General features: G+C 49.3%; 84 protein-coding genes and 1 non-coding gene across 85 annotated transcripts in view; 42 read left to right on the plus strand and 43 right to left on the minus strand.

The window, feature by feature from the left end:
* Positions 1-262: 262 nt before the first annotated feature.
* Positions 263-5206, plus strand: V8C40DRAFT_206202 (uncharacterized protein). The gene is made up of 3 exons (XM_083212048.1): positions 263-926; positions 1004-4194; positions 4261-5206. Exons 1-3 carry the CDS (start codon positions 417-419, stop codon positions 5162-5164), a joined length of 4605 nt encoding a protein of 1534 aa, XP_083074289.1. The 5' UTR covers positions 263-416; the 3' UTR covers positions 5165-5206.
* A 355-nt stretch (positions 5207-5561) lies between these two features.
* V8C40DRAFT_206208 (uncharacterized protein) lies at positions 5562-5914 on the plus strand. The gene has a single exon (XM_083212049.1). It carries the CDS (start codon positions 5642-5644, stop codon positions 5828-5830), a length of 189 nt encoding a protein of 62 aa, XP_083074290.1. The 5' UTR covers positions 5562-5641; the 3' UTR covers positions 5831-5914.
* Positions 5915-6453: 539 nt separating this feature from the next.
* Positions 6454-8669, plus strand: V8C40DRAFT_242921 (meiotic recombination directing protein). The gene is made up of 2 exons (XM_083215306.1): positions 6454-6634; positions 6712-8669. The coding sequence occupies exons 1-2, from the start codon at positions 6558-6560 to the stop codon at positions 8480-8482; spliced, it is 1848 nt and encodes a 615-aa protein (XP_083074291.1). The 5' UTR covers positions 6454-6557; the 3' UTR covers positions 8483-8669.
* A 135-nt stretch (positions 8670-8804) lies between these two features.
* V8C40DRAFT_242922 (P-loop containing nucleoside triphosphate hydrolase protein) lies at positions 8805-11491 on the minus strand. The gene is made up of 6 exons (XM_083215307.1): positions 11412-11491; positions 10735-11039; positions 10488-10681; positions 9996-10433; positions 9448-9939; positions 8805-9393 (listed from the first exon to the last, which is right to left on the minus strand). The coding sequence occupies exons 2-6, from the start codon at positions 10992-10994 to the stop codon at positions 8981-8983; spliced, it is 1797 nt and encodes a 598-aa protein (XP_083074292.1). The 5' UTR covers positions 10995-11039; positions 11412-11491; the 3' UTR covers positions 8805-8980.
* Positions 11492-13846: 2355 nt separating this feature from the next.
* Positions 13847-15165, minus strand: V8C40DRAFT_242924 (Rix1 complex component). The gene is made up of 3 exons (XM_083215308.1): positions 14989-15165; positions 14860-14932; positions 13847-14803 (listed from the first exon to the last, which is right to left on the minus strand). Exons 1-3 carry the CDS (start codon positions 15034-15036, stop codon positions 13896-13898), a joined length of 1029 nt encoding a protein of 342 aa, XP_083074293.1. The 5' UTR covers positions 15037-15165; the 3' UTR covers positions 13847-13895.
* Positions 15166-15299: 134 nt separating this feature from the next.
* V8C40DRAFT_242925 (roadblock/LC7 domain-containing protein) lies at positions 15300-16652 on the plus strand. Its single transcript, XM_083215309.1, has 3 exons — positions 15300-15432; positions 15497-15784; positions 15881-16652. The coding sequence occupies exons 1-3, from the start codon at positions 15415-15417 to the stop codon at positions 15983-15985; spliced, it is 411 nt and encodes a 136-aa protein (XP_083074294.1). The 5' UTR covers positions 15300-15414; the 3' UTR covers positions 15986-16652.
* A 1801-nt stretch (positions 16653-18453) lies between these two features.
* On the plus strand, positions 18454-21795 carry V8C40DRAFT_242931 (uncharacterized protein). The gene is made up of 3 exons (XM_083215310.1): positions 18454-20378; positions 20437-20937; positions 21008-21795. The coding sequence occupies exons 1-3, from the start codon at positions 18623-18625 to the stop codon at positions 21427-21429; spliced, it is 2679 nt and encodes an 892-aa protein (XP_083074295.1). The 5' UTR covers positions 18454-18622; the 3' UTR covers positions 21430-21795.
* Positions 21796-22031: 236 nt separating this feature from the next.
* Positions 22032-23126, plus strand: V8C40DRAFT_242933 (uncharacterized protein). The gene is made up of 4 exons (XM_083215311.1): positions 22032-22135; positions 22273-22384; positions 22476-22573; positions 22653-23126. The coding sequence occupies exons 1-4, from the start codon at positions 22096-22098 to the stop codon at positions 22739-22741; spliced, it is 339 nt and encodes a 112-aa protein (XP_083074296.1). The 5' UTR covers positions 22032-22095; the 3' UTR covers positions 22742-23126.
* Positions 23127-23600: 474 nt separating this feature from the next.
* Positions 23601-23879, plus strand: V8C40DRAFT_264990 (uncharacterized protein; the record flags this gene model as incomplete). Its single annotated transcript, XM_083219598.1, has 2 exons — positions 23601-23749; positions 23864-23879. The coding sequence occupies 2 exons, from the start codon at positions 23601-23603 to the stop codon at positions 23877-23879; spliced, it is 165 nt and encodes a 54-aa protein (XP_083074297.1).
* A 1294-nt stretch (positions 23880-25173) lies between these two features.
* On the minus strand, positions 25174-26949 carry V8C40DRAFT_264991 (uncharacterized protein; the record flags this gene model as incomplete). The annotated part of the gene is made up of 2 exons (XM_083219599.1): positions 25174-26560; positions 26615-26949. 2 exons carry the CDS (start codon positions 26947-26949, stop codon positions 25174-25176), a joined length of 1722 nt encoding a protein of 573 aa, XP_083074298.1.
* A 2047-nt stretch (positions 26950-28996) lies between these two features.
* Positions 28997-29764, minus strand: V8C40DRAFT_242942 (uncharacterized protein). Its single transcript, XM_083215312.1, has one exon. It carries the CDS (start codon positions 29613-29615, stop codon positions 29253-29255), a length of 363 nt encoding a protein of 120 aa, XP_083074299.1. The 5' UTR covers positions 29616-29764; the 3' UTR covers positions 28997-29252.
* On the minus strand, positions 29765-31691 carry V8C40DRAFT_242944 (phospholipase C/P1 nuclease domain-containing protein). The gene is made up of 3 exons (XM_083215313.1): positions 30940-31691; positions 30200-30853; positions 29765-30138 (listed from the first exon to the last, which is right to left on the minus strand). The coding sequence occupies exons 1-3, from the start codon at positions 31001-31003 to the stop codon at positions 29891-29893; spliced, it is 966 nt and encodes a 321-aa protein (XP_083074300.1). The 5' UTR covers positions 31004-31691; the 3' UTR covers positions 29765-29890.
* Positions 31692-31883: 192 nt separating this feature from the next.
* Positions 31884-33814, plus strand: V8C40DRAFT_242950 (PQ loop repeat-domain-containing protein). The gene is made up of 5 exons (XM_083215314.1): positions 31884-32354; positions 32422-32521; positions 32606-33041; positions 33101-33150; positions 33205-33814. Exons 1-5 carry the CDS (start codon positions 32040-32042, stop codon positions 33408-33410), a joined length of 1107 nt encoding a protein of 368 aa, XP_083074301.1. The 5' UTR covers positions 31884-32039; the 3' UTR covers positions 33411-33814.
* Positions 33815-33973: 159 nt separating this feature from the next.
* On the plus strand, positions 33974-35602 carry V8C40DRAFT_242951 (aspartate-semialdehyde dehydrogenase). Its single transcript, XM_083215315.1, has 4 exons — positions 33974-34225; positions 34295-34549; positions 34635-35369; positions 35439-35602. Exons 1-4 carry the CDS (start codon positions 34195-34197, stop codon positions 35504-35506), a joined length of 1089 nt encoding a protein of 362 aa, XP_083074302.1. The 5' UTR covers positions 33974-34194; the 3' UTR covers positions 35507-35602.
* Positions 35603-36212: 610 nt separating this feature from the next.
* V8C40DRAFT_206391 (uncharacterized protein) lies at positions 36213-39030 on the minus strand. Its single transcript, XM_083212050.1, has 2 exons — positions 36666-39030; positions 36213-36608 (listed from the first exon to the last, which is right to left on the minus strand). Exons 1-2 carry the CDS (start codon positions 38834-38836, stop codon positions 36290-36292), a joined length of 2490 nt encoding a protein of 829 aa, XP_083074303.1. The 5' UTR covers positions 38837-39030; the 3' UTR covers positions 36213-36289.
* A 1262-nt stretch (positions 39031-40292) lies between these two features.
* Positions 40293-41878, minus strand: V8C40DRAFT_242955 (uncharacterized protein). The gene is made up of 2 exons (XM_083215316.1): positions 41669-41878; positions 40293-41612 (listed from the first exon to the last, which is right to left on the minus strand). Exons 1-2 carry the CDS (start codon positions 41785-41787, stop codon positions 40568-40570), a joined length of 1164 nt encoding a protein of 387 aa, XP_083074304.1. The 5' UTR covers positions 41788-41878; the 3' UTR covers positions 40293-40567.
* A 139-nt stretch (positions 41879-42017) lies between these two features.
* On the plus strand, positions 42018-43400 carry V8C40DRAFT_242957 (uncharacterized protein). Its single transcript, XM_083215317.1, has one exon. It carries the CDS (start codon positions 42148-42150, stop codon positions 42994-42996), a length of 849 nt encoding a protein of 282 aa, XP_083074305.1. The 5' UTR covers positions 42018-42147; the 3' UTR covers positions 42997-43400.
* Positions 43401-48375: 4975 nt separating this feature from the next.
* On the plus strand, positions 48376-48778 carry V8C40DRAFT_242963 (uncharacterized protein). Its single transcript, XM_083215318.1, has one exon. It carries the CDS (start codon positions 48464-48466, stop codon positions 48710-48712), a length of 249 nt encoding a protein of 82 aa, XP_083074306.1. The 5' UTR covers positions 48376-48463; the 3' UTR covers positions 48713-48778.
* Positions 48779-52298: 3520 nt separating this feature from the next.
* On the minus strand, positions 52299-53010 carry V8C40DRAFT_206452 (uncharacterized protein). The gene has a single exon (XM_083212051.1). The coding sequence runs from the start codon at positions 52801-52803 to the stop codon at positions 52420-52422; it is 384 nt and encodes a 127-aa protein (XP_083074307.1). The 5' UTR covers positions 52804-53010; the 3' UTR covers positions 52299-52419.
* V8C40DRAFT_242966 (uncharacterized protein) lies at positions 52304-54608 on the minus strand. The gene is made up of 3 exons (XM_083215319.1): positions 53868-54608; positions 53697-53794; positions 52304-53633 (listed from the first exon to the last, which is right to left on the minus strand). The coding sequence occupies exons 1-3, from the start codon at positions 54117-54119 to the stop codon at positions 52874-52876; spliced, it is 1110 nt and encodes a 369-aa protein (XP_083074308.1). The 5' UTR covers positions 54120-54608; the 3' UTR covers positions 52304-52873.
* A 21170-nt stretch (positions 54609-75778) lies between these two features.
* V8C40DRAFT_242985 (lanthionine synthetase C family protein) lies at positions 75779-77373 on the minus strand. Its single transcript, XM_083215320.1, has 2 exons — positions 76348-77373; positions 75779-76295 (listed from the first exon to the last, which is right to left on the minus strand). Exons 1-2 carry the CDS (start codon positions 77295-77297, stop codon positions 76082-76084), a joined length of 1164 nt encoding a protein of 387 aa, XP_083074309.1. The 5' UTR covers positions 77298-77373; the 3' UTR covers positions 75779-76081.
* A 376-nt stretch (positions 77374-77749) lies between these two features.
* V8C40DRAFT_242987 (EI24 domain-containing protein) lies at positions 77750-79585 on the plus strand. Its single transcript, XM_083215321.1, has 7 exons — positions 77750-77976; positions 78043-78118; positions 78179-78644; positions 78700-78731; positions 78789-78862; positions 78933-79003; positions 79053-79585. Exons 1-7 carry the CDS (start codon positions 77897-77899, stop codon positions 79157-79159), a joined length of 906 nt encoding a protein of 301 aa, XP_083074310.1. The 5' UTR covers positions 77750-77896; the 3' UTR covers positions 79160-79585.
* Positions 79586-81018: 1433 nt separating this feature from the next.
* V8C40DRAFT_242991 (uncharacterized protein) lies at positions 81019-81399 on the plus strand. The gene has a single exon (XM_083215322.1). It carries the CDS (start codon positions 81062-81064, stop codon positions 81281-81283), a length of 222 nt encoding a protein of 73 aa, XP_083074311.1. The 5' UTR covers positions 81019-81061; the 3' UTR covers positions 81284-81399.
* Positions 81400-81461: 62 nt separating this feature from the next.
* Positions 81462-85950, plus strand: V8C40DRAFT_242992 (beta strand repeat-containing protein). The gene is made up of 3 exons (XM_083215323.1): positions 81462-81733; positions 81784-85278; positions 85355-85950. Exons 1-3 carry the CDS (start codon positions 81484-81486, stop codon positions 85654-85656), a joined length of 4047 nt encoding a protein of 1348 aa, XP_083074312.1. The 5' UTR covers positions 81462-81483; the 3' UTR covers positions 85657-85950.
* Positions 85951-86983: 1033 nt separating this feature from the next.
* On the plus strand, positions 86984-88664 carry V8C40DRAFT_242993 (uncharacterized protein). Its single transcript, XM_083215324.1, has 2 exons — positions 86984-88038; positions 88093-88664. The coding sequence occupies exons 1-2, from the start codon at positions 87203-87205 to the stop codon at positions 88298-88300; spliced, it is 1044 nt and encodes a 347-aa protein (XP_083074313.1). The 5' UTR covers positions 86984-87202; the 3' UTR covers positions 88301-88664.
* Positions 88665-89611: 947 nt separating this feature from the next.
* On the plus strand, positions 89612-90715 carry V8C40DRAFT_242995 (rhamnose mutarotase). The gene is made up of 3 exons (XM_083215325.1): positions 89612-89648; positions 90046-90258; positions 90333-90715. The coding sequence occupies exons 2-3, from the start codon at positions 90051-90053 to the stop codon at positions 90557-90559; spliced, it is 435 nt and encodes a 144-aa protein (XP_083074314.1). The 5' UTR covers positions 89612-89648; positions 90046-90050; the 3' UTR covers positions 90560-90715.
* A 259-nt stretch (positions 90716-90974) lies between these two features.
* V8C40DRAFT_242997 (uncharacterized protein) lies at positions 90975-91608 on the minus strand. Its single transcript, XM_083215326.1, has one exon. The coding sequence runs from the start codon at positions 91538-91540 to the stop codon at positions 91193-91195; it is 348 nt and encodes a 115-aa protein (XP_083074315.1). The 5' UTR covers positions 91541-91608; the 3' UTR covers positions 90975-91192.
* Positions 91609-92345: 737 nt separating this feature from the next.
* On the plus strand, positions 92346-92850 carry V8C40DRAFT_265005 (uncharacterized protein; the record flags this gene model as incomplete). The annotated part of the gene is made up of 3 exons (XM_083219600.1): positions 92346-92508; positions 92580-92658; positions 92733-92850. 3 exons carry the CDS (start codon positions 92346-92348, stop codon positions 92848-92850), a joined length of 360 nt encoding a protein of 119 aa, XP_083074316.1.
* A 3136-nt stretch (positions 92851-95986) lies between these two features.
* Positions 95987-96481, plus strand: V8C40DRAFT_243004 (uncharacterized protein). The gene has a single exon (XM_083215327.1). It carries the CDS (start codon positions 96080-96082, stop codon positions 96347-96349), a length of 270 nt encoding a protein of 89 aa, XP_083074317.1. The 5' UTR covers positions 95987-96079; the 3' UTR covers positions 96350-96481.
* Positions 96482-96549: 68 nt separating this feature from the next.
* On the plus strand, positions 96550-99634 carry V8C40DRAFT_206646 (calcium-binding EGF-like domain-containing protein). The gene is made up of 2 exons (XM_083212052.1): positions 96550-98091; positions 98161-99634. Exons 1-2 carry the CDS (start codon positions 96849-96851, stop codon positions 99318-99320), a joined length of 2403 nt encoding a protein of 800 aa, XP_083074318.1. The 5' UTR covers positions 96550-96848; the 3' UTR covers positions 99321-99634.
* A 130-nt stretch (positions 99635-99764) lies between these two features.
* On the minus strand, positions 99765-101894 carry V8C40DRAFT_243005 (carboxyl transferase). The gene is made up of 3 exons (XM_083215328.1): positions 101243-101894; positions 100144-101188; positions 99765-100071 (listed from the first exon to the last, which is right to left on the minus strand). The coding sequence occupies exons 1-3, from the start codon at positions 101794-101796 to the stop codon at positions 99949-99951; spliced, it is 1722 nt and encodes a 573-aa protein (XP_083074319.1). The 5' UTR covers positions 101797-101894; the 3' UTR covers positions 99765-99948.
* Positions 101895-102132: 238 nt separating this feature from the next.
* V8C40DRAFT_243007 (acyl-CoA dehydrogenase/oxidase) lies at positions 102133-103956 on the plus strand. Its single transcript, XM_083215329.1, has 2 exons — positions 102133-103613; positions 103681-103956. The coding sequence occupies exons 1-2, from the start codon at positions 102409-102411 to the stop codon at positions 103769-103771; spliced, it is 1296 nt and encodes a 431-aa protein (XP_083074320.1). The 5' UTR covers positions 102133-102408; the 3' UTR covers positions 103772-103956.
* Positions 103957-104010: 54 nt separating this feature from the next.
* On the minus strand, positions 104011-106041 carry V8C40DRAFT_286744 (TAP-like domain-containing protein; the record flags this gene model as incomplete). Its single annotated transcript, XM_083222568.1, has 1 exon — positions 104011-106041. The coding sequence occupies one exon, from the start codon at positions 106039-106041 to the stop codon at positions 104086-104088; it is 1956 nt and encodes a 651-aa protein (XP_083074321.1). The 3' UTR covers positions 104011-104085.
* A 1196-nt stretch (positions 106042-107237) lies between these two features.
* V8C40DRAFT_243009 (uncharacterized protein) lies at positions 107238-108357 on the plus strand. The gene is made up of 2 exons (XM_083215330.1): positions 107238-107598; positions 107748-108357. Exons 1-2 carry the CDS (start codon positions 107511-107513, stop codon positions 108209-108211), a joined length of 552 nt encoding a protein of 183 aa, XP_083074322.1. The 5' UTR covers positions 107238-107510; the 3' UTR covers positions 108212-108357.
* Positions 108246-110825, minus strand: V8C40DRAFT_243015 (elongation factor 4). Its single transcript, XM_083215331.1, has 5 exons — positions 110341-110825; positions 109169-110268; positions 108933-109115; positions 108687-108874; positions 108246-108606 (listed from the first exon to the last, which is right to left on the minus strand). The coding sequence occupies exons 1-5, from the start codon at positions 110698-110700 to the stop codon at positions 108395-108397; spliced, it is 2043 nt and encodes a 680-aa protein (XP_083074323.1). The 5' UTR covers positions 110701-110825; the 3' UTR covers positions 108246-108394.
* Positions 110826-110933: 108 nt separating this feature from the next.
* Positions 110934-115824, minus strand: V8C40DRAFT_243018 (uncharacterized protein). The gene is made up of 3 exons (XM_083215332.1): positions 114129-115824; positions 111564-114066; positions 110934-111502 (listed from the first exon to the last, which is right to left on the minus strand). The coding sequence occupies exons 1-3, from the start codon at positions 115320-115322 to the stop codon at positions 111315-111317; spliced, it is 3885 nt and encodes a 1294-aa protein (XP_083074324.1). The 5' UTR covers positions 115323-115824; the 3' UTR covers positions 110934-111314.
* Positions 115825-116338: 514 nt separating this feature from the next.
* Positions 116339-118414, plus strand: V8C40DRAFT_243019 (Catenin-beta-like protein). Its single transcript, XM_083215333.1, has 3 exons — positions 116339-116469; positions 116546-116597; positions 116667-118414. Exons 1-3 carry the CDS (start codon positions 116443-116445, stop codon positions 118325-118327), a joined length of 1740 nt encoding a protein of 579 aa, XP_083074325.1. The 5' UTR covers positions 116339-116442; the 3' UTR covers positions 118328-118414.
* V8C40DRAFT_243025 (H(+)-transporting V1 sector ATPase subunit G) lies at positions 118391-119482 on the minus strand. Its single transcript, XM_083215334.1, has 6 exons — positions 119319-119482; positions 119206-119244; positions 119077-119110; positions 118996-119004; positions 118811-118911; positions 118391-118747 (listed from the first exon to the last, which is right to left on the minus strand). The coding sequence occupies exons 1-6, from the start codon at positions 119319-119321 to the stop codon at positions 118595-118597; spliced, it is 339 nt and encodes a 112-aa protein (XP_083074326.1). The 5' UTR covers positions 119322-119482; the 3' UTR covers positions 118391-118594.
* A 420-nt stretch (positions 119483-119902) lies between these two features.
* On the plus strand, positions 119903-120251 carry V8C40DRAFT_265015 (protein PET117; the record flags this gene model as incomplete). Its single annotated transcript, XM_083219601.1, has 2 exons — positions 119903-119998; positions 120087-120251. The coding sequence occupies 2 exons, from the start codon at positions 119903-119905 to the stop codon at positions 120249-120251; spliced, it is 261 nt and encodes an 86-aa protein (XP_083074327.1).
* Positions 120252-120331: 80 nt separating this feature from the next.
* On the minus strand, positions 120332-124844 carry V8C40DRAFT_243029 (DNA-directed RNA polymerase II subunit RPB2). Its single transcript, XM_083215335.1, has 3 exons — positions 122115-124844; positions 120830-122058; positions 120332-120767 (listed from the first exon to the last, which is right to left on the minus strand). Exons 1-3 carry the CDS (start codon positions 124506-124508, stop codon positions 120605-120607), a joined length of 3786 nt encoding a protein of 1261 aa, XP_083074328.1. The 5' UTR covers positions 124509-124844; the 3' UTR covers positions 120332-120604.
* A 289-nt stretch (positions 124845-125133) lies between these two features.
* Positions 125134-127391, minus strand: V8C40DRAFT_243031 (UEV domain-containing protein). Its single transcript, XM_083215336.1, has 4 exons — positions 127305-127391; positions 127101-127188; positions 126794-127032; positions 125134-126737 (listed from the first exon to the last, which is right to left on the minus strand). Exons 1-4 carry the CDS (start codon positions 127353-127355, stop codon positions 125454-125456), a joined length of 1662 nt encoding a protein of 553 aa, XP_083074329.1. The 5' UTR covers positions 127356-127391; the 3' UTR covers positions 125134-125453.
* A 188-nt stretch (positions 127392-127579) lies between these two features.
* V8C40DRAFT_206856 (OPT family oligopeptide transporter) lies at positions 127580-130382 on the minus strand. The gene is made up of 3 exons (XM_083212053.1): positions 129166-130382; positions 128637-129100; positions 127580-128582 (listed from the first exon to the last, which is right to left on the minus strand). Exons 1-3 carry the CDS (start codon positions 130313-130315, stop codon positions 127809-127811), a joined length of 2388 nt encoding a protein of 795 aa, XP_083074330.1. The 5' UTR covers positions 130316-130382; the 3' UTR covers positions 127580-127808.
* A 2399-nt stretch (positions 130383-132781) lies between these two features.
* Positions 132782-133201, minus strand: V8C40DRAFT_265019 (uncharacterized protein; the record flags this gene model as incomplete). The annotated part of the gene is made up of 1 exon (XM_083219602.1): positions 132782-133201. The coding sequence occupies one exon, from the start codon at positions 133199-133201 to the stop codon at positions 132782-132784; it is 420 nt and encodes a 139-aa protein (XP_083074331.1).
* A 1533-nt stretch (positions 133202-134734) lies between these two features.
* Positions 134735-136656, minus strand: V8C40DRAFT_243043 (tannase and feruloyl esterase). Its single transcript, XM_083215337.1, has 4 exons — positions 136258-136656; positions 135763-136169; positions 135086-135680; positions 134735-135014 (listed from the first exon to the last, which is right to left on the minus strand). Exons 1-4 carry the CDS (start codon positions 136577-136579, stop codon positions 134788-134790), a joined length of 1551 nt encoding a protein of 516 aa, XP_083074332.1. The 5' UTR covers positions 136580-136656; the 3' UTR covers positions 134735-134787.
* Positions 136657-136928: 272 nt separating this feature from the next.
* V8C40DRAFT_243046 (uncharacterized protein) lies at positions 136929-137708 on the minus strand. Its single transcript, XM_083215338.1, has 2 exons — positions 137363-137708; positions 136929-137269 (listed from the first exon to the last, which is right to left on the minus strand). The coding sequence occupies exon 1, from the start codon at positions 137675-137677 to the stop codon at positions 137459-137461; it is 219 nt and encodes a 72-aa protein (XP_083074333.1). The 5' UTR covers positions 137678-137708; the 3' UTR covers positions 136929-137269; positions 137363-137458.
* A 142-nt stretch (positions 137709-137850) lies between these two features.
* V8C40DRAFT_243048 (ankyrin repeat-containing domain protein) lies at positions 137851-142738 on the plus strand (the record flags this gene model as incomplete). Its single annotated transcript, XM_083215339.1, has 4 exons — positions 137851-139089; positions 139156-139239; positions 139295-140063; positions 140116-142738. Exons 1-4 carry the CDS (start codon positions 138027-138029, stop codon positions 142733-142735), a joined length of 4536 nt encoding a protein of 1511 aa, XP_083074334.1. The 5' UTR covers positions 137851-138026.
* Positions 142739-143664: 926 nt separating this feature from the next.
* V8C40DRAFT_206888 (indoleamine 2,3-dioxygenase) lies at positions 143665-145530 on the plus strand. Its single transcript, XM_083212055.1, has one exon. The coding sequence runs from the start codon at positions 143970-143972 to the stop codon at positions 145434-145436; it is 1467 nt and encodes a 488-aa protein (XP_083074335.1). The 5' UTR covers positions 143665-143969; the 3' UTR covers positions 145437-145530.
* Positions 145531-147136: 1606 nt separating this feature from the next.
* On the plus strand, positions 147137-148481 carry V8C40DRAFT_286748 (alpha-factor pheromone receptor STE2). The gene is made up of 2 exons (XM_083222569.1): positions 147137-147947; positions 148012-148481. The coding sequence occupies exons 1-2, from the start codon at positions 147200-147202 to the stop codon at positions 148419-148421; spliced, it is 1158 nt and encodes a 385-aa protein (XP_083074336.1). The 5' UTR covers positions 147137-147199; the 3' UTR covers positions 148422-148481.
* A 311-nt stretch (positions 148482-148792) lies between these two features.
* On the minus strand, positions 148793-151101 carry V8C40DRAFT_286750 (uncharacterized protein; the record flags this gene model as incomplete). The annotated part of the gene is made up of 4 exons (XM_083222570.1): positions 148793-149265; positions 149338-149852; positions 149916-150602; positions 150699-151101. 4 exons carry the CDS (start codon positions 151099-151101, stop codon positions 148885-148887), a joined length of 1986 nt encoding a protein of 661 aa, XP_083074337.1. The 3' UTR covers positions 148793-148884.
* Positions 151102-151616: 515 nt separating this feature from the next.
* V8C40DRAFT_243055 (uncharacterized protein) lies at positions 151617-152259 on the minus strand. The gene is made up of 3 exons (XM_083215340.1): positions 152056-152259; positions 151946-151995; positions 151617-151884 (listed from the first exon to the last, which is right to left on the minus strand). Exons 1-3 carry the CDS (start codon positions 152182-152184, stop codon positions 151878-151880), a joined length of 186 nt encoding a protein of 61 aa, XP_083074338.1. The 5' UTR covers positions 152185-152259; the 3' UTR covers positions 151617-151877.
* A 139-nt stretch (positions 152260-152398) lies between these two features.
* On the plus strand, positions 152399-152486 carry V8C40DRAFT_t95. Its single transcript has one exon. It is a non-coding gene; the product is annotated as a tRNA-Val (tRNA).
* A 100-nt stretch (positions 152487-152586) lies between these two features.
* Positions 152587-154249, plus strand: V8C40DRAFT_206958 (general transcription factor IIH subunit TFB6 family). The gene has a single exon (XM_083212059.1). It carries the CDS (start codon positions 153056-153058, stop codon positions 153968-153970), a length of 915 nt encoding a protein of 304 aa, XP_083074339.1. The 5' UTR covers positions 152587-153055; the 3' UTR covers positions 153971-154249.
* A 1068-nt stretch (positions 154250-155317) lies between these two features.
* V8C40DRAFT_243058 (uncharacterized protein) lies at positions 155318-155744 on the plus strand. The gene has a single exon (XM_083215341.1). The coding sequence runs from the start codon at positions 155330-155332 to the stop codon at positions 155504-155506; it is 177 nt and encodes a 58-aa protein (XP_083074340.1). The 5' UTR covers positions 155318-155329; the 3' UTR covers positions 155507-155744.
* On the plus strand, positions 155745-157199 carry V8C40DRAFT_243059 (concanavalin A-like lectin/glucanase domain-containing protein). Its single transcript, XM_083215342.1, has 2 exons — positions 155745-156837; positions 156909-157199. Exons 1-2 carry the CDS (start codon positions 156064-156066, stop codon positions 156984-156986), a joined length of 852 nt encoding a protein of 283 aa, XP_083074341.1. The 5' UTR covers positions 155745-156063; the 3' UTR covers positions 156987-157199.
* A 422-nt stretch (positions 157200-157621) lies between these two features.
* Positions 157622-160922, minus strand: V8C40DRAFT_207001 (uncharacterized protein). The gene is made up of 5 exons (XM_083212060.1): positions 160225-160922; positions 159957-160129; positions 158589-159882; positions 158230-158538; positions 157622-158166 (listed from the first exon to the last, which is right to left on the minus strand). Exons 1-5 carry the CDS (start codon positions 160714-160716, stop codon positions 158008-158010), a joined length of 2427 nt encoding a protein of 808 aa, XP_083074342.1. The 5' UTR covers positions 160717-160922; the 3' UTR covers positions 157622-158007.
* A 1748-nt stretch (positions 160923-162670) lies between these two features.
* Positions 162671-163963, minus strand: V8C40DRAFT_243068 (TRAPP complex core subunit BET3). Its single transcript, XM_083215343.1, has 4 exons — positions 163760-163963; positions 163699-163707; positions 163420-163642; positions 162671-163355 (listed from the first exon to the last, which is right to left on the minus strand). The coding sequence occupies exons 1-4, from the start codon at positions 163792-163794 to the stop codon at positions 163044-163046; spliced, it is 579 nt and encodes a 192-aa protein (XP_083074343.1). The 5' UTR covers positions 163795-163963; the 3' UTR covers positions 162671-163043.
* Positions 163964-164087: 124 nt separating this feature from the next.
* On the plus strand, positions 164088-166111 carry V8C40DRAFT_243069 (WD40-repeat-containing domain protein). Its single transcript, XM_083215344.1, has 4 exons — positions 164088-164339; positions 164390-164516; positions 164574-165329; positions 165390-166111. The coding sequence occupies exons 1-4, from the start codon at positions 164208-164210 to the stop codon at positions 165437-165439; spliced, it is 1065 nt and encodes a 354-aa protein (XP_083074344.1). The 5' UTR covers positions 164088-164207; the 3' UTR covers positions 165440-166111.
* A 1065-nt stretch (positions 166112-167176) lies between these two features.
* V8C40DRAFT_207064 (uncharacterized protein) lies at positions 167177-168576 on the plus strand. Its single transcript, XM_083212061.1, has 3 exons — positions 167177-167895; positions 167974-168263; positions 168322-168576. The coding sequence occupies exons 1-3, from the start codon at positions 167352-167354 to the stop codon at positions 168541-168543; spliced, it is 1056 nt and encodes a 351-aa protein (XP_083074345.1). The 5' UTR covers positions 167177-167351; the 3' UTR covers positions 168544-168576.
* Positions 168577-171530: 2954 nt separating this feature from the next.
* V8C40DRAFT_265031 (uncharacterized protein) lies at positions 171531-172392 on the plus strand (the record flags this gene model as incomplete). Its single annotated transcript, XM_083219603.1, has 4 exons — positions 171531-171624; positions 171690-171701; positions 171767-171930; positions 171994-172392. The coding sequence occupies 4 exons, from the start codon at positions 171531-171533 to the stop codon at positions 172390-172392; spliced, it is 669 nt and encodes a 222-aa protein (XP_083074346.1).
* A 2119-nt stretch (positions 172393-174511) lies between these two features.
* On the plus strand, positions 174512-177996 carry V8C40DRAFT_243081 (uncharacterized protein). Its single transcript, XM_083215345.1, has 4 exons — positions 174512-175079; positions 175175-175698; positions 175755-176259; positions 176313-177996. The coding sequence occupies exons 1-4, from the start codon at positions 174851-174853 to the stop codon at positions 177731-177733; spliced, it is 2679 nt and encodes an 892-aa protein (XP_083074347.1). The 5' UTR covers positions 174512-174850; the 3' UTR covers positions 177734-177996.
* Positions 177997-178437: 441 nt separating this feature from the next.
* V8C40DRAFT_286762 (sugar porter family MFS transporter) lies at positions 178438-180269 on the minus strand (the record flags this gene model as incomplete). Its single annotated transcript, XM_083222571.1, has 3 exons — positions 178438-179669; positions 179762-180087; positions 180160-180269. 3 exons carry the CDS (start codon positions 180267-180269, stop codon positions 178438-178440), a joined length of 1668 nt encoding a protein of 555 aa, XP_083074348.1.
* A 2387-nt stretch (positions 180270-182656) lies between these two features.
* Positions 182657-184120, plus strand: V8C40DRAFT_243084 (inosine-uridine preferring nucleoside hydrolase domain-containing protein). The gene is made up of 3 exons (XM_083215346.1): positions 182657-183041; positions 183114-183202; positions 183261-184120. The coding sequence occupies exons 1-3, from the start codon at positions 182808-182810 to the stop codon at positions 184036-184038; spliced, it is 1101 nt and encodes a 366-aa protein (XP_083074349.1). The 5' UTR covers positions 182657-182807; the 3' UTR covers positions 184039-184120.
* Position 184121: 1 nt separating this feature from the next.
* Positions 184122-186117, minus strand: V8C40DRAFT_286763 (histidine phosphatase family protein; the record flags this gene model as incomplete). Its single annotated transcript, XM_083222572.1, has 5 exons — positions 184122-184398; positions 184455-184834; positions 184884-185027; positions 185086-185903; positions 185979-186117. The coding sequence occupies 5 exons, from the start codon at positions 186115-186117 to the stop codon at positions 184206-184208; spliced, it is 1674 nt and encodes a 557-aa protein (XP_083074350.1). The 3' UTR covers positions 184122-184205.
* An 825-nt stretch (positions 186118-186942) lies between these two features.
* V8C40DRAFT_243089 (2-isopropylmalate synthase) lies at positions 186943-190089 on the minus strand. Its single transcript, XM_083215347.1, has 9 exons — positions 189834-190089; positions 189720-189756; positions 189598-189662; positions 189492-189534; positions 188794-189393; positions 188692-188716; positions 188579-188642; positions 187619-188516; positions 186943-187541 (listed from the first exon to the last, which is right to left on the minus strand). The coding sequence occupies exons 1-9, from the start codon at positions 189839-189841 to the stop codon at positions 187428-187430; spliced, it is 1854 nt and encodes a 617-aa protein (XP_083074351.1). The 5' UTR covers positions 189842-190089; the 3' UTR covers positions 186943-187427.
* Positions 190090-190964: 875 nt separating this feature from the next.
* On the minus strand, positions 190965-193158 carry V8C40DRAFT_243092 (MFS general substrate transporter). The gene is made up of 8 exons (XM_083215348.1): positions 192858-193158; positions 192743-192797; positions 192578-192677; positions 192429-192513; positions 191867-192366; positions 191563-191802; positions 191359-191502; positions 190965-191303 (listed from the first exon to the last, which is right to left on the minus strand). Exons 1-8 carry the CDS (start codon positions 193007-193009, stop codon positions 191254-191256), a joined length of 1326 nt encoding a protein of 441 aa, XP_083074352.1. The 5' UTR covers positions 193010-193158; the 3' UTR covers positions 190965-191253.
* A 1324-nt stretch (positions 193159-194482) lies between these two features.
* Positions 194483-195961, plus strand: V8C40DRAFT_207289 (fungal specific transcription factor domain-containing protein). The gene is made up of 4 exons (XM_083212063.1): positions 194483-194676; positions 194756-195134; positions 195183-195412; positions 195464-195961. The coding sequence occupies exons 2-4, from the start codon at positions 194779-194781 to the stop codon at positions 195874-195876; spliced, it is 999 nt and encodes a 332-aa protein (XP_083074353.1). The 5' UTR covers positions 194483-194676; positions 194756-194778; the 3' UTR covers positions 195877-195961.
* A 158-nt stretch (positions 195962-196119) lies between these two features.
* On the minus strand, positions 196120-207987 carry V8C40DRAFT_265038 (putative hybrid PKS-NRPS enzyme; the record flags this gene model as incomplete). Its single annotated transcript, XM_083219604.1, has 2 exons — positions 196120-198130; positions 198200-207987. 2 exons carry the CDS (start codon positions 207985-207987, stop codon positions 196120-196122), a joined length of 11799 nt encoding a protein of 3932 aa, XP_083074354.1.
* A 697-nt stretch (positions 207988-208684) lies between these two features.
* Positions 208685-210306, plus strand: V8C40DRAFT_286765 (cytochrome P450; the record flags this gene model as incomplete). Its single annotated transcript, XM_083222573.1, has 3 exons — positions 208685-209254; positions 209305-209830; positions 209888-210306. The coding sequence occupies 3 exons, from the start codon at positions 208685-208687 to the stop codon at positions 210304-210306; spliced, it is 1515 nt and encodes a 504-aa protein (XP_083074355.1).
* Positions 210307-210676: 370 nt separating this feature from the next.
* V8C40DRAFT_286766 (FAD-dependent monooxygenase) lies at positions 210677-212558 on the minus strand (the record flags this gene model as incomplete). Its single annotated transcript, XM_083222574.1, has 2 exons — positions 210677-211887; positions 211945-212558. 2 exons carry the CDS (start codon positions 212556-212558, stop codon positions 210780-210782), a joined length of 1722 nt encoding a protein of 573 aa, XP_083074356.1. The 3' UTR covers positions 210677-210779.
* A 521-nt stretch (positions 212559-213079) lies between these two features.
* V8C40DRAFT_286768 (zinc-binding alcohol dehydrogenase family protein) lies at positions 213080-214193 on the minus strand (the record flags this gene model as incomplete). Its single annotated transcript, XM_083222575.1, has 2 exons — positions 213080-213602; positions 213655-214193. The coding sequence occupies 2 exons, from the start codon at positions 214191-214193 to the stop codon at positions 213080-213082; spliced, it is 1062 nt and encodes a 353-aa protein (XP_083074357.1).
* A 382-nt stretch (positions 214194-214575) lies between these two features.
* On the plus strand, positions 214576-216526 carry V8C40DRAFT_265042 (cytochrome P450; the record flags this gene model as incomplete). The annotated part of the gene is made up of 9 exons (XM_083219605.1): positions 214576-214698; positions 214749-214828; positions 214903-215033; positions 215083-215128; positions 215188-215464; positions 215537-215719; positions 215773-215844; positions 215892-216123; positions 216171-216526. 9 exons carry the CDS (start codon positions 214576-214578, stop codon positions 216524-216526), a joined length of 1500 nt encoding a protein of 499 aa, XP_083074358.1.
* Positions 216527-217103: 577 nt separating this feature from the next.
* V8C40DRAFT_265043 (FAD-dependent oxidoreductase) lies at positions 217104-218449 on the minus strand (the record flags this gene model as incomplete). Its single annotated transcript, XM_083219606.1, has 2 exons — positions 217104-217958; positions 218009-218449. 2 exons carry the CDS (start codon positions 218447-218449, stop codon positions 217104-217106), a joined length of 1296 nt encoding a protein of 431 aa, XP_083074359.1.
* Positions 218450-219655: 1206 nt separating this feature from the next.
* Positions 219656-221053, plus strand: V8C40DRAFT_286769 (sterigmatocystin 8-O-methyltransferase precursor; the record flags this gene model as incomplete). The annotated part of the gene is made up of 4 exons (XM_083222576.1): positions 219656-219845; positions 219900-220029; positions 220090-220216; positions 220273-221053. Exons 1-4 carry the CDS (start codon positions 219678-219680, stop codon positions 221051-221053), a joined length of 1206 nt encoding a protein of 401 aa, XP_083074360.1. The 5' UTR covers positions 219656-219677.
* A 294-nt stretch (positions 221054-221347) lies between these two features.
* Positions 221348-223668, minus strand: V8C40DRAFT_274388 (uncharacterized protein; the record flags this gene model as incomplete). The annotated part of the gene is made up of 3 exons (XM_083220593.1): positions 221348-223030; positions 223080-223557; positions 223610-223668. 3 exons carry the CDS (start codon positions 223666-223668, stop codon positions 221348-221350), a joined length of 2220 nt encoding a protein of 739 aa, XP_083074361.1.
* A 2947-nt stretch (positions 223669-226615) lies between these two features.
* On the minus strand, positions 226616-227675 carry V8C40DRAFT_243098 (uncharacterized protein). Its single transcript, XM_083215349.1, has one exon. It carries the CDS (start codon positions 227493-227495, stop codon positions 226677-226679), a length of 819 nt encoding a protein of 272 aa, XP_083074362.1. The 5' UTR covers positions 227496-227675; the 3' UTR covers positions 226616-226676.
* An 887-nt stretch (positions 227676-228562) lies between these two features.
* On the minus strand, positions 228563-230180 carry V8C40DRAFT_286777 (FAD-binding oxidoreductase; the record flags this gene model as incomplete). Its single annotated transcript, XM_083222577.1, has 5 exons — positions 228563-229249; positions 229316-229434; positions 229486-229609; positions 229672-229695; positions 229761-230180. The coding sequence occupies 5 exons, from the start codon at positions 230178-230180 to the stop codon at positions 228563-228565; spliced, it is 1374 nt and encodes a 457-aa protein (XP_083074363.1).
* Positions 230181-231374: 1194 nt separating this feature from the next.
* On the plus strand, positions 231375-232702 carry V8C40DRAFT_243099 (zinc-binding alcohol dehydrogenase family protein). The gene has a single exon (XM_083215350.1). It carries the CDS (start codon positions 231389-231391, stop codon positions 232580-232582), a length of 1194 nt encoding a protein of 397 aa, XP_083074364.1. The 5' UTR covers positions 231375-231388; the 3' UTR covers positions 232583-232702.
* Positions 232703-233238: 536 nt separating this feature from the next.
* Positions 233239-234810, plus strand: V8C40DRAFT_274389 (cytochrome P450; the record flags this gene model as incomplete). Its single annotated transcript, XM_083220594.1, has 2 exons — positions 233239-234157; positions 234221-234810. 2 exons carry the CDS (start codon positions 233239-233241, stop codon positions 234808-234810), a joined length of 1509 nt encoding a protein of 502 aa, XP_083074365.1.
* Positions 234811-234860: 50 nt separating this feature from the next.
* Positions 234861-236067, minus strand: V8C40DRAFT_243101 (uncharacterized protein). The gene is made up of 3 exons (XM_083215351.1): positions 235359-236067; positions 235094-235303; positions 234861-235042 (listed from the first exon to the last, which is right to left on the minus strand). The coding sequence occupies exons 1-3, from the start codon at positions 236056-236058 to the stop codon at positions 234897-234899; spliced, it is 1056 nt and encodes a 351-aa protein (XP_083074366.1). The 5' UTR covers positions 236059-236067; the 3' UTR covers positions 234861-234896.
* A 1170-nt stretch (positions 236068-237237) lies between these two features.
* Positions 237238-238539, minus strand: V8C40DRAFT_243104 (alpha/beta fold hydrolase). The gene has a single exon (XM_083215352.1). The coding sequence runs from the start codon at positions 238181-238183 to the stop codon at positions 237338-237340; it is 846 nt and encodes a 281-aa protein (XP_083074367.1). The 5' UTR covers positions 238184-238539; the 3' UTR covers positions 237238-237337.
* A 292-nt stretch (positions 238540-238831) lies between these two features.
* V8C40DRAFT_207333 (uncharacterized protein) lies at positions 238832-241492 on the minus strand. Its single transcript, XM_083212064.1, has 6 exons — positions 241290-241492; positions 240831-241219; positions 240726-240780; positions 240626-240677; positions 240250-240572; positions 238832-240181 (listed from the first exon to the last, which is right to left on the minus strand). The coding sequence occupies exons 1-6, from the start codon at positions 241351-241353 to the stop codon at positions 238887-238889; spliced, it is 2178 nt and encodes a 725-aa protein (XP_083074368.1). The 5' UTR covers positions 241354-241492; the 3' UTR covers positions 238832-238886.
* Positions 241493-242535: 1043 nt separating this feature from the next.
* Positions 242536-244981, plus strand: V8C40DRAFT_243107 (acid protease). The gene is made up of 3 exons (XM_083215353.1): positions 242536-243012; positions 243063-243334; positions 243384-244981. Exons 1-3 carry the CDS (start codon positions 242873-242875, stop codon positions 244964-244966), a joined length of 1995 nt encoding a protein of 664 aa, XP_083074369.1. The 5' UTR covers positions 242536-242872; the 3' UTR covers positions 244967-244981.
* A 372-nt stretch (positions 244982-245353) lies between these two features.
* On the minus strand, positions 245354-247122 carry V8C40DRAFT_243108 (NADP-dependent oxidoreductase domain-containing protein). The gene has a single exon (XM_083215354.1). The coding sequence runs from the start codon at positions 246692-246694 to the stop codon at positions 245543-245545; it is 1152 nt and encodes a 383-aa protein (XP_083074370.1). The 5' UTR covers positions 246695-247122; the 3' UTR covers positions 245354-245542.
* Positions 247123-247463: 341 nt separating this feature from the next.
* Positions 247464-247916, minus strand: V8C40DRAFT_265055 (killer toxin; the record flags this gene model as incomplete). Its single annotated transcript, XM_083219607.1, has 1 exon — positions 247464-247916. One exon carries the CDS (start codon positions 247914-247916, stop codon positions 247464-247466), a length of 453 nt encoding a protein of 150 aa, XP_083074371.1.
* A 1773-nt stretch (positions 247917-249689) lies between these two features.
* The window catches only part of V8C40DRAFT_286780 (cation-translocating P-type ATPase), a 3429-nt gene continuing 1677 nt past the window's right edge, over positions 249690-251441 (minus strand). Inside the window, exons 2-3 of the mRNA XM_083222578.1 lie at positions 250859-251441; positions 249690-250799 (exon numbers count right to left, since the gene is read on the minus strand). The exon at positions 250859-251441 is cut by the window's right edge and continues 1098 nt beyond it. Coding sequence (XP_083074372.1) covers positions 249774-250799; positions 250859-251441 — 1609 coding nt within the window. The 3' untranslated portion in view covers positions 249690-249773. The remainder of the gene's footprint in view (positions 250800-250858) is intronic.

Below are 251441 nucleotides of genomic sequence, written 5' to 3' on the forward strand. Positions count from 1 at the left end.
GATCGGAAATCCTTCATTCTACTACTCTCGTATTACTCTTCACCCTCTTCTCTCCTACACGTCTCCGCCCCTTCTCCTCTGCAACTCCAAACCCATCGTCCCCTGTGACGACACGTGCATCGACAACTGCGTCGACTTTCTGGTGCGCCTCAGCCCTTCGTACCTCAGGGATCCCTCTGTCGCCTCCCGTCTGCCGCTCGCTCGCTCGCTATTTCGCATCGAATCGTGCCCTCGACGCCTGGGCCGTGTGTTCCGCCCCCGATTTCCTTCGTCGAGCCTCCATTTCACGACTGCATCGAAGCGACTCTGTATCTTTCCAACGCTGATTACGCCGCTCATTTCACGGCCTCGCTCAATTCCGACCTGGCTGGCCATTTACGGCTGAACGGGCGCTTGCCCGCGATACCGCAGTCACAATGACGACCACGATTCCACCACCGCCGCCTCCGCCTCCCGATGAGAGCGCCAATCCCACTTCACCCAAGTCAAAGCTCTCACAGACACAGAGGGCGAGATGGGCTACTCGTAAGATGACGGTCAAGAGCAGCGCGAACAAACGCTCGTCGCTGCTGAACCGCATGCATAATCGGACGCAGTCCAGTGCCAGTGAGAAGCGCCGCAGTGGTGCTCCTCCCCCAGGCCAGAACCCAGATGGTGATGATGGCCAGGATGATGAGAACCCTAAGCAAAATGGTGACGCTGCTGGCTCTGATGACGGCTCTGAGGATGATCGGGACAACCGTTATCTGTTTTTCAACCTGCCGCTCCCCGATGAGCTTCTGGAAGAAGGCCATCCCATCACCGAGTATCCGCGAAACAAGATCCGAACCGCCAAGTACACCCCGTTGTCGTTTGTTCCAAAGAACATTTGGTTTCAATTTCACAATATTGCCAACATCTTCTTCTTGTTTCTGATCATATTGGGCGTATGTATCTCCTTTCAAGTCTCCCTTCGTTTCCCCTCCACCTCTCCCCCTAATTTTAACCATGTCTTCTTCTGCAGTTCTTCTCCATCTTCGGTAGCGTTAATCCCGGATTGAACGCTGTTCCCCTGATTGTCATTGTCTGTCTTACTGCCATCAAAGACGCCATTGAAGATTACCGACGAACCGTTCTCGACAACGAGCTAAACAATGCACCTGTTCATCGACTTCACGGCTGGACCAACGTTAATGTTGAAGAAGACAATGTCTCAGCTTGGAGAAAGTTCAAGAAAGCCAATTCTGCCTTCTTCGGGCATATATGGCGCGCCATTCAGAGCACGTGGTCTAAGAAAGCTCGTGCTGAACGCCAGAGACGCAAAATGCCTGTTGTTGAAGACGAGCCTCGAGCTTCGATTGAAACTGTCCGGACCAGGAGGGCCACGCGCGATTCCATGGCGTTTGATCGCCGTGAGTCCATTGTCTCCAACTCCGACGATATCCAGATGACCCCGGTAACTTTGCCCAAGCCCAACGCCATTCACTTCCAGCTTCCCGAGCAGGGTGAAGACGCCAAACGAGCCAACGCCATTTCCACCATGAAATCGGATCTCATCAACTACGATTGTCAAACTCAGGGCGCCCGCTTTGGAAAGGATACTTGGAAGAACATTGTGGTTGGTGATTTCGTGCGTATCTATAAGGACGATGAGCTTCCTGCCGATGTCATCATTCTGGCTACTTCGGATCCCGACGGCGCTTGCTACGTTGAAACAAAAAACTTGGACGGCGAAACGAATCTCAAGGTCCGACAGGCTCTTCGCTGTGGACGTGGCATCCGACATGCCCGAGACTGTGAGCGTGCCCAGTTCCGCATTGAAAGCGAGGGTCCGCATCCCAACCTGTACAAGTACAACGGTGCCATTCGGTGGCAGCAAAAGGTTCCCGGCTACCTGGATGACGAACCCGAAGAAATGACTGAGGCAATTACTATCGATAACCTGATGCTGCGAGGAACCAACCTCCGAAACACTGAATGGATTTTGGGCGTCGTCGTCTTCACCGGACACGACACCAAGATCATGTTGAACACCGGTGTCACCCCCAGCAAGCGTGCCCGCATCACCCGAGAAATGAACTGGACCGTCATTTGCAACTTCGTTATCCTCTCCATCATGTGTTTGCTCGCGGCTATTGTCAGCGGCGTGTCTTGGGCCAAGAGTGATGCTTCCCAGCACTTTTTCGATTTCGGTTCTATCGGCGGAAGCTCTGGCGTTACTGGATTCATCACCTTTTGGGCGGCCATTATCGTCTTCCAGAACTTGGTTCCCATTTCCCTCTACATCACGCTTGAAATCGTGCGAACCCTGCAGGCCATCTTCATCTTCAACGACGTGGAAATGTATTACGAGCCGATCGACCAGCCCTGTATTCCCAAATCCTGGAACATCTCCGACGACGTCGGGCAGATTGAGTACATCTTCTCGGACAAGACTGGCACGCTTACCCAAAACGTCATGGAGTTCAAGAAGGCTACCATCAACGGACAGCCATATGGTGAAGCCTGGACTGAGGCTCAGGCTGGTATGCAGAAGCGTCTTGGTGTTGATATCGAGAAGGAATCCGAGAGGATTCTCGCTGAAATCGCCGAAGCCAAAGTGCAAGCACTGATTGGTCTCCGCAAAATCTACGAAAACCCATATCTCCACGACGATGCGGTTTCTTTTATCGCACCCGACTTTGTCGCTGATTTGGCTGGTCACCACGGAACCGAGCAGCAGCAGGCCAACGAAAACTTCATGCTCGCTTTGGCTCTTTGCCATACCGTCATGGCCGAACGCACGCCTGGAGACCCGCCTTCTATGATCTTCAAGGCCCAATCCCCCGACGAAGAGGCTTTGGTCGCTACGGCTCGTGATATGGGCTTTGTTGTATTGGGCAACAATTCTGATGGTATCAATCTTGACGTCATGGGTGAAGAACGCCACTATCCTCTCCTCAACACCATCGAGTTCAACTCCACCCGAAAGCGAATGAGTACAATTATCCGGATGCCTGATGGTAAAATTATGCTGTTCTGCAAGGGTGCCGACTCGGTCATCTACGCCCGACTCAAGAGGGGCGAGCAAAAGGAGCTGCGACAGGTCACTGCCGAACACTTGGAAATGTTTGCTCGCGAAGGTCTGCGTACCCTCTGCATCGCCCAAAAGGAACTCACCGAACAGGAATACCGTACATGGAAGAAGGAACATGACATCGCCGCCGCTGCCTTGGAAAACCGTGAAGAGAAACTCGAGGCTGTTGCCGAGCTTATCGAACAGGATCTTATGCTTCTTGGAGGTACTGCTATTGAAGATCGTCTCCAAGATGGCGTGCCCGATACTATTGAGCTACTTGGCACGGCCGGTATCAAGCTCTGGGTTCTGACTGGTGACAAAGTCGAGACTGCTATCAACATTGGTTTCTCCTGCAACCTGCTCAACAACGATATGGAGCTCATTCGCATCCAGGTCGACGAGGAGGCCGCTGAAGGCGAAGGTGCTGAAGAAATATTCATCTCTCACGTCGAGAAGCAGCTGGATGAGGGCCTGAAGTCGTTTGGGTTGACTGGTGGCGAGGAAGACCTTGCTGCAGCCAAAAAGAGCCACGAGCCCCCAGCCCCTACTCACGGATTGGTCATTGACGGTTTCTCGCTTCGATGGGCCTTGGATGACCGCCTGAAGCAAAAGATGCTCCTCCTGTGCAAGCAATGCCGATCCGTCTTGTGCTGCCGTGTCAGCCCTGCGCAAAAAGCTGCCGTTGTGTCCATGGTCAAGAATGGATTGGATGTCATGACGCTGTCCATTGGTGACGGTGCCAATGATGTTGCCATGATTCAAGAGGCCGATGTCGGTGTTGGTATTGCTGGTGTTGAGGGTCGACAGGCTTCCATGTCTTCTGACTATGCCATTGCCCAATTCCGATTCTTGCAGCGCCTGGTGTTGGTTCACGGACGCTGGTCATACCGCCGCTTGGCCGAGTGTATTCCCAACTTTTTCTACAAGAACATTGTCTGGGCTTTCAGCATTTTCTGGTTCTCCATTTACACCAATTTTGACATGACCTATCTCTTCGAGTACACCTATGTCCTGATGTTTAACCTGTTCTTCACCTCGATTCCTGTTGCCATCATGGGCATCCTCGACCAGGACGTTTCGGATTCCGTCTCATTGGCCGTACCCCAGCTGTATCGCCGTGGTATCGAACGACTGGAATGGACACAGAAGAAGTTTTGGTGAGTTTTTGTTTCCTCTCTAATCTCATCCGTCCTTGTGTTTATATCAAACTAACAATGCAATAGGCTATACATGCTTGATGGTATCTACCAATCCGTCATGGCTTTCTACATTCCGTATCTGCTCTTTATGCCTGCTCGACCCGTGACGATGAACGGCCTGGGATTGGAAGATCGGTACCGATTTGGAGCCTATATTGCGCACCCTGCCGTCTTGACCATCAATGCTTACATCTTGATGAACACGTACCGATGGGACTGGCTCATGCTCCTCATTGTGGCTCTCAGTGACATCTTCATCTTCTTCTGGACTGGCATCTACACATCGTTTACTTCGTCTGACCAGTTCTACGGAGCCGCCAAGGAGATTTATGGTGAGGCCACTTTCTGGGCCGTCTTCGTGCTTGTTCCCGTCATCTGCCTTTTCCCGAGATTTGCCATTAAGTCTCTGCAGAAGGTCTTCTTCCCCTATGATGTGGACATTATTCGAGAGCAGGAGAGGCTGGGTGCCTTTGCTCATCTCCAGACGGAAAGCACCACGGTTGAGGCTGTCAGCGACGAGAAGAGCCAAAAGTCCAAGTCGTCCAGCAGCTCACGCCGGGCGGCGAAGCACGCTCAGTATGCTAGCGTCGACGAAGACTTGCGACCCATCTACCCCCCGTCGACAGTGACACGAACGACGACGCAGAACTACCACAGCCAGACTGGCAGTGACAGCACCAACTACACTGGCAACCGCTTCTCTCTCGAGGTGCCAGCGCAACAAAACCGACCAAGCATGGACCGGGCTAGGCCATCGTATGATCGAATGCGCCAGTCAATGGACCGCATACGGTACAGTTACGAGGCCAGCAGTGACTTCACCTCTGCTGCGCGACTGTCTCGCATCGAGTCAAGTCGATCCCACGCTGCCTCGGGCCTTACTTCACGGCTGCGCGGGCTGTCATTGACTAAGAGCAATAATGTATAGACATGGCTGGAGTGTTCCAAGAAAAAAAATAATACCCGCCTCTTTTTTTTTTTCGTTGTATATTTACATCACGATCAGTCTTTCTATCTTCCCACCTCTAGTTCACATCTTTTTAATGTCCCCGCTGCAGAGATGCGTGGCGTTTTACGCATCTGCATCAGGCCATTCATGCTTTTGATGATCTGCATGAGCGATCTATGAATTGCTGCCCTCTTACCGCCTTTGTTAATGACAATCCCGCATATAGGTGTGCATTGGAAACAATGCACAGTTACCACAAAAAAGAAAGACCAAAAAAATACTCGGATGCGTGTAAATGTGTAACACGTGCCACCACAATACGACCTGCCATTCAACGGTAGGAGGAGAAGAAAGAATGAGAAGAAGACATAAAGAGAAGAGAGGCCGCCGTTGAGGGGATGGGTGTGTCTCAGCCTTTGAGAAAAAGGGGGGAGAGGCCTACCTTTATTATTTTGCATGGCGTTTGAAAGGGAACCGGAGAACTATGGGTCTGCTTGCTTGCTTGCTTTTTTTTGGTTGAAAGATATATTCCTGTTTTTTTCTGATTCCGCTTTATCGCTTCGTTTCTCTCATTTTCTCCTCCTGTTTTTCTTTTTGCTTCGTTGTCTTCTTTTTCTTTTTCCTCTTCTGCTTTTTGCATTCTAGACCTGAGTAGCGACGCACTCATTCCCTCAAAGAGTATATTTTGCCCTTATTATTACACATGTACTTGGTCGAAAGGCGGGGGAGTAAGAGAAGACTGGAGATGGAGAGCGCTGGAGGAAGTTGGTCTTTTCTCTTGTTTTTGCTGTTTTACCCCCTCAACTTTTTCTATTAAATGTCGAAAGCAAAGCAAAGCAGAGCAGGGATAGCTGCTGGAGAAAGGTGGTTGCTGGCGTTGAGGCTGGCTAGAAAGATGCCCGTAGCCTGGATACGTGGACCATGGGGGATCACATTTAGTGTAGTAGTCTTGTTTCTGGGGAGGAAATGAGAAAGCTTTATATATATTTCATGATGCTTTTTGCGTATTTTTTGATTTTTCGAAATGTGCCTTGTGTTTTTGGCGGTATATATACATGGGCCCAATTGCGTATTAGAAGTAGTAGAAGTAACTGTATCTTCACACAATAGAATGATGCTATCCATGAAGTCAATTAGCTGGCGCGGGAATTCTCGATGATTATTGGACAATGCTCATCTGACAGGGGTATTTGGCCAACCCCACACTCTGCAGTTTATTCGAACGACTTTCCAGTAGCGCATCGACTGATTGATTCTCCTTTCAACCTGCAACTCTGTCCGCTCCTTTTTTGCCTTTTTGGCAGTCGTCTTCTTGTTTGTTCAATTTCTTTTCAGTTGGTCGACGGATGCGCGAGGCCCGAGAGAATCGACAATGGAGCGTTTCGTGGAGCAGCTCGCGTCGCTTGTGGCAGCCTTGAGCAGCCGCTTGGGCACCCAGCTTGACGTTTCGTACGTTTTTTATCTGATCATCTTCAATATACGAAACCAAACAACAATGCTGACCTGTTCTCTTCTCGACTTTATAGTCCGGCAGCCCTTCAAGCCTCGTTTGCGCTCCTCGCAACCGTCATATGCGGCCTCATCATCCGCTCCGCCAGCGCCGTCGCCATAGCTGCCACAGCATCCCGCCCACGCCATTACGTCGTCCCGCCGCCGAAGCTGCCCGAGAAAGACAGCAGAGTCGCCCAGACGAGCATCAAAGTCTCCGGAAGCTCGGCGATCCAATGCTACGCGCCTGCTACGGGCCAATTCCTCGGCAATGTTGAACCCACGACCGCAGACGGCATCGATCGAGCCGTTGCTTCGGCCGCGGAGGCGCAAAAGATCTGGGCTACTACGACGTTTGAGCAGAGAAAGGCGGTGCTACGGTCGCTCATGAAGTATGTCATGGATAATGCTGAGCAGATCTGCCGTATTGCCGGCTTGGACAGCGGCAAGACCATGGTGGACGCGCAGCTGGGCGAGATCCTGGTGACGGTGGAAAAGATCCAGTGGACGCTCAAGCACGGCGAAAAGGCCTTACAACCCTCGCCGAGGCCGACGAACCTGCTCATGTCGTACAAGCGCAACACGGTGCACTACGAGCCGCTGGGCGTTGTTGCTGCGCTCGTGAGCTGGAACTATCCCTTCCACAACCTCATGGGCCCCATCATCAGCGCGCTCTTCGCCGGCAACGCCATCCTCGTCAAGGTTTCTGAGCAGACGGCCTGGTCTAGCAGCTACTTCCTCGACATTGCCCGCGGCGCCCTCATCGCTCACGGCCATGATCCGCAGCTCGTCCAGACGGTCGTTTGCTGGCCCGAGACAGCCGGCCACTTGACGTCGCACCCTGGAATCAGCCACATCACCTTCATCGGCTCCCAGACCGTCGCCCACCACGTCGCCGCCAGCGCAGCCAAGAGCCTCACGCCCGTCGTCGCCGAGCTCGGCGGTAAAGATCCCTTCATCGTCCTCGAATCCGCCGGCGGCAGGAAAGACGGCGACCTGCCTCGCATCGTCGACGTCATCCTCAGGGGCACATTCCAGGCCGCCGGCCAGAACTGCATCGGCATCGAGCGCGTCATCTCGTCCGGCCCCGTCTACGACCGCCTCGTCCAGCTGCTCGAGCCCCGCGTAAAGGCCATCCGCCTCGGCCCTGAAGCCGACATGGGCGCCATGATCTCCGACGCCTCCTTCGCCCGCCTCGAGGCTCTCATCGCCGAGGCCGTCTCCCAGGGCGCCCGCCTCCTCGCCGGCGGCAAACGCTTCTCCCACCCCGAGTACCCCCAAGGCCATTACTTCCAGCCCACCCTCCTCGTCGACGTCACCCCGTCCATGCGCATCGCCCAGAACGAGTGCTTCGCCCCAGTCCTCACCATGCTCCGCGCCAAATCCTCCTCCGCAGAAGACATGCTCGCCGTCGCAAACGCCCCCAACTTCGGCCTCGGCGCGTCCGTCCACGGCTCCGAGCGCGACCCCGCCCTCCAGCCCATCGTCCGCGGCCTGAAAGCAGGCATGGTCGCCGTCAACGACTTCGCCGCCTACTACGCCGTCCAGCTCCCCTTTGGCGGCGTCGCCGGCTCCGGTTACGGCCGCTTCGCCGGCGAGGAGGGCCTCCGCGGCCTCTGCAACACAAAGGCCGTCTGCGAGGACCGCTTCGGCTGGCTGGGCATCAAGACGGCCATTCCTCCTCCTGTTCAGTATCCCGTTGCGAACCAGGACCGCTCTTGGCGCTTTACCCAGGGCGTTGTCGAGCTGGGATACGGCTCAGCGGCGACCAAGGTTGCTGGCGTGACCAAGATTTTAAAGAACATGTAAGCGCATGGTATATATAGAGATATAGAGAGTGCTATACTGGGCTTGTCCGGCTTATTCAACGAGTATATGACGTGCCTCGAGAAGAATGAAGAAGATGAGTTGGAGCCTTTATGTATGGTAAATGATAAATCGATAATATCTGTAATTTTAATGAGGAAAAATAAACATACAAACGCGTGCGCGCACACACGGACATCATCCGCTCACTGAATATGCATCCTAAATGCGAACGTCTCTTACATTGCTCTCCCTGGGCTTTACTGGCCTACGTTTCCATCAAGAACAGCTCTTACAGAATTACAATGTCAGTCACTGGTCGAGATTTAAAACGAAATCATCCTATATTTGAGTAAATTCAAGATGGCCTGACGATGTAGCAATGGCCTCTTGTTCAAATGTCCATAACGCCTGTTCCCTTTTGCCTGGTTTCTTCAGATCGCAATCAACGACGAAGTCTTGCCATTCTGGCCCGACCTAGAGAAAGCAAGAGTATTATTCTTACCATGCTGCCTTGGTGGGAGCTGGCTCTGCGCCCCAGGTGCCACCAGAATCACCTCCGGCGACATCACCACCAGTACCCCAACCACCGCCAGAGTCTGCAGCATCACCGGAATCTCCAGAGGCGCCCCAGCCTCCTGCACCAGAGTCCGGGTTGGCTGTCTCGTCGCCTCCCCAGCCTCCTCCCTGGGCGTCTCCAGCACCAGCAACATCATTGGGGTCGAAGTCTGACTCCGTTTCAAACTTCACCTTGATGCCGTTGGCATAATTGTCCGGAATGTAGGACTGCAGGAAGTCGGGAATATCCTGGTTAGTCTCCAGCAAGGTTCTAGTGAGAACGCTCGCGATTGCCTCGTCACGATCGGTAAAGAATGAAGTCGCCACTCCCCGGTGACCGATGCGACCGGTACGACCTAGCCACAAGGTTAGCCATTATCAAATAAGAAATATGAGAGGAAAGAACATACCAATGCGATGAGTGTACTCTTCGATTCCACCATGATCCATCGAGGGCAGATCGTAATTGATGACGTGCATGACATTGCGCACATCAATACCGCGAGCCGTAACTCCAGTGGCAACGAGAATAGGGGCTTGGCCACTGCGAAAAGCTCGCATGGCCGCCTCTCTCTCCACCTGGGTACGGTCACTATGAATAGAGGTGACCGGAAGCTTCATATTGTACAAGAAGTCGTCCAGCGTGTCGGCAGCTTGGCGGCTGTTGACAAAGATGATAGTGCGCACACTATTCATCTCCTCAAGAAGGCTGAGAAGAAGCTCATTCTTCTTCTCTCGGCCAGTCTCAATAACAATTTGCTTAATGTTCTCGGTGGTGCTTCCGGCTCGGCCGACACGAAAGCGCACATGAGAAGCGGACAGATATTCCTTGGCGAGAGCTCGAGCCGCGCGAGGGAAGGTGGCCGAAAAAAGACCATACTTGACATTCCCTTCATCTTGTTCTACATGGTACACTCATTAGTAAAATGTAGAAATAATTGAGAAAAAAGACACATACCTCCACCAGAGAGAATTGCTCGGAGCTCTTCCTCCCAGTCCTGTTGGAGCATCTCATCAGCTTCATCAATGACCATGTACTTGACTCGGCGGAGAGTCAGTCTGTCAGGGCGTCCGATGAAGTCTTTGAGGCGGCCAGGAGTGCCGATGAGGATGTCACAGCCTCGGGAGAGGAGACTTAGTTGCTCACGGATTGGGGTTCCGCCGTACACGACACAAGGTCGCAGCATAGAGCGATAACAGAGCTTTCTGGCTTCATTGAAAATCTGCACCGCCAGCTCACGAGTTGGAACGACGACGACCACAAGTGGCTCCGCAATCACATTGTCAATGCCCTCCTGAAAGGTGAGGGGATTGGGACGAGCGGCGCCCAGTTTCTTCGCCTTTCCCATGAGCTTGCTCAAAATGGGAATCAGGTAGGCAGCAGTCTTTCCAGAGCCTTGTAGAAATGTCAGATGATGTGACGAATTGAAAGGAATATATTTTGACTGACCTGTTTGAGCAACGCCGATGACATCGTAGCCTTGCAAGATGGCTGGGATAGTGAACTTTTGGATGGGAGTTGGCACTTGATATCCCGAAAGTTCCACATTCTTCATCATGACAGGATGAATCCCAGCATCAGCAAACGCCTTGATGTACTCAATTCGCTCAGGGCCTTCCTGAACGACATCGATGCTCTCGATCCTGTGTGGTTCAAGTCAGCATAGTCTCAGTATGTAAGGAGGTGGAAGACGAACGCAGAAAAATCGAGACCGCCACCAATGTGCTTGTTGCGATCCTCAGCGGAGCCAAAAAGCTCAACTTCAAGCTCCTCAAAAGCTGGACCGACATCTCCGTATTCATCGCTCCACTGATAAATACGAGCATTGCCGTCCCAGGTAGAGCCAGCTTGGGCCTGAGCCATGGCAGTGTAGTCAAAGGCAGTGCGCTCGACCCAGCCAACAGCGGCGGCCTGGTCCTCGCCCTCGGCGACTTGTGCGTTTTCAGGGATGGCCATCTTGGACAGAAGGATGTCCTGAAGCGGGTGCTGACGTTTGGATGACTAGAGAAGGTTAGATTGGGTTCCTTGCTAAGAAGGGGGACTGAATGAAGAAAAGAGACCAGACGCGTAACAGGAAGTGAGATGTATCTGAATGCAAAGTGAAGTGAGAATGAAAAGTGATGGGGAAGAAGCATGAAGGAACAAATCCCTTGGCGAGAATTTGTGATGACTTGAAGAATCCAATACGGTGTATGGAATCTGGGTAGATGCAGATAGGTGAAGAGAGGTGATCAACGACCTGGAAATATCACCTGGCAGGAGGAGATGGAGAGAAGAGGCAGTGCGAAGATGCTGAAAGGCGAGAGGCCAAATCAAAACACCCGAAAGTGTTTGAAGCAAACAAAATGGAAGATGATGAGATGGATCACTTACCTTGAAGACTTGATGAGCCTGAAGTCAGCAGTATGCTCTTGGGATCTCTCTTTGCACGAGAGACAATGGCTGAAGAGAAGAGAAAAGAAGAGGAGGGGAGAAAAAAAGAGGAGGAGGGGGGGAGGAAGGCTGCCTTCAAATAGTTGCAGCTGACGAGGCAACGGCACGTGCACAGAGGGATTCCTCGAGAAAAGAGCAAGTTTTGAGGAAGGTGCAGCTGTCAGGGGACTGGCAACACTAGAGGCAAAGCTTTGGGGTGAGGGAGAGGCCTATAGATCAAAGGAAGCGAGAAGAATAGGGGAGAGGAGCGCCTAAGGAGGGAAGATAACTCCCTATAGCCTCGATAAGGAACCTCTGACTTCGAGCTGCAGCACAAACAGGCAGGGACATCTCCCACCATAGTGGTGTTTGGCTTTAATCAGTTTGTTTAGTAAGGTAGCCAGGGTGAAGATAAGTTTGTAGAAGAGGAAAATAAGGGATAAAGTCTAGGAAAAATAAAATAAGCAACAAAAGGAAAAGGGCAAGCTTGTGAAGTCATGGGGCAATCTATCTACGAATACCAGACAACTATCACCGGTGACTTATCTTGTTCGAGGGGCGGATGGGCGAGAGCGGAAACCACATGTGGACGATTTGAAGCATTACGTGCCGCGAACACCCGGCCTAGAACTAGCACGACATAACTATTGGGACCAAGCCCATTACGATAGTCCTAACTCTTCTCCGTTTCTTCTTTCATCCTCTGCTGTCTCTTTCTGTCCGGAACGGACGTTCCCTCGCATTTGGATCGCCGTCCACTGTTCTTCTCTCCGGCCTCAGACGTTCGCTCTGCGAGCGTCATTAACTTCTTTCCTGTAGCTACACGCTTTGTAGGTACGTGTACCGCCCTCTTCAAAGGCCTTTTCTGACGCTTATCCCTACAGTTACTGAAAACAGTATGCAGTAAGCCGCTGGCAGCCTAGGAGAGGCCGAAGGCTTCAAATGATTCTGAATGTACTGGTGCGTATTTTATTTTCTCTTCTGCTATAGCCATAGCAATACTGAGATATCTAAAGAGAGACAGGCGAAAACCAAAGGTGTCATCGCACCTTACTTTGCTCGAGGGGTCTGCAGCAACCAAAACTCACCTACAGATGGATGTCTCATGTTGAGTTACTCCAAGCAACCTTTGCCGTTCGGTCTGGCACCTTGGCTATTGCGGAGGAGTACAAATACTTCTCAAATGCGGCTGTCATGAGGACACACAGTCGAGATGGACATGGCCGTTGGATCACCGATAACACCGTCTATCCATTGAAAGATACGGGGGAGGGTGACGGGGGAGGGCAGGCATTCAATGCCGTCAGGGGTTACATTCTGGGGGAGGGGGCAGACATTCAATGCCGTAAAGGGCTACATTCTGCCCCCCAATAAAGAACCTCTGACCTCGAGCTGCAGCACAAAAAGGCAGCGAGTGGCAGTGGTTTCTTTATTTGGAACCATCGATAACAATATTCCCTTTGGTTGAGATAACCTGGAGTGTTGTGGCCAGTTATTGCATCTCATAGCGTGCAATATGCCTGTCCGCAAGATGCCGAGCTGCATGGATGGAAGAGAATTCACTAATGCCTTCCTTGAACTCACTTTTTCTTGTTTGCTCGTGAATATTACCTGTGTGATCTTTTGAACATTTCTATTTTGGAATGTAAGGCAGATGGAGTTATCGACGGGAGAGACAGCAAGATGTGCACGTATTCTTCTCGTTTCGAACTCGGTGATGCCATCTACATACAGTATGATCTTGCTGCCCACCAGGTTACAGACTCAAAGTCATTGTAGCTTTATTCTATTGATGTTTACTTGCTTCAGGCACAGAAGCTGAACAAAGAGTTCCGGCGGCAATGCATTTGTTACTTGCTTTCTCTGATGTCGAGCGTATGCGCACACCAATTTGGCGGCCCAATTTGGAGCGAAAACAGATTCCGTTACCTGCTATAGTATCATGTACTGACGGCCTAACCAGACGCCATAGAATTCAGCAACTAGTCAAGCGGAGGTTAAGAAAAAGCAAGACAGCAAAGTAAATAATTACATACATTCAGTAATATAAGCACCTCATTAACTTCTTAAATAGTACTTTTATATAGCAGAAGAACGCCTACTAGTAGTTAGCCAATATATATATATTTTAGTAGATAAATATAGCAGCAGTTACTGGAGATATATAGATATAATAATAGTCACTAGAGATATATAGATATAGTAATAGTTATTAAAGAAATATAGATATAGCAGCTACTCCGCTTATAGGCGTATGATTTAAGTCGTAGATGTTTGAATTCTTATCGGCCTCGGGTTTTCTGTCATCCGCTTGCTAGTCACCTTATCGAAGGGCCTCTGCCGCGAGTTTGCAAATACACATGCTACAATAGGGTGAGAGAAAGTGGCAGCTTCATCATCTTCATTTCCGAGAGATAATATTAAAAGGGTATCAGCTAATACGATTTACCACAGGTTCAACAAATCCTGAGCATCCATCCCAGCAGCAGCAGCATAATCTCCCATCCCACTCTTCAACACCTGGTCAAGTCCAACGGCCGCTCTCCCTGCCGCTCCGCCTTCCTTCTTCACTTTTTCGATTCCCTTTGTTACGGGATCGAAGAACCGCCGATAAAATACTTGCTGCCTTGCCTCTCGGTTCGGATACATCTCTCCCTCCTCGTCTCGTCTTGACCCAAGCAAGTTCAGATACTCAAAGGTATTTGAGGAACGGGGTAGCCTGTAGAGGCTGTCCCAGTACTCTTCAGGGCCGGGAGCGGCGGCCATCTCTGATTTGAGCCCAGCTTGGAGGAATCTGGACAATATTGATATCTGGCGTGCGAGCGTCTGGGCATCCTTGGCTCGAAGTCCTGTCCGAGCAGCTGATGTCCAGCCTGGAGCGGCTGAAGCCAGGGACCAGCCCATGGTAACGCAAAAAGTGCTCAGAGTCTTGACCCATCCACCTGGGATAGTAACGAGCTCATCCTCAGCCACGTCGAGAAGCCACTCCATCACCCCAAGAGAGTCGCCGCTAATATCAGCTGATAGATGTGTCATGCCTGCCCGGATGAACATGATGGCCTGTTCAGTGCTGTGTTTTGCTTCATCTTCGGGAAGTACTCGAAGTAGCTTTAATAGTTGACTCCGGACAGGCGTTGAGCTATCTGAGATGAGAGGGAGGATTTTAGAGAGGAGGATGTTGGTTCCGACGGGATTGACTGGAGGATGTGAGGAGAGCTGGCTGGTGAGGTATGCCAAGGCGTCACGGCGCTGTTTATCATTCCGTGAGGAGGAAGCTAGAGAGAGGTTGTGCTTGAATTGCTGAACGACATCTGGGGCAACAGTTGATAGTGATTGCTGGTTCATAACAATCGCTGGTTGCTGTTAGTGACGGCCTTTGCTTCATGAAGTATCATGCAGGTAGCCATACCTTTTGATCTGAAGCTTGTGTCTGTGAAATTTGAGGCCTTTGGCTTGGCTTTTCCCACCTTGTACTTGGGTTTCTGATAACTTGTGAGCAAATGGCACTCAGACAAGCAGAGCATGTGAGAGTCTGTACCTGAAAATCCTTCTTCTTCTCCGCCTTCTTTTTGGCGCTGGAACCCATCTTGGCGGTACTTTACTGACACAATCGTATGGTAGAAGAATGAAATAATGACCCAAAAGCTGCAGAGTATACTTGAATTGTCCTTGATATGGCTCAATGGTACTAGATCTAATGCTTCTCGTTGATGATTGGTTTTTTACAATGGGCTGCAGGTTCAAGAGGCTGCATGGTGGGTCTGTAAATTTTGGCGGTGGCGCATGGCAGAATTCCGACGTGCCGCGATGCGATTGTGGGCTACGTCAATGAGCCGTTGATAGCAGCACCCTGAGAACGCTACGGACGCCTTGGTCGCATCTACCGAACTCCGGAGCTCTCGCAAAAGATTCGCATATTGTATTTTTGAGCGATAACATACACATATACACAAACAACTACAAGATGTCGGAGAACCCTACGGTACGAGAAACCACGGCTATGTCGCATATTGCCTCCTTGCGCTTCTAGCTAATAACGTCTATAGACAAACGGGCACGACGCACTTGAAGAGAAGCTCGGCCGCCTGGCTAGGAAACCCGGCATCAAGGCCAGCCTCGTCTTGGACCGAGCAACCGGCGCAATCCTCAAGACGAGCGGGCAGATCGACGCGCTCCAGACGGCGAAATCGCGAAACGCGTCAACGGCGGCCTCATTCTCCAACGACGCTCCCGCAGCGGAGGAGGGCGAGGCGCAGGGCGTCGAAGAGTTTGCGGAAATGATCTGGAACTTTGTCAACAGCTCCGGGCAGCTAGTAGGGGACATTGACACAGAGGTAGAACGCGGCTATTACGGCGATAACACCCTCCCCCTTTTTTCCCAATCGCCTGCGTAAATACGGGCATTTCGCAGAGGCTGACTGAGCTGGTAGGACGAATTGAAATTACTGCGACTGCGAACAAAGAAGCAAGAGATTGTCATAGTGCCGGACCAGAAGTACCTACTCACGGTCATCCACGATACTCAGCCGGCCTGATTACACAACTTGAGCGGACTTTCCGATACGCAAAGCAGCGGGTTTATTAAAGGGGCTACTATGATGGAATATAATACTGAACGGCGATGTTTCTAGAAGGTCAAGCGGTAATGGTTACAAGTGTACGAAAGCATTGAAAGGCACCGGGGGGGGTTGGCCAGCGGCGCCAACTCCGCTACTACTGGGAGAGAGAGAGGGAAATTTGTCATGGTCCATTTTCATTTTTATGAAGCATAGCTACACGGCGCACAGGATGACGAAATGATACCCCAGGACTGTTAATGCCAGACCCGACACGTGCGTGATGAAATACAGGTCCGACACCGAGCTGCTGCCTGGCGTGACAGGATATCCTGCGGCCAACCGCCTGGAACTGGAACGAACACGGATGTGCGGCTGCGGCATTCTCATTTGCGCGGGTTTGCCTTTTTTGCTTGGCGTCTTCCTGTCTTGTCTGACTACGGCTTGCTCATCTCATTCAGCGAGAACGAGCATGTGCGACATGGAGCGGTGCTTCTGCGAAATGCCATCGTGTTCCATCAATGACAGAGCTTCGATGAGAAACACACCAGCCTTGGCACCTCGGCTGCGATTCAGAGTAATTTCGCGTGCCGCGCGGCCCTCGCGACTCGGGGGATTGGCAGGAGTCCAAAGAATAGAGTTATCTAAGCATCTCGATAACCCTCTCTCCCACCCAATTCTATTCTCGTCGGTGTTTTTGCTTTTGGCAGCTCCCTCCTGCTCCTTAACTTGACTGCCAAGAGCCATGAGCTCATCTTCGGTACCGCGTACATACTGGTACCTGCGCGGATGTACCGGTACCTTCTCTTACGGGAAAAAGGGGCTGCCGCTCATGTACACATGCAGATTCAAGTACAGACCACCCCGGTCAAATTTCTACACCAAGTACCTGTAATCAATCAGTCAAATCACAAGCCAACTTGTTGTCTCGCTGCAGCTCATGTAATCATGCCAGTCCAGAAAATGCGCTCATCCCGCTGCAGCTGCCTCCTGACATTTGGCGCCATCCATCCCTTTGTTCAGTCTTCCAGAACGGATGATTGATGATCCATCCATGAATATCGTACGAGGCCCCGGCCCAGGGGGCGACAGCGACACTGCAAGGGCAGCAGCAGCCAATCCAATGAGCCGCGGGTTGGGCTTGGCTTGGCTTGGCTCAAAGGCAGCACAGAGTGAGAGTGACAAACAGCCATTGCCAGCGCCCAGCCCAGATCGACGGGGCGAGAGGCGCTGATTGCCGACCCCAGATGCGCCCAGATTGACCAGGTGCAAACGCCCCATTAATTACGGCGTTAGGGAGCTCAATCTCGGAGGGCTAAGAAGACCGTGCTGGCTGAATCCCGTCCGTATCTGCGTTGCTGCTGTCTCAGGGCCCTTTCTATTGAGGCGTTGTTCAGGGGCATGGCATGGACGGGACCCTGGGCGGCGCCGAGAAGCCTCTCACCCCATTCCACTGCACAGCACTAGCACAAAGCACGAAATACTCCGTTCAGTTCTTAGGCTAGGCGTCATTAGTCCTACCCAAGCAAGGCAAGGCAGTTCTAGGTGGGTGGCATTCGCTTGGAGTTTGTTGCCTCCCCAGCGCCCATTCACTAGAGGCCAATGGGTTTTGTAGGCAGGTCAATGACAACACGAAGTGAACTAGATGGGATGGACGTTTTAATACGTGGGACAAACTAAGAGTCCTACTAAGGTGGTACTGTGACACTTGGCTATTGGTAAAATGCGGGGGAATCTAGGGACCTGCCGACAGAACATGACAGACGGCAGGTATTGAAGGGAGGCAGGCAAGTCGTGGGGGAGGCGAAAGACACGCGACCTTGTTTGATGATGCAAAGAGTATACAACACACGTAGAGTGTGGCTTCAATGCTGTTTTCCAAATTGACAAAATCGACTTGGCATAGGCAACCTACAGCAGACAGCAGCTGCAAACAGCTTGATTCAATTGTGGAAGCATCATCACTTCTCTGCACTGTACTCGACGCAATCCCGTCCCAGTGCAGGTACGGAGGAGATACTCTCAAGGTACTGTACAGCCACAGCCATCCCCACGCAACGTTGGATTGACAAGCAAAGTAAAGCAAAACAAGTCCATCCATAAAGCAACACAACACAGCGCAAATCCCCCCCCTGGAAGCATTGACGGGATATTGCAGTGCAAGTAAGCTTCAAATGTCTCTGTTGCCCTTGTCTAGCCAGACACCAGAAACCCCCAAATGCTAACGGGGGGGCCACCTGACCATTTCCGAGAATAGCGCTTCTTCTGTCTCTCCTGGCTGAGGTATCCTTTCGTACCCCCTTGTCCGCCTTTGGCCCTGTGGTTGGTGGCTGCCCCGCCGCTTGTGAGCAACCTCCGCAGCTAAATTGGGTCTCTAACTGGACCCGGATCACCGGCGAGATCGAACCATCTCAGTGCCATTTTTGCTCTGCTGCCGACATTTTATTTTTCTCTTCTATTAATTACCTCTCCCCCTTCCTTTCGCCGAGGGTCCAGCGAGCTTTCACCGAAAAATCCAATAAAGTCTCGCTACCGCCTCTTGCTTGTTCCATGCACGGCTAATGCGTCCTCCCGCCGACCACCACTACTAGGTAGAACACCCAAGAAACCACAGCAATGGCGTCGTCCCACTTCCTTAGTGACGATGACATTGAGAAGCTCTTCTCGGGAGCTCCCCAGTATTTTGCCCGCAGCGAGAGCCACTTCCCTGGCGCGCCTCATCCCAGCGTAGCCTTTCCCTTTGACGAGGAATTGGAGATCCGCGACTTGACGGATCATGTCCAGATCGAGTCCAAGGCCTGGAGTGGCGTCACCGTCTGGCCACATCTGACCAGAGACGTCAACCATGATCCAGAGGCCAAGAAAGAAGCCGAGGAAACCCACAGAGCCCATTTCCATGTGCGATGTGCCGAGCGACCCAACATGCTGAGCATGCAGGGCCTGGAGAAGGGCACTATGGGCTATCAAGCCGCCCTCGAGCTGGCCGTCAGCGATTCGCTTGAGGAGGAGCAGTTTGGCTTTGAGAGCCTCGGCACCAAGGCTCGTGCCGTCGTCGAGGCTCGCGAGCGCATGCTGTCTCGTGATGGATGGCTGCACCGTCTCCCCCAGACTGAGCTGCTGGACCGGCTCAAGCGCAATGCCGACATCTACCGTAACAACGACCTCCGTAAGAAGTCGTCTGAAGAAACCTACAAGGACCTCTTCCACGTCCTCATGAGGCCAAACAAAGCAGTCAATGTCGACAAGAAAGACCCCCACAGCCTCCCCAACCAGATCAGCGCCATCCTCAAGTGTATGGGAGCCCCCAATGTCTGGATTGACTTGACGCATGTCGAATGGCGTGTCCGCCTCGGCCAGATTCTCTGGGGAAAGCCACATGGCGACGAATTGGATGATGATACGCAAATTGTCGATGCCGAAAGCGCTGCTGAGAGAGCTGAAGAAAAGTATTGGCTACTGATGCAGATTTTGGTCTCGTCCGAGTTGCTCATCCGCCTTGACGCAATCACAGATGGTGAAGAGTACGGCGCCGCACACTTTAGAGCCATTGACGTGGTCCAGTTTGAGAGGGCCGCCAACGCCTCTGTCAAGTGGTCGCTGCTTCTGGCCCGCAGCTGGATGAAGAACATTGAGATTGTTCGCGAGGAACATGGGTCTACAGCACGACCAGAGGTCCGTCGTGGAAGCAGCGGTATTGCCCCGGGCTGGCTGGCGTCTTTGGCCAGCAAGATTTCTCTCCACGACCAACACAAGCACGGAAACCGACCTCCATCGCCGCCTCATTTTTACACCATTCGAGGAAGATATGGTCAGCGCCAAGTCGAAGGCTTGACTCATTTCGCGAGAAAGCTCCAGTGGCCAGGCATCGACGCCTACGAGAGACGAATTTCGGAAAACGTGCAGAGATTGACAGCACCAGCGTCTCTGGTACCACCGACACCAACACCGATGAAGAAGGATCCTGAACAGGATGGGTACTTTGGCGCCTGGGACGTCACATGCCAACGCGGACACCACAAGGAGCGTGCTCAAGCCAGGCGACGCCGAATGGCAGCCGCACTTCACAAAAACGGCTGGCTCTCCAAGTCGTACGTCTTTGGCCTCATGATGCCTGGAGATGCTGTGAGCCACTTTTTGATGGCGACGTTACTGGAGAATGACAGCGAGGCTCTGTCCAGAATTGGGTCGTTTGCCAATCTGAGCAGCGGGTTTGTTTACCACGAGAAGAGTTTCTGGAGCACATCTTGCATTGTCGGCAGAGTTTTGGCTGCCGGGAAGGGATCTGCTGAGTGTATGGGTTGGATTTCGACAGACATTATCCCCGAAGGAATGAATGAGGGATGGATCAATATTGATGTTCATGACGTTGCCTGTGAGTTGTCCTCCTTGTCAGTAGACCCCGTAATGACCGTCTTCTAACTGCCCACCAGCCGAAATATCTCAACTTGGCAAAAAGGCCAGACTCTGGGGCAAGAAGCGAGTTGAGCGCGAGTCATCGATTCTCGGAAATGGCCAAGAGGAGTCGGTTTCTCCCGCAGACTTTATCATCCCTCACGAGAACAGCTACTCGCCCTGTCCACCAGGCGTGATTGTCGAATTACAATCGCTAGAGCTCGCCTCGCCAGTGGCAGAGTGCGTTCACCCAACACCTCTTGCGGAGATTGTGGTGACTCCCTTCCACGAAAACCACCGAGCTCCGGATCTGCTGTCGTACCCTGCCAAGCTCAACTTTTACGTTTCAATCGACGGCGAGAAGACGGAGACGGCAACCTTTTCGCTTCTGTATGACATCAACTTTGTCACCGCTCACCCGTGTTCACCTTCCTCGCGGGTCAGAGTCTTGAAGTCGCCTTCTAGTCCGACGCTGCAGCAGATTGACTTTGACGGTTCCAAATCTCTGGGGAACGGATCTCGGTCCATGTATCGAGCAGGTAAGCAAGCATTGTGCCCGATCAGATAACCACCCCGCCACTTGCAGTATGCTAATGAAGAAACGCGCAGGCCACCCCTTGCACAAGTATTATAATTATACAGTTATTCACATCTCCGACCTTTTGCGACGACGTGACGCCGAGCTGTCAGATCTCCTCACGCCCCCCAACGGGCAAGCTGCTGCAAACCAGGTGCTGGTGGTTGACTGCATTACCAACTTTTCGTCGGCACCGCAGTCGCCTGTGCTCGACCGCCTGGACTCGCCTGGATCTTCGCCTATTGAGCGAAAGGGCAGTTTCTCCGCGGCAGCCAAGATGCACTTTGAGTCGAGAAAGCGACAGTTTGGGTCCGACATGGAGATCCTCATCCGCGCTCTGTGCTCCGAAAGAGGGTGGAACGCCATCATCAGCAGGAGGAAGCGAGGATGTTTAGCCTGCGCAATTCGCGAGGCCGGCGCTCTAGGTTGGAAAATCATTGTCCGAGTACCATGAGCATGTTAAGCAAGATGGAAAAGGAAAGTATCCCCATGGCGTTTTTTCTTTAAAATGCAGGCGAAAACAGCCTGAGGGGAAGAAAAAAAAAGCAACGGAATAAGAAAGAAGAAATACCCTTCTGTCAACGGAGTTATCTTTGGGTTGTGGCGGGAATTTTCGGAGCGTTTTTGTTCAGGTCAGCATCGGTTCTTTGTCGTTATTTTTTCCAAGTTGAGCCAGCGAGCGAGCAGAATATTTGTTGTATGATAGTAGCATTTTGGGAATGATTACCAGCAGGCAAAAGGTCGCAGGAACGACATTGTGCCGAGGCTGATGGGAGAGTATCTCGCAACTCGACAAGTCAGAAATATTTGACAAGACAATAAAAATAATTTTGTGATGTTTTTTTTTACCTTTCTCCATCTTTTGAATCTCGTGAATTATCGGAACCAAAGGCCCGTTCCATCTGGGCTAGGCTGAGGTTTGTGGAGCGCGATAAAGCTTGGAGGCTACCAAGCTAACCCACATTGCGCTAAACCTAGTTGGGGGGTTTATTGAAGCTTAGTCAACATGCAAGCTGCAACTATCCGCAACGGCTCTCGTGGCCAAACATGGCGCAACATTCAACCGCACAATCCAATTGCCATCACCGAGATTCTCTGTTCTTGATTACCTGAAACAGCAATGGCGCCCAGTACTAAGGACATGCGACGCGCGGACCTGAGTGAGTGCTGCCATAACCCTACTCTGTGTGCTGCAATTGGCTGAGGCGCCCGCCTGGATCATCATGCGCTTCCAAGAGCTATGAGGGGAGGAGACAGAGAAAGAGCAACGAAAGCTGACTTTGTGAAAAACTTCTAGTCGTGCCGTATCAGGAACCCGTCGTCAAGGGCGAGGTGACGGATTTCTCGTCCACCATGTCGTCGACGCTGCCCATGGCTGCCATGTTTATGCGGAACAAGTTTGTCGGATGGTATGCGATCCCTAGAGCACGACTTACGAACGAAGCAGAGAAAGTAGGAATGAAAAGAATATAGTGGGCTGACGGTTATGACCTTTTTTAGGATTGCGGTGGTGTTTTCTATCCAGACTTGGTTGGGCGAGAGCGAGGATAGCCAGAAGAGCGGTGGAACGCCTGGATACTTTTCCGTTGGCATGTCTGGTATGTTTTCCCCTTACTGCCCTTTCTCTACGGATTGAGGTTTTGGAGATGAAAGAGGTTGGCTAACTAGGTATTGCAGTTATGGCTCTGGCGGTGACATATCTGCCCATGTTTATTCCTCCTCCCGGCGCAAAGACTGCTCCTCCCCCTCCGCAGCCCCTACAATAAGACAACGTGGAAATCTGATTGGGGAAGAGAATGAAGTGATGCGGAATAATGGGGGTGGTAATAATAGGATACTTGACTGAGATTGAATCAAAAGAAGGACTTGGCTAGAGGGGTTTCGTGGGGGAAGGGGAGACGGAGACGAGGCGAGCTGCAAGGCTTCTAATGTGACATTCATGTACGACGGTGTATATACAATAATTTTGACGACCAAAAATGGCAGATGCCGTATGTTTACGTGATTTTAGAAAGAGTTTTGCTCTTGAATGAGTGAATGATTCGCCATCGGGTTACTGCAGGGGCATCGGCAGCGTTGAAGAAGTCGTATCTCTCATACTCATATGCTTAACACAGGCCGCTTCTGCGGAATAGCTCCAATTCAGCACCACATCTACAATTTAGCATCACGAATCAGATACTCAAATTCAATTAAAAACAAATTACAATCCCATCTGCCAGATTTTGTTTTAGCTTCACAAAAATCCCGTAGATCTCCCTTCCGCAGCGCATGATTCCATCGCAAACCAGCGCTTTGACGCGATTGGCCCGCCGCACCATGGGGGTACGGAGGCCGTCCCTGAAACCGCACTTGACACAAGAAACGTCTGGGGGGGAAACGCCAGAATCAAACTCCTTCTCAGCGCTTTTTCTTCTTTCTTCTGCTTTTTCTCTCTTTCATTGTTTTCGTTGTTCTATATACGCATTTTTTATTGGGTCGTGTGTTTTTTGGGTTACGTCTGCTGCATCTACTTTTCTTATTTGCAAAACTACTACTGCTGTGCTGGGCACTTTTGAGCTTCCGAATCTCATCCATCTCACTCATTCTCCTTCACGGATACTAAACGCTTTCTACTCGATCAAGATGAAGACCACCTTCGTTTTCGCGCTCCTTTCAACGGCGATTTCCTTCGTTGCGGCGGACATTGTCATCACCCCTATTTTCGAGGATCAGGTCGTGCAGAGACAAGCGGGCGATTGCTTCTTTGGCGTTGTCACGCCTCAGGGATGCGGGTATGTTTTTCTTTATTCCAGTAGATCTTACGTCTCTTGATGGAAGTACATGCAAATGTTACTGAGTATGAGATTTTTTTGAAGTATGTTAACGAGACTAATCTTATTCATTAGACCAAAGCGAGGATAAAAATACATTTACATGTCCGCGAAGATGGAAAACAACCGTGGAGCAATTCCCCCACATTCGCCATGTACGGGCGATATGCTGGTGATTTAACTTCGAGGGTGTACATGAAGAGACCTTGGACTCGCTGCGCGAGACTAGGATGAGAAGTGCAAAACAGACAAATTCTTAATACGGCGTTTTGATTTGGGAAAAGAAGGCATCGCGACAGAGACAAGTCGCTGATGGCCCTGAGCGGAGGAGTTTTTTGATCGTACCGTATTGTTCATGTACGGAATTACATACAAATGAGAGGAAAGAGTACAAGCATAGAGTTAGCCTTGTGGAAAGCAATCCAGATACCCAAAATACATGTTCTCATCTAACTCCCCAATGCCTGTGTGTGTTTGCATAATGTCGCTAAGTAGTTGTAATTACACTCATATCAACTCTTCCCACTTCACGATTGAATTGTGATTCATCATTTTTTAGGATGAAATTGGAAATCTCGTATATTTTAATTTTAATAAACCGGTTCTCATGCAAAAATCCACAAACACCAACACCCTCAAGCGACATCCCTCCATATACCCAAAATCATCAAGTATCCCCAAAAAACACAAGAAACAAAACCATCGCCAATAAAGTGCAATTCAAAGTTCAACTCAAAGCCTAGAATATTCGATTCTCTCCTCGCTCCGTTACCCGCACCCCTTGTTCTAGCATACTAACATAAACCCTTGCCCGCCAAATTCCAAAATGCGCATCGTCCGACACTGGCGCAGCACCCCTCCTTGGCGCCAGATCCTGAAACCGCTTCGTTAGAGCTCCGTTTCGCGTGCAAAATAATCCATGCAACGCAAACTCTTGCTTTCGGACTTTTATGAGTTGTATCATTGTGTGTTTCTTGTATAGTCCGCTATATCATTCATGTCTCACTAGATTAGTATTGGCAGTTGTAATATGCTCAATCCTACTGAGGTCGCAACAACAGAGTGAGGTGTCTTGACTCCTTCTCTCTAAGAGGTGATCTTGTTGAGTCTGAATTATTGATTGCTCAAAAAATGTCACATTCACAAGGCAATGGGAACAAGAAGTGATTTTAATATAGTATATGATCCACTGTATACTCCGCACGAGTATACTCACTATTCCTAACAATCCAATAAGCTACAAATCGTGTCACAGACAAATAAAAATAAAAAAGAAAAATCTCCTTCCTCTCTGATTCTCCCATGATTGGGACTGTAGACGGGCTCCGTCGAACATCGAATTACAGCCCTAATAGTTTTCTTCTTCATACATATCTCGTAACACCTTATGATGAGGCAGCAAGGTTTGAAGTGCAAGTAGCAATTTGAGTCTGGCAGTCACCGACGGTGACGCCGCTCAGCTGCTGGCTGTTGACGGCATCAGCGCACTGGTTGTTCTGAATGTCACAGGCTCGCTGGATGGCAGCAGCCTTGGTGGTGAAGGTGTTGCCCTGGACGTCAAAGGGTCTGTCCTGGTTGCCAGACTGAGTGACAGGGGGAGCAGCGATTCCTCCAAGAGCAACAGAGCCGGCGGCACCACCCTTGCCAGCGGCAGCAGAGACAGCGACGTTACCGGAGCCATCAGTAGGAGCAGCAGCAGCAGGGGAGGTGGCATCAGCAGCGGCGGCAGTGGGAGTAGCGGCAGCACCAGCACCAGCAGAAGTGGCGGCACCCTTTCGTCCACCACGGCCGCGTCCACGTCCACCACGGCCACGGCCCTGGCCCTGACCGTTCTGTCCAGTCTGACCGTTCTGTCCAGCTTGACCGTTTTGTCCAGTCTGGCCGTTCTGTCCGGTCTGTCCATTCTGAGCAGCAGCAGTGGTAGCGGCAGCGGCAGCAGTGGTGGTCTGGTCAGGGGTAGAAGCGTTGTTTGTGCCGTTGGGGTCGGTCTGGCCATTCTGTCCGTTGTTGGCGTTGCCCTGGCCGTTGTTGGCGTTACCCTGACCATTCTGACCAGTCTGACCGTTTTGACCGTTGTTAGCCTGGCCAGCATTGTTGGTGTTACCAGCCTGTCCGTTCTGGCCGTTGTTGGCGTTGCCTTGTCCGTTGTTGGCATTACCCTGACCGTTGTTGGCGTTGCCCTGTCCGTTGTTGGCGTTGCCACCGTTGTTACCGTTGTTTCCATTTCCACCGACGGTGAAACGAACGCAGTCATCCTGAGCACCACGCTGAGCCACAGGCATCAGCACAGGCTGGTGGTTGGCAGCAGAAGACATGGAGCACAGTCGGTAGTTTCCGGCGGGAAGACCGTCGGTAACCTCAGCAGAGAGCAGACCCTGACCGTTACCAGCATCGTTGATACCCTTGAAGAAGGCAAACAGCTTGGGGTCCAGAGGCTGGGTAGGGTTCAGGGTGTTACCAGTGCTCTGGACAGTGACGTGAGTGTGGCCAATGATGTTACCGTTGCCATCAACGTCCTGAGGAGCGGCGTAGTAGGTAGAGGTGGCGTTGGTAAAGGTACCAGGGGCAAAGTTGATCATTTGCACCTGGATGTTGAAGGTGGTGTTCTCTGCAATGTTTTGACCATCCTGGGGGTTAACAAAGACAGAAGAGACCATGTTCTCCGTAGAGGGGATGTTGCCCATGGGGATACCATTGCAAGATCCGGTCTTAACCTGCTCACCGTTGGTGATAGTCTTGCCCTGACAGAAGTTGATGAAGTTGAAGTTGTCACTGTCCGCTCATTAGTAATCTTTCATGCGTCAGATGAGATGGGGTTATACTCACGTAGCAGAAGCGGACTGGCCATCGGCACCAGGGTTGTTGCCGTCTTGCTGGGAGCCAGTCTGGATCAGGTTGGAATCCAGGGTCGCACCGGCGGCATTGCCTCCGTTGTTGGCGTTTCCACCGTTTTGACCGTTGTTTTGACCATTGTTCTGCTGGCCGTTGTTCTGACCGTTGTTCTGACCGTTGTTCTGACCGTTGTTCTGACCATTGTTTTGACCGAAGTTGTTCTGGCGACGAGCCAGAGTACGACCGAAAGGAGATCGGCGCTCGATTGAAGCGGCGTCAGCCAGGACAGCCAGGCCAACAAGGCCAGTGAGAACGTTTTTGATTTGCATATTGAAAGGTGTTAAAAGAAGAAAATAAAAGGTATAAAGGAAAAAAAATAAAATTGTCGAGTTGAAGTTGTGAGAGGGAATGGTACCAGACCAGAGACGAAAAGAGAGAAAAAGAAGTGTCACAGACACACGAAAGAAGGAAATAAACGAAAGAGACCGCGAACGACCAGGTCGCTTAATGGAGTTAGGAAAGGAATGGTTGGAGGATGAAGAGAAGAAAGAAAGAGAAACAACAAGAGGGGAGAGCGAGGCCATTATAGCTTTGAGACGCCAAGGCCTCTGGCGTCAATGCAAACCGCAGACTCAGGGACGAAACAAGACATCGGGAAGACGGCACGACTAGGGATCAGGAACAGTGGTGCTCCAGTTCCAGAAACAGAACAGGGACACTCATCCACACCCACGAACAAGTGCGGTTCCATGAGCCTCAAACGGTTCAGCACCGATCCGAGGAGCAAAGCCAGGGCGAAAGGCCGGGGGGTTTGTTAGAAGCAGCCCCGGAGCCGGGGTGAGCCTCTTGGAACGGCGATCGAAAAGGGCAATCCCAGGATTACAATCCCATATTGAGGGTGCAGTGTCACCAAACGCGACGGCATTAGCGCTGTCTGATGAGTCGGGGCTCGAAACAGACGTCGAGGAGGACTGAACGCCTCTCCACGCAGGTACCGGAGATGCTCTGGGGCACACTGGCAAGGGGGATGCACTGGCTGCCGACTAGCCGCAGCAACGGACCTCTTTCATTTTCAGCCCATTGTTTCTGCTCCAGCAAGCTTCAGTTGCAGATGATATTACTCTTACTACATACAACTGGAAATGAATTAGCAAAGGGTAGCTCAGGCACAAGAACAAAGAAATAAAAAGATCCAGTACAAAGGAGGCAGAGAGGTACTCGCAGACTCGTAGTACCTACAATACGAGTAGCATCGCTGCAATGTCTTCTTTGTGATGCCTTTGTGTCCCCGGAATTAAAGTTATTTCCCCAGGGACTCTCACTCAGGCGCCGCAACTCAGCAGCGCAATGCCCTAGGCCTAGCCGTGGTCAACCAGACCCTGGCGCTGTCGCAGATTAAAGTACGAATGCACTGATGCGGCTTCAGGCGTCTCGGGGTTGGTGCCAGGCCAATCTGGCCAATGGCGAGCCCGGATCTGCAGCCTCCATGTGGCGCTTCGCGTTTCGGTTGCAGGCGATACGGAGACCCGAGACGACAAGTTGGGGCTCAGGCACTGGCTGTTTGAGCGCTTTTGCTTTGGTAATGGGCGTGCACGGATGGTGAGAAAGAGACGTTGGAGAGGAGAAGTTGAGATGGAAGCGTTTGGGGGAATTGATCCGAGGGCGGTCGGCACGTGGTGTTGCTACATTGCCATGTACCGTTTCGGAGCACGGAGCAACTTTCATGGTCATTGCTTTGAGATGAACTGAACCCCCAGCACTAATATCAAGATATTCAGGCGAAATCTCCATGAACAGACAGACAGAACAGACTCTCAATACACTCGGTAGCAGAAGTATTCGTTGGCCAAGTACTGCAGCCCGGATCGATCTCCGCTTCCTTTCTGCCACAATGTGATCTCAAGTAGAGAAATCCTCCAGCGTACACAATACGCCAACAAGGCGTGCGCTTACAGGCCGCACGAAACATGATCCATGGGTATGCGACTTGGCAGCGTCATTAGTCCATGCTCGGGAGAACAAAGTTGTCTTGGCTTTTTTTAAGCTGCTGTCTAAATGGCTGCAGATACAGTAGCCGTGCCACCATGCTTTCTTTGTTCCCGTGTACTGAACACAAAGAGGCAGATATACAACCCCCCACTCAAATCTTAGGCGCCTAGATGTAAGAAGCCTCGTCGTCTTGTAGCCAATAAATTACATGTGGCTTCAACAATCAATCAGCTACAATCGGCATAAAGGCGGCCGGCCTATTCTCAGGGCTGCATTGAATGGGCCTTTATTGGAATCTAGCAAGTCATTTCGAAAGCGCCGCCTTCAGATTTGACAATACAACATGGAAGTATATTGTAAGTGTGCTCTTTGTAATCATTAGAGGATGAGACAGCGTCAATAGGGGTCTGTCGGAGTATATCCGTCCATCTCGCGTTGCACCCCGGACGGAAACAGACTCAATTACATCTGTAAAGGAGCACGTTTCATCCAAAGCCCGTCAAAAAAGACAGACAAAAGATCCCCAATCCGGCAAACCGGAACAGCACAGACAATAGATGACAGCCAGCACTGCCCTTTCTGTTTATGACAAGTCCCTTTTCATCTCTTCGCATACAGACAAAACACAGAAGCGAAGAGCAACCTAAACCCTTTGACGCTTCAGGGGCCAATGCACAGATGCAAGGGTAGCAGAAAATAAGCCCCAAAGGGCAAAAAACGAGAGCCCACAGCGTTGCCGTTTGCCGGTTCGTGAAACCTCCTTGGCGCTCGTCAACAGCAGCACATCTGAAACTCCGTCTTTGCACCCCCGAAACAGGCGCTCCGTCTTGTTCGCTTTTCCCAGCTGACAGATTTTGAGGGAACTTTTTATTCCCGGTCTCATCTTCTTGGCACAGACGTCATATGCCGTAAAGGGCATTCGGAATCTCGCAATGTACTTCCTGTTGAACTTCGGCTTGCCGAATTCTGCCGTTTCACCCTTCTGGGCGGGGGGGATGGCTTCCATGTTGGCCGTTTCGGATACCCTGGAGCGAAACAACGAGAAGAGCAAAAGGGCAAAACAGTCATTGGCAGAGAAACAATTGTCTTGGCGATGGTATTTCCCGTCGTGTTTCTATATCCGTTAATTTAATTGAGGCGTTCACGATTCCGATGTCCTTGGCACAAGCTTGACTCATTCTCTATATGCAAAATCATATCTGCTTGCTATCATGCATAAGACCAAATATGGGCGAAGCAACCCGGTGTCTGTCTCCACAACTTCTAGGCATAGGTATTCAATTACAACTCTCCAATATAGTCCTCCATCTCTTCTGCAAGCTCATCAACAGGCTCTTCATAATCCTCTGCAGGTCGCTTGCCAGTAAAGCTGGCGTCCCTCTTTTGGAACTCGTCGACAATCAGATCTAGCCATGCCGCCATTCGGTATCCTGCGCGAGCGACTTGTTTCTCGAGCATGGGGGCTGCCTTTTCATAGTACTCGCCGCTCAGCTCCTGACCAACAATGGCCTTGGGACCCTCAGGGAAGACTATCAAACGGTGAGTTGAGCTGTAAAGCTAAGAAATTTACAAGACAGGCGACAAACTTACCATATTCGCACACAAGCTTGTTGCATTCCCGCGACCAAGCCATTGCCGTTTCGATGGGATCGCTAAAGTCCAAGTCTGCCAGCCAAGCATCCTTCTCCTTTGAATAGATGCCGCCGTTAATCTTGTCAGTGAGGTCCCTGGACCACTTTTCCGCCAATGGATACGGCTTTCCGCGACCAAGCCACTTCTCGGCAATGGAGCTGTCCCAAACGTGATGCAGGTTGAAGTCTCGTCCATTCCACTTGACGTGGATCCCATTTCCGCCCCTCGCAACATCTTCGTTATGTAATGGCTGGTGCAAGTCGCCGACAAAGTGAATGACAAACTTGGCAGCCTGAGCACGTTGCCATGGCGGCAGCGACGGGTCGAGGGACTGCTCGGTGTAGTTGGCTAGAGCGGTGATGACACAGCCGGTCCCCTTGCAGTCGCGCTCAAAGTCGACGTTGCACGACTCGGGCGGGCTATCGTGGGCATCGATGAAGTGGAACGTGCTCGTGAATCTGCCCCATTTTGTGTATCGGATCGAGTCGGCCCAGCTGGCTACCTTGGCCATGTAGTCGGGCTCATTGCTTCGCAGGAGGTGCTTGAGGTAGGCCTCTGTGGAGTTGCTGACAAACTGGCTTGCAATGTAGGCGGTCGTGATGTGGCCCAGACCTTGATTCGGAGAGGATGATTGTTAGAATGGCTGGTGATGGTGTTGACTAGAAAGCGTCACGGGGGGAACAGGAGACAATACACACCTCCCCAAGCCATGGCCCCTGGCAGGGAGACGAGGCTAAAGGCCACGGCATTTGAGAGCTTCATGATGGCTGCAGGTTGCAAAGATACGGCGCGCACAGTAGACAAAAGTTCTATATGGCTATTCTAGATGAACCGGCGAGATGAAATGATGATGAAGGGATGGTTGTTGTGTAAAGATGAAGTAGAAGCAGATGCAGGCAGTGTGACCTAGGTAGGTATCTGAGGAGGGATGGAGCTCACATAGGCTACCAAGGTACCCCCGGGAGCTACTCCAGCTCCGTCGTGCACTCCAGCCACTGCTACTAAACCGCCAATCACAGGGAGCTCAATCACTGCGTGCGGTACCTGGTAGCAGCTGGCGCCTCGCCGCATAATGGCATTTGCTGCTGCATTACTCACATCAGCAAGAGCACAAAGCGCGCGAGCGGCTGTCTGGACGGATCACGCGCATTACATCATGCCTGGTGCTCTTCTCTTTGGGTGCATCAGCTGCTGGGCGCGGTTGAGCCATGTGCCCGCCTCGAGGTGGAAATGGAAGCCCCTGTGGCGAATCATGAGCGGCGGCGAGTTGTGTCACTGGGCTGCGACCTCGGCACCGCCGCTGCATGCCAGAGCGATTGAGTTTGTGTGCGAGGCTTTTTGGCTGTTCGGCGATGGTTATCAAGTTCGAGTATCAAAAAGTTTGATAATAAGTTGACGAGAGCAGAGATGAAGTCATCAGATAAAATACAGTCGACTAGTATTACTGTAGATACTGAGGTAGCACCACATACGCATACGAGCAGAGCATCTTATCTATAAGCTGACCAAAACCAAATGACGATGCAAGCCCGTCCACAGCAGAGATAGCGCGGGAAGTTACACTGGCAACTGGCTACTGTACGGCGCTATGTATGCACCCCACCATCATCCATGGATCCCTAAATTCCTCCCCCAGCAGCAGCAGACCAAACCGGACCCTTGATCTGTCTCGTGTGCAAGCAAGGCAAGATTTACTTTCGCCTAGCCCCCACCAGCCGCGTCCAATCAGCACCCGCGCTTCTATCGCTGACCCGCGATAAGGAGCGTCCGATAAGCCGTCTTCGCTCTTCAGCTTGTTATGACTAGCATCGGCTGGTCGGAGTCCTCACGAGATCACTGGTGCTTTGACTCTCCGCGCAATCTCGCTCTCCCTTTTCCAACCTTTGACGCTTTGCTGCTGGCTCGACCGTCTCTCTCTTTTTCTCGAAGCTGCAGAGCAAGCGACATATCTTGTTCAGCATCTACTGTACGCCGCCGGAATCCGCCCGACTTCCTTATCATGGCGTCTCTTGCGATGGCCGTGGTCAACGAGGCAGTGAAAGAGCTGCCTCTTCACAAAGCTATATCGGGGATCTTTGGAAGCATTAGCATGGCGGCATGGATATGTGTTATTGTATGTGCTGAATTTCTGGTTCCTTGCCCGCAAGAATGAATTTATCTAACTGCGCAACACCCGACAGCTACCTCAGATGATTGTCAACTACCGAGCGAAGAGCGCCGACGGGCTGAGCATGCCGTTTCTGGTTGTCTGGATGATTGGCGACGCAACCAACTTGATCGGTGTGTACTCCTGCAAGATTCTCAACATTCTGCAAATACTCCCGCGGAGAAGCCGTCCTTGAGCGGAGCTGACTGTTACATTAGGTGGACTCTTTACGCACCTGGCGCCGACAGCGGTCGCATTGGCCATGTACTTTTGCGTCGCCGACTTCCTCCTCATCTCCCAGTGCCTATACTACAACGCGATCAACGCTCGCCGAGCTGCCGCGGAGGCGGAGGCCACCGAAGAGGCGCCCCTTCTTGGAGAGCGGCGCATGTCGCATCGCCGATCGGTGTCGAGCGAAGACGTCGGCAAGATTGCGCCGGCCGGCGACGAACTGATTGAGCGGTCTTCGTGGTCGTCCAATGCATTCAGCCTGATTGCCGTATATGTCGTTGGATTCATGGGGTGGTACCTCTCATACAAGGCTGGAGCGTACAACGAGGCAGACCCTGTCGTCTTCAACGCCGTGGAGTCATCAGACTTGCTGGAGAAGATTGGAATGGTGTTGGGCTACTTCAGCGCTGTCTGCTACCTCTGGTAAGCTTGAACACACTTTGGGTATCGGCGAGAGGAGTAAACGACTGACCTTTTCGCAGCGCTCGAATTCCCCAAATTATCAAGAACTACCGAGAAAAGTCTTGCGAAGGTAATTCCAGCTGACCCTGAATTGACGCGATCACATGCTAATCAACATGAACAGGCCTCTCGATTCTGTTCTTTATGCTTTCCCTGACTGGAAACCTGACGTACGCAATCAGCATTGTGGCCTACTCCCAGGACAGGAAATACATCATCAACACCATCCCTTGGCTGATTGGGTCTCTTGGCACCGTGGTCGAGGACGGCACTATCTTTGTGCAGTTCCGATTATACGCCGACAACAGGCGAAGCGACGGCCAGGCATAAGCATATCGATTGGAGATTTTATCTCGACTGTGGGCACATTGTAGAGCGGAATATTGGTTCACTCGACTCGGCATAATCTGGTGTTTACTTGTTTGGTTTTAATATTGGATGAGGCGTCACGGTGGATTTCACTTGGCGTTCTGGCGCAGCATGTTGACATGGGACTTTTTGGTTGAGTCTCATCTGCATATTGTTTACCTTTAATACTAAGGTAGGGTATAAAGGCCCATTGTGAAGAACTGCCTGTCGGATGCAGGTAGTCTCACGGGATAGATTCTCAGAGAGAGCAATCGCATAGGACATCTTCTTCTTTTTCTCGCATTTCAATTGTATTCTTTGTTCAATCTCGTCTAGGAAAACGCATCACTTGAGCAATTATTTATAAATAAATCAATATCGACTTACATGATGCTGTCTGCTAATTCGAAGTGCTATCTTTGAAAAACGGTCCGGCACCGCGCAAAAAAAAGCTAGTCTGACGTATGGCGACGCTCCGATGGCGGGGCAGCAATTGAGCTTAATCTGGTAGCCAAAACTTTTGGGAGTCAGAAAGTTAAACCTCAATTTCTTTTCCTTTTGGTTGACGATCTTTGGGTTTCTGGATCTTTTATCAATCTAGACCTAGGCTATTTGTTTATTTCATCATCGAGTTCATTCTATTATATACCCCTCTCTCTTTTTCAATCTCTTGTTGTTATTGCGACATTGTGTGTCACCCCTTCTGAGCTCCGCATCGGCTCCCATCTTCGCCCTCATACAACCACACACAGCAAAATCACACACCATGGCAACGCAATCCCCTCGCAAGAAGTGCGGTACGACTTCCCATCATCAAACCTCTTTCTTCTCTTCCCAGCCGTCTTTCTAACATAATTCATTCTCAGGCGTCCTCGGCTGCACCGGCTCCGTCGGCCAGCGCTTCATCCTCCTGCTGCAAGGCCACCCGACCCTCGAGCTGCACGCAATCGGCGCCTCGTCCCGCTCCGCAGGCAAGAAGTACAAGGATGCCGTGCGGTGGAAGCAGGCCTCGCCCATTGGCGACGTCGCCGAGATGGTCGTGAGGGAGTGCCGCCCGGAGGAGTTTGCAGACTGCGACGTGGTGTTTAGCGGCCTCGATTCCGATGTCGCTGGCGATGTTGGTATGTTGTTTTATTTTTCACCATATCGACATATTCATATTCACATGAAAGAGAGAATGATTGACTGATTCTGATATAATACCAGAAATGGCTTTCCTCAAGGCCGAAATCCCCGTCTTCTCCAACGCCAAAAACTACCGCCGCGATCCCCTCGTCCCCCTCGTCGTGCCCACCGTCAACCTGCCTCACCTCGACCTCATCCCCCACCAGCGCTCCGTCCACGGCCTGAACAAGGGCTTCCTCGTGTGCAACTCCAACTGCGCCGTCATTGGGCTCGTCATCCCCTTCGCCGCGCTGCAGACCGCCTTTGGCCCCATCTCCACCGTCAGCATCGTCACCATGCAGGCCGTCTCCGGCGCCGGCTACCCGGGCGTCTCCAGCATGGACATCATGGACAACGTCGTGCCCTTCATCCAGGGCGAGGAGGACAAGCTCGAGACCGAGGCCAGGAAGATCCTCGGCGCTATCGACCCCTCCAACACCGCTTTCGTCGAGCAGGAGGCCCTGCGCGTATCGGCCTCATGTAATCGCGTCGCTGTCATGGACGGCCACACGGCCTGCGTCAGCCTCAAGTTCGAGCGCCAGCCCCCTCCCTCGCCTGAAGAGTGTAAGGCCGCACTCAGGGCATACGTCTCCGAGGCCCAGAAGATTGGGTGCCCGTCTGCGCCGAACCCGCCCATCAAGGTCTTTGACGAGGACGACCGGCCGCAGCCGCGCCTGGACCGCGATCTGGGCAGGGGATACACCGTCAGCGTGGGCAGAGTGCGGGCTGATGAGAGCGGCATCTTCGATTTGAAGTTTGTTGCGCTGAGCCATAACAGTGAGTCTCCCCCCTTTTTCTTTTGTGTAAGTTTTGTTATAGGGTAGATGTGGCTAATCATTTTCACAGCTGTTATTGGAGCGGCTGGTTCTTCCATATTAAATGCTGAGGCTGCCATCCTCAAGGGCTACATCTGATTGCATTTTGCAATTTTATACATGTATATAGAAAAGTTCAAAACGTGGGCTTGGTTAGAATGAAGAAAAAGAATAAATGCAATATCAATGACTCGCATAATGACTCGTATTGTCGGCTTCACAATGGATATCATTACTGTCACTAGGTTCATCGCATCAACAACTAACCACACAGTCTTAGTATGCTCTCGTTATAATCACATGTCAAATCAATATGTGAGCTGGTACAATATGACTGCAACTCAAATGACAGGAGATCAAAGCCTGCCACCACCCATGGCCCGGCATCCATTACCGCACTACGATAACTAAATACAAGATTCCACATGAACCGCCATCAACTCAAGGGTATAAGTAATCTTCCATCCGACACCCAACAGGCGCTCATCGATCAAACAGCCTCCTCACTCCTCTATCTCTTTCCCCATAATCACGTCGCCACAAAGGCAAGGATACACAACAAAACAACAGCCTCGGTACACAATTCCATCCGAAAACAAAACCGCCATTCTAGGCGATACTTCCATAATGCTTGCTTAGTCCCAAAAAAAAAAAAAAAAGAAAAACACACAAAAGAAAAAGAAAAAAACTCCTATTCCTCCCATTGCCCACTACGCCAAAGCGTGTGATTGTTGCTGTCCCTGACAACAAGGTATACCGCTGAGATAGATGTTAAAGCAGAGATATGCCCGCATAAACCGATGATATGCTTGCCGACAATTTGGAGCTATGTGCAGCTGACCGGTCGGTCAACTCCAGGCAAGTCGGCGATTAATATAAAGCTCACGTCTGGCGATCATCTGATGGCGGGGGTGGGGATTGTGTCCTGCGTCTGCCACCGGGTAGGATGAAGAAGAAATTATCTTGCCAGTTCGAGCGACGCGCCGCCGTGGGCTCCGCCTCAGCAACGCCCTGCTCGAGATCCTCGTCGCCGCTGGATGATCTAGATCCGGAACCTTCAGCTACTTGCTCATCGTCGTCTTCGCCGTCGTCATGGTATGGCTCGTATCTAGGGCCAGCCCACGAGCCACGAGCCATAGAGCGGACTACGTCTCCCTTGCAGATGGGGCATGTTCGTCGGCGGGTTGTTAACCAAGGAGTGCTAAATATCTTTGTCAGTTTGATGCTTTCAGAAACACAATGAGTAAGGAAAACTCACATGCAGTCGGCGTGGAATTCATGGCCACAAGGCAGCCTCATCACCCTACTCACACCATCGACATACTCCTCCAAGCAGACAACACATTCCACCTGCCTTCCCATGTACTTTTTCCACTCTGCCGAGATGGCCCCTCGTTCGTGCCCTGAGCGACCAGTCCGAGAGCTCCGCTGTGGTAATGTCTGTGGTAATGCCAAGTCACTGGGAGTAGGGGCAAGAAAGTTTGCACTCTCCATGACCCCAGTGGTCGTCCTGGAACGAGGCCGCGATCTCGGTGGGCTAGAGTTGTGGGTGTGCTGCAATAGCGGCGTGGTCGGCGTTGGGGATGAGACCCTGGGTGATAAGCTGGGGGATCGGGCAACTGTGTGATATGTCCTGACGGGCAGACGTTCGACTACAGACTTGGGGGCTCGCCATCTTCTCCTACGAATTCTGGCTCGTAAAACTAAAAGTGCATACACGATTGAGAGAGTCACCAGAGGGCTAATGACAAGAACAAGGAGCGTATCGAAGAATGGACTGGCGCTGCTGGTTGGTGTAATGGTAACCCAGAGGCCTTCATGCGGTACAGGATCTTCATCTTCTTCAGGCAAGTCGTCGTCATAGTCGCCGTCTTCGGGGTCGGCAAGCTCGGCATCTAAGTCGTCGTCCTCGTCCTCGCCAAAGATTCTAGAAATCAGGCCGCGGCCCTTTGTGGATGGTGAAACCCCCCTCAGCTCAAAGGCCGAGGTGGCTTCGTTTTCGGCCTCAGGCACTTTACGCAGCTTATACTCGCCGCTGCCCGGGGTAATGCTTCCTCCCTTTGGCTTATCAGCGCTGGGTGTCTTGTCAGAGGCGTCGCCTTTGGCATTGGAGTTGGCTGGCACATCCTTGCTTGCAGAAGTCGCCTTGCTCTTGCCCATAACATCTGGGTCCCGCCAGTCTTGAACTCCGATGACAAAGTCATCGCCCTCAGATTTCGGTCGTTTCGGTTGCTTCTTTGATTTAGCCACGCTGGGTTTTATGGTACTGTCCTGCTCATCTTCCCAGTCCTCAACCATTACCCAGTCCAGCTGGCCGCTGCTGGGAGGCCTGCTTTCACTGTCGACGCCGCGAGAAGACGTGCCCCAGCTGAAAAGGCGCTTGAACCAACCGCTTGATTTCTCCTCGACCTCCTTCCTCTTGGTAATTCGTTTTTCCTTGTTTGAAGGTTTGGACTTTTTCGAGGGCGCTTTCTTCTTGGAATCGGTGTCTTTGCTCTTCCTAGCCTTGGAGCCCTGCTGGACTTTGAGGACGGGATTGCCGTTATCGTCAAGCGTATCTTCGATAAAACTGCCAGGCTGCGTCAACGAGGAAAGCAGCTGTGCTGTGGTCCGGGCAGTGAAGACGGATGGAATCGTCACGTTATCGACCTCGTCGCCGCGAGCAAACATCTGGATGAGAGGACCTCCCTTGACGTTGTCACCGACAATGACGCCAATGGCTCCTCTTCGCTGTGCCCACATTACTTTCTCCAAGAAACCACATCCTCCACGCATTAACAGAACAATCTTTCCCTTGATCTCGGCCCCTTCTTGGATCGACTGGATATCGGCGTGGGAAGACACAGAGGTGTCCCGCCGAGTAAGTGGAAGCCTCTCGTGGAGGTGATTATCGGTGCCGTCATCGGTGGGGATGTCTTCGCTGAGACTTGCTTTGGTGTCTGTTTCGGAGCTATCCGGACTAAGAAGCTCTTGGCTGCGCCTCGGCCGGCGAGTAGACTTGGAGGCATCTTTCTTGTGTGGTGTAGTCCCATGAAAGGATTGCTTCAGCACATGCCTCGCTCCGGCACCATCCCAGCCTGGGAGGTCGCTGCAGCCCAGCTCGCCGTTGCCGTCCAGGCTATCCTCAATGAAACCGCTCCCAACCCACAGCTGCCCACTTAGACCGTTGGGTCGCAACCTAGGGCCAAACGCTGCAGGCCGCGCCGCAAAAGACGTGCTGTTGTCGTCGGTCAAGCTGATGGCGGCGTTGGGAGGAAACAGAGAAAAGGGCGTGTTGTAGAAGATGAGCCCCCATACCGATCTGTTTGGCCGCAACTCAGTGGGGTATCGGGAGTCTGCGGCTCGTCTGGAGGCTGTCGCTGCGCGGAAAAGGAGGAAGAAGGACGCGGATATACAGAGAACAAGAATCACAATCCGGGGAGTGCGCATCGTGAAGAGCGCGGCTGTCGGCCGGCCGCAGATGGAGTGGTTTTGCTTGTTTTTGTTTTGTTTTGCTTTTGTTTTGGGTTTCTCTTGTGGCGTCTGGTCAAAAGTAATGCCGCCTCAGGGAGCTGACGTCGGCCAGCGGAGACACGTCATGGGACGAGCGGATAAAAGAAGCAACTTGGGTATCGGATGCACAGGAAGGAAAAGAAACAACAAGACGGCGGGAATAACAAAAAAATCAACCTTCTAACGAGACGATAGGACGGATGCAAGAAAGAGGAGCGCAAGGAGGAAAAGAGGCGATGTCTAGAGATGAAGGCAGAAGTTGAGGTGCTGAGGAGTAAAGTCAGGTATGTAAACAGGCCCGAGGCGGGGCGGGCAAAGGCAAAAGATGCACGTCGACGCCATCAGAAGGTCTGGGTATGGAAGGTGGACCGCCTATACTAATACGCTGTTCTGGGGCTTAGGGAGCAGCCGGCAGTGGATGGGCGGAGCTTGGCGGGGGGCTGAGGTCGCTAATTGTGCCAAGGCACTCGCCTGTAAATTCAAATCCAGGTGCTTTCAGCGATGTGACATCCATTTGATTCAATCCACCAGACATTGACATTTTGATGACCAAGACCAGACAGACAGACAATATTGATGTTTTGCCACTCGTCAGCATACAAACTTAGATTCCCGAATGTCGCCAGATTCGCATCGGACCATGGCTTCTCTCGGCTCCGGCAATTCCAACGCACTGGCCTGACAAAACGGAGCATCGCGGTTTGGTGATGGAAGCTCGATTAGTGCGTTGGCTGTGGGACGATGGTGGAGCTTGTGATAGACGCAAGCTTTATCCATTGTTGTTTCCATATTATTGACGGATTCAGTGCTGTTTGCTTCTGATAATGATGTCATTTATTATATATATTGACATTTCCTAATTTATCCAACACATTCCCATGAGAACAGACAAGCAGTTGAGGAAAAAACTACCTCCAGTAGCTGGACTCACAGCACACTCCAATGGAAGCAGTCCTACGAACCTCGATGAACACCTGAGCTTCAGGCCGCCCACAAGCTTGCTAGGGGCCCGCTGGAACCACCTTCTGAGAATTAGGTTCTGATGCTACTCCAGGGGGGGCCACCACTTCGATCCACTACGCAGAAGCAAAAATAGCCGCATGACGCAACTGCTCATGATGTGTGGAGTGGCCTGACTTTTTTGAGCAGCTTGATGCAAAAGCAAAAACCCTTGTGATCAAAAGACTGCAAAATCCAGGTTTGCGGGCGAGACACGCGCGTGCAACGCATCAAGACATTTGTCGTTTGTCTCGAGGTGAGGGCGAAAATGGCTCGGATGAGGTTCACACGTGCCTCACAGACTGCGCGTTAAAGCGAATACGAACATAGGGAGTCGGCACTTTCATATCGCCTGGTTTGATTGGGGTCCCTTGCATATGCATAGATGATTGACGTGCGATTCCCACTTTGGGTCTATTCCTCGGGGCCTATCTTCTAGTAATCGTATAGTCTATGGAGTCCTGTTCGAGAAGAACCAAATAGTAGTAGTAATTTCGCTGTCAGAAAATATTGTTCGTGTTGCATCATCATAGCTCATAATTCATGACTCGCCGCCAGCGATACGCAGGTATCCAAGAGCCTCCACCTTCATGTATATCCATCAAAAGGTAATCAACTGTTTTATCTGTATCCAATGCCATAATGCTCCAAATCAAATCTGTATGCTCCTCACGACTCCTCCGATAAGATGCCGTGCAAGACAATATCGCCATCACTATCTTCTCGCTTCCCACGATCCCATGCCCTCTCCTCGCCAGCCTTGGACCATACGACGTCCTCCTCAGTTTTTTCTCGTTGGTTGTTGTTGATCCGCTGAATCTGGTGGTCCGCGAACCCGGCGGCCTTCATCCGCTCATCCTGCACTTGACGCAGCTTCTGGCGATCCCTAAACGCCTCCACTGCATCGTCCCAGTTGTCCTCCTCCTTATCGGGGAGCACATCTGTGCTTGGATCGTACGAATCAGAAAATCGCCGATCCAAGCTCGCTGTGCCGGCAACTGTCCCCCGGCCGCGGTACTTTGGAGGCGGAGCAGGCCCGATAAATTCGTCCAAGGGGTCTGAGTCATCGTCGTCGTTTTTGAGATACGAATCTCTCGAGGCGTGTTTCTCCGCAGCCAAAGGAGAGCGACTCCGATGCTTGCTTCTCTTAGTTAAAGGTGAGCGTGAACGACGCCGACGGCGAGGTGACCTAGACCGATCTCTCTGGCGATCACGGTCGCGGTCGCGGTCGCGGCCATGTCGATGTTTATCCTCAGAGGAGTCATCGCGATGTTTCCTTCGTGAGCTCCGTGGCTGATCTTCGCGGTGACTCCTTCGCTCGTCTCCCTCAGGGCTTCGCGACAATCGACCATAGTCTTTCCTCGACTTGTGTCGATCAGTGCCTGCATCTCTATCTCGACGCGACGCCCGGCGCGAATGGCGGTCGCTGTCGCTCCTGGTCCTCGATTTTTCGTCGTCGGCCGGCTTCACGTTGTCCTCTCGTTTGTGCTTTGATCCGCCCAGAATTGACTGAATATTTCCCAGCTGCCGTCTCCGTACATCTCCGGCCGTTGGGTTCGTTCTCCGTCGCTTGGCTTCCTCGGTGCGCTCCAAATCCCTGAGTCTCGCCTTGGACTCGGCGGCCTCCTTGGCCAGTAGCGCCTTGTTGTGCGAGTCCGTATCCCTGATGATGTTCCTCAGAAATCTCGTATTCGGCTTCGGTACGTTGGACGGCCTTTATCTCCGTCAGAATAACATCCCCTTTGCGCGAAGAACAGCGGGCGACATTACTTAGAATTTGTGGTGAAAGCTTCCATTCCCATTGCAGAGTATTTTATCGAGCAGTCGCCGGCCTCCTTGGCCAGAAGACCGGCGACATAGTCGTCTGTAAGGATGTCGTCGTTTGGCATAGCAAAAGCAAAGTAATTATAATTATAAAGCAAGATATTGGCGATTTGGCAAAGAAAGCAAATGCGGTTGTTGACCAAAGGAACGTGTTTTAGCAGGCGTGGTGACGGGCTGCGTAAAGATCTGGGATCCTTAAAAATGGATGACTCAGCTCGAGCCATATCCCTGCCGATAAGATAAGACATGCATACATAATTTTCCCGGAAAGTCGAGGCTAACTGCATCGGGTTCAATGTAAACACGCTTGAATCGGGTCCTCTTCAAAGCACAATCCATTTTCAGGAGAGGCTATTCAGACTCATAGGCCTTATATACGCTTTCATTTATTGGATAACCGATAAAAGTTTCCAGAGTGCCCCAAGATGAGCGCCAAAACTCCAGCTCAGGTGCTTGAAACTCTGCGACGGCTGCAGTCGAGCAATGAGCTGTCCATCATCAAGCTCAGTGAATCCATCTCAAATTCTACACCGAATGACACCCTTAACCGCATCTCTGACGCGTCCAACACGTCGCTCGACGGACCTTCTCCTACAAGCTTGGACGCAGATCTGATTCACTACAAAGAACTCTTCGCCAAACTCCGATTTTCGTATGTTGAGCAGGTGACCAAGGAGAAGTTCATCCGCGCCATCGTAGGGGATCCGCCTCTCATCGTCACTCTTCAGGAGAACCTGGATCTAGAGCGAGAAAATGCCGAGGCGAAAGCGCAGCTGAAAAACCTCAAACTGGAGGTGGCAGACCTAGTTTCTGACTTGGAAAAGAGGGGGCGAGACCTGAGCAAGCGGTACGAACACATTCAATTGGAGACGGTGCGCTTGGAAGAGCTGCCATCCAAGATTGTCGAGTTGGAAAGTCGGATCAAGGAGCTCAAGGACAAGCATGAATCTTCAGAGTCGGATCCAAACCTCCGACTGCCTCTCACAAAGACGCTTAGCCTCGTGGCGAAGCGGAAGGCGGAGCAGCAAGAGCTTGCGCGTGAGCTCGAGGCGCTGCAGGCCAAGGTTCCCAGGAAGAGAAAGGAAGCAGAGAGGCTACAAGCTGAGCTGCAGCCATTGGAGGTGAAGCGACAAAGCAGCACCACAGCTGCGCGTGAGGCTCGCAGGAGAAAGGAGGCCGCTCTTGGCGGAGTTGCTGATGACCTTGAGCAGAGGGCTCGATGGTATAGGGCAAGTGAAAGTATGCTGAAGCAAGTACTCGATATCAACACATGACGTCCAGACCAAGCAATCAACAGCATCACGAGGATATGATTTATGGAGACTCATTGGGGTTTTAAGGCGTTTTACGGGGGTACCTTGGGACAGATATGATGGGAGAATAGGAATGGCGCTGGATGGCATGACAGTTGGACTGGGATACATACTCTGGGAGCATTTGGCGTATATGATGTTGAATGGCTCTGTTGCTGGCTCATTGGCATTCTTAATCCCCATTAGCAGGGATGGATTTGAACGGCTGCAATCGATCACAACTAGATGTGCCTATGAAAAAGGTCTCTTAGTCCAAGGCCTAGCTATGGCCCTTCACCAAATTGACACTCTATTTCAGTCAATTTCTTTCTGAAGTATATATTTGATACGACAGTGATTGGAGCGCAATATCGTCAATCTTTAACGGACGTGGAGTAAGACCTACGAGATGCCATGATGTGTATCCCCCTTACATCAGAGGGTCAACCATGGTGAACCATGAACACACTGACTCAGTAACATTTAAAAGCATGCTCATTTTAAGAAAATAAACAGCAAACTTGATATAAAACAACTCTAGCGGCTAGATCAATGGACAGACAGAGTGTGAAACCGACAATGTTGAGCGTACTCTGCGTCTTGACATGCCGTATTGATACTCTACGAGGTCGCGCATAAGACGAAGGAACTCTTTTATCCAGCACCAAGAGAGTAAGTAAACTAAGAATTCTATACAAAAGAACAGACTTTAACAGAAAGCGCATATTTCATCTCTACGGTCATCCATTCGTTGTTGCGTCTAGGTATCCTTCATCTTGATCAATATACATGTACTTTCACCAGGCGGTACGTCTGCATCAACAGTGATTGACAATACGGCAGAACTATAGCATAATCCGAGATAAAGAAACCAAGTATACAGCATAACTCAATGTGAATACTAGGGGTTCATGGAAGAGTCACAATCCAGGAATATGGAGCTATTCAGGATTACAGTGGTATGGAGATACAGGAGCGCCCAGCCACGCAGTATCAATTGACTGCGGAATGATAAAGAGAGATATGAGATAAGATTCTACCTATATAAGCATGTTTGTATGCCGCGTTTCCATATATATTGGGACACTATTGAACTTTGTGGCCATGTTATCCAATACTTGGAGTTTGACCCTGATCTATCTCAAGGGGGCGCATTGATGTAACTCTCGCATAACTCAACCACGAGTCAGCTTCGAGAAGCAAAAAGACTATGAGCTCTAATCTCAAACTAGGACAATGAAACAAATTAGTATAGGATACTCTAATTGAGATACAAAGATTGTAAACGGTGACTCCGTAGAGAGGCCGGGATAGTGCCCTCGTCGGTCATGTCCGTCTCGTATATCCGTATAAGTCTAACAGCCAAGCTCATAATGTGGGATTGCTTCAATCCAATCCAAGAAGATTTTTATGGCTAACTGAATTGACTTAGAAGCCATGGCTTGCCAGCTTTCTTCGGTCCCGACCATTTGGAAGGGTGTTGATTGCAGCGAACAGCCTAGTGAAGCCACTCAAAGGGTCTCAAAATATCATGAAAATCTTTCCGCTGTGCATTCCACAAGTTTTAAAAAGTTCTCTAACAAAACCTCTCGATTCATCATTGGCCATGGAAAGAAATCGGCGTCACATGAGCTCCTTGAATGGCTTCATGTTCATCGGGCCTTCACAGTTACGGCAGTTGTCAACAAAGCCCACGCGCACGAGCTGAACTTACCTCAAGCTCCATGACTCGCGAGCATCCTACAGCTACAATTGAGCTTGTGAAACCCCTCATTCATCTTTCCTCTTTAACCCAAACCGTGCCATCATCTCGTTAAGCTACACCGATACGCTTGCTACACCGTATGGCCCGCCAATCAAGAGAATGAGGCGTTCTCCTCTGCCAAGGACCAACAACCACAGCAAAGGCTACGCCCAAGTTATCGAAGCCACAAGGGGCCTCAGCTGAAGAAGGCTTGTCGCCGTTTCTCCTGGCTACTACCCCGCAAAGTATGCTGCCAACTGCCCTTTGAAGGTCGCCGCAGCCTCGCCCCCGAGGTTCCATCACACGATCTGGATCGCGCTCCGTCGCAGCTGTGGCTCTCCCTCTAGTCGATGCCACACTCTTACAAACACAGCGCCGGTGTCGAGTTTGTCACACGTGCGCATCTTGAAGCACGTTTTGGGCTCGTGCGAGTGACGTTTGGGCGATGGAACTAAGGCGATGGGCTGGTGGGAGGATCAATGACTAGCAACATTTGTAAACGCCGCCTCCTCCTTCACTTTCGCGTAACGTTCTTTTGCTGTCAAGTCTTGAAGCGAGATCTACCGGATACACGGCAATGGGAGCAACTTGGCTAGACGCTCCTTTGACTATATGCTTACTTTGCAGAGCGGGATGTACAGGTGTCTCATTATCACGGCTCGGGGTCTCTACGCCACAACTGCTGGAGCTCTTTATCAGATTCGTCGACGGTACGAACATCAACGGGAGGGTACTGTAGTACTGTACCTGGCTGAGAAAGCAGTGATGTCAGTGTCCGATAATTCGGCGTTCAATGGAAGTGGAAGAAAGGGCCAGACGTGTTCGAATACGCCGCATTTACACTCAAAGAAGCGCCTCATGAGGCCACAGCAGAAATTCGAGAAAGCGGGCGTCGAGGGGAAACGAAGGCGAGAGAAGAGGAGGGGAGTGAATCGAAGCAAGATATGAAAATGAAATAGATAAATTAAAAAAAAAAACAAATAAATAAATGAGAAGTTTAATAAAATAAAGAATAAATTCAAGGGGAATGATGGCAAATGGCAATGGCAAACGAGTTTTCGTCTAGTCGTATAGTAGTCCCAATACTAACTGATTGCAAACTCGAGTGTAATGATTCTTTCGGTCCCGACCAAGTTTACAAAAAGTTGGAAGAGGTTTTGCTTGCTGATTGAGCGATGGATAGGGCTGAGTGAGGAGAAGCTTGGGGCGTGGTGTTGTCTTGAAAGTTGACGCTTTTTGGCGCTGAGTCGAGCAGTTAGGGTGAAGCCACAAGAAGAGCTGATTGCATGATGGCTTGCGAGCGGGGACGGGCGATTGGGCACAGATACATGTATTTAATCTGGTATCTTTATTCAAGGTTTGGCTAGCACATGCTTTGAATGATCTTCAGCCCGCGCTTCCTGACTCAGTGTAAGTCAGTCAACTGGGTCGAGTGCTGTCAATTGCATGTTCCTTAGGTATGATAAGCGCTTGAGCTCCAATTATAGTATTGCTAGACGAAGATCTGGGGGCAAACCGTGCCGCTTGGCTGTGCTGCCACCCGCGTGAGAATCTCATCTATCGTAGCGAGACGGCATGTTGGATACATGTATTACCAATTACTCAAAAAGAAACCAAAAATAAACAAGACACGTCTTACTCAAGCAAGTTATGTAAAAGAGCAAACAAAGTTGGGCTCGACCCAGGGTCTGTCTCGGCATCGGCATCTTGACTGTCCTCCCCCACCTCTAGGTAGCTATTCGGAATAAAGTCTTTTAACTCTATGCACCTCCATCACTCAAACAGTTGCCTTCTAACCTCATTGGCAAGGCTGAGATTTGACTTGACACCGCCCGGTCGGTACTCGATTGTGCCACGACGGCAAAACGGGTGGCCGAGTGGGATTGATTCGGCTGAAGAAGCTGTCCGTCGTACGACTCGTACAACAATAAACGCCAGTGGGAGGAGGGCCAAGCTAAAAGGAAGGGAAAAAGAAGTGGAGGGAGGGGGGCCCTTGATTTCGAAGGAAGATGGTGAACGATAACGAACTGGAGTAGTGACAAGAGCTATTAGCTATGTATTACGGCGGATTGATTTTCATTCCATCAGCCCCCTCCCCCCTCTGAAGGATCGTTTCGTCCGTTGGGTACATGTACCGTAGTGTAGGTGTAGCTTAGCATCGCGGCAAAAGGATTCCGATGGCAGCCTATCACCAGTCAGGGGCGCCACCGCCATGGCACCAGCTAGGAAAGTTTGCAACTGCCGCAATTCATTCGCTCGCTAAGGTGGTCGGCGATGAGTCTTGTAAGACGCCACAGGTGTTTTGGATTTGTGCCCGGCTGCTGGGTGCCGTGTGGCATTTTGGGCCTAAAACGAAAGCTCGACTTTTTGCTGGTTCAGGGAGGGGGGTGAGAGTTTCTGTCTTGTCTTGTCATCAGCGGAGCAACTTTGGAGCCCCTGGGAGGGTGTGTTGGTGTGTTGATTTTATTTATTTTTGCTTTTTTTGTTTAATTGGTGTTTGCATGCTATATCTGACCTTGATAGAATACTATTGATTCCCGCCTGAATGCATAAGATGATCCGAATAGGCGAAGCGATAGAGAAATGAGGCCTTGATGACATGAGTGTTAACCGCAAAGGAATAGCCTCAATAGGTATTTATTGGTACCCGCTCCCCACGTTTTGCTGCGTCTGGCCTGTCAGCGCCGTGCTGATACGCGTATCCACTTTTGATACGTGCCGATAACCAGGCCAGGTACCTAATGTACTCTGTCGTGGTAAAGGTGTGTGGATGTACATGTACGAGTCGAGAACCGCATGTAATCAGATCATGGCATAATTGGGTTGCCCCCTCTAGCAGCCATGGAGCAAGCACATGCAATTTACTGTACTGTCTGGTACTGCACATGTATCCATGGCGTGTCTCTCTTCTATGGCAACAATGATCTTCATCTGATACCTGATATAAGGATGACAGTTTTATTCTTCTTTCAGCTACTACAAAATCGCGGAGTTAACGAACCCTTCCCCCAGCATTCACACACACAGAGAGCGGCCCCAAACTCCGCTGAGTCAAAGACGCAATCCACGTGCCAACCATGGCCGAAAAGCAGGGGTCCCGTCCAGTAAGCTTCAAAAGCTTATGGAATCTCCAAATCGTAAGGGAGGGCATGATTTTAATCGCCGACTCAGACGCCACAAGGAAGCCATTTCCAAGAATGGCAGCGCGTATCAACGCCCAGATGGAGATAAAACCGAAAATAATAATGGAATTAAAAAAAAAGGGAAAAAAAGAATGGATGACACACAGACCGCTGTTTATTTGCGATTCGATTTACAACCCATTACAAACGGGGCCTCTTATTTGCCCGGCCCTCCATTTCTCAGCAGCTTTTCAGGGTTCATTGCTTTTTAGCTCAAATGGATTTGAGGTCTTGGTCTTGCTAACCGGTGACTAACAAGGCGGAACTCCGTTTCCTTAGTAGCGTTTATCTGGGAAAGCTTTCCGTTGCTTATGCACAAGCTAGCAACTTTCAAACTTCAGGCCGTAGGCTAAAAGCGGACATTTGATTTGATTTGAATTGATTACAGCAGCAGGGCGGCAAGTGGATGACAAAAACCTTGAAGTTTTCGGCCACTTTTTTTTTTACAAGTTCCTTTTGGAGCGGAAAGTGGCCCTGTAGATCAGAAATCCAATGGATCTAATCCAATACAAGAAAATGGAAGATGACAAGGGGACAAGGAAGTCAACCCAGCACGCTAAAAGCACACACGGAGGCGAGGCAGGCGATACGCCCTGTGAAACAAGGCAATTCGAATATAGCTGGCGTACTTCGTGTGGGCTATACGGGGCCCGGGAATTGGAGACGGACAGCAGCTCTTTTTCGGTGTAATATTGGAGTAGCACTCGATGGTTATGTACATGTGCCGATGCAAATGCCTTTTGGGGGCCTCATGCGGCGATGCGGACTTTGATTCGCTTTTTTGTCCAGCGCAGTTCCGTCTCCCTGTTCTTGAGGGGGTTGCACCGGCCGCTTGTAGCATGCCGAGCCGTTGGAACATGGAAGCTACAAGGACAACAGGTACACGGGGTTCATGTTAGTATGGATGCCAAGCAAGCATCGCCAGGCACGGCGTCGGGTGACGGCCGCACAGACACAAGCAGTTTGTGTTCCCCTCTATATCCGATCCTGTGAGATTGAGATGGAAGGGGGATTGTAGTTGTAGATACGACAGCATGAACTCGGCGTGACACACATGAGAGAGAGACGGAGACCAAGAGAAAGCTGTGGCCACGAGCCCATATTTCGAGTAAATTCGGCGCACTCCGTCCTCCGTCCTGCAGGGCTCCGCGATCCATGGCGTCTGATAGACGCATATGCAAGCATGTACGAGCTGTATACGCAGAAGGGAAAAAAGGGTTACGTGTATTCCTGCTACTAGCGGGAGCCCAGAAAACCATCCCCATCCTCTGCATTGCATGAAGAAAGTGTGTACGAGGGTTTGGGTCTGTGTTCTTCCCGTCTTACATGTGCCGAGTGTGTGTTTGCAGAGTGGGAATCTTTCCGCTTGCCCTGCTTGCTTTTGCACTTTCTATCCACTCCAGCTGGGGCCTGGGTGGGCTAAATTCAAACCTTTTTTTCGTTTTCTGACGGGTTTTGTTTTTGAAGAGTCATAATTATAAATCTTGTAATAAATGATGATTCCAGTGGTTTAGATAGCGTGCGCTCTGTAGCTGTGCTGTACCTGTACCCATGTTCTATGCATTGCTGTATGCCTCTTCTGCATTTAGGACATGTATCTTGACCAAGCCTCTACCAAATCTCATGCATTTTTACCCAAACCTCACACATACGCATATCCCACTCTCCTCAAGATATTAATCATGATTATTTAGTCTTTAGTTTGTCAAATTTTCAATTACTGTACTCGGTATTCCGTGTCACGTCCCCAAAATCCCACTCCCGATCCCATTCCCAATCCCAATCCCAATCCCACCCATCCCAAAGCTCATCCCATCCCATGTACACGTCGAAACCCGCCATGCAGGCAATTCTCTACATGAGCTGATCCCCTTCGAAGTAACCCACCCCGCAACCAAAGAAAAAAGAATACATAAAATACAGAAAAAGGAAAAAAAGGGTATTGGATCGTAAACCAAAATCACACACCCCGGCGTTCGGAGTCTTGCGAAGGTCCGGGCCCCGGGCGTTGATGCCGCCCGTTTTTTGGGCTGGCGCAATCTGCGTTTACTGCGGACGGTCTACGGGCCACTCACTGTACTAGGTCCAGTAGCTCTAGGCCCTGTAGCTCAGCAGGTACAGGTACTGTAAGTAGCTCGGGGGTGTTTTGGTTCCATGGATTGATGGTAAAAGCGCCCCAGCCCCTTGGAGAGAGTTTGCATACGCGGGCTTTCGCGCCCTTTTCTTGCTGAATACAGCGATTTCACCTCGGAGTTGGCAAAGCCCGTGGTTTGCGTATGTATGTACACAAAAAGGCACAACACGGAAGAATGGATATTGAAAGGATCTCAGGGGCGTCGTATTAGCAAAGAAGAAAACGACAAGATAAATTACAAGGCAAAAACAGGGAACGGGGGATTGAATCCTTGAGTGGATTTTGTCCGCTCCTTTTTCCTTTTTCTCTTTTCTGTTTCCATTGTGCGAACCGCACCCAAGACACCCCGATCGTCCATTTTGTTAGGTTTCTTTACTCCGAACAGAGTGCGGTTATCCAGCTGTCCAAGTCCGTCTGTCCTGTCAAAAGACCGCGGATATTGCGGGCCTGGCGGGTCGCAGTCGAGCTGGCTGTCGGACATATTGACAGCACATTTGATGGTACTGTCCGCTCGGCCAGATCAGGCCAGGCAGACGCAGTAGGATCGCCGCAGGCTATCTATCATTCGATATGGATCTCTTCTTTAATTTCGTTTCTTCTCCCGAGGTTTGTTCGATTTTTTTTTTTGTTCGAGATAGCTAGCCCAGTCTACGCTGTTGTCTCACTGTTATCTACGCCCGGCAACTTAGAGCTGTCCCAACTGCCGGGAAACCAAAAAGGTTCATGTCATCAATCCAGGCAAGGGGCCGGACCCAAAAAGCCAATATTAGCATTTTCCTGTTTTGACCAAACCACGTTACCTGCCAAAGCTGTCAACAAGGAACCTTCATCTCCAGTAAAAACACCCCAAAAATCTCCAATTCACCAAGAAGAAAAGAGAAGATACACCAGACTCCACAGGACACGCAGCAAGCCAGTCTGCATCGTGGAAATATTTCCGATTCGGGGGGGGAGGAGACAAGAGGGGGCTCCATATCGAAATATTTCCTTACTCCGTGACCGAACGCTGGTAAATAGTTTGTCAGCGCAGATGAATCACTTGACAAAGCCGTCCGCCGCCGCGGGCCCCCTCTTCTCTCCGTCCTACTAGCTACTGCTTGCTTCCATGGAGATTTTTCTGGAGCTTCGTTGGTTAATAATTTTTTATTTTTTTTTCACTTTGCTTTTATCTCCGATGGGTCACATCGTGGCTCTCCGGAGTTGAAATGGGTATAACGGACGGACGGGGATAGTAGCCTAGACTTGTTGGTGCCGTGCATACTCCGTGCTCCTCTTTCTTTTTTGTTAATTCCCCCCCGTGCCATAATTATACACGCAATTCATGTACAGAAATGTCTCGAATGACTCTAGATGCAGGGCGTGTGTCGATGCTAGCTGGCTAGAGTCACTGTAGAGGAGCGGGAGGGGGTGGGATAAAACCCTTTCTTTTTTCTTGTTGCTCTTGTGTCCAGTCCTTGTCCTTGCTCCATGGATGACAAACCCTGCCAATATGTGTTGACAAACTCCGATACCATTTCCCTAAAGCGGCTGATGATGCGAGCAAACTGGACAAGGGAGCGCCCGTATGGTATTCTGGTCGAAAGGAAACACCTAATGAGGTCCGCTGTCATTAAAATAAAATAAAAAAATAAAACAAAATAAAATAGTGAAAATAAAATCCACAAGATATGTAAACGCGTATCGTGTTCAGCCAATGTAATTAAAAATAAACATAAACGACCCCAGCCTAATGCATGTAGGAAGTCATCCGTGCGTTGTACGAGAACGAAACCGAGAAAAGCGTTTCCAAGAAAAATCACGGGCGTATTGCGATAGATTGGATTTGACGACGACGGCATAGTGGCTGAGGGGGGGCTTGGCTTTTTCCTTGGCTACATGTTATACGCACGTCTCTGGCGATGCAATCGGCAGGGGTTGGGAGGGATGGGATACCATGACGTGTCGGCGATTTGGGGCCTTGTGAGATGAGTTCGAATGGTAGGTAGGATTGGATCGATGAAGGAAGGGGGGGCTAGCTAGGTCCCGACATCTCAGCAATGGCTGGGGGGGCTAATGAAGCTGTTGCATCTCGCGTGTAAGCCCTATGGCCGCTTTGCGTTTGAGACGGCGGTGATGATGACCAACCTAGGATGGAATCAAATGTGCTAGTTGGATACGACTGGAGATGGATTTTTATTGGAATTAGGTCACATTCACCGAAGATGTCAAATCAATTTCAATCAAGTAGAGGTAGCCAACTTTTGTGAATTACTTCAAGCGTGGCATTGGTGTTGCCATCATTCTATTTCAAAAGCTCTGTTTGCTTGCTTCGGTTCCGTTTCCGTAACTTCGTCACGCTCCCATTATCAATTGATCCCCGACCCAAGGTCCACCCGCCGCCCCTTTCCAGAATATGTACCACATATACAGAAATAAACAAATGATGGTAAAATAATAAAAAAGCAAAGTCTATCAGTGCACCGCGCTTGTAGTGTGATCCCGTAACGCCCATTAATCCCAAAGATGATTGATTGAACCCCCCCATAAGATGTAGAGAGAGAAGGCAAAAGGGGAAGAAGAGAAGGAATGAAGAGTGAATATGTGAAAAAAGAAAGAATGCCGAGAATCGAATTGTGTCGCATGGCCATGGATGGCTCATGATGAATCAAAGTCGCAACCAGACGACCCCTCCTCTTACATCCCGGTATGACTATTACACCGGTCCGGTCAAACACAGTTTGCCTCTCCATCCATGAGCATTAAGTCCGAACTGTTTTTGTATTTTCTTCTTTTTTTTGCTTTGGTTCCTGTTGGTTCATCTTATATCGGGACCAGGTCGATATCGTAGCCGTTATACAAAGTCGGGTCGTTGATGCCCATCATGACGCCGTGGTTGGAATTTGAAAGAATCTGAGGCTTGATCGTCTCGTAGCCGCCCTCCATCAGGGTAGGTCCCATGCCGCTGAGGTCCTGCATCGCGCTCTGCTGGAAGAACTGCATGGCCGCCATGTCGTTGGACGTCTTCATGGCCCAGTCGGGGAACACGTTCATCGAGGGGGACTGCGAGGCGAAGAGCGAGGCCGTTGCGTCGAGGTCTGGCTGGCCAGACTGGCTAAACTCGAATTCGGTGCTGCCCGCGTAGCTCTGCGGCGACATGGTAACGGGATGGTTGTGGCTGCCAAAGGCGGCTCGTCGGTAGTCGATCTCGATATCGGAGTGGTCCAGCTCCGAGGAGGAGGCGCGGTCGGTGCGTCTGTAAGGCATGGGAGACTCGCGCTCCATCTCGACGTCGCGGTCCTTGTTCTGCGCATCGGTGCTGTTGTGGTGGTCGTGCAGCTGCTGGGCGAGCTCCTTCAGGTCACGCTCGTTCTCGGGGAAGACGGAGTGGACGGGCAGGTCGATGTCGCTGTTGGGTCGGATGCATCCCAGCTTCTGGGCGATGTTGTGGATCACGGGCTGGCCACGGTCGTTGAGCTCGGGCTCGCCAAGGTCCCACTGCTGGTTGGTCCTGACCATCTGGTAAAGCTTGTGGACGGTGGAGATGAGGGCGAACTGGGTGTTTTCGAGAACCTCGGCGTATCTGTGTGTGACACCCGTGTTAGTCAAGTTGGGGATAAGGCTATGGGGATTCAGAAGAGCTTACCCTCGAGGCAGCTGCTTGTACTCCATCTTCTTGCGAACGCCAGCCGTGCAGACAAGGCCGTCATCCTTACATCTCTTACAAGGGAATTCACCGTCGCACTGGATTCAAGTCAGTAAAAGGAACCACTTCCTAGAGGCTTGTGGTTGTGTAAGACCACCCAGAGGTGCGTACCTTTGTCTTCTTCATTCGACACCTCTCACAGGCCTTCCAGACGCGCTTATGTCTTCCATCCATGCCGTGTGTAACCTGCTCGTGGTGGTGCAGAGAAGCCGCATTGGATCCGGCACGCTTAGACGTTCGGTGGTTGGCCTTGATAGCCTTTGTACTTGAGCCACTGGCTTTTCTTGATAGTGTGGAAGGTGATGTGGAAGTGGATGATTTGTTATCCTCCGCAGGAGGAGAGGGCAGGCTATGGGCAACCATTGTGATTGTGAAAATGTGAAAATGAAGCTATCCCACAGAGACTGTTTACTCTTGATGGGTTGGCTATACGAATATGTATAGATAAGGTATATATAACCGTTCAATGTAGATGGATGGTGTATGTGATGATGGAATTAACCCCAAGGTCCAGACAGCTTTTGCTTTGCTTTGACCAGGTCCCTTTTCTTGGTCAAGATGAAGATGAATAATATCGGAAGAGTGAATAAGAGAAGGAGGTGAGGTCCCGACCCAGCGCAACGGGACCCGAGAGATTATATAAATACCAGATAGGGTGGTGTAGCAGGTTGTCTCGATGGAGATGGACGGTGGTGCTGAATAATGGGCACCGGTGGGGCTTACAGTGGGTTAATCTGGCCTGTGAGCTGACTGAGAAGCAAGCTGATGAGCATCATGGCCCTCGGAGGCTTTATGAACCAAGACCAAACTAACGTCGTTGTGAAAAAGCCAAACGGTAGCTTTTGATCATGGCGCACTCCTGTGGGATGGGCTTCCAAAGTCTCCATGTACATGCACATGTATTTCCGGCTGCGGATCGAAACAGGGTCTCGGGGGGTGTCGTTAGGACTCGGCAACGCCATTATGTCCGAGGGCGCGAGAGTAGACGGACGGCCACTAAGCCGCAAGGGGCGAGTGATACCTAAACCTATTCAAGGCATTTATAGACTTTAACAGGAATAGCAGCCTTTTTCCCACGGGCAAGGTCCCAGGGCGTCCTTTGCGCTACCGCAAAAGGCGTGGGCTTAGTCGAAGCATATGTGCAGTTGCAGGTACATGTTACAGGCGCGCCAACGCTTGGCCGGGCGAGACTGCAGGTATCGTCGACGAAGATGACAGAATCATGGCATCAAAAGCGAGGACGGGCTGCGCGACCCGATTGTTTTTTTGTGTGCTTGTGTTCTGTTTGCCGCGGTCTTTGTCGGCAATGGCCTTGCAGCACGCTTTTGACTTGTTCCTTTGGTCCTGGAGATGACAGGTCCGGTCACGGCCAGATGACGAAAGTGAACGCTCAAGTCAAAGCATAACGATGGATGAAATGATCGGCGTGATGGTAAATGGTTATGGTTGATGGTGATGGCAGAAGCGAAATCCCAAGGTATGATGATTACACACAACTGCCGTCAATATTAACGAGCAACAGTCATCTTGGGCAAAAGCCTAAGCAAAAATCCATGCTTCGTAATTCGTAAACGCAGCCCAGCGTCTGCGCTTGCTAGCAAGCATCCCATAGCAACTTAAGCCCAGCCCAGCCAGCCAGAGCCAGCCAGCCAGCAAGGCGCTACACGAAAAAGCGCTGGGCAAGGGTTTGTTTGGTTTCAATCCCGTTATCCTCTTTTCTGGGCGCTGAGCTAGGCGATTTGCCCATTCCAAAGTCCGCGCCGACGCGGGCGGACATGAATGGGCGAAGTTCCGTCATGACGCTGGGCAAGCATCACCTCCGCGAAATGAAGGATGTGTGTGTGCGTGTGTGTGTGCGAATGTACTGTACCTACGACTGACTGACTGACTGCCTGTGCTTTTCTGTGGGAGTCATCAGGCTGCCTACCTAAGAGTAGGACGCTCAGATATTACCGCTTGTAGCATGTGTAGAGTACAGCAGAGTAGTGTGTGCGAGTAGTACTCTTACGGATGGAGACAGCATGCCTGATGATTGCCGCTGGGTCTCTCTTGGCTTTGGAGGGGGTGGTTCATTCATTTCCCCTTTGGATCAGAGTGAATTGGTAATTTGTCAGTGCGACGTGGTGATCACAAAACACATGGCATGGCATCACGGACAGGCGCAAAGATTGTCAAACCTTCGGCTCATTGCCGAACTGGGCGTTTAGCCTTACAAGCGAGTTTCTCGCCCGCTGCCAATTCAATTTCCACATCAGGCTGCCCCGGAAGGATTACCGCGTTGGCTTAGGTGATGAGGCCCGACTGGCGTCTATATTGAATGGTAAACGGGAGTAAACTAAGAGGAAGAAGCCGTCGATGGAAGAAGCCGCATCCTCGAAATAGTCGGCACCTTCCAGTCTGTTGATCAGTTGGCACGCTTGAGTCAAAAGCCCTGCCTCTTCTACTTCATATCTCGTCATAGCTCTTGGATGCGAGATAGACAGAGAGGGTGCTTTAGTTACAAAGCATCATCGGAATGCTGTCGTCTGCTGAATATACAAAACAACATCAATTCGAAGCTTCACCCCTCTCCCTCCCCCCACCGTTCTCTCGAAACGGCAATTAATAACCATTTCCCCAATAGCATTTATTTATTCCTCAACATGTTACCCTGATGGGGGGCCCCGTTGAACAGGCTCGCGGCTCGGGCAAAGATGCCATGACAAGACATTATGCCAAGCGAAGCACAAAGAAAAAATCGGTCTGGTGCTGATTAATTGTTCGCCAAAGGGAGCAATTGCCTTTACGGCGATCGCTTCGATGCCCCAGTAAAAGCTCTTTCGTTTCCATTCTACAACGAGTGCGGGTAGCATTGAAATCTGCAAGCTCTGATTGGCAGCGCCGTGTCTAAGCCCTATCAGAGGCGGCACCTTTTTGCGTCAATCCCACCTGGCATTCTCTTTTGCCCGACACAGTAAAAGGTCCCCATCGCCGGCAGTTTTTTTGCTTGTATGTTGCTATATTTGCCCTTTCTCCCACTCTTGGCCGGGAAATGGAAGCTGCCAAGGCCTGCACGGAACACGCCAAGCGAGTGGGAATTGCCCGCAGATCAACAGGTGAGGAGAAGGGGATTGGGATTTGTGGACAAGAAATTGCGAGATACGCTGGCGATACGACGGCGGGTTAGATCGAGTATGTACAGTACTCGTACACACTCTAAATAGAGGTCGTATCAATACTACATGTACAGTAAAGGATCGTGTAATATGGACCACCCCTGGTTTGGCGAGCGCGCGCTACAGCGCCTGGCGTGCTCCCGATGGATCAAGAATGTCAATATTTGTGCCGCGCGCGAAAGCGAATATACAGTTCAAGTTTATCGCTAGTACCTGGGCAAATGGGCGAAACAGCTGCCATCGATGACAGCGAATTCGATGCCAGCAACCATGCCACAAGCAACGCCAGCACTGATTAGCGCCTTGTGCCCCATCCGCCTTCTCACTTCACTGGGCAGATGTGATGCGTCGAAATCCAAATTTCTGATCCAAAATCCTTTAGCATGCAGTGCCCGCTTCCTTCGTCTCGACAATGAGAATAAGCTGATGTCAAAATCCCCCAAGAGACTTTCTGTGCCCAGCTACACGTAGCCACCCCCGCCTCTCTCTCCTCTTTTCGACGTCTCTCTTATTTTCGCCCGGCCGCCCAGCGGGGCTCCCAAAGCAGCAAAACCAAACTGACGGCTCGCAGAGACCCTCTTTTTCCCTGGTTGCTTTTTTTTGCTTTCGGCCGTCGGTGGCGCTGGAGTCGCCCGAGCGGTGGGAGCAAGTCGCAGGGACCGGCGGCGAGACTTGGGGCGGCGCTGGGGGGCAGCGTTTCAGCCCGGGTATCGCAGAGGTAGCCGCTACGGCATCGGGCTGGCAGAGTGACCACCCGCGCTAACAAGTTTACCACGGCTCACACTCGCGGACCTGAACTCACTTCTCACTCGCTCAACTCAGCTCAACTCACTTCTTACTGTCATGATCCGAGATAAGTCTAATTGTAACACGAACCAGCCATTGAATTCAACTCGTCGCTGGCTGGAGCAAGAGGGCTGCGCTCGTGACGTAAATGTCGACAATTGGACTCGTCGCTGACGCCGAAGGTTACCAAGAATTTTAGTTTTGCTTGACTCAAACTTGAGCAAAAAGCTTCAATAGGGTCGTCTCTCTTTTGTCTGCGGAGCCCCTGCATCCATAGCTTCTAGGCATTCGTCGTCTAGCGGCTGGAGAATCCATCCGCAAACAACAGGTCGAAAAAACGCTTCTGCATGTCGGCAGATACATCGCGCACCACAGGCGTATTTTCTTGAGGCTCTCGTCGCTAGCTACTGGTAGCGCGGGCTAGTTGCGTTGTGGTTGTTAATTCCGATTCCCGTGGCGCCATCAGGTGAATCACGCCTCCTCGATCCCTTTCTGCATAAGCCTCTTCATGATGTGTGTGTGTGTACGTTGTGTGTGTGGCATAAAACGGGATAAACCCGGTGAAGCTTGGTGGTGGGCATGCAAGGCACTTTGCTGGCCACACTGTTGGCACAGATAACAGCTCGCACTCGCTACCATTCCCGACGCCAGCCAGTCCACGGACGGACGAGAGAAGGTCCAATATCCGGGCCCTGGGTGCCTAGATTTTGCTAGCAGAAATGTCTTTTTAGGTTGACAGGCAATCCCTTGATATTGGGGGGTGTCAATTAATTGACGGAGCACGGAGCGTAGGAGCGTCTCCTCTGATCCTTCGGCCTTGATGCAGCTCGATAGCAATTCCGTCTCCTTGCGACGTCAAATAACAACGATGCCCCCAGTTTCCGCCGAGCACAGACATAGCTGCACATCCGGAATCACAGCAGTGAATAGGATCAATCACACACTGCTGGCATGCCCATCCTACAATGAAACAAGGCGCAAAGACCTAAAGAACTGCCAAAGGAAGCAATCTTTCCGCGCCCTTTTCTTCCCAATTCCGCTGGAGCATCTGGCAGCACCACCTTAGTTACTGTGCCGTGGAACTTGGCCCGGAACCCCATTATAGCCGAGTCCGATCGGATATCTTGCAGCCGGCAATTCTTCCCCCTTCCCACCCTCCAAGAACCAAAAGCCTCAAATCAACTCTTTCGTTTCGTTGAAGCGTGCGGACCGCTTTTACCGCCCACCTTTCCTGTACGAGCGGCCCTTGTCCGTTCGTAGGGCTCACGGAAAGAAGCCGGCTGAAAGACGAGGTGACGCTATGCCCTGCCCTTGCTTTTTGGACCTTGAAGTTGTGTCGACCTGGGTAGGATTACATACTGCACTGTTGCTACCGTTGTCCTGGTGACTCATTTCGGCCTCCGCTTACCAAACTTGACGTTCCCAGAACGGACGGCGATTCATTTTACGATTTTATTTAATTGCATTTTATTTTATTTTTTTCGTTTTGCCCAGGATATACCGGCAATCAGAATTAGTATGGATTTCATCGATTAAACACAAGCGCAGTAATAGAACTACACCGTGCTTATCTACCGAGCTGCCAACCGTCAAAAGTAAACACTTATGGACTCTCTGATGTCATTGATAGATACCTTACCTCGGGTTCGCTCTCGAACAAAATAGAGCGAAGCTTTCACGTCGCGAGAGAGTTTTCGCCGGGCACGTGTCCAGCTCCAGCCCTAACAACCTTTCACCCACTTTGCCTGCCAAATACGACATAACAAAGTTGGTGTTTTGGCATGCAAAATGAGGGGGCGCTGGGCCTGCAAGTTGGAGAATGAAGCATAAACTTCAAACTCTCATACCCACAGCGGCAGGTTGCGTTGTGGCGAGAAGCTGTATGTATGGAGGCTTTTCCAGCCACAACCAATTTTAAGATTTGCTGGATTCCAGAACCCTGTTTTCGGTGTCGTTGCTTACAGGCACGGGAGAAAACATGTTCGGCACATGTCTGCGCCAAATGGTCGATCGCTCTCTCTTTCGTTGATTGAAGCGTGGTGTGGTGTGTGCGTGTCTCATCTCAGCTCATACACTATCATGGCATGGCGCCTGTCCGCAACTCAAAAAAAAACAAAGAATGCGGGGATGCTGATGAGACTCTTTCGAGCTGGAACTTGCGATGGCGCAGGCCAAGGTTCTGATTTGTGCTGACATTTTCACCAATTAGGTGAGCCCTGGACGGGCGTTGCATTCATTCAAATTCTCATCACACTGCAGCGGGAATACGTGCGCAAACGCTGGTGGGAAGTCCGCAAATGTGCGCACCTTTGCGGCCAATGACAGGCCGTACACCCTCCTTTTTTCTTGAGCACTTTCCAATAACGTGCAATGGTCGTTAATGTAATACAGTTGGTGTAGTAATAATCGCAAATCTCCTAGGAGGCGGGAATAGCAAAAGGCGCGCGGAATCGTCCAGACTCTCTCTCTCCCTGGGGGCTCGGCCGTATGTCTGAACAGGAAACGGGCCTTTCTCCAGAGTCATCTGGCCTTGTGCAGACGACCATCTATTTGCTGGCAATGTCTCCGGTAGCCTATGGCCCTTCGTTAGCCTATGAATGCCGTCATGCAGCTCCCGTTGTTGCGAGAACCCCTGATTCTTTGGATAAATTGGCTGGGCACAAAGTCCAAGTACGAAGTAGCTTATCGGGTTGGATAGCCGGGGCCGAGAAGCACAAAAAAGCCCCCTTCGAAGCCCCGATGCGCCGTCTCGTGGCCTTGACATTTCCCGGGCGTCCTTTTGTGTAATTGCACGTTTCGGCAGCGAGAATGGGCCGCTTACCTCACCCTCACTCACCCCCTCGGCATTGCGAAAATTACACAAGTTTCTCGGGCTGCGGAATTTCCTAACTAATGAATAAAATCCCACGGAGCTTTACGTATTACTTTTTGTGCACTTGTAGGACGAGGTATAATAATAACCATGTAAGAAACAGTAAAAGGTTCGTGCGTGCTCCCAAGTAACTGTACTTTGCTACTGGGTCCCTTGAGCCTTGACCTTGATCGCACACGCCCCCCTCCAGGCACTTCGATTCCGGGAATGAGAATTATTATCGCGATTAACCAGGCGGGTCCCCATCGCTCTGACTGCAATGGAATCCGACGAAATGGATTCAGGAGCGTTTTCTAGCCTGCAGAGAGATGACTCGCGTTGCACTGAATGGGGACTCTGGAAACTTGCCAACTTTCTTTTTCTTATTCCCTTGAATTCTTTTTTTCCGGGTCTTGTGCTGCTCCCCCCTTCCCCATCGACCCAATTGCGTATCAAGTGATTCGTCGAAATGGTGCTCGCCAAAGTTCTTCCATTTTTCTTTTCTTCTTCTCTTGCAGACTAAACGATTCAGTTAATGATGGGGACCGCGGAATATGCCGCAAGCCGAGCCAAGGCTAATGCTAATCAATCCTCAAGGCTGCTGTAATGCTGAATAAAGACGTGCCTGAGTGCTGCGTCCCGAGGCCGAGATGATGTTTATTAAACCAGAATCCCCACACAAAATGTGTTTATGTGAACCTCCCAAGGGTGATTACCAATCGAGATTCACGCTCTTTGGGCTCTCTTCACGCTGGCCTAGCACACAAACTGCTTGCAGCCTAGCACTTGTGGAATCACCTCCAAATCGCATCGCGTCGGCACTAGGAAACCTGCCCCTTCGACGAGTCCCATGATCCTGATCCTTGCCGGGTGGGTTCTCCGATTTCCACGGTCCATGTCCATGGATGGGGGGGCAGCCCTGCAGGAGGCGAAAAGAACGCAACCCTCATTCAGAAAAACAGAGTTTCCATCCGTCCTTCTAGAAGCATTCCCCACAGCGGACGCTTGTCGGGACCAGCTCGGCCCAAGCTAGACATTTCTTCGTAGGTTTTGAGTTGAGAAAAAGAAATGGAGTACCGAAGGGGGCACTTGAAATTTCCTTGTATGGAAAGAAGTCTCTTACAAAACAGCTTTCCGGTCCGCTTGAGCCGCTTTTGCCGCTCCGACTTCCAGCACCAGAACGGCATGATATCATTGCCAGGCGAGAACAAACCTTGGGATTCGTCTAAAATCTGAAAAGGGCAGTTTTCGTCGAAGGCGTGTGAGATGTTGATTGATTAATTTCCAAGCGGTTGCATCATGGGTTGGCGAAGCGAGACGAGAGAGAAAAAAGCGGGCATTGCTTGCTTTACGATGCGCGAAATTCTGCGCTGCAACTTTGGTGTAATAAAAAACCCCGAGCTGTAATGCCGAGTTGCAGGTAGCATTGAGACAAGTTATGCTTGTCAATGTAGCTTTTTCCTTTTTACGCGTGGAAACGGAGTCGCTGTTTCGTCGATTTTTTTGTCGTGTGCCGGCGCCGAGGACTTACAAGTTCCGCGGGGTGTCGACAAAACAATGGAAACGATAACCGCGAGGCTAGCGTGCGATATTTACAAGGTGTATACGGATTATACAGTGAGCCTCAAGGGGGAGGGGAGTAGGGGGTGTGTGTCTCTGGATGGATGCAGAAGGAGATGGTTAATGAATTTAACGATAAAATCGAAAAATGATACATCTTCAAAACTAACATGTACAAAATAACTAATAGAAAAGAAAGAAAAATCTAGTTTGCATTGAAGCTAAATAGGGGGTCCCTGTTTTCTCGCTCTTTTCACGTAGCCTCGCCGCGGGGGAAACGGGAGATCGGTCGCCGACCCTGCGGCTGGAGACCACAAGACCCTTACCGAGGAGAATTGCCAAACTGGTGTTGGTTATTGTATTTATGGAGACCTTCTTTCCTGCGTTGTTTGTGCGGACGAATTGCACAGACGGAGCTGAGCCCGCAAAAAGAGAAGAGAGCTCACAGTACGGATACAGAATCAAAGGAGTCAGGAAGCTCCGGTGCTAGGCCTAAAGAGAGCAACGCAGGCCTTGTCCGGGCTACGTCACCGAGCCCGAGTCGGACCTCGCGTTATTAATCCCATGGTCATGCTTTGCCTTACATTACATCTTGATTGAGCTTTTCGATGATTCTCATGACCTCTGGGGAAGTTCTAGATGACGAGGCTAGGGAATCTTCCGGGTTTGCAAGTTTGTTCTGTTTGGGAGAGGTGGGCTGCATCACGATTCGTCCAAATGGTTTCGGGGATTGAGATGGGATGTGAGATGAGTGCTTGTAAATCCGATTCCCATGATGCGATTTGCCTGGGGGTCAGATTTACCCCGAGTTTTCTCGTCTTATGATTCTACAAAGCAAGAAGACAAGGTATCTCTCTACGGAAAGGTTGAGCCGGTGCATGTAAAATGCAGACAAGGCTGGGTCACGACCTGGTTGTTCTCGGGGGTTCTAGCCTCTTTCCAGCCCGCCACGAAGAAGACAAAACTCCATACTCGTATACGGCTTTGGTGATGTTATTCGGTGTTATATCCGCTCACTAGGGACAATATGTTTGGTTTCATTTGGGACGAAATAAACCAATTGAGCGTCCCAGCTGTCACTTTTTTCTTTTTTTTTTCTTTTTTCTTTTGCCCTGCCCATTGAATGCACACCCCCTCCCACGCCCCCTATGTGTCCAGGCCCCCTTCATCATGATTGATCGTCGATCGTGGCTCTCTCGTCCTTGGGTACCCCCCCTGGTCCGTTCCCCCTTCTGCCCGTTCTCCGGCACGGCTTCAAGAAGCGCTCCGTTGGGCGGTGTTCGACACTTACACACAGGACGCGAAAGGGTGTGGCTTACTCACAGGTACATGGCACGAGCGCATGGAAAAGCGGGAGCGCAAGGTCGTTCGAGGTGGCGCGACATTTCATGGCTTATTTTACTCCACCATCCCGACAGGCCCCCGATTTGTTCTTCTCTGGCCTTGTGCTTGTTCGGTTTCAGTCTCCACCGTGCCGAGGAGACGTGCTGACTGGTCAATTGGCCCTCGGGGAGTCGGAGTCTCCGCGGAAACATGGCTGTCCAAGCTGGACCCTCGCGTGACTTTTTGTGTGGCCCATTCTCGTTATGCTCATATCCTCCCATTGATGTCTTGTGCCTCCTTAGGAGTTGAGCTTGTTCCTCCTTAGGAGTTGAGCTTGTTGTGCTTAGAGTCATATCCCGCGGCTTTTGGCCTTTTGGGGGAGAAGGGGATCTCGCTTCAGGAGAGCAATCGTTCGGTTGGCCTTGTTTTTTGCGCTCTTTTCTGGGTGAACCTCCCAACTCCTGCATGAAAGAAATAGATAGTCTCAACTCCTAACTCCGATTTCCCCTCGTAGCTGTGCCGTGCTCGTACGTGTGCCGTGCTCGTACGAGTGAAGTATGCCGCTCCGGCACCGATAGCCATCTATCTGCATGCTGCTCTCTCTCCCCTTCTCCTTGCTTTGCCCGGCTCGAGTACACAAGCTGTGCCGTCTTCCCAGACCTTGCCAGAGTCCCTCGCTGAATCTTGCCGAGTTTGACGACCGGCGTCCTTCAGCCGACAGCCTTGCCGCCCGTCCTTTTGACAAATCCGGGGTGGGTCTGATGCAACTTCACTCCTGGCCCGTTTCTCAAGTGCCGATGTCAATTCTTGGTCTAGGGGCTTGCGACTAAAGTTAGGTCTTGTAATTTCTGACTGTGTTTTTTTATCCAGTCTCGAGCCACGACGTCATTGCCGGTGCCGTTCCGTCTAGGTTCAATGCAAAAAGAAGCTTGCAGGAATGGAAAGAAAAGAAGACGAAATATCTCCGTATCTACGCACATCTACGCACCAAGAACTACTCTTAACCGATGCGCATCTCCGAGACCGGGGCCCTCATTGCCGTGCCGGAGGTTCGCCGTCTTTCTTCGGTATCCACATGGGGGTTCACACCTTCTAAACGCCCAGGGCTTTGGATTTTTTTTTTATGTAGATGCGGTTTGACGTACATGTAACCTCATGCAGGCTCCGTATCGTATATCGATGATTCTTTGGCGTATTTTTGATTTCGCCCGGAGATTGGAATCGGGTATGCATGAGCCTCGGTTGGCGCCATGGCTTGTGTTCGAGACCCTGGACTAAAACATTCGATGTATACATCATCGTGTTCCACATGCTTGCTGGGCGTGTGCATGGGAATCGGAATCCAGAAGCCATGGCTTGAATTCTTTGGTCCACTATATCGATGATTTTATTCATTAATCTATCTATTTATCGATTTAATTTTTTTTTATGACTTCAGCTTGGTTTCATTGCCGATTGCCGGTGCCCGTGTCATGTTGCAAACACCCTGCAGACTAGCGGGTACGGAGCTGCCTGAGATACCTGGTAACTCTCCTAACATGTTGGTTTTGGAGGACGTGCAGACACCTCGGCGCTCCTCTGGACTCGTGCCGTAAGTCCCTCCTTTGTCTCCTTGGCATACTCGAATTTTGCGAGGTAACGCGGTATTTGTTCAGACCCCTTTCAAGGCAAAATGTAGATATCTTATCTAAGTCAGGTGACTTGACCTGCTGCTCTTCCTTAGCCGATTTACTCTGCCTCTACAAACGCAATCTTCACTCTCACATCTGCACTCTTCTCAGAATTGTGCATCATCTTCTTGATGGCCTCTTTTCGATCAACTGCAACGTAGACGAGCACCTCTTTCGTCGCATGATTCATCATCTGCTGCGCGCAGCCCACCAGCCGGTTCAGAGTCTCGCGCAGCCCACCAGCCGGTTCAGAGTCTCGACGCGGCCTCCGTTTTCGCCCATCACGAACGGAGAAAGTCGCCATAGGGAGTTTCGCGAAGAGTGTCCACCAGATTCCGACGAGAAACAGCAGAAATAAGCGCTCCAATTGTCGTCAAAGTCGGAGCTACCTACTAACAACCCAAAAGTCTACTGATACAGCTTCCTTAAAAGCTACAGCTCATAATTTACTCATTCCTATTCTCGTCAACCCGCTTCACATCTAGGCCGAGATATAGATAGGACATAGTAACTCATTATTTAATTCCAGCTCCTCACGGCCTTACCATTCTCATCAGTTATCACCAAGCATACGTCGAAATTAGCAGATCCTGGATTAGCCAGACTCTCTTTTATTTTAAGACGGTGAAAGCTATAGTAGATAAACTTACCGACATTCCTCTTGAAACTCGCTCAATATAGACAGAGAACAACATATCTATCGGATAAAAATGGCCATCTTATTAATTAGACGGGTTTTGCCCGCGGGAGGGAGACAATTCTTTTTGTAACCACAGGATCGCACATATCAAAATAGAATTTTAAAGTAAAGCTAGGCCATAGCAGAAATCCATTTGCAACTAGGCTTAAATATATATCTGCATCTGCTAGACTAAAGCATCTAGTCTATATTAATACTCTGCTTAATAATTATATTTCTACTAATTATTACACCTAGTCACCTATAATAAAGATATCCTAATTTATTAATACTTTTCTGCAAATCTTTTTCTATATATCTATTAACGTATCCAAATTTCTTATCCTTCTCCTCCTGCTGTTTATTTCTATACTCAAGACATTTTAATATATCACCACTTTCCTATTAATCCTCACCTATAGAGTTTATATCTGCCAATTCGTCATCGCCTTCCTACTACTTCTACCATATAGAACTATTACTATTCCCAATTTATTACCACTTTCCTATTAATCCTCACCTATAGAGTTTACATCTGCCAATTCGTCATCACCTTCCTGCTGCTTCTGCCATATAAAGCTATTACTATTCCTAATTTATTACCACTTTCCTAGAAATCCTTATCTTTTATACTTTATAGGGGTTTCTCATTTCTTAAAGCAAGACTACTAAGACTTTTAGCAAAAGCAACCTATTCCTTCTATTTCAAGTATGTAAAGTTAACATATAGTAAATTATCTATTAACTTTTTATTCTTTTCTTTTTTTTTATTTAAACAGAGTTAAACAAGTATATATATATATACATATATACATATACGTATATATATATTAATAATAGCTTTTTTTCTAGTCCTTGATCCTATTTTTTTGACGAGCACTTGCCGTCGTGCTCCTACTCCTCCTCCCTCCTAACCTCCTTAGAAGCAGGCTTGCCAGTCCCCCTTCTTTAATACTGAAGTATACTTTGAAGAGGTTAAGGAGGAGTTTAGTAAGTATAGTACAGAGGGCACCAGCTTTGGAGAGGTTCTTTTATTGCTTTTTGATTATAAGGAGATAATTTAGGATAAAATAATCTTATTTATAAGTAGTACTGCGTATAAGGTACCTATTAGTTACTATAAGAAGACTAAAGTACCTGCAGACTGTTAAATATCCTAGGATTATACTATAAATATTAAGTAAAATAAGTTTATAATTAATATTTAAGCTACCAGCCTTAAGGATAATCTAGTCCCAGAATTATCTAAACTATCTGGGCTACGGGATACCCTATTATACTATCTTTAGCACTACCTAATATATAAAATCACACGGCGATTTTATAGGTAAATACTAAATCTATTAAATAATTATCTAAAAGTCTAGTGTAATAAAATACTAGATTATACTAATATTTAGACCTAGGATATATATCTAATATAAATTAATTATAATCTAAAAAGTAATAGGCCATAGTATTAGAAAATATTTAGTAATACTACTAAGAAAATTTTGGAAATATATAAGCGTTTTACATTAAAAGTAGTAAAGTCGTCTACTTTTATAATTTACCTTAGAAAGTAAAACTTTATACTTCTTAAAAAGGAACTTTAAAAAGCCAAAAGGTTATATCTTAAGGAATATAAGATAAAAATACTACTATTAATATACCAGAGATAAGTGTTTTACCTAGTGGCTCAGGATTATAGCAGGATAATTAAAAATATTATATTTTTTAGCTACTATAGGATATATTTTATCTACCTAGTTAAAGTAACTAAGGAAATACTGTTTTTATACAACCTGATCTAGAACGGAGTTTGCAAATAGAGCTATATCCCAGTCGCAAAGTATCACTACTTTTCGAATTTTAGTAAAGAGGTCTATAGGCTTAGTCCCTTAAATATTACCATCAAATATCTAGTTATTAAGCAGTAAACGGGGACTATTACTCTACATAAGAAGGTAATTGCTATATTATAGTTATACCTTAAGAAGAAGGGGCTTCTGGATATAATCTGCGGATTAGACAAGACGCAGAGCATTATTTAAACAGTCTATATATATATAAGTAGTAAGGGATTATAAACTATAAGTAACCTAGGCTAGAAGAAGACCAAGGGGAAAGAAAGAATAGCTAAAATCTTACAGACTAAGAGTAACCTACTCTATAAGGAGACCAAGGGTAAAGAAGCGGCGGCTAAATAATCACAGACTAAGAGTAACCCGCTCTATAAGGAGACCAAGGGGAAAGAAAAGGTGGCTAAACTATTATAGACTATAAATAACCCGCTTTATAAGGAGACCAAGGGTAAAGAAGCGGCGGCCAAACGATCACAGACCATAAGTGACCCGCTTTATAAGGAGACCAAGGGGAAAGAAGCAGCGGCCAAACGATCACAGACTAAGAGTGACCCGCTTTACAAGGAGACCAAGGGGAAAGAAGCAGCGGCCAAATAATCACAGAAAACAGCAGCCAAACGAGCTAAGACTTAGAGCCGGTTTTATAATAACGCAGAGGTCCAGGTGTTTCTAAAAACACCAAGGAATAAGTTAGACTGCCGTAAACGTTAGAAGTAGATGAATATTTAGCTGCTAGGGAATAATATAGATACTACAGAAGTAATTATTACGGTAAGGAATGAAGTAATAAAAAGGTATTCTGTGAAAGAAGGTGGGATAATGTTTATTATACCTGGTGTAAAAAGACTAAATACTGTAGATAAAGCTGCCCTAATAGTAAAGGCGAAGGAGTAGTAGGAAGCGCAGTAGTAAGAATTAGGAGAGTAAGTGCTAAGCTATTAATAATAAACGGCTGATTTATTAACTAGGAAGAAACTGGGAGATTTATTTACCAGGAAGAAACTAGTTGATTTATTGGCCAGGAAGAAACTAGCTGATTCGTTTGCCAGGAAGAAACTGGCTGATTTATTAGCCAGGAAGAAACTGGCTGATTTATTGGCCAGGAAGAAACTAGCTGATTTATTAACCAGGAAGAGGCTAGTTGATCTTTTTATTATTTTCTCAGCTTACTGAGGAGGCGAAAAAGAGATCTTCCACCTTTTTATTAACGAAACTAACTCTCTAGGGAATAAATAGTGTTTTTTTTTTTACTAAGCTAGTAAATATAACTAATCTTTTTATTACTTTCTTAGCTTACTAGGGAAGTAAAGAAGAGAATCCCTATCCCCTTTAAAGAAACTAACTATTTAAGGAATAAATAATATAGGTTTTACTAAGCTAAGGAACTTAGATATAAGTACGCTTATGTTATTCTAAGCTGCTGGAGTCTTACGCCTATACAGAGTATATTAGTAAAACGGATGGTAAAACGTCGCTAAGGAAAGTTTAATATTAAGCTTTCGACGGTAATTATTAAGAACCCTAAACGCAAGACTTAAAGTAAGTATAAGGTATTATGTATAAATAGACAGCAGGGATAATAAACTAGTGGAAATTAAAGCTAGTTTAAGTAAGTAATATTAAATATACTATAAACAGACTATATAAAAAATAAAGAAAACAGTTAAATTAAAAGTACTAATACCCTAAAGGAAAGTAAAATAAGACAAAGATATACGTTGGCCAGAAGATAAGGATATAGTAGTTTACTACTGTCAGTTATATGTAATATTAGTAGATTATAGACTAATAATCTTTTCCTTACGTCTATTACATTTTTTCTTCTCCTTCTTACTTTTTTAATTACTTACTTTAGTTATTTATTGTATCTTTTATATAGTCGCTATATAATATATCTAACGTAAATATAAAATAGAAAAGGACATATGGTAAAGCGCAGGACGAAAGCCCAATATATATAGTAGAAATTTAAGTATTTAAAAAGGATTTAGTAAAATATAAGTAAACGATACCCTAATAATATATATTTAAAATTACTAACTTCTCCCTAAATCTATAGATAGAATAGTGATCGCATAGATAAGAGGTAGTACTAAAGCTACATAAGTAAATAAGGCAGATAAAGTAGATATTAGGGACTAGAGTGGCGGCCTAACAGCAATTAAACCTCAATAAGCACAGGTGGACTCAGGTAGCAGCCGTGGGTAAAGCTAGACGAAATTATCTCACTAGACAGTACTTGGCGCCAGTAATTTAGTTTACCTTAGAGGGTATTACTACTTAGGTTACCCAACAGGCTTAAAGACTATAAGCCGGCGGGTCTTATCTTTACAAAAAGCGCCAGCTTGATAAGGCTCAACTACCCACCGCTTCTACTATATATTCCTAAGTGTACATCGGTAGGTAAGGTCAATAACCGAACCCAAAGGCTATTAATTTACAATTCCTTATGTACTTAAGTATCCTAGATTTAAAGTTACTTACCGAATATAATACAGCTAAGCCTTTAATTAAGCTAATAGCATTACCCTACTACTTAATATTTTCTATTTCTAAGCATATATATAAACCTTTAGGCTTTAGCCTTTTATAAATAATAAAGAACTAGATAAAGCTTTTTATAGCTAGCCTAAATAATAGAAATAGTTTCTCTTAAACCTACAGTACTTTACCCTTAAGCTACTTTACCCCTTTTTTAAAGCTAATTATATAATTAAAAACAGTAATAGATTAATTCTGGTTATATATTACTATAGTTAGTAATATAGTTTTATTATAGATTACCTATTACCTCTGCCCCCCTACGCCAGCCGTCAAGCCGCCTACTATAGCAATAAAGTTTCCTATAAATTAAGTAGATTATACAGCGCCTATTGGCCTTTATATATACTAGTTAATTATAATAATAAGGTAGCTATAGTTAACATCTATAATAACCAGTAATCGCTTTTTACTATAGATTATCTCTTAGGGCTAGATTAATCTTTAGGGCTATATACTAAAGCCAATATTTATTAATCTTTTATATCTTCTGTATTAATTACTACTGTCTTTTTTTACTATAGGAGAGAGTATACCTTTATTTAGTTATTAAATATTTAGATCTTTTACTTAAATTAAAATCTTAATAGAGTTTAAGAAAGCGTGGCTTATACTTAAAGGCTAAGTAGCCTATTATATAAGGCCTGCTAGTAATTACTTACAACCTATTACTAGCTGAAAAACAGGTGTATTTTATAATTAATAGATAGGAGAAGGAAAATAAAAGACGGAAAGTAGTAAAGGTAGGATTTATAATTGGCCAGGAGGGGTTCTGGGATCTTGGGCTTTATTTAATATTCCTAAGGTAAGTAATAGAGCTATTACCTTATTCTTAAGTACGTAAGTAAGTAAAATAGAAACAGGGATTATAAAATTAATACTTATATATAAATTAATTAAGATAACTATTTATGCAGAATAGCTATAGTAGCTATATATAAGTATTTTCTAACTTTATATTCCTTATTTTTCTACTATTTGCTTAACTGAGTAACTTATTGTGACTGTAGTATCCTCAGTAATATCTGTGGCCCTTCTCCAGAAGCCGGGCATAGGCTAGAGGCGAAAGAAGTATTTAGAGGGTAGTATAGATCCGGACTGTAGTATATGTTGGTGTTGACGTTGTAACTTCTAAGTACCTAGGGTATAATTAGTAATATTTAAGGAGGTTAGGACATTAGGACTATATTGTCCTTAGTAATATCTGTCGCCCTTCCCTAAAGGTTAGCGGGTACTTGCGGGCAAAGAAGTTATGGTAGTAAGGTGATATAGAAATACCTAGTGCAATATATTTCTGATAGTAACTACAAATAAGATGATTAGCTATAAGCGGCATAGAGACAACATATTACTGGGAAATAACCTATTCTTATTTATTAATCGTCTAACTTACTTATAGTACCCAAAATAACTAATCTTTAGTTCCTTCTACCTCCCGGAAGCAGTTCACTAGTTAAGCCCGCGCTAATATAGTAGAGGAGTTTATATTTATAGCCGCTATTATAAGCTTTTTATCATTACACTACAGTAGTAAACGGCTTAACTATATTCCTATTGACGCCTAAATTAGGCACCGCAATATTCAACTAACACAGGCTCTATTTAAACAACCACCAGTATTACAGTCTTATAGCCAGTTTACTCATTAGAATTAGGTTAGTATTATTTCAGCCAGCTAACTCCCTTCCCCTTATAAGCGTGGGTCTTAATTTATTAAATAGATTGATTTTTACGTATCTAGATATTTATAATAGACTAAGATTAAAGCTGTAGTCTATACTTAGTTTATACCCTAAACCAGTATAAAAGCCTATACTAAAGTTACTGACTAAGTAATAAAAGCTATCAACCTAGTATTCCACTAGCTATAGTTAAGGGGGAGTATAGAGTATAACTAACTAGGATCTATCTTCTTTAGTATTATAACGATTATGATTCTCCGAGGGTATTTTTTTTATTTCTAGAGTAGTTGCCTCTAGAGTTAGCTAAGCTGTGGTATTAGTGACTAAGGAGGGTAAATTATAGTATTTTTATTTACTACTTTTAGCTAAAGACCGGGATAAGTAGTATTATCTAATTTACAAAGGAGGCTGATTATTTACTATATTTACCTATTTCTACTAAGTGTACTAAGGTAAGTCTAAGTAAGCTTATTCTATTAGGGCGCGCTAGCTTAGGCCAATTATCCTGTAGCTAAGCTTTCCGTTGTTTTATTTAGCGGCCAGTGGCTGTAGCGTTACTCATATAGAACAGTTAGGAATTGAAGTGAACTAGAGTCGAGCTTTAAAAGCACCAAGTAATAGTGTATTAAGGCATACTAATAGGCCTACTGGCTTTCCCCTTTGGGAATTAAGTAGTACACTAACTTTAATTAGGTACTTACACTACTAGGTACCTGTTAATCTAAGTACTTGGAGGGATTTCTGTACTTATAAAGAAGCACTTTATACTAGTAATTAGTACCGGCTGGGTATAAGTAGAGAGATAACTACTACTAGTACCTAGTACCCTTTGTAAGCGCCGTTATTAAGCGCCGGCGAGAATGGCTAGCTACTAGAGTACTCTAGATATTCGTTGCCAAAAGCTGAGGGGCAGTACTCCGTCCGTTAAGCAACTATTGTGCTCTGCAGGGGCTGCATTCCGGTACGCCCTACCAAGCATACTAAGTCAGGCAGATGAGAGCCCTCAGTCAACGAGGTGACCCTGATTGAGGACGATTCTAGCGACGATCCCCGTATACTATTTACACATTAGCCTTATCGTACTGTTAAATAACTGAGATTTGCGAGAGTCTGAAGATGTCGTGCCCTGTCCTTCGCAAGTCGGCCTCGGACATAGAGCCCAGGCAAAAACATCGTCATTATGATCTCCACGCAAGCCCCGTCGGGTTCGCACCTGTCCGTACACTACAGCCCCGCCCCACTCATCTACTAGATCACCAGTAAGATTCACAATCGGACCCACAGCGACATATCCCTAGGTAGGTACATATACTCTAATTCTCAGCCAATTACCTCATATTCGGACACTGTCTAGTACCTAAGCAGTAACGCTCTCTACTAGGCTGTTTCCTCTATCGCTTTATATCTTATATGACGTAATGCAAAGAGCTCTTAGGGCAAGTGTTCTTACTATATAGTTAAAGGGGTAGTCTAATACGGAAATTATATAATAAGTAGGGTAGGTCTTGCCTGGTCTTCTACCCTTTTCAGTAAATCTAGAGTAGGCTAGTTTCTTAATTGAGAGCTCCTTAGTTAGTTATAGACTGTTCCTGACCCAGGTGGGAATCCCTTATACCTTATTAACTAGAGAAAAGCTCCTTACTGAAGACAGAAATATCATTAAAGGAGCAAGAGGTAAGTAAGTGTTTAAAAAGCATATAGAAAAAGGAGGGGGCGGTATAAGGAAAAGAGGGCTGTAGTAGGTACTAAGAGGAGAGGGTGAAAAGGGAAGATGAATCTTTATATACACCGATGGTTCTTAGTTTTATTATATTGCCCGTATTTGGCATATATAAGTCAAAAGCCTTAAGTTGAATACCTATCGTACTTACATATTACTACCTCTCTAATCCATTCTATCATTTCTTAAAGCAATACTAAATACCCATGATACCAAGTTACTTTATTCCATCCTCTGTAGCTGCAGTTGCCTACATCCTATATAATAACAACAGTTTTTAATATACTCCTTAGCATTAAGCAAGCTCTTGCTTTATTATATGACATAAATAGACTATACTTGCCTCCTATTATCTCAATTACCTTATAGTACTTGAAACCAAGGTAGGCAATTACTATACTAACTTTTACATACTCCTGCCCCTTTTTGCTACACCTATTATATAATTTTTATAAACAATATTATTTTCTTTATCTCTTCCTCCTCCTTTTTTTTTTTTCTTTTTTTTTTTTTTAATCTATAAGCTCCCCTTCTAGCATTAGGTAAGTAAATAAAGCTACTTTTTACTTTATTTTATTCTAATGCTAATATATTTTAGTATTAGAAAGCCTTACTATTATAAACCTAGTACTATTACTTTCCGTAAGATTTATTAATATAAGTAAGTAAATCTATTATTACCCTCTCTTCTATTTTATTTTAATACTGATATATTTTAGCATTAAGAAGCCTTACTATTATAAGCCTGGTACTATCGCTTTCTATAAGATTTATCATTATAAGTGAGTATATGAATCTATTACTACCCTCTTTTTTATTTTATTCTAATACTAATATATGTCAGCGTTAAAAAGCCTTACCGTTATAAGCCTGGTACTATTGCTCTCCGTGAGATTTATTGTTATAAGTGAGTACATGAATCTATTACCACTTTCTCCTCTGCCTTCTGGTCCCTTCTTACTCTCCCCCTATCTATTATTACCTTATTATCCCTTTCTTCTTACTCCCTCACTCTCTCGCTCTCTGCTCTAGTGAACTTAATACCTTACCAACCCACGGCCTTATTGTCCTTTTCATCTCTCACTCTTTTCTTCTTCTCTCACTCTCTCGCTCTCTGCTCCAGTGAACTTGGGGCCTCACCGACCTACGGCCTTGTTGTCTTTTTTATCTCTCACCCTTTTTATCTTCTCTCACTTCTTCGCTCTCTGGTCCAATAAGCTTAGTACCTTACCGGCCTACGACCTTATTATCCTTTTTATCTTCTACTTTTTTCTCCTTTTATACTCTTACTCTCTAGTCTAGTGATCTTAGTACCTCGCAGGCCTACGGTCTTACTGCCCTGCTCCCCCTTTACTTTAGTTACTGCGTTATTATATTAACCTCCTTTTCCTTACCTTTACTCTTACCCTTATACTCTTTTTTTTATTATTTCCCTTCCTCTTTTTTATTTCTTTAATTACTAAGCTAATATATTTAATATATAGTACTATATACTAATATAGAAAGTCGTAAGTCTTATTTAACGCCCCTGTCTTATTATATTAATAATTAATATGTAACTACAGAGACTCTCCTTCTGCAATTGGCCGATGACATGGCCCCACCTTCTGCTCCCGGCCCTACTTCGGAGCCAGTTGCCGTTCCTAAAGAAGAGCCGGCTAACGAGCTTTAACCTAAGGCAGCAACCTCTACCCCGGCTGAGGTGGTCCATGCGCCGGCGTTAGCGCCACCTTTTTCCGCCTACTACTGCTATAAATATAGTAAATAGGGTCACCTGTGTAAGCACTACCCGGAAAAAAAAAAAAGGGGAAAAAGGTTTTTCTGGTTTAGCCTATATTACTACCTTCTACTGCCCCCGCCCCTACTACCTGCGCCAGCAGTAAATAATTTTTCCAGTATAATAATATATAATTATTTTAGGTATTAATTACGCTAGGCTAAGCGTAGTATAATATTACTATTAATAATACTCTGTAGAAGTTTAAGATACCTAAGTACTATATTACCGTTATTAATATATCTGCTCTATTACCTTTATGCTAAAATTACCAGTTAGTGCTAATAAATAATCTATAAACGCTCCCAGCTACTGCGATTTTATTAAGAATATAATCACTAGTACTTCCTAGGCTAATTACGCTATTTTTATTATTACCGCTAGTACTAGTAAGTTTAAGGCTGGTATCTCTAAGGATAACCAGACCCGTAAGTACGCTCTACTTACCTACACTCTGGGTGTTAAGCAGCTTATTATTACTATTAATAAGATAGATACTGCTAACTGGGACGAGGCTCGTTACTATATATATTAATATAATTTTGTGCGCGCCGCCCTGTTTCTTTTCACGTTCAAACTGTGTTATATGATTCATAGCGGCGCTTTATACACCATCGCTTCCATTAGATTATCAGCCGGCGGCCTCAGCCCCTTGATGCGAACTCGAATACTCAAGCGGGCCCATGTACAGCATCGATTAACACATCCAACAGCAGACTTGAGTTTTTTTCCAAACATCAAACATCTGTGTACACAGGCATCGGCGGATTCTCCCACTCACAAACAGCCCAGGTCCAAGCTGCACCAGAGTGATACTTGAAGAACAGCGACATGTCATATCCATAATCAGCAGGCTGAAACAATTCAGGATCAGCACTCTTGGCCTTTTCCATTGCCTTGACAGTCGCAAGAGAGAAAAAGTGTTCTCTACGTGGCCCACGAGGTAGATTACTGCGGACGCGTTAATATAGCTACGAGAGAGAAGGAGAGCGGATCATCTTACAGAGCGTTTCCAAGAATGCCGTGACAGAGACTTGGCTCCTTTCTGAGCAATCCCAGCTCCCAAATGGCTTCTTGGCCCTTGCTTATTGCGGCATCGATTTCATCATGAAGCTCGGGAAAGTGTGGCCGCATAGCACGAAGAGAGAAGATGAAACCAGGGGCTCCATGACACCACTGCATGAGGCTTGGGTGGCGGGTTTCGTCAATCTCCTTGGCGATAGGCCAGTTTCCATCTTTTTGCAAGTTTAGCAAAGCACGAAGCTTGGGGGTAAGTTTTGGCGCAAGAGCAGGAGTGGTGAGAGCTAGCTGCGTAATGATGCCAATATCGCCGTGACCAGCACCAATGTACTTGTGCTTGTGGAAAGTCCACCCCCCTTCATCTTGGTCTAAGCCGTCTGCCAGAATCTTTTGGGAGACCTGAGCGATTGGATCCTCGAGAAGAGCGGCGCTGTCTGGGACGTGGTGGCGTATCAGCCTTAAGAAGTAGAGCGTGCCAGCTCTTCCCTGCCATATTTCCGATTCGAATGGATCTTTTTCTGAATCCGGATAAGGTCCTACAATGGTGGGCACATTGGACAAGAAAGCCTTGACATGATTGATATCTTTGCTGATACAGGCTTTGAGTGCTTCGTATGCCAGCTTCTCACAGCTTATCCCGACTCTGGTGGTGAGTGCAAGCTCTCCACGGTCAGCGTTGAGGTATTGCTCCGCCCAGTACAAGAGGGTGTGGCCTGCAACTTGGACATCAGGGTAGAATGTGGCGAGTCGAAAGAAGAGAAAGGCAATGCTGGTTGGGCCTCGTATGAAGCCACCAAGTTGCGCCGGATCAGGGTAAGCGGGCAGGGGAGGAGTCGTCTTGAGAATGTGCTCCAGGGACGACTTCATTAGCTGCAGAGGGTCGTGATTTAGCGACTGTAGCGGGAGATCATTTGGTATGTACTTGAGCGCCATGGCGACTGCAATCTTGGATCTTGAATCTTTAGATCTGGAGTAACTGTCGAATCCCTCTGGAATGTTGATGGTTGACGATCGAGCTGAGGCGGCTGTTCCTTATTCTTACCCTGGAGATATCAGGTGGAGGGTCGATTTAGCACGATGCGGCTAGATCCTGCTAGGCGGCACCTCGGAGGCATCCTTTGGATTCCATTGACATTGAGTTGCCTGTTTGGTAAAGTCAATAAATTCATTCAGGCAGTTAATTATTGGAAATTCAAGGTGAAAATGGTGGATCAAGGTAAATATTAATGGATTAGAGTGCTCCATGTTCCGTTTTTGGCGTTGAAAGCTGGAGGTGATACAAGATCAGGTAGCTTCAGAGCTTAGAAGCTCGCCCCACACCACATGCCAATGACGACACCATTTCGCCTGTCATCGCCTCAGCCAAAAAGCTCCTCGCGACACGACTTTTCAAGCTATCAAAGAGCATCTCGAACCAACTGCACGCCATAGACTATAAGCTTATCCAGCATTCCATTTGCGTCTCCAGTCTTCAGCTCAATTCAAGTTTCTGCCATTCTCCACAGGACGAGGCGAGCACTGGTGGCGGCTCAATGGCTGAATCACCGCACAGAGAAGAGAAGCTGCGTAACCGCGTCGTCGACTCCATCAGCAGGAGGGCCGAGAATGCTCTGTAAGCGTGTCCAACACTCGTCAATCACTCAATCACCATGGGCACTGAGAAACTGACGGCCATCAGCAAGGAGGACTACGGGAAAGCGAGGGTCATGGCCTCTGACGCCGTCCAGAGCCAGGCATACCTCTATCCCATCAAGGTGCACATCAAAACACCACCAGCTTTAACAGTAGTCGACTTTAACTAATGGTTTGGGCAGGGCATCTTCTACTTCCTCGCTCACCGGAGCTTATGGCAGCCGCTGATTGACCGAATTATCCCTTATGGCACACTCACAATCTCTGTTATTGCTGCCATGTTTACCTTTACGTACCTACCACAGCTTGCAGTTCTTTTGCTCTTCAATGGCCCATTGGCCGTATATTCTACAGTTCTGCTCACCCTCAACGAGAGTTCCATCCTTATTCACATGATTTCCCGCACTTGGATACTTCAGGAAGCACTCATGGATACCTTTGACGGAACACTGGTGTCGAGAAACGCAACGGCCGTTGTCCAACAAGGTCGAGAGGTGAAACCTGGAAGTGATCCCATGAAGAAGTTAGGCAAGGTGTTCAAGAAGCGGTTCGATAAAATGAGCCTTACTTCAATGGTCCGATATTTCATGTATCTGCCTCTCAACTTTATCCCCGTCGTGGGTACCATTACTTTTATCTTTCTGCATGGCAAGTGTATCAAAATTCCATGTTACGGAGATTGGCTTGCTAATACTTCAAACAGGTAAACACAGAGGCAAGGTCGTACACAGTCGAGTATGTTGTTACCACCCCGGATGCTACCAACGAGGTCTTTGTGCTAACAGTGTAAAGTACTTTACACTTAAGAACTGGTCTGAGTCACAGAGGACACAATGGCTCAATAATCACACTGGAGCTTATGCATCGTATGTTTTATCTCACTGATATCATGCAATCCATATCAGAAATCTCCTGCTGATTGTCATTTCTTTACAGCTTTGGGGTCGTTGCGACTCTTTTGGAGATGATCCCGGTGGCGTCCATCTTCTTCTCCTACACAAACACCGGTATGAACGCATCACTGCAAGTCCTCTGATCTGATATTGACTTATTTAGTTGGTGCTGCACTTTGGGCTGCTGATATTGAACAGCAAAATAACGCCATGGTCAAAGAGACTGCCCCAAATCTCAGACAAGCAGCCGAGAACGCGAAAGAACTTTAGATTCATCGCCAGCCGGCCAGGGGTTTGTCAAACGGAGTGCTCAAGATGCATCGTATGAGTGATCGAGCAACGGCTATTGCAATGTTTGCTACCGGATGTTCGGCCGCGGCTAGGGTTTTGACCACCGAGAGATTGGAAACGCGGTTGAATCGTCTATTTATGGAGTTTCCGCGCGCACACGTACACCCGAGTGGGTTGAGTATCTTGAGATACTTTGCATCTGTGACAGCCTGAAATTGTTCAAGTTTTCACAAAGAATGACGAAAACGCTACAATATAACAATAGGTAGTTAGCATAGAACAGAACCGGCCAGATCTCGGTATCTCGTGAGACAGTTTCATATAAGCAGCATTGTCCAGGAACATTTTTCAGCCAGGGCCGACTCTCCTTTGTGGAAATTAGGCACCTCGTCTCATACTGTCTTATCCTGATGCATGCTAACATGGTGTCTTAGTGAACGGAGGCTTTATTTCTCTCTACTCTTCAACTTCCCTGAAGCATTTGTCTGCACCCGTCGAGTCGGTACGGACACCATCCTAAGCCGCCGCGGTCTAAATTAAGTTGAAACACGGAAGGCATAGCTGAACAGGGGAGAGCATGGGAAGCAGATTTGAAAGAGATTGAATTGAGCTTCCGGCCTCCCTTCCGCGGCTGACCTGTTTACGGTTGTTACACTCGTCTATACCTGCAGGTAGGCTCTTGGAGTGACACGACTTCATTGTTGCGATGACACGACTTCATTGTAGCGATGACACGGCCCTCATTGTTGTGAAAGGACACAAGACGTCCTGTCATAATGCGAGAAGGCGTTGTGCGAGGGAGATGGCGGGAGGCAAACGACCGAGTCTAACAGCCCATCTTGGCGAGAATATGGATACTCTCCCGGTGCATCGTTCGGCCAAAAAGAAGGGGGATGGAGGAGCACCTAATATCCGACAATACGAACGTGGGAACAGTGTTATCAGCATGGGTTGCTTGTGCTACGATGGCGTACTCGCGGAATCGACGATCCGATGTCTCCTCTGCGTACGATGGTCAGCTGTGTTGTGCTGTTGGAGATAGCAGTGATGTCCCAAGTCTGTGTATGAACATGATATGATCTACTGTCATTCATCATTCGATCGTCATATCCAGGCAGTCATGATGGAAACAGATATGAGCTCTCTGATACTCATTGGCCTCTTATATCAGAAACTTAATGCTCTCTTCAGTTCACCACAACGACAAGCGTGACGGCTATGTCAACACAAACGCTTACTCCTACTCTACTCTCGACAACTCATGGTTTCATACCGAGCCCAAGATACGGGGAGATGCCTCCTTCGTCAACAAACTAGTTCCTCACCGTGTGTCTTCGGCACGGATGCCTTGACCTCGAACCGTCACACAAGGACGGTTGGACTGCGGTGTTTGCAACCGTGCATGGAGAGTTGCCCCAGATCTCGGTGCACCCCATCTGCCTCCAGCTGCAGGATCTTGCTGCGCGTTGCCGATCATGCACACGAGTTCTAGCCGTGGCGAGTTTGAGCGGTTGTATCTGTATCCACGACAGGGAACCCTGTTCGACAGCTCGCTCATCAACATGCGACTCCCTCCTGGCTACAACGTCCGGCTTCCCATATGAGCCAGTAGGACCGAGACATGGACTCGCGAGCATTTCGGAGAGGACTCGGAACAGCTTCTTGTAACCCGTGGCGATTGCACAGCCTGAGCCGGTACATGGGATTCGGGAGGGAGTAGCCGGGAAGAAGAGGCTCAGCGCAGTTTTCTCTCTCAGCTTTGGGAAGATGTGTGACCAGCTTCAATTCGTTGACGGGACATGTCTCGAGGGAATAGGGGAGGGCTGGCAGCTGGCAGCTGGCAGACGAGTGTCTTCCATTTATTGGCCGGTCCCGGGTCAGATGTGCCTGTACCCTCTCTCTTCTCTCCTATTTCAAAGGGCGTCGTTCACTTTTCTCTCACTTTCTGGGCTGCCAGCTGCCAAGTCGGAAACGTTCGCGTTGTTTCTTTTCTTTTCTACGGCGCGTCACTTCGCGTTGTTTCTACTCTTCCTTTTCTTCTTCACACTGCATTTCGAGGGAATCATCATTTCTTTTCGAGCACTACTTCGTTCCATTCATTAACCTTGTTATCTCCTTTGCACCTCTGCGGCACTTCACTCTGCATCTGCGTGTCCTGCATCATCATATTGTTTGTGAGAAGTTGCATTAGACATTTCCATACAATCTATTCATTGAAGGGAAAGGTGAGCCTTTGGTGACTGAACGCGTCACAGAGAACCTATTGTTTCTAACGATGAATAGCCCCCGTGTCCCCACTCACGATGAGAGCGTCCATCCTGTCTACTGGCCTTGTGCCAGTGGTAGTGATTCTTCTCGCTTGCATTTCTGCAACTGTGGCTCAGCTTGGAGGCGTGGATCATCGCCATGATGGTGATGCCGGCCATTTCAAGGTCTTGGGTCCTCGAGCGGCCAACTATGGTGAGCCCAGCGACTATGGCTACTACCCTCCTCCTCCCTATGGAGAAGAGACTTCGACGGCTTCTGTTACCACTACGACTAAATCTGGCGCTTGTGAGTATGGCTTTATTTTATGTTTTCTTCTTGAGCTAATGGATTGCCAGACTCCCCTCCTGCTGAGTCTTCCTCGGGCACGGCGTCTAATGTGACCACCAAGACCAAAACGGAGACCTTTTCGACTACTCTGTCGGGTCATTCAGCCAATTCAACCAGCACGAGAGTCTCTTCCGAGAATGGATCATCTACCTTTGCGGGAACGGTGGCTTCTTCCACCACGGATAAGCATCACTCGTCAACAGAGACGGAGGTGACATCAACCACGGAGTCTTCTGTTGGCCAAACAGTCCTGACAATTACCGTGTCGTTGCCTACTACCACATTCGTTACTGCACAGACTGTTCCGGTTGAATCTAGCCATACTGGTAATTCATTCTCCTCAACTGAAGTGACGTCGGCTTCGAGCACTTCATCGGGGACTTTTACCAATTCGACCAAGTCCTCAACTGGTGAGGAATCTGGCACTGTTCGGCCTGTATCTTCTTCTATGTCTTCATCCTCCTCTGTCTCTTCGTCAGCTGAATCCACAGCCGTTTTCACAACTTCCCCGTTGCCTTCGACACTTTCATCGAGCACATCAACAGGAGGGTCATCGTCCATTCAGCTGACTGAGAATGGAACCGTGACGATAACGACGATTGGAATAACAGTGACCAAACCAGCATCTGAGTCATCCACTCAGTCAACCTCGTTGGGATCCAATGTGACTTCTTCTGTTGGTTCATCTGGTTCAGCTGCTTCGGAGAGTTCATCATCCTCTGGCTCTTTGGTGGCCACCCCTTCAAATGGGACACTGACCTTGACATCTGTGGTTACCTTACCTGCCGGTACTACAATATCGGACCACAGTATCACAAGTGTCGTGAATGGAACTGTCATCACAGTCACCATCTCTGAGGCACCGACTAGTACCACCTCGTCAGCAGTCCTGTCCAACACATCATCCTCTCTTATTAGCGGTTGGCCCTCCTCAAGCGGTCACTCAGTTGCTACCTCGACCTACCGGTTCACCAACTCGACTGTGACCGTATCTCCCTCGAGTATAAGTGGCACAGGATCTCTATCGACTAGCGTTACCGAAGCTACACTGTCGTTGACACTGACTTTGTCAGGCACCGTATCACCGTCGGCATCTACTGCTCAATCAGGGACGTCTACTCTGCCGGTTACAGGTAACCAGACGTCAGTTACTCTGAGCACCACTACTGGTGTCACGGTAGTTCAGTCCAACGTAACAACGATCTTGTCTGCCACATCGGTTTCGTTAAACTCGTCTGTGGCAGCGTCGGTTACATCTGTGCCTGAGAGTGCCTCGACATCGCAAGTTGGTAACAGCACTGTTGTCTCTACCATCATCTCGACTATCCAGACGAATGGCTCCGTGGGAAGCACCTCGTCTTCCTCGATTCGCCCAACCGGCACTGGGCAGGCGACTCTGACACTTTCTGGCGAGATTCAATCGTCCTCAACAGAGACATGGAGCAAGTCTGCATCATGGACTAACACAACATCTACTGTGACTGCGACAGAGGCACCGTCGAGCCCCCAGTTTACAGTATCGACTCTTCCATTTACGCTGAACTTTACCACCATTGTCCAGACGCTGACAGGCACTGCTCCTTCCAGCTCATCTGCCTCTTCTTTGAGCTCGGGAATCTCCAATGCGACCTTGACCTCGTCAAATGTTGTGTCCACTACAGGGTCTCAGCTCCCTGGGAACACGACTTCTGCGGACCAGACAATTTTCAGCACTCTCACTACGACCCTTTCGGGCTCAGGCTCTGCCAATTCGACGGCGACTTCCCAGCCTTCGGGGACTGTTGTGATCATTACTGTTACTACAGGCGTTTCTTCAACTGGTAATTACTCTGCCAGCTCAACCGAAGCCTCGCAAACCAGTCTCAATGCCACCACAAAGACGGTAACCCAGAGCCAGCCACCCTTTGGCAATACAACCGTGTCATCTGGTGGGCAAGTTGTGACCACAACAGCCTGGAACACTGCACCGACAGTGTCGCAGTCAATCATCTCGAGCCATTCGGTGTCCTCCACTTGGAACTTTAGCCAAACATCTCGCCCATCTGGCACGCAAGTTAACACGACTTGGCTATCGTGGACCAGCGTGCCCACAGGGACACCTGGTTCCAGCAACCCGCCCTTTCCCACGACTCGCAATTCCACTGAGACTTTATCAGGCACAGTTGTGAATCCCAGTAGCTCGGGTTCAGCAGGGCCCAGTGTGATTACAGTCACTATCAGCCCTCTGCCAGCAACCAATTCTACTTCTGGGTGGAGTTCACAGCCGACAACCAGTGCCGGAAGCCTGACGTGGTCGTTTACCAACTCTTTCAACTTGTCTACAATATGGCTCACAACTGGTGCCCCATCGGGTAGCTCACCATCTGTCTCCGTCATCACAATCACCAAGTCCAATACTGGATCGCCAGTCGGAACAGCCAGCTCTATCCCTCTCAGCACCGGCTCTATCAGCATGACGCAGTCTAATTCATCTACCCAATGGAGTGGCTCGACTTTGCCCGCCCCATCCTCGTCTTGGACAAACACATCTTACACATCAGCCTCTTCAACTTTGGTATTAGGGACGGCGACTAGTTCGACCAACGTGACAGCTAGCCCAGTCATCATTCCCACCACTGTTACTGGCAAGACTACAGTCCAAACCACCGTCTTCACATCGTGGTTGACAACAGGGTCTGGTGGCTCCACAAGCAGCTCTGGCCCAGCAGTGTCTCAGGAAGGCAATTTTACAGTCATAACCATCACTCAAAACGGAACATCGTTGGTTTTGACAACTGGATCCGCTCTTCCATGGTCAACGACTTCAGTCTCTTCTCGAGTTGGCACTTTGTCGACACAAGCATCTGGCAGCGGACCCATTTGGACTAACAGCACACGGGTGTCTCCGTCTTCAACTGCCTCGGCCGTATCCACCACAACGACAACACAGATGGTTACAGTAATTGTTTCTACATTGACCGTGGGAGCTTCTGCCTCTGCTTCTGGATCCAATGCAACGGGGATTGAGAGCACCATTACCAAGACTCTGCCGTTGTCAACAGCAGGATCATCAACTCTATCTGGTACCGTCATCTCGCAAACATCCTCTTCATTGGAGACCAGCAATGAGACTCAGATAGTCACCACTATCATCCAGACTGTGCTTGCACCGCCCACGACTGCTACACGCTGGATCAACACCACCATGACGACTGAGCACGAGTCCAGCCAAACCGGTAGCGTATTTATCACAACGCTCTACCTGAACAGCACAACTGCAACGCCTCCTTGCACTCACTCGTGGGTGTATCCGTACCCCAATGCCAGCGACATTACAACCACCTGCCATCGATTCCAAAGCGGCAATACGACAATGAGTCGCTGCTGGGCAGTGCCATTAACAACTGGGGTCCCAGAGTCGTCACTCCACCACACTCCGCTATATACGTCTACCTGCAACACAACCAGCGCGGCAAACAGCACGATGATTGGGAATGGAACATTCACCAGTACTACTCGAAGCTGTAAGTACATCAAGGAGAGAGAGAAGAGCTGAGAATACGAAGAGAAAAGAAAGCTAACTTGATATGCCCCCCTTAGACTCGTATCCATATCCATTCCCTACGACATTTGAGACTTCGACCACGGCAAAGGGCCGTGAATCTGGCTCGCGCGGCTTCGCCTATCCCGTGCCAACGGAGTCGGTGCAAGTAGAGACGCTGCCTCCTAACCCGAGTTACCCCTGGGGAGCCTCGTCGCCGCTGCATCGGCACCAGAACGTGACGAGTTTCACTGATGGGCTGCTTGTTCGGGGCGGTGAGCTTGTGGATTGGAGCAAGATGGCAGCGAATCGCCTTCGGGCTCTTTTCAAGAAGCATGTCGAAGGTGAAGGTGAGGAGTGATAGGGAGAAACTTGGTAGGAATGGGGGGTGTACTCTAATCCTGTTGGATTGAAGAATGAGGCTTGATATATGGAAATGTTGGAACGCTAATTATCATTTGCTTTGATACGAGTTTTTTTTTTTATGGGAATTTTCATAAGGGGAATTACTAAGGTCATTATGAGGGATATGTATCATGGCATTTGTGTCTTGGGAGAGGCACGACTACTGTTGTCTGTTAGGGAAGTATGGTATGAGATAGTGTATCGGTAGTGGATTGTGATTGATGAGGACTACATGTAGTTTCAATGCCATGTTGGTTTAATGTTGTGTGCTCTGTAAAGGGCTCTGTTATATCGGGTTCATCGATCTGACTGCTTGCTGGCATTGGTGATATGTACAGGCACTCTATAGCATAACGACGACTGTGCCTCGGAGGCAGTCAAGGGCCAATGTTTACGGAGCATCAAGTCCAAAGCACAGCCACAATGAAGAAAGGAAGAAAGAAAAATAAATAAATAAATAAAATAATAAATACCAATTCGAAAGATACGGTAGTTTGCGCGAGACATGCAGACGGCGTTACGAGACACGTGCATACACGAATTCCGCCTGTTTACGAGTTGAGCATCTTGTACTCCGTACAGAGAGCGGAATTGGTGGTTACAGGGCAGGTATTCCGTACCTACAGCAGTGTCAGTGTCAACATGTGTCAGGGCCCTGCTCGCCTAAAGGCAGCCGGCACAGTCTTGGCGGATGCGACACCCGCCCGCAATACAGTAGTGCCTTTTCTGGGATGGTGCTACACTGCTACTGTAGGTGTATTGCGTACTCGTACGTACGGGGCAGTGGGACATGACCTACATTAGCATGTACATGTACGAGTTCTTGCCCAGGTATGCTGGTACGTTTGATGTTTGATGTTGCACATTCTTGATCATGCAATGTGACAGTATCACTTCCTTTGGTAGCAGTGCTTTAAAAGCGCTGTCATTATTGTCTGTATTCCTTTCTGCTGCAAGAGATGAATATTAACTGATTAGTAGTTGCTGGAATTGGCTCTATTAATAAACGAAATGTCATTCTCCTTTTCCAGAATGATTGAATCAGGTCTGATTAATACCAGCTGTATATAGCACAGTCAATAGTGTTCAATGCTTGCCAGGGGTGCCAAAGCAGGCAAAAGAAAGCCGGACGGATAATACGGCTTCTGGGCGCTGTTGCAAAGCCTCAATCTTTCTTGGCTGTGCTCGAGCTGACGTCGCCCTCTCGAAATTGTCGCGTGTGTGGCTATACCCAATCGGGCAGCTTTCGTATCGGGGAGTCGGCCAGAGGCTTCTCCGAGCTGCGTCAACGCCTGTTTGGGCCAATCAATTTGATCCTTTGCCACTGGACCTCTTTTATCTCCCCAGGCTTGATTTCACTGCCCTCCTTCTTAGCCTTTCCTTTGTTTCCTCCCCGCTGTCAAACCACGACGAATCGACGATAGAAGTCGCTTCTTATTCCATCGTTTTTTTTCTTTGTGATATTCATCGGTAACAGCACCCGAGATTCACCATCCATCGCCATGCTTTTGAAGCCGCTCGTCTTCGCGGCTGCGGCTGCTGCTTTCGTCATCGTCCCCGAGTTATCCGAAAAGGACGAGAACATCTTCAAGGCTCTCCCCGTCGAGCCAGAGACATTCCAGCTTCCCGCCGAAGCCCTGGGCCAGAGCCTAGAAGTTCCCTGCAGACAGTGCCGTGGCCGAGACACGCACCTCAAGTTGGACTTTGCCGTGGAAGATGGATCGAGACTGATGGTCAACGGCTTCGAGCTGTACCCCCATGCCGACCCATGGCGTGATGATTTGGTCGCCGAGGTGGTGCGAGCCAGCGGCGCTGCCAACGAGCGCACTCTAGGCTACAGCCTCGCCGTCGTGCCCCGGGCCAAGGATGAAGAGCAGAAGCTTGAGCTGGTGGACATTAAGTTGAGGGTCATCGAGGTCGGCCACCGATTTGTCGACGATATTCCTACGGTTAAGATTGGCCTGATCAAGGCCACGACGGGCGAGATTGTCATTTCCGACATGCAGCTCATGGCTGTCCCCGAGATGCCCTGCCACTCCATGTGGTGCCGCGCCAAGGCTGCGCTCAAGGGCTTCGGTGGCTGCCACAGGAAGATGAACAAGGGCCCTCACCACGAGTCCATGGCCGCCGGTGCCAAGGAGGGCCACGAGGAGGGCCACCGCCCGCATCACCCTCACCACGACCACAGGCCTCACCCTCACCACCACGAGCGCCCTCACCACGGCCACGAGGAGGAGTGGAACTCTCAGCGCGACTGGCGCCGCCTTGTCCTTAGCGTCGCCTCTCACATTGTCCTGCCCGTATTGATGGGCATCACTGCCGGTGTCGGCGTTGCCTTGTATGTTATCTCTTCCTACGTGATATTTTGTTTCCTTGCTAATATTTGTAATAGCCTTGCCATGTTTATGTGCAGCGTTGTGTACCGTCTGAGCATGCTTGTCCGTGGTGCTTCTCCCCGTCGTTCATGGTGCCCTCACCACCGACGCAACGCCACGCGATTCGTCTCTGCCGAGGAAGAGAAGAGAGGACTGATGGAGGCCGAGGAGGCTCAGGAGACCACTCCGGCTCCGGCTTCTGAGGAGGAGTCAGTCAGCAAATAAAGGGGAGGAAAGACGACGTTGTTGATATCATTTTTCCATTGCGTTATTCTTATACCTGTGATGAAGTTGCTGGACGACGAATACTAGGTAGGTGATCATGTACCGCCATTATCACCTTTTGAAGCAAAAACGAAGCCAAAGACACCAAGAGATTGGCATATTTTTCCTTGTATCATGCTGGAGTGAAGATGCGGAAAGTGATGGCACGGACAGAAGGGGAAGAAAACAAGATATAGCCATACTGTACAACTATCTGACAAGACGATAACCAAAGTCAAGGGGGCGTTTCCTAGGCAGAGAATGAGTAGATGCTTTGGCATCTTTCTTTCATTAATCCAAGACTGCAACTTTTTCCTTTTGTTCACTTCTGCTAGCCTCAATAAGTTTGACGTCGGTGCCTGTGATGAACTCCTTGCTCCCAGTACCAGTGAATCTTTCCGCCTTCTAAAGCCTCAAGTTAGCCCTGCTTGTATTATCCCGTACAGAGAGAAAGAGACGATGAATCTCAACGATGACTCCGATCTTCCGGAACCCTCAGCCGCGTGGGGCCGGACCCGGCATGTTGATCCCCGTGTGGGGAGCTACGAGGACGCTGTCGAGCCCACTCTGCCCACTGTGGGGGAAGTAAATTGCGTCTACTAGGTTGCTATATTGGATTACAAAGCTAGGTTCAACTTTTTGCTCTTCTTCTTCTATTTTCTTTTGCTCTTGGAGTTTTGATTGCCTGATTGGGTAGTTGGTGTTGGAAAGGTGCATGCATGTGGAGTGACACGGAATTATAGACAGGCGGAGACTGTTTTTTGGGGGCGATTTAGTTATCAGTTGAGGGTCTACTTTAATTTGTAATTTGATGGAGACTTTGAGATTGGGGTAGCTTGGCTACTTGAATTCACCCGTCGCTTAATTACTCCATTGCCAGACATCCATAGTTGTATACTAGATATGTATCCGCATATATGAAGATTGTTTCTGCTCAGAGTAAGAAATTGGGGGCTCTGTACCACCACTTGTTTGGGCTTGTTAGAACTCGCCGCATTGACAGTCTTGTGACCGACGTAGTGTCTCATGTGCTGTTCCTCAAGGTGGAATTCATTACGTGACGTGGAGTTGCTGGATTGGGGCAACGGACTGGACTATCCGGTTGCCCATGGGCAATGCAATGCGGGGGAACTTGGATCTAGCAAAGAGCTGTGCTGTCCTGTATGTGTATGTGCAGAGAAAGAATGCACGAGCTTCAATTAGTAATTGACATCGGATTTCCCCAAGGATTGACGGAGATTCAAGCTGTTCATCTCATTTGCTAACCTCCATGCCAAGCTTCATGGTGCCTGTAAACCACCCGCCTAAGGTAATAGACTAAAGCGACTCCCTGATGTAGCAACCGGTAATTCTTATTATGGATCGAACCCTGTTTTTTTATTATTAACCTGGCCGATTCCGATCCATCTTGTCTTCTCCATTTTGCCTTTTGGTCTGCGGGGGCCGAGACACACGTTGTGATTCCCCAAAACTTCCCCTCGTTTTGCTGGCAGCTATTTTTCTGGTCTGCCCCTCACTGTGGTGCATGGATCCAATCGACCAACAGGCCCCAGTTTCTCAAGAATAATATCTCCAGCCAGATTCGCTCCTTTCTGTTCACTTTCTTTACTCTTTTTTCGATTCTTGCTCTGTTCGAATTAATTCTCATTTTACTTGCTCCTATTGTCAACGTTGTGTAATAATAACTAAATAACCATCATCTGCAGGCAATATGTGGCAGCCAAGCGACGAATCATCACCCTCGCCCAACCCCCCTCAGGGCCACACCAGGACGTTGTCGATGAAGCAGAAGAACCCGGGCCGCTGGTTTGCGCAGACGGTCAAGCTCAAGAAGGACCGCGTGGAAGAATACAAGGCCTGCCACGCAAAGGTGTGGCCCGAGGTGCTGAAGCAGATCAAGGACTGCAATATTGAAGACTGTACGTTTTCCCTTCTAACTACTAGTAAATACTCAGCATAAGGCGTTCTTTGCTGACTGGTGAGTGGCAAACAGACAGCATTTACTACGACGACGACATGGGCCTGCTCTTTGGCACGTTCAGGTATATTGGCTACGATTACGCGGGAGACATGGAGAAGATGGCGGCGAACCCAAAGGTGCGCGAGTGGTGGAAGATGACGGACGCCATGCAGGAGAGTCTGGTCAAGGGTGCGGTGAGTTCGGAGGCGGGAGAGCCGTCGTGGTGGAGGCCGTTGGAGCAGGTGTTTTTCCAGCCTTAAGAGGATCAAATGCTGTAAATAAATGAAGAATAAATGGGAATGGGTATATGGATAGATGCAGAGGGTTCGGTTGATAGATGGGCTTAACCTGGACTTGATGAATCCGTAATTAATATCGGTCTTTTTAGAGCCAAGAGCTTGGCTACTTGAATGATGAACACATCAATGTTGTACTGAGATGTGTTACCCTGTATTCCCCATCAAGGCTCTATGGCAAGTTATGAGATGAACTACGTACTGCACAACGGCGGAAAAAATGTCCATGATGCCATCATTTTTCTCGAGTGACTTGCTCGCTGTACGGGCTATCATTACACCGTAATCTAGACCCCTAGACAAAACGGGGTAGGATGCGCAACGTAGTATTTTCCCGCCCTAGCAAGGATCTGAGACCTTTCAATTCTCGCTTTGAGCATGTTGCTGCTATTACAAAACATCATGCCACAATGTGATATTTTGAATCGGAATTGTGTCTGTTATTGCATTGTATACAAAAAGACCATCGTAATGTGCCGGTGGTCTACCCCGCGAATAGGCAATTGGTGCGACCTGTCGGATACTCGACCTATCAACTACAAGATGTCATTTCCCTAACCTATCAAAATCTCGGAATATCGGCAATTGTTTGACGTTTCATTCCAGCGTTGAACATCGTTTCTCCCCTCCCCATATAGTTGTTTGCAAGTCCCAACGTCGAATGAGAGGAACGAGAGGTAGATGAGATGTTATATCGTCACTTGCATACGGACGCACTGAATGGGAAGCAAACTTGAATTCAGTGACATAGTAAAGTTTCACGAGTAAAGCCGATATGAGAATCGATCTCGCCTCCCGAATCTTGAAAAGTGCACGATAACCCTCTGTAATAGTAACAAAAGATTTGGCGGATATAATGAGAGACGCACCTTCCGCTTCTGCTAGTGATGTTGACGGTAGCAACTCAATCAGACACATCCAGCTTAAGCAAAACAAAACAACCATTCTTCCACCCAAAAAATGCGGAACACCCATGAGTCAAGCTATACGCCTACAAAAGGAGTAGCTGCTATAATTATTTACATTTCCCTACTATATTTATATTTCTTTAGTTAGTACTACTATATTTAAATTTTTTTAAATAACTGCTACTATATCTATAATTTTCTAGTAACTAGTATTATATATATATTTTTTTAGTAACTGCTGTTATATTTATATTTTTCTAATAACTGCTACTATGTTTATACTAAAGTTCGGGTGCTGAGTTGCTCAGGGGCTCATATTACTGAATGTACCTATGTGCGTATTCATTTTGCGGTCTCGCTTTTTCTGACCTTCGCTTGCCTGTATCCTCCGCGTCCCTGTAGGCGTAACATGGAACCATATCGTAATATAGTTTCTGGAGTTTTGACTCGCTGGGTGGCCCTAGATCTAGTAAGCCGATGTCCAAGTCGTAGTAAGAATGCCCCGTTCGGCTCTCATACATGTAGGACGCCATGCAAAGTCGGAATAATAAGGTAACATTTGACGTTGAGTCTTGTGGATCTCGTGGAACTATATGTCGGGAGGAAGGAGATTTCTCTCAGAGAAACATTCTCCTTGCTTTAATCTTGGTCCTGTATGATGGACATCAAGGTCCCATGGAATGGCTATAAACAAGCAGCCAAGCAAAGCATAAGAAGAGACGCATTTTCCGCCTTCAACGACATTTCAATCTGCACTCTCGACAACAAACACTCTAGCAACAACACAAACACGCACACACTCACAAGCAAACCACTCAACCCATCTTATCTACCAATTCACAATGCGGTTCTCTGAGATCTTTACCTTGGTCGCTTGCCTTGCCACCACTGCGATGGCCGGCGCTGACGACAAGACTCCCAAGGCCTCGCCCTCCGTTTACGTGTGCGAACATGTTGGGTTTGGAGGACTGTGCAGACACCTCGGCGCTCCTCTAGACTCGTGCCGTACGTCTCTTCTTTGTCTCCTTGGCATAATATTACGACTTCATATCATTGTTCACTAACAACTTGCGAAGAGAACGTGCCTGCGGATCTCAATCACAGACTCTCTTCCGTTCGGCCCAACCTGGCAGCTGGCGTATGCCGCTTCTACGAGTGAGTTCTTCCTAGAGTGGCTCTTTCAGAAGGCTTGTCAAGTAGAAGATGGTGACTAACAGTGGGAAATTTAGTGATTTCAATTGCCAGGGCAATAGCTTCATCTCGACTTATCCCGGAGTCAGCGACATTGTCTCGATTCACCCCGCGTTCAACGACAAGATTATCTCGTTCAAATGCATCGGCGTCTAGACACGCCGGATAGGACTTGTCATGGCTAGGCACATGGAAAGAGAGGGAGCTTATGGAAGAAGCTATTATTGGCATATGATGTACCGCCAGCCTTGACGTTGCTACGTAGTTAGTCATCTCAGATTAATAGGTAGTAATATAATTGTTGGACTCAAATGCTTTGAGAACCATAGGAGAATTTCTTCTTTCTTAGCTTCGCGACTCTTGCCAAGACTAGCTAGATCCGATGGTATCTCTAACACCACCATCTAGCTGACTTCATATCTGCATACTCGTACTCCGTATTGTCCATCTATAACGTCTTCAGCCTTGTCGTTTCCCAAGATATACTCACATCTGGGCTCCAATTTATAGTGGCAGATCGATCAAGTCACTGTATCTTTCTATGGGCCCTGGCGAAGATCCCATTGCCTCCTCATGACATGTTTTAATAGAGCATACCCCATTTCTTTGTTTCTCTTGAATGCCGCTCTGCCCATGAGTCTTATCGACTTTTTTTTTTCTTTCCAGGTTTTCTATTTTCGGCCTAGCAGGGGTTAGGGGCTTGAAGCATCTGCTTGTTCCAGGGAGCCGGCCGCTGTGGATCTCGCTGGGTGATGAGAGGCAGGGTTGTGGATTTCTGCCGCAAGGTCGGAGCGTTTTAAACAGATTGCTGGTGCCAAGGGATATGTAAGCGTCATGCCATAAAATCAACTCATGAGGGATATGTTCATGCCAGCCCGTCGTATTTATTAGGCAAGAGGTTGCGTGTAGGTGCTCTCACTCTGCCGTGACGTCGTGAGCGAATATAAGCAATACATGTGATTGATGTTTCCTCTTGGTGTTGTTGTCGGTTGGTGCCTGTGATGCATCTTGGAGGCTGGTTCCACCACGTACACGTATAACGGTACTAGTACGAGTATGTTGTGCGTGTCTGAGACATGGCTCTCGTTGGTGTGAACCAACACACTCAACCAGCGAATAATGTCTCGTGTCGTCTTTTTTTCCCTTTGTTCTGGTGCAGATCGCGCCATGGCTCCAGGGAGAACCTTGCGCTGTGAAAGGATGTGACATGCAATGGAAATTACGCGCAGGCGCCTCAAGTGCTGTTCACAAATCAGCGTCCCGTATTCTGCAGCCCCCATCGCACCGTACATGGGTAAGTCTGCTAAACGGCAGTCGGTATTATACTCGTAGACACTTTGGTACAGTATCAGATATCACAATGTGTTTCCAAAGCCCGTATTGTCACGGGGGGTGACGTATTCAAGGGCTCAGGGCTCAAGCTGTTACATGAATGCGCTGCCAAGATCTGTTGGTCCGATATCCAACACACTCGCAAAACAACATACACGTGAATAAGTACTAATAATAACTGTGGCACCGGGCTGGCAGCTAAGAGTGGTGGAATGTCTCCCTTCTGGAAGCCATGTGGATCGGCCGAGATGCGTGAATTGAATCTAAGACATCAAACGGCATGGCATGGCAGATGGCGCTGCAGCTGGACCGCTCAAAGCTCAAAGCTCAAAGCTCAAAGCTGAGCAGCAGTGCAGTTGTAGGGGAAAATAGCGCCATCGCGGCTCGTAGCTCGAATCCTGATGAAGCATCGTCCCGGCGAATATATTAATTTGGCTAGAATTGTGTAATAATTGCCTCGATCCATGCGAATTTGAGGCTTGGAGCTGAGCAATGATGAATCAAACTTCAAGTGGCTGCGCCAGTCTTTTATGGGAGCTGCCTGGGATACCTGGTACCTCTCCCTCTCCACGTGAGAGTGTCCGCATGCACGTGTGTCTCAGTGTATGCATGCCTTGCATTGTCTAAGGCAAGCCGGTTGGGCCGCCATGTATGTCTCAGTACGAACACCAAGCAACAAATAGCAAAAAGAACATGAACTCAATTGCCCTGCATTCGCAATACGATAGGTGCAAAAGCGTAAGAGCGACGGACGACGAAGCAGGCGAATGAAAAGGCCGAGTGCAGCTGCGGGTGCTGCAGGAACGGCGGCGCTAGTGTTTTGCCTTTAGAGCGTCCTTTCAGGGGTTTGGGCAGGAGCCAGGGGGAGCTTGGGGAGGTACCGGTACCTGTGGCTGCGCTATTGGCTGCACGGCGACGTTGGTACAGAATCTGGTGATGAAGCTATTGGGAGTTTTACTTTTCGTTTCTTTCCCATTGAATGGTTTCATCTTCCAAGTGCTTCAGTTTTATGTACTCGTATACTTGCTTTGCTTTACTTTGCTCTTCTTATAAACACGTATACTCGATAGGTCTCCCTGTACTCTGTCACTCTTACGATGCTGCTCCTGGATGATGAATCCAAAAAACCTCATTGCTTGGCAGAGCCAGCATCAAAACAAGAAAAATCCCATGTTTGCAGACAGCGGAAATTGATTGGCAGATAACTCCAGCGTTGCGGCCGACTGCGCATCATTGATGCAGCTTCAACTTGGCCCGCTGTGATGGAAAAAGCCCAGTTTTTGCCGTGATATCCCTGCTCTTTGCTGCATGTACCGGTACGGCCGCAGCTCAGGCCCGACTCCAGCAATTACAGTACAGTCTGTGTTGCAAGCGAAGCCCCCACAAACAACGTGGGACCAGGCCAGGAACAGCACCTGTGACCGACCGCCTGGCTCCCTGCTATCCTGCTTCATGCGCCCTGATGGCCTGTACCTGTACCCGGACCTGGAACCTGGTCCTGGCAGCACCCAAACTGCCGCATCGTCCTTCTCCTCTTCCCGACTCCTCTTCTCTGCCTCCTCAATATCGAGAGTCCCTCGTGGTTGAGAAGCGTCTGGCTGGGCCATCGTCCGACAACAAGGCACAGCACAGAGCACACGGCACAGAGCACGCAGCAGTGCAAGCTGCTCGTATCATCTCTCCCCCCATCCCAGCCCTTGAGCGCCCTTGCTCGCCAATCCTCCTCCTCTCCGTTTCCCCCCCAGTTCTTGTTTTCTCGCTTGCGTTAACCTTCACTCTTTCTTTCTTTCTCTCATCACCAGCTGCTAACTGCTGCTGCTGTTGCAAACTATTCGATTCCCCGCTTTCCTTAACTTTTCTTTTCCCTTGTTGATTTATTTTTTTATACTTTTTTTTCTCTTCTCTCTTGGCCGTTGTGCCTGTTCTGTTCCCGGTGAATACTCGCCATTTCTCTCCGTAGGTATGTTTCTGCTGTTCATTCACAACCACCATCTTTCCCAGATATCTGCACATTTTTCGATTCTCGAAAATCCTCTTTCGATCTACATGTTTCATGCGAACCCTGAAACCTCAAAATTCCTGCTCTACACCAGCTCAAATGCCCAAAGCTGCCCCGGCCACCGACTCACCCATCACAGACACTCTGCCTCGTCCTTCTAGCCCTTTGCAGCGTCTTCGAGAAACAGTGACACAAGACAACCGCCGTGCCGATCTTGTTATCATCTCACCACATTTGTGTTGTTGCACAGCAGGACCGTGCGTCGATTCAGCCGTTGAGCAGGACTTTTTCCAATTTCACCAACACTCATTTCATTACATCTGAGATTGGGCACTTCACCTAGTCGTCAAGGTACGAACTGGCCGTTAATACTGGAAGCGTCTTGACCCCTGCTCTTTGCTTCATCCTGCCACTCATTCCTGGGCCTTTCTATAATGGGCTTCAATTTGCTATAGCCGTCGTCAAGACTTGTGTCTTTAATGCAACGACTTTGCTCATGTCTAATATTATTTGTTTGCAGATTCCACTCGTTATACCTCCCTGTGCGGCTGTCATCAATCGCGCCCACAGAACCACCAGCGCAACTGTTGACTTCATCCTCTATGCTTTGCGCCTCTTCATTCGTTTCAATCGTTTCAACTTCATCTCAGCCAGTTCGTGACTGGTTCCACCTCTATCAGTGCAACCAAGTTTGTTTCAGCTAGCTCGGTTACCAGCAGGACCCCCGTTTATGCACCTCGCACCTTGGACATTACCGTTGAACCATCGGTAAAGTATCCAGCGACATCACTCTGAATGATTGGCGACCGGATTCGACGACGATATGAGTCAGGAGTATAATGGAGGCAGGGATTGGCCGGCACAATCTCCACCATCCTCTCAAAACCCACGAAACAAAGCCTTGGTATTTCCATTCAGCAGCGAGTCCAATACGCGCGAGCAGCGGCTGAGACACGACACGAGTCCGGGTTACGATGCACCACCTCAGGATGTAGTACCTCCCAGTTCGACCAGATCAAGACCATCAAATGGCCAGAATGGCAGCTCTTCAAGGACAATTCCACGACCAGCACCAGCTCCCCAGTGGCCACTTCAAAGCCCCCCAGCATCACCTCCAGATGCTGAAGCATACCGCTCTCCACCTGACCGACCTCGAGCAGCCCCTCAAAGACCGCAGCGCCCAAGTCTAATCCCATCAATGGTAGACCAATCCCGCCAGCAACAACCGACTCCCTCCTTTCGTGTCCCAGGAGGACCCGAGAGCCCGCTGGAGCAAGTTGATAGCCCCTCCTCAGAAACCTCAGGGCCCCCGAGGAGAAGTGCAAACCTGGGGCCGCCGCCTTCCAGCAGAAGAGGACAGTCGTCTTTCTACTCCGCAGCGTCCTTTGTTTCCCCGATTCCCGAAGAAGACTCAGCCTACAAATCCCACAACTCTTTCGCCTCGAGCGCGGTCATGCCAGATGCTTGGAGAGTCGATTCTGCGGGTGCCAGTCCGAGTATGCATGGAGCATTCTACGAAGAGTCATTGACCGACAAGACTAGGAATTCTGGAGCAGACGATTACAGCGACGAGAGTGGCCTTGTGTCTGGCCAGGAGGAATATGCCATGCAGACGCTCTCCAACCCCAACAAGTCTGGTGGAAACAAGTCAGCTTCTGCCAACCCGTTCCTTGGGGGAACAGGCCTTGTGGACGAATCCACCGACTCTTCCACCAACAACTCCTTTACCAACAGACAAACCCCAGCAACCACCCCTGGCATGGCAAGCCACATTGCGGGCGTTGCTCTTAACAGAGGCAACGCAATGAGTCCAACAGATTTACGCAAAGCTGCCGGATCCCCACAGCCAACGAGCCGCCTTTCAGCAATCCGACGCCCGCCAAGGCTAGATATAGACGCTGTGCGAGAGGCGGAGTCAAGAGGAAGTCTCACCAGCTTACCAGACCTGATCCGACGTGCCACCCGATTAGCCTCGATGATCGACAAGGGGAAACGCCCATCAAGCCGCCTCGATGAACTCGACTTTTTCAGCGAAAAGGGCGGCGATGGAATGAAGCGATCGTATGGTATGTTATCCCGCTCGTATATTCCTTCGTTTGAAATCTCACTTGCAGCTAACCTCGAATGAATTTTAGATGAACGCTATCAGTCAGGTCTTTCTGATATGCTGGCTGCCTTTCCGCCTCCCGTACAGACTCCTCAGCATACTGGCCGCGGCCCCATGGGCTCTTGGCCCATTGTGCCAGGAAACAACAACTACGTGACGGGCCGTGAGAAGTTCTCTGTGACTCCCGAGGACCCGGCGCCAGCCAAGCCAAAAGGTCGTCGGTGCTGCGGCCTGCCCTTGTGGGGTTTCATTTTGATCATCCTGCTCATGCTGTGCATCATTGCGGCAGCCGTCGTTGTTCCCCTGGAGTATTTTGTATTCAAGAACCTGGGCAACCACGACAAGTCAACGGGTGTGAACCTCGCCACCTGCGCAAAGACTCTGCCGTGCCTGAATGGTGGTAGCGGCGTTGTCGTCAACAACACATGTTCGTGCATCTGCACCAATGGGTTTACCGGCGCCAACTGCGGCTCAAGCGGCTCCGCGGGTTGTACCACGACAAACTTGATTCCCACGGACGGCTCTTCTCACATTAACAATGTCACCCTCGGCCTGGCTATTCCACGCATCATTGCCGACTCGACCAAGAATTTCTCCATCCCTCTTGTGGGAACGAGCATCCTGGCCAAATTCAACTCGGCAAACCTCTCTTGCATCGCGCAAAACGCCCTTGTTACCTTTGACGGCCAGTCAACGAGAACCGGCTTGGCTAATGCTCAAGTTCAAGATACTACAGACGACTCGTCTAAGAACAAGAAAGGAACGGGTGCGGGCTCTGGGCCATCGCCCGTGCTCACTTCCCGGCAGTATGAAGTCGTTGAGGGCGAGGCGCCCGCATTGGCTCGAAGAAGCAGCCCCTCAGCATCGAGCTCGTCCCCCTCTCCCAAGCAAACCGGTCTATTCACAGTTACCCAAGAAGTCCTCGATTTTGCTCGCACAGCGGTTCTGTACGTCTTACAAGAAGACAGTGTTGACGCTGCCAACACGGCACAGACTCAACTTCAGCAATTCTTCACCGAAGCCACCCAGTCCATCACCCAACTCGGTTCCCAGGTGACTGTAAAGGAGGCATCCAGCATCTCTATCGGAGGAAACAGGACAGTTGATCTAGTCGATACCAAGGTCAACATTGGCCAAGGCCCCGTGGGAGGCAAAGCGGCGTCTAAGCGCAGCCTGTTCGATTTTTGAGGGAGATGCTGTTTGGCAACTCTTAAAACGGATACAAGCGTGAAAAAATCTCAGCCAATCTATACGGCTGCCGATGGGGGTTGGCAAAACCTCTTTGTACAAACTTTGGGACATGATATTAATATCAGTTGAAATTGGGCGGGGAGGTTATTTGTGGCAATGAGACGTAAGAAGCAAAAAGGGCAATACGATTGGGAAATCTTGTATAAGCATGTCATGGTCTTTCTTTCATTTTTGGCACCTTTTCTTCCTTTATTTTCTTCACTTTTTTTTTTCTTTTCTCTTTATCATGTGCATTTACATATGCGAAGAACAGGGGTGGTAAGGCGAGATTAGCGCTGGCGTTTTCATCAGAGGCAGACTAGATTTAACCCGATATCAATATCACGGCGGCTTTACTGCTGCTACGACCTTTTCGGATGGACAGCAGTCGAGCGAGCTTGATGAATGTGTGTTGCTGTTGCTGGTCGTGAAATGTACATAGATGGGTCTAATTCTGAAAAGGGAATGGAATAACCAAAAAACACGGGGTTGTTTGCATGTTTACATGATTGTGTAGTATATATTACTTTTACATCTTTTTTTGATACTTTTTTTCTTTCTTTCTCTTGTCTTTTCTTTTCTTTGTTTACATTCGGAAGACGCCGAACTTGGTGTCTCCGGCCTTGACCTCGTTGCGGCCTCCCATGGCGGCTCTCAGGCCGAGACCGAGATATTGGCGGGTGTGCTGGGGAGGGATGATGCCGTCGTCCTGTGTAAGTCATGATTCGTTAGCTGGTGTGTCTTATACGTGAATATATGATGTTGATGGTTTGTGACTTACCCAGAGACGGGCCGAGGAGTAAGTAGCCTCGCTCTCCTTCTCAATGCGCTCCTTGAGCTCCGGGTCGACCGACTTGCCGACCGTCTCCATGACGGAGGCGAGCTGCTCGCCGCCCATGACGCCGACGCGGGCGTTGGGCCACATCCACAGGAATCGCGGGCTGTATGCGCGGCCGCACATGCCGTAGTTGCCCGCGCCGTAGCTCCCTCCGACGACGACGGTGAACTTGGGGACATCAGCACATGCGACGGCGGTAACGAGCTTTGCGCCGTGCTTGGCGATGCCGTCGCGCTCGGAGGCGGAGCCGACCATGAAGCCGGAGATGTTTTGTAAAAAGACGAGCGGGATGCCGCGCTGGGCGCAGAGCTCGATGAAGTGGGCGCCCTTTACGGAGGAGGAGGCGAAGAGGATGCCGTCGTTGGCGACGATGCCTACCTTCTGGCCGTAGATGGAGGCGAAGCCCGTGACGAGGGTGGTGCCGAAGTCGCGCTTGAACTCTGCAAACTCGGAGCCGTCGACGATGCGGGCGATGATCTCGCGGATGGGCATGGGCTTGCGCAGGTTGGTGGTGGCGATGCCCAGGAGCTCGTTGGGGTCGTAGAGGGGCTCGGCGTAGGTGGCCGCGGGGGGGTTAGTAGAGGCTGCTCTCGCGGGCCAGTTGAGGTTGGAGATGCTACGACGAGCGAGGGTGATGGCGTGGGCGTCATCCACAGCAAGATAATCGGTGACACCAGAGACAGACGAGTGCATCTTGCCGCCGCCCAGGTCCTCGTGGCTGACGACTTCACCGGTGGCGGCTTTCACCAGGGGGGGGCCGGCGAGGAAGATGTGGCCTTGCTCCTGGACGATGATGCTCTCGTCGCTCATGGCGGGGACGTAGGCGCCTCCCGCTGTGCAGGGGCCCATGACGACGGCGATCTGGGGGATGCCCTGGGAGGACATGCGGGCCTGGTTGTAGAAGATGCGGCCAAAGTGGTTCTGGTCGGGGAAGACGTCGGCCTGGTGGGGGAGGTTGGCGCCGCCGCTGTCGACGAGGTAGATGCAGCTGTCGATTTTGGGTCAATTGAGTTCATGGAGGATGCTGGGCATTGGTACTCACGGCAGCTTGTTCTCCTGAGCCACGGCCTGGGCTCGCAGGTGCTTCTTCACGGTAATAGGATAATACGTGCCGCCCTTGACGGTGCTGTCGTTGGCAACAATGACGCAAGTGACGCCCTCGACAACGCCCACACCCGTGATGATGCCGCCCGCAGGCACCTCGGCCTCGGGATACAGCTCGTGGCCGGCCATTGGCGACAGCTCGAGGAACGTGGTGCCCGGATCAATCAGGGCGGCGACTCGGTCTCGCGGCAGCATCTTGTTGCGGGCAATGTGCTTGTCGCGAGCCTTTTGCGGGCCGCCCTTTTGGATGGTGGCCGTGAGCTCCTGCAGGCGCGCGGTGACGTCGGCCATTTGGCGCTCGTTTTCTTTGAATTCCTCGGAGGAGGCATCGACATTTGTTTGCAGGCGCGAGATGGCGGCGGCTTGGTGAGGAGGCGTGAGGGTTGCGGCGGTGCGACGGAGAAGCTGTGAGGATGATGGCGATGCTTTGGTTGAGGGCCGCAGCTGGTGGGAGAGGCGCAGGGCCTGGCGACAGGGCCGTGAGAGAGACATGGCTGGAATGTGTGCAATTAATTGACAGATGGGAAATAAAAGCAAAAGAAGAAGAAGAAAAAGACCAAAAGATGCTTCCCTTGACGCTGCAGCTTGATGATGTTTTTCTCGTTCCCTTTTCCTGCAGCCGAAGCCCAACACTGTTGACGTTGTTCGGCTGTTGCAGCGACCCGAGCCGCCACAAGCCGCCTGAAGCCGGGGAGCCGAAGGACCGACTGGCCACTGGATCAATTTGGTTGGTGCAGGCACCTCGGCTTAGTCGCGCTTCTGCTGCTTGGACGGCTCTTGGGAAACCATGCAGCTTTCTTTTTGCTTAGCTTGTCCGTCATCATCCCTTTTTTTCTTATTCTTTTTTTCCATTTCTTCTTCATTTCGCTTATTGTTGCCTGTCATCTTCATCTTCATCAATCTCACCGAATCTGTAGAGTACAGAGTGCAGAGTGCCATAGATTCATCTCAGGCCGAGTCTCTTCTTCTTTTCTCTCGCTGTGACATCAACCCGATCCACACACGGCTCTCTAATAATACGCCGCTGCTAGCCAGCTTCACTTCTTCTCTCTCCGTCTCACTCTCACCATCTCACTTTCTCTCATCCACAACCATCAATTCATCATGGCCAGCCTCAGATCCTTCTCCAGACTCGCCCGCCCCGTGCGGCCATCCATCTCCCTCCGCCCTGCCGCTTTCTCTCCAGCCTCCTCCATCTCATGCCAGAAGCGACTGCACTCCCAGAAGCACCCCAAGGGCTTCGCTCCGCCATCACAAGAGGAGCTGGACGAGCTGCGCGAGCGTGTCTACGACTTCACCCGCCGCGAGATCCCCGAGGAGCTCGCCGCCAAGACGGACAAGTCGAATGCCTTCCCCATGGAGATGTGGGAGAAGATGGGCGAGGCCGGCTTCCTGGGCGTAACTGCTGATGAGGACTATGGTGGTCTGGGCATGGGCTATCAGGCGCACTGCATCGTGCTGGAGGAGATGTCGCGCGCCTCGGGTTCTATTGCTCTGAGCTACGCCGCGCACTCGCAGCTGTGCGTCAACCAGATCTCGCTCAACGGCAGCCCTGAGCAGAAGCAGAAGTACTTGCCCGGCCTCATTGCGGGAACCAGCGTCGGTGCCCTGGCCATGTCCGAGTCCGGCTCCGGCTCCGACGTCGTGAGCATGCGCACCTCGGCCAAGGCTGTTGACGGTGGCTACGTGCTCAACGGCACCAAGATGTGGATCACCAACGGCCCTGACGCCCACGTTATTGTTGTCTACGCCAAGACGGAGCCGGAGAAGGGCTCCAAGGGCATCACCGCTTTCCTGGTTGACACCAAGGCCGAGGGATTCTCCTGCGCACGCAAGCTCGACAAGATGGGCATGCGCGGCTCCAACACCGGCGAGCTCGTCTTTGAGAACGTCTTTGTTCCCACCGAGAACATCCTCGGCAAGGTCAACGGCGGCGTCCGCGTCCTCATGGAGGGTCTCGACCTCGAGCGCCTTGTCCTCAGCGCCGGTCCCCTGGGCCTCATGCAGGCCTCTCTCGACGTCGCCCTGCCCTTTTCCCACCAGCGCAAGCAGTTCGGCCAGCCTATTGCCCACAACCAGCTGATCCAGGGCCGTCTTGCCGACATGTACACCAAGCTGCAGGCCTCGCGTGCTTACACTTACAACACCGCCCGCATGGTGGATGAGCAGGGCGTTATTCGCACTGAGGACTGTGCTGGTGCCATTCTTTATGCCGCCGAGAGGGCGACGGAGGTTGCACTTGACTGCATTCAGTTACTGGGCGGCATGGGCTACACTGAGGAGATGCCCGCGTCTAGAATACTAAGAGAGTAAGTTTCTTCATTTCGATCTTTTTCATTCTTTTGTTTGAGTCTTTGGCTAACTGATTTGCTTTAGTGCCAAGCTGTACGAGATTGGAGCTGGTACCTCGGAGATTCGCAGAATGGTCATTGGCCGCGCCTTTAACAAGAAGTATGCCAATGCCTAAGACTAGCTGAGCTAATGATTAAAGAGAAAATAAACAAAAGACCAAGATGAAAAAAAAGTTGAAAACTTTCAAGTGTTATTGGGATACACTAGAATGATACATGGGCGCATCTTTTGCTACTTTGTATAACAATGTTGATACAACGAGACTTCCGTATATAATCGTACTTGATATCAATTCAAAAATACTTGTAATACATAATTCACTATCTGACTGGCAATATAATTTCTAAGAAACAATTACTCTAGCAACTCCTATCCCACCAATTATCATTACATTCTGGTTTACATTAAAAAATTGCAACAGCCTGCCACTTATGGCCCTCCAATCGCCCACGGTCTTGGTCGAAGAGTCTGTCGAAGTGCCACAGTCATATTCTTCCACACATCCCAGCTATCCCCCTTTCCATCGGCTCTCTTGTCAAGCGTGACTTTGCACTCATCGTCCCACGGATCACACTCGGCGGGACAAGAGAATTCTTTCCCCTGGACCTTGCCCCCGTAAAAGTACTCGCGGACGGCATTCCAGGTGCACGGGCTCGGCCCGCCGCCCACCGTGGTGTGCCCCATGGACCAATGGATTAGGACGCCCGAGTCGGGATGTTCCTTGGCCATGGCGCGGGCGACATGGAGGGGAGCGACCGGATCGTAGCGGCTGCTGAGGAAGAGTATCGGCGCGGCGGGCTTCGAGGTATAGAGCGGTTCGGAGCTGGGGGTGGGCGTCTTGAAGGGTCCGCCAAACACCCAGTTGGGGCGGTACGGCCAGCTCGCGCAGGCGGAGCGGACGCTGGCCCAGAAGGGGCCAAAGAGCCTCGATTTCATCTCCAGCTTCTGGAGGTGCTTGTTCCAAAAGTTGACGTCTCTGCCGCGCCAGTCCGGGCCGTCGCTGCAGGTGACGCCCCATGTTTGCTCGGACTTGGGCTGCAAAGGGTTCGAGCTGGCGTCTATCGTAATCTTGGGGCTGTCCTCGTCGATGATGGCCGCGAGGCGGTTCAAGTCGCCGATGCTCATGCCATCGTAGAGGCCCAAGGCAAGGGGCTGAAACTTCTCCATAGGGCTATACAGGGCGCTGCCAACAGCCGCGAGAACGTCGGATCCTCTGACGACCTTGATGCCGCCTCTGACTGGGTTCACCTCAACAGGGTTATAATTGAGGCGGAAGATCCAATCCCAGAACTTCTTCTTGACATCATCGGCGTCTTTGTAGGATATGCGGAAGGGGCATTTGGCGTAATTGGCATCGAAGCAGCCTCGCAAGAACGCATCAAACATCTCGTCAGTGTCTTGGAGGGCGGTGCTTGTGTCTTCAAAGTAGTAATCCATGGCGCTGTGCACGCCGTCGAGGACCATGCGCCCAACGCGGCCTGGGAACATGGATGCAAAAGTGTTGCCCAGGATTGTGCCATACGAGAAGCCGATATACTGAAGCCGTGGTACGGGGTTGTTCTCGTCTTCTTCATGATTCTCTGTCTTGCCCCTTTCGTGAAGTTGTGTCTTGGGGCTCTCCCGAGCTTCTTCATCTTCATCTCTCTTGGCTTCTCCTTGGAAGCCTGGTGGTAGTCGCTGATCGCCTGGTGGCTTGGGCTGCCTCTGAGTATCCTCACGCTGCCTCAGCTCGTCGATTTGGTCAATCATCGCCACCATGTCGCGGGCCACGCTTGGAGTGTTGACGTACTCCATGCTCCCCTTGAACTCCTCATTGAGTCTACATTGCTCAGCAAAGTTTTTCGCGAGACCCAGGCCGTAGGATTGTGCGGGCTTGAGGTAGACGAGCGGACCGTTGGCACGGTCGTCGACGATCCAAGTAATGCGACCGAGGGGATCGGAGCGGAAACAGTCGCTGGCTGGGGTTGTTCTCCCAACGCCGCGGGGATCAAAGGATAAGATCTCATAGTGGCGAATACCGGGCTTATCAGCGAGGTTCTGCTGGATGGTCCTGGCTCCCTGGAGGGCGGCATCGACGCCAGAGATGCCGGGACCGCCGGGGTTGAAGATGATGGTGCCGCCAAAGGTCGGGTCGGTGTCTGGAACAACGGCTGGCAGCTTGATCATGGCAATGGCGACGGTCTTGTTATCCTCGGGGTTCTTCCAGTCTAGAGGGACAACCAGGCGAGCGCACTTGAAGCCATTGTAGCAGTTTTGGTACTTGAGCTGCTCGCTGGGGACAATGGCGAACCAATCGAATGGAGGAGCTAGATTGGCAGTCTCTGCAACTGCAACACTTGCAGCGGCCAGAGCGGCGGCTGCAGGAAGTAGCAGTGAAAATAACATGGTTGTTGTATTTGTGTGTATGCGTCAGTGTCTGGTGGTTGAGATGAATCGTGGTTGAGAGACCAAGTATTGCTTTGCATCACCTGGACTCACGGATTATTTTCAGGAGTCAAACATCATTTTGAATCAGATACCCGGACCGGAGTTTTATATAGGCACACAAATAGAATCTTAAACTTTCTTGACAAGAGCAAACTCTGCTGGAGAGTATAAGCATGGAGTTTCGTCGTGCGAGGCTGAAGTATCCATCTTCGTGGCCATATAAATCTCCACATATAAAGTTTTCACTTTGGGGGCCTGGCCAAAAGATATTCTCTGCGGTTTCGATATTCGTTGGGACATGGCAGAGGTGCTGCTGTTTAGGAGAGATGTGAAAAAGTCAAGATGAGGCTGATTAAGAGTTGAAAATACAGAAGCAGTTCTATATGAATGAGGAATGTAGCTGGAGCCTGAGGCACTAAAGCTGTGGTTGATGTATCAAATACCTGGGCAAGCGAAGGTCAGAAAAAGCGAGACCGCAAAATGAATACGGACATACATTTGATAATACAAGCCCTTAACCAACTCGTAGAACGTCTATTTCAGCCAGCACTCTCATTCCATCATATAAATATAGTAGCAGTTACTAGAGAAATATAAATATAGCAGGAGTTACTAGAGAAATATAAATATAATAGCAGTTACTGGAGAAATATAAATATAGTAGGGAAATATAAGTTATTACCTGGGAAATGTAGATAGCAGCTACTCCTTTTGTAGGCGTATGGTTTAACTCGTCGGTGTTCGAAATCTTCCCGGTCTTGATTTTTTCTGTCCCCCGCTTGCTGGGGAACCTTGATGAACTGCAGTAGGACGTACCTTTTGGAGAAGACCACACAGAGAAAGAGGTACAACGCGTGAGGTACCATCCATCCATCCAGATCAGAGATCGTGCATGTGTGGCGCTCCAACAGATTAATTTATTTTTGCTATGCCTTGCTCTATTCAGATGCCGGCGATCTAAAAATACGTGAATCAGATATCATTGAAACTCTTAAATCAGACGCCAATTACGCGTATAAAATAGACTCGATTCTGATTTATTCGAATTAGGAAATATACTAATTCCCCATATGTTACTACCAGCACATGATTACATGATCGACATCACTACGCACTGACTCACTTAAACCAACTCACATCAATCTCATTCATACCAAAAACACCAACCAGCACCATTATGTCTCCCACAATCGTCCTCATCCGCCACGCCCAAGCCCTCCACAACGAAACCCATAAGTCCCCCCCATATAATCCACCAAAATTAAGAGTCAAAACATAATTAAACTAACAAATTGCCTCCACAGGACTACTCCATCCCCGACCCCGGTCTCACCGACCACGGCATCAAACAATGCGACCAGCTCCGCTACAACCTCTTCCAGCGCTTCTCCTCCTTTGAGGGCCGCATCGCCGTCATTGCGAGCCCCATGGTGCGCACGCTGCAGACGGCGAGTTTGGCCGCCGATTGGCTCGTTGAGCGCGGTGTGAAGATTGAGGCGGATGCTGATTGGCAGGGTATGTGACATTCCGACTTATACCACAACTTAAAATACACTCCCTACACATCACATACCGATCTGCTACTCACTCCCAATCTCTTCAAATCCTACATAGAAGATGTGAAAAGTATATAATATAGAGCAAAAAGCTTATAAAAGTTGCAGAACTCTCCGCCAAGCCCTGCGACACCGGGTCTCCTCTCTCCCTCCTGCCCCTCATCAAAGACAACCAGACCAAGCACCAGTTCTCATCCCCCTGCTACGACTTCTCCGCCATCCCATCCGTCTGGCCCGACAAGACAGAGGACCCATTAGCGAAAAGTCTCTTCGGGTACACCCGGACTGCAGTTCTACGTCGTGGTCGCCGCTGTCTCGAGAAGTTGAGCAAGAGACCCGAGGACTTGATCTTTGTGTTTTCGCACTCGGCGTTTCTGAGGTCGGGCGTGTCTGGGTGGTGGTATTATAATGCGGATTACCGTATTTTTACGCTGGATGAGAAATTGGAGTTGAAGATTGATGAGTCTACGCTGGAGGGGGGGATGGGGTGGTCGTGGAATAAGAGGGCTGAGTTGGGTAGTGAGGTGCCGGAGGATGTGACGGAAGAGGAGATTCATGAGGACAAGAATTGAGAAAAATGGCTTTGGATAGACTGGTGATTTTCCTCAGCGTCAGAGCGATCGATACACATGTCCATTGTAAGTAGATGATGAGATAGATGTTATATACCTATACAGTTATATACATACAAACTTTGAGAACATACATACATGTCGATGTACTATAATACAAATAGCCTCTTTTCCGTGATGACTCTATTTTGACAAAAAGCTCTGGAATGCTGATTGGTCAATCACCACATTGCCCACTGCCCTCAATCTCTTCCTTCCTTCCTTCTGCTTCTCTAGCAGTTTTCTGCGTCTAGTAATATCACTCGCGTGTAGTTTTGCGAGGACGTCTTTTCGGAAAGGTTTGATGGTTTCTCGAGCAATAACTTTGTTGCCCACAACGGCTTGGATGACGACCTCTAGAACACGAATTAGAGTTGGCGAAAGTAACACTTTGGTGAAAAGTAGAGGAGAAAGGGGGGCCTTTGGAGAGACTAACCGAACATTTGTCGATCGACATGCTCCTTGAACTTAGTGACCCATTGGCGCCCTAGGCGATCAACCTGCGTCGAATGTATCACTCGACAAATGGCGTCGACGGGCTGTCGATTAACAAGTAGCTGGAGCTTCACCAATTTGCTCTGGCGCCACCCTGCGTCCTCATAATCAAGAGTCGCATAACCTTTTCTACATAGAAGATTAGGTCCGATGTACAATAAAAGTAGCCACATAGCTGAAAACTTACGAAACGCCTTTGAGTTTGCCAAACAAATCGTCGACCAGCTGTGAGGCGGGAATGTCGTATGAGAGAATAACCTGGTCAGTGTGGAAAAACTCTAGGCTCTTTTGCTCTCCACGATTGCCCTCGCAAAGCTCAATGACACGGCCGAGGTACTCTTCAGGAACCGTGATTGTCGCTTTCACATAGCTACCAAGACAGTTAGTCATCATACTCTATATCTTCGACTTTGTGAAGCTTACGGCTCGTATAATGTGGCAGCTCTAATCCGGTGATCGCTCGAATCCGGGAACAAGGCTGGGTTCTGCACAACCTCCTCTGACTCGTCGGCATACACAATCTTGGTAGGCACGGTAGGTTCCGTGATGATGATGCTCTTGCCATGCTCCTGTCTCAAACGATCTTGAAATACCGAGCAATGAAGACTGCCCAAAAATCCAAGACGCCACCCCGATCCAAGAGCCTCGGAAAAGTCCTTTTGCAGCGTCACACTGCGATCATTGAGCACAAGCTGATTGATGCTGTCGGCGAGACGGGTATAGTCACTCTGGTCGGTAGGAAACGCTGCAACAAACACCATGGGCTTGGGCTCCTCAAAGCCTGGACACGGCTCGACGATGTCCTCGTCTCCAACCGTGGTGAAGGTGTCGCCCAGCTTGGCGTCTTGAATCCGTTTCATGCCCGGGTTAAAGTACACATAACCGACCTGGCCTGCGCGAAGTACCGTCTGCGGCGTTGCGTTGGGATACTGAATGCCGACCTGGCCAACAGTGTACTTCATGCCTGTACCAAGTGACACGACATTGTCTCCCGTCTTGATAGATCCATCAAACAGCCTCACCAGAAGAACCACGCCCTTGAAAGTGTCGTACCAAGAATCAACCAGGAGCATCTTCAACGGCTTATTCTCATCGCCAACAGGATGCGGAATCCCCTCCACCACCGCCGGCAGAAGAGCACCAACCCCTTTACCTGTCTTTGCGCTCACCAGCACAGCCTTTTTAGGATCCAACTCAAAGCTCGTCTCCATCTGGTCCAGAACGCGGGGCACATCGGCAGACGGCATGTCGATCTTGTTGATGACGGGAACCAGCGCCAGATCCTGCGCAAAGGCCAGGTGAAAGTTGGACACCGTCTGCGCCTGGATTCCCTGGCTGGCGTCGATCAGAAGCAGAGCGCCGCCGCAGCTGGCGTATGAACGGGTGACTTCGGCGCGGAAATCGACGTGGCCCGGCGTGTCGACGAGATGTAGCAGGTAATCTTCGCCATTGTGCTTGTATATCATGGTGCACGTCTGTGCTTTAACTGTGATTCCTCGTTCACGTTCGACGTCGAGTTTGTCCTGTAGATGAATTCCAATGTTCAGTTTTCATGGCCTTCTCCAGCAATTGATTGGGTCAGCTGCTGCACCTACAAGAATCTGCTTGTTCGCATCGCTGGCCGAAATGGTCCCCGTCAGCTCCAGCAGCCGATCGCTCAGCGTGCTCTTGCCATGGTCAATGTGCGCCACGATGCAAAAGTTTCTGTACCGCTCAATGGGAATCGCGGCTATCCGCGCCTCGAGCTGCGCAGGCGTCGGCTTCGTCTGCGAGGCGTAGTTGCGATGCCGGCACGGAGCTGTCGTGCGCAGAAGCAGAGACCATCTAGATGTAGATGCGTTGAGGCCATGACTGGACCATCTAGATCTGGATGCGTTGTGGTTGAGGCCATGACTGCTGGAATTGCGCAGCCATTCTCGAGTCCAGGCTCGTCCGGCTCTCCCAGCCAGGCTCATCTGGGCATCCACGAAGCTTGCATTGGGCGACTTTGCGATGTCGCTGGTTGGATTGCTAGAGGGAGAGTCAATGGAAGCTAGGTAGACAAAAACTGTCGGGTGCTCAAAAGGTGGGCGGATTATTTCCGCACTTGCGACCACTGCCCCTCCTTGGTCAAATATTATTAAACTACAAACCGACACTGAGAGCATCTAATCACATCATGAATCACACCATGATCTGCAATTGTATGGCTGTAATGAAGCTATCCTTTATGATCGCTTCTTCTTGTTCGCTCAGGTATACGTGCGTTCTATCTCGCTCTTTCGCAACAAAGTGCTGCAAATGTAGTAATATATATACACAGAATGGCTATATCGTCAATGACTGAACCATCAAAAACAGTCGCCTGCTCTTCTTTCCTTGTTTCAAGATTCTCAAACATGACATTCATCTGCCACTTGTCTGCCGAATATCCCATATAAACGTGCCGTTGCTGTTTCTGTTTCTAATCGTTCCGTCATTATGAACATTATTCCAAGTTTCAGCGGTGAATTATTTCCGTCTCTTAATCATTAGGTATCACATTGTATAAAACACAGACAGCAACTCTCTCTCACAACCCCTCTCCTCTTCAGGCCAGAACCCATTCGCTTCCTCTCTTGATGAACTTATCCAGTAAAAGACCAAGATCGGCCAGCACAAACCGGCAGATGTAGAAGCCGAAAAACTCGGCTGCGTGTCGTGTGCACAGCTCCAACCCGACTTGGGTCTTGTCCGCATGCCGCAGACCGGGGTCGTCAACCTGCCTTGCGATTTGATCTACATTATCTCCGTTAGTTCGTTGTAATCATACCGTAGGGGCTATCTCCATATTACTTACCAACTGCCTGGGCAGCGTCAAACAAGCGCGCAAGCGAGCCCATATAGCTGGCATTAGGGCCGATGAACTGAGCTTGGCTTACATCTCGCTTGGCCGGTCGACTTGCCGGTTTCGGTGTCATGGGAATACTCGCCAGTGTTGTCACCTCCTTGACTTCAGCACTGGCATTCCGGTTGCTGTATGACCCTCCCAACCCAACACCCGATGTCTTTGGTCGAAGCCTTCGCCATGAGAATGCAGAGGCTTTACCAGACACGCTGCCTGATCGTGGCACATTTGACCCATTATCTCCATCCGCGAGAGAGGCATCTTTGAATAAAAGGCCGGAGCCTTGGACGCCAACTTCGCTCCCTAGCTTTCGTGCTAGAGTCGACTGTACCTGCTCTAAAACGCCCTCGAGGGCTTGCATTTCTTCCAACACGGCGTCTGCATCAAAAGTGTCAACTTTAGCCAGCTTTAGGAGAGCCGCAGTCAAAAAGTCGCAGTTTGCAATCTTGTCTTCCACATTCTTAATCTTGACTCCCTTAACCCGCCAAACATCTCGCGGCACAAACAGCTTTGTGCTGACGTATCCTCCCTTGGGGTGCACAAGAGTTTGGTAGAGGCATCGCATCAACCAAAAAGGACGCAGCATGAAGTCGTTTGGACAGGATTCCAGAGGCAAGGGGACGTCCACGGAAACAATGGGGCTTTGAGGGCCAGGAGTGGCTGCTACGTGGAAATTGTCGTCAAATAGATGCAATCCTGCACCACCGGCTCCCATCTCCATATTTTCTTTGAAAGACGTGATGAGAGGTGTCGGCAGTGCAGGCACAGCAGGCGCCTTGCCATAAGGATTGGGAGTGCCAGGAGACACGTCGGAGCTGTCGTCAAGATGCGACACTGACATGTTTCTGCTCTTCATGCTTCTCAAACTGGACGACGAAAAGTTCTTCCGCAATCTGTGGATGGAAGGTGAGGCGCTAGGCGCTTCTTCTCCTTCTAGCAGCCTTCTCTTGGCGGTTGGCGATGCAGGAATCTTTGAGTCAGATGCAAAGCCTTCTGGTATCGGCGGCCTGACGGGTTGAGCGCTGTCTGTTCGGGCCAGCACCTCTGCAGGCGGCTCCTGAGTGCTTGGGGATATTTCGTCATCGTCATAAATCGACCTGCTTGGGGGTTGTCCTAGATTTGAGGTCTCAATCTTGAGCTGCTTTGGATTGACTCCAGAGAGTCGACGATTCCGCACTCCACCTGATGGAGAACCCGAGCCTGCTGGTGGTAAGTCTGGCAATGCCGAAGTCGGGGGCGGTAAGTTTGGCAAAGCCGATGTTGGAGGTGGCGCTGCTGGTGGTGATGGCTGTATGGCATTGGTAGTGTTAGGAATAGGCGGTCTCTGTGACAAGGCAGAGAAGGACCGGACGCCTGAGATGAAGTCCGCTTGTGTCTCGTCCTCGTTCCACGCTTCCTGCTGTTTTGCCGACACTGTTGTACCATACGGCTGTTCCATTGTAAAATCCTCGATTGCAAAGTCGCGCGTAATCTCATCTAGCAGCCTCTCTTCCTCTTCAGATGAATCATCCTCGTAGAACCCGTCGGCAGTATATTTGTCCTCCTCCTGCAACTGCTGGAGGTTCTGCTGCTGTGCTTGTCGGAGATTCGCCAGCTCATCATAGGCTTCCTGCTCGGTCTGTCTCACTCTTTCACGTGCCTTTTCCACCTTTTGTAGCACGCTTGCCATGGCGTCTTCGTGGGTGTCTATGGGTTCATAGTCTACGGGGCCCATGGGCTCGAAACCGTCGTCGTAGGCAGCTTCGATGGCAGCGTCCAGAGCCGTGTCAAACTCAGCCTCGGTGTTTCCGCTGGCAGCCCTGATGTGGCGTCGACGGTAGCCAAGCGACGAGGTGCGTGAGTGCACAGATGATGCTGTTGATGCTCCCGACTCATCAATTGGATCCAGCCATGAACTCTGGACTCCATCTACAACTTCCTGGTCATACGGAGATAGGACGGTATCGCTAGGTTGTCGCTGATGGCCGTGATGCTGAGTGTGCTGCTGATACTGATAGGGTTCGTGTGGTGGTAGCTCCGCAAACATATCGTCATTGTTCGTCTTGACCGGCGATTTCGAGCGAGGCGATAGAGGGGGCGGCGCATATTGGCCCTCTTGGTGCTGTGCGCGAAGATCTTCAGTAGAGCGTAGCCGCCTGGGCGCCCGAGAAAACGATGATTGCAACAGTCCGGGCTGAGAAGGCTGCAGTCTATCCATTGTTGCGTAACCCGTGGTTTGCTGCCATTGGTGTGGCGGTGCTCCTCCTGAAATGGGCGAACTGTCTCCCCCAATGTAGCTAACAATTCGTGCCGTCTCGATCCTGGGGGCCTCTTCCATCATCTCGTAGTCCTGGTGCATGTATATAGACGCGCTGTAATCTTCACTCTCTGGCCTAGCGGGCAGAGCCTTGACAGTCTCGTCCTGCCACGGGCCCATCTGATCCAGTTCATCGATACGGCTGGTGTATGTTTGGCGCTGTGCATTCGATGTTAGCTAAACAGGGCGTGAATTTTTGTTATTGTGATTTTAACACTTACAATGGCTTCAAGCTTCCTCTTATCCTCATCCCCTGACGTTCGGTCTAGCACCTGCTGCAATAAGTCACATGCCTCAGAATAAGCTTCTCGGGCGCCTTCAAAATTTTGAGCATTGTCAAGCTGCACTGCCGTGTTGGCTTTTTGCAGCGCTCGAGAAAGCATTGCCTTTTGGGAAGGATTTTTCTGAGCGCGGGGCTTGCCCATGTCTCTGCTGCTTTTGCCCGAATGGTCCCTCGAGTGGCCCCGAGGGGCGTAAGGATCGTGGTTTTGCTCGTGGGGCATTCTGGCGGTAGATTGTGTCGTGACAGCAGGATTTGCGTACGGATTGGGCGACATGGAGCGTAGGTGGCTGCTCTCGTAATGCCTCATGGACATGCTCGACTCGGACCTCATTGGATACGCTCGCGTGGGAGTTGCGCTGCGATCAGACGAGGCGAAGTGGTTCCGATCGGCTCGTTGCAGGTTGTGCGGCGCCTGAGCGGCAGCAAGAGCGGACGAACCGTGAGAAGCACCCACTACAGCCTCGATACTGGCGCGACGGGTATATGACGAGTTGGAGTTGGAATGGTAGTGTGAATGGGAGCCAGAGGCCTGGTGAGAGGCATAAGGGGACGTGCGACTCGAAGAAGACGAAACGGACGAAGTCGACCAGCGGTTTCGGGAACGGGAGCCTTGCTGCGGCGATGCTCCGGTGGTGGTGCCCCTGCTGGGATGCGACGACGGAGTTGAGGGCCGCTTGAGGCTAACGGGGGGGTGCACGGTGTCGCGATGCGTCTGATGGAGTGGATTGCCGCTATTGTTGCCAATACTAGCAGGAGGAAGCGTATGAGTAGCGGCAATTGTAGTAGTATGAGTAGCAGTAGCGGCAGTGGTAGCAGTAGCAGTATGAGTGGCACGAGTGGGCGACTGCGACACGTGCGACGGATGGATCAGCGACGAGCTTCGCGGCAGGCGGACGGACGAGAAGACGGAGCGTGGGACTGGCGTGACGCTGTCAAGGCCTGGAGCTGGAGGGTCTCGCGATGGCGGGTTGCTCGTAAGATTAGGATTATGCGATATTGATATTGGCGGCAGTGGTGGTGGCGGCGGCGGCGACGACGGTGGTCTAGAAGAGAGATTTGCTCGGCTGGGTGCGTCTACCAGGCCGGTGATGATGCTGTCGCCAAAGGAGCCAAAGGAGTGCGATTGCTGCATGCTCTGCGAGTTGCTGGACTGGTGCGGGCTCCCGTCTCAGCCAATAGTCGCCTCTTCCGGCCAATCTTACTCGTACAACGTGGGTCGGGCTTGGATATGGAGATCAAAGTAGTTATCGCGCGTGTTTGGCAGACGGCCATGACCACAGACAGAATCACAGTCGAAACGCTCTTTGTCCGCGGCGAGGCGAGGCTGATCAGTATGTACTATCGTATATCGCCAGATCTCTCGGAGGGATGCCAGAGAAGGAGAGGCTCGCAGATCTGCTCCCACGACCGCTTTGTCCTATCCAGAAGTCGCTCCGGGGACGAAGAAAATCGGGGATTTGGAGGTTCCCTGTGCTGTGGATCGTGGGGAGGCCAGTTTGGGAGGTTGCGGCAAGGTCAGTGGTTGTGCTGTGCATAGGCAAGTACCGGTACCTGGCGATGATCAGGGCCCCGGTACGGTGCGGTGCTCAGCGAACCGCCCACTGACCACTTTGGAGTTGCAGTTGCGCTCTCACCGCCCAACGGAGGTACCCGCAGCCTGCAAACTGCGGTGTTACCGTGCCCGTACCTGTACCGTCCTCGTACAGGACTCAACTGTATCGTGCTACAGTACGTTGATTGTACCGCTGTCAGGCCCGCCGCTGCTAGCCCTGGAGACCTGGAAAGCCGAAAACCCCCTGGATGGTGGATGGCCAGTTCGCTTGAAGCTGCATCAGATGGCTATTTCTGCTAGTGCCAGAGCTAGGCGCGCAATCAATCATGACAGGCCAGTGCCGCTACAGGAGCCCTTAAAACCGACCCCTTTTTCGACCCCTGGCCACTGGGGTGGGTACTAGTACCTTGTTCGTACCAAGTAGGAAAATGCCAGGCTCTTCCGCTCCCCAATTGGTCAATGCAGCTCGACTGTTTGAACAGAACCTGAGCCAGCTTTGTTTCGAAGCTTAGCACCCCGTTAGCGTCGTAATGCCCCGCTTATAAGAAGAATCCCCCATAGAAGCTTATCGATTCTAGAATTGCCGTAATTGAAGGACAAGGGCCGGAAGCTGAGCTATGCCGAGTGTGAGCTTACTTGATAGCTGCGACACGACTTTTGGTGCTCGACGAAAACACGAAACGACGTTGCTTAAAACAGAATGGCGAACGTGGATGATCTTTTCAAGGTATGAAACAAAATCGCTGAAATTGCTGGATACTCCCAAAGGACCAATTAAACAGGCATTCTGATTGCTTATCCAGGCATCTGGCTCCCTCGGCAAGCGGAAACTCGACCAGCCAATTCGTGACCCCAGTAAGTTGACATGAAACCTGTAAGCTAGCTCTCAAGTCAATGCTAACAGGCCGTGATTTCTTCAATTAGACGAAATCTACAAGGCGACCAAGTTGACCGACAGAACCACCAATCGCCATGCCCAAGTCGAAGATGATGCAGAGAACCCTGCCGATGACGACGATTTCGGGCCCGAATTGCCACCAGAAGACGACGTAGGCGACGACGAAGAGGGCCGCTTCTTCGGCGGCGGTATCACCAAGCAAGAATCAGAAATCCTCGATTTTGTCGACAAGGCCGACGCGGGCGGCGATTTAGACAAGATTGATAGCGCCTGGCTGAGAAGGACGGCGCTCAACCTCGAAAAGCTCATCACTAAGAACTCAGAGCTGCGCTCGCGGTTCGAGGACCAGCCGCACAAATTCATCGACAGCGAGGCCGACCTCGACGCCGAAATCAAGAACCTCTCGCTCTTGGCCGAATCCTCCGAGCTGTATGGTGAATTTGTGAAGCTGGGAACCGCGGGAAGCTTAGTCAGTCTGCTGACGCACGAGAACTCGGACATTGCCATTGATGCGATTGAGATCATCGGGGAGCTCACAGACGATGACGTCGTGACGGAGACCGAACAATGGGATACCTTGGTTGGCGCGTTGATAGACAGCGACCTTTTGAGTCTGCTAGTCTCTAATTTGTCCCGATTCAATGAAGACGACGAGTCCGATCGCAACGGCGTATATCATTCTCTGAGCGTATTGGAGAACCTCAGCTCCCAGAAAGCAGTCGCGACCCGAATGTGCGAAGAAGAAGCCCTGCTAAAGTGGCTGTTGCAGCGCATTCAGCGCACCGAATCATCCGTAACTCAGAACAAACAATATGCCGCCGAGGTGCTGGCGATTCTCTCCCAGGCAGCTCCCGAAAACCGCGAAAAGCTCGTCAGCTTGGACATTATCGATATCATGCTGCAGCTTGTGGCTCCGTACCGCCGACGCGATCCAGAAAAGGGCGGCCCGGAGGAGGAATTCGTAGAGAATTTATTTGAGAGCCTGACGTGTCTGGTCGATACCCCAGCAGGGAGAGTCAAATTCCTCGAGGCCGAAGGAACTGAGCTCTGTCTTATCTTAATCAAAGAGAGCAAGGTGGCAAAGCACCCCTCATTACGCCTGCTAGACCACGCGACAGGTGGCACCACCAGCGCCGAAATATGCCAGCGGATTGTCGAGGCGGGAGGCCTGAAAACGACATTTACCATGTTTAACAAGAGCCACGACCAGCGTCTCATCGGGCCCTTGCTCTCTATTTTCTCTTCCATGCTGCGCTTCCTGCCTGCCGATTCTCCGGAGCGGATACGCCTACTGGCAAAGTTCGTTGAGAAAGAGTACGAAAAGACTGCGAAATTAGTAAAGCTACACAGGGATTATACTACGCGCATAAAAGCCGCCGAGAAAGAACATCGGCAGGAATCAGCGCGCTCTAGAGATGCGGAGGAGGATCGCGAGATACAGCTGCTCTCTAAGAAAATGGACGCTGGCTTGTTCAACCTGCAGCTTGTCGATGTCATTTTGGCGTGGCTCATTGCGGAGGATGGTGGCGCAAATCAGAAGATTAAGCGGCTATTGGCAGAGACGGACGATACCTTTAAGTCGATCCAGAAGACGCTCAAGGAGCAATTGAACGAGTTGGATACCACCGAGGAAGACAGCAAGGATATGGGCGAGATGCTGAGCACTCTGATAGATTTCCTCAACTAATGACTCCCAGGCTTGAGTCTAGTCAGCCAGCAAACAGAAGGAAAAACGTACTAAGTAATAATGAGCAAAATGTAGTCTTTTTTTCAATGTTTTCAAGTATAAATTAATGTGCAAACCCGACCGCGTGAACGATCTCGACAAAGTATCATATGATATATTCCAGCAAACCCCTCCTCCAATCGCTTGTATCGAATGTCAATTGCGTCCATCCATCTCAGTATACACTCCCCCTTCTTCGCCAATCTATCGGTATTCACGACTCAGTCTTCACGCAGCCACGGGCTTCACCTCGAACACGGCGTCCAGGAGGTGCTTAACCACGGCGTCCTGGTTCTTCTTGCCCGCCTCCTTGATCACCTCGATCTGCTTCTCGGCCTCCTTGTTCGCCTCCTGCTCAGCGGCCTCGTTGCCCTTGCTGTGCTACAATCCATGTGTTAGCGGGGGGAGGTTGAAAGAAGCTGTGTGGGGGTTTCCTTGTCATACCTCGGCCTCGAACTTCTTGAACTCGTCCTCCTTGTTGGCTTTGTAGTCGGCGATTTCCTTCTTGGCCTCGTCACGAGCCTCCTTGACGCGCTTGGTGCGGACTACAAGCGTTCGAAGGAACCGTCAGCTTCCGTCATGGTTCGTTTCGGCTGTATGGTTGGATCTGTCGGTGCGGGAATACTCACATTCTCGAGCTGTGCACACGCGATCGTTAGTAGGCAGTTCCTTTGTTGCGGTAAAAGCAAGCAAGCAGGTGTCCAACATACCCCTCTGTACAATCTTGGATGCCTCCCTCTCAGCCTACCCAGAAAACACAAATCAGCACCACGTAACCCCCATCGAGATAGTAGCCCAAAAGGCGCACAGTTTCATTTCGGATCATTCGTCAAACGTACATCGAGGAGAGTCTGGATACCGGCCGAGTTCTGTGCAGACTATGTACCAATTTCCCAACCGTCAGCTATTCCGCAAGCTAAATGCTCCCTCACGCAACGGCTTGCGCACTCACCATGATTGCTAGATGTGGATTGAAAGGACTCGCTCAAAGTAGAAGAAAAAGGAACAGAGAAAAAGGGTGAATGCAATTCAGTCGAGATGTTGTGGGAACAGGCGCAGAGGTGGTGTGTCGCAACTTTAAGGTGGTTGACTGTACAGTAGGTTGGTGCAGCTCCGATGCAAGAGGATAGAGGCATCGATCTTAGGTAATGCCCGCTGTCGTCACAGCTCGGCGTGGCTCGGCGTTAGAAGTGTGTTCCTAAAGTAGCTTTTTCCAGTTGCGCTAACAATAATATGCTAATACTCCGGGGTTGTGCTGTTAGCGCAATCCGCTGGAGGTACTTTGCCCCTAGCCAAGTCGAACAATCTGACCACTCACGACACAGCTCTGAAATCTTCATTCTCATCCTCATGCTATATCCGTATAATATCAACCACCCACGCTCATACATCCAGCCACTCATCCACCAGCTATTCCTCTGAGATATTCCAGAAATTATATCAATCCCTCGAATCAATCTCTTCTCACTCTAATTCACCTTGAACAAGAACAAATTCCTATAAAAACTCAACAACCCACCTCTCATATAAAACATCATGTCTTCCGCATCGAAATTCTCCCTCGCCGCCACATCTCTCTTCGCCGCCGGCGTAATTGTATTCGTACACTTTCAACAAAAAGCTGAACAAACCGTATGTCTCCCCTCTGCTGCCTTCCTCTCCCTCTTCTCGCTACTACTTAAGCCTGTTGAACATCTACCCTGCTAACGCAATTGCAAAGGCGATGCATGCCGGCGTTGTTCGTGACATTGAGCAGCAGCGCATCAAGAGAGAACGTCAACTCGACTTTGACATGCAGAAGGCTCTAGAGGAGGAGTACAAGCGCGAACAGAGCGTTCACAGCTCATTAGAACCGCTAAACAAAGCTTCTGCGGGCTCGAGGTAACAGCAGTACCTGGGCATACATTTAATACCTTGCAAGCACTACATACTACACGATATGAGCAAGTCCAACGATAAATAGACGTCTCTTTTCCTTTTCTTTTTTAACTTTCTTCATTGTATTATTTTTTTTCTACATGTACAATCATACTCTCCGCTCAGCATTTATCTCGCTGGCGCAGCAATGGGAGCGAGACGTCCCGTATCCATTTTTGTCATAGAGCAATTTCCACCATCTTCCATTCTCCAAGAAACAAAGCATAAAGCAAAAAAAATATGGAGATCCGCAAATCAATCTTTTGTGAATCTCGCGGCAATAATAAATGGCCGTTTGTATAAGCCAATGCTCTCCAAGGTTTACCTGATGGACGCGCCAGACCGGTTTGTGAACATGCGAGCCGCAATGTTCATGGACTGGAGTTCCTGGAACAGGAGCTTGGCAGCATAAGGGATGTGAATCTGCGCAATCTTGGTCTTGTTCTTACAAGGTCGACACTCAAACGATTGTTTAGAAAGGTTGCTAGTGAATGAGTTAGCATCATGGCAATTAGACAAACATTGAAAAGAAAGGAGAAAACGTACGCAATAGGCGTCATGAGTCCACAAATCTCGCAAATGTGAACTCGGAAGGCGTCTGACACCTCGAATAATCGCTCCTTGAGGAAGGACGCGGCACCGTGAGCAATCATACAATCACGCTCCATTTCTCCGAATCGGAGACCACCATCTCTCGCACGACCCTCCACAGGTTGTCTGGTCATGATCTGCACGGGACCACGGGCACGAGCGTGGATCTTGTCATCCACCATGTGACGGAGTCGCTGGTAGTATGTCGGTCCGAAGAACACCTGGGCTCTCAGCTTGCGACCTGTATGGCCATTGTACATAATCTCAAAGCCTCGTGACTGGTAGCCGTGCTTTCGCAATAGCTCTGAGACCGAGTCGACCGTGACATCCGTGAAGGGGGTGGCATCACCCTCCATACCTTCCAGCGTAGAGACCTTACTTAGGAGACACTCAATCAAGTGAGCGATTGTCATACGGGATGGAATGGCGTGAGGGTTGATGATGATGTCTGGGGTGACACCTTCTCTTGTGAAGGGCATGTCCTCTTGTCGGTAAGTGACACCAATAGTGCCCTTTTGACCGTGACGAGAGGCGAACTTGTCTCCAATCTGGGGAATCTTGGTCGTTCGGACACGGACCTTGACATACTTGACGTTGTCCGCATTCACTGTCACAATGACGGAGTCCACGATACCGTTCTCAGTGCTACGCAGAGGAGTTGAGATATCTCGCCTCTGGTGCATAGTCGTTCTGGTACCGAGATCTTGTGTCTCAGCGTCAATCGGCGCCGTCTTGCCAATAATGATATCTTCACCAGATACACGGACACCAGGAGCGACGATACCGTCTTCATCCAGCTTGTCGTATGTACCGTGCTTCATGCGAAGAGTGTTTTGGTGGAAGGGCTTCTCAAACACTTCGGTGTAGTTCAATCCAACCTTCTTCTCCTGATCTGAGTATGATCGGAAGAAGAGACTTCGGAACAGACCTCTGTCAATACTACTTTGGTTCATAATGACGGAATCTTCCTGGTTGTAACCAGAGTAACAGGCAATAGCTACAATGGCGTTCTGTCCAGCCGGCAACTCTCGGAATTTCAAAAACTCCATGGATCGAGTGGTACCCAGCGGCTTCTGGGGGTAGTAAAGGATGTTGGCCATGGTGTCCATGCGCCGGGAATAGTTCGTGAGGAAGAAACCCATAGCTTGCTTACCCATGGCAGATTGGTAAGTGTTACGGGGGGACTATACACACCGTTAGTATTTTCCTCGTTGATAAGACTGGGAGGTGGACAACATACCTGGTTGTGATCGGGGAAAGGAATGATGCTAGCACAGATACCCAAGATCATACTTGGGTGAATCTCGCAATGGGTGTACATGTGAGTTGTCGGGTTCGTCTTGGTCTTCAGTCGCTTGTTCGGATCATCTCCCATGTCTTCCTCAGTGTTAATACCGGCCTTCTGAAGACGATACAGCTCGAGATCCTCTGGCGTCATGCAGATCATGGACGTCTCCTCTTCCTCAGCGTCGAGATATTCAACTGCACCAGCCCTAATCAACCCCTCCCATCCAATCTTCATGCTGGGGTCTTCCGGAGGCTCAGCCTGCTCCTTAGCCAATCTATTGACGAGCTCCTTGGTTAATACCAGGTGGCCCTTGTTGATGCCCGTTTCCGGGTCATCTTCCTGCTGAACGGTAAAGACTGGTCGCATGACACGACCTGCGTCGGAAAAGATTTTGAATTCCTGGTCTCGAATTTCTCTCACGAGAGAGACTTCGTACTGCAGATAGGACTTGCGACGAGTGTCCAGAACCTGGTTCACCAAGTGCTTAGGGTCTTGGTGAACTCCAACCCAGACACCGTTCACAAAAATCTTTGTAGCATGAGGATACCGCAGCGGCTCATACTCTTCGACGACTTCCATACCTCTGTTGATCATGAACTCAATCAGAGGTTCGGAAGGAGAACCGACACTGACGTAACACATCAAAGACAAGTTCTTGACTAGACCACAAGCCTGTCCTTCGGGCGTCTCGGCTGGGCAGACCAAACCCCAATGCGTGTTGTGAAGCTGTCGAGGCTTTGCCAGCTTACCATCTCTTCCGATGGGAGTGTTGGTACGACGCAAATGCGACAAGGTTGAGGCAAACGTGTAACGGTTAAGCACCTGAGACACACCTGCAGTTGAGCTCATGGCCTTCTTCTGATCACCCCAGTTTCCTGTAGCAAGCGAATACTTCAATCCGTTTGAAAGCGTGCCTGGCTTGATACCCACGGCCAGGTTGAAGTGTCGGTTGCCCTCAACGCACCGTCTCAGATAGTTGGCCAATTCAGTGTTCATCCTTCGCATGATACCACGGAATAGCTTGGCCAGCAGGGGACCCGCCAGATCCAGACGCTTCTTTCCAAAGTGGTCACGATCGTCGGGTTCTCTTCTTCCGAGCGCACATTGCAACAGCTTGTGCACCATGTATCCCAGGAAGAATGCCTTTCTGGTTTCACTTCCCTCTGTCTGTGAAATATGGGGAAGAGTCTCCTTCTGAAGGATATCCTTGGCCACGCGGACACGCTTCTCACGTCCAAGACCAGCTTGGTCTCGGTTTCCACGCTTTCCGATGAAATCGAGAGCAACTTCTCGGTCCTGGACACAAAAGGCCTCCTCAATACAAGGTCGAAGCATCTCCAGCATCTGGCTGTCGTTGCGGTCGTAGCAAATGTGATTGAGGATATCCTCGTCAGAAACGACACCCAAGGCACGGAAGACAATGGCGACGGGAAGATCTGACTTGACAAAGGGCAGGGTGGTGTGGATAGTCTGGCCAAAGCCACCACGGGCAGAGTCTCCCTTGCCATACAACTTGAGCATCATGCTGGAGATGAGTCGTGAGCCCTTTTCCAACGCACTTCGGATTTCAGCCGTATAGGTATAGGCACTGGGCTGGGCCTTTTTGAAGACTTGCACAATGTTGGCGGCAGATCTCTCTTGGGCGATGAGAACCTTTTCACTGCCGTTGATGACAAAGTAGCCACCCTGATCGTAGGGACATTCGTTGACAAGGAACAAGCTATCATCCTGTTCACGGCTCAGATGACAAATCTTGGATTTGACCATGATGGGCAGCTTGCCAACGAAGACCATGTCCTTCCAGTCATCAGACTTGCCGATGTTGTCATCTTCGCCGTTCTCCTCCTCTTCCCACTCGAGCTTTGTAGGGTGTTCGCCGGTTCTTGCGTATTCCTCCTGCTGAGCATCGTCCATTTCGTGCAGGGGAACCTCTCTCTCGACGGCAGCCGACACCTTTTTAGTGATCTTGATATAGAGGGGACTGGCGTAGGTCAAGTTACGGTCTCGGCACTCGTAAGGGAGCAGAGAAGTCACAGTGCCGTCCGTCTCACTGATAGTTGGACGTGACACCATGACGCTTCCAAACTTGATCTCATATCGACGAAGAGCTATTGTTCGGCCGGGTGGCGAAGGAGGGTTTGGCTGGTCGAGTGTGATGGTGGAGTATTCGTTTACGAGATCCTGGATCGTCGTCTGGGTGAATTCGTCAAAGGAGTCCGTCTGCTGTGATACAAGACCCTTGGTTTCGAAGAAGGAGGAGATGACGGTCCAGCAATCCTCGGGAGTGATGCCTTCATCCTCGTCTCCGTAGTTCTCGTAGTCGTATTCGTCCTCGTAGTCAGCCATGGTGGCGGTAATAGATGAGATAAGATGGAATTAAGCGTGGTAATAAGTAGAATTCGGTCTATCCAGATCCTCTCTTGGGCCAATGTTCCAGCTCAACTCAAGGCAGCTGTCGTGAGTGCAGCCTCGTCCTCACGCCGTGGAGGGACCGCTCGATCCAGGAAGCTCTAGACGAATCGGCAGCGATCCTAATGCCTGTCACCAAACGAGCATCCGCGAGCGATCCCGGCAGAAAGAGTCTCCCTCACACAAAAAGAGCTCTTGCGGGACTGGCGGTTGCGCACGATGAAGATTGATGGTGGAAGGCAGCAACTTTTTTTTCGTCGTGATGAATCTTTCAAGGCAAAAGGGATCCCGCCAGATGCTGCGGCGCGCGACGTGCTTAGTGAAGCCTTGGGGCCAGTGCCGACTAGGACTAGCGCTCCGGTAAAACACTGGGGACTTTGTAATCACAATGCGGTTACATAAGCCGGATTCACTGATAGCAAGCAGTACCTGGGTACCTAACTCTGTGAATATGCCATTTGATGTAAACGAGAGTAAAGGTAGCTGAATGCATATAGAGATGCAGAGATGAGAGGCTATAGTTGGCCTTAATCACTTGTGATGGCACTCGTATCAGGTTGTTGTGTGAATTTCTTCCCATGGACTGATGACCCTTAACCTGGCTGTACAGTAGACGCTCTTAATTCAGTCCAACCCTAGATACGAAAACCCATGCCAAAGAATGAGCCGTACAGCATGTCTAATTGGTACTCAGGTCATTCAAAGAATTACCAAGAGCTGAATATAGGTAGGTAGTCATTTATTAAATTCGCTCTTGCAGCTATATTCGCTCTTTATACTACTGCAACCAACATCTTTCTATATCCTAACCAACAATATGCCAAACATGTTTCAACTATACCGCCGCTACCCAGCTTGGGGCATGTTACCATCAAAGCAATGTCATACCATGAGCCCCATTCCCTGCGCAATTTTGCGTGCTAGAGCTTTCTTTAGATACCATTCTCTCGCTAGAGATCGTGTCATTTTCGCAAACGCAGTGGGGGATATGCGGCCCCTCTCAACCGCACGGCCAAGCATAAAGATTGCGTCGCCCAGTGCTCTTTCTTCTGCCACTACCCTGTACAGTTGGTTCGATACTACTGTCGGGGCTACTAATAGCTCGTCGATATCTGGGACCACATGGTTCCTCGATCCTTCAATGACAGCATCTGCTTTGCGCAGCGCATCATGAAGAATGTTCGTGTTGGAAGTGATGATACTGGTGAACTGTGTAAGCTGGCCCATCTCAGCTTGTATGGCGGACATGGCAGACAGCATAGCACCCTGCTGTGCCTCTAATCCGGCCATGCTAGACTCATTCTGTTGTCGGCTGCGTTGCCGGATAGAGGCCAGCGTCTGGGCAAGCTGCCTGAGAAGAGCATCCTTTTCGGGGTTCGGGGGGATAGGGGGAGCTTCAATTTCGTGTGGCTTGATTTCCAGACTCAAACCGTCATCAAGAAGGTTCGGAGGTGGTGGCGATTTCTGATAAGGAGGTTGAGGCTGAGTCTGAGGGGTTTGTTGTTGCTGCTGATGTGGCGGAGGGGGATATCTGTCCCATGCCTGCTGCTGCGGGTGTTGCTGCTGCGGTGGTTGCCATTGTGCTTGTGGCGGTAGTTGACTCTGTGTGCTGAACTGACCATTGTATCCAGGGGTTGCTCCTAACGGTTGGAACTGTGGCAAAGGTTGCGGGTGATCATGAGGAGGAGACTGAGGGGGGACAGGCCCTTGAGCATTGGAATACTGAGGTAAAGACTGGGCGTGATTTTGATATGGCGGTCTAGATGTTTGAGGTTGAGGCGGCAGAGGAGGGGCTGATTCATATCTGGATGGTACTCCAGAGCTAGGAGGAGTGGGAGAAGAGAGATGGGGGTGAGGTGGAATTGGCGGGGGTGAGCGAACATCCTGATGAGGAGCTTCCTGGCGAGGGGCTTCCTGACGCGGGGTTTCTTGGTCAGGTTTCGGGGGCGGGGGTGGTGGACGAGATTCTGCTTGGTTGGGATACGGTTGAGCAGGCGAAGACGTCGAGGCAGGAGGCCTTTCTGGAGGATGAGGCGTGATCGGGGGTGGCTCTTGGGCGGGAGGCGGGCTCTGGGTTGTTGCTCGAGGCTGCTGGCGCGAGATAACTGGCGGCTCCTTTGCGAAGACATCGCTCAAGACAGAAAGAAAATCGTTTAGGCTTGATTTCTATGTGTATCAAAAGTCAGATATGTCTCTGTGAACTCTATGAGCATGTGACCTACATCCCAAAAGTCGACCCAGCCAGCTAGATATGGGTGATAGACCTGGCCCTGGGGGTCGACATGCTGGCCTGGGCGAACCATCATCGTCTCCGTTGGCGTTACATACACCAGCGGTGCTTCGCGCGGATACGCATGTGGCACCCATATTGACACTGGAAACCTGTACGTGGTGCCTCGGAAGAGGACCGGGATCGTGCCGGTCAAGTGCACGAGGAGGGCGCTGGCGCCATTGGGGAAGGCTGTAAGTTGGATTGTCAGTTTCGGGGCGCGCAAAGGAGCAGAGACAATCGGAGGGGCGCAATCGTACTGTGCACATCGGTTCGTGGAGCGAGGGTTGGGTATCGTGCGAGGACGGTGGCGACGTCGTTATAGGTGCGATTCACATCGTGATATTCCTGTCGGGTGGTTAGATGCGGGGTGTTTTGTGATGCTTGAGACGGCGCAATATCGGGAGAGTCTCGTGTGAAGAAATAGAGGGAATTAATTAATGATATAGGATAGGGACACATACACTGGTCAGGACGCTGTAGAGCCAGTTGAGCACATGCTGTTGGACAGGCATCGTGGCGATGCTGGAGAGGCATGGAATGGACAAGAGGCTGGAAGTTGGAGCTATCCACGGATGACGACTGGACTTTGGAGCTCCAACTTTTGGGTGGCACGCGGACTCCACAGGGCAGCTCCAGCGCCTTGTGGGGGTTAAACGCCCTGTAGGCAGCGGGATTCGGGATGGATCAATTTACTGGACGCTGTACATTTACCCTCCACTTAAACTTCAATAGATCCGGAACCTTCTAGGAGTCCATCCCAATGTCGCCATCACCAAGCATTTGTATTGGAATTACAAAGATCCAAGAGTGGCATCAATCCATTAATTCGTGTGTATTCACATCTCTATCAAGTTTGCCCCACTTAGAGACATAAGATTCTTCTCATACAGCCCCCTCTCCATCTCAAATGCATTTTAAAAACAACAAAAGGTATCATATTTTACATCAACTCATCAATACATAAATCAGTCATCCAACGCAAAGCAGCGCTCGCTGCTCTCCGCATTGTTTCCCCACCAGTTCGGCATCTCAATAATCTTACCCGCGCCAAAGCACAAGAAAATGAGCAGCATGTTGAAGTTGAAACCCGCATCAAAAGCTGCTGCCAGAATGTAATTCCATCGTGCCCACAGGTCATAACGGTATCGGTACGCCAGGAACATGACCACGAAGCCTCCAATGAAGCTCGATGTGTAGCCCGTGCTGATGTTGCCGTAGAAGATGGCCATGGCTGAAAAGAAGATGGTGGTGTTCCACAGCTGGAACTTGGCTCGTGGGAACATCTTGTGCAGGAAGAAGATGATGATGGGGCACACGGCACCAACCAAGAAGCCATAAGGAACAGGCTTGTAAATATCCTGCTTGAAGAGGCGGCTGGGACCAACAAGCACGTACTGGACGCCAGAAGTGAGAGACGAGGCCAGAGACTGACCAGTCCACTGGTGAGTGGGATCTTCTTTGGCGCCAGACAGATAATCTCTCTTGGTGTCGAGGACCCATCGAATGACTGCATAGTCGATGGGGATACCGATGGCTGAGCCAAAGACTTGCGAGAAGAAGACGGCCTTGGGAGGAACATGCATGTAGTGGCCAATCTTCATGTCCTGGAGGTTGAGCTGCGCACGATACCAGGCATCTCCGGCAATGGCACCATAAGTGGAAGCACCGCAGGGGTTCTTGAATCCAGATACGGCGTTTACCATGACACCGTACAAGAGTTCGTTTGTTGTTCCAATAGGCTAAAGGAGTCGTTAGTACAACATTGGCATTGACGTTGATAGGGGTATTCTTACCAGTTGAAAGTTGGACAAAGCATACAGCCAGCCCAGCGGCACGACAACAAGAGCTCCCGTTGCAATGGCCACGAAATAGGTCCACACGGGAATAAACAGCAAGTTCTTGCCGACCATGGCGATTAGCATGATGAATGAGACCATAAACAGGGCGGCGAACCACCAGAATGGAATTTCATCATATGGTCGCTGCAGGATGTTGATCTGATCCTTGAACTGCTCCGTAATCTTGCCCGAGTCCTTCTTTGTCGTACGTTCTTTGAGCTTCCTGAAGCTTTCCTTGATCTGGGGCCAGCCGAAGAGCAGCATCCAGACGATTGCTGAGGAGTATGAGGCGTAGTCGAAGAACATGGCCCACAGACTTTGAGTGCCGACGAACAACTCGCCGTACTGTTCATATGCAGTCTCGTTCAGCTTGGCATCCGCGGTCAGGAGATCGGTCAAAGGATAGCTCGTTCCGTTTTCTATAGATGTGAGTTAGTTTTAAGAAATAAGCCAAGAGCAGTAAAGATTGATAATAAGCACATACCCAGGAAGACGCGGTTAGACATCAACTGATCATGCCACTTTCCAAGGTTACCAAACTTGGCAGCAGGAAGCAAGATCCAACAGTTGAAGACAAAGGCGGCAAAGAGGACAACCTGAGTCCACCAAGGAGTCAAGAACAAACTACCGTTGGTAGAAATGCTAGACCAGTCAAACGACAAGTTCAAGAATCCCATACCACCGAAGCCAGCACCGACAAAGTTGGCCGTCTTGTTATGCGGCGCAACCCAGCAGAGGAACGCAAGAGAGCCCAAAAAGGGAAATACGAACTCGGGCAGGAATTGCCACAGAATCATACCACCCATGACAGCGAAGAAGACAATCATCTGCTTGCGAGAGGCGCGGCTTGGATTCTCACGCTGCTTCTTCTGGGTCTCGAAGAGAGCAGTCTGGCAGAGAGACTGGAACCAGGGGTATTGAGGGTCGTAGATCAGGAACTGGCGGGCCAGTGCTGCGTACGAGTAGCCGGTCCAGGTGATGGCCAACATGAAGAAGGTGGCCACGGCGCCGTTGACAGGCTGGTTGAAGTAGAGCTCGGACATGGAGATGGGGGTGTAGCCCAGGTTGTAAGTGGCACCAGATGCTGCAGAAATGGTGACCAGGACGTGCTCTTTGGTGCTGAAGGGGCCTGGGTTCATGTTGAATCCCCATTTGGTTCCGGGGATGCCAACCCACCAGGCCGGGAGGACCTTGGCAAGCCATACACCAACATAGTTGGAGGCAATCTGGACAAAGAAGACGGAGTAGGGGGCATATGTTGTTCGGTAGTGGGCCATCTGTGACAAGAAGGCACCTGGGGCGACGAAAAGGATGGTAAGGATGAAGTATCGAAAGGTCAAAGTCGGTTCGGTAGGATCGTTGGTGAAGCTGACGATGCGCCTCACATAAGGAGGAATGTCCTTGATTCTGGGATCATCTTCATCGACAACCTCCTCCTCGCCGTTCTCATTGGTGAGGGTGTACAGAGTCTTGCCGGCAGTGAGGTCCTCCTTCGATTCGACATCGAGATTGGCACCACCCTTTTCATCAACACCGATGATTTCAGCTTGTTCCTTTCGGTTCAGAGCCTCTTCGGTGATGATGGGCCCGGCAGAGACCAGTTCATCAGTCTTTTCCAGCTGAGCAGATGCCATTGTGAAAAGCCTCAGCAACCAGCCGAAGCTCTACAAGAAGGAGGCTCTACGGAATACAGAAAAGATCTGCACTTAAGAGAATGTCTATAAAAATAAAAAATAAAATAAAGTCGAGAGCAGGCAAGGGGCTATTTAACACAACTTGGAGAATGGAGCAATGCTACGTAAAAGAAACTTCCCATCCATCTCCGCCACATCGCGGGGCCCAACCAGTACTTCGTAGCTCACGTCTATTTTGTCTCAGCCTAAGTAGCAACATAATGTAGCATCAAGAAGTGACAGTGGCAATCTGCGGCCAAGTTTTGCGGCACAAGATATCCGAGAAGTGGAGGGCCGGGGCAGCACGCAATGGCAGGGGATCAGCACGATGCTATTGGCGATACTGTTATGTACAAACATGTGCTCGATCAAAGACGTGTGAGGTGATCCATCCACGGGTACCAGTACGGAGGAATACACAGCAATTGCATGGCAATCCATAGCTCAAGCCCTTTCTTGAAGGTGTAAAAACTAGGGCTCTTCGTATTACTGCTAAGACACGGTGGGGCGTTGAAACTCGGCCTAAAAGCGGGATTGCCATCGAGTGCCACATCTTGAAAAGCTCAACCACTGCCGGCTGGGCGAAAAAAAGTGGACAGAATCAATGAGATAGTTGGTGGTGGTTATCCTCGGAGAAGACACTTATTCTGGATACCTAGCAGTATTCTCCAATTGTTCACTTACATGTTCTGCTTCTCCTTTCATTGCCTTCATCTCTTGATATATATTGAATTATTTTTACATGATACTCTCTCTTCCAAAGAACATTTATCCGAGTGTCTGTCCAGGAGAATTCAAGCTTACTGTCTCACTTATTTCCTCCTCTGCCGGCCGCCGCCATTCGGCCGAAAAGAGCAAAGGCCAAGGATCTTTTGCATCCCCGAACCGTCTTTTCCTCCGTAGAGCGCCAATGAAATGGTTTGCCGATGCGTCATGGCCCAAGTAAGCCGCGATGAGGCTTTCAAGTGTTCCGTTTTGGTGAAGCTTGTTCGGGGAAATTTTGACATTAGGCGTCGGCAGAAAAAAAGACGACAGGAACAAGGGTGATGGTGTCATCGCGAGCTAAGCTTGAAGGGGGCAAACCCACGTGGGAATGGACCCGAGATTCTAGCTATCGTTATTGAGATGCTTAAAATTTTGTTTGATGAAGATGATGAAGAAGTTTCGAATTTGTGCTTCTAGATGGGTAGCTTGAATAAAGCAGTTTTGCGTGTTTGGTGTCAATCAATTCGGCTCAACGAGAGCTGTCAAAACATGTAAGTTGTTTCAGCTCTTTATATATGAATGTTGCTATGAGTTATCATAAGCATCACCAAGAGAATCACTTACAACTCGACTCCGTCCATGGATGGAGCTTCAACGTCGGACCTGGTGGGGAGCAGACTCGGTTTAGAGTCCTCATCATCGCACTATTACTACAAGGAACTTTTTTCTCTCTCTTGTCTTTCTCATCACATACCCGTACGCCTTTCGATCATGTCAGACAGTTCGCCTAACACCGGGTATAATTACCATTTTCTTTTTATCCTTTCGAGCTTCAATGCGGGACAGACCCATTCCGTATTACCAATACATGTGATGTCTGTGCCGTGTCATCCTACCAGTGTGGGCATTGGCGGATGGTCCAGCCGTAGAATTCAGGATTCGATATTATTAGTAATTGCATTCGGAATCATGTATTATTCTTCTGTTTGGGTGGCCTGTTATTGGCTACTCTACAACTCCACGGACATGCTTGTTTCGCTGCTGAGGTCATGTTAAATCGCCGGACAGCCTCGCCGTGCATTTACAGACAGGATGCATCAGGCTGCACCAGCATTAGCTGAACGCTCGCTCCCTCTACCCGCACGCCGACCCATCACTAGTGCTACGATAGATCTGGCTGGAGAAAATGCATATGCACGACCCGATGTCTTGGTGCCTGCCTGAGCTAGACGCATGCAGGAAAGGCCGACGGGGCGGCCTCACTACGCCGGATGCTATCGTAGGCTAATTAGGTGAGTATCTATCCATTAAGTCCAATGAAACCCATGCCAAGTTGTATTCAGCAGTGAATGAGAATGATTCTTCAAGGAAATACATTTGTAAAGGTGAGATTCCCGAATCAACTGTTTGTCTTAGGATACTATGAACCAAGCTGCCACCTTTCACGCAAACGTTGTGTAATCAGGCTTAGGGTTAAGAATATATCAAATTCGAATATTAATAGAGTTTCCGTGCCTTGTTATTATATCCCACAAAAACACATCCCCCAATAGCAATATGAAAAATAAATCAGAACAGAACTTCCCTGTGCCCAACTATTACCCAGTCCCCTCCATCGCACCCGGTTGGTACATAGCCATTCAGCTATAGTACATATATGTGTCAAGCAGTCAAGCTCATCAGCAAGAGCGAGAATGACAGCTATATGCAACATGTTCCGCCTTAATCCAGAAGCCTGATGAGCAAAGGATCAATGGTGAAGAGAAAAGAGAAGCTGCGTCCTGTGTTGGAGAAGTAATACAGGTATACCGCATCAGGATCGAAATCCGGCTTATCCTCAACAACGAGAGATATAACATAGGAATCCCCCACGCTGTAAAACCAGCCGTCAAGAAGTTCCCAAGGTACAGCAACAGACTCGTCGCCCTCCACAGGCTCCTCCACGATGATTCTAATCTCGCGCCCCGTTTCCGCCACTGCTGATACCGCAGCTCCCAAGTCGATATTAATCAACCGCCGGTTCCGGTTGAATGGATCTTCCTGAGGGATCACTTCCATGGTGGACTCATAATAGTCGTAGTCAGACTGATCATCATACACATCGTAAGGCCAATCATACCCATCATCGTGAATAAAAGGCATGTCGATAGGAGTTGCGTGATGATTCGACTAATTTGGATGTATTATGTGTCCAGATTCCACTTCCTTTGAGGATAGAGTGTTTGTTTGGTGCGTCTCGACTAGTCTGAGAGCGTATTACCCTTGACATTCGGTGTCGTAACTTTCTGGTCGACACCTTTTGCGCAAGTAGAAACCCCGTGTGCTAGATGGCTGGTCGGGTTTGGGGAGGAAACGACAAGGATCCTTCAAGTATCGCTCTTGATACCCAGGTCGTCGCTGGATTTCCCAGTGTTGCAAATTTTAGATCGACGGGTTTTGCGCAGTTGCAAAACCATTATTCAGGAGGGCTGGTTGGGTTTGAAGAGGAAACGACTGGGAACCTACATCGAAGCCAGAGGACTGCCATATTTATACGTATTCCTAACGTGCAAAGTCTGTATACGCCGAATGCAAATTTTTCAAGTAATGGTAATGATTCTATCGCAATCTTACTTTGCAGTTGTGATTACATCGTAATGTTACTTTGCGGTTTCTCTTGTGGCGTCGCACAGTTGCTATCGGCACATGATGGGAAAGTTCAACCAGATCGGTTTAGGAAGTCAGTGATATAATTAAGTATTTTCTGGTTCAAAGATCTACCAATGGATAACTTGGAATACTCAGGGTGGTGGCCGTGTACAGATTACTTGAAGCTTGAATGCGCCTCTCGGCCAGTGCGTCCTGTTATATTTTAAGGCGAAGGGTTTTATGTTTTAAGGCGAAGAGTTTTATGATAAGCTATGCAGCATAATAGATAGCACGTTGGGGTAATCGACTGAAGGATACATCTGGTGATCAGTGAGTTGATTATTATTGAGTGGTTGATTGCAAGGTCCTCGGTAATAATTTTGCTTGTATACCAGAACTAGTGCCAGTATCAGCAAGATAGTACCCAACAATGACAATTACACGGGACATGGAATGATATGCGTGAAGATTTATTTATTGGTAGATTGAAGTCTATACCACCTTTCTGTCTAAATGTGCTATTAGGTATCAGCTGATGATAGATCGATATACTTCTGTCTCGTGTTTGGCACATCGTGGCTATCGTCCGCCTGCGTACACACTAAGCGAGGTGATTAAATATCTTAAAGCAAATTAAATTTGTCTGTCTTCCCGTTTGCATGAATTCTAGAATTACTTTTTTTGAGCTAACGATGGCGTTTTTCTCATTCTCGTTGCCTAGACGAGTTGAGACGTAGAAAGGATGCTGCTCGTGAGGAACTTGATTCGATTGGCCCAAGGATACTCCACACCGATTGTTTAGGATACATCGATTGCAAAGGCTGTGCCACCTAAGCTTCACGCGTTGCTGCCTTACCCCCTCCTCATTTCATCACAATATGGCAGAGTTCTTCAGCATTGGATGGGTATGCACGCTCCACTGCAAAGACTGCTATAATGAAGATTATTGACTCGACGCCCTACCCCGTTGACTCAACATCATAGTAAACTGTTGCACATAGTATTTACCAAATACATTCACAATCAATTGGAAAAGGAATATATAGATCATAGACTAATGGATGCTTCTCGAGTCTCTAACTTGGCTGCTTTCAAAGCACTCACTGGCAAGAATATGATGTCCAGTCATCTGGGTTGCCACCTTTGTAATGTGCTACCATTGGCCACCTACACAGCTTCCTTGTTCTATTAGTTCCGTCAGCAGGCTGAGTGCTCAGCATCTGAGTCGGTTTCTGACCGTGCTCTACCCAGCTAACAAGGGTGTCGAGCGAATGCCAAGTTCCTGGTACTTGAGGGTAGGCTGGGTTAGAGCCGCAGTGTCCGCCCCCTGAGAAATTTGATGAGTATATAATGCCCAGCAGGTAATCCAACACCGTTCAAACAAGATTATGTACTCACCAGGAACCATGAATAACCCAAACCAATCATCAATATTCCCAGACATGGCCTGTTGGAGTTGTTCACGATGCTTTATTGGCCAAAGTGCGGCATTATAAGGGTCTGCCCAAGCCTGGGTCACCACCAGCTTAGCGCCGTGAGCTTTAAACGCTGAGAGATTCGGGGTGATTTCATCAATAAGAATGCCAGTGGTCTCATCTAGCGCCTTGACATCATGATTCCAATCAAAAGTTGTTGCATCATATGACAAGTTGTTAAAAACCCTGTTCTGGAGGATGGGAATTGCGAAAGCGTCTGCGAGAACACTCTCTTGCTGTATCCATGCTTTTTCGCTGCCTACAGAAAAGCCCGGATATAAGCTGGCACCTGTCTGCGAATTCTTCGGGCCTTGGTAGATTTTCTTGACTTGGGCAATTTGCTGCTTTGTAAGACAGTTGGAGCTGTGAGAATTTTGACACTCAAGATTCGAGATATCATAATCGCAAATCAGTGGGTTCTCAATGACGCCATCTTTGACGCCATCCAAAGTGTCGCACTTATCCAAGACATGCTGTGTGATTAAATCCAGAGATTCTTGAGGTAAGTAGGACGTGCTCTGTTTATTCGCCGAAGAGAAAAGTATAGTCAGCTTCTAGCACGATCGAGATATATCCCCTTCTTAAAATAGGACGACGCACCGTATTATCGACGCTATTCCACAGAAATGACAAGGCAAGATGTGAATACCAGTTCCCCGGAGATCCAGCGACTATACCATCAAATAGAGTAGGATGAAACTGGGCAAGAGCAAAGCCTTGCGCTCCTCCTGTCGAGCATCCTTGATAGTAGGAATATTTTGGTGCACGTTCATATACTTTCTTCACAATCTCCTTGGCTGCGGAAGTGAACATGGCGATGGAGTTGTGAATCCAAGCTTCGACCTGCTCTTTGTCGTGCAAAAACGGTAGATAAACGCCCGGGGCTCCGCTGCCTCCATTGTTGTCGCTATCTAGATGTCCAGTGTTTCCTCCTGCACAAGCATAGCCGGAATTAACTGCATTGGTGAGAGAGATCTCGTCGATGATGCTTGAGAAGCCACCATTTCCTAAGCAAAAAATACATCAGACACATCACGCCGTATGGAAGATTTGGAATGAGCAATCTGCTCCACAAGGGGGGCAACAGTTCTTTACCGACAGATAGGAAGCGGTCGTTATAATTCACCTTGTCAGGTAGCCAAACCTCAAAAATGACGTGGTTGTCCTTTGGATACGGAACAGACGCAAAGACTCGGCAGAATGCAGCCGTGTTTGTCAAATTGGTCGGCGTGAGATTTGAAAGCGAAATTGCCCCCGTTGGAACATAAGTTACATTAGTAATGGTGAATTGCCCATGGTTAGTTGTTTTGGCATATCCCTCTAACCCGCTTGTGCAGAATTGCTCAAATGAGAGTTGAGATGACCCCAGCGCCATAGGCAACACGGGCAGAATACTGCCAAAGAAAGTATGCTTCATATCGATATGTATGCGGTGTAGTTTGAAGCTAAGGAAAGATATTACGCAGCATCAATGAAGAATTGAACAAAGATAAATATCGATGGTGGTTGCGTCTTATAACTTGTCGTTGCAACAAGGATCAAAAAGATGTCCCATCGGCGGACCTGGCCGAGGCCGATCTCTTGGCCCGACACTAGAATACAAGCTGCATTATGGATCTTTAAATGGCCTTTTTCCTTTCTTGATTAACTACTGGAGTGACATGCGCAAGCTTTATATAAGACGAAAACTTGGAAAGATGTGTGAAAGTTGTAAATGATGTACCAATTAGAAACTTGCATTTCACAACGTACCTAATCTACAATGCGCCTATTTACCATCAATATATGCTCAGTTGCAGCATTACTGGACAATGATGTGATATTGTGCTTGGAGCTCACCTCATGGTTTGTTTAATGACTACCTAACAGGCATTAACCCCAGATCTGCTTGCCAAACCCCATATTATGCAGGGGAGTTACCCCATATTATGCGGGGGAGTTGCCTCCATTTCCATCCACGAACCTCGTATGTAGGTCCGATACACCGGCGATGGGTTACCGAATTCGGTAGCAGTACGCCGATGACCGACTTATATCGGTGGTGATACGCCGATGGGGCGATGGGGGTGGCCGGCGGTCTGCGCTTTTCCCCCAACGCTGAACTTGACTGTTCTATCTTCAATGTTGTTCTTCTCGAAATGGATGATCCCATTGAAGCAGCCAATCCAACAAGTCTACCGCCTGCTCATCATCGACATACCCAAGGCCGCCTTTCAAGAGTCCGTTGTGTCCAAATTATGCACGTTGATCGTTTCTAGCTCGTACTTGTCCACGTAGTTGAGTAGGTTTTTTGTCTCTAGGACTCTAGCAATCTGGCTTGCTTGCGCACTCGATCAAACCTGGTAAAACAGCTCCTTTCTAAATCGTGAAATGAGAAACCGAACGTTCTCACAAGTATGCGGCCGTGGCCGCAGAGTTGGGCGACCGTGTAATCAGAGACGGCATCTCCGACCTGCAGATTCGCACTCAGGCTTTCCAGGGCAGAACTAAGCGTCGGCCTGCTAAGAATTCTCATTGCGTAGACGAGATGAGTCGTAGGAAGGATGCTGCCGCAGCATGAGGAACTTCGTTCGATTGGCTCAAGGATGCTCCGCGCTGATTGGTCGAGATATATTAATTCTCAAGGCTGTGCCAATCGAGCCTCATTTATTGCTGCCTGAACGCCCTCCGCATTTCGTCCTTACATGGCACGGCGCTTCAGCACTGGAACAAAGAATAAGCCTGCACATTACTCTTTCCACAAAATCTTTTCATTGGATATGAAAAATATTAGTACTCATATTTGAGTTGATTCGCATGAGGCCTTACACTTTCAAAATTAAAGTGCAGTGATCACCGAGAGGGCGTGATTGAAGACGCTCAAAATGAAGGCCAACGCCAGATCCCATGCTGATTACACCGTCGGATGGGTCTGCGCGCTGCCACAAGAGCAAACTGCAGCTATGGCCATGCTAGATGAGAGGCATGAAAGTCTATCTAAGCCTCCCACTGATACCAATGCCTATACACTTGGCTCTATAGGCCAGCATAACATCGTTATCGCTTGCTTGCCCAAAGGTTATGCCGGTCCGAACTCAGCAGCCACTGTGACAACTCAAATGGTTCAAACATTTTCATCCATCAAAATTGGCCTCCTGGTCGGCATAGGAGGAGGAATCCCGCCAAAGGTGCGATTAGGCGATGTGGTTGTGAGCACGCCAGATGGTCAGTTTCCTGGAGTTGTTCAGTGGGATCTCGGCAAGTCATTGGAAGGGGGGAGGTTCAAAAGGACTGGTTCTCTCAATAACCCACCCAACTCATTATTATCGGCACTGAGCAAACTGGAATCGAAACACGAGCTAGAAGGTTCAAAGATCCCTGACATTCTTGAGGAGTTTGGGAAAGCATATCCGCGAGCTGCGAAGCAATATCTTAACTCTACTTCACTTAAAGATGTATTGTTCAAGCCAAACTATCTGCATATTTGTGGAAAATGTACTGAAGATATCGGAGAGGATGATTACTTGGGCGAGTATGGCGCATCTGATGATGATAACGATGATGGTGAGGAGGAGGATGATAATGAGGAAGGCTGCATTTCATGCGACCCATCCCAAATTGTTCGAAGAAAACATCGATCCATGCGCATCCATTACGGTCTCATAGCATCTAGCAACACGACAATTGAGGACGCGGAGTTCCGAGACAGGTTAAATAAGGAGCTGGACAAGAAACTACTTTGTGTTGAAATGGAGGCTGCCGGACTGATGAACAGTTTTCCATGCATTGCTATACGAGGTATCTGCGATTATGCGGACTCCCACAAGAACAAAACTTGGCAGAAATACGCGGCTGCAGTAGCAGCAGCATTTGCAAAGGAGCTTTTGGGCTGCGTTCAGTCAAGTGATGTGGAAGGAGAGCGGCCTATAAGAGATATATTGAATGAGGGTGAGTTATACCAACTATATATTGTAGCATGAGCTGATCATGGGCTTGAATCGGTCATCTTATTAGTCAAGGACGAACTGAATCAAATGAATCGACATATCAAAGCCGGTTTTGGGGACACGAAGAAAAGTCTCGATAGCCTCGTCGAAGGTGAGAGGTCCACGGTTTGTGATGACAGTACACCTCTTGCTTACTGTTTCAATAGGCCAGAAAGTTCACAAACAAAACGAAGCCATGGAATGGCTGAGTTCCATTGACTCTGAGTCCATGCATCATGACTACATCAAGAAGTGCGAACCTGGAACAGGACAAGACCTCTTAAATTCTGAAGAACTTCAGCAATGGATAAACATTCCACGAACGACTTTATTTTGTCCCGGCATCCCTGGCGCCGGAAAGACCTTTCAGATGGCTATCTTAATAGACTATTTGAATCGTAAATTTCGGCATGACAAAACAACAGGTCTTGCTTTTTTCTACAACAGATTTGACCGCCAAGAAACTCAGAAGCCGGAGCAAATTATCTCAAATCTCATCAAGCAATTAGGTCAAAATCACAAACATTCGCGTGAAAAGATACAAATTTTTTATGAAGGATATAAGGAGAGAGGCAGCCGGCCATTGATCAAAGAGCTCACCGGTCTGCTCGAGGTTATAACATCACTGCTCTCAAGAGCCTATGTTGTTATTGATGCTCTGGACGAGTGTGGCGACACTGATTATAGCCGCACAAGATTACTTGATAGCCTATTTGCTGCACAAAAGAAGGGGCTCAATATTTGCGCTACATCTCGAAATGTCCACGTCATTGAACAGAGATTTGAAGATGCTACAAAGTGGCAGGTTATTCCCAGCAAAAATGACCTTTTTTCGTTCCTTGATAGGCGTATGGTCCAGCTGCCTGATTTTGTGCAAAACAACATACCTTTACAAGAAGAGACCAAAAAGTGTATAGAATCTGCTATTGAAGGGATGTAAGTAAATAGTGAGCATTAAGATTTTGGGTTCATAAGCTTATCGTATCAGGTTTCTCCTAGCCCAGATGTACATCGACTCTCTTGTTGGCAAGAGATCCATTGCCAGTATCCGGAGAGCATTGGATGATTTGAAAACACCCCCACAAGAAACAAAAGATAGATCAGATGTTCTAAGCAAGGCTTACCACAAGGCAATGGAACGAATCCAGCAACAGAAAGGCGACTTGCCCGCAGACGCAAGGGCCATTCTTGCGTGGGTGGTAAAATCCAAGAAACCGCTACCAGTCAGCACACTTCGATTAATACTCGCAATCGACACTGAAAAATGTATGGTAGATGAAGACAACTTCCCAACTGCTGACCATATCACCCAAGCTTGCGCCCCGCTTGTTGTGATAGAAAGCAAGAGTCAAGAGGCTCGACTAGCCCATTACACTATTCAAGAATATTTTGAAAGATCAAATAACACTTGGATGGAAAAATCCCAGCAATTGATTGCTAATACTTGCATGTCATATCTTTCATTTTCAACAATTCGTTCCGTTTTCAAGAATCAAAATGATGATGAAGGAAACTTTCACAGCTATGCAACAGAATTCTGGGCACATCATACAGAGGAAGCGTTATCACTTCAAGGGTTAGAAGCCCAAAGGGTAATACATTTCCTTGACCAAAGAGAGAAGTCGGATTTGTGGCACGATTCTTTGATGCAGATCGACTTGGCACGCACCAACTTCTCTGCAAGCAAACTGGGGGATCTACTCCAAATTTCGGAGCAAGTGATCGAATTGCATGTCGCAGCCTGCTTAGGTCTATCAAGCATCGTGGCAGAGCTGATCAACAAGGGATGCGACCCCGATGTTAGAGACAAGCGGAACAGATCCCCTCTGTGGTGGGCAGTGTATAACGGGCATGCAGGTATAGTCGAGCTATTACTTGAACAGAATGTCGACACCGAAGTGAAAGACACTTTTTCTTACAGAACGCCTTTGAAGCTAGCGGCAGAACGAGGGCTAGTATCAGTTGTTAGATTGCTTCTGGATAAAGATGCAGATTTAGAACCAGGAAACAGGGACGAAACATATAGTTCGATCATTGTCTCGGAGGTTCATGAGAGATTGGCTGAAGTGAACACGATGTTTCAACCCTACGGCACTGATACCACAGAGATCTTTGGACACGATTGGTGGTACCTCAGTCCGCTTGTATTGGCGGCAAAACAAGGGCATGAGGACATCTCCGCGCTGCTTTTAAGAAGAGGCGCGAAAATAGAGGCCAAAAGCGATTATGGACCAACAATATCAGCATTAAATGTCGCCATAAAGGCCGATCAAGAGAGTATAGTTAGGCTATTGCTCACACACGGGGCAGATATGGAGATGCGAGATGTGGAGGGCTCGACAGCGTTGCACATTGCTGTAATGCTCGGTCGACCAAGCATCATTGAACTATTGCTCTTAAGTGGTGCAGATATAAGTTCCAGAGATAAAAGAGGTTCAACAGCCTTGCTTATTGCCGTAATGTACGATCTAATGAGCATCACCGGACTATTCCTCTCAAATGGTGCAGATATAAAGAGCCAAGATGAAAATGGTTTGACAGCATTACATATTGCAGCAAGGGACGATCGAACGAACCTTGTCGACCTATTGCTTTCAAATCGTGCAGATATAAATGCCCAAGATGAAAAGGGTTGTACAGCTTTACATAAGGCAGCAACATCAGACATAGGCGGCGATGTTATCAAAATACTGCTCTCACATGGGGCAGACATGGAAATACAAGATGAAGACGGCAGGACGGCCTTACATATTGCTACAAAATCCAGTGGACCGAACATTGTCAAACTTTTACTTCTACACGGCTCAAATATAAAAGCGCGAGATAATAAGGGCTTGACAGCGTTGCATATTGCCGCAACAAGGGATAATAATGACTTAGTTCAATTCTTACTCACACACGGTGCACATATTGAGACCCGCGACAACAAAGGTTGTACACCGCTTCATCTCGCTGCACAATCTAATACACCGAGGGCGATTGGAGTATTGCTCACATATGGCGGAGACATAGAGGCACGAAACATATATGGCCAAACTCCGTTGATAGTAGCCTCAGGAAGTAGATCACAAGAAGCAGCCGATCTCCTTATGGCACAAGGAGCTGATCTGGCAGTCTATGACAATTTTGGACGGTCGGTCCTCTACTGCGCCATAGAATCATGGCTCTGGCCAACAGCAGAGCAGCTCCTCGCAAAAGGCTTTAAACTAGAAGATGGAGAAGCCATTGTTTGCGATGAAATGCTGCATTCTGCAATCACCCACAAAAGCACCGTACTGGTAGATATACTCCTCAATTATAGAGTCGATGTCAATCTCAAGTACGACATCGATATCAACTACCCCCACTTGCGTATATTCGAGGGGAATTGGGCCGGGACTGCTCTTCACAAGGCTGTTGTAAGCGGATGTGTAGCTATAGTTTCTCGGTTGCTCGAAGTGGATGGAATCGATATTGAGGCCAAAGATTCGAGAGGTTATGATGCTTTTACCATGGCTTTTCGCAGCGGTGAAAAAGAAATCGCTAGATTACTGTGGGCGACTGGAAAAGTGCGGCCTGAGCCTGGACATGAAAGACTTTTCGAGTTTCTGACGAGAAGCTACTTTTAAGCCACAAATAGTCTTAGCTAAAGTGTAATATTGAATGAATTTTGTCGTTGATATGCGTTTTTGCAATTGATTGCCCAAGCTTTGGATAGAGGCCATTCTCAAGACTGCATTGAAGTTGACAATAGTCTGCCTGTATAAGCAAATTAGTATGTGCCCATAGTCTCTGATTGGCTGGACAACTAAGCCCACCTCTGACAACTAGAGCAGGGGTCAGTTTTGGGAAATAGTCAACTCACAACCATCATCAGCTTGGATATTATCCCTTGTATCAGGCACTTCATATAAAACCTATTCTTGATGGATAAATTTTAGAAATTGATTTGATCTTTTAGCATACGCAATTGATATACTGCCAGGATGTTCAATCCACCATTTGGCTGGTCACGTGTGAGTCTGAGCAGATTTGAAGCACTGTGGAACCCAAGTTGTGAAGCCACGAGAGAAAAGAGAATCCCAAGACTTTCAAGCACTGTACACTGAAATTTCTTCCATGACTCCCAGCATCAAGTCTATCGCCTTGGGAACCTCCCCTCATCCCCTCCGCACATCCGTAGAGCAAAGAATAAACTTGGTGTCCGGGAGATTCCATTTGGTGGCGTTCGATGGCTTTTCCCGACCGGACCATCGGATTCTAACGCCCAGTCGATGAGCAAAATAGTTCGGCTAAGAAACTAAGACGAACGAGACATTAATAATAGCCTACCCAATGACATTTTCGCCACATAAAGGTTTAACCAAAATCGGACCATTCTTTGCGCGGCATGGGCCGATGTGTCATTTCTCTTCCGCATTTTCTCATCATCAAACGTCCCGGAGACATTCTCCATCCAGGTTCTTCTTGTTCCTTGCTGTTTGACACGACTCTCCCCCGCGTTCGCACGCAATACAAACTCCGTCTTGTGACTCGTTATTGCCTTTTAGCAATTACAAGTCCGAAAATTCCCTGGTTTTTATCGCCGCGGCTTAGAAATTGTTTGGCTTTTATCCCGCAAAACCGAGGGAAAATTAGGAGGCGTTGCCGCGTCCCCCCGCTAACGCAACTCGAAAAATATTTGTCAAGCCAACGACTGTTTCAAGACTCAAAACTCCTCCTAGGTCTTTTTTCACTCTCAACTTCTCCATCTAACTATTTGCCTCACAATCGGTTACTTTGGTTCTTTTGCTTGGATCTAAGCGCGACTTTCGACTTTGCCGGATCTTGCATTGTTCTCACTAAGGAAGAGAAGCTTAAAACATGCTTCCTCCGATCCCCGTCCTTGCCGATTACGGCATCTCACCCACTCACGGCTTTCTGCCCAGCACTCTCCCTCTCACTCGTCTACCAGATCCCTATTACAACAAATGGGAGGCCATCGTGGCAAATCTACAGGCTCTGATCCTCAGTCGCCGGTTGCGCGGCGTCATCGACCGCCTGCCGGTGCTGTCGACCGTGGGCCTGGAGCACGATGCCGAGTGGCGTCGAGCGTATTCGCTGCTCTGCTTCATGGCTCACGGATACATCTGGGGCGGAGATTCGCCCTCGGATCGACTGCCGCCTCAAATCTCGATTCCGCTGCTAGATATATCGCGCCACTTGGAGGTTCCGCCCGTGGCGACTTATGCGGCTGTTTGCCTGTGGAACTTCAAGCCGCTGTTTATGGATGAAGATATTGACAACCTGGAGAACCTGGCGACGCTCTTTACGTTTACCGGGGCAATTGACGAATCATGGTTCTATCTCGTCTCGGTGGCCATCGAGGCCCGCGGCGCTCCCATCATGTCTCTCATGCTCACAGCCATTGCGGCCGCAAGACAAAACGATTCAGCCGTTGTTACACGGTGTCTGCGGACTTTCGCTGAGCGCTTGACTGACTTGACAAATATTCTACAGAGGATGCACGAGAGTTGCGATCCTGTGATCTTTTACAACCGCATCAGGCCCTTCCTTGCTGGGAGCAAGAACATGGGTGAAGCCGGCTTACCGTTTGGAGTCATTTACGACGACGGCACAGGCAACGACAAATATCGACAATACAGTGGAGGTAGCAACGCGCAGAGCAGCTTGATTCAGTTTTTCGACATTGCCTTGGGCATCCAGCACCGACCTACGAGTGAAAAGAGAGATGCCTCATCCGAATCAGACAGCCGGGGCCGAAGCGCAAAGCACAACTTTATCCAGGAGATGCGCAATTACATGCCAGGTCCCCATGCGCAGTTCCTCGAGGATGTCTCTCGCGTGGCCAATATTCGCGAATATGTCCAAGAACACCCCGAGAACACTCAGCTTTGCCTCGCCTACGACGCCTGCTTGGCAATGTTGAGCGCCTTCAGAGATAAGCACATTGCCATTGTCACACGCTATGTCATCACTCCATCCCGCCAAGTCCGCGCCCGAAGCAGATCTCGCAGCCCCGAAGTCGCTCGCCGGCCTCTCAACCTTGCCATTGCCTCTCGCAAGAGCGAAGGGAAGAGCCAAAAGGGCACTGGTGGCACGGCTCTAATTCCCTTCCTCAAGCAAGCGCGGGACGAGACGGGAGAACCGGCTGTTGAAGAGTGGACGAAGCGGTTTATGAAGAGACAGGTGAGGAAGGAAGGCAGCGGCGATTTCTTCTTGGGCAAAGAGGATGAAGGCGCTCCATCGGAGACGGAAGATGTCGAAGTCAAGGGTCTCGCTGGGACTTGGACAATGGAGGATGAGGTTGGCGGTATCTGCTCGTATTAATGCTCTCATGATTTCTTGATGTGGGATTGGATTGGAAGCTATTCAACACGCTTCTCGGATATAGGTCATGGGAGGTAAACTATCTGCCTTTTTTTTAGATGTTACTTTTGGCGGGCGGTCATTTATTATTTTGGTTGGACTTATTAGAGCAGAGATATACACACACTCTGTGAGATAACGATTGATGGAATGAAGTTGACGACAGTTGAGCCACCCATAGTGGTCATGGATTTTGGACTGTTTCCTCGAGTTGGACAGTGTATAGATGATGGATACCACATCGCCACTCATAGACTACTCTGCGAACATTTTTGCTCATCCCTCTCTAGTAACACAGACCGCTCCTCACCAGTGACTCTCTGTATTTTCCCTCAGCCGCAAAATGTGCCAATCCCAAACCCCTCCAAGCAAGGGTCCAGCAAACATCCGCCACACCGTCTCCAAGCCTCGTCTCTCTCTCCGCTCATTTGACAGCGGCTCGGCGGGCCGATACGAAGGGAGCGGAGGATGCCGCGGAGGCGACCCGGGAGTTACACAGCGACAGAAAGCAGGATTTTCTGTTTTAATTTCGTGCCGTTTGCTGTTCTCGTGAGGGGGCATTCGTTTGTTTGCAGACTATTGGTTCATGCAGGCTTTGCTTGTAGCACCTAGAGTGGTGGACATGGCTGGACAAATATTGAGACGAGGCAGAATGGCGGACAGAGCAGGAGCATCGAGTCTAATACTATAGTAGTAGCAACGTGATTAGCAGCTTACTAGGGATCCAGAAACCGGGAACTTGGAGCGCAAGTGCCTTGAAGCTATGGCATGACAGGTGCCCGGCACTTGGATGCGTGTTAGTGGGAGAGCGCTCGGCAGGTTCCGTGTGACACTGGCCACTTTGTGCGCAGTTCATTGTCTTCTGCAGCATCTGTGCAGTGGTGTTTTCGAATGTCGATAAATACAAGAAGTTATTTATATCATGAATAGTTAGTTACTCGCATCTACCGGATAGCAATTGTGGTTGAAATAAAGTGCATCTAGTAATAATAGTTTATAGACCGGCCTTGAACCAAAACACCACCAGCTCAAACCATCGAAACGAGAGAAACACATATAAGAATAAAAATAGATTAAAATAAAAAATAATAAGCAGTAATCAACGATCCCTCACCTGCAAACCCGCAAACATCCCTATCCGGATCCCCTGCCGCAGCCCCCGTCTCAAGAACAATACTAAGCAAAACGCCACCTCCCGCAACAACAATATTAAGCCCTCCCGCCCACTGCATTTCAATCCCCCATCTTCACTTTATTCCCTTTTCCTAATGCCCGAAGCGGTGATGCGGGCTCACTTCAGTTCAAATGTATTATTCCCTGTTTGAGGTTGGAATTTTTGGGTGGTATTATGCCCTGCGAGACAATGTGCCGGTGGTGGGCGATGGGTGACCGTTTGTTTCTTTCTCTTATAAGGTGAGGTGAGCTGACGATGGTCTGAATGGAGGGCGTTGGGAACAATGGCTTCAGTTGCGATGATTTGAGTCGGCACTCTGTTTTTAGAAACATTCTTCATTGTTTTTGCTTTGGGTAGGCTGTATAGCTTCTTTTTCGCTGTTATTCGTTCTCTCGTGGTTTCTTCCTTTGGTTCAATATATCCTCCTCTCAAACCAAGCCTCAACACCAAGATATCCAACATCACCAACTTTTCATCAACACCCAAAATCTCAGCATCACCATCAAACGAACCACTCACTCACTCAATCGAGAGCAACTCAGCCGCCAAAATGGCCTTCAACCCATACACCCAAAACATCACCATCATCGTGTCCCCCGACTATCCCCCGATCCTCATCCCCATCCCCCTAATCGACGCCTTCAACGACGAAACCGTCAGCATCGTCATCAACTACGGCGCCCAGCTCGGTGCCTCCCTCACCATGCTCCTCGTCATCCTCCTCACCACCCCGTCGTCAAAATTCCTCCGCGCCTCTTGTCTCCTGCACGTCCTCGCCCTCATCGTCTGCGCCGTCCGCACCGTCTTCCTCGCCTTCTACTTCCTCTCGCCCTTTTCGCACTTTTACCAGGTCTGGGGCGGCGATTACTCCCAGATCCCCGAGTGGAACTACCGCACCAGCATCGCCGGCACAATCCTTTCGATGTTTCTCGCCGTTATTGCCGAGGGGGCGCTCATGCATCAGGCTTGGACCATGGTCTCGCTCTTTGCGAACAAGGCGAAGTACATAATCTACTTCTTTTCCCTGCTCATTATCCTCATCACCACCGCCTTCAGAGTGGCTTTTACCGTGGCCCAATGCGAGAGTATCCTCAGCTTGGAGTCGTCCCGAAAGTACGCTTGGCTGTTCAAGGCGGCGCTCATCTTCAACACCTGCTCGATGGCTTGGTTCTGCGCCTTGTTCAACTCCAAGATCGTCCATCACTTGATCAGCAACCGCGGCGTGCTTCCCTCTCGCCGGGCTATGACCCCGATGGAGGTGCTCATCATAGCCAACGGAATCCTCATGTTTATCCCTTGTAAGCTCTCTCCTCTCTCCCCCTCTTTATCATGATGTTCTCTCACTAACAAGACTCTCTACAGTCTTCTTTGCCATTCTCGAATGGTGCCACTTCATCAACTTCGAAGCCGGCTCCCTCACACCCACCTCCATCGCAATCGTTCTCCCTCTGGCCTCCATCGCCGCACAGCGCATATCTCAAGCCCCTTCAACTCCCTCCAGCGAACCCTCATACCCTTCATCATCCTACCAGGCCCAGTACAAGTCAACCCGCGACTCCTCCCGCACGCCCCTCAAGTCCGGCTCGCTCTTTTCAGCAATCACAAACACCAGCTCCGCCACCAGATCTCACGTCACTGATACCACCGTCCTAGCTCCGGTCCGCGATGTCATCGACCCAATTGATCTCGAGCTCAGACAGATTGACGGATATGTGCAGCCAAAGGAGATTCACTCCAGGACAGAAGCAAGTGAAAGCCAGTTGCACAAGTAGTACTGATGTCGGTGGCCATTTTGCTTTATTCTGCTTCTTTTGTTTGCACTTCATTAGCAAGCGTTTTGAAAATTTAGCAAATATTGCTTTCACATAGCCATTAGTTTGAGCAGCAGAGAGGATATAACTTGCCAAGTTGGGACACTATAGCTGTCCATGATATAATGAGGATTAGGAGATACCTAGGTATATACGTATACAAGATAAACCTTCTCAACTCCAAGGTTTTCACCTTGTAATTTCACGGCTTGTCTACCTAGTGAACATGATCCCAGCAACGGAGCCTCCCAATATGGATTGATGTAGGTCATGAAATACTTTTGAAAGCCAGCCATCGCGCATGAACGAACAAATGAAGTGATAACAACATCGGTATTTTGGTAGAGGACTAGTTCTAAGTGAATCTGCTTCTAATGCTCCCCACGATCCCTTCTAATGCTCCTCCACGATCCCATTCCTCCCCCTACTCCGTCTGAGCTCGTGCCCTCAATACAGCCATCTTCTCTCTAAAAAGACTAGGAAGATTTCGTAGCTCATTGCTTCGCACTGGCTGCGGCTGCTCAAGAGTACAGTGAGCCTCTGAAACAAACAGCCCATGGCTACGAGACATCAGACGCCGGCGCAAAAGGCGAAGGGAAGGATGGCGGTCCGCAATCATAGGTTCGTGCGTAGTAGAGGAAGCCTCGCTGCCGTCCGTCCATGTCTCATCGCACGAAATCTTGTGGTATTTCTGCTCAAAATCGAACCCTCCCTCACCGTCGATATTGTATCTTTGGCGTTGCACGGCACCGTCTTCAGATCTCAACTTCGCTTTTCTTCTCCATCCCGATCTAAATAGAGATCCCTTGACAAGTTAGGCCACTGATTACAATTGCAACGTCATTATGAGACTCAAGATTAAGTGCTAACCACTTACAAAGTGTTTCTCATGGCGCCTTGTCTTGATCATGGACGGTGTCGTGTAGAGCAAGGGCTTGATATCACTAGCCTGGCTGCTGGCACTATCTACGCCTGGTGATCGTGCGTATGGCCGTGGAGGTCGATCTTCTATCGGTGACAACAGTCTGGGAGGAGGTGGTACGTCCTCAGATTTGGCTGCTGCCCGCTCGAGTTTGTCACTAGCAAGCTTATCCTTCGTAGTGGCAGTCCTTTGGAATGTCCGAGACGAAGATATCTTGGGAATAATCCCCAATCCGTCATCTCTATTGGCTTGGTGGCTCATTGACTCAAAAAGACCAATCGTCTCTTTGAGCCTCCGGCCGTTTCCAGACAAAGTTCCGGAACGAGGCGGCTGGGAGCCATCTTGTGTGGAAGCCGGTCGCACAGAGCCCTGTTGGGAAGTAATCGGACTTGATGGTATCTCCAGGCTGGATCTTGGGGCTCGTTCGACCTGTTCAGCCTTATTTTGCGGAAGTGGCTGTTTGTCGTTGGCTGTGTCTGTCCGTGGGTGCCTCTTCTAAAGTGATGGCATCGAGACTGATGAAGGCAACGCGCTGTCAAACTTTCTCCGGAGGTTGGAAACCTTTGACTGCTGAGAGGGAACTGATCTGGATGTGGGAAACAGCAGGCCCCTTTGTCCACGTGGTTCTTTGGCATCCCCGTCAGTATAACTTATCGATGATAGCACAGCGTCGCGGCAAGGATAGCAGAGAGTCACACCAGTTTGCAGATCTTCCAGAAGCCCTGAGCCGTCCCCTTTTACTCGTTCAAAAGAATGTACCAAATGTTGGTCATCATTTCTCAAGTTTCCGTCCTCAGAGTGCAAGACCACCTCGGATGTGTCGAGAGGCTTTGGGCGCCAGGTCCCTACGTCTGTAACCACCATATTTTTGAGCGGAGCAGGAGTCTTGTGTAAAAATACACCACCCTGTATCTTGAATCGGGGTTCATTTCTTTGCCAAGTGCTTTTATTGTCTTCGATAGCAGCTTTGCCCTCTCCTGGGGGTCGAGAGAAGCGATCGGGCGAAGTGAGCGGCCGTGGCAGATATTCGGGATGCTCAACCAGGTCGGGAACAATGTCTCTTTCTTCTTGCCGATTCGCCAGTGTACCCGAATCGTTTACGGCTGACGATCCCTTCATGGGGCTATTCGCAAGAGAGAACGGTTTATGGTCATTACACTCGGTGATCGTGGTAGGTGAAGCAACGCGTTTAGGTTCATAGGTAGTCGTTCGCGCAACATCTATCCAAATATTAATTCATAGTTCATCCATGTCAGAGCTGAAAAGATATAAATTTGTATCGGTCGAAGGGTGTCATTGAACTAGGGTCAGCTCACTTGAAGTATTGGTCTTATCATTTCCTCGCTCGAACAATCTCCTCATGTCTGCAACCGCCAAGCCTCTCCTTGAGATCAGTTTCCCAACTTTGGACGATGGAGTTGCAGTGGTCCCAGCACGGCTATCTTTGAGAGGCGTTTCCAACCGGCCTCTTGTGGCAATTGTAGAATCCAGAGATGGCGGTGCCAAGGTTTTTGATGAGCCGACTACGCGATCTCTTGCATTTTTCTGCACTGGCTGAGCATCTGAAATTTTGGAGGCGGGAATCGGATCGTTTCTGATTTCACCTGCCGATCCAATATCTTGAGGCGTCTTTGATGTTCCAAGGTTTTCGAATTTGGATACCAGCCGGGCCAGCCCTCCTTGCGACTTAGGCGCACGCCGAGTACTCACAGAGGACATTGTTTCCGTCCGATAGTGTCTTCGAATATAACAGCAGAAGAGAGGGATCCAACCGACTGCAGAGCCTGTGAAACGGAGCGAGGATAAAAAAAGAAAGGAGGGTAGAAAAGAGAGCGAGGAAACGAGGAGGAAAACAAATAACAAGTAACTTTTGGGAAGCTGAATAAAACAACTGTGCATACGCAGGCAATGCAGTCAAAAGAAAAGCTCTGCCATGAGGCCGCGCCTGGATCCAATGTTTACGTCAAGCTGCCGAGTCGTTGGTCCTGCGGTCCCGCGATCAACTGCAGCTGCCATTTCTCATCCAGCCTTTTAACCAGCAAGAAGTAAAAGGTGAAGAGACGAAAAGGCTGCGGCATCCAAAGTTCTTTCCATAAATAACACCCCTTTTCCTCACCCATACCAGGTCTCCTTGTTCGGCTATCATGACCGAAATAAACCTCCTAAAGCACCCTTGATCGGATCGAGTAACAAGAAAAAGGATTCACATTGTGCACAACACAGGCTTCGAAGAATGTTCCAAAAATGGAGAGCGCCTTTCTTTTTATTTCATTATCGAGTCAATCATTTCCGACAAGCCACTGTCGAGCCGCATCATCCACCTGAAGTCGCCCCGCAAGTTCTATATCGCGTGCAGCAGGCCGCGCAAATCTCGCATCGTAGTATACAATCATCCTTCTAATGTACAATGACTCAGTTTTCGGTTTGATTTTGGGGGTTGTCGAATTGTTAATCGGATTTGGATCGTGAGGGAGTGTAGGGAGAGTGCCTATCGATTATTGACTATATCACATCGTTGTTAGTTATAGTTGCGCATAGCGACTCGGTTTATCGGGAGTCGTACGGAGGCAGGAGGATCTCGCCCCAGGAGCTAGAAAGGAAAGTAACGGCAGCCTAGATTTCCCAATGTCAGCCTCCCTGCGCATAGTTAGAAATCAGTCGTGGGAAACGCACTCCGAAGATGGCGATGCTGCGGACAAAGGCGGCGTTCTCGGCAGAGGTCAAGGTCTCATAAGTCGAGGCAACGAAGCTTTTGGGGGCGCGGCGGCCGCCTTTCTCGCCGTAGATTCGCTTGGGAGGCATTGTGAGTTTGCTGAAGAATTGGTGAGGATCGGAGGCGATGAAGCGCAAAGCGTGATGGGCAGAGTTGCTTCGATGCGAACGTCACCGAGGGCATCGAAAATTCGGAATCGCCCCGCCATTGATCGCATCTAATTACTGGGTCACATGATTGGGACATTCGTGGACAGAAGATGAACTGGAATTAGCTAAGCCAGTATCAAGCAATAGAGCATCTGGTTCCGTGGTCTAGTTGGTTATGACATTTCGTTAACAGTTAGTTGACGCCACCGAAAAGGTCCCCGGTTCGAGCCCGGGCGGAATCACTCTTTTTGCCGTTTGCAGTAATTTGGATGTTGCCCGTAGTAGTGTGAAATAATGAAGCAAACCATATTTCATCTTCAAGTTGCCTTTTTTTTCCCCCTTGTTGCCGTTTTGCAACTATGAGAGAATTATATTTCCAGTGACTTTCACATACGTAACTTGACTTATTAACTTTTTCTTGTAGAACTCAAGCTCACAAGTATCACATTTGGTTACTAAGATCGCTCTAACTAAACAAAGTTCATCCAATAGCCATATTATCTCTTCGGCAAATGTTATTTGCACTTGAAATATACTGAATAGCTATTTTCTCCCCGAGTTTGATCAGCCAGGCATAAATTCTCATCGTTCCCCAGCCTCAACAGCGCTTGTCTTGCCCTTTTCCGCAATCAAATTGCTTCACTCTAGGGTATCTATCCAAGCTTCCACAGTCACCAACACCCCACCCCCGCTTATCCACAGCGGCATCGTCATTGAGCGTGTCAGCGGCATCTGAAGCAGAGAGCACAAGGACAAGGCGTTGATACACCTGTAATCTGTTGCGTATTCAATTACAGAAACTCTACTGGTCATGACGGAATTACCGCGACAGCCTGGCGGCTTTATTCCTCCCCAAGGTGGGCTCCCTTCGCCGGCTCCATCCTCAGCCTCTTCACGGGCAGCATCGAATCTGCCACACCCGAGAAACAGTGCATTGCGGCCCGGGTCAAACAAGGAGGACATGGTGAGGAGATTTGTAGATGAAAAGCTGCTTTACGTCTCACGTCGTTACGTGAAGAAGTTTGGAAACCCGAATCCTGGAGACACAGTGGTTGGGTTTCAGACCTTTGGGGAGGTGTGCCGGGAGCTTGATGAGATTGTGAATGTCTTGTGGAAATCGGGGACTCGTGAGTATTCACCATATCATACATGGCATTTGTATAAGACGATTGAAATGCTAACACTAAATGAAACACCAGCGGGCTTGCAGATACCATTTCTGCTCAAGTTGGCCAGTGACTTTACTCAGTACGTCCGGTCATTCCCGCCATCGTCAAAAGCGTCGTTTGATCTACTACACAAACTGGACCACTGCTTCGCCAGCCTGCTCTCCGGCCAAGATATTGAGACGAATGAGACGCTTCCGGGCTTTGAAAACGGGCTACGAGCGGGCATGACGACTACCGACATGGTCCGGTGCCGGAGTCTTGTAGAGCAGACGAGGGTGCTCATGGTGGAAGTCATGAGCAGTGGCGAGCAAGAGGAAGAGGAGGAGGATGATGACGAAGACGACGATGAAGATGATGGCGACGAAACAGAAACGGGTGAAAGCTACGATGCTGGTGGTCCGTCTTGGGACATTGACGAGGATGAGCTACATCTGGACGCTGCGCGGATCTACGAGAATACGATTGTGCATCTGGGGAAGAGGCTTGGGGATTCGCTGGGGAACAGCGTTGATAGTGGTGATGCTGCCATGTCAAGTACGAGTACGGGTATGACTTGAGGACTTGAGGTGAATCAGAATGGAATATTCCAGGTGACCGGTACTCGTATGTTGTGTTCAGTTTGTTTGCCGCTCTGCATCAAACATCAAACATCAAACATGCTGAGTGAGTGACCCCTGTCCGGATTCAATGGGGCACATGGATGGAGCCCCCACGATGCCTCTCGCGTAAGCAAAGCACAGCCCAGGTAAGGCGCAAAAAAGACACCCATGGAATTTGAAGGGCGAAAAAAAGAAAGAGAAAATTAGAAAATAAAAACCCTTGTCTTTATCTCTCCAATACCATCACGCAAAGGCACCCATAAACAAGATGAAGGAAACGAAACAAAAAGCAAAAAAGCAAAAATGGCCACCTCCTGACTTGGGGGGCGCGAGTCAATGAGGCTTCATGGGCCGCTCATTGGCCCAAGATGCGCCGCAGTCAGCCAATCCGGAGCGGTATTCTCGTATTTGCTACAGTAGCATCATGCAGTTTCCAGCAGTTATTCTTCCATTTGTTTCGTACGGTAGGGGGAGCTAGGAACTACCTTTGCCGGGTGGCGGGCTATTGTTTTATTTTTTCTCCCCTTTTTCCCTTTGCTTTGGGGAGAGATCCGATTGGGGATGATGGGGGATGAGGCACATGCGAGCTGTTTATTCACATGTTTGTGGTGTGTACCCGAGGTGTAGAGCAAAGGTAGTCTACTTACTGTGAGGTGTTTATTGAAGAACGTGCATGGACTATTTGGAAATGGATTGATGGAACTTCTATGCTAGGGGCATTTATTGACTCTAGCGAGGCGATCTGCCTCTGGAGATGCGATGCGATGGTGATGCCCAGGGGCCGCGTTTGTGATTGATTGCGTGCCGTGGATTCTGCTTGCTAGAGACGACGATCAGCTTCGTTCGATAGATCAGCAATCAGCTAACGGCGTATAGTAGGTAGTAGTAGAACTGCAAGCCCATCTATTTCCATCTCTTCTTCCTAACCTCACGATGCTCCCAAGATGACTGCTAAACGCCCGCATCAGGCTGCCTATCCCCCTTGCCCATCACATCTCAGCATCAGCATCACACCCAATCCATCTATCTTCTCACCACAGCCAATCCAGCCTCGAACGCATGAAATCATAAAGTCTACCTGCTCGCTACCACGCACATACTTTCAAACGTGCAGCACCCAGTATAAGCACACTACTGCACCAACCCCGGTCCTGTTTCCGCTGTGTTTCAACTTCTGTGCCTGGCCCCCAATCCCTGCACGTTTCTCGCGCCTAAACCAGCATCCCCCCCCTGTAGCCCTGTAGGAATTTCTGCCTTTCGGGGCGGCATCACGCCTATCAATCACTCCATAAGCCCGCGTAGAACGTGCGTCTTAGCATGCCCAACATTCCGCCTCGGCCAGGGCGTTTACTGGCTGCCTTTTGGGATTTTGCCTTTTTTTCTCTCTCTTATCCTCCTTATGTTCCCCTGGGCGCGCGGGTTTTTCTCTCTCTTAGCACTCGGACCCAGTCACATTATACGATGGGATGGGCGCTTGGGCCGTGGTGGATCTGAACTATACGCGGCTTGCATGACTGGACTGGAGGTTAGGACTTCCATGCAAGGTACCTGAGAACGAGGACGGCCGCAGTATCAACGATGGCTATTATCTTAGTCGACTAGATGTACTCGTACCTGGATCTAGTGTTGTTAGTGCAGGTACGGTGAATGCAACGACAACGCATCGGGGGCCAATTCAATAGTCGTCCATGTACTTAAGCAGCTCCTCTGCCACTCCTCCCCGTCCTTGCCACCATGCGTCTTGCTCTGCGGTTGCTTTGATACCCTTTTTTTTTCTTTTCAACTTCATTCCCTTTCTCAGGCCTGTGGCCGTTTACCTTCCTTTCGCTGGTCGATTCTGCGCACTCCTTTTCTTGTTACTGTTGAACAGGCAAAAACACCAAAAACAAAAACAGACAGACAGGCACTCCTTTGTCCAAGTCTAGATATTCATTCCCTCAGTTGATCGTGATTCTCAACCGTCAGAGCAAGACTCTTCTGATACAGATCATTGTATCCCACTTCTAAACGATATCAAACCAACAGTAACAACAACAACATTCATCACCAAGATGCATTTCCAATCTCTCAACCTCTTGGCCCTGGCCATCTCCTCCGTCTCGGCCACTCTCTCCCCAAACATCCCCGGCATGAACCTCGTTTGGCAAGAGACCTTTGTTGGCGAGCAAGGCGACATGGTTGACCTCACCCAGTGGACCGTCGTCACCGACCTCCACAACAACCAGGAGCTCGAGACTTACACCCAGTCCGACTCCAACATGCAGCTCTCCGGCGGCCAGACTCTCCAGCTCGTCCCCCAACAAGCTGAGACCGGCGAATGGACTTCTTCCCGTATCGAATCCATCCAGTCTTGGACTCCAGCTCCTGGCAAAACCATGCAGGTTCAGGCTGCTCTGCGTGGCGGCTCCAGCCCCCTCGACACCAAGCAAGGCATGTGGCCCGCCTTCTGGATGCTAGGCGACTCCATGCGCCACGGCACCCCCTGGCCGCTCTGCGGAGAGCTCGACATCTTTGAGCAGATCAACGGCCAGTTGACCGGCTACGGCACCGCCCACTGCGACCACACCGGCGGCGGTGCGTGCAACGAGCCCTCGGGCCTGGGCCAGAGCATTCCCATTCCCCAGGACGACGACTTCCACACCTGGGCGCTCAAGATCAACCGCTCGTCCAACAACTGGCAGACGGAGACGATTGAGTGGTACCTCGACGGCACCCTCTTCCATACCCTTGTCGGTGCCCAGTTTGGCGACGAGGGGCTCTGGGCTACGCTTGCGCACTCTCCAATGTACATCATCCTTAACCTTGCTGTTGGTGGTACATGGCCCGTAAGTTTTTCTCCTTTTTCTGTCTTTCTCCTTATTGGCGTAGCTTGCATGGCTGACCTTCGAAATAATAGGGTGACCCTAATGAGGCGACTCTGCCCGGCTGGGGCAACATGTTTGAGGTTCAATACGTTGCCGTCTACTCCTCCTAAGGGGAGCTAGTTCGATGGAGAGGGGGAGAACGATATGAAAAAGAAAAAGATGGAGGGAAAAAAAATAAAAGGAAATTTTGGATTTGGGTAGATATGGTAGAAGGCGGTTTTTATGATGCACATGTCATGACAACATGTCCCTGCGTGGGACATCATTTCAATTCACTGTATATATATTCAAGATACCTTATGACGACGACTGTTATGACTCAATTTGTATCATTGACTGTGTTGCATTACTATTGGTGACTTGTATATAACATCAATCGAGCGAGATGTTGCTAGTTACACGGCAAAATTCCTCTCAATCCAAAGTGACCAATACCGTTCCAACGACGAATCACATCATTTTATAGACAACAGTACACATAGTAGGTAACATTAATTTGATCTTTTACAACAAGTGACTTATGTGGTATGCGAAACTTCGAAAAAACCATTATCGAAACGTTAGGCCAAGAAAACATTTTACAGGAGGAAAAGGGGAAAGAAAGGGGGAAAGGGCCTTTGTTTTCTTCCGCCCAAACCCCCACGTTCCCCTTCCATCAGCAAGGAAATGACATGTAACACTACTTGAGAGAGAGAGAGAGAGAGGGAAAGGCAGAAGAGAAAAAAAAAGACAGGAGAAGAAAAAAGAAAAAGGGGGTGGACAAGTAGAGGGAACGGGTAAAACAAAATCAAAATCCACAGGGACAAACAACATCTCTTTTTTTCCCGTTTCAAACCATCAAAGTAAAGACCCTGGGAAAACCGGATCGCCGCATGACCATTGATATAGATATCCACTGAAACGCCGTATCGAATGATGCCAGATTAGAGATAACCCAGGAAAGCAAAGCAACAAAACAAAAGATAAAAAACTGCCGACCCATCTTGATATCGAACAAAAGTTCGCGGGCGCCTATTTCGGGGCAAAGTGCCCGCCCGACGCTCTCAGAACCGACTGCATTGCGAGAGATTCGCGATGTGCTTGCATCGTGTCCCGATATAATTGGAGCGATTCTGGCGACAGGCTGGCCTCCTACTCCGCACCGATCTCGCCGCCTTCCAGCCCTGGGTATCCTCCGTTGAAGTCGAACGGCTCATTGTTGGCATCACCATCATTCAGGAATGAGTCGAAATCGAAGTCATTGAGCACGTTGTCAGAGTGGAGTGGGTTGGCCAGTTCCATTCCGAAATCCTGCAAGTCAAGGTTAATTTTCTCGGGTCTAATCATGCGAAAGGGCGTGTTGGCATGACTTACTGGGATAGTAAAGTTGTCCATACCGCCCAGACCGTTATTCTGAATGTCATGAGTGGGTTGTGGTACAGGGGCAGCTTGCGGTGGCACCGGCGCACTGGCGGCGGCAGCCGGGGCGGGGATTCCTGTAGTCGCGGCGGCGGCAGTTGCGTTTGGCACGGGGCCTCCGGCTTGAGCGTTCTTAAAGGCTCCGCCGACAACGGGAGTGATGGGGGTAGCTGGTGCTGCCGCGTCAGCTTCCGCATTGTTCTCGGCGGCGGCAGCAGCGGCGTTGTTGGCGTTCTGATTTGTCTTCTTCTGTGCAGCGGCTCGCTATAAGATCCGTCAGATTGCAAAATGGGAATGTTAGGGGCAGAGCTTACCTTGTCCTTGGCATTTTTGGTGTCCTTCTTCTTCGGTGCAGCTTTGTTGGTCTGGCTAGGGGTGGGAGGCGCTGCCGAAGCCTGCTGGGGCGACGCAGTTGTCCTGTTGTTTGTGTTGGCCGCCGCGGCTGCGGGTGCCGAGGGAGGAGGCATAGATCGCTGCTGGGGAGTTCCCTGGACTTGTTGGCCCTGCTGCATTCCCTGAGGTACCATCTGGCCATTCATTCCAGGTTGCCACTGTTGCGGGTTACCCTGCGCGTTCTGCTGCTGCTGCTGTCGGGCAGCCATCATCTGCTGCGCATTCATCGGGCCGTTGAATGGCTGGCCAGGGTGTGAGCTGGGCGGACGCATGCCGTTCATCTGGGCCTGTCCCATGTTCCCTCCATCCACTCCCTTGTAGAAGTGAGGTGCCATGCTAACGTCAACGTGGTTGCCCAGGAAGTTCATGGCGTTGGGCGACTCGCGCGACTGTCCACCATCAGGAACAGGCGAGGGGATGCCGCCGGAGTTCATCTGAGGTGTGCCACGCTTCATCTGTTCTGCGGGGTTGGGAGAGGTTCCGGATCTCATTGCCTGGGGCGAGGTGTCTGGGAAAGGCTGTCCGTTGGGTCCGGGGGCGCCAGGCTGGCCATCTCGAGGGATTCCACCCATGTCGCTCTGCTCTTGACGGGCCATCATCAGGCGCTTCTTATTCTGCTGCTCAAGCAGCATCAACTGCATCTGATAGTCCTGTAGGGCATGGTTGCTGCCGGCGGCGGCTGCCTGAGCGCCGGCTGGGCCTGCTGGTCGCATACCGCCGGGATTCATCTCGGGGTTGTAAAAGGCATTGAGGGTGTTGCCATCAGGGCCCTGTGGCATCATGGGCGAGCTCTGGTTTTGAGGTCCTCCTACGCCGGGAATCTGCTTGTTGCCCATCTGGTTGCCGTGATGCTGCTGAAGGTTGTGGGAGTAAGTTGCAATAGACTTTTGCTGTGCCGCAGGTGGCGTATTGGCAAAGTTTTGCATCTGCTGGGGGTTGAGCTGCGCGGGGTTGATACCGTTGGTGGCGAGCAGCTGCTGAGCGTTGGCCACGTTACCCATTTGCTGGCCGGGCATGACTTGGCCTGGACGACCATTTGGGATCATAGCACCGGGCTGGTTAGCATTGAACGGGGCACTGTCGAGGCGTGGGCGTTTTGAAGGAGACGGCGCATTCTCTCCCGACGCGGGAGACGATGGCCGATCCCGGTTGCCGTCCATATTAGAAGGATCCCGCTGCATCTGATTCTTTGCTTGGAGCATCTGCATTTGAGGGCTAGGTAGAGAGAGAGAATAGTTAGTACAAATTTGTGGCTGAAGAGACGAGGCCACCCTCTCCGGACTGCTTACTTTTGGTTATTGGCCATAGCCGCCCGAGCAAGATTATTCTGCTTCATGGTCATTGCCATGTTGTTATTTTGCATGTTTCTCATGAAGTGAGCTTGATATTGCTGCTGCGCCAAATCAGGGCGCATTTGACGTAGCATCTCCTGCTGTTGGGTCTGCTTCATTCGCTGTTGCTGCTGCGGATTCAGATTAGCAAGGATGTTTCAACTTGACAAACGCCAGAATAAAAGAGCATAGGAAAAAAAAGAGTGCTCCACAATCTGTTTCGTACCTGAGTGTGCTGAACATATTGATTCACCATGCCGCTCCCGCCCTTGACGCGTGGGGCAGTATAGATGTCCCAAAAGACGCAAAACCATTCGTAGAGAAACGACGTATCAGAGGCGGGCATAGGCAGCTTAGGCGGGGGCAGGTCGTCCGGCAACTTGGAATCACCGTCGTCTTTGGAGTCGGTGTCCATGGGATCATCGCCGTTCATGGCGTTGCCGTTTTCGCGACGGCCAGCGGCGTCCTTGTTGACGTTGACCTGCTGGTCGCTGTTGAGGAGGGAGCGGGCACACTCGTACATCTGGTGTCTGAGGAAATACTCGTAGATATATGTGTTGAGAACGCCGCGCTGGTTTTCGCTGGCTTGCTGCTGCCGTGCCGCAGCTGCAGCGGCAATCTGAGGATTCATAGCGCCATTATTCATCATGGGCATCGGTGCGCCGCCAACTGGGCCACCCATGGGCGTCATGTTTGCCATTCCAACGTTGGGATTCATGATTGCTGGAGGTATAGGAGGAAATTTGACAGGTTTTATAGAGAGGGAAAAAACTCAAAAACGCAAGGTATCAGGCGAAGATGGTGTAACAAAGTTTGCCTTGTAAGCCACTCAGGTGCCGCCGCGCGAAAAGCCCGACAGGGCTGGCAACGTGGGCGAGATGGGACAGAGCCCGAATATCAAGAGAGAGCCGAAGCGGGAGAGAGGGCTAAAAAGATCTGCGGAAAGCTATCGCGAACCGCGTCGGAGCGAGTTGAGTTGTCGAACGCAGCGGCGAGAGACGCGCTTGTCGAGGCCGGGCGATGGGCAGAGTGGCGTTGTAAACGACGACGGCGGTCGGTGATGGCGGACAGGCAGAAAATTGGCGACTGCAGGCGTCGCGGAGCAGCGAAGATGCCGCACTTGCTGCAGAGATGCGTCCAACTGCCGGGGCAAGGCAGAGACGGCTGAGATGGAGGATGGAGAAGAGAGTTGAGCAGGCCTCTGTTCTGGGGGCTGGGATTGTAGCGCACTACAGCGAGGTTGCCTTAGTGCTGCGTACCGGCAGCGCGGGAACACAGCACAGTAGCGGAGCGGTAGAGTTTCGTCTGGGGCCGGCAGAAATAAGACAAGAGACGTCGAGGGCCGAGTCGAAGCAGAAGAAGCGGGAGCTGCGTTGAGGCTCTGCGACAGTTCGACAGAGACACAAGAAGCCGTTGGTCGTCCAGGCTGTGAGGGTCAGCACTCGCGCTGGGCCGTGGAGACAAATGTCGCGATGGACATCAGATTAGGCTGTGGAGGTAGTGAAAGGTAAGGTAAGGTGCAAGTAAATCGAATCCAGGCCAGGCGATGGTGGTGCGCAGACGCGAGTTCATACAGTACGGCGAGCGCACGGGGCAAGAAAAGGAGTGTGGCGGTTGAGTCCGTACCAGAATAAATCTCGCACTGTAGAGACAGCGCAAGAGCCGCGTCGGGTTGGTGCGCGCAGCCTCGTCTCTCAGTGCCTTGTCTGGCCTTGGGGCTGGTGCCGCCGCACGGTACGGATAAGGCGCGGGCGCGAGACTGCACAGTGCGAGGCGACGACGGCGAAAAGCAGAAAGTGGCCGGGAAAAGTTATTCGAGTGCGCATAAAATTGATGGGCTGCTTCGGGGGGCATTGGCGATCCCACTATGAGGCACCGGCTCGCTGGTGCCTGCGTATGCGTCAGTCTAGGTGCGTAGTTTTGGGTCTGCGGCAGATGTTTGCGCCTGAGGCATGAATCCCGCACGTCAAGCCCTGTGCGACAGACACGCCAATGAAACAGCTGGGCTGATTGGTACATGATCTCATGTGAGGTAAGCCTGCTCCATACATGTACTCTATCTTACTACTACGACTTGGAAACACGGAGAGCTGCGTGTAAGAGATTGAGCTCTCTCTGCATAAGGAGCTTTTTTGTTGATTTGGAATTGCGAATTGCACAGTGCTGGAAATTGTAAAATGTAAAATTACATCAAATGCCCAATTCCGATCGTCGCGTCATGCGCCTCGACATCAGCAAACAAATCCAGACATCAGCCCGGTTTCCTCCCCCGAATATCCTCATCCTCGTCAACAGCACTGCACCGCAACTCCATTTTCCTATATGTTAAGAGTGAATCTGATCAACTCGACGTTGCATCGGCTTGTGACGTGATTCTCATACCACGTACAACCTGAGGTGGCTCTTTGGCCACTCAGCGAGCATCGCGTTGAATCACTCCACAGCGTGAGTGGGCTGATTCCATGGAGATCAGGCAGGCCTGCTTTGCTTTCCACCTTGGGCCGGCTTCGGGTTATCGCTTCGTAGTAAAATCAAGATTGAGTTTCCGTCATAAGGCGTAGAGGCTTATGCAGCTTGATGCTGGCATCACTTGTTTGTCTTTATGTTGTCAGGCTATGCTTGGCGCTCTGGAGTCTATATGGAGTAGGTGCCTAGTAGATGCTACACAAACAAGCAGTACATAGCCGCAAAACATATTTGCCCTTGACCTGACCTATATCCATGGAACCCCTGGTTGAGTCCAGCACGCCAGCTTTGAAGAAACAAGGCACCCATCTATCCATCCCTGTCTGTCCATCTAGTAATATCCACAGGATTACGGAGTACTGCTGCAGCCATCTGCATTGATCTCATTAAGCGTCGTGTCGTATCTAGATAGCTCGGCTCGATCTCTGGGTATCATTCCGCCTTTAGTTTCCTCGACAGAACCGACTGTCGCCGTTGTTGATAATCTACTAATAGCTCTGCTTTGGCCGGCCGGACTCTCTCTGCTGCATCAGCCTGGTCAACATGTACTTGCGCACACATGACTATAGTCTCAGGTTATCAATCGTCTTCTGGTGGCAGCTCGTCGTCGATATAGCGTATCAGGGTTACTCGCATCTCCGTAGTATCGTTTCCCTTGAGGACATCGCTGATGAAGTGCGCTTCCACCTGCATCTGAACCATTTCCAAGGCGCCTCTCAAGACTCCACACAGGATATTTGAATACCAGAGCTCGTTCTGTGCCCTTCCGTCGTCTGGTAGCTCGACAAAGTCGGCAAACGGGTTCTCGTCGAATACCAGCGAAAAGGAGTTGTTGTCGGCCGTCCAGTTCGTCACCTGTGGTGTAATATTGAGGAATATTTTAAACCCAACCTGTATGAATCCGGATGATGCGTTAGCAAGAGTACACAAGGGGAAGCATGTGATTATCCCTTACCCTTGAAATCATATCTGCTGTCTCGCGAAAGTTGGAGCAGCGCTTCATCGTATTCGACTTGGCCAGATAATCCTCAATGAGCCGTAGCCCAATGTTGTAACCCATCTTGTCAAGCTGTCGGTTGACCTCTGGGTAGTCATCCTCGAAATCCTTGCATAGCTGTGCGACGATGGTTCCGTATGTCAAGGTTACCAACTCGGCATTCACCTTGTCAATACGAGTTCTAGCGATGCGATTAGACCACAAACATCGTCTTCTGCAATACTTTGGCCGTCTTACTTCCAGATTCTGTATTCATGTTAGATCACGGCCAAGCGCATCACCACTCGCTGAAACATACTCTTCCCCGATGCGGGACGCCTTGCTGGCCGCCATTGTGGCGCTTGTTCAAGCTTCGAGAGACGGAGAGACGGGCTAAGCGCAGTAGAAACCAGCTAAATTACAGCTGTGTACGAGAAACAACCAGTAAATGCAGCGAAACAAACTGCAGATTCGCTAATGCGTCGATCTGCCACGGAGGAGAGATGTTGCGACTGTTATGCCGGAGCTCAGCAGGCGGTGGGGTACCGAGTTACAAGGCCGCTATTCAACGGGAGCCTTGACCATAGGAACAATCCACGGGCCGAAAGCCAATAGGAGGGCGAGTTTGGACAGCCTAGTTCGCAACTTAGCAAAGCTTCGCGATCGCGACACGGGCAAAATCTCAGCAGCTCAACACTCGTTTGAATTCCATTGTTTGACAGCACTTTGAATTTCTGGAAATATTTGCCACTGTTTGACTGTTCACGATGTCAGCCGAAAAGCGCCCGGCGGACGACGATCCCAGCCAGTCCACGTCCCTGGTGAAGAGGCAAAATGTCAATGCCTCCGAGGGAGCGCTTGCTCGACTCAATGCATCAAGCAGTGCATTGGTACAAGCTGTAAGGAGTTACTGATGGTTTACTTGAGGCAAAGCTAATGTTATTCTCAGGCACCCCGAACGAGCGGGCTCCAGGCCCCGGTGATGGAGCTGACGGGACACTCTGGGGACATCTTCACTGCCAAGTTTGATCCTACAGGCAACCTGATTGCTTCTGGATCAATGGACAGAAGCATAAGTATGGAAATTGTTTTCTTGGAATATGGAAAATTGCCTATTTGCTAATACTGAATAGTGCTCTGGAGGACTTATGGCGACTGCGAAAACTACGGCGTGCTAAACGGCCACAAGGGCGCTGTTCTCGACTTGCAATGGGCGCGAGACTCGGAGATTGTCTACTCTGCTTCGGCTGATATGCATCTTGCCAGTTGGGACCTCACCTCCGGAACGCGAATACGAAGATACGTCGGGCACGAAGAGATTATCAATACCTTGGATATTAGCAAGCGAGGCGAGGAGATGCTGATTAGCGGAAGCGACGATTCGACGATTGGAATTTGGGATCCAAGGTCAAAGAATGCGGTCGACTATATCCAGACCGAATTTCCTGTCACAGCTGTTGCGATATCACAGGCCGGCAACGAGATCTACACGGGAGGCATCGACAACGACATTCGTGTCTGGGATTTGAGAAAGAAGGCAGTGGTGTACTCTTTACTAGGCCATACAGACACGGTCACGTCGCTCCGAGTATCACCCGACTCGCAATCTCTGCTGTCATATTCGATGGACACGACGGTTAGAACGTGGGATATTCGTCCATTTGCACCAACAGAGAGGCATATCCGAACGTTTGACGGAGCGACAGCCGGAGTGGATCAGAATCTGGCCCGTGCCAGCTGGGATTCAGAGGGCAAGAAGGTTGCGGCGGCTTCAGGCGACGGCACAGTGGTGATTTGGTCTGTCCAGACCGGAAAGCTGCTGTATAAGCTCCCAGGCCATAGGGGCGCGGTCAACTGCGCAGAATTTGCGCCTGGCAAGGAACCAATCCGTAAGTTAGAACCATACATGTGCTTTTCCCTCGCGAGTTGTCACCTGACAAAATTTCTAGTGCTGTCCGCCTCCTCAGACCGTACCATGCTTCTCGGCGAGTTAAAGTGAGCCGAGTGTTTAGAACCTTGCGTTACTGGGCTGTAACGGCAATGTGTAAACTACGCAACCGGAACACGCAGCTTGCGGGAACTCATGGGAAAGAAGCCAAATGCAGCTCGATGAATCTTCCATTCTCATTAGAGCCCAGTGGTGGCTATGAAATGAGGTTGGATATAATGTCTTGCTTCGCCCAATTTAGCCGCCGACTTATTGAGCAGGCTTCATATACAACTGAGCCTTGTATAGCATGTTCATCTCAGATATGCGCTACTATACTCAAATATTAATACTCTTCATTTGGAGGGAGGAAGTACTCAGGAAGGAAAAAAAGAGCTCAAATCATGGCGATCATGGCGTCAATGTTAGTTATTACTGGATTATAAAGCGATACCGGGAGTTGAAGGCAATATAAAATACAACGATTCAAGGATGCACACAAGAAGGTGGCGTGGCCATGATGGCGCTGCTCGACGATGGTAGTAATAATTGCAAGAATAACCAAATCTTTTTGGAGGTTATTACCAGCCGTTGAGAGGAAATGAGGCGGCTCCTCATCACATGAAGCTATCTTGTTTAGGTCCAAGTCTGCAATCTATTATAAGCGCCGTTACGCTAAATGTTTGTCACAACCGCGGCTCGCCTGTAACATGGAACCTAGAATAATATTGACCTAAGTGAGTGAATGAACTACAGCATGCCCGGGCTGATGCGAAAATAACAAACCCCGGTCGGTAAAGCACGTTCCCGTTCAGCCTGAATATTACATACATGTTCTTGCTCAAAAGTGCTAATGTCTGTGTCTGTGCCTGGGATGCCCATCACGATGCGATGGAGCAAGAGGCCATTCGCCAATCTCGTGCCAACATTGAACCCCATACATGTCCAACAGCTCCTGCACATGCTCGCACTAGCCCTTCGCATCCTTTCCTTCTCCAGACTTGCATCAAACAATCGGTGCGAATCGCGAAACACGTAATTTTCTCGAGGGGAGCGCCGCCGGGCTGTATCAGGTCCCGAGGAGGGCGTTGGCGGCAGCAAAATCCATTGGTGGCGGAGCTGCGTGGGCTGAAACACGGCCTCTTTTCAAGGACCCTTGCACTTGACCCCAGCCCCTGGTTTTGAGCAGCCCCTGCACGGCCACTCGGGATCAAGTTTGATTTCGTTCAATGACATTGGATATTGGTATTGGTTTGATACAAAGTGGCGGGGGGAGGAGGAGGCGATACGAGCCCAGCCAGAGAGAGGCCCATCCTGGCTGGCTTCGCAATCCAACGTGACGACACCCTATTTTTGATTTCTGGACGCAGGGCGTGTTTTCCGTCTTACATTGATGTGAGGGTTCGCTGTGTCTGTGTCTTGTGTGTCTGTGCTTCCTTCGTAAGAGCGAGCATCTGCCCTTTCCAGCTGGTTACTGGAGTTGTGCTTCTTGCCTTCTTGCTCTTTCGTAGTCTCTACATCCAATGTATTGATTGCGCGCTCTATTCTTTCCTTGCTGTCGTCTTCCTTTCTTCAGGCCTTCTTTATTCTCCTTCTCTTCGCTTGCTTCCCTTCCTACTACCGATTCATCCATCCTATTCCGTTCCTTTAATTTTGCGGCGACTTGAACTCTCTCTCTCTCTCTCTCTCTCTCTCTCTCTCTCACCTCTCTCTCTGTCTCTGTGCCTTTTTATTCTTCATCTCGTTGAGCAGGTTCTCTCGTTTTCTCCTCGATATCATTCACTTTTTTTTTCTCTATATACACACTCGATCACATCAAATTCGCTCGTTGCATCTCATTCTTTTTTTTCCCGACGTCATACGAAAATATCCCAACGAGTTACGGCTGCGCCGCGACAGGACCGGAGAGAGAGACACTCACTCACCTACCAATTTCCACCACTTTCATGATATCAACCAAAAAAAGATTTAACGAATAAACAACATGCCGTCAGAAGGAAGCATGGAGCTGCTCCGCAGTGAGCTTCTTAGAAGGGCGCGAGGGGAGGAACGTGGAAGCACCACCCAAGACCAGAGCCAGAACGAGGTCCTCGCCTCACGTCGACAAACCATCATGCGAGAGATGAACACGAGCCACAAATTTCCTAGACGACTTCTGCTGCCACACCTAGCACTGGGCCGGAGAAGGGTCACCGACGAGGAAGCTGCTCTGGAGAGCCCAAAGACACCTGTGTTGCCTTCGAGACGATCAAACTCGCCGCCTGTCTACCGCATGAGCATGGCTGGTCGACCTGCAGTGGGAGGCTTGCCGGTTGTTCCTCAGCCGGCGGTCCTGGCAGCATCGGACGCCCGTCGTGCGGCTCTGGAAACTATGAATTCCGAAGTTCGGGATGAGCCACAGCCGGTCAAGAAGAATAAGCCGAAGCGCTTTCTGTTCTGCTTGCCGTGGATCAAGTCGAGGCATGTGCGAGCGCAGCTTGCCATGTGCTTCGTGGCTGCTACGTTTCTCTTTTCGCTGCTGGCAGTGTGTAAGTGGATATATGTTTTTTTTTGGAGTGTTGCACAGCGTCTAAATAGTGATCGTGAAATGCTGATATCCGTTGCAGATCTGGGTCTTACACTAACAAAACATGTTGTTATTGGCGAGCTGAATATCATGTTAATCATGATCATTCTTTTGGCGGGAGTCTTCTTCTGCTATAGCCTCATCCGCCTATGGATTCTGATTGTTCGCGGAGACCCGCCGGAGATTCCAAGGGCCATAGACCCGCGTGGATATGCCGTTCCGCGCAACCCCATACGAGTGGTGATGGCCCAAGATGAAGAAGCTGCCGGCGTCGAGAATGAAGCCATGACGATGAAGCCGCCCGCCTACGGACTCTGGCGAGAGAGCGTGGTATGTACATGCATTACGAGGGATATTCTCATGAGAACCGAGCTAACATGATATCCAGCGTGTGGATCCAAACCGCTTCTTCTGGCAGCGGAATGATTCTGCTCAGCCCACGCCTCCTCCGCCAACAGCGGGACCGAGGCCGCCGTCCTACATATCCGAAGATGGAGTATCCTACGTGGTTGATGCGGTGCCTCGGTCTATCGCTCCGTCATCAGAGGGCGAACACCAGCCGGTGCACCCTTCAGAACGAGGAAGAGCTGGTTTGCCACCTCCGAGTTGAGAGGATGAGTGGGTAGCTGGAAAATGGTCGAGGGTCTTGGTGTTTTCTCCGGGTGTTTCTTCGGCGTCAATGGCATGAAATTACGGGCATGGTGGTACATGGGGATGCGTCCAGGCCAGATTGGAGGCGGCGGATTGTATATTGCCGCCTTGTCGACGGTGTTCTTGGTAATATAGGATGCCCGCCCATGATTTGAATTGCCCACTCTGGCAGCTTTTTCATCAACTCACCCTTTTGTTCTGGCTCTCTTTGTCGTTTTGTGAGGTTCTGTACTCCATACTGCACTGCTACTTGATAACTTTCATGTAATACGTGCATTTTTACATTTTGATTGTCAGTCACACATGGGCCACTTTTCCCATGTCTTGGCTCACGGTCCCTTGCCCTGTCCAGGCGTCGGTCGAGAACTGGGCCGGTTCCCTTTCCCGGCGGGTGAAGGCGTCATGATTGGCTGCCAGATGCATGCACAGCTGAGAAATTAATATTTGGAGCAGCACCAGCACTGTCTTTTTTGCGTGCTTGCCTGCGTCGGGTGTTGGGAGCATCCGCTAGCGCAACCGAGTTGGATGCTGCAGCCATCAATTTTTTGAAAAAACGGATCAATGGAAGGGCTTGAAATGAGACGGGCTTCGTATTTTTGCCTATCCGGAGGCCGCGTTTGAGTGCCTTGATGCCCCCATTTGAGTGTGCTTGGATGCCCCCAAAGAGTTAAGCCCCGTCATCATCGACCTCCGGGCGTCATCTTCGTTTTGGGCAGAGCAATATCCCTGGTCTGGCCGAGGCAAATGTTCCGTCAGTCACGACTAGGATTTGTTCAAGGTTTTGTTTGGCGGATTACGCGCAGGTTTATTTGACAGCGGTGATGGCATATTGTTGCATTGGGGTGTCAAGGGCAAGGCAAGGGTCTGGCGTATAACAGTGGAAGGGCTCGGGGACACGTTGCTCTGGGGGGCTTTTTGGGCTGGGATGGATGGAAATCAATTGAATCACGGGATCGCATTTTTGGGGGAGCTTTGGAGGAGGTAGTGGGAATGCTAGTCCGGATGGAGAAGGACGGGCTGGTTGTTGTACGGCGAGGATACTTGAGGATTACTGCGGTGTTTTTGGGGAGGTTTTGGGGTAAAATTAATTGGCCGCACCGGGTCAATGCGCGGCTTTGGTTGTTGGCTGTAGGTACTGGACTTTTGATGGGCTGCAGCTGAGCATTTCTGTTGCAGGTGGTACCTTGCATGTATAGTCGCAGTAGGAATATACCTCCTAGCAGAGTTAGTAAGGTACTAACTTAGTAGATAATACCTGATGTCGCATTTACAGTATTCCCATCATGCATGATGTTTTCTCTTTGCTGTTGAAGTTCAGTCAGCTTGAATGAAATGATACGAGATGTTGGTACTTCGTATGGCCGTTAATGTCTGTACGAGTATGCAACATGTACCTCGTAGGTATCGCCCCTTCGATGCGGGTGATCCATCAGCCATTTGCGCACCCGTGGCGAACTTGCAACCCCTCACCTCTCCCCCAAAAGCGCTAGCGGTGGGGCGCCCTGCTAGAGCGGGAAGGGCCCTGCAGCGCTGCAAGTCCAGCGTGATGAATTGATGCCTCAGCGCTGCTCCAGTGTGAGTCCAGGGAGGCAACGCCCCGGAGCCTCAGTGGACGAACCTCAGTGGACGAACCACACACCCACGGCGCAGCAGTCGCGCACGCACTAGCTGGCTCACAACCCACACGTAACGCATCAAATCAGACTGGCCTGCATTTTGCTGAACCAATCCCTCGCTCCTTCGCCCTCGTCCACGCCGCTCCACTTCCCTACAGTATTTTTCCCTTTTCCCTCGATCATAATCATCTCCTCACGACAAGAAAAATTTTCCCTTGACCGGAATCCATTAGTTTGTTGGTGGACGTCGCTGTTGTTGTCGCCGTTGTCGGAATCACTTCACGTTGCTGAAAGCAGAACACTCTACGAGACGCAGTATCTTTTTCATACCAGGTGTGTATTTGCCCACCAGTTCCTCTGCGCCCACAAAAAAAGAGAAAGAAGGTTTCTCTTGTCCGCTGTCACGGAATATGCCATCGCCCTGTCAAAGTTCAACCGGTATCTTGAGCGCATCGCCCCGCAAGTGTCATTTTTATCATTCTACGATTATTTGATGCAAGATGGGAGCCAAGCCGACTTGTTCCTCTCCCCGCTGCTCCGATTCCGTGGCGGCAGCTCGGTCCGTGATCAAGGCCACATCTGTGCGACTGTGTGCGACACAAGACGATCCATGCGGTGCGACTCCGATTTCGACTCGATATCAATATTGCGACCAAGTCTGGGTGCGAGATGATTGAAAGGTCATTCCGCGCATGCTTCGGTTAGTGGAGATATGATCGCATCACTGGCGGCGGTTATATGCTGTGCGTGTCTGGCTCATCAAATGGCGAGGCGACTCGGCTTCTCTGCCCTGCATGATCGAGGCGACGACTTCCTTCTACTGCAAAGATGAGATCTACGCCATCCGCATATTTCTGCTGCCGTGTCGTTCATGGACGCTTCGAGCCATATTGATTGCGATGCATCTGCATCTATACCGAGCCGTCGGCAAAGCGTTTTCTCCATCGAAGCTGCCTGGATCGTGGCCTCGTCGACAAAGATGACACACCTCGTCTACACAATTTTGGAGTCGCCAACGCTGTTTTCTCTGCCCTGTCAGGCTTTTTTGCCCCCAAATACCCTGCAGCTGTTTAGCGAGGGAATTTCTTGCAGCCAAGCTAGCAACGGCGTTTCGAACAGCCCCGCGACAATCCATGGGCCCGCCAGGTTTTAGTGGCCCTGATGGTTTCCTGGTTCCCGGCGCCTGTCAACGGATTATACGGTTGAACTTTAACTGGGCATGACATATGGATACTTTCGGAATCTAATGGCGTATAAATGGGGGTTTCCCAAATTCCTGGCACGTTTTGCTAACCTCGTTTTCTTGACCAGAACATAACACATTATCAAAATGTCTTCTCTCTCGCGTCGTGCTTGCTACAAGTGTGGCAACGTTGGCCACTATGCCGAGGTTTGCTCCTCTGCCGAGCGTCTCTGCTACAACTGTACGTGCAATCATCTACTTGGAACATTGAAATTAGGAACACTCGGCTAACAGGTTGAAAAATAGGCAAGCAGCCAGGTATGCATCTTCGAAGCGAATCCCGACTCCTCCGCCATCCCTGACTCTAACAACTCCCTTGACAGGCCACGAGTCCAACGGCTGCCCCCTTCCTCGCTCTACTGAGGCGAAGCAGTGCTACCACTGCCAGGGACTTGGACATGTCCAGGCCGACTGCCCTACTCTCCGCTTGAGCGGCACTGCCACCAGCGGTCGCTGCTATAACTGTGGCCAGCCCGGACACTTGGCTGTACGTTTTACACTTCCCGAAAACGATGCGCTATCGAGAGATGTGCTAACATGACCATTGTAGCGTGCTTGCCCCAACCCCGGTAATGCCGGTATGGGCCGTGGCGCTCCCATGGGCCGTGGCGGCTTCGTTGGCGGTTATGGCCGCGGAGGCTTCGCCAACGGCCCTCGCCCGGCTACTTGCTACAAGTGCGGTGGCCCCAACCACTTTGCTCGTGACTGCCAGGCTCAGGCCATGAAGTGCTATGCTTGTGGCAAACTTGGCCACATCTCCAGGGATTGCACTGCCCCCAACGGCGGTCCCCTGAACACCGCTGGCAAGACCTGCTACCAGTGCGGCGAGGCTGGTCACATCTCCCGCGACTGCCCTCAGAAGAACAACAGCACCGAGATCAACAACGAGGTTGTGGACCTTAACAACGTGCCCGCTCCCCCGGTCGCTCCCATTGCTCCCGTCGCCTAGACGTCGCGGGTGTCCCGTCTGGCGCCCTCCTCCACAGGTGGTCAGCGAGGTGGCAGACGGACAACTGGCCTAGGGCAGTATCCACGAGGTGTAACAAAAACCAAAGCCAAAAAACCCAACTCTGGACCCTAGGCCGCATTTCTCGTTTCAACATAACTTTTGTTTCTGGTTGCAACATATTTTTTCGCTGCACACCCCAGATTGTGCCTCCTTGATTTTGGTCTTTTTTATTATTTTCCCCTCTCTTTTTTTACATCGGATGGTCGGCAACATTTCTTCTCATCGGCTTACACGGAGTCTTTCTTTGGCTTCGGTTCATGCTACGTCTGTTTATTTTTTCTTTCACTCTCTCATCGCAGACGTAATTATACGAGAGAATGGCGACGGCAAGAGACATACATTTTCCTGCAGCCCCTATCTCCTGCGTGAAAAAGGAATGAGCAAAAATGACGGCGACAGCGACGACGATATCGGAAGCGTCAAATTTTCTTTTTTCTTATACACATTTTCTCAAATTGAAGAGCGTCCGATTTTGGAGGGCCCCTTGGCTACGCATGGGCCCCTCCGAACCGGTTCCTGGGCATACCCCCATCTTTCAAACGAATTTAACTTTGGATCACATCACTCGGAACTACCTACATATTACGGACTGAAACGACAGACGCTGTCAACGTAGCTCTTGACGACCTAAAGACTTTAGGCACATGCGATGGATATACCCCGCGAGGCTGTGTGTGTGTATGATGTTGTGATGAGCTTGAATCGGCGGCGCTGCTCTTGGGGCTGCACACAGTATTGCTTGTCGTTGAGCTAATGCAGGCCTCGGGTTTGCTCTATTTGTGCAGACTCGGAGACTCAAGCTACAACACTAGTGACGGCTGTCACCTCCTGGGGTACACGAGCGCGCGCGCGTGCCAAGGGCGGTGGATGCAAGATGTCTTGAAGAATTGGGCAGTTTGAGGATGCTGAGAGGAGATAGGAGCTGTGCGATCCAACGGCTGGGCGGCATGGAGAATACGAGCACGTCCCCAAGATTGTCAAGGGAATGGGATCACGGGCATAGAAACGTTGCCCGTGTTTTCGGAGTGGTTGGCGTGGCTGCCGGAGCAGAGGACAGCTGGGAGAAGCGGAAGATGCAATGATACAGTAAAATATGACAAACGGAGAAGCGCAGATGAGGAAGATGAAGAAGAAATCCTGTCATGAAACCCTCTTCTGATGGCGACGGCGACACAGCAACTGTTGGCGCTGCGCGTTTGTGTTTAGGTGTGATGAGTGTTTGTGTAGATGTGTGCATGTGTGTTGTCTCAAGGCGAACGAGGAAGGGTTGATGCAAGACGAGTCGTTGGACAGAAAAGGGGCGGGAGATCATGCCAGTGCAACAACGACCAGTATTGCATCAATCAACGACGCGCCGCCAATGAATTTCAGGTAAGTATCGGATTGCAAAGCATCGACGAGGCTCAAGTTCAGTCACATTGTTCTTCTATTTGTTAAGATCAATGCGATACTACTGACCCGTCGCAGACTCTTCTATTGAACTCCGTTTACTCTCGCCTCTCAGGAAATCTCTTTCTTTCTGCCGCCATGCGGATGTTACCGCATCCCCTGACGCGTACGTGTAGTCAGAGTCGCACAGGAGGAAGAGGATGCAACCTCTGTGCCCGGTTCCTTGGAGCTTGCATTCTACAGACATGTTGGTGGTGGCTTAATATCCAGCTCCATGCGTAAGGCAATGCACCTACACAGAGAATCCACCCATCCACCAGCCATTTATCCAATAGCGTCAACGGCCCCCAATCTGCATACCAGGAAGCATGATGCCTCCAGTTGGCTGCACATCTGCTCGTACTATTGACCGTAGGCAGGAAGCGTAAAGTTCTAGACCGACGGTCTGTGTTCTGGCGAACAGCACTCCGTACAGGTAAGTATGCTTAAAACGCGGGGCCCGTGACGAGAGGCCAGCAGGTTTACTGCATGTTAGTCTTGCTAGACTGCATGTACTGTAAGTATGAAACGGTAAGGACATAAGAGAGGATCAGTGAGTCAGCCTTGTAGACGCAGCTGAGCTGTGATGGTTGCCTAGCTGTAGGCTTTTGGTGTTTCTGAGATGTAGACTATTTTTTCACCACGCATGAGCGAATTTCATATTTTGTTTGCTTGAAGAAAGCGATTGAGTGTCCCGTAACATTGACGAATCGTGATACTTTGTTTGCTTCTTTTGGACGTCTTGACTGATATTCTCCGTTTATTCGATTGCTGCCCTGGGACTAGCGATTCTTTTCTCTTTGGCGCGCAGTCTCACCAGCCAAGACGAGTCGTCCATCCTGATTAGCTTTCAGACGATCAATCGCACTTCACAGAAGAGTCTATATGGCGGCTTCTCTTCTTCTCTAGGAAGCGTTCCATTCGTTCCTGCCATCTGTTTTACGTCCCGCTGGCCGCTGGCTTCTTCACAATGTCGTTCATCAACAGTGACAGCGACAACAACAGCTTTGGATCGCGCAACAGCATCCGCACCAGGCGGTCGCGCTCTGGACGCCGCATCTATCCGAGAGGAAATGATGACTATATGATGCCTCAAGATCCTATTCCGTTTCGCCCACGGAAGCTGGTGAAGCATCAGACGCCGCAAGAGGCGATTGATGAGTTTTGGGCAAAGTTTACGACAAAGGCGCCTGGCAAAGGTGAGTCATTACGAGCCTTGAAGCTAAAGCGGTGTTTATGTTCATATCCATGGGAAAGCAATGGTTATTTCTAATGATGTAATTTTCCGTCCTAGCGACAACTGTGATACCGCAGAACCCATACACTGCCAAAGTCGCCCGGAAGAATGCCAAGGCTGCATCCTCATCAACAACCACTCAAGCATCTTACGAAACCGCGGCGGCTATGTGCCGGGCCAAGGTCGAAAAGATTGTCCAAGAGTGCCGCCGAGTCAACAAGAGGTACCGGGATCCGCACTTTGACCTCGAGGCCGACCTGAAGCTCTGTCGTCGTGATTGCCTGGAGTCGCTCTCCAACTTTGAGCCCCTCGACAACCCGGGAAAGGACTTTCGGCCTGGGAGCGCCAAACGCGTCGTGGAGATATTTGACAAGCCGCAGTTTTACATCGAGGGCCCGACGGCTAATGACGTGAGGCAGGGGAGAGATGGGGATTGTTGGCTCATGTCGGCGTTGTGTACGCTGAGCAACAAGAAGGGGCTGATTGAGAGGTTGTGCGTGGCGCATGATCAGGATGTTGGTGTGTATGGGTTTGTGTTTTACAGGGATGGAGAGTGGATTTCCGAGATTGTGGATGATTTCGTACGTCTTCTTAATGTTTCCATTGAGGGATGTTGCTAACTCTTGATGATGTCCAGCTCTATCTCACCAAGTCTGATTACGACGAGAAGCACTGGGAGCGAGTTCTCTTTGACGAGCTGGAGCGTGTCAATCCGGAAGAAGCCTACCGCAAGGTGTACCAGTCCAACAGCAGCGCTCTGTATTTTGCTCAGTGCCAACATCCGCAGGAGACTTGGCTGCCGCTTCTTGAAAAGTGTTACGCAAAAGCTCACGGAGACTACGCCGCCATCGAAGGAGGGTATGGTGGTGAAGGTATCGAAGACCTCACCGGTGGAGTGACCTCTGAGATATTCACCACCGATATTCTCGACAAGGAGTACTTCTGGAAGGAAGAGCTGCTCAAGGTAAACCAAGATTTTCTCTTTGGCTGCAGCACGGGCGTCTGGGGGATAAACTGGGGTGAGCGAAAGGGAATCCTTGAGCTTCATTCTTATTCCATCCAAAAAGCTGTGGATATTGATGGCAAACGATTACTTCGACTCAAGAACCCATGGGGCAAAGGAGAATGGAAAGGGCCTTGGAGTAGGTGGATTGTCTGTCGGCGGAATGATTAAGAAGATGCTAACAGATAGTAGGCGACGGCTCCAAAGAATGGACTCCTGAATGGCTCGAGAAGCTGGATCATCGATTTGGCGACGACGGAGACTTTTGGATCGCCTACGAAGATTTGCTGCAGAAATACCAAGCATTTGAGAGGACTCGCCTTTTTGATGAATCGTGGCAGGTATCTCAAATCTGGACCACTGTCAACGTTCCCTGGATGCTAGACTACCACGACACTCATTTTTCTTTACGCATCACCAAACCCGGTCCAGTCGTCATCGTACTGGCGCAGCTAGATGATCGATATTTCCGTGGGCTTCATGGCCAATACAAATTTGAGCTGGCGTTTCGCGTCCACAAAGCTGGCCACGAGGATTATCTCGTTCGCAGCCAGGCGCCGTATCGCATGAGGCGCTCTGTCAATGTCGAACTCGACTTGGAGGAAGGCGAGTATGACATTCGTGTCAAGATTGACGCGGCTCGTCTCGATAGGATCTTGCCTATTGAGACAGTGATACGAAATAATGCCAAGAAGCGACGAGAGAAGCTGACCCGTATTGGTCTCGCTTACGACCTCGCACATAGCAAAGGCAAGATCGTGGAGAGTCCAGAAGAAAAGGCTGCAAGAGAAGCACATCAGAAGCGCGTCAAGGACAAAGAGCAGCGTGAGATTAAAGAGAAAATTCTTGAACGCCGAAGAGATGACCACCATCTCAACATTAAACAGCTATCGAGGATCCAGAGACGTGAAACGAAACGAAAGGAAAAGCAAAAGGCAAAGGATAAGGAAAGAAGGCTCAGGACCAAGAAAGGCGAGGAAACGGATAAACCTGACGAAGACGGTGGTGAGCGACGTGACCAGCCAGACGAGAACCATGCAGTGCCATCTTCCCTTAACGGAGCAGGAGCATCAAAGGCAAAAAGAAGGAGTTCAAGATCTATTCCACCGGCAGATAGATTTGGCCGGTCAGCTTCGCAGGGTGACGCACCACCAAGCTCTTCATACTACGAGTCCGAGAGTGACGGTGGCCTTATAAGTATCGCATCACTCTCTGAACTTTCTGACCATGAGATGGACTTGCAAGTCAAAGCCTTTATGAACAACCAGATGAACAAACCTGTTATCGTGACACCACCATCTCTGAGGTTCGAAGATGAGCTGGATGAGTTTGAAAGAGACCCCTGGAACGCGGTTGTCGTGATTGGACTGCGAGTCTACCACAAGGTTGATGAGGAAGACAAAGCCAAGGAAGTAATCACGCTGAAGGTGGTGCGTCCTAATCCGTATGCCGACTCCGAGGATGATACAGCAGCTAAGGAGGAAGATACCAAGGAAGAGCAGGACTCCAAGAGCAAAGGCTTGGATGTCGATGACAGCGCCAAGGATGCGACGCTGGAGGGAGGAGTCAAAGACAGGAAGAAGAGCATTGTGGGAAATGGCGAGGTGCAGTAGACTTGGATGGTCTTGTTACTGCGCGTTGGGGTGCAATCCTTTATTCCTATCCTATAGCTTGCTTTGTGGTTGGATACTGCGGTTTCTTGGCTTTGGGGTGCTGTTTGCGGAGAGACTGATGCTGTTATACCTAAGAACACGAACATTACTTTGAAATAGACATATGCCAGCTGACGATGCACAAGGCACTAATTACTCAATATTCATCTTAATAGGTGTGTAACAAATGTGTCTAAACGTTTCTCAGATAAATAAAATTTCACATCACTGATATGCGCCATATAAGAAGTCTCCTTGCAGTTCGCATATTTTTCGACGTTTATTACCCTTCCAACAATACTATCTGCATAACCCTGCCAAGACATTGAACAATCCAATGGAATCTTGAACTCCCAAGTACACGAATTAAATCAAAATAAACCAAAACACCAACAACCTCTGTTATGAAGTAGAGCATGAGCTCAACGACTTGAAGAACTATCAAATATGAAAGCGACAAATTCACCCTGATAATTTTGTCTTTGTGAATTAAAAAGTGGCTATTGATGTGTCCTTTCCTTCTTCCCTGATTACCATCTAATCTTTTATGATGGTAACGCCATTCCAAATCATGGATCGGCTCCTCCGATAACCAATGGTATAAAAACTACAGCGTAGAACACGAACTCGGAAGATTCCGCTCACGTACATTGTCAAGAAACATTTTAGGACATCTCATCTTCGACTGTGGCGTTTCTATCCTTCTCCTCAACATGAGCCGTGTTGAGGCCCTTTACAGCAGACTCCTCCTTTGGTGTTATAGTCGTACCATCAGATGCCACGGCGGCATGCTGGTGCTGCTCCCAAGTCTCGGAGGGCACCCAGGTGGTGGACTTGCGAGCATTCGAAATCTCGCTGTAGAGCTGGTCAACCTGCTCCAAGCTGAGTCCCTTGGTCTCGTAGATGAAGAACCAGACGTGGGCGATACAGAGGAAGCAGGCGCCGAACCAGACAAAGAAGATCTTGGACTGCAGGTTGGCGAAGCCCTCGCCGTAGTTGACGAGGTATGGGGTGGAGTAGGCGATGGCCCAGTTAAGCAGCCAGTTGGTGGCGGTGGTCATGCTGAGGGATTTGGCGCGGGTGTTGAGGGGGAAGATCTCGCCGGTGACGACCCAGGCGAGGGGGCCCCAGGTGGAGGCGAAGAAGAAGATGAAGATGCAGACGAAGGCGACGGCGGTCTGCTGGCCGGCGAGGTTCTTGACGAAGATGTCGCCGTTGTCGCGCTGGCCGGTGGACACGGTGCCGCAGATTGCGACGATGAGTTGAGATACGCACATGCCGATGGCTCCCGCGAGGAGTAAGGGGCGACGGCCCCAGCGGTCGATGGCGAGGAGGCCCGGGATGGTGGAGGCGACGTTGATGGCGGAGGTGATCATGGAGATTGTGAAGCCGCTCGACACACCTGAGTTTTGGAAGTAGCGTGTGCCGTAGTAGAAGATGAAGTTGATGCCTGTCAGCTGCTGCAAGGCCTGGAGGGCCATGCCGGTGAACTGACGCTTGAGGATGGGCGGGCGGAAGCAGTCGAGGTAGGTAGCTTTGCTGAGGCCGTTTTCATACTCGAGGTTGGCCCTGATCTCGCTGAGCTCGGCAACGACGGCGGGGTCGTCGTTGGCCAGGCGGCGGATGCGGGAGAGGGCGGCGGTGGCCTTTTCGAGCTTGCCGGAGCGGACGAGGTAGCGGGGGGTTTCGGGCAGGAAGAGCATGCCGAAGAAGAGGATGAGGGACCAGGCGAATTGGACGGCGATGGGGATGCGGTAGGAGCCGGAGTCGGGGCGGTTGGAGGTTGCATTGTTGACGACGGCGGCGAGGAGGAGGCCGATTGTGATGGCGAGTTGGTAGGCGCCGACGATGGCGCCGCGGATCCATTTGGGGGCTGTTTCGGACTGGTAGAGGGGGACTGTTGTGATATTTGTTAGAGAGAAATTGGTGATGATGGTTGAAAGGGAGGAAGAAGTTGTGAAGAGAGGAGGATAAGGAGGAATGACTTACTCAGAGCGGAGATCAAACCGACGCCAAAGCCGGCAAAGAATCGACCAGCGAGGAACATGGGGATGGCAGTGGCAACCGTTTGCAACACGACACCCAGGTTGAAGACCCAGGTCGAGATCATCAAGGCAGGACGACGGCCGAAGGAATCAGACAGAAGAGGCGAGGCAAGGGCGCCGAAGAAGGTGCCCGCTGAGAGGATAGACACGATGGCCGACTCTTGGGAGGTTGTGATGTCGAGGTCGCCGCTGGCGTTGCGGTAGCCGGTGCTGAAGAGGTCTTTCCAGTAGGGCATAGCCATGATGCCGCTGATGGTGCCGGTGTCGTATCTGTGAAAACATGTTGGCAAGATGAACTCAAGATGGACCTGTATGATAGTATAGAACATTGTCTTGACTTACCCGTAGAGGACACCACCAAAGGCGACGAAGAAGCCCATTGCGATGGCGGGCCATGAGGCACCGGCTTCATCGTTAGGTTTGGGTATCTTGAGCTTCTCAAGTACACCCATTGTGATAGAAGTAGTGTGACTGAAGGTGTAGTTCAAGAATTTTGTGAGGTCTGTGAATGCAGGTACTCTGGCAGGTCGATGTAAATCTCGAGCAAAAGTCTGGGGAACCTCGTGGATGATTGTGGGGAGAAACAAGAGCAAGACTCGAATCCAACTGACGAGGGATACAACAGACCTTTTATAGTTCAAAACACACCAAAAAGCTTCTTATACGCCCAAAGGGACTTCCCATCGTCTACGTTAGGAGGCGAGTGCTTGGGTTCTGGGGCGAAAGCAAACTAGTCCACTGATGGGGTATGCCTCAAACCTAATGATTCCTTCAGAAGCCATATATGACACCGTGATTGGCAATACAAAGACATTCTCCTGGAGGAGTGGAGCGTGGGTGACTGCCCGGGGTCGAAGCTGAAGCTATCTTCTACGATTGTGGGGGAAGTTTGCGGAGAAGGGCCAGCCAAGCGTCTGGTCCATCCCCGAAGGAGTCAAGTTTCTGGGAACTCGGGAGCTGGGGAAGAGAAAAACCTGGAGATACCCATGGAGAGAAGGATCTTGTCTGCTTTGGGGTGTCTTGGAAAGGGGGAGAAAAGGGCCGTAAAGGGGGTGAGATGGGACTCCGGAATAAGCCTTGGGCTGAGGCTTTTGGTGGCGGCGAGGCTGCGTGGCGCTTTAGAGAAGCCCTGCATAGTCTTTCTTGGATTGTACTAGCTGGGTAGATTGTGGTTTGGGAGATTCAAAAATGGAGAGCTTGTTAAAGAGGGCTACATCGCCTCATGCTGCCCTTCTGAGGCCTTTTGAAAAACTCCTTCTTTAGCATTGGGGGAAGGGGAATATCTACATCTACATTTCAGCTACACGAATAATGGAGCCACTCCATTTTGTCGTGCGGAGAAGAAAACCTGACAATATAGATGATTTCTGGGGGACACGCTCCAAGGGAGGTTTTCAAGCTAGGTACGTTGGTGTAAGTCTGGGCGACTACGAGAAACAGCCACACCCGTTTATAATTTTGCTTCAACGCCGAGAGCGGAAATGGAAATTGACTTGTTTTAAGATGTTCAAATGATTACCCAAAGAAATATCTTTCTCATTTTTTTCTTGCTATAATTCAATAGCGCCTGAAAGCGTCTGGTCCGCGCTCGTGAATCACCAAGGCGGAGGAGGTGCTGTACTGTGTGCCGTATTTGTGTAAGCCATTCCCGAGTTCGGGATTCACAGAGTCAGCCACGGACAAGGCCGTTTCGCATAGCTCCGCGTGATTAAAACAGCTACCTCGTTAATTTGTCATTCGGGTAGATTCAATCTGCTTCCAGAATTTATCAACATGGTTAAGAAGAAGCCTCTCTTTTCCTGAGTATCATGTCGTCGTTGGATTCTGATGCTTTGCTGAACCTTGATAGGCAGATATGTGGACACTCGGCACTTGGAGCAAAAGCATCACGGAAAGCCATTTCCCAAGATCCACGCTAGATTACTCAAAAGGGGACTTTTCTAGCCTCTTGACAGAACTCCACCATCTTCAGTCCCGGCGCCAGAGCCTTTCGTAGCGGCTCCACTCGTCAAAGGCTAGAGCTCGAGCACTAGATCCCGTGTTTTGGGGAAGTAGTTCTGCGGAGTTGAGGATATCAAGCCTAGTTTCCAGCTTCTCGGAAGATTTGAAAGCGAGGAGAAATTTGCTGTCATGTGAGCATGGAAAGTTGGGTTCTGAAGCTGCCGACAGGGTGATCTAACTGGTAAATGTGTACGAAGCTTCTTAGACATACATGATCTATATCTTTCCATGGCTGTAACTTTAACCCGGCCAACGTCGTTATCTCGAGTGGCTTGTTGTATAGGCTTTCCACAGTCGGGCCGTGACCGAATTCAATGCGCACATTTTTTATGCCACGTACTCTGTTAGATGAAAGATAGAGCCTATGATATGTTGTACTGTGGGCATCGAAACCGATCTTGCCGGGTGACAGGGTAGGAATTTGAAATTGACTAACATACGGTACGGGTGGATGAGTTTGATGGCTGAAGCATGGCATCTCCAACAACGCGGATCTATATTCCCACAATCTGCATCTAATTGACATTCGGAAAGACGCCGCAGAGACGATTCGAAATGGGTTATGGTAACATTGAAACCACCCTTGTGCATATTGATTTCGGGGTAAGCTGCTGAATCGCTGTCAGAGTGCATGTGGACATGCCGCCGCCACATGCCCATTTACAGGGTAAGATTTGAGTGGACATCCGAACAAGCCTGGAGTTGTCAATGCCACCATCAATGCAAGAGAACTCCATATTGTTTGGCATCATGATCTTGACTTGCATGGTAGATGATTTATTTAGGTAGTACATACTGTTGACAAATCACACAAGTTAAGTCCGTAGTCCATTCTTAGTGCAGGCAACTTCACCGCCCTTATCAATATCTGTACTCCCTAAGTCATGCGGGGTATGATTTGAAGCTGGATTCAAGCATCTCTCATTCTAGAAAGCCTCAACCTTGCACGACTCTGGACGCGACAACTTTTTCTTGAGGCTCAGATCGAGATGCGCTTCACCCCTCTGTTGGCGTTGGCCATTGAGGGCGTTGTAAAATTGGTACACGCTACAGATGATGCGGTGAAAGGTGGCCAGCCCATTATCATCGATACGGATCTATTCAGTGACGTCGACGACGTGGGCGCGTTGACCATTGCGAATGTTTTACACAACTGTGGCTTGGCGGATCTGAGAGGGATTGTGATTAATACGCCATCTCAGTACGGGCCATTGGCGGCAAGTGTAAGTGAATATGATCGTGAGATCCCAAGCCAATGTCCAAGAGGAGTTACACTAATCATCCTGAATCTTCAGTCCCTTTCGACTTATTTTGGAAACGACGTCCCTATCGCTGCTTTTCGACCAGTTACGAACGATACATTCTTTGACAGCTACTACTATTTGTGAGTTTTCCTGGATGTTACACCTGGTTATATATGAGCCGCCACCTAATTGTTCCAGATATGGCGAGTATGCCAGCAAATTAGCATATAATTGGCCTCGCACCATTAAAACAGCAGATTCAACCCCAACGCCAGTAGAGCTCTATCGTAAACTTTTGAGTTCTGCCGATGACAAAAGCATCCACATCATCTCCATCGGATTTCTCACCAATCTTGCCGATCTTCTCCGATCTAAAGCAGATCATATAAGCCACTTATCCGGCCTGCAACTTATTTCCGCCAAAGTGAGCGAGTTGGTCGTGATGGGTGGGTATTACCCTTCTGGCTGGGAATACAACTTTGGTGGTGAAGACCCAGAGAGCACCGCATATGTTGTTCAGCACTGGCCAAAGAATGTCAATGTCACTTACTCGGGCGGTGAACTGGGCGGTGACATCTTCTCAGGGCAACATCTTGCACAGCGGTGCCCTCCTGATTCTCCAGTCTTGAGCGCCTATCAATGGTATGTGGGCCGGGGCTCTACCATTCGTTCGTCGTGGGATCCAATTACGACGCTGTATGGTATTTTGGGCCTTGAATGGGTTTCGAAAATAGGTTTTCGTCCTATGCTTGCGTATGCAAATGACTTTGGCTATAACACTATTACTGCGGCGAACGGATCGAATGCGTGGGTAAATGATACGAAAGTAACTAATCAGCATTGGTTACGGCTGGCTGAAGGCGTGACGAATTACAGCATGGCAGGGCTACTTGATGAATTCTATGCGCATGATCCATCCCTTCGAAGCTGCTTTCGGTATGGGGTACTCTCAGAGAATTTTGACACAGTATTATAGATCATTTTCTTATCATAGACAGTGAAGTTCTTAGCGATAGACTTGATCAAATGCCACAATTGTTTATAAGCTTCGTTTAGTCATTAATCAGTGGGTGGTTTGTCCCATCAATCTAAAACATATGTTCATTATATCGTAAATCACATGAAGAGACATGTTCCTGGATCTCACTTTCTTGGAGCCCGCCCGTTGTAGTCAACTCCTGCCTTTGCCGTGTAGTTGGCGAAGCAGTCATAGTCAAAGTCAATCTCGTCAATCCGCTTCTGGAGGATTGATACAACGTGGTCGAAAGAGCAAAGTCCATCGGCATTCTTTGGGCATCCATGATAAGAATCTGAGATGGGAACAACAGCATCGTTACTGGACATAACATGATTAGCACACTATATCGCACGAGTTCGGGTTTAAGTACTTACACTAAGAAACGAATCTGTCGAGTAGGCTTCTGGGCAGGGCATTCCAAAACCTGGGCCGTGAAGTGAGTGGCAAAAGGCACGATTTTGCTGGCAACGAAAGAGTTTCGCTTCTGGTTGCCGGATAGACTCAATGGCGGGCCCTGGAACAGTGCGGTCAGATTGAACGCAGTGAGAGTGTCGAGAACGACGACCTCATGGGTCGCATCGGCATAGATGGACTGGTTCAATGGGAAATAAGTCTTGTTGTCATCGTAAGTGAGGTTCAAGGCGGAGTCAGCAGCGGGGAATGAGTGCGTGAAACGAGCGACGAATTCCTGCAGGTAGCCTTTGCCTTGGGCAGCGGCAACTGGAGAACCGGGGCCATTGTTGTAGTAGAAGGACTAGTTGTATTAGTAAAAGGGGTGTTGCGAGAGACTTTAATGAACTCACTAGATCGTAATAGTATTCGTAGTTTAAGAAGTCTTCTTCAGTGAAGAGGTTACAGAAAGCTGAGTATCCTAGGGCATGGGTTTCGTAAGAGCATAACTGAAGCATGGCAACGGCATCAGTAGCAGTTAGATTCAGGCCAAAGATCTAAGAGGGTTCATTATTAGCAGTTACTTATGGCCCGAGAATGATATTTTGGACTCACTTGAGATTGTAGACGAGCAATAGTGCTGTTAAAGGCATTTAAAGCAAATTCCGTGGCCACTGTGGATCCAATGCTCCCGCGACTTGCGATATTGGAGTTGTTGCACACTTCGTACGGAGCACCCGAGTTGTTCAGGCCGGGGGACTCGACAAGAATCTCAATGTTGACTTGGTCCAAGTACTCGGGCACTCCAAAGAAACCAGCGGCAAAATTTTCAGCAGTCTTGACCATGCGGTCCTGAGATTCAGTGCGGAAGACGGGAATCGTGTTGGTGGCGGTGAAGTTGTTCAGGAGGTGGCCATACAATTGACGATAGGCCACTCCTAGATTGAAGTTTTGGCTGCGGCCAAAGGGCGTCAGCAGCTCTGCGCCGAGCTTATAAGTCCAGTCGGAGAGGAAGGATAGCTCTCCCGTGACGTTGAAGCCCTTTGCTTGAGTCGCGTTGTGGACTTTTTGGGCAAAGGTAGCTGGAGCGGCGCCGCTGGTGGGATATCGTGCGCCGTGACGGTAGAGAAGGTGAAGCTGGACAATGTTGCAGCCATCGGGAATCAGTGGGCTCGCATCAGGAAGGCCGTAATCCGCAGAGGAAACGGAATACCAAGGAGAAAGATTGCCCCAGTATTTAGTAATGTCGATCTTCCTGTCGAATTTGCTCGCTCCCCAAGGCTGCGCTGCAACAAGCGGGAAACTGTCTGAAGGCCCATGGTTATAAGGATAGATGGGAGCAGTTTCAATGGCAGCGGGCTCCTGTCCCGTGGGCGTGGGGCCCGGATATCCTACTTTGGACTCTGGCGGGAATAATTTCGAGTTGACGTGTGCTTATATGCGGCGGCAATCATCAGCACTTTGTTTGCATTGACAGCTGTGTAGATGGATTTAGAGTAAAAACTTACTACTAGAGGGGGGGTAAGCATCTGAAGCAACGGCGCCGGCAATGGATGAAGCCTCAATGACTGTGTTTAGACTCCTTGCAGAGCTAGCCTCAGCGAGCAATGCGAGTAGAAGCGTTGAAGTGAGCGTATTGGAATGCATTTTCATCGCCTAATGTCGACAATTTACAATGACTCTACTCTGGTGATTGTTGGAAGTTGGCCGATTGATCACATTCAGGCACAGCAAGCTGGAACGATACTGCGATATTCTATTATATACTCGTAGTCCGAGGCTTGGTCCTCTTGGACCGTTATCTGATCCGTTCACCGAAGATCTCGACATCATACACCAATGAGGCCGTAGACTGACGGCACGTTGTAAGAAGGGTATAAAAATGCGGTATAGCTTGGAGGGAAGTAAACGTCAACTCAAGTAGTGGCAGATCGAATTCGACGGCTGGAATCATAAGCTGTCATTGCCTTTACTGCGGGCTGGAGATCCATCTTCCCGCATCGAACATCACGCAATTACTGGTTCTAGCTGTCACTATTCGCAGGGGTCTTGCCGATTCAGCCGAAGATCCACTGCCATGATCTCAATTCAGCATCAGACACGGGATAATGGGATTAAATCGCCGTATCTCTTATATAGAAATTCCGTGTTTTACCTAGAAGGATCCCTGGCATTGGTTCCTGCAGAGAGAATGTGCTCGCCGACTACGGTCATGTTGCCGGACAAAAGTCCTTTCTTATTGTATCCGCCCCCCAGCCTCATTGCGATCCTTCCCAGCCTCCATCACGACCCTTGGTCGTCAGTACATGTAATTAATTGCTCGAGATTATGATGCGTTATTTTGTCGGTACTTTAGTGCATTGGCCCAAGCCGCGCTCGCAACTATCTCATCGACAATGCAGTATTGAGCTTGGACAACGTCAAGGTTGGGGGTTTTATTGATAGAGGAGTTCTATATACTACGAGAAACATCTATACCAGTGGAAACCGTAGGAACTCGAATATGACCAAACAAGAATGAGCGAGCGTCAACTCAGAATGAGGCGGAGAGCACGGTGTTCTCCTTGAAAATGCCAATTAGATACCGGTCATCCAGTATTCTTTACACAATTTTAAGTTTGAGAAAGCCAAAGATGAGAGGATATTGCCGCTCAAAATTACCAAACATGGTAGAAGCAGAGGGATGGAAGTATCTGGGCCACACTGTAGCCATAGAGGACATATATATATATCGTCGAGTTTTTAATCAAGTTCCCATTTTTAATTTACATTTTCTCTCCTATCAATCACCATTGAACTGGTAGAGTTAGTCGTAACTAAGCTACCTATTTTTCAATCTCGAAAAGCCTGCATGTAGCTACATATCGCCATTTTTTTGTGAGAATGCACCGTAGAAAAGATTCCGGGTACATGGATGGAATAGACACGAACACCTTTTTGTTTTCGTTTTTGACGATTTAAATTCCGTTTGCTGCCTTCTCCTCCAGAATGGATATAACACTAGGTGTCTCTTCAGAAGCAGGGGTGGCAACCGGCTTCAGGAATGGGCTAGTTGGCCGGCTAGTGAGGAACTGCAGAGATTAAAAGACATGGTTAGCAAACTAATGATTTCTTCCTACTGCTGTTGGTGAGAGAGAAAAAAACTTACATTGCTCGCCGCGCTCAGCATGGCGAGGAGGGAGCTTTGTACCACATCTTCATGGATACCGACACCCCAGACTGTCTGCTTCATGCCCGTAGGTTTGCACTCGATATATGAGGCAGCCTTGACACCTCGGCCCTCACCGATAGCGTGTTCCTTATAGTCGTGAACGTCGAGATCAATGCCAACTTGTTTGAGGGCGGCCGCCATACTAGAGATCGGTCCATTGCCCCTACCACGCAGCTTGATCTCTTGGCCATCCAGGAGGATAACGCCATCGAAGATACGGATCATGCTCTTCGTATCCTGGGTCTTGCCAGATGCATTAGGCATGGGAGACTGCGATCGGTCGGGGCTGATGCTATAGTCAATAAGGCTAAGGCGGTGGTTCTCCTGGACCAAGTAAGTTGTCTCAAAGAGATTGGTGATCTCGTTAGCCAGAAGCTCGCGTCCAAGCTCCTCGGCGCGGCGCTGGACAATTTTGGAAAAGGCAACTTGGAGACCGCGAGGAAGGTCGAGCTCCAGCTTTGCACGCAGAATAAAGGCACTTCCTCCCTTTCCAGATTGTGAGTTGACGCGAATGATGGCCTCGTAGTTGCGTCCGATATCCTGGGGATCCAATGGCAGGTAGGGCATCCCCATCCATGGGTCTTCGTTGGATAGGCCCAGGTTCTGGCGGTTCTGGAATCCCTTCTTGATGGCATCTTGATGGCTGCCTGAGAAGGCTGCGCATACCAGACTGCCGCCGTAAGGAGCACGCTGGTGGACGGGAATCTTGGTGCAGGATTCGACTACCTCGATGACTGAGTTCAAATCAGAGAAGTCAATTTGCGGGCTCACGCCCTGTGTGTACAGATTTAGAGCCAAGGTGACGAGATCGACGTTGCCCGTTCTCTCTCCGTTGCTGTGAAATGATTAGTACTGTCTCGTAATCGCAAAGACAAAAGCAACACAGGTAGTACGAACCCAAACAAGCAGCCCTCGACACGATCAGCCCCTGCCATTTGGCCTAGTTCTGCTGCTGCAATACCTGTACAACGTTAGCACCGCGCCGTACCGCCAGAAGTGGATATACTAACTGCATCCGCGATCGTTGTGAGGGTGCTACGGAGAAGAGAATTGTTAGCTTCATGATGGTGATACAGACGTGAGAGGTGAAAAGGGGAAAGGGTATGACTTGCCAGAGACACGCACACACTCTCTCTGTCTCCAATGTTGGTGCTGAAATACTCTATCAAGTCTGCATAAATATTGGGGGTTGCAAGCTCGACTGTGGCGGGCAAGTTGAAGATGATTTGGTCTCCAGATGCTGCATTAGGGCCCCACGCAGCTTTCACTGCGCGACACACCTTCAGAGCATAGTCAGGATCGGTGTCGGAGAAGCACTCGGGCGAGAATTCGAACTGCCAATTCGTTCCAGAAGCCTCGGGGTTGTCCTTGGTCAGAGACCTGACGAGCTTGGTGCATTCGACGGCGAGCTCCAGAGTCTGTTCTTCAGTATAGCCAAAGACGACCTGGCGGAAGCACTCGCTGGTAGCGAGGTAGATGTGGATGATGGCATTCTTCGCACCGCGAACTGACTCTACAGTCCTTCGAATGAGATCGGGTCGGCAGGGCGAAAGAACCTGCAGGAATACGTCGTCTGGCACAGCGCCGGGGGTTTCGATCAAGCGGCGAGTGAAGTCGAAGTCGATCTGGGACGCAGAGGGGAAAGAGACCTCGATCTCCTTGTAGCCAAGGGCACACAGCATCTGGAAGTAGCGCCACTTCTCCTCGCCGTTCTGTTTGGTGACCAGCCCATCCATGTCAGCACTGTCGCACATGTATTTGATCGATGTTGGTTCGCGCGAGCGGCATGAAGAAGAAGACGAAGACGTACCATTGGATCGGGCAGACTCTGGTTGCCATCGCGGAGACACGAGCTTCGGAAGATGTTAGCGACGAATCATGCGCTGGGGGAGTCGGGAAAAGTGTTTGCGACATACGAAAGCCAGCGAGGAGCCTTTTCGATGACCTTGTCAGGCCACTGTCGGTTGGGCAGACGCAGCGGCTAGGCACGGTGGTTAGTTGACGGCAGCATCCAGGAATGGGATGGGACGAGGCTTACCTTGAACGGCTTGTACTTCTTCCACGGTTCCTTGAGCCTGTAGATGACGAATTGCCAAGGTTAGCTCTCTGTATGCGACAAGTTGGCCGATTGACCAGGGCAGTTCCAGCATACATGACCATCTTGAAGAGTGGCGACGGGCCGGTGGGTTAGGCGGGGTGGTGATGATGATGGCGAGAGGGCGAGAGGGCGAGAGGAATTGCGCTGTCCAATGCCAACAGAGATGGTAAGGTGCAAGAAGAATAAATAAAGAAAATAAAGATGATCCGGGGTAGAGGCTCAAAAAAGATTCTGAGTCATACAGAAACGGCCTGAAGGTTGCAGGTTTTGGAGGCGAATTATCCAAATCGCATGGAAACTGCAGCCTCTTGAATTGGGGGCTCCCGATTCGCGGGGTGGCCCCACTGACGTCTTTTTTGCAGGCTCCGACTCCGGACGTTTTTAATGGAGTGGACGCTGAAGGGACGCTGGACCGGCAGCAAAAATGACATCGGCGATGGATCCATGCCATACTCCACAGACGGGAAATAGGAAAATATGACTACAAGTCGGGTTTTAACTCTTGATTCATCCCATCTTTCAGTGGCATCATCATCGTGCACAGAGGCTGTTTACAAGACGGCGCCCTTGTGATGCTCTCGGCACATTCGGCTTTTCAGTCAACTGCCCACGTATGTTGCGTGACTGTTTTGACGCCAGTAAAGTAAAGGGCGTCTCTAATACAACGTCTGGTGCTCCATACTCCGTATTTTAGTTTACTTGCTCCAACTTGGGACTGTGGCGGGGTGTGGCTTTTGGAGAAGAAAACAGTTGACTCTTCACATGTACTCGTATCTGTATATCGGAAGGGCGCTTTTGACGCATATGAGTACACAATAACTCAATTGGCTGGCTGCACAATACCATGCCATTGTTGACATATAAATATTACTGCATGATTGAGCTGGCTGATTAAAAAAGAGCCTGTTCGGTGGGTTGTCTCAGCCATCACGTACTCAGCCGTCTTTCTATTAGGTACATATGAGACAGTCATCCCTGCTTACATGTACTTACTGCATGCACATACATGCAATCAATCCATCGACCATATACTAATACCAAGACATTACGGAGCAATTATGTAATTTAGGATCCTGTGATAATACCGGTGTGCAAGTACTAGATGCATTTAGCACTCCGAGAGACGGCTGCATTATTATGACTTATGTAGGCCTAACCTAACATCTTGGTGATTTGGTCCAACTGCCAGACACTAGCCTCCGGGTTGATCTCATGCAGGCCCAAGCTTTCGCTCGCTTGTCAGGCGAATTCGTTTAAAACTATTCTTAACTCAAATGCTATTAATTTCTATATGCCAATCTATGTCCATTCAATAATAGTCCCAACGTTAACGTGTCGAGCAAGTGAATATTGCCAATCTGAAGCTCATCATGCTCATGTCTAAATAGCAACCAATAAGCGCTCTATGCCTTTTGTACAAGATTTGCAACCTCCATCGCATTGACTTGACCGACCAATTTAAGTCTTCAAGTATCTACTCTCTTTTTCGATATAATTCACCTTTTCTGATGGTAAGAATAAGGGCTAGGAACTCAACGTTAGTCATGTTAGAGGATTTGTGCAATATTATTCGACTTACTACAAATACCAGCAGCGACAAACATGACGCCAGCAAACACTTGTACGTTGATGAAGCCATCCACACCTGACTTTCTCAAGCTAAGACCAATTGCCTCCGCGAACGTATATGGGAGTGCCAACGTGAGGATTGAGAGAGATATAGCTGCATATCAAGTGTTAGCATCATCATGCTTCAGCCCTACTGAAAGTTGTTCACACTTACCGGCAGGCGTCAGCTTCAAGCCAAATATTGACACGGCCATGACCACAAAGCTGGCCCACAAGAGGCTAGGAAACATGCCAAGCAAGGCGTATACCATCAAACCTCCATAAGATTTGCCACCGAATATCCAAATGAAGAACGTAATGAGGGCGGAAAAGAATGTGCCCAGCATGGTTACTCTGATTGTGCCAAACCTATCACATGCAAAGCCAATAAGTGGGCGGCCAATACCGGTCGATACTAATAGAGCAAAAATATTAGCGTCATGGGTTAAACGGCATAACAAGAAAAAGATTCCACGTACGGTTGAACATGGCAGACGCGAGAGAACCTTGCTGTGCGGAAAAGCCAACCTGTTGAGCATATGCCGAAAGAGAAAAGACCACAACGACGTAGCCCAGACTGGCAAACCATAGCCAGCCGAGAAACAGCCAAAAATCAAGCATCTTGAAGAATTTCCACTCCAAAATCTTGACCGCTGCCTTGGGAGTCTTGTCGTGTTCCTTGAGAAATAGAGCAGAGATTGTTATCACAACAAAGCAGATGATGGCCATTATTCTAAAAGTCCAGGCGATGCCTAGCCTCTGAATCATTGCATTTGCAGCCAAGGAATAGGTCAGGCCACCAAGACCCGTGCCGCCGGTTGCTATACCATTTGCGAGAGATCGGCGTTTCTTGAACCACTGAGGGACCAAGCTGGCGGTTCCGGTGAAGCATATTCCCATGCCGATGCCGTAGCAGACGCCTTGGCTGAGAATGAGTTGCCATATGGTTTTCGAGAAGGATGCGGCAATGTAGCCACCTCTACCAGCATAAATTAGCAGCGTATTTTTATAAATCATGTATTATCGAGCGATCGAACGTACGAGATGAATATCCCTCCGACTATGATGGTGATCTGGACACCCGCTTTGCGATGTAACATTGTACATACCGGCGGTACGAGAAAAGCTAGGTTTTAAATATCTTAGATGTTGTCATGTAGATCGGTATACTAATGGGTAAAGATTCATACCAACTGAAAAGCAGAGACCTCCGATAAAGGCAAACTGTAAAGGAGTAGCTCCCGGATAAGTGTTGCTCTTTAGGTAGAATGCTAAGAAAACACCAAACATCTAAAATCGCTTTGTTAGTAAAAATCTCTTCGTGTACTTTCTATACATGTATGTTAAACACCTACGGAGTTTATTCCAAACGAATGGGCCAATATTAGACAGACAGCCGCCACAATGACCCTACGTGCATAATCTTGTAAGCGGCTGATTGAAATGCGAATGACGTCTTTGAAGACTTACCAGCCATATCCGCCCTCCTTCATCTCCTCCTCCTCCTGAGCGGGTTTCTCGGGATTTACCTGTCCATCTCGAGAATTCACCTCTGTAGAGTCGCTTTCATCGGAGCTTTGCATTACACCAGATGGTGTCTCAAAATCTTTCTCAGAAGCCATCCTTTTGAGACAACGCCTTTGCACTGATGGTTACAGGTGGCACACTAGGCAAGGACGGATGATCGGAGCGCATGTCTGAGACCTCCTATACCACATCCTTTATACAATCGACTCACATCATCATCCTGATGCTCCCTGGCATATCTCCGCGACCATTTCTTTGTTGGCCAACATGTAACTCTATCCCAGGCCAATTAGCGTTGAAGAATGACCCCAGCGAGTAATGGACCAATTAGATGTGGCAGTTATCTCCTACGAAATGGCTGCTGTCCAATCGGGGGAGCGTCTTATTTCCTAACCGTTCTCCACAATCCCCCGGCCCCATATGACTCGGACGGAGTCCCTTGTGTCACCTTCCGTCTTCTGATGTTCTCGGGTGACTTGTCTCGCACCTCAAATCTTATTATTCATTCTGCTCATCTTTTCTTTGTACTTTTGCATGATAACTCCGCGCTTCAAGGGGCCACCGAAGCTTCTCATATTCCGCATCTCTGACGGCGACCTCGGAAAATGGAGGAGAAGCCGCCCAAAGCGGCCTTGGCCATTCCTCGCCGTAAGCGCAATCGAATTCGAACTTCTTGTCGGCCTTGTCGCGCCAGAAAGTCAAAGTGTGATGGGAATCGTCCCTCATGCTTGACATGTCTGAGCAGAGGTCTCCCTGATCAGTGTGTCTACGAACAGACACGTCCGGGAGAGCACAGGGTTGTGTCGCTTCGGTATGCTTGACTTAATCATAGCGCCCAGTTATGCGGAAATTCTAACTTTGACATGGCACATTGAAGGAATATTCCACATCAATCGCCGAATAACGCAATTTTATCTGGAAGCTCTGTTGCTGCTTCAAATAGAGACTCGCTTGTTGGACACTCCACCCAGCCCAAACCCTCGGGCAAGAAATGGTCGTCTGAACTTACTCGCAAGAATAGTACCACAGAAACCTGTATTGAAAAGGACTCGGATTCAAAAGATACCATCGATCGAGATGAGGATGTATTCGGCCCACCATCAACTTTTTCTTTCATCAATCGAGTCATCGCTACTATTGAACCGTGTAAATCAACATTAACTAATAGGTCGTCGTTAAGCAAGTCAATTCTCAGAGATCCAATTGGTTTTGACGTCTCAAATGCCGAGGATGTAGGCTTAGATATGGACGACTTACTGCTACCAGAGAAGAATCTGGCAGACTCTCTTATTAGCACATATTGGCGATATTCGCATCCAGTCTTCCCTGTGCTACACCGACCGAGCTTCATGAACAAGTACGACACTCTTTGGAAGTCTACAGAATCCTTTTCAAGATATACAGGCAACGATATCCTCCTACTTGCTACAATAAATATTGTCTTAGCTATCGGCTGTCAGCGGTCCGAACACTGTCCTGCTAATTGGAGAAAGAGAGATGCCGAGTCGTTATACAGGCGATCAGTCCATCTGGTTTCCGCTGAAACACTGGATTCATACTCGTTTGAGGTGTTGCAGCTATTTCTGCTGAGAGTCATATATCTCCAATATACATCTTTTGCCTCGCGATGCTGGAGCACACTCGGTATTGCTCAAAGGGTTGCTTTTGGGCTCGGACTCGATAGAGAGGCCCCCGAATCAATGGGCCAATTAGAGCGGGAAATGAGACGCAGAGTGTGGCATGTTTCAGCAATAATGGATAGGTAAGTATTCATCTCTCTGGATTGTGCGCGTATATCCTATAGACAAGATGCGACAACTAACCATGAGCGAACAGCATAGCATCTTACACGTTTGGGTGGCAAATGAATATAACCGTACCGAACCTGGTGTCAACACCTCAGCCAATTGACGACGAGTACTTACAGGAAGAAGGAGAAGGCTCTCAGCCAGAAGACAAGCCCTCTCGGCTCGACTTTTTTCGATACTATCGCCAAATGTGTGATGTTCCTCGCGACATTGCGGGCAACATACATCTTCTTGGTCAGAATTTAGGAGGACAGCGCTCAAATTCTCTTTTGACACAGTATATCAGCGAGATTCCCAAATATTGCCTTCACTTCGATGAGTTTCTCGGCAGCTTACCCAGCCATCTCCAGGAAGCCAATGAACATGCTGTGGATGAGTGCTTTCAGATTCAAGGACAGATACTGAGGACACGGTGAGCTCAAATGTTCATCTGGGATGCGCTTATTCTAATTCTTTGTAGTTCAATTTATGTCAAGCTTACTGTCCTCCGCCCTTGTCTACTAGCAAGCATCGCAGATCGTTCAATACGCTCGGAGCTACGGAAAGCGAAGACTGGCAGCCAGAATCTCACCATGGGACTACTTCAGGAGGTCAACAAGCTCTGTGTTACTACGGCGCAGACAGTCCTTGATAAAGTACATAAGAACATCCACATCATATACCGGGCATCGACTTGGCATACATTACGAGGTGAGACACCAACATGTAACATGTTTTCTTTACCAATCTGACTGTCTACAGTAACATTCGGTTCAGCCACAGTCCTATTGGCGGCTAGTTTAATACCAGACTTGGGCGTCGATCTAGATCAGGAGCCGAATAAGACTTCATGGGAACAGGCCATTGCCATTTTCCAATTTTACATATCGTATGATATATCCGCTCAGGGGGGCATCCAAGCTTTATGGGATTATCGACAGAAGTTTGAAGCCACCAAGAGGCGTGGAGAACCACCGCTGAATGGAACAGCGCAAGCTGAGCCACAACAAAACTCTCAAAATGGGACAGCGGCTATGGCTTCGGAAGAAACTCCCTTTAATATGGACAATATATTTTTCGGAGTTGATACCCAGGGTCATGGTGTGGATCTTTCACAGGCGTTTCATGATTGGAATTGGCTCGATTTCGACATTCCAGAATTTATGCTATCATGATAAGTATTTGTATTACCTTTGTATTGTTTCTGTGACTTTTAATGAATATATGATTGGACCCTATCGGAAGGAATGAACTGCAAAGGAATGCTGAAGTCATTTGGCCAACTACTGTATATATCCATGGCATATTTTTATGACCTATCTAATGTACATGTACTATACGGAGCTACCTCATACCGTCAACCGGCAGCAGAGTTATCAGGTAGAACATCTGGAAAACAAAGCTTAAAACTACAATACTCAAGAAACTCCTAAAAATGGAAACTGAATCACCTCTTCCTTCTCAGCCATTGCCTGCAAGTAGCTGGTAATCAGTGGATCGATGCCTGCCTCAAGCACTTTGCCAATCCACTCATCCATGGTCGCCTCTTCAAAGACTCCGCTGTAGAGCCTCTCCAGATGCTTCTTAAAGTCTGATATAGGGACCTTTACGCCGCTGGAGTGGTGGATGAAGCGCACGCCCCTGTCTGTACTGTCCTCGGATAGAACATTGGCTGCAACATCAGCGGCGGCGGCATGGACATCTTTGAGATCAAAGAATCCGTCAAAGTTCGCAAATAGCGGAACTGTACGAGTCAATGAAGAATATTTCATGACACCGTTCACAGCATCTTCGTTTGGTGCTTCGTCACCTGTTAGGATGCAGTGTCTGTGGATTGTGACGGGGAGATGGGCTTTCTCAGCAAGGGTTTCGAGGAACCGCTCGCTCGCCCACTTGGCCACCGTGAAGCCCTCTGCGCCGTCTGTACGGGGAATGTATTTAGACATGGATTCCGCCGCCGGTTGCATGCTTCCTGAGAGGAGAGCCACTCGATTGGATGAGATGAAGTGGATGGGAATGCCTCGTGGTAGAGCTAATGAGGCCAGGAAGTGTGTGGAATGCAGGTTGGGTACGCGTAAAGATGAATAGTTGTTTAAGCAGTGCCCATTTGCACCGGCATGGATGATGCAAGTAGCTGATGTTTGCAGCTTCAGGCGCTCTGTCTCTGAGAGTCCGAGGGCAGGTGACAAAAGGGTGCCTTGGTATTGGACAACTTTAGGATGAACTGGAAGCTTGTTGCTCTGATCACTGGGGACAGTGATGCAGTGGACTTTCTTGACTGTGGGCTCCTTTAGCAAGGCCTTTAGAACTGCCCCTCCAAGAAAGCTCGTCGATCCCGTGAGTACAATCTCATGCCCTCCTGCACTCAGTGGCGCTGATGGTTGCGAGTCCTGTGATATAGCCAAAATGTGATCTGGAATGGCAGTTTCCAGCTCCCAGTCGATGGGCTCGAACTCGGTAGCTAATTCATCTCGTTTGTTGCGGAGATGGGCAGCCATCTTTCCGAGCGTGCTGACTTGGTACAATTCGCTGATGGGGACTGAGATATCCATGGAGTCCTTAATAGCACCTTGAAGCCTCATGAGTAGTAGTGAGTTTCCACCGTGTAAAAAGAAGTCTGAGTTACGGTCCAAGATATGAGATTCGCTTGTATTAGGAAGAACCTTTTGCCAAAGCAGTAGTAATTCTCCCTCAGACAAGTCTAGACGCTCGTTAGAGTGGCTGCCTTCTGCGACCAGGACGAAGTCGAGGCTCGCTACCGCTTTCCTGTCTGTTTTGCCGCTGGCATTGGTTGGTAACCGTTCGAGAACTTGAATAGCAGCAGGGATCATGTATTGCGGAAGAGGCAATTTCGAAATGATGGCTTGTAGTGTTGCTCGGTCCGCGGTCCTGTCCTTGTTGAGAACAACGTAGGCGACTAGAACGGCAGGATCACCTTTGACTGTGACCACAACATCGGAGAATAGGCCCCCGCCGGCCTGAGCGAGAACATGCTCAATCTCACCAAGTTCGATTCGAAGACCACGAAGCTTGATTTGCGAATCTTGGTCAAGCCTGCCCAGAAATTCTAGCGAACCGTCGCGGCGTAGTCTACCCTTGTCGCCTGTCCTGTACATTCTGGCATCCTTCTGGGTACTGTTTGAGTCAAGTACAAATTTCTCTGCAGTCAATTCAGGTAGATGAAGATATCCCGATGCGACACCTCGGCCACCAATGGTGATCTCGCCACACACACCAAGTGGTACTGCTTTGCCGCTGGAATCGAGAATTTTGACCGAGTAATTGGGCAAAACCTTGCCGATCAAACCTTCGGTTACTTGGAATGAGCCATCTGTTAGTGCTGGAGACAGGTCTTGGAAGGTGGCCGCGGCAGTGATTTCAGTTGGTCCATAGCAATTTGTAAGCTGCTTTACTGAGACTTGAGAGGATCTGAATTGATGGAGTAGTTGTGATGAGACTACCTCACCTCCCATGCACGCTTGTTGCCATGAGGTGCACTTTTTGAGGTATTCTTCACCATTTCGCAATAGCATGAGATACTCAGTAGGCGTAGCAATGGTGAATGTGACACACTCCTTTTGCATCAGCTCAGATAGCACAATAGGGTCGCCACGTTTCTCGCGTGAGGCGATGACCAGTTTGCCGCCGTTGGCCAGAGCTACGAATGTTTGGATGATGGACATGTCAAAGCCCAGAGAGCTCTGTTGAAGGACCACTTCGCGCTCAATGAGAAGCTCTTGGGTCTTGACGGCCAAGTGATTGGCGAAATTGGCCTGGGAGAGGACAACTCCCTTCGGTTTCCCCGTTGAACCACTGGTGTACAGAATAAATCCGGGTGCGCCTGCCTGTCCTTGAATCGAAACCGGTTCATCCTTGGCTTTTACATCAGATACGTTGAGCAATTGAGCCTTAGTTTGCGATGCTGCAATCAATTGCGTACCGGCTTCCTTGGTAGCTTCATGAACGATGACAAACGCAGGGTCACAATCATTCAGGATGGATATATGACGGGCGGCCGGGAGGCTCAGATCCAGTGGAATGTAGACACATCCCGCCTGAAGGATGGCAAGCATTGAGGCGACTGAATCTACAGATGGTTCACATAAAACTGCGATATGGGCACCCGGAGATCCACCTTGTGCGAGAATGAGCTGTGCAATGCCGTTGGCTTCGTTCGATAACTGGGAGTAAGAAGCATCTCTGAGTCCGTCCTTGACTGCAATATCATCGGGGTACGCCCTCTGCACCTCATTAAATCTCGCAGAAAGTGTTGGCGGCCAGTCGTAAGAGACATCTGGTCCTTTACCAACCTCAATTGCCTGAGAGATGGCTTTACTGTTGAACAAAGGGCAGTCTTTGACTTTCATGTCTGTGTTTGAGGATAGTGTCTCAAGCAAGTGGATATAAATGTCCATCAACGTCTGAGAATCCTCCACAGTGTAGAGCGCATTCTGGCATGTCAGCTCAATAAGACAGGTGCCAGAAGTTATCTCCGTAACTCCAAAGCTGATATCATAGGGGTTTTTAGCGTCCTCAACCTGGGTGAGTTCGATTTCGCAATCACCCATGGATGTTTTCAACAAAGCTCCAACTCGATAGTTGACAGCCACTTGGAAAAGAGGGCTGTAGGCCGGTGATCTGGCAACGTCGAGATGATCGAGAATAACATCAAAGGGGACAGCCGAATGGGCTAGGCCCTCGAGAGCTTTGCGGGACGTGTTGGCGGCGAGTTGACCGAAGGTGCTGTTTTGATCTACTTGGAAACGCAATGGCAAAAGGTTCAAAAAGAAGCCAACAGTTTCTGAAAAGTCTTCATCCAAACGGTTGGCATCAGTCACACCAATGCAAATGTCGTCTAGTGCCAAGAATCGTGAGAGGATAAGTTGAACGATGCTAAGGTGAAAGTGGAACGGAGTTACTCTCAAAGCTTTGCTAGCTTGTTTGATTCGAGATACTAGATCCGTATCGATGACACGGGATTGAACGTGGCTTGCGTATTGGGTGAGCGGTTTACGGGCAACAACACTGGTGATGGGGAGCAATTGCAGGGGCTCCGCTGGTTGGTCATGGAGTTGCTTCCAGAATAGCAAATCTCCAGCGAAATCGCCGCTTTCAATAGCTGTTTGCTGTTTCTTTGCGAATTGGATGTAGCTACTCGATGTCTTCACCAATGGACGAAGCTGGTACGCTGTGCTAAGATCCCGCAGGAAGAGATGCCAGCTCACACCATCCATTACCAAGTGGTGATAGCCGAAGATAATAGTGCTCACTTCCGGTGATTGAACGATCAGAGAAACTCCAAACGTTCTTCCATGTTCCAGGTCCCAATGCTTTGCTTTGAACAAGGCAATCTCTCGGTCTACGGCATCGTCTTGTTTAGACTGCACGATTCTGAGGTAGTAAGACGGAGATGGCAAGACACCCTGTTTGAGAAGACCAGTGTTTTCATCTTTGAAGAAGCATGTTCGCAACGATTCGTGGTGAGTCATCACTGAGTTGAGTGCCTGCTTGAACCTTGGGATCTGGAGATTTCCTCGGATTTGATAAGTGACTGTGACGTTGTAGGTGGTTGGGTCGTTGACGTAGTTCTGCGCGACGTACAGTCGAGATTGAGCATGAGACATAATCTCAGCTTCTTTAATAGTCTGGTTAAGTCCAAATTCCAGCACCTCAGTCTCGTACTCAGCAAGATTCGTCGAACTCGAGTTGAATGAATTTTGAGAGCACTCTTCATTGGGAGTATGAATGTCCGGGACGCTGATGGAGTCACCTGATGAATGTGCAGAATCATCTTCATGGCCGCTCGAATTGGACGCGGTACTCGCTTGTAAGGCTGGTGTTTCGATTGAAAGGAATTTGCTGCTGCTCTCTGAAATTGGGGCCACTGGTGTGGTTTTCAGAACTGCTGGCTGCTGCTCCGGTTTGGCCGCTGAATTCTGTTTAAGCTTGATGCCCAAGAATCTTCTGGTTGCATCCTCGCACAGCTGTGCAGTTGTATCACCTGAAAGCACTTTCAGGACGGGGACATCCATGCCGAGCTTCTTCAAGAACCAGCTTCTGATTTCGACGGCCAACAAGGAATCAACACCCAAGTCGATCAAAGGCACATTGAGATTGATGCTGTTAGGGGACAGCTGCATCATGGCCTCCAGCTTCCGTCCGAAAATCTGCTGGACCATTTCAATTAGAGAATCTTCCGATTCATCACTTTGCAGACGCTGCTTGTAATCCGTGTCTAGAGCACGGTCCTTGGAAACTTCATTGCTAGATGCTTCCTTGCGCATGAAATGAGAAAAGCGAGGGTTACCTTCCCAAGGTGGTCGCTTCGGCGCTTCAGGCGAGTCTACGAAAGGCTCCAGCCCGTAAACAGTGTCCTGGCTTGCCAAAATGCTTTCTGCGAACAGCTGATGTACGTCGGATTCCGAAAGAGGCAAAAAGAACATCTTGCGCAGATGGTCTTCCATGGATTGGCCTCTGCGGGCCACGTAGCCAATATCGGCTACCATTCCTATATGCATAGCTGAGGCTGCAAGTCCGCGGCTACGGCGCTGACCGCAAAGTCCTTCCATGTAGAGGTTGGCGGCGTGATAGTTTGACTGTCCAGGATTTCCGATGATACTCGCCATGGAGGAGAACAGGACGAAGAAGTCGAGAGGTGTATCGTAGAATACTTGATCCAAGTTTCGGCTTCCATCCACCTTCGGCTTCAGTGTGTTTTGCAACACATCAAAGCTCATGTCTGCGAATAAACCATCTGACAGAACCATTGCTGCGTTGCACACTCCTGCGATAGGCGGCATGGTCTTGTTAATAGACTCGACGACTCCAGTAACTGACTCCAGATCCGAGACATCCATGCTGAAGAGTTGCACATTTGCTCCGTGTGCCTTCATTGCTGGAACCCATCCAGGGTCCTCTACGCTACCACTTCGGCTGGTGAGCGCAAGATGACGGGCGCCATTCCTGACCATCCACTGGGCTAGAGAAAGGCCAAGTTCTTTGGTCATGCCAACCAGGAGATAGGTCTTATTGCTTGAGAATGCCTTTGACACATTCAGTGGTTTGAGGGATACATTAAGCAGGCTTGAATCATTCCAGTCAATAATAAAGAAAACTGGTAAACTCTCAGGTGATGATTCGAGAAGGCTAGACACTGTCATCATTTGTGTGTGGATGAGATCAGAGTTGGACTGATGTAGATCGCTCAAAAAACCAGGCAGATCTTTGTGCAATTTACTCTGAAATTCGTGCAGAACATCGGATACGCCAAGAATCGAGGTATTTGGTGGCAAGATACTCTCTAGATTGAAACTTGAAGCATTTTGGAATTTGATAACGCATGAGGTGTCAAGCGGCAGCAAAAGCCTGTTGGCAGTTTGCGAGGCTCTTGGGAATAGTTGAATCCAGCCGGGCGACGCTTGTTTGGGGCCCGTGGACACAAAGCGGAGTTCCCTGTTCTTCAAATCGGCATCGGATTGTAATTGGTGAACTAAAGCCTTTGGAGGCTCGTAAAACAAGACTGTACCGCTAGTTGGTATTTTGCTGCGGATGAAGTCTAAGAGGATATTGCAGGCGATCGATTCCAACACTTGGGCGTTGCAAGGTACGTCACCAAGACTAATAGCATGAGCCGCGTCCAAAGTAGATGAGCATGATGTGCTGAGACTAATCAATGTTTCTCCTGTGTGCGAGTTCGAGCCGATGTTGAGGAGTACAGGATATTGAGTGTCATTGTAGAGAGACAGCGAGTACTTCACTTGAACCTTCTCGTCCTCCGTGGATGCACCTGGAGCTGATGGGACAAGCACAAATGACTTTCCTTCTTGGACAACATCGACGGCCGCGGATTGCAGATCGAGAGTCTGCTTGATTGGTCGTCTGCTGGCATTGTATCTATCATTCAGGGTCTTATTTGGCAAGATTCGAGAGATGAGCATCTTTTCTCCATCATAGATCAACTCGGGCTCTATTTGCCAAAGGCTGTTCTCGCCATCGTACTCTGGGTGAGACAAGACTTCCAGCCTCAAGAAGGTCTGAGTGATGATCTTGGAAATGTCTCGAGACCTGACGTCAGTGTCGATGTCTAAGAACTGGAGCTTTAGATGTGCCATTTCTGTCCACAAGGTGCGGCCGACTCCGACTATCATATTTGCTTCTGGGTTTTTGGCTGTTCTGCCTTCAGTGATCCAGAGGACGTTCTTTGCCGTGAGGAAGAGACTCTGTAGTCGCATCAATCGCTCCGGCGTCATGTCTGAGAAAACTTGCTTGTCAAGGTCCCCGAGGAACAGAACAGACGTTCCTGGCACAAGAGTCGACACAGGCACATCGTCCAAGCTCTTGGCTTTAATAATGCGCTTCTTCCAGTGCGACAACGACTTCTGGACATCCGTGACAATTTGTGTTGTGAATAATGACTTGCCACCAACGATCAGGATGGGCTGCTCGCCTTGGATGTCGTGAATTCTCGACAGAGGGTTACGCAGGAGTTCAACTTGTGAGTCCGTTGCTCGACTCAGGACAAATGAAACCGAGTGCTGAGCCTCATCAGCTGTGTCATAGAATATGGTATCGACGCCGGAGAATCCTGTCTCTTGAAGCAGCTCATCCCACTGAGAGGCTGTCAAAGCTGGCGACAAGACACGACCGTCATCACCACCCAGCCACCATCCAGACAAGGCACCCATGATGAAATGCGTTCTCAGAAGTTCTGGGCCGGTCACTTCGAGCATGAGCAGAAAGCCGCCGGGTTTCAAGAGACTTCTGACATGGCGCATCGTATCGCCTAGCGTTCGGGTTGCGTGGAAAACGTTGGCAGCAATGATGACATCGTAAGTATTCTCGGTGAATCCCTGGCTTTGGGGGTCCTTTTCAATGTCCAAGACCTTGAACGTCATCTTGCCGCTATGGTCACGGAATCTCTCTTCAGCATTCTCAAAGAATCCTGTCGAGATATCGGTGAATGTATATGAAGAGTAAGCGTTGTCAATGGCATCGAAAACACTTCTTGTCGTGCCTCCCGTGCCAGCACCAATCTCCAAGACAACTGCCTGAGGATTCTTGAACGTGATCTGCTTCATAGCTTGTCCGATTTTGTTGTTGAGGATTGAAAAATTGTAGCCTTCTACATAAAATCGATTGAGCATATCATCAGCTATCATCACCTCGAGGATTTGCACTTTGCCAGCCACGAGCTTGAGTAGGTTGTCGCCTACGGCACGTATCAGCTTGAGATGGACGCTCTCTCCATGTGTCTTGTTCAGCTCTTCAATGACTTCAGCAGAATCTTCAAGCCACTCTGGCTTTATGACTGGATGGTCACCGTTTGCAGCACGTCCTATGAGCTCCTCTGCCGCAGTAGTCATCAGCTGGAGGTACCATGCAAACGTCTTGCGATCTGTGGAGCCAATATCAGCAAGGAATTTGCGATAATAGTATACAGCTGTGCGATCTAATGCCTCCATTAGTGGGATATCGTCCAAGTCCTCGATTTCTGTGTCTAGGTCCACTAGATTGAAGGACGAATCTGCGCGCCAAACGGTTTCAGAAAACAGATGCTTATCGTTGGAGGCTTGTGGCTCAGAGACGGCTTTCATCTCGAGGCCTTCAATTTGCAATGTTGTCTGTGCACCACCCTTTGGATAAACATGGATGTCGCCCTTGAGCAATGTTGACGATCCCGTCGTAACAAAGCTATCAGCCTCCATCTCAGTCATTACACCGTTGGAATAAGTGGCGTGAGGATTTACGGAAAGTCGTCCGACCTTCACTGGGAGATATGGCGCCCAGTAACCTCCACTGGCTGGAGAAGCAAATGAGACGTAAAGGGTTTGTAGTGCAACGTCCAAAAATCCGGGATGCATAACGTAATTATTGCCCTTGAGATTTTCAGTCTCCCACGACGAAACTGTAGATGAGAATCCCAATGCCCTCCTACCCTCTTTGATGCTGCGGAAGACACCCAGGTATTCTTGTCCAACACTAGTCATGGACGTGTAAAATCGATCCATGTCGATGGGGACCAAGTTGGAAGCTGGCACCAGTCGAGGAGGTAGATGCTGGGTATCGGAATCGCCAAAGAGAATTGTCAAGCGGCCATAAGCAGCCTTTACAGGTTGACCATTGTTCTCATCATTGCAGAAGTAGCAAGCGAATTTGAAGCTCAAAGACTCACTCGACTCAAGCTTGGACTGTTTCTCTAATAATCGGGCAGTGAATAATGTTTCAACACCAGCCGTACCCTCTGGAATGACCATGGCTCTATCCATGGAGATATCAGTGACTTCGTAAAGCTCAACAGCACGCTGATCTGCAATTTCAGCTCCCGCCTGTAGAGCCATGACGATATATCCTGCTCCGGGAAACAACACCTGGCCCTGGAATAAATGGCCTTGAATCCATGGCAACTCGTGAAGTCGAACAATATTTCTCCAGCGCAACTCCTGGTCTGAGTCGTCGGGCGTCCTGCGACCAAGCAGCTCATGGCTCTTGTCATTGCGCAAGCGGTAGTTACGTGAGACTCGGGATTCTCTCCAATAAGCCCTGCGATGGTCCCAGCCGTAACTTGGAAGGTCTTTCAACAGATGTGAGGACGTTTGACGATCAAATGCTTTGCGGTAGCCGTCAAAGTCAACGGCTGAGGAGCCAAGGTAAGACCATACATATCCCAATGCGCCGGAGAAGGCTTCAACTTCGTCGTCGCCACGTCTCATCAATCCTGCATAGTTTGGCACGGTTCCGAAATACGTCTTGAGAGTTTGTTCAGCCGGGCCCTTGAGCGCTGGGTGAGGGCCAATTTCGATGGCAACATTGAAAGGGCCACCGTGCCAAATCGAATGTTCTACAGCTTGAGAGAACTGAACCATACCAAGGAGGTTATCCACCCAGTATTGTCCTTTGAGAGGCTCAAGTCCATCCTCTAGCAGGTCAGTGTCACCACGGACGCTACTTGTCCAAATACAATCCTCTCGGGGACTCTGGATTTGGATGTCGCAGGCCAGCAGTGATTTCAGGTATGCTTCTGCACATGGAATCATAAGGTGTGAATGATATGCTGTGTCAACCTTCAACTGCCTTGCAAAAGTCTTGCTTTCGTCAAAGTGTGCTTTAGCCTGCATAATGGCATCTGCATCTCCAGACAGCGTGACGCTGAGAGGAGAATTGCTGGCTGCGACCTTGAGGCGTCCAAAGTATTCAGGCTGGTTACAGAACCGGTAAGCATCTGCAAAACTGAGTCCAACGGCCATCATGGCGCCTGGTACACTCTTCTTCGCCAAGTGCGAATGGAAGCCGCGATAGTATGCAATCTGCATCGCATTCTCAAGGTTGATAATGCCAGCAGCATAGGTCGCAGCAATTTCACCGGAACTGTGACCAACCACGGCATCAAGCTTGACGCCAGAAGCTCTTAGTAGATCAACCAGAGCAATTTGCAACGCTGTGCAGATGGGCTGAGAGATTTCTGCTTCGGAAATGCGAGAAGTGCCCTCGTCAGCCAGGAGCTGCTCGGTAAGTGACCAGCTGGGAGCATCTGGCAACTTGTTTAGAACAGCTTCGCATTGCTCGATCGAGCTTCGGAATAGATGAGATGACTGATACAGCCCACGACCCATGGAGGCCCACTGAGCTCCTTGACCAGTGAAGACTCCCAGAATGCCAGGCGTCTCATTGGGATCAATGGGCTGAAATTGATTTCCAACAGTCTCTGGTGGAACAGAAGATGAATCCTCCACAAATCTGTCCATGAAGTCAATCAAACGCTGACGTGTAGCACCTGAAAAGAAGATCTTGGATGATAATGAGCTTCTCTTCTTCTGTAAAATCCATGAAAGATTCTCAAGATCCAGAGAGGGATCTGATCTTATCCGATCCGCATAAGACTTGACAGACTCTATCAGCGATACACCGGAGCTAGCTGACAGTACTAGAGGTCCTATGAACTTATCATCGGAAATCTCAATCGTGGCTGGGCTTTCGCCCTCATAGCTTTCTAGGATGACGTGGGCGTTTGTTCCACCAAAGCCAAAGCTATTGACACTGGCTCTCAAACATTTATCGCTTGTCTGTGGCCATGGTATCGCTTTGGTGGGGATCTGCAGATTGTGATAGAAAGGCTCGACCTTGGAACTAAGCTCCTTGAAGTGAAGATTGGGTGGGATCGTGTGATGCTTCATAGCTAGCAGCGCTTTAATGAGACCTGCCAATCCAGCACATCCCTCCAAATGCCCAATGATTGTCTTGATAGAGCCGACATATAATTTGTTGTCATCTTGAATGTCAGAGCCTAGAGGGAAGAATGCATCTCTGATCGCTTGGGCTTCTACAGGATCACCTGCCTGTGTTCCTGTGCCGTGGCATTCGAAATACTGGCAGCGATCAACAGTAGGATCTAGTCCCGCATTCTTATATGCCTGTTTAATCATCGCAGCTTGGGCAGTTGGACTGGGCATTGTAATTCCCTTGGTACGTCCATCAGAGTTGACTGCAGTTTCACGAATCACACCCTCGATGTGATCTCCATCGCGGATAGCGTCCTTCAAAGGCTTGAGCAAGACGGCAGCAAAACCCTCGCCTCGAGCGTATCCGTTTGCTGACTTATCCCACATCTTGCAGCGCGAATCAGGAGAAAGCATGTGTAGATTAGATTCTGCAATGTACATGAGAGGGTCGAGAAGTAGGTTGGCGCCTCCAACCACAGCCATGGTGGCTTCGCCGTTTCGAAGACCCTGGACGGCCTGGTGTAGTGCTACAAGTGAACTTGAGCAAGCTGTATCTATCGTCATTGATGCACCTTTGAGATCAAAGGCGTATGAAATTCTGTTGGAAAGAATACTCCGCGCAGTGCCAGTCGCGGTATGTGTGGGTAGAGTCTCGGGGTCTCTCATTTGTAAATCGTAGTAATCTCCATTCATAACACCGACGTGGACAGATGTTTGAGATCCCTGCATCTGGTCTAATGAATAACCTGCTGCTTCAAAAGCTTCATAGACGACTTCCAGCAATATCCTCTGCTGTGGATCCATGATGTCTGCCTCGAGCGGGCTAATGCCGAAGAATGAAGCATCAAAGAGGCGGCAATCATCTTCGAGTGTGTATGAGGCGCCTTGAACGTCAGTGCTTCCATGGTGTTCGCCATTATTGTGATGAAATTTGGAGAGGCGCAGCCTGCTCTCATCAATGGGCTTCAAAATGTCCCGCGGTTCCTTCAAAAGTTCCCAGAGCTTTGCTGGTGAGTTGGATCCGCCAGGGAACCGACACGCGGTGGAAATTATGGCAATTGATTCAGGCATGTTTGTCCGTGTGTATTTAGCCAGACATGAGATCACCAACAACAATATGAGGTTGAATCATGCGAGGACTGGCGGCCTGAAGTTGAAGTGTTGAATCAGGAATTGGATGATAAAGCCCGTAATGATAACAAGATCCGACCCTTGAAGTATATAGTCTGCTGGCTCAATAATACCATATAGATTTCCGATAGTGAGGCTCATCATAGTTGACTTACAGTACAGAATCTTGCATACGGTCTGACATCAAAAAGAATCCAGGGTCCCCGGACCGATCCACTCTCCCGGGCTTCAACTTCACGACTAATAACAGGTTGACAGGCTTCGGCATTTTGAACCCCTTGACAATCGAAAAACAAGGATGAAATCGTTTTTAGATGATTTGCACAACCCATGTGGCAAAGTCCGGGATATTACAATCCTAGTTGCGACAGTAAATGGTGAATATCCCGGGACGGAGATAAGCTGGGCAACGAATAGCAACTTCTGGATTTGTACAGTGATTTCCCTGGAAATTCCCGGGCGATTGGCCGTGCCCGGAGTTGCTGCTGATTGGATGGCAACCAGACAGGTATTCTCAAAATACTTGATGCATAGCCATAAAATCAGAATCAATTGATCCTATGATTTATTCCAGTGATTGACTTTTTTGTCGAGTTGGTTACACTCTGCTCAACACAGTTTGTAACGGTTCATCACAATGGCTCTACAATCATGGGGAGTTAACCTGCTCATTGGAGCGGTCGCATTTTGGCTGTTCAGAGGCATCGTCGAAAAGATTCAGTGGGATCGGAAGAGAAGAGCGAAGCAATGTGGAGAGATTCCAAGCTATCCTCATTTGGATCCCTTCTTTGGTCTCGATGTTGTGCTCGGAATGGCCAAGTCTCTGAAAAACCATTACTTCCTGGATTGGCTCAACTGGGTACACAAGAATCGGCCAAAGACATTTCTCGTCAACTTTGTTGGCACTCGCTTTATTTGGACCATCGAGCCGGAGAACATGAAGAGCATGTCGGCTTTCACATGGAAGAGCTTTGGCGTAGGCCCAATGCGACGAAACAACAAGGCGACGCACCCGTTCGCCGATATTGGCGTGAATACTGTGGATGGAAAGGAATGGGAGTTTGCCCGGTTCTTGATTAAGCCATTCTTTATGCGAGAGAAATACACCGACACGAAAAGACTAGAAAAGCACGTCGATCGCCTTTTTTCGCTTCTTCCTGAAGAAGACGGTGTGACTGTTGATGTTCAGCCTCTAATTCAACGATGGGTCAGTATAGACACCATGCACGCAGACGCGAAAATACTAACCGATAGCAGTTCCTAGATGTCGTAACTTTTCTTCTCTTCGGAGAGTCACTCGATTCATTGGTCTATCCAGACCGCGCTCAAATTTGCTGGGCCATGGTTGACGTCTTGAGAGGATTACGTCTCCGCTTGCAATGGTACAAGTATCTGTTCCTTTTCAAACACCAGAATTGGCTGGATGCTGTTTCAGTCGTACACAAATATGTCGATAGCCACATCACCAAAACTTATCAGGAGATGGAACAGATTGATGAACTCAATTCGAAAGGCGTGGATGTCAAGGATGAGCGCACAGACTTGCTCTGGTGGATGGCTCGCAATCTCAAGGACCGAGAGGAGCTCCGTTCGCAGATGTGCCTGATCTTTGTTCCCAACAACGATACTACATCGATCTTCATTAGCCATATTATCTGGAATTTGGCACGCCACCCAGACATCTATGCCAAATGCCGTGAAGAGGTTCTCGCTTATGGAGATGGGGAATTGACGTTTGAGGCGTTGAGAGGAATGAAGTATCTGAACGGTATTCTCAATGAAAGTAAGTCACTGAATGGTCAACACGATATTTTGTAAGGGGGGAGCTAACGTCAACAAGCACACCGACTGTACCCGAATGGCGTAACACAGGTTCGCAAGTGTCTCGAAGATACAGTTCTGCCAACAGGCGGTGGTCCAGACGGGAAACAGCCAATTTACGTCCGCAAAGGCGATGTCGTGCAGGTCAATAAGAACGTGCTTCACAGAGATCCCGAGATCTGGGGCGATGATGTGCTGGAATTTAACCCTGATCGATGGCGAGAATTGCGTCCCATGTGGAACTTTGTTCCCTTCGGTGGAGGCCCTCGAAGATGCCCAGCACAAATGTTGGTCACAGCCGAAGCCAGTTATGTGATTGCACGGATTGCACGGAGGTATGCTAGAATCGAATCTCGCGACCCGAGCCCTTATGTTGGAGTTATGCGAGTCGGCCCATCGAGCAAGACGGGCGTTAAAATTGCTCTTTACAGGGCTTGAGTATATAGCTGAGGGTGTAGCGTACTGGCAAATGATAACTTTATGAGCGTAAATTGATAGCTTTGGCGCGTATGTCAGCGCATCTTTAAGAATAAAGGTTGTATATTACAAAGTTCAATTTTAAAAAAAATTATGAAGATTATTGGGGTTGTGATGTGACAAATTTACGTAGGATTGAGCGTAATATGTATGAAGCTTCGTGAGATTGATTAGCTGTGTGAGCTAGAGGGGTAAGTGATTATACAAGCTAGAGACATCAAAGGTGATGTTTAACAAAAGAAAGTGTAAGACTGTCGTAATACAACTGAGGAAAACCCAAGGCAATAAGTCCAGCTCTGTTAGCAGCATATCACTTCATGATTTATATGAGGCCCTACATAACCCTAATGCTTCAAGAGTTTTGCCTACAGTTACGAGTTTTCCATAACTACCCTACAAAAAGCCTGTAGTGAATGTTGACCCATCAACAGATCTTAATCATGTCCTGTAGCTTTCGCAATAACTTCATAGGCAGTGTCAAGTTTATCCAGCGAATTCCCGCGCCAAGAAACAAATCCATCGGGGCGCACTAGAATAAGATCTGCTGACCAGATGCTTTGCGCTGTTGTCTCTCCATCGAATGACGAGATGCGAAGCGGCACCTTGAGCCGTTCGGCAGACTGTGTAAGCCAATCGATAGCTTGCAGATGTTGCTGGCTATTTTTAAATGAGATCAGGGTAAAATCTATACCATAGTGATCGAAAATTGGCGTCTTGTCTTGAAGAAACACGTGCGGCGCTCGGTACCCAGAGACAGTTGTGGGTATATAATGCCTCGGATCGAATTCCGGGGGCGATGGAAGCTTATCTTGTACTTGGTCTGGCAAACAAATACTCGAAGTGTACCTGTAGCCTAGCTCTACACCCAGACTCTTGTTGTGAGCGTCGTTTGCTTGGACATATTCGTGAACGCGATCAAGCATGGCGCGTGCCTCTTCTCCGCCAGCTTGTAGTGTTTTACCGGAAAAGTCGACTGCCTTTGGCATTGCCATGAGTCTTCCGATATGGCCTTTGGCAGTTTGTAATGCTAGCAGCGCGACAGAACGGCGTTCTTGCTCGTAGGTAGCGAGAAGCTGTGGACCAGCCCAGCCATTGACAGCCGCAGCGAGCTTCCAGCCGAGATCAAATGCTTCAGCAATGCCAGTGTTCATGCCATAACCTCCGGTGGGTGGCATTTGGTGACAAGCATCTCCAGCTAGGAAAATTCGTTGCTTTGGACCCATGAAGCCCTGAGCAATTGCTACGCTGGGATTCCACGTTGATCGTACGAGCACTTCATCGATCTTGATTGGAAATGGCTCACCAGCACCACCGAGAGTGCTATAAACTGCATCTTCAGATGAAAGCTGAGAGTCGTCAAAGTCGGCGGAAAGAAATCTGTGAATGGTCCAAGTGTCAATCTCATCCTGCGCAATGATGGCGCCTTTCATCGAACCACCTTCCTCTACCGTCTTCGGGAAGAAGATGTGCCAAAACTGTCCCTGTTTTTGTAGGCGAGTCAAATCGCGAGATTTAAAATGAACCAAAAGCGCGCGTCCAGGACTACAAGTATTAAACAATTAGTGCATAGGATTAGATGTTGAGATCATTCTCACTTACAGAGGCCCGCCGTCGAGTTTAATTCCCAAGCTTTCCCTTACGACGCTATTCGCGCCGTCACACCCAACTGCATATCTGCTATGAAATGTCGTTTCTTCGCCCGTTTTTGCGTCAATGGCTGTTACTTCGACACCATCGTCATTTTCTTTGGCGCTTGTTGCTTTCCACCCAGAGCGAATGTCCACCAGCGGATCCTCAACACACACGTTCTTCAACCATGACTCGAAAATTACCTGTGAAATACGCATCCACGGTTCCAAGGGAAGTGATCCATCATTTTGAGCCAGAATCTGCTCATTCAGTTTCTCTGCGCTCGGTAGATCCCACGACGACGCCGCCTTCTCGTCGTTAAGGCCTGTGGAGAAGAGACAAGTGAACGGAAATTTCGCAGGCACGGCCAACTTTCGAAGCTCTTCTGCCATACCTAGGCTTCGGAAAATCTCCATGGAACGAGAGTTGGTGAGGTCCATTTTTGGCCAAGTAGTTGTCGTGTAGTGCCGCTCAAGCAACACGCTTTTGACTCCATGATGGGCCAATGTTTTCACCAACAACAACCCCACGGGTCCGCCTCCAACGACAAGAACGGTATCAGAAGGAAGAGTTTCGATGGCCATCTTGATCCTGTATCGATAGAGATCTAGCTCACAAGTGCGTCAATAGGTTGATGAGTAACCCCAGAATTTATCACGTTTAAGCAGAGGAGTTGTGGAGAAGGATCTGAATTTCCCGTCCCGGGCACGGCCTACGGACGGAATTTTGCCAGGCACGCGGACCTGAACGACGCTCCTGCTCCGTAGATCTCGGTTACTTTGATCTATCGAACCATTTTTGGCTTTGAATACTACCCATACTGCACCTCCATTGTGTATTGTCATGGGGTCTCTCAACCATGTCCTGCTAAATCCTCTCTTTCCGGATATTGATCTGCGGCTTGGCTACCTTGATGGTTATTTCATGCTTTAACAGATCGAATGACCAATGGATGTAATGGTCGATCAAAATACGAGTTATTGCATGCATATGTATTCATTGAGAGTACCATGATTGAACTAGGGCTCAAAACTCATTTGCAGATTAATGAGACATCTAATGATGATCAATTTATAATATATTTCACTAGATCTACGCTTTAAGCTCAAATTGTATAAACCAGCTTCATTGCTGAAACTTCCGACTTTCGTACTTGTGCTATTCCATCGATAATGCCATCAAGTCCGCCAGTCATCTCTTTGAAGGGATGAGGCTTGACATGGCCATTGTCTAATAACTCCTGCGCTGTTTTAAACCATTCATGCCCAAATGCTCGGTCCTTTGGTTTCGCTTCCTTGCGATAGCCAATTTGCCAATTAACTGCCTGGTTAAACATGGTCAACGTGCTTATCCAGTTTGGCTTGATGCTCCTCCGCGTGTGGCAGCGGATAGGAAACGGATCCAAGCTCAGATAGTGTCCGCCTGCAGATCCAATGGCCTTGTAGCAAATGGCCATTGATGATGTGTCAGCGATGCAATCAAGAGCGTACACCAGCGTATTATTTGTAAAGTCGAGAATTTCGCTGCCGCAGGAGGGCGAATGGTAGTCAAAAGTAGCGACAGCGCCGAGTGACTTGACTAGATCATAGTTCCGAGGAGAACATATGGCTATGGGTGAGAACCCGGACCTTGAATTGCTGTTAGAGTGTTGCGGTAAAGCAAAATGTGAGGGCAACTTACATCACCGCCATCTGGATAGCCATGGTTCCCATTGCTGTACTCGCTCCGTATACCAGGAAATATCTGGATTCGCTCTGTAGGGATAAGGGCGATGGCAGTTTTAGAGAGTAGTAAAGCGCCATTCCTACAGTTGCAACAGCTACTCCAAGAGTCGCCGCCGTCTGGTAAGACATTGAATCAGGAATCTTTAGCGCCAGGTCAGCCGGCACGGCGACAAACTCTGAGAATGCCCCATTGTCCAGGCGCTCTGGGTTATTTCCAAAGATACAGGCGCAGACTCTGTCTCCCAACTTCAGCTCCTTGGTGATGTTGCTTCCGAGCTGTACTACAGAGCCAGCAAAATCGCAGCCCGATGTTGCCCCTGCGGTGGGCGAGAGCTCGGCCGATTTCCCGTCTATAGGATTGATGGCCACAGCCACGACTTTCACCAAAACCTCATCCTCAGCGACCGTGGGGATCGCATTGGCCGATGACACCTGGAATTGCCCAGGGCCGGTAACCTTTAGTGCTCGCTGACTGCCCGGGATGATAACGGTCATTGTCAATATTGTGCCACTGTTGAACGGCTACTAACTAACATCTCCCATTTCCATTTCCTTTTCCATTTTACAGCACGTATTTATCGATGCAACTGCAGATGACCGCTTGCTGTATGTCATTCAACGGGCTCTAACGCGGCCCTGGACGGGAATTTGCCATGTGGCTGCTTCGCCCTTGCAGGGTCCGGGAATTGACCCCGGTCGATATGCATGACAGGCGTGAATCACGGAAAATTCGACAAGCTGGGGTAGTCATTAACCCCGGGTGAGATTCATGTTACAATTTCTTGGTATGTTCTCTCACTTGCTGCCATTTGCTGTCCCAGCAGAGCAATCTCTTTGCGTTTTAGATTTGCTTGATTTGGTTGATGCTTGAGCAACCATGGTAAACGCCACTTGGGCTCAAGGCCTCGATGTTGCTGGCCTCTTCACTGAACAAAAATATTCATCAAGCGTACTTCTTATTGTTTTTGCATCTATTGTGCATTTAATTTTCCTTCGACGAGTATGTTAACATGAGGTCAGCTAAGAGAATAACTGCTCACTCGTCTATAGCCCAGCGTAATTAGAGATAAAGATGGCAAACCGATCAAAGAACTCAAGGCCAATGCTCGCGTGATGAAATTTGCGCTCAGGTATGAGAATACTTTTCTGTTGCGCAATCGTGGTGCCAAAAGGTGTATATTAATCTGAATCGTGTACTTCACAGCGCAGAGTTATCCAAGCAGGGTAGAGAATTGGCTGGTGATGCGCCATACGTGATTCACAATGGCCAGTCCAGGGAGCTTGTCATTACGCAACCGGATCACTTGAAAGACTTTTACAAGAATGACACTCAACGTAGGAAGTCTTCTATCAGTGTATCAACTACAACTAATTTAGTCATCAGATCACCCAAAGCCAGCCAACCTCAACATGGGCGCATATTTTGGGAGGTAAGCTTGCTTCGGTATGAGATGTTGAAGTTGTGTTTGCTAATTTGCTCTTCACGAAGAATTTTGGGCCATGCTGTAGGTGTTCAAGCAGGAGAGCGTTGGAAAATAATCCGAAAATATTTCGATCCCGGATTTGCTTTTCGGGTCACTGTCGCGGCCATGCCACGAACTCTTGATCTCGTGAATCAATGGGCTGACCAGCTCATTCAACACTCCATTTCATTATCAAAGCCAACAGCGAGCAAATCGTTTACTACTGATGTGCAGAGCGTCGGCAAATTCTTGCCTTTCAAAATTGTATCCCAGCAGTTATATGGCCAAGTTTTCAATGAAGAGGTTAGTTCACTGATTTAAATATTACAACAACTTCTCAATTCTAATATGATACTAACTCGCGGTTTTGATTAGTTCTTCTCGAAATTACTCGAGATGAACTCATTGCATGAGGAAATTTTGCATGACGTGTTGCTAAACCAGCGTTTGACTTCAAAATTCTGGAATCTATTGCCAAGCAAAGCATCTAGGCGTATGGACGAGTATAACCGAAGATGGAAGAAGTTCAACCTGGATGCAATTGCACTGGCAAGAAAGGTACGCATCTTTTTGTCTATCTTTTATCACTTACTCACAAGGTATATGGACAGCAAACCCTTGACTGCCCTCTTGAGCGAATTTACCGTGGAGTAGATCAAAACAATGAGTTGGAAGAACTAGAGGTATGTGCAAACTCTCAGACTCAGGCCTAGTTACTTACATACCCCAGTTTCTACACACTGTGGATGAAATTCTATACACCAATGTCGAAATCAGTGCTGCTGTTCTGAAAACGCTATTCACACGCTTGGCGGAAGACCAGGCATTCCAGCAGTCGTTACGATCAGAAATCATTTCTCAAACAGCTGCCAAAGATTTTGACCTAGCCAAGTATGTCGCGAAAACGGATTCTATGCTCAATTTTCTAGTCATGGAGAGCATGAGACACACGCCTGCATTCTGTGAGTCAAAACTCCTTTCACTTCTCACCGTCTTCTAACTTTTAAAGGGTTCTCTCTTCCCGAGTGCACAGCTGTGGCAAAGACTATTGGAGGATATCAAGTACCAGCAAACACAGCTGTTGTAATTGATTCAGGAAGACTCAATAAAGAGGCAGTTACATGGGGTGTTGATGGTCACGACTTCCGGCCAGAGCGGTTCAAGGAGATCCCACAAAGCAAATGCCGATATGGATTCATGAAATTTGGTGCTGGTGGTGCTTCCGGCAGATGCCTGGGAAAGCACGTCGCTGATATTACTTTCAAGCTGACTATCATTGCTGTTTTGAAGAAGTTCTCGTTAGAGACTCCAAAAGATGAAGTTCTGGCCGCAACACCAGCTGCAGTTACTTTTAGTCCGAACTGAGTTTGTTGAGTCTGCCGAAAAGGAGGGAAGAGTTAGTAGTTTATTTTATATATAAACTAGTAAAAGATGAAGAAATATGAACAATTCTTTCAACGACAGTATGAGTTACTGTTACACTTGAGTGAGCTGCTTTCTGTTCATTAAATAGGGAATAAGCGAAAACAATCATGAACAAAAGGTAAGGCAATGTATCTAGGCAGACTGTTTCTTGTCCTCTGGGATATTATTTGCTAAATAATATGAATACGTATGTAACATAATTCTATATCATCTATTGTTATGAAATAATATTACTTCATTTTTTCTCAGGGGTAAATCTTGTATTTTAAAAACATAAATAAACAGATTATCTCTTTGGGCACATGGTTCGTCATACCCCTATTTTCCTCTCGGCAGACAAGGAGAAAAGCACATGCAGCTAGATTTTCATTGGTGCATAAGTAAAAACGCAGTCTATTACTATGAGGATCCCTAACGCATCTCTGGCCCCTAAATGTAACCTGACCACGTTTTGCCTGTGAACATCCTCGGCCATCACATATCCCAACACGTAAGCTTTCGAACTACATAGTAACACTTAATCCTTGACAACTCGCTTTGAAATCAATGGGCTTTGCGCATTTACAGACTCGTAGTTGTTTGCATCGATGCACGCCTGTCTAGATTTGAGAACCGCAGGGCGAGTTCGCTCAATCATTTCGTCTTCGTAAGCTTGAACGGCTAAACCTAACGCATTCTCCTTTTGCTGACAGACATCATCGCTGAACAAGAGCTTGGTCAGGACAGACACGTCAATCACGCCATGGTTCGCCGCTTCGCCCCGGAACATGGTCATGCCGTGGGCTGCGTCTCCCACGAGAGTTACCGTGCCATTGTGGTTATCCCAGCCATTTGGTCGGGGCGGCCAGTCTTCTAGCACAATTTCCCGGAGTTCCGTATCATCCGGAATGTCGTTAGCAATTCCGCGGAACGGCTCTGCCCAATCACTAGCCAGTGATCGAAGCCATGCCAGACGCTCCCCGTTTGTAGTTGGCATGTCTGTTGGCTCGGCTCGGCCCAGAAAGCCGGCTCGATATGGCCAACTTAGCATAATCTGACACGTCGCAACTTTTAGATCATCCGTTGGTCGTGGCAAGTGGATAAAGGAGAACCAAAAGTAGACATTGGTCTCGGGATCACCACCTTGGAAGAAGTGTACGTCAATCTCTTTACAAACCTGGACCCTTTCGACCGGGAACTCGACACGCATACCTATTAGGCGAACCGGAAGTCGGTTATTTTGATGCGTAGTCGGGCAAAGGTTGCGTCTAACTGCGGATCTTGATCCATCACAGCCAACTATCAGGTTGCCTGTTTCGCTAGTTCCGTCGGCGAACCGGGCTGTAACTGTCGTTGATGAAGGGTAACTGATCGTGTCCAAAGCTTTTGACCACTGACAAATTATTAAGACTACCACTCAATCACGGAAAGTATATGCTATACCTTAATATTAAGTCCTTCCATTAAAAGGGCTAATAATTTCTCTCTTGACACTCTCGAAGCTGCACCAAGTGGTATTGGCCATGCCTCCACCCTTTCCCCAGTCTTGAGGTTCAAATATTGGAAATTGCCGGGTATTCCCTTCTCTGCAGCCTCGGGATTGACCAAGCAATCCTCGAAGCGAGATATGATATCATGCGGTAGAACATTCCGCAAATCCGTCAGAGCCCAGTGAATCGTCAGACTCCACCCACCGCCACGTGCGAATGCATGGTCGTCTCGCTCAAATATGGAATAGGTGTACTTGACACCTGATTGAGTGCTCTTTTCGGATTGATTGAAGTTTCGTATAGCTTGAGCTAGAATAAGACCTGTGAGGCCTGCACCAATGATCAAGATGTGAACTTGCTTCGGAGATGAAACATCCCCCGATGGAGCAGCCATTTTATTAAGCTCGAGTTTCGTGCTTTATGAAGAAGCCAACCTCTACAGTCCAAGATAAATAGCTAAGTAATAGCGAGTCCTTAGTAATGAGTCTGTCAGTGAATAGTAAATTCCTTTGCAGCTCTTATAACCATCCGGTGGTATATGTCATTTTGTCTATAGTGTCTCTAGATTCCCAGCCATATATTTCACTCTAAGCCAATCCACCTGCACAAAGCTCCCTGGGGCACAATATCCCGAGTCAAGGGCGAAATACGGGATATTCAACACAATGGCCTGACACATTTTGTTTGGTAAATCAGACGACTTTGTTCCTGTCTTTGTCAATTTTTCTAGCTTGGATGTCAGCTTTAAATCAAGGACTGTCTTATCCCATAGCGCCTATCTGCATCAAGTAGTTCGTAATGCGTCTGATTTCACCGTCCGAAGCACTTGCATCCACTCTGCTACAGTACGTAATGGCTGTGGATCAGTGCCTGCGTCTCGGCAATGTTTAGAAACAGCGCCACTGCATGATTACCGTATTCACCGTCCATACTGTTATTCCACCAATGGCCTACTGAATCAACCTGCGCTTGACATGCATATTGGTGGTCCGGGCTGACTTTTGCTTTCCCTAGTTGTCCAAGCTTATCACCGAAGGATTCGGGGACTTCTGACAACGCATAACAAGGATGTGTCTACGGAGTACCGAGTGCCGACTCCATATTTGACATAACAAATCATAATGATATAGATTTCAATTGATAATTTTAATTAATCATTTATATGTTAACATGTTGTCAGAAATATGATAAAACTTTTACCCTTAGCTATGCTCTTTATAACACCTGCTTAATCAAGTACTCGTATGCATGGGATCGCTCCCGAATGCCTGGTTTGGCTTAGTGTGCATACCCCGGACTGTCAATGAAAATGCCGGCAGTGAATTGTCCATGTTCGGTCATATTCTTAGAATTCCCGGTCGATCAGGCCGTGCTCCGGACACAACGGATTACTACGCAACTTGCTCCCTCCGTGGCCAAGCAGTCAATGATGATGCCGGAGATTTCGTTTCACGGCCACCAAAAGTAGAGGCAGCTCGGGAGTTACAGAAGAAGTAGATTTCGAGAGCAATCCTTTATCTAGTATTGAAGGTGCATTAAATAGTGTATTGCGAGAAACCTCCGCGTCATAGTCTTTTGCTAGTCCCTTACCCTAAGCTATCATTTGCCTTAGTGATACAGAAATGGCGAACGTTAATGTGAAAGAGCTTATCGCTCAGGTCAACGCGGCCGCCCAGCAGGGTGCGGCTGGTGTTGACGACAGTGAAAGGAAGCAACTGTTGGCCGCGGTTGATAAACTGAGGGCTTCATATGAGACTCCGTTCGAAACAACAATAAGAGTCGTTTTCTCAGTATGTTAATTGTAAAGAGGCAATTTACAAGCCATGACACTGACACATACGTAGGGTCACCAAGCCATCGCTATTCGTCTTGCAGTTGACTCAGGACTATTCGATGCTGCTGCTAAGCAGCCCCAAGACAACATCACCGTCAAGCAACTGGCGAAAGACACAGGTGTCGATGAGTTGCTAGTTAGTAAGTGGATATACCATCTTATGTATATTTCGACGGATAATCGGAACTAATAACTTATAGCACGCTTTGTTCGATTTTTGACTGCTATGAATGTTTTCAAAGAGCCAGAGCCTGGTCGATTCGTTGCAACACCACTCTCTGCTGCCTACGTCTCATCATCGCCTCTTTCAGCAGCCGTTATTCACATGTAAGTCTGCTCAACTGTTCATCAGATTAAATACGTGCTAAATGTTGTGTTTACAGCACTCACTTTATGGTCATTGCTTCACAGCTCCCTGAGTATTTTGCGGAGAAGGGGTGGAAAAGCCCACATGATGTTTATGACGGCCCCTTCCAATTTGCCATTAATACCAAGGACAACTATTTCGAATTCTTGGGCTCCAAACCTTATTACCAGAAAGCTTTCAACACTGTCATGACAATCTCTCATCGCAGAAAAGGCCGCAACTGGTTTACTTTCTTCCCAGTCGAAGAGAAGCTCGGGGGTGTCAAGCCCGATCAAACTCTGCTTGTAGATGTTGGCGGAAGCCAAGGTGGAGACATCACTGCGTTCCAAAAGGCATACCCCAATCTGTCCGGAAAGCTCATCCTGCAGGATCTCCCTGTAGTGATTGATGATATTAAGGAACTGTCCGCAGGGATTGAAGCTCAAGGCTATGACTTCTTTAAAGAGCAGCCTGTCAAGGGTGCCAAAGGCTACTATCTACGAACCGTGCTTCACGATTGGCCCGACAAGCAAGCTGTTCAGATCCTGGAAAGGGTTAGAGAAGCTATGACACCGGATTCAATTCTGCTTATCAACGAAACAGTTATTCCAGAGTCCAACGCCTCCCTCTCTTCTGCAACTGCCGACCTAATCATGATGGTCTCATTTGGATCCCTGGAGCGCACAGAGAAGCAATTCGCGGAACTGTTCGCCAAAGCTCAATTGGAGCTTGTAAAGGTCTGGAATCCCACGGATTTTGAGGGTGCTTCAGATATTTCAGAGCAGGCCAGCCTGCTGGAGGTTAGGCTTCGAAGATAATTAGCTTGCGGCAGCTAGGTTCAATACAGTCAAGTTTTACGTATCAAGATAAATATGACTTCACATGCCGTCTTGAAGTAAAATACTTTGCGTATCGTGCGTAAATTGAACAAATAAATGCAATTAAACTTTTTGACGAATCTGGTAAATATCTAATAATTCCATCAATCCCCACATCCCGAGATACGACCCTAAATCCTAAGCGGACCAGTAAATTTAGGATCCCACGTAAAAGGATATCAAAGGACGATGTAACCATCAGAGCTATTTCTACATATTCTTATAGTGTTGGCCTCACTCAAACAACATAATGGGCGCATTGACTACAGTGTCCCACAGGTCAGTTCCACTATCGTAATCGGGAAACTCGAGCCCATGACGACCGATCGATATGTCCAGGCGACTTTCCTGCCCTTCCTCTCTATATCCAGACTCTAAAACCTTATAACAAAATAACAAACTACTCCTAGCTGCATCCATGATGCTCTTATCAATGGGCTTCTCCTCTGAAACTGATTTTATATGTGCTAGTGAACAGGAAAACAACACCAAGGGTTCCACTGCTGTGTCGCCAGCTCGAAGACAGCTTCGTGCGGTATCAATAGCGCATTGGATAGTTTGGGTCAATTCGCTGCGTGAGAGACTGCTGATAAGTGGAAACGGACTCTCCGTAATGTTGTTGATAACATCAGCACAGACATGGGCTGTTGCTTCCCACAAGAAGCTGATTATGATGCTAGACCCAGAAATAATGAGTAAAGAAAAGTCATCCTCTGGCATGGCATGGCTGTTCTTCTGGCTTGATAACAAGTATTTGAGTAGAAAAAGAGACGTCTCGGTTGCGGCTTTATGAGAAAAATAAAACAAGGGGTCAAAATTCGCTTTGGAGGCAAAGCTTCCATGAAGAGCCAAGAGGCAGCGCCGAATAAGACTGCTGTGTAGCTTCTTCTGAAAGTCAGACGGCACTGCGCTACCTGGAGCGACTCTTGTCGTAAAGAGTTGAAGATCCTTCTCCTGGGACCGGCAGAGAGCCTCAAGATCAGCACTAAGCTTCAGTGCCTCATGATAACTCAGTTCTGGCTGTAAGCTACTTAGAAACTGCGCAATACGCATTCTTAAACGCATTGTTTTCATCAAAAAATTGGACATTGTACTCTCAGTGAAGCCACCCGTTTCGGTTGCAGGCTCTGAATGACCCTCCTCGCGGAGATCGACGTCGTTGAAGTTGCCGGGTGGCAGACAGTCAAATGCGTCGTTCGAAATCGACATCGGAATGCCCGAGTCGAGTGATGATTGCAAACAGTTCTCCAACACGGCTGCCCATAGTCGCCTCCTTCTCTCGGCTTCAAGTTGTGATAGGTGGGGGAAATGAATGCTGGGTTCCTTATGCAGCTGTAGTCTCAGCGCCATTCTCAGCGGAAAGTCCACCGAAATCCAGTCCAGCTGTGAAGTTACCAAATCTGTTTTCCGTGCAGTTATTAATAAACAAGATACCTCCAGCATATCCAAGTCTACTCCTCGTACGTCAAAAGCCCTCATCAACCATGCCTGAGCATCGTATGTCCATGTCGAAGCCATAGACCGGAGCTGAGGATCGTACGCGTCGCTGTAGCCAATAAAACAAGTCCCAATAGCCAGGACTAGAATCAGCTTGCGCAAAAACACATCCGATACTCCCCAAGGGTTGATCCAGTAAGACTCATATTCCGCTTTGAACGAAGGAATGTGAAGTATGCGAATCGTAGACTCAAACGTACGGAGATAGTTTTGCATGAGTTTGTCACAAGTGCTGCGTCGGGGCAGTTTGATAGGTCCATCTATAAGTGAAGAAAGTCGTGCTCGCTTGGATGAGCGCATAGATTGGATGCCACGTGCATATTGGTAACACTTCTCTAGCATACCCCGGACTTCTGCAAATTCTCCAGTTGGATCAGTCATTTGACCGTTTATGGAGCTGAATAGTCCCAATCGGTCGAGCTTCAAGACGTTAGCAAACTGGATACTTGCTGTAGGATTGTCAACATACGCCGGCAATTGTATGCTCTTTGAAGTGTTTCGCACAACCTGTCGCAGGCGAATCTGCTGGTGGAGATACTGAAATGAAACGCTGACCATCATCTTGTTGAGCGTCCAAAAAGAGAAGATCAGGGCTACTGAAGTCGGGATCACTGCTTGTCAATGCGTGTGATTGGTTCTGAGTTCCCACGCTCGATGATGACCGATGTGTATCGACTTGAATAGCGCTCTTTGGCCTTGATTCGTCACTGAATCCAGAGCTTGGAGAGGTTCTCTGATCCATAGGCAGACTAGCAGATCCCGCCAAGTTGGTACCCTGGAATGAGCTGTGAAGCGATTGTTGAGCGGGCGCCGGAGCGGGCGCCGGAGGAGGGCCGCTTTGCGAAAAGGATGGTGGGCGATAATAACATGTCAAGGCAGATTGATAACAGGGGCCACAAGGCTTAGCACGGTCACACTTGACCTTCCGTCGGCGACATTCAACGCAACTAATTCTGTCAGTTGCGTGAAGAAAATGCGCGAGTGTGTTGAAACTCTTACGCTACAGCAGGCCTCCGGCGTTTGCGTGGGGGGTTTTCAATGTAAGGCAAGTTTACCATATTTTCTGCCGGGCAAATGGCGAACAAACGATTAGAAATTAAATCACCAAGATCGCAGATGAGACACGAAAGTGTTTTATAGGTACTCAAAGACTTTTCAGTATTGGTTACATAAATATGAACACCTACTAGGTATGCACGTATGCACGACTTATCTCTTGCTTGTTTACACGTGAAATCTCGGCACCCCTAGAAAATTATTTCTAAATAATTGCTCTTGTACTGATGTACAAGGGTAAATAGTCTACGAAGGATCAATATTTACAAGGGTGCGAACATGGCAAACAAGGACTTAAGTAGGAAGGTCATCTGCATTTAGGCTTAGCGACTCGGCTGACGCTTGATGTTTTACATGACTTATTATGACTTATTAACAGTAACTGGATTTTCATAACAAACAGACACTAAAACTAAAGGATTTCGTAAGTATTATAGAAATATGGCATTTGAGATTCTTCATAATAAAGTTTCTAATGAATAAAAGCTAAAAAAAAAACATGTATTGATCTACTACACATGCCAAGTATTACGATTGATTAGTTCAACGGCGAATTGTTTAATGGCCGGCTGTCGCACCTTGTACCTTCTGTTTTTGGATTCGTATTACCATTACGCCAGAGGCCTGGCGTAAGCGTATTAAACCACGAGGTTTCCTTCCTAATAGAATGATGAGTGCAGATCAAGTTTTGCTTATATTAACGGCTTCCTCGGCCAATATACCCGGATGATCTTCTTAGAGCTTGTTCTCTCAGGAGTAGCTTGGCGGGGTCCGCTTTCATCATCAAGACTACTAACAAGTATGACAGTTGATTATCGCCAAGATCGCCGACTCTTCGGCCAAGACGACATTATTCCTCTTCGGTATTTAAGCTTACAAACTTTTGCCACGAATACAAGCATCAAACGCATCATAGAAGACTGCCTCGAATTGGGAACTCGTAACGGCCAAGCAAGTGGACCTTCTGGAAGAGTCCTTTTACCTTCGCCCATGTCATATACGATCTGACCACTGACGGCTGCCGCATAGCCTGCAAATATGCAACACACTGACTCTATCGGGAATATCTTGGCGATTGATAAGGACGGTGGGGAGCTGGGATTGGACTTTAGCTGTAAATCTGTTTTCTCCGCAAACCACTTGCCTCGGCATAAACCCACCATTATCCATATTGCCAATATTCACCCACGATATGCTATTTTCGATGCTATGCGTTTTAACACCGTTGAAATTCCATTTGGCTCAATTAAATAGAGCCAGCCTTCCACTTGAACAGTCAGCACGACGATGGAAGGTCACAGTCGCACGTCCGGATCTTGGACGACACAAAATATGTCTCTTTTCTGCCTTTGGTCTTCTAGAAGCCCCTGATCTTGGACAGTGCTTTGCTTTAGCCTCAATTAAATGGGGGAAGTGGTGGGTTCATAAGCGGCTATCTAGGTCCAGACCGACTTCTTGTGGAAATTTCGCCGACCATCCATCGTATAACGATCTAGCGGGAATCGAGCCATTTGTAAAGATGACGGGACGGGAGGAGATTATAAAGCCGTGTTAAATATCGTGTTGTACTAGATCCCGCTTAGTCTGCGATTGATTCGTTTTCTAGACAGGGATTATGGAAAAATGCGAAGCAGTTGGGCGATATTCTTGACTCCTTTTAGGTTGAGCCAAGCATACAACACTGCTTGCACTATATGCTCCCAACGATTTAATCCTTTTTAAGACCTATATTTATTTCCTAAACAAGAACATTTTTTTTCTCAACCCGCCTTGTCAGCTTGTTCAATAAAGCTCGTGCCCCATCCTCCAAATTTTTAGTAACACTTGATCCGGGGTAGCGGCATGTGTGTACATGTAGGTATGTTTACAAACAATATAACACAATTGTCGAAGACGTCATAACTCAATGAACTCTTATACGGGCTATAGTCTATGTAAGGTTACTGAATCGTATAGCAGTGCTTACGAGCTTTTCTTACGAACTTTTGCAATAGGATCTCGAAGACTCCACCCACAATCGCCCGGCGTAAGACATCTAGCGCTTCTGGGCAGTACAAGTCAGAGCTCTATAACCACGAAATATAAAAAGCCATCCATGGATATTTGGATTCATTTTCACTAGCTACAGCGCCTCCGGAATAATTACGTGTTCTTACATGTAACCCACACGGATGGGTCCATGGTCGAGGGCTACCGAAATATACTGTCTCGTAAACCAAAAGGAGATAAGGGATACCTAATAGTTATAGAGCTGTGTTGATGAGTTAGATTAGCATAAAGTTGTATCTAAACGTTTTCCCTGAGAATTTACCATCGTAGGCAGCTAGGAAAGCTTCCAGTCTGCTTTGGTGATGTCCGCCGCCTTTGTAGCCATGGCATATACCAAGCTTTGAATGTTGCCCTGGACGTGCAGTAGGAGAATATTGGCGTCGATAACCCTTGGATTCTCCAATCCAGTTCCCTTTGACCGAGATTTCATCTTACCTCGGCATCTCAGAACATGTTCTGATCGGATGTCAATGTATCCCTGAGATCTCCTTCACCAGCTCTCCGTAGTCCCCCTTGATGAAGTTTCATGACCCAGTTTAACTCCACAATCCTTAAGCTTCGAAGCAAAAGGATCAGCGTTGACGATCTTTTTCGTATTTCTGATGCGGCTCGCTAAGGCCTCAAGGGCTATGGGGTGTGATTGTCACCTTGGCACCGAAAATTGATGGCGGGATGCTCGGCCACGCCCTGGATATTAATGTGGATAGATCCAGGAGAGACGGGATGTTGCAGATTCAACACAGCTCTCACGTAATTACATGGATCAAGGTGCATATGTGTGTTGACACCTGTAAGTTGCCCTTTCTAAAGAATAGATGACTGTTAGGGTAGCATGATTTGAGTTGGTAGGATATAACGTAACAGTTTCTTCTGATCTTCTACGCTTGGAGATACTTGGACTGAGTTCAGAAGCTTATATTGCATATCTGTATAATGACTAGTCTGAAAAGTCATCGGAAACTTATTGTACTGGCATGCTCGTATCTTGGCATCCAGAAATGATCCATTCACCCTCCTTCTTTACCAGCGTGAAAATATTCACGCCCTTACTGACCGTCTGGCCGTTTATGTCGATCACAAATGGCGTCCACGCAAAGGCGAAATCTCCACAGATTCGAGCCTCGACGTCAAACAGGAGTTCGCGAATCTCTGATGGGGACTTGTCAATGATTCCTTTCAGTCTCACCAGCAGTTCATCCCATGTCGAAGTGAACAGCATGTTGTCTTTTCTTCTGGAGTTTGTGATGCCACTACCCGTCACAAAAACGGACGGTATTTTGTCCCAGTTGCCCTCTGTCATATTATCTAACAAGTAGTCAATTGGTTTCATAACCTCGGGGCTGACCGTTTGTAGGATAGGAGATCGCTCCGGGCCCTCAGGAAGCTGGGTATCTGCAACTCCAGAGATCTTCCAACCATCTGCAGTCTTATGCAGCCCAAAGACGTTGATTCCACGGGTAATCTCCTTATTGTCGAAAATTACTTGATATCCGGCCCAGACAGCCGCGAGATCTTCGTGAATCCAGACCTCTGGGCCTGGTTCCGCAAGTCGTTCTTCAAATTTACTCGAAAGGTCGCCAAAGGTTTTAGTCACTTTCTCTTCAATTCTAGGAACAAGATCTTTGAAGCGGCCGACCCAGAACTCGTCTGGATGAGATAAAATGCACCACCCGTCTGGCAAAACATGTTCGAGAGCTTCACTGAAGGGAAGTTGCCTCAGTGAGATTGAGTTCAAGAACTTCTGAACTGTGGCCAGCACTGCTTCCTTTTCGTCGGCCATGTCGTGAGTGGCGTTACAGGCTTGATAGATGAGCTCTTAATCGGTTGAAAGGAAAAGCTAGAGACAATGTCTTGGATTCAAACAAAGGTCAGTCGGAGTTCTAATTGTGCAGGATAGAGAGTGAAGCAATGAACGTCAGCAAGATTAAACCCGCATCATCCGACATGTCACCAGGTGACTTTAGCGCAGTGACACGCGGCTATAGCCTCCCAGAGATACCACACGGAAACCTAGAAACAATGTATGGGTATAAATCTACAGGGGCATCCGAATTCTATGACCATATTACGGAGCACAAGCTGCAGTGATATTATAGCGCCCAGCCTATTAGCAACACCACTAGAGCGTACCGCACACAGACATCGCAACTTGAGCCCGCGAACTTTGCATATCCCGTTTATGTCCTCGACAGTGGGGTGTAATGCTTAGGGCTTATTGCGCTAGTTACCGCTCAAATCCTCAACCCACCCTTCACTCCACTGACTTACTGGAACCAAATAACTAGATTGTTGATCCGTCGTAAGCAGACAGGTTGTCAGCAAGCACAAGATATGCCGCATAGATATGACATGTATCAACATGCACCTAAAGAATCTAAGCTGTGTTAGTTATAGCTAGAAGGAGTTTTAACAAATTCTGATTCAGGTATTCGGCCAAGCGCCGAGGCGTACATTAGTAGGACATGCGTACGCAGCTGTATATACCCTTGAGCTAGAACAAATGGCCCATGGAACGAACATCTTTGCTTGAGCAAGGCCAATAGACAGGAGTCAATCTAGCTCCTTTTTGAACTCTGAGGGGTAGCTCTTTTTTTTTAAGCATATTGGCTACGAATACAGGAATCCGTAACCCAATGTCAATTCTGCATTTCAAGTTTAGAGTGCTGAACATTCCAGTCTAAGACGTCTTGATACTTCTATCGACACACTACATAATGTACCAAAGTCAATTACACATCTCTGTACTATTTTCGGCTCCCCATACAGTGATATCCATGTACATTGGTTCAATCTGGGAGCAGAATTTGCTTCTAAGACTATTTACATGATGATACAGGTACCGTATTATTAAAAATTGGTTCGAAGACCATCTGGCCCGCTCTTATCACCAGCATCTAAAAACCCAGCAAAACGTCCAGCAGGATCATATTTCCTGCGCAAAGCCATGACTTTTTCACCCTTTTCTTCGCTCCAATGCTTCGTCTCCCGTTTTTGGAAGTCAAAATCCGACACCAAGGAACCAACACTGTGCGGCTTGAAGCTATTGATGGTTTTATCTACCCACTGAATGTGCTCTTCATCGTCTTCTGCATTCGGCCAACCACAGTATAGAGAGACGTAATGTTTAGTCTGCAGAGAAAAGGCAGGGTCGTCTTTAACAGGCCGCTGCGAGCTCGTAATAGGTTGATAGAGTATTGTGGTTGTTTTCCCTGGAATAGTGCGTCCTGGTTCAGCGAGCAATGCGCCCACGTCGGCATCGTTCGAGAGCCAAACAGAGTCTACACAGTACCTGTAATTATCAGGGAGCGTGCTAGTTTGGAAAGCATATTCTGCCTTGAAAGTGGTCGGGACGGCAATCTCTTCAATCAGAGCTCCAGCGGGTTGGTCAGCCTTTAGCGACTGCAAAGCCTGCTTGGCCTCCTCAACACTTCCCTTGAGACTGATGAAGAGTGCAGCTATGACCGGTGCCGGGCTCCCAGGAGGGTATATTACAAAGCCCGCGAGCTCAGTATCAGTGTCAAAGTCGTCGGAGACCTTGAGTAATAGTCATAGAGTAGCAGCTTTAGTACCAATGATATTCATATGGGAATTGACGCTTACCTTTGTAACCCAGTTCATAACGGTCGGTATCTCCGTGACAGGCCACGCAAGCAAAGTGCGATACACGGCAGTAAACGGTCTAGTTTGTAAAGAAAAGCTCGTGATGATGCCCGGGAATCCTGTCAACAGAGCTTAGCAGCAAATAACAGACGGTGAGGTGATATGGATACCTGGACCACCGCCGCGTGCAAGCCAGAAGAATTCTTCGTTTTCGACGGCGCTACAGTGAATTTCATTGCCATCTTCTGTCACGACATCAATCGCCACCATCTGTTCGATGCTGTGTCCCCAATTCTAGCTGCAGATGAGATAGGGAAGTCCTAATGGGCGCTTCGGGCATCTACTAGATCCCTTACCTTTGCATTCCACCCTTGACCGCCCTATTATCTCCATGTTAGCTCTCCCAGTGTCATACTTCATATTGTAATGGGCATGAATCGCTTACTCCCAGCAGAAACCCTCCCATAGCTACATCTCCACAATGTCCGGTGGAGAAAAATCGGCCTCGAGCATTAAGAAACTCCATCAACTCAGCGCTCGTCGTGCTCGGTGAGCATGATACAATCTTGCTCTTTTCGTCATATTCGATGAACCTAAAGTCACCTAGATCGACGAGGATAGCATCGTCACGCACACTCCAGACTGCCCAGCTGTGGCCGCCACTGCGGACAGACACTCTACATTTTTCCTCGTTTGCGAGCTGAACTGCAGCCTTGATGTGCTCAACGCTTGAAGCATTGACAACTGCACGAGGAATTCGGGAACTTTCTCGCCGATGGTTGAATACTCGGCGCCAAACAGCGTCGTTAAAAGCCTTTGGTTCAGTGGTTTCCCTGCGTAAGATGGGGAGTTGAGAAGTGGCCATGGCGTATAAACAGGACTATCCAGCCCTGAGTTCAAGTTGATCTTTTTGCACGTATCTATTTGGTCCCTTTTAGGGAGATAAAGGGTTAGATATGCATGGAATTAGACTTGATCTTATATTGTCTAGACAGCGACGTCATGCTGATGTTGGCAGAACCTAGCAATGCCTTCAATGTGCCTAGCGAAACGTACGCCAACGTTTAATGTGAGAGGGAAAGTTTACTGGTGTCAGACTTGCGGGCCTAAGCATCAAAACTCGTTGGCTTAGTGATTATAGTCTATAATTACAGTCCAGTAAGGGATCGCGCACAAACTGACTGGCGTTTTTAGCTTATGAGTGCCAAGTCCAGAAACACTGGTTGGTCGCTAAAAGTAGAATTGATGGGTGCTGAACTGACGTAGTATTGTGATTGCTCAGCAGCTTCTACTTTAACCATGTCTCGAAGGATGTCATGCAGTCCACTTCGAATGTTGGGTCAATGCTACACGGCTGCATGTTTCGAAGGAGCAGGCAGCCACTTTCAAGGTGACTCAAGTGGAGGCTACCCCGGAATCCGCATGGAAAATCCAACCACTAATAAGACTCTCAGGGCATGAAACTTTCCGTTTTTGGCTCACAGCGTCCGGGCGGAGACAGCTACCTCTTGAACACCTAAAATACCTACTTAGGCGGACAGAGTTGAGTACAAGTAGCCTCGTTCTTAGGACAACAATGACAGACAGACCATCAAAATAAGCAACTTAAGACGAAAAGCACAGCAAGTCCGGAACTAGCCATGTATAATTTCGCGAGTAGGTAAGATGCTGATAGGATCATATTTGCTTATTACTTTTCAGAGCCTTGTGTTCAGTAGAACAAATGTTACTTCGGATACAACTATCTAAACTACTCACTTAGGTAGTTTGTGCCGGTGTAACTCTAACCACATAAGTGCCCAGTAGTAACCGTAGATGCCCACCACAGGTCATACCACAGAGCTTCATCCTCCAACCCGGATTTAATGGCACAACGCCAAGCTTTAATACCGGATCAATAACAATGGTCAGTATAGGGGTGCTAAAGCTAAATCCCTTTAATGTAACATTCAGCGAGAAGGATCATGTCCCCGCAGTGTCACCAGGAATAAAGAAAAGAAGTGCTCCTAGCATCGGGGTTTATGGACTTAAGTGAGTTAAGGCTTAATCTGCAGGAACACCGCAAGCAACTCCATGATGTACACTTCATATTTAGACGAGTTTCATCCACACCTCTATGTCCATTATACTTTTTTCCCCTTGCAAGCTTCTCCAGCACAGTTCAACACATCTTTGGGGCCGAAATCATCGCCAACAACAACCAAGACATTTGCTCATCCAACGCCCACCATGACCATTGAACACGATGCCGCCATTCTCCCTCAACCGGGCGGCCCCTTGTCTGTCGGCAAGCGTCCCACGCCTGAGCCAGGACCAAATGAAGTCCTTATCGAAGTCAAGGCCGTCGCCTTGAATCCCTGCGATTATTACCAGCGAGACCATGGCATGCCTCCGGTGCCAATCTATCCTGCCGTTCTTGGATCCGATATAGCTGGCGTTGTCACCAAGCTGGGCTCAAATGTCACTACGGTCCCTGGACCTGGAAGCCGGGTCATTGCGTTTGCCTCGTCCTTTTATCAGAACGGCTCCCCCGACCACGGAGCTTTCCAAAAGTTCACTTTGGCACAGTCTGAATTGGTCACCCCCCTTCCAGACGATCTCTCATTCGAGGAAGGCGCCGTCTTCCCCATGGGCGTTGTGACTGCCTTGACGGCCTGGACCTCGATTGGCATTCCGCTCAACACCAGATACACTCCCGCAGACAAACAAGCCGTCCTGATCTGGGGTGCATCCAGCAGTGTCGGCACGTTTGCCGTCCAATCAGCCAAGACTCTCGGCTTCACCGTCTACGCCACGGCCAGTCCCAGCCACCACGAGCTCGTCAAGAAGCTCGGTGCGGATGCGGTCTTTGACTACAAGGCCAGTAACGTCGTCTCTCAGATCATCAGTACCGTAAAGAAAGATGGAGTGCAGCTACACACGGCTCATTGTGTGGTGGTTGGAGCTCTGCAGCCCACATTGGATATCCTCAGGGAGACCAAAGGGGATGCCCCCGCCAAGGTAGCACATTCGCCTGTTCTCCCCGAAGGTCACCCGACCCTTGACAACACGCAGGTCATTTTCAACTTTCCATCCATGGACGAGGTTATAAGGAGCAAGCACTTCTATGAGGTATTCCACGGGTGGCTGGACTCTGGTCTCAAGTCTGGAGAAATTATCCCCAGCCCCAATATCCAAATTGAGGGTGGTGGTCTGGGCGGAGTGCATGCAGCACTGGACAAACTCAAGCATGGAGTCAGTGGCACAAAGATTGTCGTGCCAATCTAGTAGAACGTTTCTTGCTGATGTCTTTGTTCCGGATCGAGTATCTCATGGATGCGAAATGTCATGCCAATGAATGAGCTCCGCTGTCATTAGTCTTGGATAGTCAGCTAGAACAAGATAGAGTCAATAAAATGAGACTTCAACAACAGCAACGATATATCTCATTCCAAGATGTTCACGTCGTCAAGTCATCGAGCTCGACCCCTTAAATACTTTGATACCTCTTCCCTCTACAGGTTATGTAGGTTACTGTGATGGACCCGGATGGCCGTCATTGGCGCCTCACCCTGCAATAATTCATTTTAGCGAGCCTATTGGAAGACCAAACAAGTCCACATCATAATCCGTACAGCCGATGAGATATTATTTGCCGTCTAATGCTCTAGAGCTCAAAGATTCAAGCAATTCGATTCGCTCATCAACTGGGAGAATGATCTCGCTGTATGAGACTAAACCAGTTTAGGAAAGTTTAGCGCACCTCCGCCAGAACAGGATCGCATACCGAACTAGGAAAGTGAAGCATCTTCGGCTTCTTCTGGTCAGTCTAATTGTATGGAACAGTAGGCATCACTGGGTATATAAACACTTGCGATATACTCAATCAAAACAGATGGCTCTACAACTTTTATTCACCAAGAAGCTATTTCACAGAAGACATCATGATTGTCTACTTGCTCTCAGTAGCTGTGCTGCTGCTCATTCTCGAACCTCTATTTACGTATTATTGGGATTCTAAAAAGCTTCGCCGTTTCCCCAATGCAAGTCTCTTATCTGGAATATCTGATGTGGGCTACATCCTTCGGAGATACCGCGGGTTTCGCTCAAAAGAGATTCACGAAAGTCACCTGCAACATCAAGTTGTCCGTGTTGGCCCCAATTCACTTTCATTCTCCACGCCTGATGCCATCAGAGCTATATACGGACACAACACCCCATGTCTTAAAGGAGGCACCTATGTGACAGCAGCTGGTACACATCCAAGCCTACTCGACGTCGTAGATAAGCAAGAACATGCTCGTAAGCGCAGGATCTTATCGCATGCCTTTGCTACCCGGAATCTCGAACAATGGGAGTTTAAAGTCACCGACAAAGTTCAAAAGCTTGTCGCACAATTTGACCTTCTATGCCATGACGGGGAAGAAGCGACTGTCGATTTCCGAATGTGGAGCAATCTCTTCACGATTGAGGCCATTGCTGACATTGCACTCAGCCACCATCTTGGTTGCCTTAGCCAAGGGAGTGATCTTGTTACAATAACCACTAAAGATGGCGAGAAAGCGGTTAATTACATTGACTGCCTTCACTCCGGAAGACGAGCAACGTCAATGTTGATCTGGTCAACGAAATGGTTTTCGCCTTTACGATCCGTCTTGAGAAGGCTTCCAGGGTTCTTCCAGACCCAGTGGCACAAAGGCCAAGGCTTTGATGAGATGGTACGGTATCTCGTTCAACAGCGCCTTCGACGACACGAAAACGGAGAGCAATTGGAAGATTTTGTGGGATGTCTCTTTCAAGATAAGCATGGAGACGCTCGAAATCTGGACATTGCCGAGATTGAAGCTGAGGTGGCGACATTGTGTAAGTCATCCCCTCATGATAGTATCATCAAGTTTTCTTCCTGTTTCGCTAATTCATGACTAGTGGATGCAGGGTCCGATACAACTGCGATTTCTCTAACCCATGCTATGTATTTCTTAATGAAGTCACCCGCAGCATTGTCTCGGCTCCGCGAGGAATTGCGGGTTGCATTGGACGATAGCCAAGAAATCGCCAAATATGCCACCGTGAAGAATATACCGTATCTACATGCTTGCATCAATGAGTCGTTGAGGCTGTTGCCACCCGTTGCGTTTGGCTTAAACCGCATGACACCACCTGAAGGACTTATGATTGACGGCACCTGGATCCCTGGAAACACTCTTGTGGGTGTTCCGGCATACACGGCGCATAGAAGTCCTCTATTCTCAAACAGCGAGCAATATCGGCCGGAGAGATGGTTGGAAGACGGCATCAAAGAGACTCAAGGGACATTTATCCCTTTCAGTACGGGAGCCAGAGGTTGCATCGGCCGAAACATTAGCTACATTGAGCAGACGGTGCTCTTGGCGACTCTTGTTCAGCGCTACGATCTCAGTCTTGTAGATCCCGAGGGGAATTTGGATCATGAGGAGGCCTTTAATCTTTGGCCTGGGCCACTGCCATTGAAGATGAGACGTAGAGAGAAATGCTAAGCTGCCTTGGCGCTTCACAATAAGTTGAATATACATTTCAAATATTGATGGGCCTTTTTCCCTAGTAAAAATAAACATAACTGAAATTATACATTATGCGATATCTGTGATTCAAGCTCCCTCTGTAACTCCATGACACGAGTCCGAGTGTGGAATCCTAATTCTTTCTCAATCTTGTCGAGAAGTGCCCAGATCTTTACCTTTAAAGATAACGATGGAGCATATTTCGCCGCTTTGTCATCTGTTAGCTCTATTCTTTCGCTCATCAGGAGTTTTCGCTTACCGTAGTACAGCGGATTGACTGCAACGACTAATACGCCATCTCGTACACCTGGCGAGAAGCAGATGGATGCTATGCCCCGAGAATGGTGATGCAACTGCTCTATGCAACTTTCGTGCTCATATCGACCCTCCAATACATTTGGATCTTGGGGTTGAATATACTCTTCCAGTAGCAAAATCTTTGCCATGTGAAAATAAAGCAAGCCCGCCGCTTCAAAAGCCAATGTCAGCAGAGGGAATGCAGTCTGAAAAAGGTTGAGGCTAACCTGCAGATTGAACACAGAACCAGAGTTGGGAAAGGCCATCTTCGGATACTTCGCCAGATGATAGCCCGCGTGATGTTGATGGAAGGTCGTCCCACCACTTGTCCATCTCTGTGCCAATTTCTCGAAGACTCTCTCGGCGATCGTCTGGATTGATGCTACCAGGCGGGGCAAATCGGAGTTCAATGACTTTTGCAAGTAGCCAAAGGACCTTATTACCAACAGCATCTTCTTCTAAATTGCTGCCAGTCATGGCATCTGGCCATTCGCTAGCTGCAACCAGTGTAGGGCAGTAGTTGATGAGAGCCATTGCAACATCATGTCGTGCATAGATCCAAAAACTCGCTCTGTCAAGATCTGTCGTGATGGAAGACAAGCAATGAGACCGAAGAAGAGAACTTACGCCCTCGAGATGCTTTCTGTAATCTGGGCCTGGAATCGCCAGCAGCTCATAACTGCAAAGAAGAATGGTTGCGACGAAAACCTCATCGTACCTTGCATCAAGCTGGTTCAAGTCACGAATGAGTAATCTCAAACTCTGTCCATAAAAGCGACCGGCTACTGGCTCCCAAACAGAGTGCTCTGCAACCAGGCTCATCTGTTTCGCAGACAGGGCGCAGATGGAATACATGAGAAGCGCAGACGACGCCGCACGCCGAGTGACTTGCCGCCGATAATTGGACAAGTGATCAAGGACGTCCATCCAAGCACCAATACCAGATTGATATTTGAGAACAAGATCCATGACCTCGTCTGTCATAATCGGCAGCTGTGGTTCGATTGACGGCAGAGCCGCCTCTGGATCTGGCAACTGTGCATACTGTATTTGGCGAAATACATCATACGTAGACTCTGGGGTTGAAGGCAAAATGGGCAATGGTGTGTCTGAATCATTGCTTTGGTGCTGTCTTGTACCTCTTGGTCTTGTTGACCGCCTGTCGTGAACAATGAATTCTGGAGGATTGCATTCTAGGTTTCTACTGCGGCAACGGCCACACACTGGCTTGGACTCGTCACACTTGACACGGCGATTGCGGCAATTGGTACTAATTTGTGAGTCTGTATGTTCATCTGTCATGGATGAGAGCTTACCATCCTGAGTGCACGTCAGTCAGGCTACTGTGTAATACAGCACAAGTCGATACGCACCTATTCTGCGTCGTTTTGGGGCCATGGGTTCTGCAAGGCTTCAGTGTTGTTAACGAGGAAGGTTCATTTTTCAGCAGATAGATTCATCCACTCAAGTACATATTCTGACCAAAGTGGATGGAGATGAAAATTGACAGCTTCGTTCACCTTGTTCTATGCTGACTCTGGGGAATGCGGGGATGATGCTAGTCCACGCTCTCAAAATGTTAAAGACTCTCTCCACTGTAGATTGAAAGCCTGGGCTTAGGTTTGTCTGGCGACGGTTCTGGAGCCACCAAGGCTGGGGTAGTGTCTAAACGCCACACGCGCAGAGGATGTATGAGCCATGGACAGTTCATTTCATGGGACGGAAGAGTCCATTCGATGAAACGATGCTAACCAACGCGGCTATAACAACATAGACTTTCATGAATCGGGGTAGTTCTATTGAAATAGTCGCTTCTTGAACGACAGACTAATGCGTGCAATGGAGATCTTCATGCGTTTAACATGCCGCTTTGGGTTTCTGACTGAATTAATGACCGCTAAACATTCCACAACCAGCCTAGCTGACTGTTAACCCGTCACTAAAGTCACTATTGGCCCAGTGGAGATGCAGAGCTGCATGCTGCCAGGTGAGATGAGAATCCTTCCATGGGCAATAATGAGTTTGAAGTCAGATCCAGTATGACCTATCAAGCACAAACCTTTGATGTACATGGGCTTTAAAGGACGATTGCGGTCAATAATTGCAGTCAATATAATATGTTCAATGCGCTTGATAGAATACAGTTATACAGAAGGCTAGTGAATGACAAGTAAAGATAGTGGCCGCCATCAAAATGACAAACTCGCTATGTACAAAACTCGACAATGTCTCTGAACGTCTCTTCCTCCTTCTCCATCCAAGGGAAATGACCGCATTCTTCATATATAACCAGCTTTGATCCCGGTATTCCTTTGTGAGTTGCCTCTCCTTGTGTTGGCGTACACACCGGATCCGCTCGGCAAAAGATCATTAGCGTTTTTGCTGTGACCTTGTCAAGTTCTGGTTCTTGATAATGCACATTTCGATCTGACCCATGTAGCAACTGATAATTCCACAAAGAAACCGATTGAACATTGCTCAACTCTGTGGACCGAGTGGAAGCATCAGGGTCGTAGAAATACACAGGAAGAAAAGATCGAATGACTTGGGCGAATCCCTCATCAGAAAGGTCTTCCCACGACGCAGTCCAGGCCTTGAGTGCAGCGTGCATTTTTGGGTTCTTGGACTTTTCAACAATTGCTTCCTTCATCGATTTACCATCATTGAAGCCTTCCAGAGTGTGATTCAAGAGAATTAGGCGGTCCACGTTTTCAGGATACCTGATGGCATACCACAGGGCAATTGTACCACCTCCCGAATGCCCCAGTAAGCGCGGAATCTTTTCGAGGCCCAGCTCCTGGCGAAGGTATTCTATGTCATCTGCAAGATGCCAACATGACATTTCAGATGGATCTGGACGTGTGGATTTTCCATTTGCCCTGAATTCGAGGTAGATGAGGGTAAAAGTCTGCTCGAGTGGTGTGAGAGTCTCTTGAAGATACTTTGAAGAAAGTCCCCATGCAGGCGGCGAAATTATCATGACAGGTCCGTTACCGCGCTTGAAGTACTGTAGCGTGGAGCCCGTTGTAGTCTTGAATACAACATCTGCCATGATTGAAACAGGGGATTTGTGAGCTGTTGGTAAATTGGAGGGTATATGCGTCGCTGGCTAAAATATGTAAGAATCTTTGTCGCTGTCGCCTATGCAAGATGATTGCAATTCCTCACAGTTGGTCTACCGCCGCCATAAATACCAAAGTCGATTCTGCTTCTAGAGGTGAATGCGATCCATGCCCGTTGCGAGATCGAGTGCTTTGCTGCCTGCGAACCCAATCTCAACACTTTCATTGGTAGGAGGATCTCTCTCGAGTTGGCTCAACACTTTCTGCCTAGTCCAGTTGTTGTGTTCCTGTATAGGAATCCCAACGTAGCACAGCCAACATGGTTGTTCGAAGGATCTTGTTGAGGGTGACAATGCTACTGTACTAAGCAGCTTCACTGGAACTGGGACTACGCAATTATTACAAAGCCCCAAATGTTGGGTCGGGGATCGGCCCCGCCATCGGAGCGAACGCCGACTCGATCCATACAACTTCTTTGCTTCGGCATTTGGACGGACTCCTTGAACAACGAATGGCATAGACCTAATATGACAAGCACCATGCAGTCAAAAATCGAAAATCAAGACAATTTTAGACCGCACCTTTAGATAATTGATTGTACACTCCTCATAAATTCTTCATTATCATTACTCAGTTATCTAGCGTATCAATTCGCACAAGGAGCATATCCTTCAGGTATAAACCGCCTCGCTATTAGAAGTAAAATGCAACAAGCATAACCACAGTAACTGCCTTGATGCTTGTCATCGCGCCCGAAAACAGTCCAGGAGCCGCGTTCCCAGGAACGGTAGGGATTGAGTTCGTTGGCAGGCCTGCTGAGGCAGTGGTGCTGGATTCAGAGCCTCCAGGCGAGCCTCCAGAGCCGGGCGCAGAAGTCTCCTGAGAGCCAGGTGTGGAAGTCTCCTGAGAGCCAGGGGAGCCAGACTCTCCAGGAGAGGCGGGAGAGGTTTCGGAGAGAGGGACGGTGTTGCCGTTGACAACGATTGAAGATCCCGAAGTGGGCAATGACAGGGTGTTGCCACCGACAGTAATTGCAGGTCCTCCAGGGCTCAAAGTTGAAGAGCCAAAGATGATTTGAGACTGAGAGTTCTCGGTAAAGGGAGGAACCTCGCTTGAAGCCGGAGGCGTGCTTCCAGGGCCTTCAGTAGTAGTAGTACCGCCGGCGTTGTTGTTGTCGTTGTTTCCGCCAGGAGGTGAGCCATTACCTCCTCCGTTACCGCCATTGTTGCCTCCATTGCCTCCACTGCCTCCATTGTTACCTCCGCTGCCTCCTCCATTGCCGCCTCCGTTAGAGCCTCCGTTTCCTCCGCTACCGCCTCCATTGTTACCGCCTCCATTGCTACCGCCACCGTTGCCGCCTCCGTTACCACCACCGTTGTTACCACCTCCATTGCCGCCGTTGTTTCCACCGCCGTTGCCGCCTCCGTTGTTTCCGCCTCCGTTGCCGCCACCTGGAGTACCAGAGGGACTGGAAGGGCTTGAAGGAGTGGCACTGCTACCGCCACCATTGCCCGCTCCATTCGAGGAGCTCGCGGGAGGGGGGTTGTTGCCACCTGCAGGCGAGCTTGATGAAGGAGGAGGGCTGCTGACACCTCCGCCAGGCTGGGATGAGCTCGAAGGAGGTGGTGGTGGAGGTGGAGGTGGAGGTGGTGCGCTGGAAGATGTAGGACCCGATGGAGGAGGGTTGCCAGCATCAGATGTGGAAGGCGGCGGCGGAGGAGGAGGAGGAGGAGTTGAAGAAGTCGTCTTCGGGGGAGGAGGCGGCGGTGTTGAGCTTGGCCCAGCAGCGCTAGTGCTACGAGAGCTAGGAGGCGTGGTCGTAGGGGGAGGAGGAGGCGGAGTAGTTGTAGGGACCAAGGCCGTGACAGAGCTGAGAGCCGAGGGAGGGTCGTAGAAACCTTGGAAGGCATCAGAGATGCAAGACTTCCAGGCCGGATCCAAGCTTCGGATTTGATCGGGAATCACAATGGTGGGGTGGCAAGGATCAGCTATAAGTAAAGGCAAAGTCAGCAATGTTCTTCGATGGTACGTGCAGGGTGGAAATCATCAAACGTACGAGAACTATTGATGGCATTGGAGGGATTGCCGGGGATATAGGTGTAGCCGGCAATGGTGGAGCAGTTCCTCTTCAGATCGTCCGTGTTAAGTGCAGCAGACCCAACAGGAGAATAAAAGGATGGGGTGCTCAAGCTATTCAGCGTGGTGCCACCGGTGATGGTTCCAACAGTAACGGGCGTTCCAGTCACAAGAGAAAAGACCATGGTAGACAGTTCGCCGGGGGCAAATCCAACGGTCGTGTTGAACCGGGGTTCTCCAACAGTACCGCAGTAGTCATAGGCAGACAAGGCTGAGAATCCGATGTAGACGGAAGGTGACTCGCTGTGATGGTGTCAGAAACGTTCAATACATGAGGATAAAGGGCAGATGCTTACAAGACGATGCCAGCAGATGTGAATGAAGTAGCCAGGGGCGTCGTGCCAGTAGCTTGAATCATGTTAGTTATTGGTCAATGCTTTCAAATGGGAAACATACGATCAGCCCAGTAGAATACCTCTACCGTAGAAGCAGCAATCGTGCAGCTGTAACACTGGAAGGCCATCAGTATCACTCATGTTGGTGCACGACAAGTAGACTTACACATGGCGGCTCTGCAGATCCGTACCACACGTTGCTCTGAGGCAGAATAAAGTTATCGGTAACTGTGGCCGTCTCAACGGTGTTTACGACGGTTGTCACCACCTCTGTAGTGGTGCCAGTCACTTCTGTGAAAGTGGTGACGCCAGTTCCGATGGTCCTCGTGAGAGTGCGCGTCGGAGGGTTGGTTGTAGACAGCCAGTTGTTTACAGAGATCAGACATTGGCACTGCAATGCTGGATCTGTCGAGAGGCCTTCATACTCCTGAAGAACAATGGCAGGAAAGCTGCTGGTGGCACCGCAGGTGACATTCGCAGGCTGAGTTGGAGTACTCGGCCCTCCGGTGGCTGTCGGGGGATCTGTAATTGTGTTTGTTCCATTGGACACAGCAACTGTAGACAGGAATAGAAATAAGCATCAGTCCATCCAAATGATGAGCACGTCAGGAGTGTCATGACTTACATGGTGACGCCCGCACTGCACCGCCCAAGGCGAGCAGAGCAAGAGCTCCTGTTAATCCAGCCATTGTTCGACCCGTAACACAAGCAAGTTGAGCTCAGCGTGAGGATAACAAGAAGGAAAAGTTTTGTCCGACGGCATGTGCGTGCCTGGGGATATAAGCGGGCTCGCTCTACACCACTAGCTACATCACATAACCCGCAAGGCTCGCAACAACGGTAGCCCAACCACGATCATCACGTCGCTTGCCTGAACCCCTGGAGGCGCGGCAGTCAACCGAGTACGGCCTCTATGTGAAGGGTACCTGAAAATAGTCTGCTGTTGCCTCCGGCTTAGAAAGCGCATAAGGCGTCTAGCCAAGACGCCCATCTGTGGCTGCTAATACTAATCACAGTTTTCCTTGGTTACAACAACAGTCTGGAGGAGCTTCGGAGCTCTGAATGGGCCCCCAACTGACAAAAGCATACAAGACTTGCTCAGAAGTGGTGCCAGCCTCCCCAAGTGCTTACGCTCTAGCACAGCTCCACGCTATAAAGCCAAGGGTTGAACCCAATCATGCGGCGAGCAGCAAGCCACAATGATCAGCCCTACAACGTTGTCAGTTCTTTGAAGGGCATCGCGTAACTGACAAGACAAGTCAGACGCAGTTGGCTAGGACGGCGTTGTTGCTAAAGAGAGACAAGTTTGACAAACGCTACCGCTGCTTGTGGGCATAATTTACTCCAGTTAGAGGGATGATCCCAATATACCCTGGCCTCACCTTGGTGGGCCACACGCCGTCGCGAGCTATTCGTCTGGCGAGCGGAATCTTGCCCCATTGAAGCTATTCACAAATGATAAGAAAACTGGATACGACAGACACAGCCAGACAAGCAACGCCACACCGTCGGGCCCGGGCCGTTTTGCTTGACTGCCGTCAGCACTTGTGCCTCACAAGAGGTGGCAAGTTGTGTGTGCTCTGCAACGTTGGCGACGTGTTAGCCACAGCTGCTGCGGCTGAGCGTGGGATGAGAGATAGCAATCCGGTTAAAAACAGCTCCGTCGGGATAGATTCGTAATTCAAGGGCTTTCCGGCTCATTGGGACGCCAAGGGCCGTTATTCCCTTGGTGCTCTTGGTGGGTCGCAATGCAACGCTCGACAAAAAGCCGGATCAACTAGGAATAGCTCAATATTGGACGACGACGAGACCATCATGGGTGAGCAATGGTTCATTCGACAGCTAGCCGAGGTGCATTGCATAACACATGATGTGGATTCATATTGTTCCTAAAATCTGACCCGTCGGTGTCGGTGGGCTCGTCAAGGCGAATCTCTGAGCGCGCGAGCTGTAGGTGAAGACCAACCCCATGCCTGTTGATTCTTTTCTTCCGCGAGACTCGCAAATGACGGCTTTCTTTTCACCTGCAGCACTGTATCGTGTCAACTCGTACCAGGCTGGGACCGCGTCTAAGGGGGGGAATCTCATTAACAGGCCCTCCGTATACTACTAGTAACTGCAACCAATACTCCACTTGCGGTGCAGGATTCTCCAGGGCGAGTACCATTAGGATGTGGCAGATTTGAAGCATTCACACATCTCTGGAAGATGCCTGCGCGGCTGCAGCATTTGCTGCTCTGGGCGCTGTTGATGCCAAACGCTCTCGCCTCAGCTTTGGACCTTGGGCTGATACGACGAGCTGACGACCCCATTCCGTCCCCCGTGTCCGTATCGCCGAGTCAATTCTTGTGAGTACCTCTTGCGATGTCGACAGCTTCAAACGACTCACGTGTTTTAGCGAGGGCGTAGATGGTCCTTGGTCAACGTTTGAGTTGCGCGTAGGGACTCCAGCTCAAAACATTCGCATATTGCCCGGCACTTCGTCAACACAGACGCTTGTGGTGCTGCCAGAGGGTTGCCAGATTATCAATGTGACCGATTGCGCCAACAGCAGAGGCGACTTGTTTAATACGACTGCCTCCAAAACCTGGAAGGAAATTGGCCTGTTCAGTCTAGGCTTTGAGAATGCCCTTGGCTTTACTGACAATGGCGAGTTCGGGCACGATAGCGGTATGACTCTTCATGCTCATTGTGCGTTACCATACTAACTTATTCACAGTTGGACTTGGATATCTCGGCAGCGGTGGCCCGGTTGTCAACAACTCGGTCATTGCGGGCGTCGCCGGCACAGAGTTTTATCTTGGAGTGCTTGCGCTGAATCCGCGCCCTACTAACTTTACGGACCAGAATGATCCGCAGCAGAGCTTTCTGCAGCTCCTCAAGAACCAGTCCTCCATTCCATCTTTGTCGTACAGCTACAACGTCGGAGCTCCCTACCGGCTCAACAAGGCTCTGGGCAGCTTGATCCTGGGCGGCTACGACACGTCTGCGTATCAAGATACCAATTCTTCGTATGACTTTTTCAGCGACCAGTCGCGAGATCTGACAATTGGAGTTCAGTCCATCTCTACAAACGCCAGCGCAGATAATACGGTTCTTCAGTCTGAGCAGATTTCCATGTTTATCGACTCGTCTGTTGCCGAAATCTACCTTCCCGTGGATGCCTGCCGCGCTTTTGAAAAGGCGTTTGGCCTGACATACAACTCTACGCTTAAAATGTACCTAGTGAGCGATTCGCTACACAGCAAACTCACTGCCGAGAACCCTTCAGTCACATTTACGATAACCACTGCGATTACCGGCGGTTCAACCTTTAACATTACTTTTCCCTATGCCAGCTTCGACCTACAGGCTGAACCTCCACTGGTGAAGACGGCATCTCGATACTTTCCTTTGAAGCAGGCAGCAAACGACACCCAGTATGTCTTGGGGCGCACGTTTCTGCAGGAGGCGTACCTGATTGTGGACTATGAACGAGGCAACTTTTCAGTTCACCCTCGAGTGTGGAATGCAAGTGCTGAGTCGAATATCGTAACCATATTGCCCCCCGGGGTCAAAGAGAGCAAGCCCAATACTGAAAGCAGCCACAGTCTCAGCGGCGGTGCTATTGCGGGCATTGTCATTGGTGTCTGTATCGTCATTGCGGCTGTTGCTCTTGCTATCCTGCGATTCATGGTGGTTTCTCGTCGGAAGAAGGCAAAGCCTGAGGAGTCTACAGAGATGGATGCCCTAGCCAGGACAGTGCCAGAAACTACTTCAACCGTCTCACCTGAGCCGCCCAAGTCTGCGACTTTGAGCCCTGGAACCTTACGAGAGCTAGAGGGCGACGATTCGACGAAACCAACGCCGGAGATTGAAGGCAGCACAGCGGCAAGGAGGAGCCCGATGAGCGAGTTGGAGTCGTCAGGCACTCCTATGGCAGAATTGGCCTCTCCAGTGCCTATTTCGGAACTGTTGTCGAATGAGATTTTCGAGATGCCTGGAAGCGAAGTTCCGGAGCTTCAAGGAAGTCGAGTGGCGCCTGTCTTAGTACTTACAGATTCCGAGTCGAGCGAATTTAGTTTTGAAGTTGAACCGGGAGTGATAGGAGTGATTCAGCAGACGGAGGAAGACAGACAGCACAATACCGGAGAAGACCATAGAGCACAGGAAGGGGCACAGGAGGGACATGAAGGTGCCGCAACGAGCACTCAGGAGACCCAGGAAGCGACTGGGAATCAAGGACAGACTGACGAGAGTGGAAATGACAAAGGAAACCAACATACCGAAGGGGAGAGTGGACGAGAAGACCCTAAGAAGTAATTTTTAATTCACCAGCAGCTTTATACCACATAGAAGTCTCTACATAGTATTCATTCACTTGATATGATGCACGAATATACAGGTTGACGCACAAATCCACGTTCTATGGAGCCGAGACATCAAACTAAGGCAGTCTAACTTGACGTTCCCGCTCGTGTGGGTAACAAGCAGGCCATCTTGATGGTAACCAGGTCGTTGGAACGCCCAAATCTCTTGCATATCAATCTGGGGTAGTAATCCGCCCGCTATAAATCCTCCGAGAGGGCCATGGCAGGGGCTAAACGGATACGGGGACCTTCTCATAGGGGAAGTTGGAGTATCTATTTTTGGAACCAACATCACGGCCTGCAGTAGAGTTTGGATTACGTACGTACGGAGGAAAGGGTATAAAGCTGACCTAGCTTGCATTTCACAGGTAGCGTCTATATACAGCTCTGATTGCAACGGACGAAAGCGTCTCGTGTAAAAAAGTCATTCATAACTACCGACCAGCTTTTATGGTATCAATCTGATATGAGTTGTTGATCATTCCTCCGCAGCCCGAATCCCGAATACGCGTAGCAGTTCTTTGCCGGCTTACACGCTCTTGGGAGTCCCTGCGTTGGGGAAAGCAAACTTGGCCGTGCGATCGAGACGCACAGAGTATCCCGTAACGTTGGGATCCTCGCCCAAAAAGGCCAATGGGAAGCCAAGGTCAAACGGCTTAACGCTCTCGAGGTACTTGATCTGCTCAGGTGTGAGCTTGATGCTCAGCGCCTTGATGTTGTCATTGAGGTGTTCAATTTTTCGTCCGCCAACGATGGGGAAGACGTTGCCGGCCTTGTGCAGCACGTATGCAAGCGCAATGGTGGTGACGGACTCGATTCCATGTTCCGAAGCGACCTTTGCGAGGGCCTCACTAATCTTTTCCTCGTCGGCAGTCTGTGTAGGGGCCCCTGTGAGACCACGCAGAGTCTCGCCGTTCTTCTTGCGTTCCTCCAGGGCCTTTTTAGTCTGGAACTTGCCGCCGCCGAGGACGTCCCAAGGAGCCAAAGCCATGTTGAATTGCCGAGCCATCGGGATAATCTCCCGCTCGAAATCCCGGACCATAATGTTCCAGCGTCCCTGGTAGATGCTGAAAGGAGTCTTGCCATAGGCTTGTGCGTAAACATTCGCCGCACTTACGACCCAAGCTGGCATATCTGAAGCTCCCAGATAGAGGACCCTGCCGGACTCGACTTGCTGGTGGAGAGAATCCATGAGCTCCTTGATGGAAGTGGTGTGGTCCCACCAGTGAATGTACAGAATGTCAATGTAATCTGTCTGCAGTTTCTTAAGAGACTCTCGAACACTCAAATGAAGACTCTTGCGGTGATTGCCCTGGAAATTGGGGGCCTTTCCCTTTCCTAGCTCATGGCTTCGGAAGTCTGAGGTGAATTTGGTGGCAATCACAAGCTGGTCCCGGATGCCCCTCTTTGCCGCCCACTCTCCGATCCAAGCCTCGGACTGCTCGTTCTGATAGTTGTTGGCAGTGTCGATAAAGTTGCCGCCGGCATCGTAAAAGGCGTCGAGCAGCTTAAATGAGCTCTCCTTGTCCATAGATCCCATCCAGTCGGACCAGCTGTCGCCAATGGACATGGCGCCCAAAGCCAGAGGAGATACTCGAATACCCGCTGAAGGGGCGAGTACCCTATACCGGCCCAGCTCGCTCGCGGGCTCTTCCGAGAGGGCAAAGAGTGAGGCGGCCATGGTGTTGAACTATAATAGACTAGATTATAGTAGACGGCAGTAGATTGGATTGCAAATGGTAAATTGGACTGTAGTAGAATAGACGGTAGTAGATTCAATTTAGTAGTAGGTTCTGCTTCTGCCTGTTCGAAAATTGTCTGTACGGAGGGGAGCGTTTTAACAATGTTTCGAATTGAACAAGTTGCGAGTATTCTCAATCCTTCAGCTTGCTTCAACTACCCCTCTTGGGCCTTTGTGACGCCATTATATATCTCATGGCGTTGATTAGCACACCAACCAAGTCTATCTTTATCTCCGGGAATTTTCAACAAACCACCATCCAAGTCGGAATTAGGGCGGACATAGTCGTTTGATCGACTATGAAGCTGCCTATTGCTTAGAAACAGACAATAAGTGATGATTCCTAGAATGAGGGGTCAACAGTATCTTCTGCAGGAGTGGGTCGAAATAAGTCCGATCTTGTCGTCGTCGGCGAAGATCGAGACTGGCCCGATACGCCCGGTGGCTTCTCACGACGGCTTGCTAATTCCCTTCTAAGCCATCAAACGGCACATGAAACGGATAAAAAGGCAGAGGATGGTATCGCTGGATTATAAATTCACATTCTCGCTTTGCTGCGCCCAAACGCCTGTTCCCTCTACAACCAAACTAATGCCCGCAATGGGTATATCTCCAATGTGCACAGCACCAACTAAATACATGTACGAGGAAATGTTGATCTGATCAATTCCCGGGCTGGCCCATCGATGAAATCCTGCCAATCCGGCTTTTATGCCGAGCAGGGCTCGTTGACCTTGCAGTTCTCGGGGAGCTCCTCGACGAGGTTGATGGTGAGCTCTCCGTGGTTGACGTCGTCGTCGCCCTTGGCATAGTGCAGCGGTACGCTTCCGCAGATGGCGCATCCAAATGTCTGAAGCTCCTTGAAGACGCTCTTCAGCGTAGCGCCGGTGACGTCGCCCTCTGAGTTTTGGATATAGGCACAGAGCGTGCTCGTGAACTTGCCATTATAGTTGAGGGAATCGAGCTCGATACATGCCACGTCGTCGCCGTTGTCGTATTTCCGGTTGTCGTCGAGCTTGTTGAAGACGTCTTGGAGATGTGACAGACGGCCACCGCTAATGTAGGCAATGCCGCAAAGGACGTCTCCGTGGCAGTTGATTCCAAGGCCGGCGACGCCCTGGGCAACCACAGCGGCCGCGGCGATGAAGCTGTTGGAACGCATCGTAACTAGACTGTATCGAGTTAATCCTGCACTTGGAATGTCATTGGAAAGGAGCGGCATCACATACATAGACGCTGTCTTGGCACAAAACACAAAGAGATGCGGAAGTTGGGCGTCGACGGAGAGAATACTTGGCGGAGGAAGCTGGGCGCTGATGTAATGAGAGATCTGATCGGGTTATATACAGATACTCGGTGGAGTCTTTCAACGAGCAATGCAAAAACGAACAAATGCAGGGCATTGGGTTGTCGAGACCTAATCTCTGCTTGAGTCTGCTGAGATCAGCACTAGGCATATCGTCGCCAACGGCTTGGGCCTTCAGCTGGCCGCCTTAGCCGAAACAATCGTCTTTTCCTACGGACTCCTACGGATATTGTATGGGGAACAGGTCAAGTGCGTGTCTGTAATTGGGCGGTGTTTGTCATGCTGGTCTCCTGGAGGCTAAAAACAGTCATCCTGTCCTAGCTTCACGATGGTAACAATGCAGGTACAGCTGCCCAGCCACAATGGCCTCTGCGCATCCCGAGTCTTGAACGGGTATAACGCTTCCGAGCAGTGCCTCAATTACCAAACCGCTCCGATCCGAACCAACAACATGTACTTGATATGTCTGCTCTTGATTCCCTAGTCCGTCAGAGCCGACAAAGGATGTGATCCGACTTGTAAATCAGCTCTCAAGCATCCTTTGCTTCATGGCTCGCTTTGGATAAAGGTCGACATACTGGATGCGCTACAGAAGAGCTTCAGGATGCGAGTGGCCAGAGCTAGCGGAGATTACAAGTAGGCTTTGTCATTGAGCCAAAACAGTTCCTTTGGCGCCGGATGTAGTTGAAGCCGGCTAAGAACGTTATTTTTGGTTGGGCGACTAAATTTAGAACCCATGAATAAGGCGGACCAACAGTTGACAATGCGTGCAAGGATCAACTGACGGCAGGATCAGAATTGCAAATAGTCACAGGGTTGCACGTCGACGATAATATGTCTTTCTCTTTCGTTTCTGGCCGCATGTAGCCAACAGGATTCTGGGTTGGGCCTGTGCATTTGCTAATAGAACTCTACATCAAGCGGCATGCCAACCACATCTCATCCGCACAGCTCAGCACCAGCGCGACGGTTTTAGATCCAGGCTCAAGGATACCGAATGCCGAGACACGCAGGACAGCAGGGATATTTCACAACCAGACTTCTTCCTAGACACGAGGGGTTCTATATCAACATAAAGAAACGAAAAGACTGGCATAATCCTCTCAAAACCCCGAAGACAATGACGGATCGTTCAGAACAAATACCAACCAGTTTCCCATGTGACAGTGAAGATATTGCTAATATCCAGAATCCGGACTAATACCGATGAAACGCGATTGTCTCCAGATCAACTATGTACTTATTTGCAATGTTCAAAATGCTATATATATGCATAACTCTATAATAGAGATGGATAAATGTACTGCAGAACATCGCAACCACGCTGTAAAGAGTGTTGGTCCTGAAGGTGGCACGAAGCCGAGAGAAGAAGAGGCATATACATGTTTTCTTCCTCAACTTCCTCCTTTACATGCTTATCCCGTTTGTGAAATGATGGAAAGGCATAGTTATAGTTATATAGTTAATATTGGGTATGGAATAAGAGTACCTATGTACACATCTACAGCCAAGAGTTGCAGCGGCAAAGCAACTCGGTCGGCCGCAATCCAGCCCAAAGATATCGCATCCATCTCCTCCTACGCCCACCAGCTGCCCACCCAACTTCACCCAACACTCAACTTCCACCATCCCAGCAAGGACAATCTCACCTTCATCCTCAGCTTTCACCTCAACATCTGCATCGATTCTACGGGGCTTCCCGCCCCGGAATAGTCATTGACGGGGCATTTCCTCGTCATCGCGTGCGCTGCTGCTACTAGCAGACAAGTCCAAATACGCGCCAAAAATGCGCTTCTCAACGTCTGCATCTTTCTGGCCCACGTCTTGCTGCTTCCGCAACTGTCGACGGTAGAAGAGACGCTTGCACCACTTCCACGCCTCAACCCCGGCAAAGAAGAGCCCGGCAGCGATAAACACAATGCCCCATTCCCAACTAATGCCCTTGTGTTTAAAGACCTTGGTGTTGATAACAGGGATATAGAGAACGGGAAAAAGTGTCACGAAACCGAGCATGACCGCCCAGAAAAGGAACTGGTTGCGCCAGACATCGTGAATCCATTGGGTAAGGTACTTGTCAGAACCAGGCTGCATACGGAAAAAGGATCGTCGTTTGTCAACCATCTCCCAGGCAAGAAAGAGAGCAAACCACGTGAGGCAAGCAAAGGTAGTTGCACGAGCGCGGAACACCGTCTCGCAGCTATCATTGTAGCCGTCGTTGCAGCCAATGCCAAGCTCTCCGTCACCCCAAGCATACACACGAAGTACAAAAGAACTGAGGCAGAGTGCTGCAATCCATAAACCATAAACAACCATGTCGACGTAAAACTCAAGCGTAAAAATGCCACTCTTTAAGGACTGGGGAGGACGGTCAAGAATGCCCGGCACCGCACGCTCAAATCCCAAACCCATATCAGGCAGACCCGAAGTAGCCATGATGATCCACACGATTTCCACAGGGGTCAGGGGAAATACTGAGAGACCCGAGCTATCCTTGAACGCAAGGCCGACAAGAAGGGTGACAGCTTGGGCAATATTCTCCGCCAAAACGTGAAGAACAAACTTTTGGATATTGTCAAAGATGCGGCGGCCTTCTTCAATGGCGGCAACAATGGAAGCAAAATTGTCATCGGTGAGGACAATGTCAGAAGCATCCTTGGCAACGTCGGAGCCAGACTGGCCCATTGCGATACCAACATCTGCACGACGAAGTGAGGGAGAGTCATTGACACCATCTCCAGTCTATCTAGTGTCAGTCCTGCTGCAAAATACTTGTAAACTTCAACATTTGGGAAACTTACCATGGCGCAAAACTTCTTACGGCGGTGAAGGGCTTCAACCATCCTGACTTTTGTGCTTGGGGCACACCGAGCTACAACAAGCGGTAGAACGGGTAGTTGGTCGACTTGCTCATCCGAGAGGGCATCAAATTGGGCAGCCGTCATGATCATGGCTCTTGCAATATCCACGGAGACCATGTCCATACGTGAGGGCAGGATGCCAACCTCACGCGCAATGGCCTTGGCAGTCTCAGGGTGATCACCAGTCAGCATGTGAACTGTAATGCCCGCCTTGTGGCATTCTTGCACAGCAGTGGCGGATTCGGGGCGTGGAGGATCGTAGAGGCCAATTAGGCCTCGGAATACAAGGTCGCGCTCAACAGAAGCACGGTTAACCTCATCTCCCTTCTTCAGTTCTAGATGATACGGCTTGGATGCTAGAGCAAGGACGCGAAGCCCCATGCCCGCGAAAGCCTCCATGTTCTGAAGAATCTCCTGCTGAAAGTCTTCAGTGAGAGGAACAGCGTCGTTCGAATCATTAGGGCAGTAGGTGCTGCACGACCCAATCACACGCTCCACCGCGCCCTTGGTAAATGCGAATAGT

Source organism: Trichoderma camerunense, assembly GCF_050948025.1.
Source record: "Trichoderma camerunense strain CBS 138272 chromosome Unknown V8C40scaffold_7, whole genome shotgun sequence".
NCBI lineage: Eukaryota > Fungi > Ascomycota > Sordariomycetes > Hypocreales > Hypocreaceae > Trichoderma > Trichoderma camerunense.

Excerpts from the sequence above, each read along its gene's own strand:
- V8C40DRAFT_206202 (XM_083212048.1), top strand. The coding sequence starts at position 417 with ATGACGACCACGATTCCACCACCGCCGCCTCCGCCTCCCGATGAGAGC. Across the intron at positions 927-1,003 it reads TGTTTCTGATCATATTGGGC|TTCTTCTCCATCTTCGGTAG; the intron begins GTATGTATCTCC and ends CTTCTTCTGCAG. Across the intron at positions 4,195-4,260 it reads TGGACACAGAAGAAGTTTTG|GCTATACATGCTTGATGGTA; the intron begins GTGAGTTTTTGT and ends ACAATGCAATAG.
- V8C40DRAFT_206208 (XM_083212049.1), top strand. The coding sequence starts at position 5,642 with ATGGCGTTTGAAAGGGAACCGGAGAACTATGGGTCTGCTTGCTTGCTT.
- V8C40DRAFT_242921 (XM_083215306.1), top strand. The coding sequence starts at position 6,558 with ATGGAGCGTTTCGTGGAGCAGCTCGCGTCGCTTGTGGCAGCCTTGAGC. Across the intron at positions 6,635-6,711 it reads GGCACCCAGCTTGACGTTTC|TCCGGCAGCCCTTCAAGCCT; the intron begins GTACGTTTTTTA and ends TCGACTTTATAG.
- V8C40DRAFT_242922 (XM_083215307.1), bottom strand. The coding sequence starts at position 10,994 with ATGGCCATCCCTGAAAACGCACAAGTCGCCGAGGGCGAGGACCAGGCC. Across the intron at positions 9,940-9,995 it reads AGCAATTCTCTCTGGTGGAG|AACAAGATGAAGGGAATGTC; the intron begins GTATGTGTCTTT and ends TGTACCATGTAG. Across the intron at positions 9,394-9,447 it reads AGAGTACACTCATCGCATTG|GTCGTACCGGTCGCATCGGT; the intron begins GTATGTTCTTTC and ends CCTTGTGGCTAG.
- V8C40DRAFT_242924 (XM_083215308.1), bottom strand. The coding sequence starts at position 15,036 with ATGGGTTCCAGCGCCAAAAAGAAGGCGGAGAAGAAGAAGGATTTTCAG. Across the intron at positions 14,933-14,988 it reads AGAAGAAGAAGGATTTTCAG|AAACCCAAGTACAAGGTGGG; the intron begins GTACAGACTCTC and ends ACAAGTTATCAG. Across the intron at positions 14,804-14,859 it reads CACAAGCTTCAGATCAAAAG|CGATTGTTATGAACCAGCAA; the intron begins GTATGGCTACCT and ends AACAGCAACCAG.
- V8C40DRAFT_242925 (XM_083215309.1), top strand. Across the intron at positions 15,785-15,880 it reads TAGGGGACATTGACACAGAG|GACGAATTGAAATTACTGCG; the intron begins GTAGAACGCGGC and ends CTGAGCTGGTAG.
- V8C40DRAFT_242931 (XM_083215310.1), top strand. The coding sequence starts at position 18,623 with ATGGCGTCGTCCCACTTCCTTAGTGACGATGACATTGAGAAGCTCTTC. Across the intron at positions 20,379-20,436 it reads TGATGTTCATGACGTTGCCT|CCGAAATATCTCAACTTGGC; the intron begins GTGAGTTGTCCT and ends ACTGCCCACCAG. Across the intron at positions 20,938-21,007 it reads TCGGTCCATGTATCGAGCAG|GCCACCCCTTGCACAAGTAT; the intron begins GTAAGCAAGCAT and ends AGAAACGCGCAG.
- V8C40DRAFT_242933 (XM_083215311.1), top strand. The coding sequence starts at position 22,096 with ATGGCGCCCAGTACTAAGGACATGCGACGCGCGGACCTGA. Across the intron at positions 22,385-22,475 it reads CGGAACAAGTTTGTCGGATG|GATTGCGGTGGTGTTTTCTA; the intron begins GTATGCGATCCC and ends GACCTTTTTTAG. Across the intron at positions 22,574-22,652 it reads CTTTTCCGTTGGCATGTCTG|TTATGGCTCTGGCGGTGACA; the intron begins GTATGTTTTCCC and ends TAGGTATTGCAG.
- V8C40DRAFT_242942 (XM_083215312.1), bottom strand. The coding sequence starts at position 29,615 with ATGGAAGCCATCCCCCCCGCCCAGAAGGGTGAAACGGCAGAATTCGGC.
- V8C40DRAFT_242944 (XM_083215313.1), bottom strand. The coding sequence starts at position 31,003 with ATGAAGCTCTCAAATGCCGTGGCCTTTAGCCTCGTCTCCCTGCCAGGG. Across the intron at positions 30,854-30,939 it reads AGGGGCCATGGCTTGGGGAG|GTCTGGGCCACATCACGACC; the intron begins GTGTGTATTGTC and ends CTCCGAATCAAG. Across the intron at positions 30,139-30,199 it reads CAAGCTTGTGTGCGAATATG|TCTTCCCTGAGGGTCCCAAG; the intron begins GTAAGTTTGTCG and ends ACCGTTTGATAG.
- V8C40DRAFT_242950 (XM_083215314.1), top strand. The coding sequence starts at position 32,040 with ATGACTAGCATCGGCTGGTCGGAGTCCTCACGAGATCACTGGTGCTTT. Across the intron at positions 32,355-32,421 it reads CGGCATGGATATGTGTTATT|CTACCTCAGATGATTGTCAA; the intron begins GTATGTGCTGAA and ends AACACCCGACAG. Across the intron at positions 33,151-33,204 it reads CCGAGAAAAGTCTTGCGAAG|GCCTCTCGATTCTGTTCTTT; the intron begins GTAATTCCAGCT and ends CAACATGAACAG.
- V8C40DRAFT_242951 (XM_083215315.1), top strand. The coding sequence starts at position 34,195 with ATGGCAACGCAATCCCCTCGCAAGAAGTGCG. Across the intron at positions 34,226-34,294 it reads ATCCCCTCGCAAGAAGTGCG|GCGTCCTCGGCTGCACCGGC; the intron begins GTACGACTTCCC and ends ATTCATTCTCAG. Across the intron at positions 34,550-34,634 it reads CGATGTCGCTGGCGATGTTG|AAATGGCTTTCCTCAAGGCC; the intron begins GTATGTTGTTTT and ends ATATAATACCAG.
- V8C40DRAFT_206391 (XM_083212050.1), bottom strand. The coding sequence starts at position 38,836 with ATGCGCACTCCCCGGATTGTGATTCTTGTTCTCTGTATATCCGCGTCC. Across the intron at positions 36,609-36,665 it reads GAATTCCACGCCGACTGCAT|CACTCCTTGGTTAACAACCC; the intron begins GTGAGTTTTCCT and ends AAAGATATTTAG.
- V8C40DRAFT_242955 (XM_083215316.1), bottom strand. The coding sequence starts at position 41,787 with ATGCCAAACGACGACATCCTTACAGACGACTATGTCGCCGGTCTTCTG. Across the intron at positions 41,613-41,668 it reads GCTTTCACCACAAATTCTAA|GCCGTCCAACGTACCGAAGC; the intron begins GTAATGTCGCCC and ends ACGGAGATAAAG.
- V8C40DRAFT_242957 (XM_083215317.1), top strand. The coding sequence starts at position 42,148 with ATGAGCGCCAAAACTCCAGCTCAGGTGCTTGAAACTCTGCGACGGCTG.
- V8C40DRAFT_242963 (XM_083215318.1), top strand. The coding sequence starts at position 48,464 with ATGACAAGGGGACAAGGAAGTCAACCCAGCACGCTAAAAGCACACACG.
- V8C40DRAFT_206452 (XM_083212051.1), bottom strand. The coding sequence starts at position 52,803 with ATGGAGAGGCAAACTGTGTTTGACCGGACCGGTGTAATAGTCATACCG.
- V8C40DRAFT_242966 (XM_083215319.1), bottom strand. The coding sequence starts at position 54,119 with ATGGTTGCCCATAGCCTGCCCTCTCCTCCTGCGGAGGATAACAAATCA. Across the intron at positions 53,795-53,867 it reads GTCGAATGAAGAAGACAAAG|TGCGACGGTGAATTCCCTTG; the intron begins GTACGCACCTCT and ends ACTTGAATCCAG. Across the intron at positions 53,634-53,696 it reads TACAAGCAGCTGCCTCGAGG|ATACGCCGAGGTTCTCGAAA; the intron begins GTAAGCTCTTCT and ends TGTCACACACAG.
- V8C40DRAFT_242985 (XM_083215320.1), bottom strand. The coding sequence starts at position 77,297 with ATGGCGCTCAAGTACATACCAAATGATCTCCCGCTACAGTCGCTAAAT. Across the intron at positions 76,296-76,347 it reads GGCATTCTTGGAAACGCTCT|TAATCTACCTCGTGGGCCAC; the intron begins GTAAGATGATCC and ends ACGCGTCCGCAG.
- V8C40DRAFT_242987 (XM_083215321.1), top strand. The coding sequence starts at position 77,897 with ATGGCTGAATCACCGCACAGAGAAGAGAAGCTGCGTAACCGCGTCGTC. Across the intron at positions 77,977-78,042 it reads AGGAGGGCCGAGAATGCTCT|CAAGGAGGACTACGGGAAAG; the intron begins GTAAGCGTGTCC and ends GACGGCCATCAG. Across the intron at positions 78,732-78,788 it reads GCAAGGTCGTACACAGTCGA|TACTTTACACTTAAGAACTG; the intron begins GTATGTTGTTAC and ends AACAGTGTAAAG.
- V8C40DRAFT_242991 (XM_083215322.1), top strand. The coding sequence starts at position 81,062 with ATGTGCCTGTACCCTCTCTCTTCTCTCCTATTTCAAAGGGCGTCGTTC.
- V8C40DRAFT_242992 (XM_083215323.1), top strand. The coding sequence starts at position 81,484 with ATGAGAGCGTCCATCCTGTCTACTGGCCTTGTGCCAGTGGTAGTGATT. Across the intron at positions 81,734-81,783 it reads TACGACTAAATCTGGCGCTT|ACTCCCCTCCTGCTGAGTCT; the intron begins GTGAGTATGGCT and ends ATGGATTGCCAG. Across the intron at positions 85,279-85,354 it reads CACCAGTACTACTCGAAGCT|ACTCGTATCCATATCCATTC; the intron begins GTAAGTACATCA and ends TGCCCCCCTTAG.
- V8C40DRAFT_242993 (XM_083215324.1), top strand. The coding sequence starts at position 87,203 with ATGCTTTTGAAGCCGCTCGTCTTCGCGGCTGCGGCTGCTGCTTTCGTC. Across the intron at positions 88,039-88,092 it reads GCCGGTGTCGGCGTTGCCTT|CCTTGCCATGTTTATGTGCA; the intron begins GTATGTTATCTC and ends TATTTGTAATAG.
- V8C40DRAFT_242995 (XM_083215325.1), top strand. The coding sequence starts at position 90,051 with ATGTGGCAGCCAAGCGACGAATCATCACCCTCGCCCAACCCCCCTCAG. Across the intron at positions 90,259-90,332 it reads GGACTGCAATATTGAAGACT|ACAGCATTTACTACGACGAC; the intron begins GTACGTTTTCCC and ends AGTGGCAAACAG.
- V8C40DRAFT_242997 (XM_083215326.1), bottom strand. The coding sequence starts at position 91,540 with ATGGTTGTTTTGTTTTGCTTAAGCTGGATGTGTCTGATTGAGTTGCTA.
- V8C40DRAFT_243004 (XM_083215327.1), top strand. The coding sequence starts at position 96,080 with ATGCGAACCCTGAAACCTCAAAATTCCTGCTCTACACCAGCTCAAATG.
- V8C40DRAFT_206646 (XM_083212052.1), top strand. The coding sequence starts at position 96,849 with ATGAGTCAGGAGTATAATGGAGGCAGGGATTGGCCGGCACAATCTCCA. Across the intron at positions 98,092-98,160 it reads TGGAATGAAGCGATCGTATG|ATGAACGCTATCAGTCAGGT; the intron begins GTATGTTATCCC and ends AATGAATTTTAG.
- V8C40DRAFT_243005 (XM_083215328.1), bottom strand. The coding sequence starts at position 101,796 with ATGTCTCTCTCACGGCCCTGTCGCCAGGCCCTGCGCCTCTCCCACCAG. Across the intron at positions 101,189-101,242 it reads GCTCAGGAGAACAAGCTGCC|CTGCATCTACCTCGTCGACA; the intron begins GTGAGTACCAAT and ends CAAAATCGACAG. Across the intron at positions 100,072-100,143 it reads ACTCCTCGGCCCGTCTCTGG|GACGACGGCATCATCCCTCC; the intron begins GTAAGTCACAAA and ends TGACTTACACAG.
- V8C40DRAFT_243007 (XM_083215329.1), top strand. The coding sequence starts at position 102,409 with ATGGCCAGCCTCAGATCCTTCTCCAGACTCGCCCGCCCCGTGCGGCCA. Across the intron at positions 103,614-103,680 it reads GCGTCTAGAATACTAAGAGA|TGCCAAGCTGTACGAGATTG; the intron begins GTAAGTTTCTTC and ends GATTTGCTTTAG.
- V8C40DRAFT_243009 (XM_083215330.1), top strand. The coding sequence starts at position 107,511 with ATGGTGCGCACGCTGCAGACGGCGAGTTTGGCCGCCGATTGGCTCGTT. Across the intron at positions 107,599-107,747 it reads GGCGGATGCTGATTGGCAGG|AACTCTCCGCCAAGCCCTGC; the intron begins GTATGTGACATT and ends TAAAAGTTGCAG.
- V8C40DRAFT_243015 (XM_083215331.1), bottom strand. The coding sequence starts at position 110,700 with ATGAGCCTGGCTGGGAGAGCCGGACGAGCCTGGACTCGAGAATGGCTG. Across the intron at positions 110,269-110,340 it reads ATGCGAACAAGCAGATTCTT|GACAAACTCGACGTCGAACG; the intron begins GTAGGTGCAGCA and ends ATTCATCTACAG. Across the intron at positions 109,116-109,168 it reads GCTGCCACATTATACGAGCC|CTATGTGAAAGCGACAATCA; the intron begins GTAAGCTTCACA and ends CTGTCTTGGTAG.
- V8C40DRAFT_243018 (XM_083215332.1), bottom strand. The coding sequence starts at position 115,322 with ATGCAGCAATCGCACTCCTTTGGCTCCTTTGGCGACAGCATCATCACC. Across the intron at positions 114,067-114,128 it reads AGAGGAAGCTTGAAGCCATT|CGCCAAACATACACCAGCCG; the intron begins GTAAGTGTTAAA and ends TCGAATGCACAG. Across the intron at positions 111,503-111,563 it reads TGACGCTGCCCAGGCAGTTG|ATCAAATCGCAAGGCAGGTT; the intron begins GTAAGTAATATG and ends GAGATAATGTAG.
- V8C40DRAFT_243019 (XM_083215333.1), top strand. The coding sequence starts at position 116,443 with ATGGCGAACGTGGATGATCTTTTCAAG. Across the intron at positions 116,470-116,545 it reads ACGTGGATGATCTTTTCAAG|GCATCTGGCTCCCTCGGCAA; the intron begins GTATGAAACAAA and ends TTGCTTATCCAG. Across the intron at positions 116,598-116,666 it reads CCAGCCAATTCGTGACCCCA|ACGAAATCTACAAGGCGACC; the intron begins GTAAGTTGACAT and ends TTCTTCAATTAG.
- V8C40DRAFT_243025 (XM_083215334.1), bottom strand. Across the intron at positions 119,111-119,205 it reads GTATCCAGACTCTCCTCGAT|GCTGAGAGGGAGGCATCCAA; the intron begins GTACGTTTGACG and ends TTTTCTGGGTAG. Across the intron at positions 118,748-118,810 it reads TCAAGAAGTTCGAGGCCGAG|CACAGCAAGGGCAACGAGGC; the intron begins GTATGACAAGGA and ends CATGGATTGTAG.
- V8C40DRAFT_243029 (XM_083215335.1), bottom strand. The coding sequence starts at position 124,508 with ATGGCTGACTACGAGGACGAATACGACTACGAGAACTACGGAGACGAG. Across the intron at positions 122,059-122,114 it reads CTTTCCCCGATCACAACCAG|TCCCCCCGTAACACTTACCA; the intron begins GTATGTTGTCCA and ends CGGTGTGTATAG. Across the intron at positions 120,768-120,829 it reads GGACTCATGACGCCTATTGC|CAACCTTTCTAAACAATCGT; the intron begins GTACGTTTTCTC and ends CTCATTCACTAG.
- V8C40DRAFT_243031 (XM_083215336.1), bottom strand. The coding sequence starts at position 127,355 with ATGCCTGTCCAACAGCATGTGCTCAACTGGCTCTACAGCGTCCTGACC. Across the intron at positions 127,033-127,100 it reads TCCACGAACCGATGTGCACA|CCTTCCCCAATGGCGCCAGC; the intron begins GTACGATTGCGC and ends TCCAACTTACAG. Across the intron at positions 126,738-126,793 it reads GCTGGGTCGACTTTTGGGAT|AAATCAAGCCTAAACGATTT; the intron begins GTAGGTCACATG and ends TGATACACATAG.
- V8C40DRAFT_206856 (XM_083212053.1), bottom strand. The coding sequence starts at position 130,315 with ATGGCATCTGCTCAGCTGGAAAAGACTGATGAACTGGTCTCTGCCGGG. Across the intron at positions 129,101-129,165 it reads GTCTAACCGCGTCTTCCTGG|AAAACGGAACGAGCTATCCT; the intron begins GTATGTGCTTAT and ends TCACATCTATAG. Across the intron at positions 128,583-128,636 it reads CTTTGTCCAACTTTCAACTG|CCTATTGGAACAACAAACGA; the intron begins GTAAGAATACCC and ends CGACTCCTTTAG.
- V8C40DRAFT_243043 (XM_083215337.1), bottom strand. The coding sequence starts at position 136,579 with ATGAAGCATACTTTCTTTGGCAGTATTCTGCCCGTGTTGCCTATGGCG. Across the intron at positions 136,170-136,257 it reads CGACCGCTTCCTATCTGTCG|GAAATGGTGGCTTCTCAAGC; the intron begins GTAAAGAACTGT and ends TTTTTTGCTTAG. Across the intron at positions 135,015-135,085 it reads TGGGTTATTCATGGTTCCTG|GGGGCGGACACTGCGGCTCT; the intron begins GTGAGTACATAA and ends CAAATTTCTCAG.
- V8C40DRAFT_243046 (XM_083215338.1), bottom strand. The coding sequence starts at position 137,677 with ATGAGAATTCTTAGCAGGCCGACGCTTAGTTCTGCCCTGGAAAGCCTG.
- V8C40DRAFT_206888 (XM_083212055.1), top strand. The coding sequence starts at position 143,970 with ATGCTTCCTCCGATCCCCGTCCTTGCCGATTACGGCATCTCACCCACT.
- V8C40DRAFT_286748 (XM_083222569.1), top strand. The coding sequence starts at position 147,200 with ATGGCCTTCAACCCATACACCCAAAACATCACCATCATCGTGTCCCCC. Across the intron at positions 147,948-148,011 it reads AATCCTCATGTTTATCCCTT|TCTTCTTTGCCATTCTCGAA; the intron begins GTAAGCTCTCTC and ends GACTCTCTACAG.
- V8C40DRAFT_243055 (XM_083215340.1), bottom strand. The coding sequence starts at position 152,184 with ATGCCTCCCAAGCGAATCTACGGCGAGAAAGGCGGCCGCCGCGCCCCC. Across the intron at positions 151,996-152,055 it reads GCAGCATCGCCATCTTCGGA|GCTGCCGTTACTTTCCTTTC; the intron begins GTGCGTTTCCCA and ends TGGGAAATCTAG.
- V8C40DRAFT_206958 (XM_083212059.1), top strand. The coding sequence starts at position 153,056 with ATGACGGAATTACCGCGACAGCCTGGCGGCTTTATTCCTCCCCAAGGT.
- V8C40DRAFT_243058 (XM_083215341.1), top strand. The coding sequence starts at position 155,330 with ATGCCCAACATTCCGCCTCGGCCAGGGCGTTTACTGGCTGCCTTTTGG.
- V8C40DRAFT_243059 (XM_083215342.1), top strand. The coding sequence starts at position 156,064 with ATGCATTTCCAATCTCTCAACCTCTTGGCCCTGGCCATCTCCTCCGTC. Across the intron at positions 156,838-156,908 it reads CTGTTGGTGGTACATGGCCC|GGTGACCCTAATGAGGCGAC; the intron begins GTAAGTTTTTCT and ends TCGAAATAATAG.
- V8C40DRAFT_207001 (XM_083212060.1), bottom strand. The coding sequence starts at position 160,716 with ATGAATCCCAACGTTGGAATGGCAAACATGACGCCCATGGGTGGCCCA. Across the intron at positions 159,883-159,956 it reads GCTATGGCCAATAACCAAAA|CCCTCAAATGCAGATGCTCC; the intron begins GTAAGCAGTCCG and ends CTCTCTACCTAG. Across the intron at positions 158,167-158,229 it reads TGGACAACTTTACTATCCCA|GATTTCGGAATGGAACTGGC; the intron begins GTAAGTCATGCC and ends CTTGACTTGCAG.
- V8C40DRAFT_243068 (XM_083215343.1), bottom strand. The coding sequence starts at position 163,794 with ATGGCGGCCAGCAAGGCGTCCCGCATCGGGGAAGA. Across the intron at positions 163,356-163,419 it reads CAGCAGATATGATTTCAAGG|GTTGGGTTTAAAATATTCCT; the intron begins GTAAGGGATAAT and ends GGATTCATACAG.
- V8C40DRAFT_243069 (XM_083215344.1), top strand. The coding sequence starts at position 164,208 with ATGTCAGCCGAAAAGCGCCCGGCGGACGACGATCCCAGCCAGTCCACG. Across the intron at positions 164,340-164,389 it reads GCAGTGCATTGGTACAAGCT|GCACCCCGAACGAGCGGGCT; the intron begins GTAAGGAGTTAC and ends TGTTATTCTCAG. Across the intron at positions 165,330-165,389 it reads GCCTGGCAAGGAACCAATCC|TGCTGTCCGCCTCCTCAGAC; the intron begins GTAAGTTAGAAC and ends CAAAATTTCTAG.
- V8C40DRAFT_207064 (XM_083212061.1), top strand. The coding sequence starts at position 167,352 with ATGCCGTCAGAAGGAAGCATGGAGCTGCTCCGCAGTGAGCTTCTTAGA. Across the intron at positions 167,896-167,973 it reads CTTTTCGCTGCTGGCAGTGT|ATCTGGGTCTTACACTAACA; the intron begins GTAAGTGGATAT and ends TATCCGTTGCAG. Across the intron at positions 168,264-168,321 it reads GACTCTGGCGAGAGAGCGTG|CGTGTGGATCCAAACCGCTT; the intron begins GTATGTACATGC and ends CATGATATCCAG.
- V8C40DRAFT_243081 (XM_083215345.1), top strand. The coding sequence starts at position 174,851 with ATGTCGTTCATCAACAGTGACAGCGACAACAACAGCTTTGGATCGCGC. Across the intron at positions 175,699-175,754 it reads CCGAGATTGTGGATGATTTC|CTCTATCTCACCAAGTCTGA; the intron begins GTACGTCTTCTT and ends GATGATGTCCAG. Across the intron at positions 176,260-176,312 it reads AGAATGGAAAGGGCCTTGGA|GCGACGGCTCCAAAGAATGG; the intron begins GTAGGTGGATTG and ends AACAGATAGTAG.
- V8C40DRAFT_243084 (XM_083215346.1), top strand. The coding sequence starts at position 182,808 with ATGCGCTTCACCCCTCTGTTGGCGTTGGCCATTGAGGGCGTTGTAAAA. Across the intron at positions 183,042-183,113 it reads ACGGGCCATTGGCGGCAAGT|TCCCTTTCGACTTATTTTGG; the intron begins GTAAGTGAATAT and ends CTGAATCTTCAG. Across the intron at positions 183,203-183,260 it reads TTTGACAGCTACTACTATTT|ATATGGCGAGTATGCCAGCA; the intron begins GTGAGTTTTCCT and ends TAATTGTTCCAG.
- V8C40DRAFT_243089 (XM_083215347.1), bottom strand. Across the intron at positions 189,535-189,597 it reads AAGGCTCCTCGCTGGCTTTC|CTCGTGTCTCCGCGATGGCA; the intron begins GTATGTCGCAAA and ends CATCTTCCGAAG. Across the intron at positions 188,717-188,793 it reads AGAGTGTGTGCGTGTCTCTG|CACCCTCACAACGATCGCGG; the intron begins GCAAGTCATACC and ends TCTTCTCCGTAG.
- V8C40DRAFT_243092 (XM_083215348.1), bottom strand. The coding sequence starts at position 193,009 with ATGGCTTCTGAGAAAGATTTTGAGACACCATCTGGTGTAATGCAAAGC. Across the intron at positions 192,514-192,577 it reads AGGTCTCTGCTTTTCAGTTG|CTTTTCTCGTACCGCCGGTA; the intron begins GTATGAATCTTT and ends TTTAAAACCTAG. Across the intron at positions 191,503-191,562 it reads CTTGAAGCTGACGCCTGCCG|CTATATCTCTCTCAATCCTC; the intron begins GTAAGTGTGAAC and ends CTTGATATGCAG.
- V8C40DRAFT_207289 (XM_083212063.1), top strand. The coding sequence starts at position 194,779 with ATGAATATAACCGTACCGAACCTGGTGTCAACACCTCAGCCAATTGAC. Across the intron at positions 195,135-195,182 it reads GGACAGATACTGAGGACACG|TTCAATTTATGTCAAGCTTA; the intron begins GTGAGCTCAAAT and ends AATTCTTTGTAG. Across the intron at positions 195,413-195,463 it reads GACTTGGCATACATTACGAG|TAACATTCGGTTCAGCCACA; the intron begins GTGAGACACCAA and ends GACTGTCTACAG.
- V8C40DRAFT_243098 (XM_083215349.1), bottom strand. The coding sequence starts at position 227,495 with ATGGCCGACGAAAAGGAAGCAGTGCTGGCCACAGTTCAGAAGTTCTTG.
- V8C40DRAFT_243099 (XM_083215350.1), top strand. The coding sequence starts at position 231,389 with ATGATGTACACTTCATATTTAGACGAGTTTCATCCACACCTCTATGTC.
- V8C40DRAFT_243101 (XM_083215351.1), bottom strand. The coding sequence starts at position 236,058 with ATGGACGTCCTTGATCACTTGTCCAATTATCGGCGGCAAGTCACTCGG. Across the intron at positions 235,304-235,358 it reads GTTCTGTGTTCAATCTGCAG|CGGCGGGCTTGCTTTATTTT; the intron begins GTTAGCCTCAAC and ends TGGCTTTTGAAG. Across the intron at positions 235,043-235,093 it reads AGTCAATCCGCTGTACTACG|CGGCGAAATATGCTCCATCG; the intron begins GTAAGCGAAAAC and ends CAGATGACAAAG.
- V8C40DRAFT_243104 (XM_083215352.1), bottom strand. The coding sequence starts at position 238,183 with ATGGCAGATGTTGTATTCAAGACTACAACGGGCTCCACGCTACAGTAC.
- V8C40DRAFT_207333 (XM_083212064.1), bottom strand. The coding sequence starts at position 241,353 with ATGGCTGGATTAACAGGAGCTCTTGCTCTGCTCGCCTTGGGCGGTGCA. Across the intron at positions 240,781-240,830 it reads GATCTGCAGAGCCGCCATGT|TGTTACAGCTGCACGATTGC; the intron begins GTAAGTCTACTT and ends ATGGCCTTCCAG. Across the intron at positions 240,573-240,625 it reads ACATCTGCTGGCATCGTCTT|CGAGTCACCTTCCGTCTACA; the intron begins GTAAGCATCTGC and ends ACACCATCACAG.
- V8C40DRAFT_243107 (XM_083215353.1), top strand. The coding sequence starts at position 242,873 with ATGCCTGCGCGGCTGCAGCATTTGCTGCTCTGGGCGCTGTTGATGCCA. Across the intron at positions 243,013-243,062 it reads GTATCGCCGAGTCAATTCTT|CGAGGGCGTAGATGGTCCTT; the intron begins GTGAGTACCTCT and ends CACGTGTTTTAG. Across the intron at positions 243,335-243,383 it reads CGAGTTCGGGCACGATAGCG|TTGGACTTGGATATCTCGGC; the intron begins GTATGACTCTTC and ends ACTTATTCACAG.
- V8C40DRAFT_243108 (XM_083215354.1), bottom strand. The coding sequence starts at position 246,694 with ATGGCCGCCTCACTCTTTGCCCTCTCGGAAGAGCCCGCGAGCGAGCTG.